We start from the raw sequence: 214570 nt of genomic DNA on the forward strand, positions 1-214570 counted from the left end.
ATTTTTTCCCAATCTCTAATGGCCCCAGAGACAATGCCACTTATTTTTAGATTTTCATACTTCCAGGTACCAATTCTTGTATAGGTCAGTATTCACTATAATGTTACAATAACCACCCACAAATCTCAGTAGCTTACCAAAAGAAGTAAAGGCTATTTCTTGCTCACTTTACATGTTATTCTATGGTCAGCCCCAGCTATGTTCCATGTCCCAGGCTGCAAGAGCAGCTCTTATCTGGAACAAACCAGCCTCATGGCAGAGAAAAAGTACAAAGAGCAATGGTGGAAGCATGCAGTAGAAGGATACCTCTACTCACATGGTTCATTAGCTACTTTCAATAAATGCTCCTAAATGACTTTAGGAGTACGGGGGGAATAATCTTCTCTAGGGAAGAACAGTGAATATTTGGAACAATAATACCATCTACCACAGGGCCAATGAACAGAACCCTCTTTTTTAATTTAATTTTTATTTTATATTGGGGTATAGTTGATTTACAATATTGTGTTAGTTTCAGATGTACAACAAAGTGGTTCAGTTATACATATACATATATCCATTCTTTTTCAGGTTCCTTTCCCGTATACGTTATTACAGAATATTGAGTAGAGTTCCCTGTGCTATACAGTAGGTCCTTGTTGATTATCTATTTCATATATAGTAGTGTGTATATGTTAATCCCAACCTCCTAATTTATCCCTCCCCTCTCTCCTCTCCCCTTTGGTAACCAGAAGTTTGTTTTTGAAGTCTGTGGGTCTGTTTCTGTTTTGTAAGTAACAGAACCCTCTTTTTACCTGAGTTCTAAACTAAGACATAAGACAAAGGAGGCAACATACAGACAATCAAAATGACTCTTTTATTGCTAATATAGGCTAGATCGGAGGAAGGCAGCTTGGTATAAGAGCCAAAATGGGATCCCTGATATACAAGCCCAGAGTTAAAAACCTTTCTGCCCAATCGACGTTTTGCTGGATAGGGCAGGCCTGTAGGGGGAACCCGTTCCTGGAAGCCAACAGAAAATATACTCCAAGGGAAGGAAGCAGCTCATAAGCAAAGGTGAAGAGGGTGGGAGGTGAGGGGAGACACCTGATTTCTCCTTCCAAACTTTCCAGGCCAGTAAGTTATTCCAACTTCTCTGGAACAGAGTAAGCAGACAGAAAGAGGAAGGCCAGGAGTGTATTGCCAACAAACTCCCACCACATGGAAGGAAACATCCGGAGTGGGGAAGAAACACTTACAAAGTAGGTAACATGTCAGTAAAGACCAGTAACTTGCTCAAGTCCCAAGCGGGCAGCTGAGTGTCACCCAGCTCCAGGGGAGGGAGGGATCGATTTCTAGTTAAGAGAGATCAGACTGTGCTTCATGGAGAGGAATTTGCCAATTGGGTAGAAAGGTTAAGATATGAGGAACATTTTCTGCCTGCCTTCATGTATCCAAATTTGTATCTGCTGATTTCATATAAATCTTCTCTTTGTGTTTGATGAGCATAAATTTTTTTTTAAATAGCTTTATCTTTTTAAAATATTTAATTTATTTGTTTGGTTGCGCCAGGACTTAGTTGCAGCATGCGGGCTCCTTAGTTGCGACACGCATGTGGGATCTATTTCCCTGATGTGGGATGGAACCCAGGCCCCCTGCACTGGGAGCGCAGAGTCTTAACCACTGCGCCACCAGGGAAGTTCTGAGGATATACGGTTTTAAACCTTCCTCCCGGTCCACTCCCCAGGATGGCCATTCAAGAAACCATAGAATCAGTGAAAATTGGTTGATTCTGAATAAAAACAGCTTTATTGGGACTTATTAGGCCTATTTTACAGGCCCAGAGGGGCTGAAATGGTGCCTGAAACCCAGATCATAGGAGGCAGGTCTGGGATGTAAGCCCTGGTCTTCTGATTCCCATGCTGTGTTCCTTCCCCTGCCTCACCCTGCCTGTCTCCCCCGATGAGGGGGCTTGAATGTCTCAGTGCACGTGTGCCACTCCCCAATCCCCAGGGGATGGCCGCCTGCTGATGCAAGTATAGGATCCCAAGCCAGTGCCAGGCTGACCCACGCAGGGGCCCCGAAGAGGGGTCTTTGCCTTTCACCAGGCTGTGATTCCTTCCAGGCAGCAAAGCAGACACCGTGGAGGCAAGATATCATGGACGTGCAATTCCAGGATTTACTGCCAGCAGCGGCAGCCCAGGAGCAGGCCAGAGTCACAAACTCTTCTCAAAATTCTCCCCAAATCTGCCCCAAAACGGAGCTAAGAGACTATATGTGAATCATGATCCCTCTGGATTCTTGTTGCCACCTCTGACCCATCCCCGTTGCCATGGCAACCGGAGGGGGATTCTCCTGGGTTTGTTTTGTGTGTGTGTATGGATTCTCCCTTCATTCTTGGCTTTCCTCACTTTTTGACAAAAGAATGCAAACCAGGCCATCCTTCTGCTTCCTTTCTCTCCCTACTTTGCTTCTCTTTCCAAGGTCTGAATCTCCCTAAAAGATCAGATTGACCTCTGTCACCTCCCCCAGCATACTCACATCTTTTAATTCCTCCAGCCAGTGGGTGCCTTTGCCATCTCCTGTAAACAGGCTCTCTCTCGGATTTCTCCTTTAGGTTCCTACCTCCCGACAGTGAGGAGTTTGTTTTTTTGTTTTTTTTTTATATAACCTTAAAACTTGTAATTTATTCTAAATTTTGTCCTAAGGAAAAGAAAAACTGAGTTACTTAATAACTCTTAACATACTTACTCGTAAGTAATGTAAAAATAAGAAAACATGAAGTATAAAGTATACATTTCTCTTTAAATGTATCTCCTACTTCTTAGTATGTGTGAGCAAACTTCATACCTTTTGTTTAGTACTTTTAAACAATAAATACGTAGGCACTTACTTACTTCAGAAACAATTTTATGTGTAAATAATCTATAATGTGCTACCCATACGTCCAATTTTCCACAAACAATTAGGAGTTTTTAAAAAGAAAACCACACAAAAAATTTTAATAGGTACTGGACCCCTAGAAAAATAAAGCTTATTCTACTAGGAATCTCAACTTAGAAGTGAGTATTCTCCAAAGTAGAAATTATATAGTGCCATTTCAGGAACAGACTATTCAACTCACCCCCAACATCCACAAATGCCTATCATAATAGTTAAAACCAGGTCAAAATGGTCCAACATAATTAGGCTTCAATATATTAGACCATTATGTTCTTCTAAGAAGCTTATAAACCAAAACCAGAAGTACTAAAATCAAAAGAAATTACTAGAGGTTAATTATCATACAGACTGTTTGTTAGTTCCTTGCTGTATCCCTTCTAGAAAAGGAATATTTTACTGCAATGAAAATTTTATTTTATATATTACTCGTCATGAATTTGTCATTAATTATTACATAAATGCTGCCTAGTGCCATTAACCAAATGGCATGACCATTTTATGTCCACAATTCACTTCTGTATTTACAAGCATAATTTTCATGACTTATAAAAGTGTATTTCTCAGGGAAGGCTTAACATTGAGATGCAATCTAGCATCCATATCTGCTGTTCTGCAGATAGCAATGTAGGAAGGAAGTACTTTAATCCCCTTTCATATGAGTGACCTTATATGAAAAAAAAAATCAATAATTTACAAGTTCTATGTCTCCAAAGGAGATTTCCAGATGCACTTATAGAAATGGTTACAGACAGTAAGAGTTCTAAGAAACATCTTCCATGTCCACATCCTGTTGTAATTTCTGTACCATTCTGTCTTCCAGCTGCTTTCCTGCAAGAGGGGCCCGGATAAGATGGATGTTTCGCTTCACTTCTTTAATGTCCTGAACTTTCTGTAGTTCTTTATTTTTCTTCAACCTGTTCATTATAAATTTAGCCTGGCATTTCTGTTTGATCTCTTCAACTCTCTTCATTGCATCAATGGTTTTATTCCATAGCTCTCGCTGGTATCTGACAGGTTCATTTCTACGTTTTTCAAATTCAAATGAATTATCCACTGTGAGCTCTTTACCAGCTGCTTTCCGGAATGCTTTAGTCCACCTGACCTTGCGAGGATTGCGCTTCTTTTTGAAGTTTTTATGACACTTGGATTTACAGAATCTGAACACCTTGCAATCGTTGCGAACGAACATCATGCCGTGGCCTGGGTAAATAGGCTCCGAACAGAAGTAACACTTCTCAATCCGCATGTTGAACGCTCGTGGGGACGCCCCGGCCAACCGCCGCACTTAAGAGCCAGTGAGGAGTTTATACTTCACTTCCGGTGGTGAGGAAGTCGCAGGTGGGATTTGAGCCCTATCTGTTTTGGGAGGAGATTGATCTGGCACTAATGGAGGGTCAATAATCACAGCTACAATTTATTGGCCACTTGCTTTGTCATGTGTCTTACATATATTACTTTTAATGTTTTGAGGGAAGCTTTATTGTACCCATTTTACAGATGAGAAAGTTAAAGAGGATTAAGCCAGGTCCCTAGCTCATGAGTGGCAAAACCAGGATTCAACCCCACTTCTATTTGGCTCCAGCATCTGTGTCCTTCCTGTGTCCTCTCCAGAGGGGAAGCTCCTGGGGAAAATGGAGACCTAACTGAGGACAGCACAGTGGGAATCTAGTGCATGTGGAGGGGGCAAGATGTAAGTCCTCGGGAATGTAGTCTGGGTTGGCTGGTGATCCTCAGGAGGGACACACAGGGGAGGGGAGTAACTCCAGTAAATTATTTTTGGATAGCACTTTATAAAACACTTCCACAAATATTAACTTGTTTGTTGCTCTTCACAGATTTGGGAAGTAAATCCTATTATCCCCTTAAATTCAGGTATTCTGATTCAAAAGCTGATGCGTGTATTCCCACCTTCTCACCCTCCCACCCACTACCAGCAGCACAAACTCTAGGGAATAAACTCCTATAAAGGAGATCTGACTCTTAGCTGTGGTGTAATTTTGGGTAAGAGCAGTAGCAGCTATAACAGGGTGGGCAGGATATTTTCCATCCCCCAGACACACGCTCCACCCTTCTCCATCCTTCTCTGTGGAGTAGGCTGACCTTTAGGCATCACATCAGGAGGCTCCGTGACCATCTGGCTTCAGGGGCGTTGACCAATGGGGGGCACCAGGAAGTTAGCTCTTCCCTCTCCTGGTACAGCTGCCCTCATCAGGCCCAGGAATGGCACCCTCCTCTTACCCCTCAGGCCCTGGAGGTATAATGACTCTTAGTCATTCCCAGCCCTGGGGTATCTAGCAGCCTACCTGGCCCACACCTTTACAAATAGTCCCTTTACTAAGTTTCCCTCAAGGACCCCATTTTGAGTGCGTCTGCCATCCTTTTACTCCAGGACCTTAATAAGAAAGATAGACCTGCAAATCTCTTGACCCAATGAAAGGTTATTTCTTGATCATATCACAATCCATTGCGGGTCTGTGTACACATGTATAGGAACTCTGGGGAGGAGATGGAGGAAGTTGGGTCAGACAGTATAGAAGAAAAGTCGTGGGTGGAGGGTTTGTTTCTCTGGAAGGCTTAGGGCATGCTGACCCAACTTGACGTTTGGCAATAGCTCAGAAAGTGACTTTGTAGGTCAATATGCGTTCACTGTAATGAAGGTTTGTCAATCACAGATAAATAGGAATCTCTTGTCAGCATTAAGCTGTGGAAATGAAAGAGTAATTGCCCTAAAGATGCTGATGTTTGCCCAAAGAAAATAACTTTGATTTAATAATCATTTACTTTAATCTGCAACTTCTAAGCATAAAGCAATGTACTCACCTCCCTGGGAGTTATCAATTTCATGTAGACATAGGGTCTACCCTCAAGAAACTTGAAATTTCTTCATAGTTAAAATTTATTTTTAAATTTACACACAGGAAAATTCATTCTTTTTGGCCTACAATCCCATCAGGTTTTTAGTTTATTTTAAAATTTGTATTTTTTTGCACATATTTTCATTGTGATATAATTCACATACCATAAAATTCACCATTTTAAAGTACCCAGTTCAGTCATTTTTATTTTGTAATCATTTTTATTTTTAATTTTTATTTTTTTGGCCGCGCTGTGTGGCTTGTGGGATCTTAGTTCCCTGACCAGGGATAGAACCTGGGCCCACAGCCGTGAAAGCACAGAGTCCTAACCACTGGACCACCAGGGAACTCCCTCAATCATTTTTAGTATAGTCAGAGTTATGCAACCATCTCCACTAATTCTAGAACATTTTTATCATCCCCCAAAAGAGACACCATACCTGTTAGTACTCACTCTCCATTCCCTTCTGCCTCCGCCACCCCTTTGCAACCTCTAGTGTATTTTCTGTCTCTGGATTTGCCTACTTTGGGCTTTTCATAAAAATGGAATCTTACCATATGTCCTCCTTTTGGACTTGTTTCTTTCACTGAGCATTATGTTTTCAAGGTTCATCCACGTTATAGCATGTTTCAGTACAATTCTTTTTTTTTTTTTTTTGGCTGTGTTGGGTCTTCGTTGCTGCGCACAGGCTTTCTCTAGTTGCGGCGAACGGGGGCTACTCTTCATTGAGGTGCGCGGGCTTCTCATTGCGGTGGCTTCTCTTGTTGCGGAGCACCAGCTCTAGGCGCGCAGGCTTCAGTAGTTGGGACACGTGGGCTCCGTAGTTGTGGCACATGGGCTTCGTTGCTCCATGGCATGTGGGATCTTCCCGGACCAGGACTTGAACCTGTGTCCCCTGCATTGGCAGGCGGAATCTCAACCACTGCACCACCAGGGAAGTCCCAGTACTTCATTCTTTTTTATGGCTAAATATTTCACTGTGCGTACACACCACATTTTGTCTATCCATCCATCAGTTGATGGACATTTGGGTTGTTTCCACTTTTTAGCTATTATGAATAATGCTGCTATATACATTCCTGTACAAGTTCTTGTTTGAATGCCGGTTTTTCAGTTCTCTCAGGTTTGTACATAGGATTAGAATTCCTGAGTCATATGGTAATTCTACGTGTAGCTTTTTGAAAAACTACTGCTGTTTTCCACAGTGGCTTCAGTATTTTACATTCTCCCCAGCAGTGTATGAGGGTTCTGACTTCACATCCTCACAAACACTGTGATTTCCTCTTTTTTTTAAAATTATAACCATCCTGGGGAGTGTAAAGTGGTATCTCATTATGGTTTTGATTTGCATTTCCCAAATGGTTAAAGATGTTAAGCATTTTCTTATCGTCCATTTGTATATCTTCTTTGGAGAAATGTCCATTCAGACACTTTGCCCAGTTTTTTAATTGGGTTATCTTTTATTGTTGAGTTATTTATATATTCTGGGTACTAGACTCTTGCCAGATATGTGATTTACAAATTTTTTTTACCCATTCTGTGTATCGCCATTTCATTTTCTTGATGGTGTCCTTTGACACATAAAAGTTCTTAGTTTTGGACTTCCCTTGTGGCACAGTGGTAAAGAATCCTCCTGCCAAAGCAGGGGACACGGGTTCGAGCCCTGGTCCGGGAAGATCCCACATGCCGCGGAGCAACTAAGCCCGTGTGCCACAACTACTGAGCCTGTGCTCTAGAGCCCACAAGCCGCAACTACGGAGCCCACATGCCACAACTACTGAAGCCTGTGCGCCTAGAGCCTGTGCTCCGCAACAAGAGAAGCCACCGCAATGAGAAGCCTGCGCGCCACAACGAAGAGTAGCCCCTGCTCATTGCAACTAGAGAAAGCCCACGCGCAGCAACGAAGACCCAAAGCAGCCAAAAACAAATAAATAAATAAATAAATAAATAAATAATTTTTTTAAGTTCTTAGTTTTGATGACGTTCAACTTATCTATATTTTCTTTGGTTGCTTGTGCTTTTGATATGAAAACTAAGAAATTAGTGCCAAATCAAAGGTCACAAAGATTTACACCTATATTTCCTTCAAAGAGTTTTCTCCCATTCTGTGGGCTGTCTTTTCACTCTCTTTACAGTGTCCTTTGATGCACAAAAGTTTTATATTTTGATGAAGTTCAGCATATCTATTTTTTTTTATTTCCTGTGCTTTTGGTGCCATATCCAAAAATAACTGCCAAATCCAATGTCATGAAGATTTCCCCCGTGTTTTCTTCTAAGAGTTTTGTAGTTTTAGGGTTTTAACCCAGTTTGGGTTAACTTTTGTATATGGTTTTTTGTATAAGGATCCAACTTCATTCTTTTGCATGTGACATCCAGCTTTCCCAGCATTATTTGTTGAAAAGATTATTCTTTCCCCATTGAATGGCATTGGCACTCTGTCAAAAATCAATCGACCACATATGTGAGGGTTTATCTATTATGGGCTCTCTGTTTTACACCACTTGTCCATATGCCTGTCCTTACGCCATACCACACCACTTTAATTACTATAGCTTTGTACAGACCATTCCTCATTCATCCTGCTTCCCTGTTTCTAATGCCTTCCCTGCCCTTTCAGACTCTCCCAATCCTTCCCCTCCTTCAAAATGATTTCTGTTGTTACCTTAGTCTTCTTCTCCCCCCTGGTTTTCCCCAGATCTTCAAGGGGTACCACAATTCATGTAGGCATTCCCCTTGACTTTTCTCTTTCTCTTACTCTGCGTATGCACTCCATCAGCTAAATCATAGGTGCCACCTCCAAATTATATTCCAAATCCACTTATTTCTCTCCACCTCGGCTGCTGTGTCCAGCCATGGTCATCTCTCTCCAAGACATCATTTTTTGGTTTCATTTTTAATATTTTATTTGTATTCAAGCATTTCACAAAATGACCATGATCATTAGTCACCATGGAAATGCAAATTAAACCAAAATGAATACTCCCCTGTATTGACAAAGATGTGAAGCAACTGGAACTCTTATTGACTGCTGGGGGGAGTATAAAATAGCCCAACCGCTTTGGAAAACGGTTTGGCAGCTTTTACTAAAATTAATTTTATGCTGGTGCAGGCTGGGTTTTCTGGGAAGCACATTCTGCGAGAGAGGTGATCACTTATTGGGAGAGCGCCCTTGGGGTCAGCACCTAGGGAAGGGAAGGAAGCAGGACTGGAGAGAAAAACTGGGGTATAAGGCAGTCTCGGTGAAGGCCTCAGCCTGTAACCGAACGCAGGTTCGGCCCCTCGCGTCACTAAACAGCCAATTAATCGAGGGGCAAACTTTGGTAGAGAAGAAAGGTACTTTATTCAGAAAAGCCGGCAATCTGGGGAGATGGTGGACTTAATGTTGAGAGACCAACTCCAAAGATTCTGCTCAGCCATGACAATTTTTGAAGGCAAAAAGGGGAAACGATCTCAGTTAATCATTAAGGCAGGAGGTCAGATTCTTTGTCATCTTTCCATTGCATGCAGACCTGCTGACTTCTCTTGGTCTTACTTGGGATGCTGTCTTGTTCGCGTGGCCCGCCTGCAAGTTTACTAAGGGTAAGCTAGGGGTAGAGGGTCAGTCATTCTTTAACTGCTTAATTCTTTATTCTTACTCCTTCTAATTCAGGAAAGGAAGCAACAGGTTAGGAAAAGTGTCATATATATTTTTTTTTAATTTTTTTTTTCTTTTGGCCACGCTGCATGGCTTGTGGGATCTTAGTTCCCCAACCAGGGATTGACCCTGGGCCACAGCCATGAAAGGGCCGAGTCCTAACCACTGGACTGCCTAAAATGTTGTATATATTCGGTAAAGCAGAAATCAGGAGCTAAATTAAATGTTTTCTAACGATCTCATCTCTTTGATTAATGTCTGAAGAAAACAGGGATGACCAAACAGAAAAGAGGCAAAGGAGCTGCTTACAAGTCGACCCCTGGGGAGTTTGAAGCTGCCATGATCCTTCAGAATTGTCACAGGTTGGGGTGAAGGATGCACCTTTTTGCTCCCAGTTTATGTCATTGAATGTGGGCCACGCAGAAAAGGGTTGTGACCTCAAGCAAGGCAGCTCTCGTTAGCCGAGCCAATCTCCATAGGGTGCCCGTAGTGGAGGGATTTCTGCAGGTAGCATGCCTAGCGGCTGGGGAAATAGGCCTTTGTTTCTAAAGGGCGACCTGAACGGTACATCAATGTGTCCACCACTTACACCTGTCCTCCACTCCTAGATATAAATACCCAGTGCAGATGTATACACACACACACACACACACACACACAAATCATGTCTAAGAATGTTCATTGACGCTTCATTTATAATAACCAAAGGAAAAGAACAAAAAAAAAGGAAAACAACCAAATGTTAATCAACAGGAAAATGGACACATAAATTGTGATTTGTTTATACAACCCAGTATTACACACAGCAGTAATAATAACAACAGGACAAACTACTGCTACTTAGAACAATGTCCATGAGTCTCACAGATAATATATTGAATGAGGGAAGCCATACATAAAAGCATACTACTATATGATTCCATTTTTATGAAGTTCAAGAATGGTCAAAATGAATTCATGATAACAGCTGTCAGAATAAAGGTTATGGGGGGGTAGGAGGGAGGGGAACGGCATGGAGTAGGGCAAGGTGGAAACTGAGAAAGGGCAGGAGAGGACCTGAGGGATGCTAGAAATTCTCTTCATCTGGGTGAAAGTCACATGAGAGATATACATACATATATATGTGTGTTAAACTTGCCAATTATACTTAAGATTAACTTTTTACTGTAAGTTAGAGATGCTTTCATTAAAAAAATTGAGTAAAAATATTTCATTAATTTTATTTACTTTTTAAAATAGTATTACTTGCACATATGTCTTAGTCCATTTGGGCTGCTATAACAAAATACCATACACCAGGGGGCTTAAACAACTGACACTTCATGGGATTTCCCTGGAGGTCCAGTGGTTAAGACTCCGTGCTTCGAATGCAGGGGGTGCGAGTTCAATCCCTGGTCAGGGAACTAAGATCTAACATCCCTCGGGGCGCGGCCAAAAACAAACAAACAAAAAACCCCAGACACTTCTTTCTTAAAGTTCTAGAGGCTGGGAAGTCCAATATCAAATTGCTGGCAGATTTGGTTCCTGGTGAGGACCCTCTTCCTGGCTTGCAGAAGGCCACCTTCTTGCTATGTCTTCACGTGATTCTGGTCTCTTCCTCTTTTTATAACAGTAATCCCATCATGGGGCGCCCACTCTCATGACCTCATATAAACCTAATTACCTCCCAAATGTCCCACCTCCGAATACCATCACCTTGGGGGTTAGGGCTTTAACATATGGATTTGGGAGGGACACAAACATTCAGGCCATAACAAAATTTTAAATGTACAAAATAGATTATGAAAGAGCAAGCCCTCCCAGACCTACTACCCAGTCACTCAGTTCCTCTCCCTGGAAGCCTCAGAATTATTCCACGCAGAGTAAAGTATTCTTTTCTCCCCACCTCTTTATATTTATGGTAGCACACTATATCCACTGATAATAACCTTGCTTCTCCACGCAACAAAATATTTTACGTATCATTCCATATTGATACATAGCTTTCTCAGTTTTTTGTTCCTTTTTATGACTGTGGAGTATTCCTTTTGAAGGGATGTACCATCATTTATTAATCATTCCCGCAATGACGGACACGTGGGCTGTTTCCAGTATTTACTATTGCAATCAACACTGCAATAAATAGCTTTTTATGTAAGACATTTTCCACGGATGCAAGTATGTCGGTAGGTTAAAGTCCTAGAAGTAGGATTGCTGCATCAAAGATATGTGCATTAGTCATTTTGAAAGATGTTGCCAAACTTCCTTCTACAGAAATTGTACCAATATTCAATCCTCTCAGCAATGTCTGACGATGCTCATTTCCCCCACTTTCTAAACCATAAATGGCTGATGACACTCTGTCATAACCCCTCTAAACCTCCCACTTTCTTGGAATAACATCCGCATTCCTCACCACAGCCTGCAAGGGCTTCCACTGTTTGGCTGCTGCCAACCTTTCTTCCCAGACCCCACTGAAGCCAAGTTGGGGGAGATCCAAGGAGGATCATTGTAGAAAATGGGATGCCAGCCAGAAGGGGTCAGGGAACCGGCATTCCTTTCCCTGGGGGGATGTGTGTTTAGGCAGTGAGCTTACCGTGCACCCCATGCTATGAGTGTGGGAAAAGAGAGCTGGGGCGAGATGGCATGGCACACGAATGCCACGGAGGACTGAAGTTACATTGCTTTGGGGGTAGCCATCCAGGATTTTGGACCTACTCAGCTGTCCCCGAATTAAAACCATCCATCTAGATGTGGGCTGCTTCCCAGGACAGCCAGCAGGCGGGCAGTATTCTGCTTTGGGACGTGGCCTCTTCGCCAACAGATTAGAGGAACCCTACACAGGGTTGTCCACCAGGGGCCAGTAAGGACGTGCCTTGAAGGCTCCACAGCAGCTTATTGAAGCTGGAGTTGGGAACTGGTTAAGAAACGTCATTCTGCACTGCTGCCATCCTCCAGGGAATGAGGAGGAAAGAGAGGGACTTACGGGCCAGGAAGGAGTAGCGCTGCTCAGTGGGGTCTGCCCAAGAGTGAACCCAAGGGACCTGCTCTCCTGCGCCTCTGGAACTGCCCTTGGGGATGGACGAGGTCCAGTTCCCACCCTACCCCTAGCCCCCCAGAGCCCTTCGGTCATTCTGTACCTTCTGCAGACATGCACTGGGAGTGGGGGGGGGGCGGTAAATCCAGGAACACCCCCACCCCATCAAGTTGGGTGGTTGGCACTGGTCCCAGTGCTGCCTCAGCTGTGCGAAGTTAGACAGCTGGTGTTTGTTTAGCACCTCCTCAAACCCTCCACAGTCTTTCCTTCCCCACGCCAGAGACACCAGCTGTGGAGAGCAGGGACTAAACAAGTATTTCTGGGTACCAACTGTGTGCCAGGCTCTATTCTAAGTGCTGCGATATGGCAGGTCCCTGCCCTCAGGGAGCTTGTAGTCTAGTAAGGGTGACAGTTAGATAAGTAAAGACACAAACAGGTGAGTGCACTGAAAGAAGGAACAGGGAGAGGTGACCTGGGAAGGCCCTTATGAGGAGCAGCATCTCAGCTGGAGACCTGATGGCTGAGAACGAGGCCACTATACTAAGAGCCAGGAGAGCGTTTCAGCGATGAAAGACCATGTGCAAAGGCCCTGAAGTGCGAACGGACTTGGCTTGTTTGAAAAACAGAGACCAGTGTAGTGAGTGAGGGAATGAATTCATTTCTTATCATTGCCATAACAAATTACTATAAACTTAGCGGCTTAAAACAATACAAATTACCACTTCGCACCCATTAGGATGGTTACTATCTAAAAAACAGAAAATAACAAGGGTTGACAAGGATGTGGAGAAATTGGAACCCTTGTGCATTGTTGGATGGAATGTAAAATGGTGCAGCCACTGTAAAACAGTATGGAGGCTCCTAAAAAAATTAAAAATAGCATGACCATATGATCCAGCAATCTTACTTCTGGGTATATACCCCAAAGAATTGAAAGCTAAGTCTCAAAGAGCAGCATTATTCACAATAGCTAAAAGGTGGAAACAACCCAAGTGTCCATCAACAGATGAATGGATAAAGAACATGTGGTCCATCCATACAATGGAATATTATGCAGCCTTAAAAAGGAAGCACATTCTGACACCTGCTACAACACGGATAAGCCTTGAGGGCATTATGCTAAGTGAAATAAGCCAGTCACAAAAAGCCAAATACTGCATGATTCCACTTATATGCGGTACCTAGAGTGGTCAAATTCATAGAGACAGAAAGACACATAGTAGTTGCCAGGGACTGGGGCTAGTAGGGAGTGAGGAGTTATCATTTAATGCGTACAAGATCCAAAGAATTACAGAGATGGACGGTGTTGATGGTTGCACAACATTATGAATGTACTTAACACTACTGAACTGTACACTTAAAAACGGTTAAGACAGTAAATGTTGTGTGTACTTTCCCACAATGAAAAAACATTGGGAAAAAAACCCACATGCATTTATAATCTTACAGTTCTGTAGGTAAGAAGTCTGAAACGGGTTTTACAGGGCTACTTCAAGGTGTCAGCAAAACTGTGTTCCTTCTGGAGGATCTAGGGGAGAATCTGTTTCCTCGCCTTTTCCAGCTTCTAGCGGTACCCTCATTCCTTGACTTGTGGCCCCCACCTCCGTTTTCAAGCCTCATAGCTCCACCCTCTGCCTCTGTCATCACATTGCCTTCTCTCCTTCTGACCCTCCTGTTGCCTTAAAAGGACCTTCACAATTCCATTAGGCCCACTCAGATAATCCAGGATAATCTTCCCATCTCAAGATCCTTAACTTAATCATACCCACAAAGTCCCTTTTGCTACATAAGGTAGCCTATACATAGAATCTGAGGATTAGGATGTGGACACATTGCTCGTGGGTTTGATCTAGAAATGTCCACACTGGTATGTGTGCCCCCTGAGAAGCCACCTGTCCCCCAGCCTCCAAGTCTGGCACGTGGAAAACTAGACACTCTCCAAGGAGGAGGATGCTGGTGGAACCATAAACAAAGGCATCTCCAGGTAGCACATTTGAGGCCTGGAAATGTTTGCAGACCAAGAGTGAAAAGATAGCACAAAAAAGATTCATGGTACTGGGTTGCCCCCTCCCCGCGCCCATCTGCTGAAGAAGGCTCTGCTTTGTTCATGCCAGTCCTCTGTCCCCTGAGCTGAAGAGAAGGTCTTGGGGTTTTCTGGGGGCATAATTGGAAAAAATGAGAAGAGGGAGGCAGAATCAGAGAGAAGGGAGACCATTGGGTGCTCCCTGCGTTAGACTACACAGCCCTTGGCTGTAGGATATGTGATGTCACCACAACTCTCATCCTGCCAGGAATCCAAATGCAATTATCCCCAACCCCCCGGTAAGTGGCAAATGTATCAACATTCCATACGCATTTGTTTGTTTATGGAGTCTCAGAACTGAAGGTCCAAAAAGATTTTAAAAGGCATCTAGTTCCACCTCCAAACTGATGTTTGAATCACTTCAGTATTCTCATCAAGTCCCCAGATTGCCTCTGCTTGCACACTGTAGTCATAGGGAGCTCACTACCTATTAAGGCAGCTCATGCCATGGATAGACCATCCAAACTGTCAGAAAGTTCTTTCTTTTTTAAAAAAATTTATTTATTTATTTATTTATTTATTTATTTATTTATTTATTTATTTATTTTTTGGCTGCGTTGGGTCTTTGCTGCTGCACACGGGCTTTCTCTCTAGTCGCGGCGAGCAGGGGCTAGTCTTCTTTGCAGTGCACGGGCTTCTTATTGCGGTGGCTTCTCTTGCTGTGGTACACGGGCTTCAGTAGTTGTGTCACTCGGGCTCAGTAGTTGCGGCTCACAGGCTCTAGAGCGCAGGCTCAGTAGTTGTGGCGCACAGGCTTAGTTGCTCTGCAGCATGTGGGATCTTCCTGGACCAGGGCTCGAACCCTTGTCCGGTGCATCAGCAGGCAGATTCTTAACAACTGCACTACCAGGGAAGTCAGAAAGTTATGTCTTAAGTCAAGTGTGTCGCCCTATCATTTCCAGGTCTCCCCTCTGGAGTAACACAGGATAAGTCTACTCCCCCTCTTCAGGAAAGCCCTTCACATAGTTAGAGCCAGTGGTCTGGACCACTGAAGCTTCCCCACAGAAGTCTCCCTGGTCCCTTTAATTGTCCCTCATCAAGTTATGGTTTTTTTTTTTTTTAAACATCTTTATTGAAGTATAACTGCCTTACAATGGTGTGTTAGCTTCTGCTTTATAACAAAGTTAATCAGTTATACATATACAATATGTTCCCATATCTCTTCCCTCTTGCATCTCCCTCCCTCCCACCCTCCCCATCCCACCCCTCTAGGTGGTCACAAAGCACCAAGCTGATCTCCCTGTGCTATGCGGCTGCTTCCCACTAGCTATCTATTTTACATTTGGTAGTGTATATATGTCCATGACACTCTCTCACCCTGTCACATCTCACCCCACCCCCTCCCCATATCCTCAAGTCCATTCTCTAGTAGGTCTGTGTCTTTATTCCCGTCTTGCCACTAGGTTCTTCATGGCTTTTTTTCCCTTAGATTCCGTATATATGTGTTAGCATACTGTATTTGTTTTTCTCTTTCTGACTTACTTCACTCTGTATGACAGACTCTAACTCCATCCACCTCATTACAAATACCTCCATTTCATTTCTTTTTATGGCTGAGTAATATTCCATTGTATATATGTGCCACATCTTCTTTATCCATTCATCTGTCGATGGACATTTAGGTTGCTTCCATGTCCTGGCTATTGTAAATAGAGCTGCAATGAACATTTTGGTACATGACTCTTTTTGAACTATGGTTTTCTCAGGGTATATGCCCAGTAGTGGGATTGCTGGATCGTATGGTAGTTCTATTTGTAGTTTTTTAAGGAACCTCCATACTGTTCTCCATAGTGGCTGTATCAATTTACATTCCCACCAACAGTGCAAGAGGGTTCCCTTTCCTCCACACCCTCTCCAGCATTTATTGTTTCTAGATTTTTTGATGATGGCCATTCTGACCGGTGTGAGATGATATCTCATTGTAGTTTTGATTTGCATTTCTCTAATGATTAATGATGTTGAGCATTCTTTCATGTGTCTGTAGGCCATCTGTATATCTTCTTTGGAGAAATGTCTGTTTAGGTCTTCTGCCCATTTTTGGATTGGGTTGTTCGTTTTTTTGTTATTGCAAGTTATGATTTGAAATTCCCCCCTTTCCTCCTAGTCCTAGTCACTTTTTGTTGGACAAGCTCTAATTTTCTACATCCTTTTTCAGAATATGTGTCTGAAAGTAGACCCAGAACTCCTGGAGTGGCCTGATGGGCACAGAGGAGATGGGACCACCACCCCCTTCCTCCTTCCAAGGCCCAGACTTTGGTTCCAGCAGCCCAAGTCCCCACTCGCTATTTTTAGCTGCTCCACCACACTTTTGATTCCTGTTTTGCTTCCTGTTGAGTAAAACCTTAATTTTCATGCCCACTGCTGCGTCGTGAGCAGCATTAGTTTAAATATACGTAGCATTCATTGAAATATGTCCCATTGCTGTATATTTATATCCAGAAAATTACATGGTTATATTTTAGTACTAAACACAAAAGACGAAAAGAATCTTAGGTTCTCTTCCTGAGGTTCATGGGCACACAGACATTGCCAGAACTACTGAGGGGGGTAGACTAGGGCTGGGAACGGATCTGAATGTCCAGCACAGAGAGTGAAGCATTTGTTTATTTTTCAGTAGTCGAATTTACATACATGTAGCAGTAGGCAGGATATTAGAGGGAAGTAGTGAAAAGGGAAGAAAATCGGGGCCGAGCAAAGAGGAATTCAGATCCTACTCCTACTGCTTCCCACTTGTGACCTTGGGCAAGTTACCTCACCTTCCAAAGCATCTGTAATCAGGGAAACAATATTCCAGTTGGCTACTTTAAACAACTGCTCTGTGGTGAAGGTGCTTTTCAGACTTTAAGTGCTGAAATAGGCCTTGGTTATCACTGTTGTTATATTACATCCCTTCGGGGCCTTCAGTAGAATCCCTCCTTCCTCTCCCACCTCTGTTTCTCTAACCCAGGCACCTTGCCAGTAGCCAATTCCAGGCCATAGCAACGGGGGGAACCCGAGTTCTAATTGTCTTTGCCATTTAACTGCATTACCCAGACACCAGTTTCTTCATTGGTATAATGGGGGTAAACACAGAAAAGGTGGGTTGCTGCCGCCAGAGGGCGCTGTCCTACGCGCGGGGAAGACTGGCCAGCGCGACCGGATTGGGCAACTCTGCACGGGGCGGGGCGTCGGGGAGGCGGGGCTTCCGGCCACCTCCTCCGCTGTTGCCATGGGAGACAGCCGCAAGGAGGCGGAAGGAGCCGAGAACCTGTCGGAGCCGCCTAGGGGAGTGGGATCCTTGGCGGCCATGGCGGTCTCGGAGCCCGGGTACCGGAGCTGGTCCTTGTGGCCCGAGGTGCCATCCGCCACCTTCTTCACCGCGCTGCTCTCGCTGCTGGTGTCTGGGCCTCGCCTGTTCCTGTTGCAGCCGCCTCTGGCGCCCTCGGGCCTCTCGCTGCGGTCCGAGGCCCTGCGCAACTGGCAAGGTGAGCAGGGCGGGGCCGGGCCCCGGGTGCCAGCCCTTTTCCTCCGACCTCGCCAGGCCCTGGGCTCTGGCCTCCCAGCAACCGCGCCACCCTGTCTCCGTCCGCATCATCATTCTGCCCACCTGGAGGACCAGCCCCATATTCCACGTCTTTGTCTGTGCAGAGCCCCATCTTCGTCATCACTGTAATGCTTCCCTACCCAGATTTGTTCCCTTCCCTGTCGCCATCCGACTGGTCAAGGCCCCCATATCCATTCGTAGCAAATAGGTTTCATTCACCCCTGCTCGATCACCAAGGAGGATTTTTCTCTTCCCCTCCCTTGTCACATTCACACCTACGTCTGCTTTAAGGCCCAACCCCCACTGAAAAAATTTTTTCTCTCGCCTTCGTCAAGACATTTGAGCTTTATCTGTGGCCACCCCTATAAGATCCTGGCTTCCTGGGGTTTAGAATTTCTTGTGCTTCTTCGTTTTTATCTTAATCCTCACTCCGATTTCCTGCTCATAGCGGGAGGGGGTATCTTGTACCTTTGGGAGAAGTGTGTGTTTTCTCGGGGAGGGTGAGAGATTTTGCAAACCAATTAAGTATAAACATCTGCTCACAAAAGATGTTCCGAGTCTCTGCTTCTTCCCCATTCTTTTCTGGGGAGGAAAATGGGAAATTTGTATGACTTGTTGTTTTGCAAAGCACATTCACATGCATTAATCTCATTTAATCCTCACGGTGATCCCATGACGTAATGTAGGCTTTATTGTTGCCCATTATTTAGATGACACTGAGGCTTAATGCGAAGACTCGCAGAGCTATTGAGTTATATAATTGACACAGGAACCCAGATTTTTCTTTTTATCGTGTGATGTGTTGGAACTGGAGCCTTGGGGTTTATGATCCCCAAATTATATAGAATTGCTTCTAGAATCTTCACATTTATACTTGGGATTTCAGTGTCGGAAGTACTCAACAAGCAATGAAGTACTCTTCAGATAATGAAGCCTTACAGAGATGGCCTGACTGAGGTACATGGTTCATAGCCTGCCTCCGTGCTCAAATCTAAAACTGGTCCCTCCCAACCCCACCCGAGATACACACAGCACATCTGTCTACATAGACAGATGCAAAATGCCAGCCTAAACTGAGCTCCCTTTTTTTTTTCTTTACTTCACGGCTTCTCTGAGCATGGGGCTCACGGGCAATGTGAGTATTAGACATGTAAGAGACCTTTGAGGGCCTCGCGTGTATGCCTGTTATTATACAATGAGAGAAATGAAGCCAATAGGGCCTGTGACTTGACTGAGCTCAACCGGCCTTGATGTGATAGAGCCAAGATTCCACTCCAAGCCTTTAGGCTCCCAAGTCCAATGTTACTGCCACTTCACCGGTCCCCCTCCTTCAGTTTAGTATTTTGGCCTGCGGGGATGTAAAAGTACATAAGAGAGAGGACTGGTTCTAGAAAAATAAAAGTGAGATTCTTTGCTGTCTTATTGCATATAGAGCATGGCTCTGCCTCGAAGACTGGATCAGCATTTTCAAGAAAGACTTCTGAGTTCTGTATCTACATTATTAGTGATAGTTTTCTAATCTTTACAGGTGCAAAATAATTCATGGTCCCTTTTTTCTTCCTCTGAACAGCCACTATGGAAGGAGAGGTCAGGATTACAGCCGAGGAGACGGGCACAAAGAGTGTTAAGTGACACCCACCCAATCCACCTGAAGCCGTTACAATTAATTAACCCTCAAACTGCCCGGTGAGATAGGTCAGTATTAAAACCTAAAAAAGGATTATAAAGCACATTACAAATTTAAAGACCATCCCATGCTAAAAAGTGTTATTTTTTTCCCCACGTGGAAGCCAGTCACAGATAAGACTTGCTCCAGGTCTGGGAAAGAGCAAAGATTAGACATCCACGCCTCTACTTTGAGTCCTGGGTCCTTCGTTGTTGCCTCCCTCTGCTTATCCCACTGGCTCCGGGCTGATTTTCACTGGCAATGAGAGCCAGCTACTCCCCGTTTCCTAGGTGGGTTGTAACCTGGCTTTCCCTTCTTGGAACAACCCACCATTGGGCCTCTAACTCAGTTCCCTCTGCAGTTTACAGGCTGGTGACTTACATCTTTGTCTATGAGAATCCAGTCTCCCTGCTCTGCGGTGCCATCATCATTTGGCGCTTTGCTGGCAATTTTGAGAGAACCGTGGGCACCGTCCGCCACTGCTTCTTCACCGTGGTCTTCGCCATCATCTGCGCCATCATCTTCCTGTCTTTTGAAGCTGTGTCATCGCTCTCAAAGCTGGGGGAGGTAGAGGATGCCAGAGGTTTCACTCCAGTGGCTTTTGCCATGCTGGGAGTCAATTCCGTCCGCTCTCGGATGAGGAGGGCCCTGGTGTTTGGCATGGTTGTGCCCTCAATGCTGGTGCCATGGCTCCTGCTCTGTGCCTCCTGGCTCATTCCCCAGACCTCTTTCCTCAGTAACGTCTGTGGACTTGGAATTGGGCTAACATGTATCCTTCCTAGAAGGTAATTGTAGAACAATGACATGCCAAAGGGTGAACCAAGTTGTAGGGCCTGGGAGGGGGTCAAGTAGATAGAGCTGTGGGCTCAGATGTAGGTAATCTGTGTGCTAGCTTCACCTTTGAAAACCATGTGGCCTCGGGCAGGTCACTTCCCTTCTTTAGGCCAGAGTTTTCTCATCTGGAAAAGATCACCATAGCTCACTCCTCACACTGGCTCAGCACTGCCAGTTAGTAAAATATTCTGTATTGATTTTTTCCAAGGTGTAAACCTACATTTCATTAATTTTTTTTATTGGAGGAACCTGAAATACCCATGGGCTGGAGATGTTCCATGAAAGGAATAGGAAACAGGTTTGTTTGTTTTTGTTTGGCTTAATCTTTTTCTCAGAAGAAAAAAAATTTCTTTTTTATGGTAGGCTTTTACCATATGGGTAGTTAAAAACTTAGGATAAGCCTCATATTCCTTGTATAAATATTCTGGCAATTAGGGGAAAGTATTCTAAAATACAAAGTGGATTTTTTTTTAAACATCAGAATGGTAGTGTTTGGAGTTGGACAAGGTGCATTCCTGACATATCTTAAAATTTGTGATTCTATGAGCTGTTAGTGTGGGTAGTGTATAAATCCACATTGATAACATTGTTCTTATGTATCTTATTTTTAAATTCTAGTTTAATTTCATTGGTTTTAAACTTTTTTTCCTAACATGAAAATTTAAAGCTACACACTCCCCATGTAAGCACTACTTTAGCTGTATCCCACAAATTTTGATATGTTGTGTTTTCATTATCATTCAGTTAAAAGTATTTTCTAATTTTCCTTGGGATTTCTTTTTTGATCCAAGGGTTATTTATAAGGGAGTTGCTTAATTTCTAAATATTTGGTGATTTCCCAGATTTCTTTTTGTTATTGATTTCTTATTTTATTTCATGTGGTCAGAGAAAATTCTTTGTAAGATTACAGTCCTTTTAAATTATTTCTGGCCCAGCATTTGTTACATCTTGGTGAGTATTCTGTGTGTACTTGAAAGGAATGTGCATTCTGCAATTGGTGGGTATAGTGTTCAGTATATGTCAGTTAGGTCAAGGTACTGTATTGTTCAAATCTTCTATGTCCTTATAGTTATTCTATTACTGGGAGAAGACTATTGACATCTCCAGCTAATACTGTAGATCTCTCTTTTTTGCTTTCAATTCTTATCAGTTTTTGGCTTCAAGTGTTTTGAAGTTCTGTTTATTGGATACATACACATTTGGGATTGTTATATCATCTTAATGAATTTACCCTTTACTGTTATGAAATTGACCCTTTAAATCTCTGGTAATATTCTTTGCCCTAAATTCTTCATTGTCTGATATTAATTTACTTATTCCAGCTTTCTCCTTTCTTAGAATTAGGATTTACAAGGTATATATTTTCCCATCCTTATATTTTTAACATGTTTATGTCTACATTTAAAGCATATTTCTTGTAGATAACATATAGGTGGTTCTCTATCTGACAGTCTCTGCCTTTTAAAGGCTTGTTTAGCCCATTTGCATTTAGTGTAATTATTGATATAGTGGGGTTAAGTCTACCAGCTTGCTTTTTGTGTTCTCTTTGTCTCAAATGTTCTTTGTTCCTTTTTACCTCTTTTCCTGCCTTCAATTGCATATTTTTTTAGTATTTCATTTTATCTTCTTTGCTTATTAACCATACCTCTTTGTTTTATTTTTTAGTGGTTGCTCTAGAGTTTAAATATGCATTTTTAGTTTATCACAGTCTACATTCCAATAATATACCACTTTGTATGTAAGAATCTTATTCCATTGTATTTCTGTTTTCCTTCTTTCCATCCTTTCTGTTATTGTTGTTATATGTTTTACTTCTACATATGTTATAAACCTCACAATACATTGCTACTTCTCTTGTTTTAAACAGTCAATTATATTTTTTTAAAAAGCAACATTTACTCACGTATTTATCATCTCTAGTTTTCTTCATTCTTTTGTGTAGATCCAAATTCCCATCTGGTATCATTTTCCTTTAGCCTAAAGAACTTCCTTTAACGTTACAGTAGGTATGCTGGTGAAAAATTCTCTCCATCTTTGGTTCTTTGAAAATGCCTTTAGTTCACTAAATATAGAATTCTAGCCTTCTCTGATCTCCTTTCACTTCTAAAGATGTCCTTGCATTACTTATGGTTTGTATTGTTTCTGACAAGAAATCAGTAATCATTTTTATTGTTTCCCTGTATAGTTCATTGTTTTTCTCTGGCTCATTTCACAATTTTTTCTTTATCATTGGTTTTTAGCTATTTAATTATCTTGTGCCTTGAGGTGGTGTTTTTGTGTTTACCTTACTTGGAGTTTGTTGATCTTGGATTTGTGAGTTTAGAATTTTCATCAAGTCTAAAAAAATTGTCGTCATTATGTCTTGAAGTATTTTTTTTCTATCCTCTTTTCTCTTCTCCTTGTAGGTTACCAATTACATATATATAAGCTACATGGTATTGTTCAGTGGGTCACTAAGGCTGTTTGTGCTTTTTTTTAATTTTTGCCTTTTTTCCCCTCTACATTTCAGTTTGGATAATTTCTATCACACTGCCTTCAAGTTCAGCAATCTCATCTTCCACAGTGTCTACTCTGCTGTTAAACCCATCCAGTTAGTTTTTTATTTCTCATGTTGTATATTTCAGTTCAAGAGGTTCTTCTTTATGGTTTTCATTTCTGTATTGAGATTCTTTATCTGTTTGTTATGTTTATGTTTTCCTTTAAACACATTCACTTACACATTTATAATAGCTGTTTTAAAATACTTGTCTCTTAATACCATCATCTTTGTCCTTTCTGGACCTGTTTCTTTTGACTGTTTTCCCTCTTGATTATGGACCCTATTTTCTTGCTTTGTCCTTTGTCTTGTAATTTTTTATTTTTTGATAAACATTGTGAATACTGTGTTATCAAGGGCCGAATATTGTTGTCTTCCTTTAAAGAGTATTTTTTTTCCTAATAGGTAGTTAATTTACTTGTTAAGGCATTGCCTTTTGGGGGTCTCTTCTGAATGTCCTGGGTGTTCAGTGAAGTCTCTTTACTCTGGTTAGAACTTGAGCATGTCCCTGTCCTGTGGGAGCCCCAGGAGTTGTTAATCTTACAGCTCTTTGATAGTTGTTGTTTCTTCGGTAGCTGTTCTTTGCCTGACTGGAGGAGTCTCAGCCTATGTACGTGTACATTAGTATTTAGCTAAAGACTCAGGGAACCTCTTTGGGCCCAAGGGACTTGTGGCCCCATCCAGAAGAAGAGGAGGAGCTTCTTCTCCCTCCTCTCCATTACTAACCTGTAAATCCCAGGCATTTTTTCCTCCCTGAACTCATTGTCTCTCCAGCTCAGGAAAAAATACAGTACTCTGCTTGGATTCCCCGTGCTTGCTTTGGCAGCACATATACTAAAGTTGGAATGATACTTGGATTCCCCTTCCTGTGCTGTGGTTTAGAAAGTGCCTCCAGGCAGAAAGCCAGCTTGATCTTGAGGCTCACTTAATTTGTTTCCCTTTTCTTAGGTATCACAGTTTGGTAGTGTTTGTGGTCCAGAGTCTGAAAACAATTGTGTAAAATATTGTATCCTGGTTTATAGTTATATATGTGGGAGGACTAGTCTCGTATTATTACTTCATCAGAGTCAGAAGCCGAACAGATTCTTGAGATCATTCTGAAGTCATCAGCCATGACAACTTTTGACTTCCTTACAGCATTGGTTACCACCTGGAATCAGTATTTGGAAGCATACTGTCATCCCTGAAAGAATTTAGAAAGAGCAAGGGCGTATTTGTTTATCACAATGACTAGGTACTACTACCGTTTGGTGGCTGGTGGCCAGGGATGCTAAATGTCCTATAATGAGTGGAACAGCCTAGCCCAGCAGAGAATTATCTTGGCAGTAGTATTCTAGTTAAGCACACTGCCTCAAGGAGCAATGTTCTTTTGGTGCTTCTGTACAGTCTTCTCTCTGCCAGCACCCCTCTTCTAGCTATTGCTACTCACAAGTTAGGCTTCAGCATCCATATCACATCCTTAGAGAAAAATTTCTCAGATCTACCTAGGCTAGCTTAAGGTCCCCAGCGTGGTCGTCCATAGATAAGCTTTTGCTTGTGGCCACTTATTCTACCCCAGTACTTGGTATACTAGATGTTCAATGAATATTTGTCGAGAGGACGGATGGATGGTTGGATAAAGGCTGACTCTTTTTGGCTGTCTAGGCAGTGATGGGCTGACACAGGTCGGATGACCAGAGTACCATCACATCCCTGGGAGGTGGTGACAGTGTGGGGGAAGGGCTGCCACAGAGGCCCACAGGAAGCTCACTTGGTCACATTGAGACAAGGTTCCTTCTATTTGGGACAAAGTACAAGAGGATGTCAGTCCTCCCAGAGGGTATTAAGACAGCCTCCTGCTTCATCCCACTGGAAAGACAGAGATGTGTGCTGGCTTCTGACTGTGATTGAAGGGGCCAGAGGGGCTCAGGAGACAGGATGGGTGTGTCTGGGGGAAGGTGAAATGTTAGCACCTGTCTGCCCTCTCCTGTTGCTGGGTCATGTTCCCTCTGAGGTACAGGGGATAGAAACTCAACTCTTGGTTTCCCCTGAGCTTGAAACTCCAGTCAGATATTATGGTGGAATAAGCACTAATTCCCCTGTACAATCAATGTGGGCACCTGCATCCTGTGGGGAGTGTTCAGCCCTCCTCCCTTTAGCTACCTGCAGTTTTCCTTAATATGCCAACCTCAGATGGCTTCACCTACTGCTACTCCATCGACCTCCCAGAGCGAGTTGCGCTGAAGCTCGACCAGAAGTTCCCCTTCAGCCTGATGAGGAAGATTTCGGTGTTCAAGTACATCTCCGGCTCTTCAGCTGAAAGAAGGGCCGCCCAAAGCCGGAAGTAAGTTATAGAACTCTGTGCTTTATTCCTAAAGCGATTTCTGGGCCTCTAGGGATTGTGACTCGTTCAGTGTCCTGGGGAATAGGGAAGAGGGTATGGGCAGCCTGGGCCCAGAAAAATCTGTGCCCAAATTTCTCCCGAGCACCCTAGATTCTGCCCAGCTGCATCTGAAGTAGGGACCGAGCAGGAAGGGGCTCTTGTGCATACTCCCGAGTGACTTGTGGCCCCATCCAGTGGCGTTAACAGCCCTCAGCGCCGACAGGCACTCTGTGCGGGTGGGATTGGGCTCCTGCGTGTGACGCTGGTAAGAAGCGCAGTCCACGCAACGGACTGGGAGCCTTAGGAGGTGGCACGGCCCGAACCTGAGAGGTCGGGTTTTCCTGGCCACCTGGCAGGAGAAGGCGAAGCTTACTGTTTCCCAGTCCAGGCACGTTAGCTCTCAATGGAAAGTGCTGGGCAAGTCACCAGAGCTCACGTAGCCTGACTCCCTCCTTTCAGAGAGAGCGCCCAAAGGGGACAAGGGTCTTTCTCCAGGTAACACAGGGTCAGAAGAGCCCAGTCTAGAGCCAGGGGCCCCTGCTTCCGGGTCCTGCTCACTCGCTGTTGCCGCGGCACACGCTGCCGGCCTCGGGCGGCCTTCGCTGGTTTTTGCCGATGCTGAGAGTTCACGATGGAGGAGGTTTCCTTTCCTTCAAGTCCCTCCCAAAGAAAGGATTGAGTACAAAGTCAAGGTGCTTTGTCAGTGGCCCTTTTCTGCTTCAGCTGTGCAGTACTTCTTGCCCCCGCGCTGGCCTGGAGGCAGGATTTCGGCTGAATCGGAGTCTGCTCCTTGTAGTTTATTTTAGGAGGTGGACACTCCCAGCCTTCAGCAGCTCAGAGCCCTCTGACCACTTCTTTTTTATTTTTATTTTTTTTACCAGGCCGCACGGCTTGCAGGATGATCTTAGTTCCCTGATCAGGGATCGAACCCAGGTCCCCACAGTGAAAGCGCTGAGTCCTAACCACTGGACCACCAGGGAATTCCCCACTCTGACCATTTCTTAAAGGCAGGGATGGGTACTGGGAAAAATAGAAACGCACACTCACCCATTTTGTTTCAGGCAAGTAATTCCTGGAGTCTAAATGGGTGGGAGGTGTTTAAATTTAGAATTAGGTGTATTGTGGCTTTTTGGCTCTTAATTGCTGTTCTCACAGAATCTAGAGAGAACTTAAGGGTCCTCGTTTGCAAACGCGCTCTCCCCCGCCCTGTCCCGTGAAGGAATCCCCTCTAAGACAGCTGACGATGTTCACCCCTGGCGGCTGGGGGCTGGCTCTCCAAGGCAGCCCCTGATGAGAAAGGTCTTCCACGCTGAATCGCAGTTACCTCTCTGTAACTGTGACACCGTGGTGCCGGGTGATCCTGCTTCACCATGACGCGCAGATCTGGCCAGAGGCCATGGTGGCTCTCTCAGCTCCTTCTGTGTCCCTTGCATGGCGTGGTGTTCGATCCCTCGTTATCCTGGCCTGCTGTAGGCACCCGGAACAGCACGTGATGTTTCGGATGACCTGACAACAGGACACAGGTGGTATTACAACACGCATGTTTGTTTCGGCAGCAGACCTGACTGCCTGGACAGCCTTGCCTCCGTGGAGGCTCTTGTCAAGCTTCTTATCGGCCAAAACCTCTATATTTTTAAAATGCCAGAAGTGCTGTTAAGTGTCCTGTATCTGTACTTAAGCAGCTGATTTGTAAGCTTAGGTTTGGATTGAAATGTATAAAGGTTTAGTCTAGTTACCTAACACAGGTATCAGTGGTGTTGACATTTGTTCTTCATATTTGGAACTCTGCACGAAGGTCACAGGCTAAAACCCTTAGAATGTGTCCCCCTTTGTGGTCCCAGCCGCACGTGTCTGTGGTGGGGTCTCCAACCTCAGCACACACAGCTCCCCACATCTGTCACGTCGGTTCCTGCCTGCCAGGACTTTGAGTTGTGAGTCTTTATTCCTGAAGACACGGGTAGAATATCTCCCAGCAGACACGGCCTGGGCCCAAGCCCTGTGTTACCCGTTAGAGCCCTCCCCTCCTCCCTCCCACAGAGGTCGATCCGTTCTCTCTGGTTCCAGCTGCTGAGCCGACCACAAACACACTGACTGCTGTGATCTGGTCCCCATCTCCATCCGGTCCATCCAGTTTGCAAGCTCCTCTTACACCTCAGGGTGTCTCAGGCATGGGCCCGATACCCCTTCTTCCTGCTGGCTTACTGCAGGACCGTGAGTGGGCCCTGTGCCCTCTGGGCATATGTTTTCTGTCCAGTTGAGATTGACCTTCCTCCCCACTTGGCACTTTTACAGCTGGTTATAGGAACCATCCACAGCATGTTGTAATAGAAAGCAGTATAGTGACCCACGCTTCGCGCCTGCGGATCGACCGCTGGGGCTGCTGTGTGCCCCGGCATGAGTGGCTGAGTGACCATTTTCTCTCTGTTCCTTTCCAGGCTGAACCCTGTGCCTGGCTCCTACCCCACACAGAGCGGCCACCCTCACCTGGCCCCGAGCCACCCTGTGGCCCAGATGCAGCACACCAGCGGCCAGAAACTGGCCCCTTGGCCGTCCTGGGTCCCTGGGCACACGGCCAGCCTGCCTCCGTACCAGCCCACGTCCGGCCTGTGCTACGTGCAGAACCATTTTGGCACAGTCCCCAGCTCCTCTGGTGTCTACCCGGCTTCTGCGGGTGCCTCCCTGGGGGTCCAGCCCCCCGCCCCCCTCAACTGCCCCGGCACAGTGCATTCCGGGGCCCTGGCCAGTTCAGCGGCTACCGGCTCCAAGGAGTGCTCCAGGGTCCTGATCCCCTGAGAGAGTTTCCAGGGAAGCGACCTCCCGTCTCGGCCTTCCGAGGAAGGTCCTCTGAGCTGAGACGTTCTTGACAAAAAGTTACTTTACTGAACACCTCTGTGTGCCAGGCTCTGTGTTGAGTATTTTGATCTGTGTCCCTATTTCAGTCTCATTCATCCTCATGACAACTTGGTGAAGTACAGCTTGTCGTCCCCAGTTTACAGATGCAGAAAGCGCAGTGCTCTGTGTGGACGTGAGGTCACGTGGTCTTGTAGTGGCGCAGCTGGGGCGCTTGGCTCCAGGCCCCGGCCCCGCCCACCCACTGTCCCGCCCCCCCACAGGACACCTGGGAGAAGAGGGCGTTGGTGGTCAGTGGCTCGTTTCAGCTCTCTGTTTCCTTCCTGTCCTCGTACGTCGTGCCCGTGGTTATGCCGTGTTCGTGTGTCTGCGCGTGCCCTTTGGGGGCTCCCAGCTGGTGTGCTCGCCAGTCCCCAGGCCTGTGCAGTGTTCCTCCCTTGCGGTGACCCCCCCGCCCCACACCCAGACTTCTGCCCCGGAAGTGGTGAGACGGGCCAGCGTGAGCCGCAGCAGCATGCTTGTGGATCCATAGTGTTGATTACCTTTGTATAAAGAAACAGCCTCCAACCTGCCCTCGGTGTGTGGTGTCTCTGTGGTCTGGCCGAGCAATACAGAGGGCAGCGAAGAGAAGCACATCCAGGTCAAGCCAGGCAGACGACTCCCCAGCGGGCATCTGACGTGAGGGCGTGAGTTGAGAAGGTCCCCAGAGAGCTGAAAGGACAAACGGGAAGGTTTGGCACCCCTGAGATTGGCAACAGCGGGGAGCCACTGTGGTGTTCCCAGGGCTCCAGGCTGGGTCACCACGAGAAGGGCTGCCTGCGGGACCTTACACCAGGGAGTGGCACAGGCACCGGCCACGGTGGCCTCTGAAGCAAGAGGCGGGGGGGAGAGCCCTGGCTTCTTTGCCTGTCGCCTGATCTACCCGCAGGGTCTCCTGTGGGCCATATTAACCAGGAAGCCTTTGGCAAGTGAGCCCAGGAAATGCAGTTTGCAGGGGTCAGGCCCCCCACACACCACTCAGGGCGGGACAGGGATGTGACTGAGCCAACAGGCGCCCGGCCAGGCCGAGGGGAGCCCCTGGCTCCTGATCAGCCTTCAGCTGAGCTCTTTGAAGTGGGCTCACGTTGAGAAAACACGCCATATGCAGGTGTCCTCACAGATACCAGCGCTCACGGCCTTCGTTTACTCCTGGAGCTGGATGGCCTGCTCAGGGCTGGCTTTTTGAGAGGCCCTGGGTATTAGAGGTGGATAAGACACACCCACAAATCCGCAGCAGTGGACAGAGCAGTGAGTGGCCTGCACCGGGGCGGGGGGCAGGGCATGAAGCTGAGAGGATGGCTCCTGAGCGGGATTGTGAATAGGATTCACCAGCCGAGGAGCTGGGGGCCCAGGCTGCAGCTGAGACCCGTCTGCAGCCCCAGAGCCTGGTGTCTCCAGCCACACCCAGCATCTTTCCCGTAGTGTTCACTCGCTGAGTGCAGGCTGCTGCGTGTCCCTTAGACATTTTCCCTCCAGTCCCAGCCTGTGTCCAGAAGCAGGTGAGGTGGCCACCTGCTCCCAGTGTGGCACAGTCACCTCCCTCACGTCTGGCCTTCCTGCTGGGCTGTCTGGCTGGAGCTGCGGAGGCCTTGGGCCTTGGAGATGGTCAGGCTCCAGGGCCCTCACGCGATCCCGAGTAGAAAGCTGAAGGGCCCTCAGAGGTCATTCTGTTCAGCCGTCTCCTTCACTCCTGCTTTCCCTAACGGGGTTCCAGGGAGGCAGGATGGGTCTGGCAGAGCAGCTGACAGCAGCGCCTGCCTTGGGCTGCGGCCACAGCTGCTACGCTGAGACTGGTCCTTAGTCTGTTCCCCTGGACTTTGCTTGGGCCGCAGCAGGCAGCCTGGAGCCAGGTCAGAGGGGGCATTTCTCCCCCGAACACGCATATGAGAGGACCTGGAGGGGCTCCCAAACCCCTCCCCAACTTGCCTGTCGAATGATCCGCCAGTGTGCCCCCTTCCGCAAACACCAAGTGTGTGTCAAGCCTCAGGCTGGGCCTGGAAACGGAAAGGTGAGCTCCGTGAGGGCAGAGAACCCCCCCCTACACGGGGCTGACACGCAGTAAAGATCTGTTGAGCAATTGAATGAACTGGGATCCCTGCCCTTGGGGAGCTCAGTCTGGGGGTGGGGGGAGTGGACGATTAAAGAACTGTAATTCAGCAACGCTGTTCAGGCGCTCCCAGGAGGCGCCCAGACCAGCCTGGAGAGCTGGGGGTCGGTCTCAGATGCCCAGCGCACACCCTTCCACGGGGGCGGGGGGGTGACTTTGGAGGGAGGGAAAGAGGAAGACCCTAACCACTGGCTGTTGTTAGGAGGATGAAGAATACAGCACATTTGGCAGAAGGAAGGCCATTATTCCCCGCACGCCAGAAACCTCTCTCCTATCCCCAGGCCAGGCGGGAGCCACTGTAGCCAGAGAAGCTTCCAGACTTCATCCAGTTTCCCCTTTTTCGTCAGCAGGGGGCAGCAGAGAAGCAGCCCCTTGGCCACCTCTGAAACCTTCCCTGGGGCCGGCGCTGGGGGTACAGGAGGAAGAGGGATGGCTCCCGTCCTCTGAGGAGGCCCCTCCCGGGAGGGAACCAGCTTTGTGATTAACCGCGACTCAAGTTAAGGGCCTTGAGAGGCATGGACGCCCTGCCCTGCGAGGCCTCCCTCCTTCACACGCCTGCTCCTTCATTCTTCCGTTGAACAAATGCTTTGTGAGCAGCTGCTGAGTTCCAGGCCTGTGCTTGGCTCTGGGGACGTGAAGATGGAGAAGAACGAGCCGAGCCTTCAGCGCGCTCACAGCCCATTGAGGGAGACGTGCTCTATGGAGAGAGAGAGAGAGGAGCCGGGTGCAGAGGTGAGGTGAGCCCAGCTTGCGGTGAGGGTGTCAGAGAGGAGACTTCCGGGAGCAGGAGAGTTAACCAGCAAGGGCAGGGCCCGGAGGAGGACGGGGAGGGGGTGACAGTGTGAGCCGAGGCAGGGAGGGCGCAGGGCGGAGATGTGAGCCCGGAGGCTGGGAGGGCAGGTAGGAAAGAGCTGGACGTGATGGGAGTCCGTCCTGAGGCCCTGGCCGAGGGGTGGGACAGGCAGAAACGGAGCCTAGGACACAAAGTGACTTTCCGGGGTCACACCAAGCGTGTGGCCGAGCTGAGAGCATGTGCACAGCTCTCCCATCCGAAGTCCAGAGCTCCTGCCCTGCCTGAAGGCGCCCGCTCGCCCTCAGGTGGTGGGATGGGGGAGGGCCCCGGGTAGGGGTGGAGGCAGGACAGTCCCGTAGGATGAGGTTCCCCCAAGCGTGCAATGAGGGGACTGGGGAAGGGCAGAGCTGGCCTCGGAGCTGGGTACTGGACCTTGGACTCCTGAGACCCGCAGGGACACCTCCCCTAGTCTGCATCCCAGGATACTCCCTGGCCTCTGCTCTGCCCATCTGTGCCTGGACAACCGCCAGCTGCGGGAGCCGCGTCCCCCCACCTGGACCCAAAGCTCGGCTCCTGAGGCGCCTCCACACCATCTCCAGATCCCAGGCCACCCAGGATCTGGCTCTGTTTTGAGCCTGGAGCCCCTCCCCAAGAAAGGTTACCTGTCCAAGTCACATCCCAAGGCTGCTTCCTTAATGGAACTCCTCCTCCTGGGGGCCTGGCTTCAGCACCCCCGGAGCCAAGGGTCAGGTGGGCTACCCGTAGAGGTGACACTGGGACAGCTCAGGCCTTCCCAGGGCCCGGGGCAGTTGGGACACAGAGGGCCCACACAAATACACACACATACAAACACACACACGTACCAACACAGGCACATGTAAACACAGACACGACACTTTGAACTCACAAACCTGGGCCCTTACCCACACATAAATTCAAGTTCAAATAGGTAGGTACCCACCCACAAAAAAGCACACATATGTGGTTAAGTCACACACCTATGTGTATTTGCACCCGTACACGCACAAAATCACGCATAGGCTGGTCTGTGCCCCAGTACATGCTGTACAGACATGCATGTGCACCTGACACGTCACAGAGCAAGGCAAGCCCTTGGGTGGGAACCCCTAACCCCCCCCTCCTCGACCTTACCCGACGTGACCCTAGCCTCCCTCCCCAATCTCATCTCCCACCACCCTCCTGCTTTCCCCAAACAGACTGTGCTGCTGGCACTACGTGAGGTGACCAGACAGCTGGCAGGAAGCTTCTGGAGATGAGTGAAATCTTTAGGAGCAGGCATGGGTGGTGAGCAGGGCAACAGGAAAAGCCCAGTGGGCTGAACCTCCCTTCCAAGCGCCCATCACACGCTGCCCGGAATTCCACCATCAAAGCCATTCCTGTGGATTCGGCTCCTCCGACATTGAGGTAACCCTGGAAAAGATCCTGAGTCCAGCCCTCACATTGCACTTGGGAACGTGAGGCCCAGAGAGGGGAAGTTACTTGGCTAAGGACACCCAGTGAATCCATGACAGGGCCAGCACAGAACCCGGGTCTCCTAACTCCTGTTTGCTCCGCTGTTCTGGTCGGTGGGTGGAGGAGTGGGGTGGTGGGCAGCTGAGATCACAAGCAGGCCCAGGCAGGGGCGCTCATCTGGCCCAGCTGAGCCCACTCGGCTGTGCTGACGCCAGGAGTGGTGGCATGGCGTCTCGGTCCTCACAGGGTGTCCTGAAGCCCCCTTCAATCAGACTCTCCTGCCGAGGCGGGGTGGCCTCGGTGTACGAGAGCTCTCCGAACCCTTCCAGGACAGTGGCACCTCTCCGGAGAGATCAGGCGCTCAGAAGAGCAGGTGAGACCCCTTCTCCCATCAGGCTGGGCCAGGCCCTGGAGGCAGGACACGCAGGACCCCCTCCCAGCCTCAGCTGCAGCCTGGGGTCTCCTGGGGAGAGGAGAGCAGAGAGTCCCCACCCGCCCCTACCAGGGCTGGACGGGACAGACCTCCACCTCTCCTGCAATCCCATCCGCACCTCTAGAGAATTCCCTGGCAGTCCAGTGGTTAGGACTTGGTGCTTACACTGCCACAGGCCTGGGTTCAATCCCTGGTTGGGGGACTAAGATCCCTCAAGCCGCAAAAAAAAAAAAAAAGCTTACCATCCCCACCTCTAGCTCCCCTCGCCGGGACCACACCCCCATACACTCACCCTCCTGAAGGGAGATTTCGAGGGAGGCTTTTAGGGCACAGGAGAAACGCTCCCCCCCACAAACCCCAGCGCAGCCCCTTGCCCCCTTACCCTCTGCAGTGGCCAGGCCTCGCCGGGCCTCACCCGGGAAGAAGCGGGTCAGGGTGACGAGGAAAGCCCCCAGCAAGGTGGCCCCCCACAGCACCCACACACGCGGCCACAGCAGCGAGCCCACCGCCCGCGCTGCACCCCGGAGAGCAGCTCCGAGAGCGATCGCCCCTCCCCAGGGCTCACACCTCGGCCCCTACCCAGTCGGGGCGGCAGCCTCCTGGCCCAGCTTCGGTCATCCCCAGGGCCTCCCACTCCGTCGTGCACCCTTTGGTTAGGGTCGTGGGTTGTAATGTGTCCTCCCCACCAAAATATGTTGAAGTCCTAACCCCAGTACCTGTGAATGTGACATCATTTGGAAATAGGGTCTTTGCAGATGTAATTAGTTAAGATGAGGCCATACTGGATTCAGGCAGGTCCTAAACCCAATGACTGGTGTCCTTATAAGAAGGCCACGTAAAGACACAGGGACACAGAGACCCACAGGGAGAAGACAGCCGTGTGAAGACGCAGGCAGAGATGGGGTGGGTGTGTCTGTCTATCAGCCAAGGGGCGCCAAAGATCACTGGAAGCCACCAGAAGCCGAGAAGATGAAAGAAAGTGTTCCTTCCTAGAGCATTCAGGTGAAGCATGGCCCCCTGGACACCTCGATTCTGGACTTCCAGTCTCCAGAACTGTGAAAGAATAAACGTCTGTGGTTTGAAGCCACCCAGCTTGGGGCATTTTGTTACAGTGGCCCTAGGAAGCTAATACGGGCAAGGGTGTCTCCCCAGATGGCTGCGTTCAGCACGTTCGGCTGCATTCGGCTCTCTGCCGAAGAGCGCAGAATCCCAGGAGCTCCTCGCAGCCTGCTCCTCCGCCCGTACGCGGGCTCCCCGCCCCCGCCCCCGCCCCCGCCCCCGCCCCTCGCCGTCTCTCCACCAACAACGTGGTCAGTTGCACAGCATCCTGTTCTCATTCGGTGGCAAGGAACAGGGGGAGGTGAGTAGAAGAGAAACGACATTTTGAACTCAGGGGACTGAGTCCCTGCCGGAAACAGGGAGACCGGAAGAGGGAGGTGGTCTGCGGGCAGGGGTGCGAGTGGATGTGCCATTTAGGGCCGTGTGATGTTGCAGTCACGAGGTCACGAGGCGGAGACGGCTTGAGGCCTTGGAAAGAGATGGTGCTAGAACCCAGATTCTGGAGAATATAGACTTCAGCCCCGGGCCCCAGGGAGAGGGAAGGGAGAGCTGGAATTGTAAATTGAGCCCGAGGAAGGAGCTCTGATCAGAAAGCAGAGGGGGGGCCTCCAGGCTCCAGCAGCCTCTCCTGGCTGTGAGGCCTTGGGCAAGTCACCTGCCTTCCCTGAGCTCAGGGAGAATTGTCTGCCCCACACAGGGAGATTATATAGGTAATAAAGAGGGAGGGGGGTTCAAACCATGCTTCTTTCTGGTGTTTGACCTGGGGGCAAGGCACACATCCTCACCTGAGCTTCCTTCCCTCACCTGCCAAGTGGAAACAGTCATCCCTATCTTCAGGGAGGTTGTCAGAGGCACCTGATGTGATGTGAATGCAGCTTCGAGGGGTGGGGAAAAGGCTTTTATCAACTGTGGCAAATTGCACCAGTTCAGGTGGCCTTCTCCAAGCAGGTGCCTGTGTATTGCACCTCAGACTCCATGAAAACGGGAACTGTCTGGCTTGGGCCCTCATCCCCAAAGTCTGCGTTCACTCATTCACTGAACATCTACTGAGCACCTACTAGGTGCCAGGCTCTATTCCAGGTGTGGGGATGCAGCAGAGAGCAAGGTGGCCAAACGCCTGCCTTCAAAGAGTTTAATAATCTGTGTGTCAGGGTCAGGGAGGGAGAGAAAGACAATTAGCAAACAGAAAAATAAACAGAAAATAGTAGCTAGTGATAGGGTGGTGCAGAGCATTAAGACAGGACAATGAGGCATAGAGAGGGGTAACCTTAGATCAAGGAAGGCCTCCTGGAGGAGGTGACTTTTCTGCTGAGACTTGATGGAATCCAAGGAGCAGCCATGAGAGGATCAGGGTGCAAGCATTCCAGGCGGACAGAGGGACAAGAGCAGAGGGCCAGGTGGGAAGGGCGGAGCATGAGGGAGAATGACCTGGGGTGATGCACACAGTATGCGCTCAATCGATGCTTGTTGGCCTGGGAATCTGCATGCGGGCAGCCTGGGCTGGGGAGGCCACACCCATGCTCACTGCTTGGTTCTCTGAGCCCAGATGACCTGTCCACCTGGCCCACAGAGAGCTCATTGTCAGGGGCCATAGATCCTGGGAGCCTGAGCCTTCACAGTGCCCACCCTCACTCATTCATTTCTTTCATTCATTCATTCATTCATTCATTCCCTTACCAAATAGTTACTGAGCATCTGCTACATCCTGGGCCTCATCCCAGGGGCTGGGGCACAAAGAGGACCACGGTCCCCTCCCATCGAGGTCTGATGAGGGAGACAGAAACCACGGTAACCCCGGGAGGCCCCAGCTCTGGGAGAGACATCTGCTCACCCCCTGCAGAGCACAAACAAGGGAGCAGCCAGCCCTACAGCACCCAGGGAAGGTGTCCCAGAGGAGGTGATCCCCGAACCTGGCCTGGAGGGCAGGCCTCCCCAGAAGAGAACGTGGAGAAGGGCATTCCAGGAGGAGAGGACAGCCTGGGCCAAGATACTGGGCCAGCCCAGAAAGTGTGGTATGGAAGGGCCCATGGGGCCAGCGCCGAGAGATCGATGTGGAGAGGCCGTGGTGGCCAGGGTGAGAAGGGCCCTGAGGCCCGGCCTAAGGCGTCTGGACTGGATCCTGTGGGCGGTGGAGACCTCTGTGGGTTTCCCTGCTTGGGTTACTCTGCAGGGGTCTGAAGGGAGCTGCACAAATTCACGTGGCGGAAGCCGGGCTTCTCCCCTGGGGCTGCCCCTGCTTTCCTCGTGTACCCAGGGCTCACGGGGCTGGAGGAGGACATTCAGGGATGGGCAGAGCTGGCCCTTCCACGTGCCTGAGCTGTCTGCCGAAGCCGGCTCTCTGGATCTCCCTGGCCATGTGATGGGCCAGCCCCTCCCCCATGCCACCCCCCCACGCCGTCAGGGCATTCCTGTGGCTGGCAGAGAAGAAATCTAAAACCCCTGAGCCTTCTTGTCTGTCCTTTGTTGTTCTCCACTCCCAGGTGTGGTCCCTCTTCTGTTAATGCCCAGGGCTCCAGGTGCACAGAAGTGTTACCTGCCATTCCAGGTGAGGTAGGGCAGAGCCAAACTCCCCACATGGAAGGATGGAACCCAGGTGTCCCACTCCCCAGATCCCACCTGCCCCAAGTTCTTCCCCTCTCCGCTGTCTGAGGAAGTGGGCAGATGGAGAAAAGGAGGGTTTTTCAGCCCTCACTTCCTGAGGGCTCTGCCAGGGTGAGGCAAACTCTCCGCCATCTTGGCCGTGGCTGCTGGGACAGCCCTGAGCCCACGTCCCTCCTGGTCCCCAGCTGTAAGAGAAATCAGCTGGCCTCAACTGCAAGTGTCAAATCCTGCTAATCTAGTATCCCTTCTCCTTATCTGGGATGTGAGGAGGGACAGGAGAGACCAGGGCCTCCCCTGGGGCCTGCGGGAGAGGGCGGTAGGCCCCAGTAACAGCATCCCCTCCCCGTCACTCTTCCTTCCCTGGAGGAGCCCAGGGATGGGCGGAGGAGCAATTGAGTGTGTGTATGAGCATGGCGGCTTGGGCAGGTGGAAGGTAGATGCTTCGTGTGTGTGTTCAACGTGGGAGCAGGTGGGTAAGTTTGAAGGTGCGGGCGACACTGCCTATTAGACATTTCTCCGGTGGAAAAGGTCCTTTCCCAGGCTGGTTCGGCCTAGGGGCACTGATGGTCGTGCGGAAAAGGCCCTTAGATCCCCTCTGGTCCTGAGAGGAAAGAAGCCTTTCCCAGGGCTGCACAGGGAGTAGAGGCAAATCCCACACCCCAGCGTCCCATTCACCCCCAGAGACTTTCTCCCATGAGTGAGAACTGCCCGGGTCCTGCCCTGCCCTGCGTCGGCCTCCACCCAGGCCTCTCCAGCCAGTGTGGCTCAGTCCCCCTTGGTGTTCAGCCAGCCCTCTGGGATGTTTGAGGTGGAACTCTCTGCTTGGAGTCTAGCCTTAAGCCTTCATGCTGCAGTCCCAAGTCCTGATGGAAGAAGCCCGGGCCTCTCCGTAGGGCCTGGACCCCTCCCTTCTCAAGGGTGCCAGGCCCTTCTGGTGGCTTCTGCACCTGGGAGAGGGTCAGTTTTCCTGAGAACCAAGGTCTGACGGGGTCAGGTTCCGACTTGCACTGGGAGGCTCCGGGTGGCATTAGGTAACAGTTCCAGCCCGCTCCAGCCTTTGGGAGCCGGGCCCATCCCCCTTCACCTGTCCTGAGAGGCTGAGCTAGGTCAGAGTGAGGGCAGAGGACGGTGAGACCTGGCTTCTTTTTCCCCCGCCACCCTGCAGGGTCCCTGAGCCTGGCACCCCACACTGGGAGGCAGGGACTCTCGCTCCCATTTTATGGATGAGCATATCGAGGCTCTGGGAAGGAAGCCACTTGGCCAGTAAAAGCAGAGTCTTGCTGAGCACCCAGGTCTTCAGCCCACTGATCCTGCCCTGCTCACAGCCAGGAAGGGGGCTTGCAGAGAGGGTGGCCAAAATGCCTGCTGGATGTGGCAGAACGGGCCTGGGTCTTCTCAGAGCTCTGTGTGTGTGTATGTGCAGGCATGCGTGTGCATGTACGCGTGTTTCTGTGTGCATTTGTGTACATGCATGTATGCGTGTGAATGGGGTGGGGGGCCGGATTCCTCCATGAACCCCTCCCCTGCATGGAGCCCACTCTCCCCCTTGCCCTCACAGAACCTCGCTCCCCCTCCCTGTCAGAGAACTCCCCTCCCCTCCACCCCCTCAGGAGCCCCTCCCTCGCACAGAACCCCTTCCCAACATATATATATAAAGTTCCACGAGGGACTGCCCTGGCGGTCCGGTGGTTAGGACTCCGTGCTTTCACTGCCAAGGGCATGGGTTCCATCTCTGGTCGGGGAACTAAGATCCCGTAAGCCGTGCAACATGGCCAAAAAAAAAAAAAAAAAAATTAAGTTCCATGAGATCAGAGCCTTGGTTTTATTCCCAACGTTATCCCCCGTGCCCAGAACGGTTCTTGTTCTCCCAGTCCTGGCACACGGCAGGCACTCAACAAATATTTGCTGGATAAATGTAGTAACTCGTTTAATCATTGCAACGCTCCTATGAGGTAGGAATGACTCTCATCGCTGTTGTCATATAGTAAAACCGACACGCAGAGAAGCAAAGTAAATCATCAAAAGTCATACAATTAAGAAGCGAGGATTGAACCCAGGAGGCAGATGCCAAAGCTCTGGGTTCTAACCTCTGTGCCAGCCTGCTGGGTACGGCCGGGGTCCACTCGGCTGCAACGTGGCGGCGCTGGGAGTGTCGTCATCAGCTGGGGACACAATTCCTGGCTGGAGCCCAGCCTGCTGAGCCTCTCTTGCGGGTCCGCGGGCCCCTCCTGGTCTCACCCCTCCTCTGCAGTGAGAGCCGAGCTGTGCTCCCCCTTAGAGTGGAGAGGGCTGCGCCCAGATGGGGACACAGAGAGACAAAAGGAAAAGTCCTGGGGAGAAGTCCAGAAGGTTCCTCGCAAGCCTGTGGAAGGCAAAGGGCCAGCTTCTAGTACAGGACAGGGAGAACCAGAAAGGTCCGCCAGGGTGTCTGCTCCTTCTGCAGCAGAACTTGGTGCTGGAAGTGTGTGTGTGTGCGCGCGTGCGTGCGTGCGTGCATGCGTGCATGTGTGTGTGCGTGCGTGTGCATGTGTGTGTGTGTCTTCTGTTGGGAGAGGTGGAGGAGTGGGCTGACCAGGCGGGGCTGAGCTCTGGAGAGGGAGGGACCACAGGGGTGCTGCCCGCTCTCGGGTGTGGGGGGCACCGGCATGGTCCTCAGGAGGCCGGCTTCACTGTGTGACCTTGGCCTCCCAGTTCAGGTCACTCAACTGCAGAACGAAGGTCATGTTGCCCACCGCGGAGCCTGCTCTGGGAGCTGTGTGGGCTGGTACAGCGGCCAGGGGGGCCCAGCTGAGGATGAACTGGCTGCCTTGGAAGACGGTGTGGACCCGTCACCGAGGTGAGCAGACAAGGGGTGCTGTGGAGGCTGAATGTGAGGTGCTGCAGGGTCCTGAAGACCATTAACTCTCTGAGAATTTGGGCAGAATTGGGGCAGATCACAGTCTACCTGGGCCTCGTCCACATAATGGGCATTTCTCCCCACTGCTCGGCTTCTGTCTGTTCCCTACTGTGTGAACTACACCTAGAGCCAGCCTTGTCTCTCCTCTCCTCCCTCCCCGCCCTACACCCGATGTGGTGTGCTCCAAGGACAAAGAACAAGATAAACTCAAGGGGCGAATATTGCTGGAACAAAGATTTACAGGACTCCTATCACTCTATCACAATGTGACCATTGCAATATCCCAGAGCCCCCCCAAGCAGCATGTCCTGTCCCTTTCCCATCCCATATAAGGAAAGACATTTGCCGTGTTTTTCTCCCGCTCAGCACACTGAAAGTATACATACTCTGCCCAGTCAGCAGATGACTTGCAGGTTCCCTGGCTATAAAAACAGACCAGCAACCCATGCTCACTGTCGACTTTCCCTGGCTACCAGGAAGTCGGCCCGCTGTTCTTGCAGCGACCCTTCTCTTTAATAAACTCTATCTTCCTTACATTCTGCCTTGTGCCTGGAAATTCTTTTCCAACCCCCCGCTCGGACAACGACACCCGAGTCATCCTTTGCGGGCTGTACCTCCCTGAGGGCTCTGGGAGGGTGGTAGGTGATGGGGGCAGTGGTGTCAACAGACCTCACCTTTCCAGGGGTCTGGATCACTGCTCGGAAGCAAACACAGCTGCAAGGTGCCACGCTTCTTCAGGCTCTGGTCCCTTGTTCAGGGCTTTGCTGGGAATTGCTGGGTCTTGAGGATGGAGAGTGGGCCCCACCCTGGACCAGCCGGTGCAATGAGAAAGCTGTGTACACAGGAAGAAGGCCCACTCGAAAACCATGCTGTCCCTTTCTCGGCCGCCTTTGCCCCATGCTGGCCGGGGAGGGGGCGGCTGCATGTTACCATCCTCTTCCTGCAAGGAAGAAGCCAGGTGCCCAGAGATGAGAAACACCAGGTGGGAATCAGATCTCTTTTTGCCTCAATGGGGGCCCACCCGTACTGGTCTGGGGTCCTCAGAGGCAGAACCAAAGACCTGAAAGCATCCTATCTGGTCTCCCCTTTCCAGCCTGCCTGTACCCATCCCCCATTCCTGTCCCCTCTGATCAGTGGCCAACGGAGTGACCGGAACACAAGGAAACAAGCCACAGCTCTACCCAGCTCACACCCCTTTGATGCCGTCCCCCTCCCCCCTCCCCCCCCCCCCCCGCCATCACACACATTGCCTTTGTTCATCAGCTCATTCAACAGATGTTCAGGAAGGGTCTGCTCTGTGCCAGGCGTGGGTGCACAGGATCAGCTTACAGGCTGGAGGGGAGAAAGCCAGTAATCACACAGCCACACAAATGAGTATCTAATTACCAGCCACGGCAAGTGCTCTGGGGTAAAGGAACATGGTTCAGTGGGGCGTTTAAACCGAGGACCCTGGCTGGCCAGGTAGAGGAGCAGGAGTTCACAAAGGACCCTGAGCAGGAGATGAGGAAAAGAGCACCAGAGGGTCACAAGTCACAGAAGGCGAGAGTGGAGGGGCATTCAAAGGGGCCAAATGCCGCTGAGACATTGAGTAAGATGAGAGAAAACTGTCCTTGGGGTAAAGCACAAACTTCTTAGTATGGCCATCAAGGCCCTTCAGGATGGCCTCACTGAGAGCTCCATCCACCCCTGGCTGCAGCAGTTACTGTGCCTACCTTGCAGTTATTTGCACTGTCCTCCCTGCCTGAAATTCCCTTCTCCTCCTGGCAAATGCCCAGTGATCCCACAAGTCTCAGCTCAAAAGCCACCTCCTCCGTGAAGCCTTCCCTGACTACCACCCCTCTGGTAGAGCATGTCACTACATCCTTGGGTGTTCCCTTAGCACTTAGTACAAACCTCTGTTGGAACACATGGCAGACCAGTTGGGCCTGCCCAATGCCCTCTCCCCTCATCTTCCTTTGGGGAAACAGTGGTCTCAGCCCCAGCAGTACATTGGGATGGATCTAATCCAATTATGATAATCCTATGGTCTACTTTTCCAGCCTCCCTTACAGTTAGAGGTGGCCATATGACCCAATTCTGCCCAATAAGACATGAATATAAATCTATTGCAGCAGGCAGGGTTGGAAAACCTTTGCCTTCCACTCTTTATTCCATCTTGAACACAGATATGATGGCTGGAGCCATGGCAGCCACCTTGAGACCATGAGGGAAAAGTCAAGGACATTACAGAAATCTTGGTTCTGATACTATTGAACTGCTGAGCCAAAGCTAGCAGCAGACATACTTGGACTTCTTGTTTTGTGTGAGAAAGCCTTCTTCATTTAAGCCATTATTGATTGGGTTTTCTGTTGCTGGCAGCTGAGTGCCTCCCTGATACCCAGTACTTTACAATTTATTTGGTTGCATGTCTCCTTTCCCTACTTGAGAGAAGGGATCCTGCCCAGTTTGTCTTCAGGGCCTTCGAATTTAGCAGGGTGTTTGGCAGTGAGTCAGAGCCCGGTCAGGGTCCATTAACTTAAGATTTCTGAGGACCAAAGCCACTCCCAGGTGGAGGTGGAAACAGCAGTGACTTCAGAGGCTTAGTACTAGAGTTGCCAGGTAAAATACAGGATACCCAGTTAAACTGAATTTCAGATAAATCATGAATAATTTTTAAGTATAAGTAAGTCCCTTGTAATATTTGTGATATACTAAAAATTATTTATTATTTACCTGAAATTCACATTTAACTGAGTAGCCTGTATTTTTATTTGCTAAATCTACTTAGGGCTGTTTTCCACAAAGCACCCTCACCTGTGTTCAGCGGCTCTTCAGTGGGCGTGGGTGGCGGGGCCTTATCCACAAGGGGAGAGGCTATTCCTGGGGCCAGAGCTTGGACGAAATGGGATGAGATGACTCTGGGAGCCTCACCGGCTTTCTGGCTGCAGAATGAGTAAGAGTGAGGCTGGAGAGAAGCCCCACTGTGAGTAACAGCCATTATCAGGAGGACCAGTGGGATATATGGAGATGTTTGGAACAGTGGAGCAGACTTTCCAGAAGGGCAGTGCTGAGACCAAGCCCTTCATGTCCACTGGCAGAGGCAAGCACACTGGCCTGTGGGTTGGAAGTACTGACGAGTTGGTGTCGGGTCCACCCTGCTTCTCCCACTCCAGGGCCTCTCATACAACCCACAGCACCTCCTGTCCTGACCGGCAGGCTGCCGGGTGTCTGCCTGTCTCCCTGTGTACCCGCAAGTCCCTTGAGGGTTCTTTCTTCGTGGCCCCCCATCTGGTGTAGCATAAAGTGCTCTGTGATGAAATGTGGAACTTGAGGCCAAGGCAAGGGATGCAGTGCCAGCTTCCTTCAGCCCCAGCTAAGGATGCTCCTGGGCTTCCTCCCTGACTCCTTCATTGCTCATGCGGTTCTCAGAGGATGCGACCAGCCCCTCAGTCCCTGGCCTCAAGGGCTCCTAGGCCTGGAGCTGAGTCTCAGAAAGGAGAGGAAGCTGGGTTCCTTGAAGAGCCACCTAATAATACAGGGGGTGCCATCTGACCCAGGCAGGCCTTCCAAGATCATTGTCAATGCCAGGGCCACCACTGATAGAGCCACCATCCTGGAAATGTCCTGGGAGGCTGGAGCAGCTCCCTCAGCGCAGGCTCCTGTGGCTGGGCTCTCCAGCCTTTTCACCTGGCCAGTCAGGTCCCAGGCTGTGCTGAGGACCTACTGTGTGCTCACTGTTGACCAAAAGAAAAACACACAACCTAAGAGTTGTAAGTTTCAGTTTTTATTCAGGGGGCTTACTGAAGACCATAGCCCGGGAGACAGCCTCTCCGTAGTTCTGAGGAGACTGCTCCGAAGGGGTAGTGGGGAAGAAGCCAGGACACATGTATATAGGATTCTGGCTGCAGAATACATGCAATCAAGTATACCTTTGGGTAAAAGGTCACTGCTAGTCACAAGAAACAGATATCTCAGTTAATGATTTTAGTGCTTTTTCTATGTATGGGAAGGTGCAAGAATCTGGGTCCATTAAAATTCTTCCTGAGATGTATCTAACTATCTAAGGGGCCTGTTTTTTCAAAGCACAGAGTGCCTCATCCTGTTCTTGGTGTTGAATTCCTTTTGGGGTGCACTGTAGGTCAGTGACTGCACTGGCTAATGACTTGATCCTTGAAGAACTGGATGGCGAGCAACATTCTTTGTTTTACATCAGGTAGGATGTGGATCCTCTCAGAGCCTGGGAACAGACCTGGTTCTGGTCCAGGCCCTGCCGCTGACAACCTGTATAATCTTCAGCAAGTCACTCCAACTCTCTGAGCCTCAGTTTCCCCCTCTGTAAAACAGGGATTATAACTACCTCCTGGGGTTGGTTGCAACAGTGAAAGGTTTGCTCATGTAAAAATCGTCTGTAAGCTGTAAAGAGAGGTGGATGAAGGTGTGGACCATGTGGGCTGGGGAGTGCCTCGCCCATTGATAATAATAGTCTTCCCGCACTCTAGGAAGGACAGGTAGGAAAATAAGATCTTGATGGCTTAAGTCCCAACATTATCTATTGCTGTATAACAAATTACTCCCAGACCTAGCAAATTAAAATAACAAATATTTATTATCTCACAGTTTTTGTGGGTCAGAAATTTGGGAGCAACTTCACAGTGTGGTTCTGCTCAAGGCCTCTCTTGAGGTTATAGCCAAGGTGTCATCTGAAGGTTTGACTGGGGCTGGAGGATCTGTTTCCATTTCCCACTCATAATGGCTGTTGGTGGGAGAGCCCAGTGCCTTGCTGGCTCTTGGCAGAGGGCTCCATCCTGTAGCACCCAGGTCTCTCCATGAGGCTGCTTGAATGTACCCACAATGTGCCAGCTGGCTTTTCCCCCAGAGCTGGTGATGGAAGAGAGGGTAAGGCAGAAGTTATGATGTCTTTTATGATCCAGTTTTGGGAGTCACAAATCATTCTTTCTGCATATTCTACTGGTCACGTAGGCCAGTCCTGGTACAGTGTAGGTGGGGACTACACAATGACGTGAATATCAGGACACAGGATCGTTGGGGGCCATCCTGGAGACTGGCTACCACAGTCCCCTGCTCCAAGATTTATACAACCTCCCCTTCTCCCTCATATACCAGGAATCTGGCCATCACGTTCCCCTCCCCCTTCACCCTCACTCTCTCCTTCAGTCACCAAGGCCCAGGATTGGGCCTCTACAATACCTCTTTCACCAGTTCCCCCATTCCTCCCCTCTGTTCCCACCCGGGTAAGATCCTTGTCACTTCACTCCTGAACACCCAGGCTCTTCTAATCCAAAATGTACATATTGCATAAAACTTTTGTTGGCTCCCCAGGATACACAGATTCCTGGGCGAGACACTCAGCCCCTGCTCACCACTCCTCAATGGACCTAACTTGAGCTTCACCAATGTTCTCTAAGCAAAGTGGTACCCCTTCATTGACCTTGTTAGCTCTGCCTGGAACACATTCTTTTTGTCTGTCTGTAAAACCCCTAGGCATCCTTCAAAACCCATATCCCATAACCCTTCTCTAACTGCCCAGGACAGTTAGTCTGTCCCTCCCCAGATACCCTCAGCCTCTGCTCACAAGCTTGCAACCATCTATTGATAATTACCTGCCAGGCTTTCCCTTCACAACTATGAGCTTCCCCAGGGGAGGCACGGAGTCTGGCTCATCTCAGGGTCCTTATAACAAAGCCCAGGACTGGGCACATCTGCTGACTAGTGCTGGGAATGATGCAGGTAGGGGCTGGAGAGAACATCAGGCAGGACACGTTTAGCTGTGAGTAACAAAACCCCAACTCAAATTGGCTTTACAAATGAGGACCTTCATTATCTCACACAGAGAGAAGTCCAGAGGCAGGTGGGCAGTTGGTGTGGTATGACCAGCAGTTCAGGAACCCTCTGCTGTACAATCCCCATCATTGGCTTTGTCCTCTGGCCAGTTCCCCTCATGGCCACAAGAAGGCTGCACGAGTTCCTATGTCACCAGTGGACATGACAATATCCAGAGGCAGAAAGGGGCCATTTCCTCTAGTATCTTTCTCTTGGGAGCCAGGAACTCCCTCCCTGCAGCCTCCCAGAAGACCTCCCCTCCTGCTTCATTGGCCAGAGCCAGGTCATGTGTCACTCCTAAGCCAGTCGCCATCAGGGAAACCACCTGGGCACAGGGGCTATTGGGAGGCAACCAGCCAGACCAAGAGGGAGTCACAGCCTGACCATGAGAGGATGTGGGGGACATTTATGGATGGAGCTGGGAAATGGGGAGAGACTTTGGCACGTTTGGATCAAGCAAGGTGAGATGTTGAAGAAATAAAGTTGCTAAGGATGGGTCTCCAGACCCCTCCCAACCTAGTCATCTTTCTATTCATTCATTCATTCATTCCTTCAATAGTGATTGAGTAGCTATGTGCTAGGTCCTGGGTCAATCCTATGAAGTGAGTATTGTTATTTCTATCTTAGAGTGAAGAAACTGGGCCCAGAGATGGCATAACTTGTTCAAGCTCCCAGAGTATGTGGGAATTGTCATATCTGTCTGGCTCCTGATGCAAAGGTCTGAGTCCCCCCCAAGACAGGACCGCAGGGAGCTGGGGAGCGTGTGTGTCCCGAATGGGCCTCACTCCTCTAGGCCCTGACCAGCCCCCCAGGAAGCCCGGGCCTGGCTGGATGGGGCTTCTGTGCTGTTTGTAAGGGGCCAGGGCCTCAGCCAGGGGAGAAGCTGTCTGGGAATCAGCTCCAGCCTCAGCTGCGGCTTCCAGTGCCTGGCAGGGGCACTCGGCGGGGGGGGGGGGGGGGGGGGGAGGGAGGAGGGGGAGGGGAGGGGAGGGGGAGGGGAAGGGGAGGGGAAAGGGAGGGGGAGGGGGAGGGGTGCATTTCTCAGGTACAGATACCGATACACCAGGCTCCACCCCTAATCCCTCACAGCACACCTCTCTGTCCCATAAAAGGCCACCATGGGCTCAAGCCCTGGGAAGGCAGGACGGTCCTCAGCCCAGGACCTGCCCCAGTTGTTTGGCCCTGCCCAGGGCGCCCACACCTCCAGCTGCCCAGGTAGGTGCTTTCGCAGCATGCAGCAGGGCAGGGGGGAGGGGGAGGGGGCCAGAGGCTAAGCACTGGAGGTGGCAGTCTTGCCGCTGCACCCCTCCTTGGCCCTCCTGGGAAGCCAGGTTCAGGGCCAGGAGGGCAGAGAGCAGGTTGCCCGTTCCTGGCAGGTCAACCCAAACTGAGACTGAGAGCAGCTGAAGGCAGGAGGCGTGAGGAGGCAGAGTAGCTGGCTGGGCTCTGCCCTGCCCTCTGTCCTGTCCCAGTCTGTGGGGGGGGGGTAAGGAAAGGGGGGAGGAAGGAGCTGGTGGGGGGCCTATCCCCCACCTGTGTCCAGATCTAGGGGTGCAGCAGGGAAAGTCCTGGGGTCTAGTCCCAGCCCTGCCATTCATTTACTATGTGACCTTGGGCAAGTGCTTCAACCTCTCTGGGCTGAGTTTTCTCATCTGTACCATGGGGAGGTTGCCTATGATGATCTTGAAGACTCTTCAGGGCTGACCATCTCTGCTTTAAGTTTGTGGTGGGACTGGATGTGGGTGACCCGCCCTCTTCCATCTTCCGCCTCATCTGCTCTCACCCTCATCCCATCCTGCAGCCATTTGTGACTTCCAGCCTTGGGTCTCCAGGCCAAGGACTGGAGACTTTGGGTAACTTTTCAGGGCCTTGTGGGGCCCAGATCTTCATGGTCATCTTCTCTCTTCCCCGGAGGCAGGCTGGGCAGGCATTTTTATCGGAGAGAAGGGGAGCGGAATGCCCAAGGCTGCACAGCTGGGGAGGTAAAGGCTTGGCCTGTGAAGGGCGTGGGGCTGAGTCCCTGGAGAACCACCCCGAATTTCTCTAGCTCCGTGCTTCCTGGACCACCAGCAGCATGCAAATGTGTGCACCTACCTGGCCCCTGGCCTCCTGAATGGGACTCCTTGGCATGCACGGTGCCTGGGGGATTCCTCTGCAGAATAGTTTGGAAGTCACTGCTCTGGAAGACCCAGGAAGGGGTAGGTAGTGAGACTGAGTCTCCTCTGAAAGCAGCCCTACAGAGATGGATGGGGGTGACACTTGCAGCCTGGGAGGCTCCTCGACTCTCCGGGAGGTGGGCACCAGCAGCATCTGGAACTGGGGGCCCCCAGGCACCCGGCTTAGGCCAGGAGTTAGGGTGTTCTCTGGAGACCTTTTAAAAAGGGGAGGAGGGGACTTCCCTGGTGGTCCAGTGGTTAAAGTTCTGCGCTTCCACTGCAAGGGGCGCAGGTTCAATCCCTAGTCGAGAAACTAAGATCCCGCATGCTGCGTGGCATGGCCGAAGGAAAAAATATTTTTAAAATAAAAATAAAGGGGAATAAGTGCTCAATAAATATTGATCGAAAAAGATAAATAAAAAATAAAGGGGAGGAGGATGACCTCGACAAAGGAGGCACCCTCTGCAAAGCAGGGCCGGTGACCATGTGCAGGCTGGGCAGCCCAAGGCAAGGATGGAGTTTCTAGGGCTCCTTCCTTCTCCTGCTAAACACTCATCCCTCTTGAAAAACACATTCTGGGGAAAGAGGCCAGAGTTGTTTTAATTTCCTGACCTACCACATCCTTTTCTCTTGGCAGACTTGGCAGAGCCAGTGTTGCTAAAATGATTAAAATAATCCTGTTATCATCCCCCTGGCTCCACTCAAGAGGCTTTCCTTCCTTGTGGGACATGACCCCCCAGAAGCGAAGGGTCTCTCACAGGCCCTGGAGAGCTACCTCTGGGGTTGAAATGTCTCTCTGATCCCAAATGTGGGCAAAGCCCCTCCCCCAAGAAATTGCATTGAGGCCCACTTTGCAAAGAATCCTGTGAAAAATAAGCCTGAAAAGCAAAACCCAAAAACAGTGATGGAAGACAAGGGGATGTTCCATTGTCTTTTTCTAGAGAGCTGTCCTCCAAACTCACTGGTTCTACTGGTTCTGTCCCAGAGCTCCAGCTGTGGTCTCCCCCCAGGCAGAATGCTAAGCTGGGATTCACTTCTGCCCCTCTTCCCCTCCTCTTCCCCTCAATAGAAACAATCAACCAGTTTCCCTCACACCCAGACTCCAAGCATTCATCTTCAGAAATCAGAGAACATAATAGTATCTCAGCAGATGATTTCCCCTTCCGTTAGCTTGTTTAATTCTCAGACCAACTTTGGAAGGTGGCTAGCGTCACCCCCATTTTACAGATGAGAAACTGAGGCCCAGAGTCAGAGGCAGATTTCCGCGAAGCTGAAGTCGCTTAAGTTTCAAGATCCCCATTTGCTGAAAACAATAATATATGTGAAATGATCACTGAAGGTGCACTAAGTGAGTTTTACCTTTTCTGTCATTACAAACCATCCAACTGTGACTTTATTCAACAAAATGAAACAAGTTCTGGAAGATCGTTATTTGTAATATCGTATTCTTTTTCTCGAAGGGGACTCCTGTGAAAACTGCTGAGGTCCTGCCAGTGTCTCTTGGGGAGGAAGTGGCAAGACGGAGGCTCCAAGTCAGCGATCTTTCCCTCCACCACCTCCTGCCCTTCCTCCTGCCCCTTTCTACTTTCACCTCATCTTGTTGTTCCTACTGTTTTCAAGGTAATGGGTTGGTATGTTCTACCTGCCTTGTTTATCCGCAAAGGTGGGTGGTAGATTCATGGGAAATAATTGGGATAGATATTCTTACTTTAAAATAAGCCTGTAATCTCTGTTACGGGGGATTAGATTCACTCATATTGTAAAAGGTGGAAATTACACAGGGATGGATGTCAGCTCATTCAAAGGGAAACTTAAGCCCGTCAGAGCTTTCACAGATGGATGGGCTGCCTGAAAAGGCAGTGAGTGCCCAGTCACGGGATGTGGGCAAAGAGAGGCTGGAAGTCATTCGTTGCCGAAGAGGTGATTCCAAATTTAGGGAGGCGGGTGTTCAGGCAGATGCTGTGTAAGAGGGGACCCTGAGAGTCTGCGGGGGCAAAAGCGCGGGAAGAGACCAACCTAGCGTGCAGGTGAGTGAACACAGGAGAGAAGGTCTCAGGATTGGGGTCGGGCTTAGAAGCCTGGATGGCCTCGGCTGGGGGGCATTATGTCAGCTCAGTGTCCCCACATTTGGGGCAGGTGGTTGTCACCAGGGCTGCTGTTCTTTCTGACCCTACTCCCAGCTCTTCTCTGCTCCCGTTGTGAGGTTTTCATTTCTGCCTGCATTGTCACTCTGCCCCGACCCTGCTGGACACAGTGTTAAGATACCTCTATGTTTCTCCAGCCAGGATCCAGGAAAAAGTATATCTGCTCATTACCTTATCACAGGTGCTGCAGAGGTAGAATTTGACACCGGGAGGGACCTGAGAATCCAAACCCTTCATAAGCTGTCAGCTAGTCTGCACACAGAGCAGGACAGAGCCTCCGTTCCCTCATCTGTGATTCGGGAACAACAGACCCCAGCTCTCGGGATTGGGTGAGGTTTTAATTAGATCTGTGGTCCTCAAACTTCAGCCTGCATCAGCATCACCTGGGGGGCTTTTGTTAAAAGCCAGATTTCAGGATCCCCTCTCCCCCAGAATTTCTGATTCAGTAGACTTTGGAAGGAGCCTGAAATGTGGCATTTCGAACAAATTCAAAGGTAATGCTGATGTTCCTGGTTTGGGGACCACACTTTGAGAATCATTCAACTAGACCAGTAGATTCTCTATCTTGGCCGGGAGACCACCAGCCCCTTAAAGCCAGGGACCAGCTCTAACTCATTTCCATTTCCGCTAAGGCCCACGGTAGGTGCTCCCAGGCAGTGCCGTTGAACTGAATGTAGATGGAAGCCAAGCAGCCTTGCCCCCAGAGGCTCTTTCTCAATGGCTGTCACTGGGTTCTTGTTGCCGTGTCAACAGCTGGAGCTGCTGCAGTCGGGCGATACGGGGAACGTAATCATGGGGCTCTTTGCAATAGTGAGGAGAGGGGCGGAGGGCCTGACCTAGCAGCACTGTGGACGAGAATAGGGAGGTAGGCAGGGAAGACGTGGCTTCCGAAACCTCCCGTTACAGAGTCTCCCTCCCATTGGCTTTGCAGCGGCCTCAAACCCAGGAATAATTTAAACCTTCGTTGCATAACAGAGAAAGGAACAAAGGGAAGGGGGCTGGGCGGGGGAGGGGCTCATATGTAGGAAACAGGAAAGAGGAAGGAACCCTGGTCCCTGAAAACCAACAGACACTTGGCTACTTCATGCCCACTAACCCATTTACTCCTCACCCAGACCCCAAGGGGCCGCATTACAAGGACCCACAGTACCCGTCCAAGGTTACACAGCTGTCTGGGCCTTGGAGGCGTCCAGATTGGGAATACGACCTGCTGTTGCCAAAGGCTATGTTTGTTCTTTCATTTCAGGGCTGCCTCTGAAATTGTTGAACTTTGGACGAGGTTAGAGGACTAGGAGCGTGGGGTGGCAGGGAGGCTGTGAGGAAGGTCTGGGGAAATTTTCACACCCCGGGGAGCTAGGCCAGTCATCACCTGAGCTTCTCCTTCAAAGCAACCACCCCCTCCTCTTTACCTGTTTTTGCGTTTGGATCCACCTGAGGTGTGCCTTGCCGTGGACATGCCACCCTCACCCCTGTTCTGGCCAAGTGAGCCCCATGAGGCAGTGGGTCTCATATTCCAGTGTGGATAAGAGTGAAGCTTATTTAAAATGTCAATTTCTGCCTTGCCTCTGGAGAGTCTGGTCCAACAGCTGGGGGTAGGGATGCCCTAGGAATTGGCAGTTTTAATAGGCCCCATGACGATTCTGATGTATGGGGCCTGTGAACTGCCCTTTGAGACATCCAGCCAGGGCCTCCGCTATCTCCTGTACTTTCACCGTCCCTTCTGGAAGCCCCCAGGTTTCAGTGACTTCTCATTCTAGCTCCCTCTGCCCCTGCCCTCTCGTCCTCTCAGCTGTTCCCTGGCAACAATTCACATCGTTGCCAGACACTGTCTCCAGACAGGATATCCACAGCTGCCCCCCGCTGGCCAGCTCACCCTGCAGCCAGCAGGCCCACACACACCCAACTGGCTTAGTAAGCCCCGCAGCCAGGGCCTCTGCTCTTTCTCATAAGGACCTGGCTCCTGACCAGCCAGGGAGCCTTTGGGCAGGCTGAGCCAGCTGCCCCTGAAATCAGAGGGAACTAGGATGTCTGCCCTTTGTAAAGGAGGTTTGGGCAGAGAACCATCCCATCAATGGAGAAAGAACAGACTTTGGGTGCACCAGCCAGATGGAGCTGCTTTATTTCGTTGCCTTAGTTTCCTCATCTGTAAAATGGGGGCAAGACCAAGTGCTCATCGGAGAACTTCAGGAAGTTCAGAGTCCCCCTAGGCACGAGGTCAGGCATGAGGTTTGGCCAGAGGCTTAGAGGTCGGGGAAGTGTGTCTTCAGGCTCCTCCCCCTGCTCCTCTTTGACAATAAGGCTCACCTGCGTCCCTGCCTTCGGCCCTGCTGTCACAAATCCATCCTTTGCTCATCACCACGAACCTCAGAACACCTGGGAGAAGAGGTGGGGCGGGACAGGGTTTTTCTCCCCATTTTGCTGATAAAGAAACTGATTTCTTATCCAGGGAGGCCGTGCATCTGATTAGCAGTCAAAGCAGAATTTGGCTCCTGATTTCCAGATGGAGGTTCTGTGCCTCTGTGCTCTGGTGACTGCTGCATCCCTGGCTCTATAAGTAGACAGGGCAGCCCCTTTCAACACACCTGGAGTGAGTTCCTGCTCAAGGCAAGGGGTTGTGAAGTGGATCTCGGAGGCTGTAAGACTGTGCACCCGAGAAGGAGGAAGCCGGAGTCAGAGGGAGCAGGGAAGAGTCAGGCTGACTGGGACAGGGGCCCTGAGAGGCTGAACCCTCTAAGGCAGAACTGCCCTGGGTGGGGCTGGGGGGAGCCTCCACCAGCGTGAGAAATGGTACCACTCCGAAGCAAGAGTGGCACAAAGCCCCCCTCCTAGGCTGGGTGAGTTCCCCCAGGGGAAAGGACGGCTCCCAGGGTTGGAGTGAAGTGGGAAGGGTTTGGATGTGCTTGACACGCTCACAGGTGGGTAGCAGGCCCCAGTCACAGTTTAAACACTTACTAGTTGTGGGATCTTGGGGAGCTTGGGACACATCCCCTCACCTCTCTGAGCCTCTGTTTACTCATCTGTCAAATGGGAATCATAGTGTATACTTTCGAGAGAAGATTTGCAGTAACACCTATAGACTACTTAGCACAGCGCTTGGGATCTAGTTGGTGCTCAATAAATGGTAATTAGCTCCTCCCTTCTGTCCCATAGCAAGTGGGAGCCCATTGCAAGTGCTCAGTGAACGTTTGGTTCTATAGAGCAAGGAAAGGCTTCAAGGGATCATGGCAATCAAAAGGTATGGATACAGGGTACAGTCCTTAGCTTTGTGGGATGTTATACGTGTAAAAGCTTCTGCTGTGGAGAGAAGCTTTGCTTTAGGGGTCAGTTTCTGGACCCCCAGCCCCTGAGCTTTCTGTCTGTTGTAGGTGCTCTGAGCTTTCAGCTTGTTCACATTCAGAAGAACCTTGTGGGAAGAGGGTGTGGGACGGCAGAGAAAGGCCCTATCCTGATGGCCCCCATCTCTCCCTTAGAAGACCACATCTTCCTGATGAGTCCTTAATGCAGTGGTACCCGCACCCTCACCTGGACAAACCTTCTTCCATTCTGTTCAGTGGAAGGGCACAGCCCTTCCAAAAGCAACAAAGCAGTGGCCTGGACAGGTCACAAAGTCCTTGTTCTGCCCTGACCGCAGTCCATTTCCCTGTCTCCCTCTCATTCCAGCCTTGGCTCTGGCACCTCTGCCCCTTGGACCCTCATTCTCGTACACCCAAGCCCAAGCCCCTTAACTCCAGGCCGCCTTTCCTGAATCCTCTGTGGCTCATCCCGCAAATGCCTCCATGCTGCCTGCATCTGGCAGAACCTGGGGGTTGGGAGGCAGAGAGAGAAGAGGCTTCTGAGACAGACCTGCCCTGGAGACACTCAAGACTGACGAGACATGATTTAAAGAAGGAAATACTCTGGGCCTTGGAGAGCTGGACAGTAGTGAAGGAGCCATCACTTCTGGAGGGATCAGGGCATCTTCCAGAGGTGGAAGCATTGGTAGGAGATGGACATATAAACATGGAAGAGAACAACATTCCTAGTGGCTCAGAGGAATAAAAATGCACAGCATGTACAAAACTGGATTCATCCAGTTTTGCTACAGTGTAGAATTTGTGGACAAACGTTATAAAGATCAAGCTGGAAAGATATGTTGGGGCCAGATTTTGAACGCTCTTTCTGCATTCCAGACTAAGGCAATCCGTTCATTCCACAAACTGTTGTGCCCCTTTATGAGAACCGAAACACAGATAGGAATCAGCCTCGTCCTTTACAGTAACCAGTATGGATGGGGGCTGGGGTGTGCCTGAGAACCTTGGAGGGAGTCTCAGGAAAAAAGCTTGATACACCAGATCCCTGGAGAGATTGAGGATCTGTTTCTTTTAAATTGTGCCGGGGGGGAAGAAATGAACTTTCAGAAAGAGGACACACAGCACGAGCCCTGTAATCATAGGGGTGGTTGGTTCGGCTGTGCATCCCCTGTACAATGTCACAACAAAGTCAGTGCTGCTTGATGACTTGACTTTTAGGCTCAAGGGACAAAGCAAAGAACATATTATGTACAATGCAAATGTTGTCAAGCTCAATAATGAAAATATGGAAGTTCAGACAGCTAAGTGGGGAGACAGAGGCGGGGGTACAGAGCAAAGGGAAGGGCAAGGATGCTGAGAGCTTCATGGTACGGCATGAAAAGATACTGCTTGCGGTGGATGGCTCAAGAAATAACGGTCCAAGGCTACTATTTCAATTATCAAAATGATTAACAGAGGAAGTAAAATAGGTATATAAATAATTATGTTGACATGTGGGCAGGGGAGGTGGGCTGTGGTTTTAATAACCTAACTCACCATTAGCAGGACTCTAGAGGTAACACCTAATATTTCGGACAACAGGCAGCCACACAAACATTTATTTACCAGCATGGAAATAAGGACCAGAAGCAAGTGCGAAACGAGGTAAGAAGTGATTCTTTCCGGGCAGTGAAGATGAGGCGCAACAGAGGGGAGTTGGCAGGAAACTGTTGTCTGTAACCCCACACGTGTTGAATTTTGATTTAAGAAAAATGAAGTGGATAGACACTGTTCTTTACCTATTGGGAGCCAGTAAAATAGTTGGTTCTTTGGCCAGTGACAAGGTTGTTTGAGTATTTTTAAAAGTATTTACGTATTTGACTTAGAATAAATAAAACATTCATAAGGCACAAAATGTGAAAGATACAAAGGGTGTACAGTGACGCTTCCTTTGCCCTTGGTCCCGGTTCTCCCATTCCTCTAGAGACAACCAATGCTATCTCTTTTTTTCTTTCCACAGAGGTCATACACATACAACCAAATATATATCCACAGTATGTACATTTTTTTCCTCCACTTTCTCCCACTGCAATGCTTTTAAAAACACCAACAGTAGCATTCCCTGCCTATTGGCCATCACCTTGTATTTTTCGTTCATCAGTTTATCTGAGAGATTGTTCTGTGTCAGCAAAGAGCTTCCTTATTTGTCTTCTTTATAGCTGGAGGATATTCATGTTTGGATGGGGAAACAATAAATGACAGTGTCTTTTTCCACACAGCTCCACTGACCCTGTGTCATCAAACTTTCAGATTTTGTCATCATTGTAGGTGAAAACCAGTATCTTGGTCAACTTTTAATTTGCATTTTTTCTACGTGTGGGGTTGAATAACTTTTCATATGGTTAAGGGCCATTTGTATTTTTTCTTCTGTGAACTGATGATTCCTATCTTTTGCCCTTTTATATTAATAAGTCTTATTAATTAGTAGAGGCTGTTTATTAGACAAATATTTCCTCCTGGTTTGTCCTTTGCCTTTGGACTTTGCCTGTAGGTCTTTGTCACACATTAAGTTTTGATTTTTTTTAATCTGTTTACCTTTTTAAAAAAATTTTGGCTGCTTTGGGTCTTCGTTGCTGTGCGCAAGCTTTCTCTAGTTGTGGCGAGCGGGGGCTATCCTTCATTGCAGTGCGCAGGCTTTTCATCGCGGTGGCTTCTCTTGTGGTGCACGGGCTTCTAGGCACGTGGGCTTCAGTAGTTGCGGCACGCAGGCTCAGTAGTTGTGGCGCACGAGCTTAGTTGCTCCACGGCATGTGGGATCTTCCCGGACCAGGGATCGAACCCGTGTCCCCTGCATTGACAGGCAGATTCTTAACCACTGTGCCACCAGGGAAGTCCCAAGTTTTGATCTTTATGTAGTGGTTTTCTCAGTCATATATGGCTTCTAACTCAGAAAGTCCTCTTGGAGAGTAACACAATTCTCCCATGGTTTCTTGTAGAACTTTTCCTTTTTCTTCTCTTTTTAAAAATTGTTTACATCTTTTATCTATCAGGAGTTTATATTAGTGTAAGGTGTGAGATGTGTCTCCAACTTACATTTTTTTCCCCAGCTGGCTAGTGAGAGTATGTTTTGAGGAGGAAAGTTTAAGGGACAGGAAGGTAGGGCACTGAGCAGAGCAGTATAAGAGGAGGTTTCCCTGGTATAGGTATAGAAGAAACTGGAGGTGGCATTCGAGTCAGGAACTGCTGAGATCATCCAGGTGAAAGGTGAACCCAGGTAGGCCTAAACTAGGGCAGGGAGAGCAGGAAAGATGAGAAAGGGGGAGGGTGGTTCTGGAGATAGAATCCCTAGGACTCAGCTACTGGTTTAATGGGAAAAAGTAAAAGAAGATGCCTGTCTCCTGCCTCAGAGATGCTATCAGCAGAGAGAGAGAATTCAGTGGTATGTGTTCTGGCTTCACAGAAGCAGGGTGCAAGGATTCAGAGGCAAAGTTTGAAGCCTCTCTGGGACACGCAGGGAAGATTGTTCAGCAAGGTGGTGAAAAGGCGAGAGGGAGTATCAGAGATCTGGGGGATGAATTTCCCTACTGCTCTCTTGAGGGCCTAGCATAGGAGTTACACATTCAGTCCCTTAGTTAGACAGGGGTACGCCCCACCCTGAGGGCTACTGCATTCATCCAACCTGTTGGAGGGACTGATTCAATGGGGGTGAATCAGACATGTTCCTGACAGACTGGAAAGATGGAAGCCTAAAACTGGAGCCACGGGAATAATCCTCTCCTTATATAGGCCTTTAGTATTTTCAAAGTAATTGGTTGTCGTTGGTGGGTCCCATTTTTAAAGATGGAGAACGGGTTCTGAACGAAGTGAGTTGCCCACTGTTCCAAAAGGAATTCCCAGCAGAGCCTGTAATAATAATAACAACAACAACAACAACAACTTACATTTCTAGAGCACTTACTATCGCACTGAGCTAAATTGTTTATGAACATGAGTTATATCATCTAATCTTCATAATCCTGTAACATAGGAACCACGGCAGGAGGAAGAGGTGGGCTTCTTACCCCCGACCAAGACAGCCTATCTTTCCAAACCCGAAGTGCCCTCTGCCCCCTCCTGCCTCTTCGGTCCAGTCCTCGCCCCCTGCCTGCTCACTTCCTGCCCCCCGACCCAAGCAGGCCAGCATTCCAGTCCCAGGCTGGAGGGACCCCGACACTGTTCATGCAGGTTCGCCATTTTCAGGCGAGGGCACTGAGGATCGTGGAGGAGAAAGAGTCGCGAACACACGCGAGCGGCGGCCGGCAGCAGGAGGCCAGACGGCGCGGCTCACGGCTACTGCCCCCACGGAACTGTCAAAGGCGTGAGGAGACTCCCGCCCCCTCCCGGACTACACGCTGGGCTCCGAGGTCCCTCTGCTGAGCTGGGAGGCTGAGGGGGCGTGGCCTTCAGGGCCGTACCAAGAGCGCGGATTCGCAGGGGGGAGGCCTGGCCCCAGAAACAAGCGCACGGCCGGGTTGGGCGGAGCGGCGCCGCCGTCGGCCACGCTCCCACCCCCGCAGCCGGCGCGGGCGGTGGTAGCGCCTCAGTGGTGTGGGCCTGCGTCCTCCTCAGGTGTCCGTACTGCAAGCCGGCCGAGCGTGGTGAGTACGCGCGTTCGCTGGTGCTGGATTGGCGGGGTCCGGTCGCCAGGACTCCGGGTGCCCGGGCTCCGGGGCCCGACGCCTTCTGGCCGCCTCGGCCGCCCGGGCCCTTGGCATGGGGGCGGGCTCTTGGGCCGGCTCGCTGCCCAATTCGCCCGACGCCGGCGCGGAAAGCGCGCCTCCCATTTCGGCCCTTCTTAGGGTGGCCCTTCCCCTCGAGCTGACCTCTCGCGGAGGCTTGAGGGTCATCGTTTCCACGGCCGAAGGCGCCCTACCGGCCCTTCGGCGGAGGATCGGGTCTCGGCGTGAGAGGGCTCCATCCCCCACGCCGCCACCCTTGGGCTAAGCCACTTTTCCTCTCCGAGCCTCAACTTCCCCGTCTGTACAGTGTGCCTCAGGAGGCGGCCAGTTATTGGGTTCACTCACGTAGGACGCGCTCGTTGAGTGTGGGTGGGACCCGAATCTGACCTCGCAGCATCAGGTGGGCTCAGTCGAGCCCGCCAGCCCTGCCTCTCCTGGGAAACGTCTGCGTGCCGGCGGCATCCCTGGGGGACAGTGCTCCTCTCGGGCAGGTGCCTTGGCAGGTGCTTTGCCGGGCTTTGCTGGGCAACCGTGATACCCTTAGCTCGTGGGAGCAATTGGGAAAGAGGTGGAGGTCTTCTGGGCGGCGGGGGCACTTGACCTCGACTTTTTGCTTTTCATTTCTCGATGAGAGTCACCACTGTGTGAGCCGGTGACCAGTACTGAGAAGTTTGGGGCCATTTCAAAGAACGTGGCTGCCTCCTCTCTTGGACCGACAAAATACAGCCTTCCTTCTGAGCTTGGCCGAAGTAGGGAATAGTGCTAAGACCAAGGGAGACGGGTCTGGAATGGGTAGTCCTCGGTTGGAACCTTGGCATCTTGGCAGGACACAACTTCTTGGAGCCTCTGTTTCCTACTCAGTAGCCCAGATAGTGATACAGCCCACCCTGTAGGCCCCCACAGGGTTGAGGTTCTGAGGCTCAGAAGAGAGGGTCTCGGAGGGTGACATTGAGAACTGTGACATTCCATGTAAGTTGAGCAGTTAACTAACCCTCTGGGATCCAGTGTCCTCACTGTGCAATGCTGTAATTCATAGGCCCACCTGTTTGGGGAGAAAGCATTGATTCATCAACCACTCACAAGTTCTGTCTACACAAGTCCCCTTTGAGTGGTTGTGGAGTTGGCTTGATCAGGAAAAAAGTCCAAAAGTCCCAGTTAGTAAAGCAGTGAACCCAGAAGAAATCACTTTCTTTTCTTTGTGTCCCTCTACGGAGTTCTCATTTTCCTTTTGAGAGAATGGTCAGTTCCTGAGCTTCTCATGATTTTCATACCACCTAGTTTAATCAAGTCTAAAAAAGTGGTCTGCATTTCAGAGAATAGAATATTGGCTTCCAGTTGGGTTGTAGTGTTGAAAACTTCAGAGTGATCGTTAACTCTCCCAAATCCTTCGTGTCTAGCACTTGAAAAAGTTACAGATAGGTTTGAGCACCTGGAAATAGCAACCTTGATTGCAGTCAGCATGAGTAAGGCAGGTGAAACTCCTGAGTGGTATGAGTTTGTAAACAATCATGAGGTGTATGAGGTGCTTGTTGCCAGACAAGCCTTAAATTTTAGGACATGCCAGTGACTCTGAAATGATCCTTCCTTAATCCCTTGAACATCAGGATCTGAGTTCAATAAAGTTCACGTGTACTTAGGAGATAGACTATTTGAAATCAGAACTGCTTGGCAAATCCAGAACATTTACTTGTTAAACTCATGGAACATTTCAAGTTCATAAAAATGTAGCTCTTAAGCAACGTTTTTTTTTTTTTTTCCTAATAGAGGCTTCTGTAATTGTGGGACTTTTCGTGGTTCCAGAGGGCCCAGCTGCCCCGGCAACATCTGCTTCCTCATGCTTTAGGAAGGAGGAGAGCCCTGGATGGGGTGGAGGGTGGGGTGTCAGGGGACCTGAGCCCTAGCTCGGGCACTAGCACTGTGTGCCTTTCACCAAACCACCCCAGGCCCGGGGACCTCAGTTTAGTGCTATGGGATTTAACTTACATGTCAGATTCATTTAAAAATTAAAATGAGAAAAAAGTGAAATGGAGAAATGACTTTTTATAAAAATAGATTTTATTCTGTTTACAAAATTACTAAGTGCTCATTATTTTTAAAAATACTCATATCAGAAGGAGAAAAACAAATACCGTATGCTAACACATATATATGGAATCTAAAAAAAAAAAATGGTTCTGACGAACCTAGGGGCAGGACAGGAATAAAGACACAGACGTAGAGAATGGACTTGAGGACATGGGGAGGGGGAAGGGTAAGCTGGGATGAAGTGAGAGAGTAACATTGACATATATACACTACCAAATGTAAAATAGATAGCTAGTGGGAAGCAGCTGCATAGCACAGGGAGATCAGCTCGGTGCTTTGTGACCACCTAGAGAGCTGGGATAGGGAGGGTGGGAGGGAGACACAAGAGGGAGGGGATATGGGGATACACGTGTACCTATAGCTGATTCACTTTGTTACACTGCAGAAACTAACACAACATTGTAAAGCAATTATACTTCAATAAAGATGTTAAAAAAAAAAACTCTTATAGAAATACTCAATATAATAGTGAACATTCCTCATAGCCTTACACTGAGACAAAAAAATTACTGCTAGTGGTGTAGTATATATTCTCCAGAAATTTTTCTTCACAAATAAAAACATGTATTACCTAGATTTTTTTTTTTTTTACTTAAAACAGCAGGAATTTTTTATTGTTTAAATTTAAAACACAGAATTAAGATGAAACTAGTCATGCTGTTCTGAGTCTTGCTTTTTATTACTTAACATGATGTCTTTCTATAGCACTATGTAAAGATCCACCTCATTCCTTTTTTAAAACCTCATTCTTTTTAAAAATGACAATATCCCAGTAACCAATATTATTGAAAAAAATGTATGTTGTTTGCAGCCTTTTACTGTTATGAATTCTGCTACAATGATTAGCCTTATTCTTTATCTTTCAGCGATTGGACAAATATTCTTGCAAAATGAATTCTTAGGAGTGGAAGAACTGGGACATTTATGAGCTTTTAAATGTATTCATTTAACAGATGTTGATTACCTATGATATATCAGGCACTATTTGAGGTGTTGGGCCTATAGCAGTGAACAAAACACACAAGTCCACCACGGCTCTGACACATGGTTTGTCAAATGATGATATAATTTCAGATTTAACTTTTTACTGTATGGCAGATTCATTTGAAAATTGAAATGGAGAAATGACTGTTTTTTATAAAAATGTATTTTTTCTGTTTACAAAATTATTAAGTGCTCATTATAAAACGTCTGTTACAGAAATGTGCAATATAGACAGCGAATGTCCTTCATAGCCTTACACTGAGACAGTTTCCAGATGGAGAAAAATAGTACAGAGGAGTATGTGTGTTTGTAAAAATGGGGTGACTTTAAACGTCAATAGATATTGCCAAACTTCCCTCCAAAACTGATAATCTTGTTATGTTCCCACCAGCAGAGACTCATCTTTTTTTTTCTTAATTTATTTATTTAATTTTATTTTTGGCTGCGTTGGGTCTTGGTTGCTGCACGTGGGCTTTCCCTAGTTGCGGCGAGCGGGGGCTACTCGTCGTTGCGGTGCTTGGACTTCTCATTGCGGTGGCTTCTCTTGTTGCAGAGCACTGGCTCTAGGTGCGCGGGCTTCAGTAGTTGTGGCTCGCAGGCTTAGTTGCTCCACGGCATGTGGGATCTTCCCAGACCAGGGTTCAAACCCGTGTCCCTTGCATCGGCAGGTGGGTTCTTAACCACTGCGCCACCAGGGAAGCCCAAGACTCGTCATTTTTTAATTCATAATTCTAGGGCCAGTTGCTAACTGCTAATGACAGAGATGCTTTTTTTTTTTTGGCCACACCGTGAGCGGCATGTGACCTTAGTTCCTGGACCAGGGAATCGAACCCTCACCCCCTGCAGTGGAAGCACAGAGTCTTAACCACTGGACCGCCAGGGAAGCCCAGAGATGCTTTTATTTCAGGAAAATTTATGTGAGACTCTGAGCTAAGTTTGTATTAGGTATATATATATATATATATATATATATTATATATATATATATATATTATATATATATAATATATATATAATATATATGTAAATATATATACATATATATATATATATATATAATATATATATATTTTTTAAGGTCTTCTGATGACCCCAAAGGCTGGTGTTTCCATGCCCACTTCACAGCTGGGGAGGCCGTCTCAGAGATGAAATCACTTGCTCAAGTCTATGAGGGTGAAACTAAGGCCTCACATAGGGCCGTCTGCTTTCAGAGCCCTCCCTCCTCTTTTTGTGCAAGGTTATCTCATTTTCTGACTGTAGAGGATTTTGGGGGAGGGATGGGGGGAGAGGGAAATCTAATACATGTAATTGCTTAATAACATGATGGTTCCTCCTCGCTTCCAGTACCGTGGTGCACAAGGATGTCTATCTTGTATCTCTCACTGTACATTTCATTACAGTGTAAGAAACTTAAATGAGTATCTTATACAGAGATAGACAAAGCCAATTCTTTTATTATTATTATTATTACCATTATTATCATCACCATGATTATATAAGCTACAGGACAAAACTTGTTATCTTGTGCAGTTATCTGGCATGTAATAGAAATGTAGGCTCACGGAGCAGGTGGGGAGAAGCTCCTGGGTCAGAGGTAGCTTTCTAGCTTGTACAGGCACCAGCTTATAGTGATCCACACCGGCCTTACATTCTTCATCCGTCAAGTGTAGGAAAGAATCCCTGCTCCACCTGCCTCCTGGAACCGCTCAAGAAGTATTTATTTTCGGTAGTGAATTCTCTTTGTTCTTGGAAATGCTTCCATCCCTGAGAAATGACATTTTAAAACACGTTTTTGGGCTTTAGGGTCTAAACTTCTGTGTTTAGGGCCTGGTTTAGCACTCAAGCACTCTGACGGGGAGAGGACCAAGCAAAAGTGAACAACGATGACAGAGTGTGTCGAGTTCCTTCTTGAGACAACGCGTGCGAGGCGTGTCCTCTCGGCGCTGAGCCTGCTGTGTGCACTGGGAAGCACTCAGGACGAGCTGACTTTATTGGGGAGGGCAGGTCCTGCAAGGCTCCACGGAAGACGGGACATTTGAGTTGGATCTTGGAGGGTAGCTAGGAGTTCACGGATCCCACCAAGACACACCTGCTCTGGGGCGTGTAAGGGTGTAGGCTGCCTGATGCTTGGAAATGACTGGGGCTTATCTGAAGGGGTCTTGTGAACCATGCTATGTGATGGGAAGGCTTTTCAATAGGTCTGTGATGTGACTAGCACGGAACAGTGTATTCTTTTCTTAGGTTTGCGGACTTTCTTACTTCTCTCTGGATGAATTCATCACTTAGGAATCTTACTCTGCCTAAATCTGTGTCATACCATTTTAGAGCTCTACATCCTAAAAGTGTGTTTCCTCCCCCAGCCCCCTCCCCAAGTGAGGTGTTTACATTAGTTGTGTGCCTGCTGGGATGTGTGTGTGTGAAGGTGGCGGAGGAGTCCCATGGCGCAAACCATGGCTCTTTGCGGACTGGTGGCTCCTGTTGGTTGGGTCCACTGGAGCCAAATCCATCAGCCTCTGTTATGCCTGATGCTGGTTGGCATGGCAACACGCTCGGGGATGTCGTGAACAAAGCAGCTGGGGGACCTGGTCCTTCTTCTGGGTGGCTTGTGGAGAAAGCTGCTGACATAGGGGGCTTACTTGTTTTACTTATAAAGAGGTGATGTGGTGGGGGAACATCTAAGAATTATCCTTTACTTGGAGTGCTGGAGGGTGAGGCATTCTGGTCTGTATGCAGCTGAGAGAATTGTACACGTGCTTCCCTGAAATTAATCTGTTTCAAAGCTAAACTAGAATAAAATGATGAGCCAAACTGTGGTGCCATCGGCTGTAGACTGTTTCTCAGAGAACTGGATTCTTTGGGAGATGTCCTGTAGTAGGAAAATAGGATGGAAAAAGCTGAGTTTTGTCCCCTGGTTGTAATCACGGAGGAAGATGGACTCTGTAAGGACACTCTGATGTGGGGTTGTGTAATCTGCTTCTAGGTGAAAATCAAGAATGGTGTTTAGTCATTTTTTTAAAAAATCTCCCCTAGTTTTGTCTTCAGTGCCTTTTCCTGTGGTCCTGTGCACCCCATTCCTTTTGCCAGAGCAGCCTTTCATATCACTTCTTCCTTTGACGCTTAGGTAAGAGCACTGTGACCGAGGTAACTTTGATCCTCATGGCACACACCATCGTTGCCCTGGGTAGGCTGGGTCTGTACAAAGGTTGGAGGACTGGGTAGGAACACATGAACTCATGCTCGCCTTCCCTGAACCCGGTGTGCTGACTCTGTATCTATAGGTCACTTGGGGTCAGTTTTCAACACTGAAAACAGGGCTGGCGGTTCTCGAAAACACAGGAGAATGGATCAGCCAGTTGTGCCCGGCTTCTTTCAGAGGTGGGGTTTCGGGTGGGACTGTGGTCTTGTGAAGAAGGGCATTTGTTGGTTTCAGTTAGGGTTTCAGAACCTTTGCGATTAGGAAACCACATGGCATTACCTGGACATGTTGGACACAGTCCCTTATGTAATGTGACTTGCAAACTCTAAAAGGTCATTGAGCAAGACCGTCGCGCCTATCTGAAACCCCCACCCTGCTAGTGACCTCACCGTCCCCTGGTCCCCGAAGCTCTAAGGACAAAAGACATTTTCCACTTTCCCCTTGTCTTCACTCTGGGGTGCCTCCACCACACAGTCCCAACAGTTTTTAGTCTTTGAATCTCCTTCCACTGCTGTGGTCTTATTGTGGCCCCTGTCATTTCCTGCTGCGCCAGCTCTCGAATTGGCCTCCCTGAGTCCATAATTCTCCCTCTCCGCCCCACCCCATCACTTCTCGTGATCTGTCCATGGTACCATTGCTCATGAAGCCCAACTCTTATCAACCCTCCTTTGCTCAAGAATTTACAGTCACTCTCACTGTCTTACTGTTTTCTGTTTATTTTTCCTTCTTCTCCGTGTGCTTCCACCAAGAATATGGAAGTGGCTTATATTAAAAGGAGTCTCATTCTCCCTATCCCTAATGGCAATATGGGGGTTGGAGAAGAATGTGGATTCACTGAGAACAGAGAATTCCCCATCATTTCCACGAGTGTAGGCCAGCACATAGAATAGTGCCGGGCATGAAGCAGGCCCTCAGAAATGCTACCTAGATGAGTGGCGGATGAGTGCTTATGGTTTCTCTCTCCTGCGTGTACTGCCGAGCTTTCTCCTGCATATTGACTGAGGTGCCAATATTGGGTCTGATCTGTGTTTTTTAAGATTATTCTAAGATGCAATATGAACTTTTTGTAGGATTTTAGTTTCCATCTAGGTGTGAAATTTTAAATGTTTCAAGTTCCTCCTGCCATTGATAGTTTATTCAATAATTATTTTTTAATTGAAGGAAAGAAATGACTTGTGTACTGCCCCTCCATCATAGTATTCTATGTCTTTCTGGATATTTCTAGATCAGTTAACCTGGATGCCAAAAACATGAATAAATTTGTTTATTTAAAAAATTCTAATGAAATGAATAAAAGGGATCTAATCTAACCTTTGAGTGTCTGTTGTATGTCAGGTGTTTCATATCTCATGTGATGATCATAACACTGTGAGGGTGGTCAGCAAGGAGACCGAGGCTGAATAAGCAATGTGCCCAGGGTCCCGTGGCGTGTAGGTGGCACATCTGGGGTTTGAACCAAGGTCTGTCTACCTACATGGAAGGCCCATGAAGAACATGGAAAAGGCCCATGTTCTTTTCATGGCTCAACAGGGTTTTATTTTAGGTTTGTTGAATTTCAAGGCCCACACCCTCCTCAGCAAAACCAAGAACCGTGGAAAGAACCTAGTTATTGAGAGAAGGCCCCAGGAGGCAGGTAATTATACCAAAAGACAGTCAAGGGAAGTCATTGTGATGGAGCACAAAATTCATCTCAGAGCTTCGTGGAAGGCAAGGAAAGAAGGACAGGATTCACAGCAAACATGATGGAAAAAAGGAAGTGCATCAGTTTATCACAAGAAGCACTTGTCCTTGGGGCTTCATATAACGGTCACGGAGTAAGGCAGGGGGCAGCAGCCTCCGTACTCAGGAGGCGTTTGAAGAGCCCCTCGTGTGTACCAGGCCCCCTGTGAGGTGCTGGGACTGCACTGTGCGTGGACAAGATCGACAGGATTAGATAGATGGCTTAGGCCAGGGTGGAGGGAATGTTCTAAAGAACAGAGGAGTGTGACCACAGGTCACCCTTTCTGGGACCCACTGGGGTAAAGGCAGCGAACTTCACACTCCCTTATAATACTGTCAGGGCAGTTTTTTGGGGGATGGGAGCCAGAGAATAGACCCAGAGTGGTGTATTTTATCAGGCAGGGGTAGAGCGGGGGGATCTGGGAGAGCGAGCGTGGAGAGACCCTTCGCCAGAGATGGAAGGCAGGCAGTCCACAGTGGAGGCCCTGAGCGCACCCTCCACACTGTGTCCGACTATTTTGCCGTGGAAGTTGGAAAGCCTGGCTTGGCTTCTTGCCCCTTATCGGGTGACTGTAGGCAGAGCCGGGAGTTCTCAGCAGGCAGCACTGGTTGTGGTTCAGTGCTCCCGGCTGAAGGGCCAGCATCCTGTACCAGCGAGTGGGGAGCGAGAGAGATGCTGGAGCTTTTGTGGATTCAGTCACGCAGCGGGTAGATGGTGAGCTCTGTGTCATGCCAGGCCTCCTGAGCACGAGGGCTCCTGAAATGCAGGGCAGCGCCAGCCAGACACCAGCCCAGCAGTGCTGTCACCTGATGGTATAGTCAGGATATTAAACTGCCAGGTGAACCCCAGGCCAGGCAGTGAGGCGGCTTCTGTCTACAGCTTTGCCTTGTTCTACAAAGGTGGTGAAGGGCATGCAGGTGGATGATTGAGTGGCTCTGACGCCAGTGGGTCTGGGTTTGAATCCTGGTTCTAACGCCTATCAGCTCCCAGACTTTGGACAAGGCACTCTAATCTCTGTGCTAATTACAGCTCCTGTACCTCAGAGCGTTGCTGTAAGGAGGACATTAAGTAGTAGAAAGTCATAGTGTGAATGCTTCATACCTGGTAACGGCTGTTACAATTAGTATTTATTTAGAAAAAAATAGATACGATGGCAGGTGGGGACCTAGGGATAAGATAGCGTACGGCTGCTCAAGGCTGTTTGGATTTGTCCTGAGTTTCCTGATGTCCAGAGCAAAGAGGGGGAGACACATCCGAGGTGGGAGTGTCTACTGATGGGTACAGAGATTTCCTTTGGGGGGCGGGGGGTGATGAAAATGTCCTGGAGTTAGCTAGTGGTGCTGCTTGCGTAATGGGTGAACATACTGAAAACCACTAAATTGTACACTTTAAAATGGTGAATTTGGGGTGGGGGGGGCGTGAATTATATCTCAATTTTTTAAAAAATAATTTATTTATTTTTGGCTGCGTTGGGTCTTCATTGCTGCGCACGGGCTTTCTCTAGTTGCGGCGAGTGGGGGCTACTCTTTGTTGCAGAGCACGGGCTCTAGGCGCGCAGGCTTCAGTAGTTGTGGCACGCGGGCTCAGTAGTTGTGGCACGTGGGCTCAGTAGTTGTGGCTCGTGGGCTCTAGAGCGCAGGCTCAGTAGTTGTGGCGCACGGGCTCTGTTGCTCTGCGGCACGTGGGATCTTCCCGGACCAGGGCTCGAACCCGTGTCCCCTGCCTTGGCAGGTGGATTCTTAACCACTGCGCCCCCAGGGAAGTCCCAATATATCTCGATTTTTTAAAATCAGGTTTATCGGTCTCAAGTCCTTGAGCAGCTAGACTCTCACTAGTTCTGCTACTGAGTCCCCATCACCTCGAGCGAGTTGTGCACACCTGCGGCAGACACATTCACTGCTCACGGCCTATTTGTGTCCCCACCCTCCCATCCCTTAGCCCTCTGGAAGTTAACCTCAGCTAACGCCCTGTGAGTGGGAGCGTGGTGTGTCCCCTCTGCCCTGAAGCATTTAAAGTCTGGGACCAGTCCCTCCCAGTCTTCTCCCCATCACAGAAGCCCTGCAAGTTACGTGTTGAGTTGGTGGCATCACAAGGAAAAAGCTGCTTGAAGCACCAAGTCCCCTTAAGGAGGCCAAGAGCCTGGCGGAGACACCTGGCCTCCACTGGACATCGTGAAAACTTATGCATTACATCACTTGGGGCATAGGGCAGGGCTGGGAGGGGGACACCTTTCCCCGGTGCTGTGGCCTGTGTCCTCATAGCCCCTCCCTCACGCGTGCTGTGTGAGGCGGGTCTTTTCTAACCGGAAGCCACAGCCGATGCACTGGAACCCGACTGTGTCCCCACTGCTGGCTGCAGCCGAGTTCACAGCCCTGCCTGTCAGCGGGAGCATTCAGCTCAGCCTCTGGGAGCATGTCGAGTGATTGAGTGTTCCTGCCCCGAGTGACAGCGTGGTGTAATGTCAGGCCAGCATTTTGTCTGCCTCCCCCCCTAAGAGAACATGGTCAGGCAATCAAAAACTCTCAGCAGCTCCTGGTTTAGTGCAGGTGGCGTAATAATCGTGGACACTTTTACGGACGCCGTGAGACAGTCCTCTGTCCCCATGGGGTCTGGTTCTTACTGACTCGCTCATGCTGTTCTGTTGTGACCTTCGATAACCCCACTGCCCACATCCTACCATTTAAAAGCATGGTGTGACTCGGCAGGCAGAGATCGCGGAGATGACCTTCAGTCGGTGCTCAGACACACTTGATTGACACCAGCCTTTAACACATGGCAGTGGCCTAATGTCAAGGCGAAATGCAGGCAGAGCTGGGGATCAAAACAGTGCCATCCAAGGCCCGAGCCTGATGGCGGTCTGGCCTGACCTCGTGATAAAAGCTGGCCCCTGGGAAGTGCGTGGCCACATGTCTATCTGCCATCCTCCGTCAGCGCCTCCATCACCGTGTGTAGCTGCTGCCCGCAACAGCCTTGTGTGGCTCCTGTCCTCGTCCCCACCCCCACCCCACCCCCGGCAGAGACTCCGTCTTCGCTGAAGGGCACCGTCTCCTGCTGGCCAAACCTAGGGTGACAGGCCAGCCTGGGAACCAACTGGGACGAAGATGAGCCAGGAGTTGGGCCACCCCCTTGCTCGTCTGCAGGTAGATGATGACTAGAGCCGTGACAGGAAGTGACAGAGAGGGTCTCGTATGGCCCTTAAATCTCCCTCTTTGAGTTGCTGGCTGTGGGATCTTCAGTGATTTTCTGGTTCCTTAGGTCTTCAAGTCCGTGTCTGTAAAAATGGGTGAAATATTTATCTAAACAGGCTAATCATAAGAGTCAAAAGAAAGTGGTTGTGTAAAGCACCTAGCGCGGTGCTCAGCACGTGGTGGCCGCGGGGCCGGTGCTGTCCCCGTGCCCGCCCCCCGCTTAGCGAGTAGGCAGCGCACGAGGTGCTGATGAGGACTGCAGCCTCTCTCTCCTGCAGTGCTCAGTGCTGGGTTTTTGAGAACCAAGGTCCTTACTCAGGTGACGAGTAAGACATAACTTGAGCTTCAGGAGCTCATAATCAGGTCAGAGAAGCGGACGGGGAGGTAACTGACTATAACCCGAGGCAGAGGCTGCCAGGTGCCGGAGCTGAGTGTGAGCGTGAAGCCGGCAGCCAAGCTTTTATGGAGGACGTAGCATTCGAGTTAACCCGTTAAGATATAGCTTTGATGGCTATGGAAAGAAAGCGAAGAACATTCTTAGGAGGGAGAACAGTGAAGCAGAAACAGGCAGCAGTGTATGAGGTGTGTCTAGGGGGGCTGATAGGAAGGCCTCACAATAAGGATGCTACTGGATTTTTTTTTTTAAACTTTTTTTTTTTAAACCAATTTTTGACTTACAGAAAAATTGCAAAAATATTGGGTTGGCCAAAAAGTTCATTCAGTTAGCGAATACATTGTTCAGTGAAATTCTTGGCGAAAATGGAAAATGTGTCTTTTATTTATTTTTTAAATTAATTAATTTATTATTTATTTTTGGTTGCATTGGGTCTTTGTTGCTGTACGCGGGCTTTCTCTTGTTGCAGCGAAAGGGGGCTACTCTTCATTGCGGTGCGTGGGCTTCTCATTGCGGTGGCTTCTCTTGTTGCGGAGCACAGGCTCTAGGCGCAAGGGCTTCAGTAGTTGTGGCACGTGGGCTCAGTAGTTGTGGCTTGTGGGCTCTAGAGCGCGCGCTCAGTAGTTGTGGCGCACGGGCTTAGTTGCTCTGCGGCATGTGGGACCTTCCCAGACCAGGGCTCAAACCCGTGTCCCCTGCACTGGCAGGCGGGTTCTTTTTTTTTTTTTTTTTTAAATTTTTATTTACTTATGGCTGTGTTGGGTCTTCGTTTCTGTGCGAGGGCTTTCTTCAGTTGTGGCAAGCGGGGGCCACTCTTCATCGCAGTGCGTGGGCCTCTCACTATCGTGGCCTCTCTTGTTGCGGAGCACAGGCTCCAGACACGCAGGCTCAGTAATTGTGGCTCACGGGCCCAGTTGCTCCACGGCATGTGGGATCTTCCCAGACCAGGGCTCGAACCCGTGTCCCCTGCACTGGCAGGCGGGTTCTTAACCACTGTGCCGCCAGGGAAACCCGTGTCTTTTATTTTTACTTAAAACTGAATGAACTTTTTGGCCAGCCCCAATAGTTCAGCGTTTTCTTACATTTCTCACCCAGCTTCCCCTAAAGCTGGGTTAGCTTGTTAGCATCTTGCAAAATTATAATAAAGTTAGCAAGAACAGGCAATTAAGACTGGTAGAGTATCATTAACTATACACCAGGGGTCGACAAACTTTTTCTGTAAAGGGTCAGATAGTGAGCACTTGAGGCTTTGTGGGGCCAGAAGGTCTCTGTCACAGCTCCCAAGTCTGTTGTTTTAGCAAGAAAGCAGCCATAGATCATCTGTAAATGAATGAGCATGACGGTGTTCCAGTAAAACTTTGTTTTCAAAAGTAGTCAGCAGGGGGGCTTCCCTGGTGGCGCAGTGGTTGAGAATCTGCCTGCCAATGCAGGGGACACGGGTTCGAGCCCTGGTCTGGGAAGATCCCACATGCCGCGGAGCAACTGGGCCCGTGAGCCACAACTACTGAGCCTGCGCGTCTGGAGCCTGTGCTCCGCAACAAGAGAGGCCGCGATAGTGAGAGGACCGCGCACCGTGATGAAGAGTGGCCCCCGCTCGCCGCAACTAGAGAAAGCCCTCACACAGAAACGAAGACCCAACACAGCCAAAAATAAATAAATAAATAAAAGTAGTCAGCAGGCTAGGCTTGGCCTGCAAAACATAGTTTACCAGCCCCTGAACGAAACCCTGCCCCTCATTAGAGTTTCACCAGTCTTTCCTCTCATCTTCTCTCTGCTCCAGGATCCTACCCAGGACCCCGCCTGGCACTGAGTTGTCATGCCTCCTGAGTCCCCTCCAGTCTGTATCAGTTCCTTCCCCTTTCATAACCTTGATGCTTTAGGAGAGGGCTGGTCCATCATTTTGTAGAATGCCCCTAACTTTGGGTTTGGTTTTGTTTTGTTTGTTTTAACATCTTTATTGGAGTATAGTTGCTTTACAATGTTGTATTAGTTTCTGCTGTACAGCGAAATGAATCAGTTATATGTATACATATATCCCCATATCCCCTCCCTCTTGAGCCTCCCTCCCACCCTCCCTATCCCACCCTTCTAGGTCGTCACAAAGCATTGAGCTGATCTTCCTGTGCTATGCAGCTGCTTCCCACTAGCCATCCATTTTACATTTGGTAGTCTCACTTTGGGTTTGACCAGTGCTTTCTTGTGATTGGAGCGAGGTTATGCATTTGTGGCAAGAACACCACAAAACTGGTGGTGTGTCCTTCTCAGTGCCTTGTCTCAGGGGTTCATTACAGGTGATGCCTGCCTTGACCTCTTGGTTAGGTTGGTGTCCGCAGGGTTTCTCCACTGCGAAGTTTCTATTTTTCCCTTTGTAGTTAATAAGTATCTTGGAGGAAATACTTTGAGACTATGTAAATCCTGTCCTCCCCACCCTACCCCGCCTCAGGACTTTTTGCCCACTGATTTTAACACATCCATTGGTAGATCTTGTCTGCAACAGTTCTTACTGTGGTATTTGTCTAATGGTAATTCTCTATCTTCCTCTTTCCTTCTACATTTATTCGTTGGAATTCTACTGTGAGGAAGAGTTGTTCTTTTTCTCCCATTTATTTATTTCATTATTTATATCTGGACTCATAGATGTTTATTTGTTCTGTGGTTAAAAACTCCACTAGCAGTGAACAATCCAAAGAGGAAATTAAGAAAACAGTTTCATTTATAGTAGCATCAAAAAGAATAAAATACTTAGGAATAAATTTAAACAAGGAGGTGCAAGACTTTTACACTAAAAACTGCAAAACATTGCTGAAAGGAAATAAAGAAGACTTAAATGGAAAGACATTCATCTTCCTGGATTGGAAGACTTTATATTGTTAAGATGGCCTTATCCTCGTGCTCCCCACCCCCACAATGCAATGTACAGATTCAGTGCGATCTCTATCAAAATCCCAATGGCTTTTTATGCAGAAATGGAAAAGCTGATTCTGAAATTCCTATGGAATTGCAAGGAACCCCAAATAGCCAAAACAATCTTGAAAAAGAACAAAATTGGAAGACTCATTAATTTCAAAACTTATTTCAAAGCTACAGTAATTAAGACAGTGTGGTACTGTCATAAGGATAGACAATGGATAGGTCAATGGAATAGAATTGAGAATCCAGAACTTAACTCATACATATATGGTTAATTGATTTTTTTTCCATAAGGGTGCAAAGGCCATGCAATAGGGGAAAAAATAATGCTGGGACAACTGGATATCTGTATGCAAAATAATGAAGTTGAACCCTTACCCCACACCGTATACAGAAATCAACTCAAGATGGATCAAAGACCTAAATGTAAGAGCTAAACTATAAAAATCTTAGAAGAAAACATAGGGGTTAATCTTCATGACCTTGGATTTGGCAATGGTTTCTTAGGTATGACACCAAAATCACAAGCAGCAAAAGAAAAAAAACAAACAGATAAATTGGACTGTTATGGACTGAATGTTTGTGTCCCCTTAAAATTCATATGTTGAAATCCTAACCCCCAATGTGGTGGTATTAGGTGGGGCCTTTGGCTGGTAATTAGATCATGAGCATGAAACCCTTGTGAATGGGATTAGTACCCTTATAAGAAGAGACATGAGAGTTTGCTTGCTCTCTGCTCTCCGCCATGTGAGGATACGAGAAAGCAGCTGTCTGCAAGCCAGACAGTGGGCTCTCACCACACACTGGATCTACTGATGCTCTGATCTTGGACTTGCCAGCCTGCAGAACTATGTAAATGTTTGTTGTATAAGCTACATAGTCTGTGGTATTTGTTATGGCAGCCTGAGCTTAGACGCAGACTTGTTGTTTCTGTAGCTGGATAACTTAGATCTTATTCATCGGTCTGCTGAACTGTTCCTGTTTCAGAAACATAGATACCATCCAAAACTTTTTCTGATATCCTTGCTTTTAACTGTTATGGCTCATGAATCCAAGCAGCCGAGTTTGATACACGTTCACTGCCACCTCTTTCAAGAACTAACTCATCTTCCTGGGCTTGAGATAGTGAACAGGCAACGCCTGGCCTCATCCAAACCCTGCGGATGTATTTTTTGCCCAAGAAATTTTGGATTTCAACAAGAAGGCTATTCTTTTGAATGATAGTGTGGACGGGGAAGTGAGAGTTCAGAGACCGCATCTTGTAGCGGAAGCCCAGTGTGACACCCTTGATCGTGTTCCGTATGTGACTACAGATAGTGCCAGCGATAGCCAGGTCCTTTCTGTTTCCCCACCATTCGTCACCCCGGAGCCTCTTTCTCTTTCCAAGGAGGCCGAGTTCTACATTAATGTGATTGAAGACCCTCCACAGGGTGCCCCTGGGGCCCTTCACAATAACCGTGTGTCCCTTCAGAGTGATGTCCACGTTTTCTGGAGTGTTAATAGTCTGCTAAAACTGGGCTTCATCCCCGCAGTAGATGCAGCAGAGAGGACACAGCTTTTTTTTTTTTTTTTTTGGCCACACCACACAGCTTGTGAGATCTTAATTCCCCAACCAGGGATTGAACCCAGGCCCTCGGCAGTGAGGGCACGGAGTCCTAACCACTGGACCGCCAGGGAAGTCCTGACATGGCTTATCTTAATCTGCTTCTGCCCTGAAGAATACGAATGGGAGAGAGAAGTAATCCACCAAGGTTCTTCGAGTGCCTACGGTGCATTCTGTGCAGTTTTACCCATATTATCCTCCCAGTGGCCCTTTCAGAGTTATCAGTGATGATGATTCTCCATTTTAGACAAGAAAGCAGCTGAAGGAAGTTGAGTGTTGCCCAAAGTCATAGAACTGTAAGTGGCATAGCAATTTTGAACTCGTTTTTATTTTTCTTTAGACCTATGCCCTCATTTTCCCTTTAGGCCCTTCTGGATCCTCTTCTCCCCCCGCCGCCCCCATCACTGCCATTTTGCACCTTCTCCCATCAAGAAGCCATCCTAAGCCAGCCTCTGTCCAACCGTGAGCTGCGCTGGCCAGAATCTGTACTGTTCATTTTGGCAAGGAAGTAACTGTGTGTCTTGTCTCTTTCCATAGAAGGGCAGGGGACATCCCCTGACCTAGTTTGTCTTCGCCTGTTTAGCTGGCAGGGTGCTGGGCACGTGACCTACCTGATGGACGTGGAAGAGCCACTCTTTTTTTTTTTTTAATATAAATTTATTTATTTATTTATTTTTGGCTGCGTTGGGTCTTTGTTGCTGCACACGGGCTTTCTCTAGTTGCAGCAAGCGGGGGCTACTCTTCGCTGCGGTGCGCGGGCTTCTCATTGCGGTGGCTTCTCTTGTCGTGGAGCCTGGGCTCTAGGCGCACAGGCTTCAGTAGTTGTGGCACATGGTCTTAGTAGTTGTGGCGCACGGGCTTAGTTGCTCCGCGGCATGTGGGATCTTCCCGGACCAGGGCTCGAACCCGTGTCCCCTGCATTGGCAGACGGATTCTTAACCACGGTGCCACCAGGGAAGTCCCAGAGCCACTCTTGATATGAGTGGAGTGTTTCTCCTCAAGACAATTTCACTTTGGACAGTTGTCTTCAAATCAACATTACCATCAATATTTCTATGGTACTTTGCGGAATGTTTCCACAAGCATTATTTGTGCAAAAGCCAAACAAGGATTAAAGGTCCACCTTGTGGGCTTCCCTGGTGGTGCAGTGGTTAAGAATCCATCTGCCAATGCAGGAGACACGGGTTCGAGCCCTGGTCCGGGAAGAGCCCACATACTGTGGAGCAACTAAGCCCGTGAGCCACAACTACTGAAGCCCGAGTGCCTAGAGCCCGTGCTCCGCAACAAGAGAAGCCACCGCAATGAGAAGCCCGCGTACCTCAACGAAGAGTAGCCCCCACTCTCCGCAACTAGAGAAAGCCCCTGCACAGCAACGAAGACCCAATGCAGCCAAAAATAAATAAATAAATTTAAAAAAAAAAAAGCCCACTTTGTTGGCTAAGGCTCAGTGAGAAGTAATTTGCTAAGGTGGTGGTCAAGCCAGTCTCCAAATTTGGTTCTCTGAACTGCTGCCAAGTCCCACACCCTTTTCACTATGTCCCCCTGACCCAGTTTTTCTGTTTTATAATCCAATGGACTGGAGAGAAATCAGAGAAAAGATGGGGCTGTTTGGTTCCCCTCAATGTGATGGTCCCTTCTCTGTCAAACCACTTCTAGTTAGAAAAGTCATGATTTTTAGTTGAAATTCGAATATTACTTTCGGAAAGTGGTCTTGGTTTCCTATGATATGACTGAAAAATAGAGTCATATTTCCAGAATCAATAGATGATTAAAGAAAAGTAGTTACTCCCTTTCTCTAGGGGATACTAAATGGAGGCATTTGGAAATTTGATGTAATACTGTCATTGTGAAGGAATAAATAAATAAAGGTAGGTAGGTTTTTATTTATTTTGTTTTGTTTTATTTTCCTGTGAAGACGGTTTGGAACAAGGACAGGTTACTCTTCACGCCAGAGCAGACAGGTGAGTTTGGACAGAGGTGCCATCACCTTTCCATTCTGGCCGGTGGAAGTTGACAAAGACTAAGCTGACCTTGTCTGCTGATGGTAGAAAAATGCGGACAGAGGAGCACCGGGGTTTGGCAGGGGTTCCAAGTCCTAACCTGTGTGTTCTTAAAGCCCAGAAGTGCTGTTGCTGGGCCTTTTTGAGTCATTTCAGACCTTCCGAGCTCTCTTCTGGTCTGCCCTCTGCCAGGCACCGTCTCCTGTCTCCTCACAGTAGCTTCTGGGGCCTGTGTCCACCCCACCACCTTCCATCCCTTTAGTTAGAGGACTTGTATTGCATCAGGTATAAGGACCCAGATGTAAGTGAAGGTGAGCGCATCAAGAATGGTTGAAAGATGATGAATTGAAACTCAACGTGCTCCTGTTGGCAGCGGTTGGGGGAGGGCAGTGGGGGAGGGAGGGGTGGTGGTCCTTCTACTGCAGTTCAGCCTGAGGCAGGTCTCTGGACGAGTCCTCTGATGGCTCAGGTTCCCTGAAAGGCGGGACGGGGCAGACTCTGGGAGCTCTAGACGTCAGAACCCAGATGCTTACTTTCCTCTCAGTAAAGGTCGGGTTTCTCCAGAGCTTTTGGGTGTCTCCAGACCATATTTCTCTAAACTCTTGAGGAAATCCAGGAGTTTCTGGGAGTCACCCAGACTGGCTTCCAGGGGCAGAGCTGACGTGTTCTGGCATTTACTCGCATCCTCCTGGGTGTAGCAAATCCAGAACACGAGGCGCAGGACAGAACAATAGTTAACAACGTCTTTCCTTATGCAGGTGTTGCACCAGGCACGTGTATCGTCTTATATAATTTCAGCAACAGCCCCTATGAAGTAGTAATATTATCCTTGTTTTACAAATGAAGTCACTGAGGCTCACAGAGATTTTAAGATTCGTGTGTGTGTGTGTAAATGTCATGACGTAAGGAGTTTAAACGTATGATCTGTTTTTAGACACAAATCATCTGTAAATGATTATTGAAATGTGCTTTCCCAGGACTCTGGTTCTTTCTTACCGAGTCACCCACTGCCCTGCCTTGACGGTCTCCCCTCCAGCCTTCACACAGAGGCGGGCTTAGGGGACTAAGGAGCAGGTGATGAGTAACTCACAGCAGGAGGAGAGCTGAGAGGTGGAACTAGTGTGTCTCCAGGCTGTGGTCCCCAGGTTGGTGTGTGGTTGTGACCCTGGGCCAGCACCTCCCGCTGCACACCTTTCCTACTTAGTACCACAGAGGGTCTCGTTTACCGGGTATGGTTTCCGTGGTGGAGAGGGCCCATCTTGTCTGTACATCCATCTCTCCAGTTTCTTCTCTTTGCCCATCCTTCTGGGACACAGGTGTCCTGGCCTCCCTGGAGTGCTTATTGATTCTTATATGTAGGGGGTTTTTTGTTTTTGTTTTTTAAAGAATCGATTTTATTTATTTTTGGTTGTGTTGGGTCTCTGTTGCTGTGCGCGGGCTTCCTCTAGTTGCGTTGAGCGGGGGCTACTCTTCACTGCGGTGCGCGGGCTTCTCATTGCAGTGGCTTCTCTTGTTGCGGAGCAGGGGCTCTAGGCGCGCTTGCTTCAGTAGTTGTGGCTTGCAGGCTCTAGAGCACAGGCTCAGTAGTTGTGGCGCACGGGCTTAGCTGCTCCGCGGCATGTGGGATCTTCCCGGACCAGGGCTAGAACCGTGTCCCTTGCATTGGCAGGCGGATTCTTAACCACTGCGCCACCAGGGAAGCCCCCATGTTTTTGTTTTTTTACCTTGCTTCCCTCCCGGCCTTCTGGGGATGCAGTGCTTTGTGGAGTTGCTCTCACCTCCCCAGGTTAGCAATATGTCTTGCAGAGGGAAGGCTGCCGAGAAATGTTGAAAATAAATTGCTTTTTGGAAAATAATTTGACAGTGAGTCAAGAGTCCTAAAAATATTTATTCCCTTTGATTCAGAAATATTTCTAAGATATATTCAGAAACTCAATAATCAGAGGTGCACAAAGATTTATCTTGAAAAGATATCAGTCGTCCTGTTTATGGTGGTGGTGTTTATAATAGTGAAAATATCCAGTAAGCTGCTCTATATTCATAGGCTGGAAGAACATTTGAGATTTTTTAAGCTTCGCAATTTAATAAATGAAAAAAGCAGGATAAAATTATATGTAGTATAAAACCAATAATGTTAAAAATAAATATATTTTACAATATACACGTAAAAAATGGGTGGGACAAAAACAAATAGGTGTTTGGGTTATGTTTTCTTTAACTTTATGGTTTTAAATTTAGCATATTTTCTTCAGTAAGCATGTATTTATTTTTAAAATTTATTTATTTTATTTATTTATTTTTGTCTGCGTTGGGTCTTTGTTGCTGCGTGTGGGCTTTTTCTAGTTGCAGCGAGCGGGGTCTACTCTTTGTTGCGGTGTGCCAGCTTCTCATTGCAGTGGCTTCTCTTGTTGCGGAGCACAGGCTCTAGGCGTGTGGGCTTCAGTAGTTGTGGCACGTGGGCTCAGTAGTTGTGGCTCGCGGGCTCAGTAGTTGTGGCTCGCGGGCTTAGCTGCTCCGCGGCATGTGGGATCTTCCCGGACCAGGGCTCGAACCCGTGTCCCCTGCATTGGCAAGCGGATTCTTAACCACTGCGCCACCAGGGAAGCCCCACATGTATTTATTTTTAACTTTTTTATTTTGAAATAGTTTCAGATTTACAGAGAAGTTGCAAAATTAGTGCAAAGAATTTTTGAATACTCTTTACGCAGATTCCCCAAATATTACCATTTTACCTTATACTCTCTCTCTCTCTGTCTTTTAAAATTGAAGTGTAATTGACCTACAGCTCTATGTTAGTTCCAGGTGTACGACATATTCTATATATTACATAATATTTCTATACATTACAAAATGATCATGATAAGTCTAATTACCGTCTGTCACCATGCAAAGACATTGCAATATTATCGGCTCTGTTCCGCGTGCTGTGCATTTCATCCCTTTGACTCGTTAATTTTGTAACTGGAAGTTTGTTCCTCTTAATTTCCCTCAGCTATTTCATTCATCCCCCCGGCCACCCGCCCTCTCCTCTGGCAGCCACCTGTTTGTTCTCTGAATCTGAGTCAATTTCTGTTTTGTTTTTTAGATTCCACGTATAAGTGAAATCATATGGTACTTGTTTCTCTGTCTGACTTATTTCACTTGGCACAGTGCCCTCTAGGTCCATCCATGTTGTTGCAGATGGCAAGATTTCATTCTTTCTGATAGCTGAGTAATGTCCATTTCATACATATACCGTCTCTTCTTTATCCATTCATCTATGGACGGGCACTTAGGTTGCTCCCGTATATTGGCTGTTGTAAAAAATGCTACAGTGAACAGAGGGGTGCATATATTTTTTAAAATTAGTGTTTTTATTTTCTTTGGAAAAATACCCAGAAGTGGGATTGCTGGATCATATGGTAGTCCTATTTTTAGTTTTTTAAGGAACCTCCATAGTGTTTTCCACAGCGGCAGCACCAGTTTACATTCCCACCAACAGTGCACGAGGGTTCTCTTTTCTCCACATCCTCGCCAATGCGTGTCTCTCTCTCTCTTTTTATCATGTCTTTTCCTGACCTTTTTGAGGATAAGTTGTACATATGGACATATGAATTACTCTTAAGTACTTCAGTGTTTCTTTTCTAAAATTCAAGGGCACTTTCTTACATAGCCATAGTATAATAATCAGTATCGGGAAATTAACATTGATATACTATGTTGTCTAATCATAGCAGTTATTCAGATTTCCCACTAATGTCTTTTATAGAAAAAAAAAAAAAAAAACTTTTTTCTTTTTCTTGGTCCAAGATTGCACTGAACTGTAGCCACTCTTCAGTTTCCTTTGATCTGGAGCAGTTCCTCAGTCTTTTTTTATCTTTCATGACCTTGACATTTTTCAAAAAGTCAGGCCATCTCTTTATAGAATGTCCCTCAGTGTGGATTTGTCTGATGTTTCCACGTGATAAGATTCAGATTATATGTTTTTTGGGGAATGTCACAGAAATGGTATTTTGTCCTTGTCCCAGTATTGGACTTTGATCCCTTGGTTATGGTGGTGTTAGCTAGGCTCTCCACCAGGAAGTTCTGGTTTTTTCCGGTTGGAATCAATAGCTTCTCATCAGACTTTTACCCACAGGTTTCAGCACTCATGATTCTTGTCTGAAACAGTTATTACTATGGTGGTTGCCAACTGGTGATTTTCTAAGCCCTTCATTCTTTCTGCATTTGTTAGCTCACATTCTACTCTAAGGAAGAACTTTCCTTTCTCACCTATGTGTTTATTTATTCATTTATGTATTTATATCAGTATTGACTCTTGCATTATTCTTTGACCCTTTGGGTTATAGTCTGTCACTGACGGTATTTATTTTAATGCTCAAGTTGTCCCAGATATCCCAGTGGGAACCCCCTCATGTAGACTCCTGTGTTCTTTAGCCATGTCCCTGTCATTCTTCAAGCCCTTCCTTACCCTTTGGCACAGCAAGGTGATCCAGGTTCATCCACTACTTTTCCTGCCCTTATTCTCGAGTCAGCCATCTCTCCAAGGAGCCCTGGTCTCTTTGGATGGAGAATGATATTTAGAAACCAAGATTTGGGTGCTAGATGGCTCCTTGCTCCTAGGGTATCATTACTTCTAGGCCCTCTCAGCAGACAAAAGTAGGAAATACACACAAATCACATGGCATTTCTATGTGCATCTTTATATATTAGGAAACCACTGTGTATACTGGTATCTCCAGATTCAGTCCAGCCCCACAGCGTTCATTCCCCAGTCTCTCCTCCCGTATTTGTACCTCCCTCCTTCAGCAGTAAGAAATCCAGCTCCCATGTATTTAATTTCAGAAGTAACACGTGAATACCAACCATCTCCTTATAAAGAACAGACAAAGCAAAGGTCCCTTTAGACACCCCAATCACATTCTAGGTGTTTCCTAGAGGAAATCACTATTGTATATATCTTCCTGGATCATATTTCTGGAGAAATACCTAATTTTTCTTTTATTTCATTAACGGTTTCCTAATGAAAATATAACTTTCTTTTTTATTTAATATATTTTGTCAGTCTTGCAATGAGAGTACCATTAGCTCCACGTAACTATTTTTTAACTGTTGCATAGCATTCCATTACTTGGAATGGAAAACGTAAGCATCCAGTTTGGGGCTGGTACAAGCAGTGCTGGGCTCAGTGAGAGGCACAGTTCAAGAAGAGAGTCACCAGACCCAAGGATCTGGGCATTTTTTTTTCCGCATAAGAAAACAGCTTTAAAAATATTTTTCTGATTAGGTAAATAGCCATTATTTTAAAAGAAGCAAGTAATACATTAAAAATAAAGTGGGGGGCTTCCCTGGTGGTGCAGTGGCTAAGAATCCGCCTACCAATGCAGGGGACACGGTTTCAAGCCCTGGTCCGGGAAGATCCCACATGCCGCGGAGCAGCTAATCCTGTGCGCCCACAACTACTGAACCTGTGCTCTAGAGACTTTGAGCCACAACTACTGAGCCCACGTGCCACAACTACTGAAGCTCACACGCCTAGAGCCCGTGCTCCGCAGCAAGAGAAGCCACTGCAATGAGAAGCGTGCGCACTGCAACAAAGAGTAGCCCCCGCTCGCCGCAACTAGAGAAAGCCCACGCACAGCAACGAAGACCCAACGCAGCCAAAAATAAATAAATAAATAAATTTATTTATTTTAAAAATAATAATAATAAAATTAAAATAAAGTGGGGGATAAAATTAAAATCTCACCCCTGAGATAATATTTTGGTAATCCTTTCACATATCATCTTATGTATATACATACATAAATATTTTTACATCATTGGGGCATAGTACCTATGCTGTTGTATTGTGGATACTTATTTTGCAGTGTGACTTATATACAGTGTATATGCTTATATACAGTATGATCTTTAATGATGAATTCTTACGTAGATAAACTCCCCTGTGACTACCACCACAAATAAGATACTGCACATAGTCCAGCATGCCAGAACCTTCTCTTGTGCCTCTTCCTCCACTTATGACCCTTGACCCAAAGGGAACCACTGTTCTGACCTCTGTCACCATAGACGTTTTGCCTTTTCTTGAAGTTCAACTATAAATGGAATCCTACAGTAAGGTACTCTCCTGTGTTCAGCTTCCCTTGTTCAGCGTTACGTCTGTGAGATTCATCTGTGTTACTGCGTGCAATAGTTCATTCTTTTTCATGTCTATGAGTACTTAATACTTCTTCTTGTTTACTTCTTGTCGTTCAAAGAATTTTTCATAGTAGTAACAGCTACATTTATTACAGCACATACTCTGTGCTAGGCACTGTTCTAAACCCTTTACAAGTTCAGCTTGTTTAATCCTCACAATAACCCAGTGAAGTGGGTACTACTATTATTATAATAACATGTCCATGACTCTTTATCAGGTTGAAGAAGTTCCCTATTATTCCTAGTTTACTGAATTTTTTCATCATGAATAGATGTTGAATTTCTCCATCCATTGATGATCAGGTGGGTTTTTTAAAAACCTGTTTATATAGTGAATTACATTGATGCTTGGATATTGAACTAACCTTGTATTTCTGGAGAAAACTCCATTTGATCATGACATAGTACCTTTTTACATATTGCTCAATTCGATTGACTAATATTTTAGATTTTTGCATCTGTGTTCACGAAGCATGTTGGTCTGTAGCCTTCTTTTTTGTACTGTCTCTGTCTGGTTTTGGTATCAGAGTAATACACACCTCATAAAAGAGTTGGGAAGTCTTCTATTTTCTGAAAGAATTTGTACAGAATTGGTATAATTTCTTCCTTAAATGTTTGATTTAATTCACCAGTGAAGCTGTCTGCTCCTGGAGTTCACTTTTGGTGAAGGTTTTAACTAGTAATTTGAATTCTTTTAGAGAGCTCTTCAGCTTATCTGTTTTTCTCAAATGAGCTCTGACAGTTTGTGCCTAAGAAATTTGTCCATTTCATCTAAGTTATCAAATGTTGACATAAAGTTCATAATTTCCCGTATTACCCTTTTAATGTCTATAGAATCTATTGATGTCCTCTTTTTCATTCCTTATATTGGTGATTTATATCTTCTTTTCTTCCTGATCATTCTGCCTGAGGTTGATCTATTTGAGAGCAATGTATGTGTCAAGAGTTCTAAGAATTCAAATCTAGTCAAGAATTTAAGGATTTTTTAAATTAATTTTTTTTTTTTAAATTTTTGGCTGCATTGGGTCTTAGTTGCTGCGCGCGGGCTTTCTCTAGTTGTGGCGAGTGGGGGCTACTCTTTGTTGCAGTGCACGGGCTTCTTATTGCGGTGGCTTCTCTTGTTGCAGAGCACGGGCTCTAGGTGTGCGGGCTTCAGTAGTTGTAGCACGGAGGCTCAGTAGTTGTGGCTCGTGGGCTGTAGAGCGCAGGCTCAGTAGTTATGGCTCACGGGTTCTAGAGCGCAGGCTCAAAAGTTGTGGTGCATGGGCTTAGTTGCTCCGCGGCATGTGGGATCTTCCCGGACCAGGGCTGGAACCCGTGTCCCCTGCTTTGGCAGGCGGATTCTTAACAACTGTGCCACCAGGGAAGCCCTAATTATTATTTTTTAATTTTTAAAATTTATTGATTTTGGCTGGGCCGGGTCTTAGTTGCGACACGCGAGTTCTTCACTGGGGCATGTGGGATCTTTAGCTGCAGCATGCAGACTCTTAGTTGCAGCATGCATGTGGGATCTAGTTCCCCGACCAGGGTTCGAACCCGGGCCCCTGTATTGGGAGCATGGAGTCTTACCCACTGGACCACCAGGGAAGTCCCCAAGGATTTTTTTTTTTTTAAAGAGAAAGATTTTTGTTTAAAGATACTTTTCTTAATCTTATTTAGGGAAGAAATCAGAATGGACATCAGTAACAGACACACATTTTAATTCAAACTGCACCCCTCACCAGCTGTGTGACCTCAGGCAAACCACTCAAACCCACCTGAGTACTGATGTCATCGTTATAAGGAGAAAATAGTAATTTCCGTGTAGAGTGGCTGAGACATTGACGTACACCCCAAAAGTGCCAGGCCCCGTGCCTGCTTACATGGGCACCCGTGCATCTGTTACTCAGAGTGAGAAGTTGGAGACAACCCTGCCAATATCACCCCTGCGTGCAGTGTGCCCACGTTTCCCTGGAGCAGCTACTCACTTCTCCCCTCTGTCCCCACAGCACTTTGTAAACAGTGGTTTTATAGCATTTCTCACGTTTGACCGCAGTGTCTTCTGTGCTTCCTTGACCAGATTGCGCACTGCTGCACAGCCGGGCCATGTTTTTCTCATCTTTTCTCTCTGGTGCCCATATAGATTTAAGTGCTCAAAAATATTTTAATAAACGCAGAATAGGAAAGTCATTACATAATGGTACGTCAAATCAGTGGACCATCAGGCAGCCAAAGAAAATATCATTATAAAGGATTCTTTAGCAACGTGAAAAACTGTGTTACAAAGTAGAATACGTTTTATCTACTTTTTAAATGAGTGTATGTAGATGCGTGTGTATAATGTATTTATATATGGAAAAAATGAAAGAAAACTCTAGAGAGAAAACAGCCCTGTGGGCAGTCAGCCTCTGCCTGACCTTTCATCCTTTAAGATAACCATTTGAGCGGGGTGAGACTGGGATGGGAGGTCTGAGTCCCCTGTCGCTAGAGGCTGTACAGGCACAAAAGGAATCACTGGAATCGCAGGGCACAAAGGGCTCTCGAGGTGCCTGGTCCGGGAGGCCTGAGGCAGGCATTCCTTCCCCGCCACGGTTTACCAAGTCCTTCCTCTTGGGGCCAGAAGGAGCAGTGAAGTCCCATCAGGGAGCAGCACTTGTGTCTGTGCAGAGGGAGTTGGGTTTGAAAAGATGTCATACAGACATGATGGCGGTGTGCTTGGGGGCTGAGAGACTCATTTACCCCTGAAGATGCTCCTCCTTAAAAGCCGAAAGCCCGGCTCTGTGGGAAGCACGGACTGTTCTTGGGACCAATTTCTTAATCGGAAGAGTTAGTACTTCCCCCTTTTTTCAGAGTCTGCCCTGTGCCTCCCCGTCTCTCTTCCTATTTCCTGAGCCCTTAGGATGTGCCGTGGATCACGTGTCACAGCTTCATTGTCCGCTTTCGCTTTCTATAGCTGCTCTTGTTTAACATGAACTAGAAGCGTGTGTGTGTGTGTGTGTGTGTGTGTGTGTGTGTGTGTGTGTGTGTGTGTGTGTGTGTTTGTGTGTGTGTTTCAACGCGCTCAGGGAAAGAAGGTCCAGGAATCAGTGTTGAAGTATTAACTCAGGTCAGAGACTAGGGGTTTTCCTCCTGGCATCGTCACCAATCAGCCAGTTCAGTTTAATGATCATTAATTTGGCAGGTCTGTGTCCCAGGCCCCTGGGGTGGCAGGCACTCTGTCATTAAGCACAGTTTACCTAGCCTTGTGTTGACACATCTCCAGTGATGGAGGTGGGGGGCCACGCCTCACAACAGCTCATTTTCTTTCTACATATTTTTGTCAGAAAGTTCTTCTTGGAGAGTGTGTGAACCTCTGTCCTCCGTTACCGCACAGGGTAAGGGCTCAGGCCCTCAAGACTGCTCCCCACACCCCGCTTCAGATGCCAGTCACAAGTCCAGGTTGTCACCTGTGCTTCTGACCAATCAGCTGTAAATGTGGATTCCCACAGCCGGCTACTCGGGTTTGATGAATTTGCTAGAGCAGCTCACAGAACTCAGGGAAACATTTACTTATATTTACCAGTTTATTGAAGGATATGATGAAGGATACAGATGAACAGCCAGATGAAAAGATACATAGAGTGAGGTCTGGGAGGGTCCAGAACCCAGGAGTTTGTGTCCCTGTAGAGTGAGGGTCACTCTCCCAGCACATGGATGTGCTCACCAACCTGGGAGCTCTCTGAGCCCCACACTTCTGGGGTTTTAGGAAGGTCTCCTCATGTAGTCATGACCAGTTATTCACTCCACTTCCAGCCCCTCGCCCCTCTCTAGAGAAAGGGGTGGAGGCAGGGACTGACAATTCCAAGCTTCTGTTCATGGCTTGGTCTTTCTGGTAACCAGCCCCTGCGCAGGAGCCTACCCAGAGTTGCATTTGAACAAAAGATGCTCCAAGTGCTCTTATCACTTAGGAAATTACAAGAGTTTTAGGAGCTCCGTGCCAGGGACAGGGGGCAGAGACATATATATATATGTGTGTGTGTGTGTATACATGTATATATGTGTGTGTGTATATATATATATATATATATATATATATTTTCTATTATCTCACAGAACTCCTGTGAAGTCTCTTGTACCCATAAATTGCCTTGTGCTAACTTTTAGTAGGGTTACTAAGCTATACCCTCAGAATGCCCCAGAGTACATTGCCTTAGGGGATCTGTGGGTTTGCCCCACTTGGAGTTCAGGCCAGGTGGCCGAGGCCCCAGAGAGGCTGATAGAAACAAGCCCACGTGGCTGTCCACGACCGGCTGCAGTTCCTGTGGTCAGCGCCTGTGGGGCTTTGTCAGCCCCATTTGTGCTGAGTGATGCTAGGTCTTCTGCCTGCTTCTCGCCGAGTCATGCTCTCACAGATCCAGCTCCCCTGGCTGCCTTCCTCTTTCACGTCATTGCATCAGACACAGTGCCAGTCATGCGTCTCCACATCCCACCCGTAAGCCCTGTTAAGTGGGGGAAAGGTCGTCAGCTGGGGCATTTGGGCATCTGCATGGAATGTTGAGAGTGTTCTTCTAGTCTAGGATGCCTTGGTCATAGCTCCATGTCCGCATTGATCCTTTGGGTGTGACCACTGTTCAGGGTTACCACCCTATGACATGGTTCTAATCATGCCACACCCTCGCCCTGTCACCATCTCCAACCAGGGCTCAAAGACCTTAGACACGTAGAGGGCTCCTGGGCCCTTTGCAAACTGGTCTTAATCTGTTTTTAAAGGTCATTCTCTTCCTCACCAGACTTTTACCCATACATACACATGCATCTCATCATACCACTCTTGAGTCACACTAGATTCTTGTAACTACTGCTCTTTTATCATTTACACCTTGGCATGTGCTTCCTCTGTCTGGAACGACTCTTACCTCCTTTTCTTTTTTTTGGCTGCATTGGGTCTTCATTGCGGCACGCGGGATCTTTTCGTTGTGGCTCACGGGCTTCTCTCTAGTTGTGTGTGGGCTCTGTAGTTTGTGGCACGCAGGCTCTCTCGATGAGGCACGTGAGCTCAGTAGTTGTGGCTCGCGGGCTTAGTTGCCCTGCGGCTTGTGGAATCTTAGTTCCCTGACCAGGGATCGAACCCACGTCCCCTGCATTGGAAGGCGGATTCTTTACCACTGGACCACCAGGGAAGTCCCGACTCTTACCTCCTTTACCTGACTGTTGGACCCTGGTCATTTTTCATCACCCGGCTCAGAGGTTGGCCCCTGGGTGACCCTTCTTTGACTGTTTGGACTATCTGACCTTCTTCTTCCTCAGAGCTCCATTTTCCCCTACGCCTGGCCTCCCCATGGTGTTGAAACCATTGGGATATGCCTACAAATCACAGCAATGAGTTGGTGCCCTCCATCTCCCACCAGCGCAACGGTGGAAGAGGCCTGACAAAAGAGAGAGTTTAAATAAGATTTAGAGTGTTATAATACCCAAAATGTTCGGGATACAATTTAAAAAATCACCATACTGAGAACTAGGAAAATCTCAACTTGAGTGAGAAAAGACAATCATACAAGATATAAAGAAGAGCCAAACAGACATCTTAGAACTGAAAAATACTATAACAAAAAAAAAATAAAAAAAGAAAAGAAAACCAGAACTCAGTGTATGGCACCGCGGCAGAATGGAGACGGCAGAGGGAATCACCAGTGAGCTTGAAGATAGAACAATAGAAATTAACCCAGTCTGAGCCACAGAGGGAAACTAGACTGATAAAACTGAACAGATCCTCAGGGACCTGTGGGACTAATAACAAAACACATTTATGTCATCATGGTCCCAGAAGGAGAAGAGAAGGAGGGTGGGGCTGAAAAAGTATTTGGAGAAGTAATGGCTGAAGAGTTCCTAAACCTACAGATTCAAGAAGCTGAGTGAATCCTAGACAGGATAAACTTAAAGAAAGCCGCCCTGTCTTGTCTCGGTTTAGGTGACTGACGAGGTGGACACTGTAGCCAGAGGGGAATGTGTGCCGGCGGCAGCGCTCTCAGCAGGCTGCCTTGGGGAGGCACTTTCCCCTGAGTATCTCTCAGGCCCTGCAGGATGAGCTATTAGGCAAGAGCAGGCTTGGTTTCCCGGAGGATTTCCCCCTGTCTTAGAGCCACTGAACCATGGACGGGTTTTGTGACTCTGAGCAGACCCTGCTCCCACTGCAGCTGGGGGGCTCTGGGCTGCCTGGAGGTGGCAGTGCCTCTTCGCCTGGGCTCTGTGCTTGCTAAAGGGGCCGACTGACTCACTCGCTGGCTTCCTTCCCTCCTGTTGCTGCATCCATGGCCGGCTCGCTGTGATGTCAGCGCCAGCTTGGTTGATCAGTCATTTACTGACCAGAAGTTACGTACAGCGAAGGCAAAGCCACAGATACTCCCTGGAGGATGATTTTACGCCCCTGGTGTTGTAAACAGTCCGATGGAGAAAGAGCCCTTCTGTTCTTGCCTCGTTTGCCCTTTCAGAAGCTGGCGAAGCTCCCACCATGTTCTTGGCCTGGGCGGCCAGCAATTTGTCCGCCCTGCTCTGCAGGGTGTCTGGCTGCCTGGGGACTGGAGTGGCTGCCTTTGACCTTCAGCATCAGTGGGAACTGGCTAATTGGTGACATTCAGGAGGAATAGCGCCCGTCTCTCTATCTATCTTATGTATCTATCTATCTATGCCCGTTTCTGAATGTACATTGTCTTTATGATAAAAGTGAAAACTTAGGTACAGACTTACTTTGTAATAAAAGATCGAATCAGACCTGCTCTATTTGGGGTGGGCGAGACCTACTTGGCTAGTCTTTTGATGTACCCCCTTTTTCTGTGTCTAACCTTACAGATGAGGACATGAACGCCTACTGCCAAGTAAGGGATTTGCACAGCTGGAGGCAGAGCTTTGGCAAGAGCCTGGTCTACTTAAGAACGTACTCTATTTTCTCACGGCCGTTTTGGGTTTTTTTGTTTGTTTGTTTGTTTTCTGTTGCTGACAAATGTTGCTTTTGGCCCCATGAGCTCTGTAGTGTTTGGCGTTCCTCCTTTCCACTAAGTGTAAAAGAATGGATGATTAATGGGCAGAAAGATCACACAGGGCTCCCAGAGGCTCCTTGGAGGGCCTGTGGGGACCTCAGACTGTCTCATGGTCACCCTACCACACCTGAAATGGAGGGACACTCACCAAGCAGGATGGTCAAAATTTTCCCATCAGAATATTTCACACAGCAGAAGAGAGTGATTTTATGTCACAGGGTCTTGTTTCCCAGACTGTATCAAGGTGCCTCAAGGCACCATAGCCGGCGCCCAGAGGTTCTCAGGGAAAGTCCACGTCTGTCCTCGTTGGTGCAGCTTGGGGTGATTCTCAGTATCAACGTGGGATCTTCTACATTCCTTTGATCTTCTACATTCCTTTTGATACTTTGTGTCTTTGCAAAGCTGGGTTTTCAGGGGTTGTTTGGATCCAACTACTCCTAAATGGAACGATTAGGTATTTCTCTTGGCCTAGGGATACCATGAAAATTTCACTGAAACGCCAGGGGTTCCATGAGCTGAGAAAGCGTCCTGGAGGATTGCCACACCGGCACGCTCCCAGTCCCAAAGTTCTTTTCAGTCTGCAGGCTTCACGTTAGTGGTTCATGCAAATTTTACATTCTGTGTGTCGTAGTGAATTCACCGACTCCCTTCATTCATTCCACGGGGAGTCATGGAGCACTAGATCATGTGCCAAGCACTGTGCCAGGAAAGTGTGACGCCTGGAAGTGACGGTCGAGCCGAGGTCTGAAGACTGAATAGGAAGCAAGTAGAGGGGGGAGCATGCCAGGCACGTGTAAAGGCCCTGGGGCAGGGACGCAGTGGCGCAGGCTGGAGAGATGGGTAGGCGTGTTCGTGTGCCCTTCAACATGACGATGATGGTTTAACAGCTTGTTCTCGGCTTCAGCCCCCACGCACGCTGCTCCGCTCCTAGTGGGAAGCGTAGGGTGAAGGTTTTTCCTCCCAGGTTGACTTCCTTCTTGCCAGCCTGCCAATCCTTCCTTCCCACCGTGTGCCAGATGCAGAGGTGCCTCTGACACAGATACACGTGTCCACTCAGTCTCCCCACTTAAACGGGTAGCGAGCACAGCCCTCCCCTGGGAAGCTGGCGCCCCTTTCTGGTTTGCCGCTTGGGTGAGCTGCTTACCCCTTGGACCCTCCGACTCCCGGTTGTAGATCAGATGCTCTCCAGGGTCCTTTCCACTGCCCTTCTGCAGCTTTGGTCTGTCTGACCTCAGAGTTAACGCTGCTGGGGACATTCTCAGGTCTGTGGAGACCTCAGGTCTGAGTGCTGGCCGTGTCCAGTATGCTGGTGAGGGCCTGCTGCAGGGGGCCAGTCACATTCCCTGTGCGCAGCGCCTGGTCGTCTCCGCAGTGGGGCAGGAATTCGTGGTGTCCTGACTCTGAGCTCAAAGGGAGAGGCCTGGGATGCTGAAGGAAGCAGCAAGTCAGGTGTTCGAGACAGAGGGAGAGGGGAGAAGAGTGAACATAGCCTCACAAACTGCATTGTAATCACGTGTGTGTGTTGTGCTTTCCAGAATCTAAAACCGCTCCATAATTGTATGCCACGCTTTGCCAGCCCAGCTACTCTAGAATCCGATGCTCATTCATTGAACAGTTCTACTCAGTTGCTATACCTGATGCTCATTATCTGCCCTTGTGGGCTGACCCTGTAGTCAGGGAGATGGCCAGTGGGGAAAACGTATAGTATAATGTCAGGTAGTGATCAGGGCTGTGATGGGGGAAGGGCAGGGAGAGTGACCAGATACTATAGCGAGGCCAGGTCTCTCTGAGATGGTGACCTCTGAGCGGAGACCCGAATGAAGCGGGGGAGAGAACCCTGCAGGTAACTAGAAGAGAGTCCAGGCAGCCATATTAACATGTGCAAAGGCCCTGGGGCACGAGCAGGCCCGGAGACTTGAGGAGTAGTAAGGAGGCCAGCGTGACCGTGAAGTGCGAGGAAAGGGGAGAGCAGTGAGAATTGGGGTGGGAGTGGTACCCAGGGGAGAGATCGAATGGGACTAATCGACCAGGTTAAGGACGTTAGATTTTGTGCTGAGTATGACATGAAGTCGTTTGAGGGTTTTGATTAAGGAGGTGACAGAGTCTGACTTACTTTTTCAAAGCCTCCCTCTGGCTACTGTGTGGAGAACGGCCTGTTAGGCACCTCTCGCAGGGTCGGGCGTGCGGGAAGGCCGCCACGCAGCTCCCCTTGCTCTGCGCGCGGTCGCTTTAGACGCCTCCTCCAGGGCTGTGCTTTCTCTTCTGACTGCTGCGGTCGACTGGCGCGCCTGTCAAGAAACAGTCATTTCGTTTGGTGGGCATCAGTCCCCCCCTCGGTAAAGTAAGGGGTCCGGGCGGCCTGAGTCAGAAAGGTGGCCGGACAGGGAGCGGGCGGTCGTTGCTGCGATGTGAGGGGCGCCAGCTGGGGGCTCTCCGGAGTCAGCACATCGGCCCTGCCCGGAACCCCCAGGTTTCCAGCCGGGCTCTGAGATCATGTGGGACAGGTCCCCTCCCCTCCGCTTCTCCATGGCAGTAGGCTTGTGGGCCAGATGACAGTGCCACCGCCAGGGTTGGATAGAAAGATGTGACTAACATTGAATAAATATTCAGTGTGTTTATAAGTTAATGCTTAAATATAAACAGTACTCTCTGAGCACTAGATTGTCCTTTAACGTCAGATATCGAAAAGGGTAAGCTGAGATGACTCAGGAACTCAGCATGAGGAAAGCCCCTCAGATTAATAACGAAGCCAAGAACCAGGCTTGAGGGCCGTCCTGAACGGCCCGTTCCCGGCGGGTTGCACAGGTCAGCAGGGCTGATGCCCGGCCCTCCGATGACAGGGTGCTCGGCTGCAGGGCCCACCCTGTGGCTTCCTGGAGGCGGTGACAGCTAAGGGAAGTCAGATGTGAAGTAATCTCCCATTGCCCAGGTTGCCGAGCTGTGACTAAGGCATTCCTGACGGAGTCTGGAGCTGTGGTTGCAGTGAGGGCCACCCACTCGGTGACAGGGCACAATGCCGATTCCAGAGCCGAGCTGGCCTCGGTGATAAGAGGCAGAAATGCGCTGCTGGGGTTTTAGGTCCTCTCACCTCGGCCTTTGTTGACTCATATCTACATACCCGTCAGGTTTCAGTGGTGGAAGGACCAGTTGAGCACCTTTCAAGGGAACTAAGTAGGTTGGTGTGCTGGGGTCCCAAAGACCACCCTCTGGCTCAGTGATTCACAAGGACTTGCAGAACTCAGAAAAGCTGTTTTACTCCCAGTCACGGTTTATTACGGCAGAGGGAAACAGACTGAAATCAGCAAAGGAAGGACTCCCTAGGACAGAGTCTAGCAGGAGCCAGGCAGAAGCTTCCAGTTGTCCTCTGCCAGTGGAGTCACGTGACAGTGCTTGATTCTCCCAGCAGCCACGTGTGGAAGCCCACTCGAGCCTTGGTGTCCAGGATTTTTATTGGGGGTCAGTCTTGGAGGCAACGGGCGCCCAAGTGCCTAAGCTCACCTCCAGCACCCCAGAGGTGACACCAGTATGATGTGATTCAGAGCCCCAGGTGTTCCCCTAAATGACATCATTAGCATAAGCTATGTGCGTGACCCAAGGTCTCAGGCATATGGAGACATCTTATCAGGCGGCACATTCCGAGGCCTCAGGGGTTATTTCCTTGGAGCCATCCAAGGGCCAGTCCTGAAGACCTTTGGAATGTGCAGGGTTTAGGGCCTGCCGGGCCTGCCACACAGCTGGGGAAAGGGTTTGCTGTGAAGCGGCCCCTCTACCGTGTGGAAGCAGTGCCTCTGCTGTGTCCTTGTGGGGCCGGAGGATGCTGGTACAGGGAGTCTGTGGCTTCCGTTCCCTGTGTTCGCAGGAGGCCCAGTCCTAGTTCCCGCTGTAGGCTGCACCCAGGTGTGCCCAGGGCTGTGCAGGCACCGTGCAGGCCACGTGCCCTCTTAGTCCTGGTCCAAGGCTGCAGCTGCTGCCCCGAGGCTCTGCTAGTTGCTGCAGCCCTTGGGGCGTGAGCCCCAGACCAAAGCCTTCAGGGGGCTTCCCAGCAGGCCTCAGATGGACCCTGCTGACGTCTGTCGTTCTGTCTCCCAACAGTTTCTTGATCAACATGGGAGACTCCAGTGTGGAGGCTGGCGCCACCGCATCTGACACGGTGGCTGAAGAAGTGTCCCTTTTCAGCACGACGGACGTGATCATGTTCTCCCTCATTGTGGGTCTCCTGACATACTGGTTCCTCTTCAGGAAGAAGAAAGACGAAGTCCCCGAGTTCACCAAAATTCAGACCACGTAAGTGACTCGCTCAGGATCCCTCGAGAGCACATCTCTGCCATCCCAGCAGTGCTTGGGCAGGAGCGAGCCAGCTGAGAGATGCAGGGTCTCTCGTATCGTGTCGGGCTGCGTCTTGGGTTTTGCCTTATTGATGGGCTCTGCTTTGGATCCACCTTCATAATCCCTTATGTTTACTCTGCGTTTCACAGTGTTCAGGGTCCTTTGATACCTGTTTCTTATTCAGGCTTCACAGGAACCATTCAGAGTAGAAGGCACCTTGCACAGACAGGTAACCTGAGGCTCAGGGCGTTAAAGGTCATCAGCGTAGGGCAAGGTGTGGGGAAGGGGCACAGAGCTTCCGTGCCCCCTCTGGGGTGCCACCCTCCCAGCCCCTCCATGTGTTCGGCAACCCCGAAACTCTCCAAACCCCATCCTTTTGGGTTTTTATGAAGGTTTTGTTATGTAGGCATAATTGATTAAATCATTGACTATTGGGGATTAATTCAGCCTCCAGGCCCTCTCCCCTCCCCGGAGGTCAGTAACCCTAAATGAAGGCAGTGACCCTGCCCTCACCGGGCTCTTGTGGGTGACGTTTATGACGTCACCTAGCACTGGTTCTGCCGCAAGGCAGCTGCTTAGTGTTTGTGTCAGCAAGTATCTCGTACCAAGCAGTACGCTGGGCGCTACAAGTATGCAAAGGTGGCCTTTACATTAAAGAGGCTAAGAAATCAGGACATTGAAAGATACTTTTTGAAAAATGGTTTATGAAATGCTTTCGCGTGTATGATCTAATCAGGGCCTCTGCGACAGCAGTGCCGGCTCGGTGGGGGGGGGACGGCCTCATCGCTCATGATGGAGGGAGAGGCCAGGTGCGGGACACACAGGCTCTGGGGACTCCAAGAAGGAATGTCCCCTTGGAGGGATCGGGAAGGTGTGCTGCTGGAGGGGGGCCACACCCCGAGACTTCGAGGGCTTTGTCAGCAGAGGGCCAGAGGGAAGCTGGGAGGCTGGGCAGGTGAGCAGGGTCCAGCCTGTTCCCTAGGGGCTGGACAGGCCCATTCCTGGTGTGGCAAAGTAGTTTTGCTGAAAAGATATGGCACTCGGGATAAGGGGACCAGTGTCCCAGGGCCCAGTTTACAGTAGCCCTGCGTTTCCTTGTCTGTAGGATGGAGGTGTGTCCCCACCCCCATCCCCGAGTGAGGCTGAGCCGCGGGACAGCGTGGGGCCGCCAGCCTCCCCGTCCCCAAGATCTCTGGCCTCGCAAGATGGACTTGAAACAAAACTCCTGGACTTGTATCGTGTGGATTCTAATTGTTTCTCTTTGCCAGGATGCTGAAGCGATATTTCCCTCTTCATAATCCTAAAATTTTAACCCTATATGTTTAAATCCCCTTCTCATCCCTTATTATATCATGTTGAATACCCCATGGCCAGGGGTTCTACGTGTACACTGTACAGGGAAACTGTTATAGTGCAGTGGTTAGGTTCTAGGCCCTGACACTGGGTAATGAAGGTTTGAGTCCTGACTCTACCATGTATTAGCCATATGACATTTGCCCTCACTTAATCTTTTGAAGTCCGTGTCCTCAACTGTAAATTGGAGATAATAATAGAACTTACCTTATAGGGTTGTAAAAATTTAACGGCATAAACCATCATAGAGCTCTTTGCCCAGGTCCTGAAGCCCTCCAATGGTATGTATTTATGGTGCGCAGGCTTCTCATTGTGGTGGCTTCTCTTGGCGCAGAGTACAGGCTCTAGGGTGTGTGGGCTTCAGTAGTTGTGGCACGTGGGCTCAGTAGTTGTGGCTCATGAGCTTAGTTGCTCCGCGGCACGTGGGATCTTCCCGGACCAGGGATCGAACCCGTGTCCCCTGCATTGGCAGGCGGATTCTTAACCACTGCGCCACCAGGGAAGTCCCTATTCTTATTATTAATACCATCTCCAGTCTTACAAGAGCCCTCCAAGGACACCATTATTACCCCATTTTGCAGAGGAGGAAACTGAGGCACTAGTGATTGAGGAGTTTGCCCGCGGCCACCTAACTCACAAGTAGCAGAGCTGCCTTTTGAACCCAGATCTACAAACTCCACACCCCCTGTTTTCCCCGCTTTGCCATGCTGCCTTCCGTCTCTTAAGAGGTAATTAATATCCCTATTTCAATGATGAGAAAACTGAGACTCAGAGAGGTCACTTAGCTGATACATCTGGGCCACCAGCTAGATGGTGGCCGCCACCTCCTGCTAGAAATCCCGCACTGTTGCCCCTGCCCACTTGTACTTTCAGTGAACACAGGTGGTTTTGGCCACGGCACGGTGCCTCCCTTACCCCACCAGGTCAGTGGAGGGTGATTAGTGTGGGGACTGGACGCGCCCAGGGTTGTACCAGGAGTTCTCACCACGACCCCCAGTGGCTTCTAGTTGGTCTTCTAAGGCCTTTTCAGGCCTTCACCACCTGGGATGGTGAGTCCAAACCTTGGGGCATGGATGTTTTTTAAAAACCAAGCCAACGGGAACAATTGTGTCTGAGCAGCAAGCACCGGACACACACCTGCAGCCCCTGAGCCTGGACTTACAGGTGCAGCGGATTCAGAAGGAGTCCCTGTGTTCACAGGTGAATGTCCCAGGCACGCCGGCCTCTGGGGCCCTCACCACCAGGCCGGATTTGGCTTCGGAACCTCAGGAGCCCAGGGAGGGCTTAGAGGGAAGGTCAGTTCTGGAAGGCCTCCTGGGTTTTTTTCATAAACGATTTACTGAAGTACATAACAGGCAGACATAAAAGTATACAGATCATAAGCACACAGTTTGATTATTTATCACAAAACGGATAGAATCATGTAAGAAACGGCCCCTCTTCCCCCTCCAATCCCACCACCCCCAGGTCACCCACTCTCCTGCCCTCTCGTGACATAGACGAGTGTTGTCTGTGTCCCGGGATGTGTAGTATTTGGCCATTCTTTCTGAGATTTCTCCATGTCGTGTGTAGTCATAGTTCTCTTGTTCTCATTGTTGCACAGTGTTCTGTTGTGGGAATAAACTGTAATTTATTCATTCCCATCATGATGGCCCTTTAGATTGCTTCCAGCCTGGGGCACTGTTACCAACAGTCCTGCAGGGAACATCCTGGTACATGTGGATGTGGTTCCCGTGTGGATGTGGCTCCCATGTGGACGTAGCTCTGTTGGGTGTGTGTTGGGTGTGGAGTTGGGGGTCAGAGGGAAGGCTCATGTGCGGCTCTGTTAGATATAGCCAGTTTTCCAGCATCCAGTCCCACCCCCAGCATGTGGGGTTTCAGTTGCTGCCCATCCTCACCAACACTTATTTTTGTCAATTAAAAAATTTTAGCCATTCTAGGGAATTCCCTGGTGGTCCAGTGGTTAGGACCCCGTGCTTTCACTGTCAGGGGCCCAGGTTCGATCCCTGGTCAGGGAACTAAGATTGTACAAGCCATGCAGTGCAGCCAAAAAAAAAATTTTTTTAATTGAAATGAAATAAAATTTTAGGCATTCTAATGGGCATGTGGTGGTAATTGTTTTAACCGCATTTCTCTGATGTCCAGTGACCTTTTCATATGTTCGTTGGCCACGGAGGTATCTTTTGTGACAGTACATTCAAGACTTGGCCCATTTTTTTCCTGTCGGGCTATTGGCCTTCTTGTTGATTTGTTACAGTTCTTTGTATATTCTAGATCTGAGTCCTCTGTTAGATATCTATGTATTGTCAATATCTTTCTGTAAAGTTGCCTTTTTACTCTCTTCATAGTGTCTTTTTGTGATCAGAAGTTGTGCCTTAAACTGGCCCCGTTTGTCAACCTTTTGGTTGGCCTGCACCTTTATGGTTAATGCTCTTGTGTTCAGTTTAAGAACTCTTATCTTATGGTCATGAAGCTTTTCTTTTGTATTTTCTTCTAAAAGCTTCACTCTTGTAGTTCTTATCCTTAGATCTGCCGTCAAGCTGAAATTGATTTTGGTATCAGCAAATTGTCAAGGCGCTTCGAAAATCATTTTTTCCTGTGGTTATCCATCCACTTGACCCAGCACCATTTATTGAAAAGGGTTATTCTTTTCTCACTGCACTAAAGCATCCCTGTAGATATAAATCAGGTGACCGTATAGATGGGGGTTGATTTCTAGACTACTTGTTCTGTTGATCTGTTTTCTGTCCTTTCGCCAATACCACATGTTCTGCTTTCTATGATTTTATAGTAACTCTTGACTTGGTAACTGGTAGTCTAGGTCCTCCAGCTTTGTTCTTCTCTTTTAAGATTCTCTTGGCTTTTTTTGGGCCCTGGGCATTTCCATATAACTTCTAGAATCAGCTTGTCCAAGTCCACCAAAACAAACAAAAAAACCTTCTGGGATTTTAGTTGAGATTGGGTGGAATCTATAAATTAATTGACATCTTCCAGTATTGAGCCTTCTAATCAGTGAACATGATTTTATCCCCCGGGGAGGTCTTTTGAATGGTTTATAATAGCAATTAAACACTGGTTAAAGAGGAGCAGTTACGAGCAGCGCATTCTCTTAACCATAATCATTTTAAAAGTCGCTCTTTCATCTCTCCTCCCACTGGCTCCTCAGCCTTTGCTCAGCTTGTACCTCTGGGCAGAGCACCGGGGCCAGGGCAGCTCCTGATGGAAGGGAGCCCGGGGGGGATGGTGGCTCCCAGAGAAGTCTGAAGCTCAGGGAACCTCTCCGTGCCCCCAAGTGCTTTGTTCGTGCATGTAATGCAACACCCCTCTGGCTGGGTGGGAATTTGTTTCTGTTTCTGTCTCCCATAATGCAGAGGGCGCATCCCTTTCCTGTCTGGGTCCCTCGCTCTGTGCAGGGCCTGTCGGAGTGAAGATACTCAGAGAAAGGCCGTTGAATTAGTAAATGCTAAACCTGCACGTGTGTCTGCCTCTAAGGCAAACTAGCTCACAGTCTGGGTGTGGCTTATGCTAAAATTTTTTTAATTTTTAAATTAGAACATTGAAAACCCTGGCAATTCCACATAAAGGTCACTTATAGCTTCTTTTGGAAAAAAAACAAAACAAAACAGGGGACCTGACCCCACGGAGCCCCCCGTGACACCTGCCAGCAGAGGCTGAGGCTGAGCGGGGCCACCCTTCTAGATGGGGGCTGCACCACAGCCTGTGCCCCCCAGCCAGCCCTAGCTGCGCTCCTCCTCGGCTCTGCTCACAGCCCCCCACCCCCCTGCAGTCTGCTTCACTTGCAGCGCCTGAGTGCTTTAAAGAAAAACAAAGCTTTTTATTATGGAACACTGCAAGCAAACACCAAAGCATGGAGCATAGGAGAGGGAACTCATGCACCTGTCACCCAGTTTCAGCAACTATCCGCTCCTGGCCAGTCATGCTTCCTTCCCCTTCCCCACTGTTGCTGGATTATCTTAAAGCAAGCGTGTAATTTCATAATTAACCCTATAATTCATATGAATTATGAATAAAGAAATCATATGATTTCCTAGGAAATTGGAAATATTTCCTATGAAATTATGTGGAAATATGAACTACGAGAATATTTCAGTCCTCTCAAACTCAGGGACTCCCCTTTTTAAACCTAACACAGAGCTATCCTCCCACCCCTGTAAGTTCACAGTATGTCTCAGTATCATTGGATACTCAGCCGGCATTGTTCGTAGCTCCCTGAGTGACTGATGAATTTTTTTTAACCTTTTTTTTTTTTTAATTCAGTATCTAAACCCACACATTGCAATTGACTACCGAATCTTTCAAGTCTCTCTTTGGGAGGTCAGGTCTATTGAGGTGTAATTTACATGCAGTAAAATTCACCTTTTTAAAGTGTACAGTTTGATGCATCCTGACAGGTGTGTGCAGTTGTATAACCAGTGTTGCAGTCAAGATACAGGACGCGCCACATCCCAGAAAGCGCCCCCCCCCCGCCCAGGTCCCATTGCAGTCGCCACCCCCCAGCCCCACCTCTGGCAACCACCGATCTGATTTTTGTCCCTGTAGTTTTACCTTTTCCAGACTGTCATGCAAACGGGGTTATGTCATCACAGCCTCTGGTGCCAGGCTGCTTCCCCTTAACATAATGTCAGGTCTCTCTCAGTCCGTGGGCTTCCTTCCATCCCTGTGATTCCCTCGCGGCATTTTTGTTGAAGAACCCAGATCATTTGTTTCCCAAAGTTTCCCACAGTCTAGAATTTTGCTGCCTGCATCCCACTGGGGGTTGCTTCTGAGAAGCCACAAAAGAGCTCATTTTCCACCGTGACCTTCGTTTGACGGCCTGCTCTTCCCAGAAGGGCCGGGAAAGCCAGGAGTCAAGGCTACCGGCATCATCTCTATCCATCTTTTTTTTTTTTTTTAATGCACAAATCTCATTTATTTATTTATTTATTTATTTATTTATTTTTATTTATTTTTGGCTGTGTTGGGTCTTCGTTTCTGTGCGAGGGCTTTCTCTAGTTGTGGCAAGTGGGGGCCACTCTTCATCGCGGTGCGCAGGCCTCTCACTATCGCGGCCTCTCTTGTTGCAGAGCACAGGCTCCAGATGCGCAGGCTCAGTAGTTGTGGCTCACGGGCTTAGTTGCTCTGCGGCATGTGGGATCTTCCCAGACCAGGGCTCGAACCCGTGTCCCCTGCATTGGCAGGCAGATTCTCAACCACTGCGCCACCAGGGAAGCCCCATCTCTATCCATCTTTATCTCCTTTTTCCACACCCAGCTCAGGGCCACTCTTTCTAGAGAGGGGTCCTTGGCTCTGCCGAGCACGACGATAGAAACACCAATGGGTTTTACAAAGAGAAGAGCGCAAGGAAAGGCCCCTGTGGCCGTGGAGGGTGGACAGTGCCCGAAGTGTCCTGCATCCGTGGAAATGGCGAGGCTGTGGGCTCAGGACGTTCACGCCACCCTGAAAGCACAGGCGTGGGTTTTCTGATGCCACCTGACCACCAAGGGACCTCTCCTGTCCCTTGATGAGATTGGGGTAGTTTTGCTGTTCTAGCCAGTGCCCGAAATCTTGAACGTGGCCTGTCTGGGAAAGTGATGCAGAGCCGAGTGTCATCGGACCTTCTGACCTCTCTGGGCATTACCAGGGCACTCGGTGCTGGTGGCTCCATCTCTGTGGGCCGGGCACCAGGGCACAGGGACATGCGGCATCCTCGGGGGCTCACATGCAGTTGGGGCACGTGAGGATGGTGCAGTGACGATGCTCGAACAGCCCAGGGCGCCACCGGGGAGGGGGCTATGTCAGGATGGAGGTGCCCCCGGAGCTGAGTCTGGGAGGCTGAGTAGGAAGCTGGGCCAGGGCTGTGTGTGCAGAAGCCCAGGGCAAGCAAAGCAGGGCCTGCTCTGGGAAGGACGCGTCTTGGTAGAGCCTGGGTGTAAGTCGCCAAGGGAGTCAGGGGTCATGAAGGGAACTGAGATAGAGCAGAGGCCAGAGGATGGATCTACAGGGCCTTGGGGTTTTATCTGACCCTCGTGGGGAGCCGACGGGAGGGCTGGTGCCAGGGCAGCCCTGAGACCAGCCATTCCTGAATGCAGTTTGGAGTGGATTGGAGGAAGGTCGTCGGGAGGCGTTGGCGCTGACCAGGGCCCACGGTACAGATGGCAAGCAGGGCACGGAGAGCAGCAGTGCCAGTGGCCCAGAGAGAGGATGTGTGCTGGGGCTTTCTAACACTTTAATTCTTGCACCCCTGTTTTACAAGAGGCAAAGCTGATTCGGGGGGAGGTGAGTAGCTTACCCAGGGCTGAGAATGAATAAGCCCCGGAGCAGGACTTCACTCCCCATGCCGTTGCCCCGACTCCTGCTAGCCCCCCGCCCCGGCCCTGTCGTCGTCGCCCCTCCCACCCCACTGTCCTTTCAGGGCCACTTTGTCTGTGACTAGAGCCACGTCATCCCAGTGTCAGAGGACGTGGCTTTTCCTCTGTCCTGGACAGGCTGGGTGACCCTGAGCAGTTTCTTGGGCCTCGGTCTCTGCACAGTAGCGCTAGCCCTGCCTGGCACCCAACTGGCCCAAGAGAGGGCAGGCCACCCGGGCCACGGCACGTTGTGGAGCCCCGACGGGCACGGTGGTGAATACGTGTTGAAGGCCGTGTGGGTAGGGGGTCCACCAGGGGAACAGCAGCCCCCTCGAGCCTTGGAGCACCCTAAGTGACAGGGAGGAGGCTCCCTGGGAAGGGCAGTGAAGTGGGACCGGCGACTGCTGTGTCAGCCTCCTGACCGATGGGGTGGCCGGGCAGGTGCGGCCGTGCTCTGCACAGTGGGAGCAGATGCGAAGCCGCGGGGGCCCTGGGCTTTCACAGGCTTGGAGTTGCTGCTTCAGCCCCGAGCCTCACTCCCCTCCGCTGTCAAATGGGGTAGAATCCTTTGCCACTTCACAGGGTGGGGACAATTAAATGAAGTAAAATAAAAAGCATACAGGAGGCGCTCAGTAAGTCGTAGTTCCTCTTCCCTTTTTTGTCTTTGACCAGCGGCCTCTCACACCTGCTTCAAGCTCCCACCTGTCCTCACTGGCCTCCATTGGCGCTGGTTCCCGTTCTTGGCCCCGTCAGTGGAGAGAGCTGCTGTTTTTTCTTTAAGCTCCAGCGGACCACTTTGTCTTCACCAAAGGCAGCTCTTCCAGACCATTAGCTTTCTGCCACGAGGCTCCGGGCCGGCTCTGCCCCATTCCAGCCGCCTGCTCAGCTCTCGTCCCCTCACCCGTTGTGCTGCCCTGGGGACCAGAGAACTTGTCGCCACACGCTAGGCTCTGGAAGGGAGCCGTTCAAAAGCAACTGCCCTGTGTGTCGCCAAGGGCAGGGGAAAGTCTCAGAAGAAATCAGTTCCGCTCTGCAGAAAATTTAAATTTCAGAATAACCCTTCTGAGCCCTGCCTGGGACTGGAAACAAAATGAATCACGCTGGGCCATCGTGGTTCATCTCTGTCCAAGTGACTCAGTGCTTTTGTCCACCCTCCCTCTCGCTTCCCCACCCGGCGGGCTGCAGTTGACTTCCGAAGCCTGAACCAGAGACACTCCTGCTCCCAATTTGGGAGCAGAGAGCCCTAATTGGAACCATTTGTGCTCCATTCTGGAGCCGCGTGGTCTCTGGGCTCCGTGCCTGGGTCGGCTGCGGCCTCTCCTGATGGGCCGTTTGTACTTGGATGCCTTCGAAGGGGGCTCCTCACTTGCAGACGTCTCAGCAGCGAATGCGGTGCCCACCTTGCTGGGTGTTCCCCGCGCTGCGCGACAGGAGGCCGACACGTGCTGGTTCCACAGCGCACTCTGCCCCCAGGTGACTGGACCCAGCATCGTAGGCTCTGTTACCCACAGTTCTTTTGTAGGGAGGGAGGTGGGAACCAGATCTAATTCAATGTGATCCTGAGGCGCCCCGGCAGCAGGCTCGCTGCGCTCCCTTTATGGGGAAACGGCCCTGCCATAGCAACCTGCACCACCGCCTTCCAGTGTCCAGAGGAGCTTTGTTCCGCCTGCACGACTTACTTTTTTTTTTTTTTTTTTTTAATGGGAAAGGGGGAGGATGTGGGTGGGGAGAAAGGGCTCTGATATAAACAGTTACCAAGGAGACCCGAGCCGGGGTTGGAGAGGTTTCCTCCTTCCCTCGGTCCATACAGAAGGAGGAGGGGTGTGTGCCAGACGCAGGGGCTCACGGGAGGTTCCAGCCCAGAGTCCTGGTTCCTCCCTGCTGGAGCCGCCAGACGCAGCAGCTTTCCCAGGCTGCGGGGACCGAGGCAGGCAGGGGCTCAGCAGGGCTTCCGAGAGGACCGGGGTGTCCGGGAGGATGTTCGGTGTCCGCGGGCCGGTGTGCCCGCTGCCAGCACCGGCGGAGAATGGACAGAGCCCGACTCGCTAGCTGCTGGCTCCCCGCCCGTCTCCAGGAGAGCAGCACGCTGCCTTTTCCCTCCAGTCCAGAGGTGAGAGTAAGAAACCATGGGGTGCACGTACTCATCTCTGCAGGACGAGCCCATCCTGAGAAGGTCAGTTCCAGACAGTGTCCGGGCAGACGGCGTGGAGGCCCGCGGGCACCCCTACTCAATGTGGCTGGAACTTCTTCCCCGGGCAGGGATGCCCGGAGGCACGAGGAGGGCGCTGTGTAGAGTTGACCGCAGACTCGGGGCCAGTCCCGGGGCGCTCGCCCAGGTGCGGCCACCCTGGCTCCTTCGGTCCCGGTTTGCAGGCTGCATTTCTCTGCTTCCAGAGGAAGGAGTTTAGACCGGAAACCAGAAGGGCCCCCATCACCCACTCCTCGGCCTGTGAAAGATCGGGTTCCGAGTGCACATCCGGCACGAAGCTGTCAGGAGGGGTGAAGCCAGCCGAGGGCGCCCAGGTGTGGACCTGCTCGGGGCCCGGCAGCCGGGCGTCGCGGTGGGCAGCGGCGGAACCCGCCTGGTGTAACCGGTGGGAAAGTGGGGAGCTGCCCCGCGCCGGGCAGTGACTAGAGGCACGGACAGTGTCTTCCCCCACCTCCACGGGTTTCCCTTTTCCCTCAGGGGCTCTGGGCGTGATCCTCCTTTTCCCCACGGGCCGAAGCTAATGACGGGACTGGTGCTGCCTTCAGAAGTGCACACCCTTCTCAGGAGCGCCCTTCCCCTGGGGGCGGGCGCCCTAGCACCTCCTGCCCGCCCTCCGACACCCCCAGCGAGACCCGCGTGGAGGGCCCCCCCCAGCCCTTGCTGCCGGCCCGGAACATCTGCCCTGTGCAGCTGCGTGGGCGCCCCCCGGCCCTCCTCCCCAGAGCTCAGCTCCCACCCACTGCTTGGGTCTCATCCAGGAGCCCCTCGGCTGCCGCTGCCACGGCTTTCCCTCCTGGGAGCCGCCCTCCTCTCTGAGAACAGAGCGCAGCCCTTCCGCGGGGCCTTTGCTGGGCTCTGCGGCCACAGTGCCTGCTCCCTCAGGAGCCCCGTGGCATGGCGTCCGCTCCGTCCATTTGGTCTTCGCACACCTCACCCTGTTGAAATCACAGAGTGACCCAGACAGCTTTCTTCTGCCCTCCTTATCCTCGAGAGTTAGACAAGTTCCAGGTGCTGAGCGAGACCGTGGGGTGGCTGCAGACGCCGAGATGCAGTGTTTTCCATAGAGGAACCCGAGGCCTCAAGGGGCCCGACTTGTCCGGTCATAGGCCCATTTGGTGGCAGAACCAGAATTTGAACCCAAGTCTCTGCTCCTGGTGCGTGGCCCCTCCCCTTCCTCCGTGATTCTCCTGGGCTCTTTCTCCAGCCTGGCGATGGGCCCTTGGAAGGTGGAGGCTGCCTCGCGTTTAGTCTCACGCCCTCAGCACCGCCCAGAGCACACGTCACCCGGAGATGGAGAAAGGGCAACCGGGCGCTCCCTGGGCGGTGGGGTCCCTCTGGTCCCTTTCTTCGGCAAGGCCCCAAATCTGCTCAGATGTAGCTTCTGTGGAAACCTCTGTCCTTTGAGAAAAGAGAGCTTCTCTACTGACGTCAGACCCTCTCAGGTGGGTAGGGGGGCCTCCAAAGGCCTCCAGGCCACCTCAGCCAACCTTCTGCTGGGCAGAGACTCAGGACTGACCCCCCGAGAAGCCCATAAAACGCCATGTGCTGAGTGCCGGACATTGTGCTGATTGCAAAGAGATACACAGGTAGCTCCCCCCAGATGGTGAAACCCAGACCTCAAGTTGAGCAATGAGAATACGCTGAGGCAAGTGCCTGGACGGAGGCCTGAAGACGTACTGAAGACGGTGACAAACAGCCTTATGCCTGAGCGGCAGGGAAAGGTGCTCTGGAGAGGAGCTTAGGCCTGGTGTCTTCAGGGATAAGCAGGAGTTGGTGGCAGAGGGTTAGAAGAAGGACACTCTAGGCCAAGGCGTGGTGGGTCCAAGGGCACGATGGAACCAGGGAACGGCGGGCTGGTCACTGTGGCCAGAGCATTTGGAAGGTGGAGGGGGGTGGATTCTGGACCGGTGGGCCCCTTTCTCTTACTTAGAATAGCTTCTCTGATGTGGGTCTCTACCCAGGGTGTAGCTACTCTAGTCATCCTCCCCATAGCCTTCCAAATCAATCCATCTATATCCACCCACAGCTGTTTCTTAAAATAGCAAGTAATTTGTATCTTCTTAGTACAAAAGCCTTACATTTTCATTGTAGCAAAGAAAAGAGTGGAGGAGTTGGGAATAGAAATTAGCGAGAAAAAGAAACAAAAAAGACTCATAATTGCTCAACCTGAGGACAGAACAGCTCTTAACACATCAGCATCTACCCTTCTGTACCTTGCATTTACACAAAAACGAGATTGTGTCACCTGTGTTACTTTGTAGCCTGCCTTTCCCATTTGACAGGAAGGTCAGGTGATGGTCTGTGCTGTTCGGTACAGAGCGGCGTGCGTCACAAGGCACTAGGCTGTTCAGCCTCTCCCCTGTCTTCAGACGTCTGAATGTGTATTTGAATATAAAATGTATTTTTAATTATAAAAGTAACAGAAAACAAAAATTTGGAAAATTAGGGAAACCCTCTCACCCGTTATCCTAACGCTCCCGTGTCCTCTGTCTAAGATGCTGGTGTGTTTCTCTTCAGGCCACTTTTCTATGAACAGTTAATCATGTGCGTTCTACTTCTAAGGACACAGATTCTGCTTTTCCTAGAAGAGGGCAAGTGTGAGGGAAGATGCATTGGTTACCCTGCTGGCTTGTTTCTTGCTTGGCTTTGTGTCGTCTAAATTTCTCCCGGAGCGTCCGCTGTGGCCCGTCCACACATGGAGAACTGGCAACGGTCAAGAAATTGATGAAGAAGAGTCCCATATAAGTGAATATTCCAAAACTCAAGCCTGGCCCCTTTTAGGTGTCAACTGAATGCATTTACTTTGTTTTCATTTTTTTAATTGAGGTGAAATTCACACCCCTTAAAATTCAGGGCTTTCACCATTTTACAGTGTACAATTCAGTGGCTTTTAGTACAGTCATCGTGTTGTACAAGCATACCGCTACCTAATTCAAAACCTTTCATCACCCCAAAGGGAAACACTGTCACTCCCCACCCCTCCCCCCAGCCCCTGGCACCACAAGTCCACCTCCCGTCACTATGGATTTGCCTATTCCAGACGTTTCCTATAAACGGAAATTGCATTTAGTTTTGTACCTGCTTTTTTTCTCATGATTTTTCATCAGAAACATTTGTCTAGGTTGCTGGTATTTAACCATCAGTTTAAATTTACATCTGATCTTACGTTTAGTGGGTAATATATTCTCATGACTCAGAATTCAAAGCTACTCAGTGGTGGAATTCGTGTCATAGTGCGCCTTGCCTCCTTTCCTAATGGTGTGTCTTGGTGAGCACGCCGTGTTAGTGCTCATACAGACAGACAGGGTTGTAGGTTATGTTGTAGTTTAGGCTGCACACAACTAGAGGGTTAGTGAAGACGCGGCCATTCGTGGCTGGGCGCGGGCAGAAGTTGGACATGTGGCCAAGATGCTAGACACAAGACCCCTTTGAAGTGCAGGTTGGAGCTGGGCGTGGGAAGATGGGGCCAGGCCTGAGCGCCTCTGCTCATTCGTGCTCCTGCCCTGGCCCTGCTGAGGTTAGGGATGGGCCAGCCCGGGGATGCCGGGATAAATGGGGAGTCGGGGATGGCCTGCTCTGGGTTCCTGTGCAGCTGGGCCCTCGCTGGGTGGGAAAGGCTGGGTGGCCAGCCCCCTGCTGTCTCCCTGCTGCCCCTCGGGGGGCTGTTGCACCGAAGGGACCTCGGGACGGAGGAGGGAGGCTGGAAGTGGCCAAGCCGGGCACCGGGCCTCACCTCCCCCTGCGGCCTACTGTGATGTTATTTAATGCTAAGACCCTGAAAATAGCATTAGTCCTGTACCTACTGACCTAGTGAAAAACCCAGCGGGGGCCTAGACATGAAACTGCTGATACCTTTATGTTTACGAAATACCTGTCTGAACAGCTTTGCAGGGGCATCCTTAAAAGAAACCTTCACTTACGAAAGTTTTTCCACGGACTGCAGACCTGTAGCTCTGACAGACATTGCTTCATGCTGTTGTGATGAGTGTGTGTGTGTGTGCGCGTGTGTGTGTGTGTGTGTGTGCATGCTGGCACTTCACTCTGTTACACTCTACTGTGCACAGGAGGCAATGGAAAGAGCAAAGAATGTATGTCTTTCGCTCCTGGGTATGAATGCAGTCTGTGGGGCGTGTACCAGAGAGTGAATTGCTGGGCTGTAGAGTCACAGGAGGTACTGCCAAGCCGCGTTCCAAAGTCGCCGTGCCATATCGCCCTCTCCCAGCTGCGTGTGGGAATTCCCATTGCTTCACAACCTCACCTGTTTGAGATCTTGTCTGTCTTTTCAGTTTTAGCCATTCTTACTGGGTGTATGATAGATCTCACTGTGGTTTTAACTTCCTTTTCTCCGGTATCTAATAACGTCGAGCACCCTTCCCTACGTTCTTTGGCTGTTTAGATGCTCTCTTTAAGAAGGTACCCGTTCAAGCCTTTTGACAATATTTCTGTCGCAGTATGTGTCTTTTCTGATTGATTTGTAGGGATTTCTTATATTCTCAACCCTAGTCCTCGTCAGTCAGATACGTGTACATTGCAGGGACCTTCTCCCGGGCTGGGGCTTGCCTTTCATTCCCTTAATGGTGTCATTTTAAACAGAAACAACGGTATTTTAGTGTTCAGATTTGTCGCTTGGTTCAGACCGGCCATATTTCAAACATCCTAAATAGTTACCGTCCAGAGGTAAATCACCTTGCTGTCTTAGGCCGAGAGTCCCTGGGGAGGCTCACTGGGTTGCTTTAGGTGGCTCTGCAGGCCTGGGGCAAGGACAGAGAGAAGGGAAAGGACCAGAAGTGGAGAGGGAGGGGCGGGAGGCCGGAGCTAGGAGGTGGGGAGCGGGCGGGCGTGCGGGGCAGTGGTGCCGCTCTCCGGAGGCGACGGGGTCCAGCTCAGGGCTTTAGAAGGTGACAGGGTCACAGAGAGGGGAGCAGGTAAAAGTGGTTCCAGGGCAGGGGAGGACTGGGGGGGGGGGGGGGGCGTGTCTTGGGAATCCCAAGGGACTTGCTATTCAAGTGGGGCCTTGGTGGGGAACAGGGGTCTGTCGGGTGAGGAACTGGAGTGAGGACGCTCTGGGCGGAGACAGTGGTGTTGACAGAATTCTAAGGACCATCATGGAGGGCTGGTGTGTGGAGGGGAGTGGCAGGCGAGGCTGGGACAGGTTCTGACGGGACTTTTGCACCCCTGGTCCTGTGGGTCATGGGAGCCATGGAAGGTTTCAGAGCGCAGCAGTAGCACGGTCAGAATCTTATTTGGGAAACTCCTGGTTGCCTTGAGGTGGGGACCATTGGCTGTGGATGGTGAGCGGCCGGGGAGTGAGCTTGACCCTTCGTTCTCGTGTTCTCATGTACCCGGGTGGGTCAGCCCTGGCCCCGCGAGGCGTTGGATTTGGACTTACCAGGCCCCGGAGCCTGGGTCCTGCCTCTTCCAGCCCCGGCACTGGACCAGAGGCGGCTGCTGGCGGGGGCACCACGGAGTGGAGCAGGCGGAGATGGAAATGCCCCTCGCTGCTGCCATGTGCCTCCCGTGCCCATCAGACACTTTTATTTTTCAGGACCTCCTCTGTCAAAGACAGCAGCTTCGTGGAAAAGATGAAGAAGACGGTGAGTTTTCTCTTTGTGCTCGGCCCTGGTGGGTGTGCGGGGGCATCCAGAAGGCCAGCTTCACTGGACGGGAGGAGAAGCGGGCGGGAACCCGGCTCAGCCCCCTGTGTGTGTACTTTCTGGGCTAACCAGAGCCTCGAGGCTGCTCTGCTGTTGCTGGGACAGTTTACTCTGCTTTTTGAACGTTTACTTCTTGAACAAACCAAACTGTAAGAACAGACCCTCCCTCTGACTCAGATGCCGCCCTGTCTCCTCCCTCCCAGACCAGGCTGTGTCCATGAGCATATGTAAACCTCACATAGCTGTGGTCCTAGCACAGCTACAATTTTATGTGTTTGTTTCTTGTTTATTTAAGTGTTGAATTTTATGACCAGGTACTTCATTCACACGGTGAAAATCCAAAACATAAACTATTTAGTGGAAAGCTTCTCTCCTAGCCCTGTCACCCATCACTGTCCTTAGTATTTTATAGATCCTTCTAGAGCTTCTTTATGCACATATAATAAAAACACAGACTTTTATACTTTTTAAACACAAAAGGTGGCATATTACATACACTGCTATAGACCTTCATTTTTTTCCCACTTAATGATATGTCTTGGAGCTCTTTTCACAACAGTTCAAAGATACCTCCCGCATTCTTTATTATAGTTGCGTGATGATTCCATGTGTGGCCACAAGTACTATAATTTGTTTTAACACTGCCTTGTTGATGGGCGCTTGGAAAATTCTAATCTTTAGCTCTTACAGACTGTGCTGCTGTGACTGTGTAGGTCAGTTTGCATATTTGCAAATACAGTAAAATCCCAGAAGTGGAATTTTTGGATCAAAAGATATATGCATTTGTGATAGAAACTGCCAGATTGTGCCCCACCCCCATAGAGGTCACGCCGCGGGACCGTCACTAACAGTGTGAGAACACCTGTTCCCCACAGCTTTGCCGACAGAGTCTACTATCAAAGTTTGGGATTTTGCCAGTTTTCTAGGTTACAAAAAAGATATTTCTGTGGAGTTCTAATTTGCATTTTTCCTATGAATGAATTTAAGCGAATTTTCATGTTATGCTGGCATTTCTTTTTTTTTTTTTTTTTACAGATTCTCTGTTCAAATCTTTTGCCCACTTTTCTGTTGGGATTGATCTTTCTCAAGGAACTCCTTAAACTTATTAGAGTGATTAACCCCTTGTCTGTGATATGAGTTAAAAATATTTTTCCCAGGTAACAGTTTGTGTATCATTCGGCTTATTGTGTGTTTGCTTGTTCGTTTTGCCATGTTAAAGTTCCTTAGTCCATTTAACTATTCTGTGACTTCTGGACTTCGAGTCATCATTTGAAAGGCTTCCCCACTCTAAAGAGATAAAGGAATTCTTCCATATTTTTTTCTAGTATTTTTATGATTTTGTTTTCCATATTTAAAATTCAATCTGTTGGGAATTTATCCTGGTGTAAGATGTAAGGTATGGGTCCAACAATTTTTTACACAGCTGTCTAAATTCCGTGTAATAAAGTCCATCTTTTCCCCACTAGTTTTATCATAAATGTAATTCCCATGGGTATTTGAGTGTAGTTCTGTATTTTCCTGTTCTGGTACTTTGATCTAGCTGTCTGTGTATAAACAATATCATACTGTTTAATTATTTTAATGTTGTATAATTATTATAACTTGTTTTAATATCTGTAGCACTAGGCACTTCCTCCCTCCCCCCCATCACTCTTATTTTTTCAGTTTTCCTGGCTGTTACTTCATACGTATTCATTTATTTTAGGTAACAGTTTTATTGAGATATAATTCATATTCCATACAGTCTCCAATTTAAAGTTTACACATCAGTGATTTTTAGTATATTCCCAGTTGCACAAACTATCACCACAATCCATTCTGACACTTTCATCATCCCCAAAAGAAACCCTATGCCCAGTAGTAGTCACTCCCCATTCCCCCACCCTGAGCCCTAAGCAACTATTCATCTTTTTGTCTCTATAGAGTTGCCTATTCTGGACACTTCATGTAAGTGGAATCATACAGTATACGGCCTTTTGTGGCATCTGTCACTTAGCGTAATGTCTTCAAGTTTCATCCATGCTGTAGCATGTGTCAGCTCTTCATTCCTTTTTATTGCCAAATGATGTTCTAGTGGATGGATTCGCACTTATTTTTCCACAGGATTTTTAGGATCAAATCGTTGATGAAAAAAGAGCTGTTCAAGTTTTTATTAGGATCGTGTTACATTTCTGTATTGATAGAGGGAGAACTGACATCCTGTACGCTGAGTCTTCCTGTGCAAAATCAGTGCCTTTCCACTTGGTTGAGTCCTTTATCACTCGGTAGCTTCTCACATGTTTCTTGTATGGCTTATTTCTAGGTACTTTATATATTTTGATGCTACCATAAATATTTAGCTACTGTTTTATATCCTGTTTTGCTCCCTTGACATCATAAGCATTATTTTAAAATACCTTTTTAAATGATTTTAAAATGATTTGTAGAAAATTCAGACAATGTAAAAGGTATGAGAACACTTTACAGCAATTGTAGTCCCTCCGTTTTATTTTGTCATTTGTACCTGTCAGTTGGGGCTCTGTGCCAGGCCAGAGACCCCTCTAGGCATTTTGGGCACTGGAAGGCTGCCGCAGAGAAACCTCATGTCTACAGAAAGGGACCGGGGAGGTGGCCTGTGCCTTGCTTCCACCTTCCAGATCTTGCAAAGCACGTCCAGTTGGCTGGACCTAATTTGCTGCATCCCTGGCTGCAGGGAGTCTGGGGGATGGAGTTCCAGCTTTCCCAGAGCTGCTGCAGTGGGCACAGTAGGAGGGTGGCATGAAGAGCCTGTGAGCCAGTCTATATGGTACCTTTCCGCATTGTCTAGATTTTTATAAAGCATATGCGTTACTTTTGTAAACATCCAGAAAAACTCACCCATGACTCCCCATTTAGAGACTCTTGGTTTATTTCATGCCGTTCTTTTTCCCTGTGCATTTACATGTATAAACACACACATATATGTGGAGTGGGTATGTAACAAAATTGGATTATGCTATACATAGTCTTTGATCGCTTTTTTTTTTTTTTTTACTGAATGTCATCTCTGCATTTTTACACATGTCCTTTACAAATCTGCCCACAGTGTGACTTTGAGCAGCTTGTGTGTGTAGGATTATCTTGATGGCTCCAGCTGAAGTCAGCTAGGTGGCCTCTGACCCCATCCGCTGCAGTGGCTGTGGCAGTGAGATGCTAGCCCCAGAGCGACTTAGAAAGGACCTGAAGCAGGCAGGAAAGAGGGTGCCCTTGAGGGACCTGCCTGCCCCCGTGGTCACCTAGAGCCTCCAGTGAAGCCTGTGGCCCTTGGCCCCCCACTGATCCCGCGTGTCTGGCCGTCCCTAGGGCAGGAACATCGTCGTGTTCTACGGCTCCCAGACGGGGACCGCCGAGGAGTTTGCCAACCGCTTGTCCAAGGACGCCCATCGCTACGGGATGCGGGGCATGGCGGCAGACCCGGAGGAGTATGACCTGGTGAGCTCTCGCCGCGCCCTGCCCCCTTCCTCCCATGCAGTTCAGTCCAGGGCGTCAAGGAAGTCGCGTCTGGATCGTGGAGACGCTTAAAGGGCTGAGTTAGCCAAAGGGACAGACAGGAACAGGCGTCTCCTGCCATCTGTTCCAGCAGCCAGGTGGCCCCAGTTGTAAGGACATTAAGAACACCTGGCCCAGGTGAGCGCATACGCGCGCTCAGCAGCGCTCACGCTCAGCCTTCCAAGCCCTCCACGCTGCAGGCTTTGCGAGTGCTGGGCAGGTGCCAGCAGAAGGGACTCGGGCACCTAGTGGATTGGTTGTGGCTTAAAAGATGAAAGAGTCTCAGCAAGTCAGGAGGGGAACCGTTTCTCATCTCCCCTCAACCCCCACCCGAGAACTGCAGTTCCAGGGGAGCTGGACCGAGGAGTCGGGGGGTCTGGGCTCTAGTGCCACTCTGCCCTGACTGCCCGTGTGACCCTGAGCGAGCGCCCACCGAGGGCCTTCCTTGACTCGTCTACAGAGAGGCGGTGAGGGTGTTGGGTGAGCCATCTCCAGGAACCCTTCAACTGGGCTTTGAAATGAGGCTGTAAAGCCTCAGCTTTACACATGCTCGCATGTGTGGGCTTGGGGAGGGCCCAAGAGAGCCCAGGAATTGAGGGAAGGGCCCCCATCTGGAGCTGCAGGATCCCCGCCTTCTCCTGTCAGCCATCCTTGGCACGGGGCTCCTCCGGGCCAACACAGGACTGTCTGCAGGACACGGTCCCCACTTCCTGGCCCCAGCTGCACCCAGCCTGCCTCTGAGGGCGGTGGGGACCCGCTCACCTTGCTATCTCTCCTCCGCGCATCGGCTCTTTCGCCAGTCGTGGCTCTCCAAGGGCAGGAAACTTCCAGCAGTCTGCTTGCCTGTTTCTGAGACAGCCAGGCCAGCGGCCCCAGGTGGACTCAGTGGGCAGGGAAGGGGGGAGTGGCCCTTAGGCACCCAGGAGGGGCAGGGCTGGCAGGGAGCAGGCAGTCCTGGGAAGATGCCCCAGGGAGTTGCCTTCCTGCTTCTCCCCTGAAGGGTCATTGCCAGACATCGGGGCGGGGGAGGCAGTGTCGGGCTCTTGCTGCTCCAACAACATGATAAATGAACTTTCCCTTAGAACCACTCTCTTCTGAGGGCCAGCTGCTTCCCACATGTGCCACTCCGTCTCCCAAACCAAACCATCCCCCACCTACTCCACGCCCCTGCCTTTGGTCTTGGGAACGAGCACCACTACCCATCTGTCTTAGGACCTGGGTTTCGAGTTGGCGGACAGTTGGTTAGGAATTAGCGCGAGCGCAGGTCCTGCTGTGCCCCAGGGACTTTGTGGGATGATGAGGTTCTCCGGAGGTGGCCCAGGGCGCCATGTTCCAAGTGCCAGCCCGTGGCCTGGAACCCAGCATACTTCTCTCAACACCCCAGGCCCTCACCTGTGCTCTTCTGGGCCTGCTGTTCCCTTTGCTCTTGAAATGCACCCCGTCCACTTGAACCTTGGACTCGCCCATCTGCACCCCTGCTGGGAGCAGGCTTAGTCTTGGTTGCTGGGCCTGGCCCTGCCTTTGTCTCCCCAGGGCGACCTGAGCAGCCTGTCAGAGATTGAGAACGCCCTGGCAGTGTTCTGCATGGCCACCTACGGCGAGGGGGACCCCACTGACAATGCCCAGGACTTCTACGACTGGCTCCAGGAGACGGACGTGGACCTCGCTGGGGTCAAGTACGCGGTGAGTCACCCGTGTGAGCTCATGCAACCTCCGGAACCCCGTGTCCAAGAGGAACTCCTCCAGTTCTCACCTCGTTTGATCAGCTAGGGCAGGCCCAGGCGCCAGGACAGGGGCTTCGAGCTGAAGCTCGAAGGGCAGGGAATCCCAGGAAGGCCGCTCATGGGGCGACCCTGTCTTCCGCCCGGGCCTGGCCCAAGAGCTCCCCCTCCCATGCCCCAGCCCCAGCCCCACTTTGCTCGGGAGCATTTGCTACTGGAGACTGAAGGCAAGAAAAGAGCGGTGGGCTGACCAAGATTCTGCTGGGCAAGGAGAATCTTGAATGGGCGGGGTGAAACCCCCCTGCTGCCGCCAGGGTCAAGGCCAAGGTGGTTGAGGAGGGGCCTGGACTGCAGGTCACCAAAACAAAGCCGCCTCTGGGGCCTCACAGTGCAAGGGGTCTGGCAGGGACCGCTGACCACTGGCCCCTCATCCACACAGGTGTTTGGCCTTGGGAACAAGACCTATGAGCACTTCAACGCCATGGGCAAGTATGTGGACAAGCGGCTGGAGCAGCTCGGGGCCCAGCGGATCTTTGATCTGGGGCTGGGCGACGACGACGGGAAGTGAGTGACCCCTCCAGGGCCCACGCCCTTGCAACCCACCCCCCCTCCGCCCCGGCTGTCGTGTGTCAGGAGCCACAGGTTAGGGCTGGCCGGGGCACAGGAGGGGAGGACAGAGGCATGATGTCAGCGCAACTCCGTGACCCGCCTCACCACGGGGGAGGGAAGGCCAACCCCCCCCATCGCCAGTCCCCACCTTCTTTGCTCATCCACACCCTCCCGGCTCACCCGGCTCAGATGGGGCCTCCCGTGGTTACTGCAGACCCTCTGGACGCTTCCTGACGCCCTGGGTTACATCACTGGGCGGGCTGGTGTGAAATGAACCCTCCAGCTCGGAGGGGTGACGGGACAGAGTCCGAGCTCTGCCGGCAGCCCCATCTGGAGCCTGGCTCATCCCCTCTCGTCCCCAGCCTGGAGGAGGACTTCATCACGTGGCGAGAGCAGTTCTGGCCGGCCGTGTGCGAGCACTTAGGGGTGGAAGCCACTGGAGACGAGTCCAGGTGAGTGTGCACAGATGGGCCGGGGCCTTGGGTGCTGCCTGCTGATGGGGGGACTGGCCTGGCGGGTGTGGTGGCGCTGGAGGAGGCTCCATCAGGGTGCGGGAGGGGCGCGGGCCCAAGCGCTTGGGCTGTGCCTGCAGGTGACGGTCAGGGCGGGATTCCTGGCCTCCTCTGGGCAGAGCCTCGGGCCTGCTGACGGGCCGCCCCGCCCTCCGAGTGCCGTGCTGGCCCCTCCTGCCTCCCACGCTCACGCATCTCCTTCCTCGTGGGTCACGTCTGGCCCCGCAGCCCTCGCTGCACGTCCCATCGCCTCACAGCCTCACTCCCTCCTTGGGACCCGGCCCCCTCCCGGCCTCACCCTGTGTCTCCCTTTTGCAGCATTCGCCAGTATGAGCTTGTGGTCCACACAGACATAGACGCGGCCAAGGTGTACGTGGGCGAAATGGGCCGCCTGAAGAGCTACGAGAACCAGAAACCGTGAGTAGAGAGTGTGGCTGGGGCCGGACAGCTGGCCGTCCTGTGCGTCCCCGCAGGGCCTGTCCTCCCAGGCCCCGTCCTGTGGGGCTTCCTTACCCCCACATCCAGGAGTGGGCCTGGGTGAGGGCACCTATGTTTCCATCTCCACCGCACAGGAGGGGGTGAGGCCTGGAGCAGAGAGAGATGGGAGGCTGCTCTGAGCCCGGGGCCCTGGGGACCCCTCCCCTCCGCTCCCAGCGGTCCCTCCGCCCAGGGCGTGGCCTCGGGGGGACTGGCCCTTGCTCAGCTTGTACTTCATTTGCCCTGTAGACACCCTGGGGAGGGGGGTACCCACCAGTTCCTGGACCAGGACGGTGAGTTCAGCTCTGGGTCGAGGTGGAACTTGGTTGGGCAAAAGGGCTCGCGTCCTTAAAATCTGCCTCGATGTCTGGACGTTTTGTCCAGAAACGTAGTGTTCCTCTCTGGGGTCCCTGACTTGCCCGTGGGTGCCACCCAGAATCCTGCTGGAGCCGCCCAGGAAAGACCTCCTAGAACCACCAGGCTTTGCGACCAGCAGCCCTGCTGCAGCTGTAGCCGGAAAGCCCGACATTTCAGTGACTTCACAGAGTGAAAGCGTCTCTCCTGTTCACGTACAGTCCTGGGCACCTGGGCGGAGGGGGCTTTGCTCCACACCGTCACTCGGAACCCAGGCCCCGTCCGTCTTGGGGAGCCACCTTCAAGGGCCTGGCCCTCCTTGTGCTCTGCTCACCAACGTGTACAGAGTGTGGAGGGTCCCCCAGGTTTTTAGGGACCAGCCACAGTTGCCATGTCTGTAAATGGTGACACTGATAACCTAGCTCTACCCCCTTGCGGGGTGCCAGGAGCACCGCTGTGCATTAGGCTGGGAAAGCCCATTACCTAATTGGAGAGGTTTCCTCATGACCCTTGGAGGCCAGCTCTGATGTTTCCTGTGTCCTGTGTGGCCAGAAGTGTCCCTTGGGGTGGGAAGATTCAGACTGAAGGCCTGGCCAGTCACTGAGCTGCTCTCCCCACCCAGCCCCTTCGACGCCAAGAACCCCTTCTTGGCTGTCGTCACCACCAACCGGAAGCTGAACCAGGGAACTGAGCGACACCTCATGCACCTGGAATTAGACATCTCAGACTCCAAAATCAGGTATCAGCTGCTGCCACCCCCCACCCCCTCAAACCTTTCACTCAGGCCTCCTGTTTGGGTGCAGAGCTGCCTTCCACCCTCCTCCTGAGCCTCGCATCTACCCCAGGTATGAATCTGGGGACCACGTGGCTGTTTACCCAGCCAACGACTCTGCCCTCGTCAACCAGCTCGGCGAGATCCTGGGTGCCGACCTGGACGTTATCATGTCCCTGAACAATCTTGACGGTGAGTCCTGGGATCCAGGCCTCCCTACCTACCTGGGCCTGAGGTGGCTGGTGGGAATGGGCCCCTTGGCAAGGTCCATAGGTTGAGCTTCTGCTTAGGGCTAAAGCCTGGTGCCCTAGAAGCCCTCATAACCAAGACCCCAGTTACAGGTTGTAGAACAAACTCGGGGTCAGAGGAAAAGGTAGCTGCAGGGGCTGGTGCTCTCCCTTCTGGGGTTCCCCCATCCCCTTACTGCCATACTCCCTTGAGGGAGAGTGGGTGCCTGGAGACAGAGCCAGCCCCGTGTCCTACAGGGAAGAGAGCCACAACTGGCCACTGAAGGCCCTCTCTGGCTCCAGGGTCTCCTCACCTGTGAACCCAGGGATCCGAGTCAACAATCCTGACGGCCCTCCAGGTCCATTCAGGGTGCTCAGAGTGCAAGGGGCACTACCGTGGGGCAGGGCTGCCCGGCCTGTGAATGCTCCCAGTGCCCCCACTGTCCACTGAGCTGGGGCCCAGCTCGGCCTGGCCCTGCCCCACTCACTCTTGTCCTCAGTGACCTGAGCCTGGGCTGCTCCTTCTCAGCAGCTCGAGTCAGCCTTGAGAGGAGCTGCGTGAAAGGGGGCTGATTTCTATCAGAATTCATCGTGCCGGCAGTGGACGCACGGGAGTGCACGCGTGGGCCTTTCTTCCCCGGGGGGGGCACGGCTCTTGCGCCATCCGAGGCCGGACCTTGCTGGGGGTCAGGAGGGGTGTTGGTGCTCACCCTCCCCCAGGAGACTCCGGGCCCCTGTGAAGAGCCGTTCACTGCCAAGAGCTGCTTAAGAGAGAGGGCTGCGGAGGCTCAGAACCAGAGGCACAAGTGGGGCTGCAGAGGAAGTGCCGCACCTGCCCCTGTCGTGCAAGGCCTGAGCCCTGCTTTCTGGGCTCACACAAGAGGGTGCCTGGGTGCAGGGAACACCTGCTGCCTGATGTGGGTGCTGGGTAACGAGGACTTTCAGTTCATGAAAACCCATCAAGCATTGCACTGTGACTTGTACACGGTACGTAGGTCATACTTCAGTACCAAGTTCAAACCCCCCCCAAAAACAGACCCAAACCCCTACAGGCCGAGCCGTCCTGGGCCAGGCCCTCTCCTCTCCATGCGGCTCGGCAGCCTCGCGGTGCCACGGGGCTCATTTGTGCACAGGAATAAACGCCCCTGCAGTGATGCCTCTAAGAGATGGAGTTGCTCCTGGGTCCAGTCCAGCTCTAGCCTGCTTGTGGGGAGCTGTCAGTAAAGCCAGCCTGTTGACTGTGGTAATGGAAGGCCCCTGGCAAGGGCTGGCGGGGGGTCTGTGCCAGTAGCTGCCCCTGAGTGTACAGGATGCTGTCCCCAGAGCTTGGCCCTTGGGTGACCCATGCACAGACCTCCACGTGTGTCCAAGCATAAAAACTGACCCGGAGGGGGCTCTGCTGTCACAGCTGAAGGCCCAGCATTGGCATCGCACAGTCATGAGCCTGGAGCCCCCCCACAGTGGACCAGGTCCAGCCCGCAGCCAGGCAGGACACACGTGGGGAGCTCCCCCTCTGCAGCCCTCTCTCTGAGCAGCTCTTGGCAGGGGAAGGGGCCCCGAAGGGGCTGATTCTCCTGGGTGGGGCCAGCGACTGCCAGGCCTGCCCCGGCAATGCCCTGCCTCTGATGAAGACCGCCCGTCCAGCGTGACGCGCGAGGGGGGCCGAAGCCTGAGGCTTTGCCCCCGAAGTCAGGGAAGGACCAGAAAGAGCCGCTCTTGCTTCCAGTGCTCCCTGGGCTGCCCGCTTCCTGAGAGCAGGCCTGAGGCTTTGCCCACCCCCATCGCGTGGCACCGCGCCCATCCCGAACCCTGCCTGCCCTCTCCTTACAGAAGACTCCAACAAGAAGCACCCCTTCCCCTGCCCCACCTCCTACCGCACGGCCCTCACCTACTACCTGGATATCACCAACCCGCCACGCACCAACGTGCTCTACGAGCTGGCCCAGTACGCCTCAGAGCCCTCGGAGCAGGAGCAGCTGCGCAAGATGGTCTCCTCCTCGGGCGAGGGCAAGGTGGGCCTGCCACTCGCACCCCAGCGCCCCCAGGCCATTCCCCAAGCTGCCTGGGCCCAACTTCAGCCCTGTCCCCTAGGTCCCCGTGTCTCACTTACGTCTGCCTCTCCCCAGGAGCTGTACCTGAGCTGGGTGGTCGAGGCTCGAAGGCACATCCTGGCCATCCTGCAGGACTACGCGTCCCTGCGGCCCCCCATCGACCACTTGTGTGAGCTGCTGCCTCGTCTCCAGGCCCGCTACTACTCCATCGCCTCGTCCTCCAAGGTGTGGGCTCCAGGCCTGCCCGCTTATAGAAGACATAGTGTTGGCTCCTTGGAGGGGCCGGGGTCCCTGGGCCACAGCCCCAGCTCTGCTCCCCGTGGCCAGGGCAGTTCACTTGAGACTCCTGGGCTGTGTGTCCAGAGCTGCAAACTGCTCTCCGGCCCCAGTGCCGAGAGCCAGTCAGGAGAGCTGCCAGGAAGGGGCCTTTGAACAGGTTTGGGCGCCGCGAAGGGTGTAAAGAGGCGCTGAGCAGGGACCCCCGCGGCAGGGTGGGTGGCAGGAGGGAGGGGGCCTCCGGCACCGCCACGCTCACTCCGACCGTGCCGCCCCGCCAGGTCCACCCCAACTCCGTGCACATCTGTGCCGTGGCCGTGGAGTATGAGACCCAGTCGGGCCGCGTTAACAAGGGCGTGGCCACCAGCTGGCTGCGGGCCAAGGAGCCCGCCGGGGAGAACGGCCGCAGGGCCCTGGTGCCCATGTTCGTGCGCAAGTCCCAGTTCCGCCTGCCCTTCAAGGCCACCGTGCCTGTCATCATGGTGGGCCCGGGCACCGGGGTGGCCCCCTTCATAGGCTTCATCCAGGAGCGGGCCTGGCTGAGGCAGCAGGGTGAGTGTACGGGCCCTGGGCGGGCGGGCGGGCGGGCGGCAGGGCTGGGACTGGGGTTCCACGTCCCCGACTGCTGCCACCCCAGGCAAGGAGGTGGGGGAGACGCTGCTCTACTACGGCTGCCGCCGCTCTGACGAGGACTACCTGTACCGCGCGGAGCTGGCCAAGTTCCACCAGGACGGCGCCCTCACCCAGCTCAACGTGGCCTTCTCCCGGGAGCAGCCCCAGAAGGTGAGGCCGCGGGCAGGCCCCCGCGGGGCGGAGGGCGGGCGGTGTGAGCAGCCCTCCTCACAGGCGCCCCCACCCCCAGGTCTACGTGCAGCACTTGCTGAAGAGGGACGGGGAGCACCTGTGGAAGCTGATCCACGACGGGGGCGCCCACATCTACGTCTGTGGGTGAGTGAGGGCAGAGGCGGGGCGGGGACAGGGCCTACCTGCCCGTGGGGGAGGGGGGCCCCTGCCCGGCCCCCAGCGCCACCTCCTTCCCGCCCGCAGGGACGCTCGGAACATGGCGAGGGACGTGCAGAACACCTTCTACGACATCGTGGCCGAGCAGGGGGCCATGGAGCACGCCCAGGCCGTGGACTATGTCAAGAAGCTGATGACCAAGGGCCGCTACTCCCTGGACGTGTGGAGCTAGAGTCACCCGGGCCCACCCTGCTTTGCTCCTCACGCCCTACAGACTTACTCCCCCATGTAATCGCTTTCCTCACTCCCTTCTGCCAGTCGCCTGGGTGGGTTCTGCTGGGCCCTGCCACAGGAGGCAGGCCCAGCGACTGACAGAGACTGCTCCAGGCCTGAGGTGTACCCTCGGACCCGCCGGCCCCAGGGGGCGTGGCTGAGGGTGACCCGGGCCGATGCTCCGCGGACACCTCGGGCCCTCGGTGGCTGAACAGAAGGGGCGCCTCCTCTCAGCTGAGTGGGGCCTGGCCCCTCCCCGTGATTTTCAATGAGTGTAAATAATTTTAAATAACCTCTGGCCCTTGGAATAAAGTTGTTTTCTGTATTTGCCTGGTATTGCTTGCATAGATCTGGGGCCTCCACCTGGGTCTCCTTAACTCAGACCCCAGAGAGACCTCAGGAACCCCCAGACCCCTGTCTTACCAGCAGGAGAACACACACCAAGCCTCTCTGAGCCTCTCGCCCTTTATTGAGGCCGCTGGCCCCCGGCTCCCGCAGGCGGGGACACAGGCCCGGGTCTTCCTCTCCAGTGCCGCCTTCAGGGCCCACAGAGCCCACAAAACCCAGGGGAGAGCAGACAGACCCTCCCAGACGAGAGGAGCCCCCACCCCCTTAACATGTGGCGTTCAGAAGCCCCTTCCAGGCCAGGGGTGCCGTAGAGCGCCGTGCCGGCAGGCAGGGAAGGCCCAGCCTCATTCCTTCTTGCTCCCGTGCTGCTGGTGGTGGAACTTCTGGTGTACAACCCGCAGGGTGGTGAAGAAATTGCCGAGGAAGAGGAGGAGGAAGGGGAAGCCACACATGAGCACCTGGGGGAGGAATCGTGGTCAGGACAGAAGCCAGGCCCGGCCCTCCCGGCGTCCTCTCCAGGGGCCCGGCTCACCTGCCACTCCTTGCACTCGGGGTCCCGGGCCAGGTTGAACAACGTCAGCGCATTAAAAAGCTGCCAGAACTGGGAGGGAGGGCGGTTTTTACACACAGTCCCTGCTCAAATCAGAGCCGGGGACAGACAGCCCGATGGACAGGGACACAGGTACAACTTACGTGTCCAAAGAAGAGGAAGGGCAGCAGGAAGGTGAGGCCCCGCCACATCCAGGACTGGAAGCCCTCTGCGGGGGGCACAACCAGGACAGAGACGACCCCATCACTCAGACCCAGGTCAAGAGGAAAGGACTTTGCCCTTCCAGCTCCCCCGTCAGGATTCCAGAGAGGGGCGGCCACGCCCGACTCACCCACAGTGAGGTCCATGGTGTGCCTCTCGCCCAGGGCCCGCAGGCGGTACAGACAGCCGCTCTGGTAGTAATACTGGAGGAACTGCACAAAGCCTGGAGGGCAGGGGGACATCAGGACTGGGCTGGAGTCCCAAGTCCCTTTCCCGCCCCTCCCGAGGGGGGCCAGTCCTAAGCTCAGCAGGACCTCTGAGACACTCACTCTGGTACATGGAGAAGGACAGGAACTGGTTCCGAAACTTCTGGTACATGAGGCCGTCGGGCCTAAGGCAGAGAGCAGAGGGAGGGGTCGGGGCTCGGGGATGCCACCTCTCCCTGCCCCGGCTCCCCCGGAGACCCTGGGACCAAGCCGGCCCACTCACCAGGTCAGCATGACTCCTGACAGGAACGTGGACACGTAATGATGGAAAACCCACCAGCCTTTGATCCTGCATCAGGAAGCCACCGTCACTCCTGTCCCCTCAGCCCCCAGGATCAGTGCTCCGGGACAGGAGGTGGGAAGAAACCAGTACCCCAGCCAGTTCCCGCTTCTCAGAGGGCCACGGCACCCGCCGCCCCCCCACCCCCGCTTTCTAGGGCAGCTCCAGTGTCACCCCACCCCCACCCCCATCCCCGGGAGCCGGGCTCCGGCCCGCGCCCACCGGGAGCCGTTGTTGATGAGGATGCTCTCGCGGATGGTCAGAGTGCAGTAATACCAGACCAGCAGGAAGTTGAAGGCAGCGTCTGTCACCCTAGGGAGGGGTACAGAAGGTTGGTGCCAGAGCCTGGAGAGGGCACAGGGTCCAGCCCCGTGCAGCAGGACACCCACCTGGAGTTGAGGAGGAAGCGGCAGGTGAAGGAGATGAGGATGAGGATGATGGTGAGGTAGAGCTTGAACTTCTCGTACTCGTCTTTGTAGGCAAACCTGGTGAGGGGGGAGGGGGGAGGGGTACACACTCGTGGGACACGCTGGGATGCTGGCAGGGCCCACCCACGCCTCTGGACACACTGCTGTTGTGGCATGGGGCCAGCATGGGGGAGCAGCCCCTGAACCCCAAGCTTAGCCAGGGAAGCTGGGGCAGACTGGAAGGGACCTGGGGCAGGGGACGGGGAGTAGGGTTGAGACCCCGCCCACGACAACAAATTACTTAGCCTGCTTGCTCAGGAGTGTCACGTTGACATTGCCCAGAACCAGGCTCAGATACAACCTGCGGGAGGGAACACCAGGTGAGGAGAGGTAGCCTTCAGCCCCAGGTCCACTGCAGCAACCCACACCTGTGACCACACCACCCTCCTCCCAACCCAAAAGGGCCTCCTCGGAAACCCTGGCTATATTCTGACCCCCGAGCGCCCAGCCTCCCACCCACAAGGACCCTCTCCCTCACTGACGCTCCCAGGCCCTCCTGACCCTGGTCTCCCTTCCCGAGCCAGCTGAGTCACCAAGCCCTCCTCCATTAACACGGAACCACTTTCTTGCCAATCCTTGCATTGCCATCACCTCACCATCTAAGCTTGTCTCGTCCTCTGCCAGAGGAACTCCGTGAGGTGACTGTAGGTTACAGTCGTATTAAGCAGCTGTTCCCATATGGGCCCTTGTTCACACTCGAGCCGTACGCACAGGCTCAGAGGGGTTCAGGGACTTGCCGGAGGCAGTGAAGAGGTTATGGGGCACAGCTGGGGCTGGGGCCGGGCTCCCTCTCCCGTGCTCAGCCGTGGCCTTGTCCAACCCTCTCCCACATCCTCCATCCTGTCTCCCTCCGGGCAGGTGACATCTCCGCTGCCTCCTCACCCTCATCTCTGCAACCCCCCTCATCCCAGACAACAAGGGCCTACACCCACCCTTTCCCACCTCCCCAGGGACTTCCCTCCATTGCTTAGTGCACCTCTTCTGGGTCTCTCCCTCTGCTGGCCCACCTCTCAGCAGGTAGATATGCTCAAGTCTTTCCTATGTACAAAGTTACACACACATCCAAACAAAAGCCACTACTCAACTCTCATGCCAAGTTCTAGTCACTGGTTTCTAGTTACCAGTTTCTCCTTCCACTCACAGCCAAGCTTCTGAAGCACGGCCTAAACTTGGCTGTCTCCTCAGCTCTTCTGTCATCCCCAGTATCAACTTCCACCCCTACCCTCCTGTGAAGCGGTTCTCTCCAAGGTCACCCTGACTTCCAGGAAACATTTCCCCTTCTGTATTGCATTTGACTGCCTCCCACGCTGCCCCGGGCCAACTGATCTGAGGCTACTGGCCAGTCCTTCCTTCCTTGCCTTCTGGGACACGCTCTCTCCCAGTTGTCTTGCTGCCTGCAGTCTCTGCGGGATTGTTTTCCCTAAGCCTAGGCTTCTGCCATGTCCTCTGCTGTGACTGCAGCTGATCTAAGTGCATGATTGACCTGTCACTCTCCCCTGCCCACTGGGCCAGAGGGAAGCTCTGCAGGCTGGCTCCCCTTCTGGTCTCATTGCAACCTCTTACCTCCCACTGTGAGCTATGGCCATGACACCTACTACTTCTGCCTTCCCATGTCTGCCTGGCTCACTCCTCCTCTTTATCCTTATGACTCAGCTCAGGCACCACCTACTCCAGGAGGCTTTCTCCGACCTCCCAAGTGGTTAGGTACCCCTCACTGTGCTCCCCCCATTCCCTATACTTCCCCCACAAAGCACTCATTGCAGTGAGCTGTCACTGTCACTCAGGCTGTCCCTGAGACAGGACTGTGTCTGACTGGTCAGCCCAGAGTGGGTGCAGGAAACCAAGCAGAGGAAGACGGGGCTTCAGGCCTCCCTCTCAGAAATGGCTGTGAACTGAGCCTGGGGGAGGAATCTCACCCATTCTGCTTGGGCAAGTAGGCCTCCATATCAAAGAAAAGGCCTTGTCGTTCCTTGATCTGGTTTTCCAGCTCCTGCGCAGCTTTCTCGGCCTCTGACGGGAGGGAGGGTTTACATCTGCAGGTGCGGCCACAGAAGCCAGAGTCAGAACAAGGGACCCCCACGTGTGATATCACACCTGACACCTGCGCCGCAGGAGAGCAAATGCAACCCAGAGAGGGGAAAGGCCATGCCCAGGGACATCTGGGAGTCAGTGCCAGCTCTCTACCCCACCAGGTCAGACACCCACCCCCAGTCCGAGGCCACAGGGCATGGGGGGGGTGGGTATGATGAGGTATGGGAGGGCATGAGGGAGTATATGGGGACAGGTCCTAACTTCTTCAGGACAAGGGCCAGCTCCTGGAGCTGCTTCTTCTGCCGAGTGATGGAGCTGGTACAGTTGTTCTGCAGCTTGGTCAGCTCCTCCAGCTTCAGGCGGTACAGCCGGTGGGTCTCCTGAGAACCAGGTTGGGGTAAGGCTCAGGCTGGCTAGGGGGCTCCCGAGCCAGAGCCTGCTGGGAAGGAGGTGGGGCATGGACTCCTCCAGGGCTCCTTGGGAGGGTCTCAGCAGGAAAGGAGACAGCCAGCTGTGCCAGCCCAGGGAACTCCCTGAGGGTACTCTCTCTCCAAGGCAGGCAAGGAGGCAGGGGTCTCCCTGTAAGCCCAGAAGCCCCCACAGTACCCCTCTCCCAGAAACAGGAGTTCTCTGAAGGTTTTCTTAGTTTCAGCCCATCTACTAGTTGTTCCCACCCCTCTCTGGCCTATCCTGAATCTGGATTCTAGGCTCATGGGTCTACCTTCTGGACCAAGCAGGCTACCTAAAGCCATCCCTGGCCCTCTCAGATCCTCCTACCTAGATAGCCTGCAAGTGCAGGGGAAAATGAGGCTGTCCAAGATGCCTACTGCTCTGGCACTCCCAGCATCTTCCTCCCAGAGTAAAGGTCATCAGGCTTTAGCCCTTGGACCTCTTGCTATAAGACCATTCCTCTACCCTTCCCCCAACACCTTTAACCGAAGGCTTCCCAGAGCACTTTGCCCCAGTGGGTTAAGTCTTGAGAAGGAACAGCCTAGAGATGGGGCAAGGGGCAGTGTGAGGAAGGTCAGGCAGGGGCTGAGACCAGGACAGTGGTGACCAGGCTGGGAAGCACTAATGGTAGCAGCTTGGCCGGGCCAGGGGCAGTCAGGCTTCAACGTGGACAGGAAAGGGCTGGAACCAGTCCAGGAGAGGCAAAGTCCTGATCAAGTGCCCAGCTGACCTGGGTTCTACCCTGCGTGGGTCTTGTTTCTCATGCCCAGGAGGGGCCACCTCAGCCTACCCCCAGCCACCACACTCTCCCGTCTGCCTTTCCACAGAACAGCACAGTGGCCCATACCAGCCAGGTCCAGACGATCCCTCCCTTGGCTTCCCACTGGTCTCAGAGAGACTCCAATCCCTGTCGAGCCCGTGAGGTCTCCTGGCAGGGTCTGGCCCACCCACTTCTCCCCTCACTCTCTGCAGCAGCCACGTGGTCCTGTCTCGGTGGGAGCTGTCCTTCACCCTGGATGGGCCCCGCCCCCATCCAGGGACTTCACCTGAAACACCACTTCCCCCGACCTAGGCCAGGCTGCCTCCCGGACTGCTCCGCAGCCACACTCAGCCCAGACCGCGCGGCCCGAGGGCGGGGAAGGCGCTGCTCGCCGATCCGGCCCGGCCGGCGCCCACGGCGCATTTGCTCAGTGACTGACACAAGACTGGCCCCGGTCAGCTCGGACTCTCCTGGGAGGGGACCGGGTCGGAGTCGGGGCATCTTTCCGAGGCCTCAGAGGGAGGCCGGAGGTCCGCCTGGGTCAGTGGGGTCACTCCGGGGTCGCGGCGGCCGCGCGGGGAAGAGGTACCGCCGCCGAACATTCATTTGAGGCCGAGAGGAGGGTCCAACCGGGGACACCAGGACCCGGGGCCTCGCCGCCGTCGGGAGCGACACCAGGGTCCCCGACCCCTGACCCCGAGCTCCCCGCTGCCCGACCCGGGGCTGCCCGACCCTTGACCCAGAGCCAGATAGACATGGCTCGGAACCAATGGGGGCCCGCATCAGCACTTACCTGGATGCCGTGGAAGTCCTGCTGGAGCTCCTCCCAGTCCCGCAGGCAGTCGCCCAACGGGCCCGGAGGCGGGGGATGCATTGCTGCCGGGCCGTGAGCCGGACGAGCCGAGAGTCGAGGACAGAGCCGCAACCCCGGCGGGCCCGAGGCGCCTCCGCCTCCGCCGCCTCCGCCGCCTCCGCCCCCGTCAGCTTCCGGGCTCGAGCCGCAGTGACCACCAATGCGGAAAAGCCTGGAGCGGCGAGCGCGCTGGCCCCGCCCCCTGTCGGAGCCAATCCGGGACAGGGGCGGGGCCGGGGCGAGACCACGTGCTCCGAGGGCCGCTCTCCCGGCTGCTCCCAGCTTGGAGGGCGGTGGCAGCCCCCAACCGGGGCACTCCCGGTGGCGCCAACTGTGTGGTGCAGCCAGCAGTGTCCTTGCCTGTCAGGCAGGGAATAAACCAAGGCCCAGGGAGGTGCCACCTGCCTCACTTTCTCCCTTGGGAAGCTGCTCTTTGGCAGGGAGGGAATTCCGAGCCTCTTATCTCGCTTGGATTTTTACAAGGGCCCCTTTACTGTCTCCCTGTCTCCAAGTTCACCGCTAGTGTCCCTTCCCACAGCCACCAGACTGCCCTGACTAAAACACAAAGCGACTCCCCACCATGTCCCTGCTGAAAACTTTCCAATGGCTCTGCCCTTCCGGCCAGGAGGTCCCTAAGCCATCGCTCTGCAGCCACCCCAGTTCACCCGGTTCAAGTCCCAACTAAAGCCTGCACTGCCTGAAAAGCCCTTACCCCTCCTGCAAAACCCCACTCTTTGAGGGCGTGGGCTCCTGTTGGGGCACGGGGGAGTGCTACTCTAACCCTCTGCAAAGAGTCCTAGGAGGCAACATGGCGTTCACCTGTATGTCCTCAGCCCTGCCCAGGTGTCAGGGAATGTTTGCTGGATGAACATGGACCGACATGTTAAATTCTCCATCAGTCCCCTTGTCTCCTGACTCCAGGCTCGTTCTGTGGGCGCTGCCAGCACTCAGAAGCACAGTCACAGGAAAATTCCTTTTGAGACCGGAGGAATTTCTAGAAACCTGGTTGTGAGGGATGGGAGGGTGAGAATCTCTTCTTGGTGAACACAGCCAGGCAAAAATGAGTGAGGAGCAAGGAAAGGACATCTGTACAGGTGATGGAGCAGTAGGGAGTGCTGAAACTGGGGATGAGGCAAGGGTATGCCCTTGTGCCAGGAGCCTCTCAAAGCTGTGAAGCCTGCAGCCTGAGCCAAGGCTGAGCTTGGCATCTCTGGGGCTGGGGGATCTCCACCCATGGATGGGCATTGTGACATCCCCTGTGGAGCAACACAAGGCTGGGGGAACCCTTGGAGCTCCCACCAGGCAGCCTCCAAAGGTTCCACGTTATGGGGGACATGAGCGGCAGCTGCTCTGGCAGCCAGATGCTCCTCCAGAAGCAGCCTCAGGAGTGCAGTGGGGGTGGGTCCAGGATGCCCCAGGGATGGGGGTTCTCGCTGAGTCTGAGCACCTCCTGTGCTGGCACAAATGAGGAACCTGGGAAGAACCACTGAGGCAGGCTGACACAAGGCTCCAGGCAGCAAAGGCCTTCTCATTCCTGGTTACACACCCTGGCCCACTACCCACAAAAAGCTCCCAAGGCAGGTTCTTCTGGACCCATAGCTGAGCCACAGAGAAAATCAGTAGAGTGGATCCAAGATGTCTGTGACGATGTCTCCAAGGACAACCTTCTCCCACTCTGACAGCTGAGCCACCAAAGCCCGATTTGGACGCATGTTGGTTTTACACTTCTTGACGTAGGCCCAGGACCTCTGTGAACCCAAGGAGAGAAAAGCAGGCTTCAGGATTGGACCTGGGCCCTTCCCACCTTGATCACAGCCAGCTCAGGAGGGACAGAAGGCACTTGCCCAGGGGTCAGCAACATAGCTTAAGGGCAGGACAAAGAAACAGCAGCAGCTTGGGGTTAATAGATTAGGGCAAGGAGTTGTAGGAGCTGGCTCTGCCTGGGGCAAGCCCCTCTGCATTCTGAATATAGAGACAGAAATCATTCTTATGTCAGATGGCTCCTGTGAAGGTTGAGAAAACATATGTGAAACCTCCTGTGGACAGGAAAGCACCATGCCCATGCCTGGCACTCAGTGCTGCCTCAACGAAGATTTGCATTGTAAGTGGATAAATGAATGGAAAGGGGAAGAGAACTTGGGCAGATTCTCTGAAGAAGAAAAACTGAAGCTGCCTTCTTTTAGGTGCCCACCCCAAAATGCAGGAAGGGTTATTACATGAAGGAAGGTGACCAGCTGGTCTCCATCTGGATTGAGGATAGAGGAAAAAGGAAAAGGCAAAAGCAGTTCCTCAACAAACTGTGGAATAGAAGGAAACTATCTTAACATAATAAAGGTCATATATGAAAAGTACACAGGTAACATCATAATGGTGAAAGACTGAAAGCTTTTCCTCTGAGATCAGGAACAAGGCAAGGATGCCCACTTCCACCACTTCTATTCAACGCTGTACTGGAAGTTCTAGACAGAACAATTAGGAAAAAAAGAAAAGGCATCCAAATTGGAAAGGAGGAAGTAAAATTATTTCTGTTTGCAGATGATATGAACTTAATGATCTTGTATGTTGAAAACCTTAAAGATTAAACACAAAAAAACTGTTAGAATAAACAAATGTAACAAAGTTGCAGGATACAAAATCAGTTGTGTATCTAACTAACAATGAACAATCCAAAAAGGAAATTAAGAAAATTTCATTTACACTAGCATCAAGAGAATAAAATACTTAGCAATAAACTTAACCAAGGAGGTAAAAGACTTGTACCCTGAAAAATGCAAAATGTTGCTGAAAGAAATTAAGGAAGACTAAAATAAATGGAAAGACATCCCAGGTACATGGAATAGAAGATTTAATATTGTTAAGATGCAAATACTACCCAAAGTGATCTAAAGATTTAATGCAATCTCTATCAAAATCCCAACAGCGTTTTTTGCAGAAATAGAAAAATCCATCCTAAAATTCATATTGAATCTCAAGGAACCCCGGAATAACCAAAACAATTGTGAAAAAAGAGAGACAAAGTTGGGGGTCTCACACTTCGTTATTTCAAAACCTTTTAAGTTATTACAAAACTATGATAAAAGAATGTGGTACTGGCATAAAGACATTTAGACCAGTGGAATAGAATAGACAGCCCAGAAATAAATGCTCACATATATAGTAAAATGATTTCAACAATGGTGCCAAAACTATTCAATGGAGAAAGGAGAGTCTTTTCAACAAATGGTGTTAGGAATACTGGATATCCACATGTAAAAGAATGAAACTAGTGTAACCTTACACCATGTACAAAAATTAACTCAAGATGATAGAAGGCATAAAGTAAGAGCTAAAATTATAAAACCCTTGAAAGAAAACATAAGGGAAAAGCTTCATGATATTGGATTTGGCAATTATTTCTTGGATGTGACACCAAAAGCACAGGCAATAAAAAAAAAAACAGATTGGTTTATATCAAAATAAAAAACTTCTGTACATCAAAAAAAAAAAAAAACCTTCTGTGCATCAAAAGACAAAATCAACAGAGTGAAAAGGCAAGACAGAATGGAAGGAAACATTTGCAAATCATATACCTGTTTTATGTTTCAACCTTATTTCAAACCTTTTAAGTTATTACAAAACTATGATAAAAGAATGTGGTACTGGCATAAAGACAGACATTTAAGACCAGTGGAATAGAACAGACAGCCCAGAAGTAAATGCTCACATATATAGTAAAATGATCCCAACAAGGGTGCCAAAACTATTCAATGCAGAAAGTGTTAATATGAGGAATATATAAGGAACTTCTAAAACTCAACAACAAAAAACAAACAACCCAACTAATAAATGGGCAAAGGACTTTGAATAGACATTTCTCCTAAGAAGATATATGAATGGCCAATAAGCAGGCAAAAAGATGCTCAACATCACTAATCATTAGGGAAATGCAAATCAAAACTATAATGCTGGGCTTCCCTGGTGGCGCAGTGGTTGAGAATCTGCCTGCCAATGCAGGGGATACGGGTTCGAGCCCTGGTCTGGGAAGATCCCATATGCCGCGGAGCAACTGGGCCCGTGAGCCACAATTACTGAGCCTGCGCGTCTGGAGCCTGTGCTCCGCAACAAGAGAGGCCACGATAATGAGAGGCCCGCGCACCGCGATGAAGAATGGCCCCCACTTGCCGCAACTGGGGAAAGCCCTCACACAGAAACGAAGACCCAACACAGCCATAAAAATAAATAAATAAATAAATAAATAAAAACCCAAAGTTTAAAAAAAATAATTAAAAAAAAAAAACTATAATGCTATACTTCCTCAAACTGATTACGATGGTACTATAAAAGGAAAGAAAGAAAGGAAGAAAGGAAGGAAGGAAGAAAACAACTGTTGGCAAGGATGTGGAGAAATTAGAACCCTTGTGCACTGTTGATGGAATGTATTAAATGGTACAGCCTCTGTGGAAAACAGTATGGAGATCCCCCCCCCCCAAAATTAAAATAAGAACTACCATATGACCCAGTAATTCGTCTACTGGGTATATACCCAAAAGAGTTGAAGGCAGGGTCTCAAAGAGATATTTGCACAACCATGTTCACAGCAGCATTATTCATAATGGCTAAAACATGGAAGCAATCCAAGTGTCCATCAATGAATAAATGGATAAGCAAAATGTGGTATATACATACAAGGGAATATTATTAGCCTTAAAAAGGAGGGAAATTTTGACATATGCTACAACATGGTTAAACCTTGAGGACATTATGCTAAGTGTAATAAGCCATTCATGAAAAAACAAATATTTTATGATTCCACTTATATGATGTACTTAGTGTAGTCAAAATTACAAAGACAGAAAGAAGAATGGTGGTTACCATGGGCTAGGGGGAGGGGAGAATAAGGAGTTATTGTTTAATAAATATAGAGTTTCAGTTTTACAAGATGAAAAGAGTCATGGGGCTAGGTGGTGGTGATGGCTGCACATTATGAATGTATTTAACACTACTGAATTATATTCTTAAAAATGGTTAAGACAGGGGCTTCCCTGGTGGCGCAGTGGTTAAGAATCCGCCTGCCAATGCAGGGGACATGGGTTCGAGCCCTGGTCCAGGAAGATCCCACATGCCACGGAGCAACTAAGCCCGTGCGCCACAACTACTGAGCCTGAGCTCTAGAGCCCACGAGCCACAACTACTGAGCCCTTGTGCCACAACTACTGAAGACCACATGCCTAGAGCCTGTGCTCCACAATAAGAGAAGTCACCGCAATTAGAAGCCCATGCACTGCAACAAAGAGTAGCCCCCGCTCACCACAATTAGAGAAGATAAAAACCATATGATCACCTCAAGAGATGCAGAAAAAGCATATGACAATATTCAACATCGATTTATGATAAAAATTCTCAACTAAGTGTGTACAGAGGGAATGTACCTCAACATAATAAAGGCCATATACGACAAGCTGACAGCTAACATCATACTCAACAGTGAAAAGCTGGAAGCTTTTCCTCTAAGATCAGGAACAAGACAAGAATGCCTACTCTCACCACATTTATTCAACATAGTATTTCAAGTCCTAGACAGAGTAAGAAAAAGATATCCAAATCAGAACGGAAGAAGTAAAACTGTCTCTCTTTACATACAACATATATATAGAAAACCCTAAAGACTTCACAAAAAAACTGTTAGAACTAATAAATTCAGTAAAGTTACAGGATACAAAACATACAAAAATCAGCTGTTTCTATACACTGATAACAAACTATCAGAAATAGAAATTAAGAAAATAATCCCAATTGCATCAAAAAGAGTAAAATACCTAGGAATAAATTTAACCAAGGAGGCAAAAGACTTGTACACTGAAAACTATGACACTGATGAAAGAAATTAAAGAAGACACAAATAAATAGAAAGATATTCCATGCTCATGGATTGGAGGAATATTGTTAGAATGTCCATACTACCTGAAGCAATCTACAGATTGAACACAATCCCTATCAAATTCCCAATGGTATCTTTCAGAGAAATAGAATAAACAATCCTAAAACTTGTATGGAACAACAAGACCCCAAAGAGCCAAAGCAAATTTGAGGAAGAAGAGCAAAGCTAGAGGCATCACGCTTCCTCATTTCAAACTATATTACAAAGCTATAGTAATCAAAGCAGTATGGTATTGGCATAAAATATATACACATAGATCAATAGACTAGAATAGAGATCCCAGAAATAAGCCCATACATATATGGTCAATTAATTTAGGACAAAGGAGCTAATAATATGCAATGATGAAAGAATGGTCTCTTCAATAAGTAGTGCTGGGAAAACTGGACAGTCACATGCAAAAGAATGAAATTGGTGGGAATTCCCTGGCAGTCCAGTGGTTAGGACTCCGTGCTTCCACTGCCAGGGGCTCAGGTTCAATCTCTGGTTGGGGAACTAAGATCCCGCAAGCCGCACAGTGCAGCCAAAAAAAAAAAAAACTGGACCACCATCTTACACCATACACAAAAATCAACTCAAAATGGATTAAAGGCACAAATGGAAGACCTGAAACCATAAAACTACTAGAAGAAAACATAGGTGGTAAACTCCTTGACATCAATCTGGTGGTAACTTTTTGGATTTGACATCAAAAGCAAAGGCAACAGAAGCAAAAATAAACAAGTGGGACTACATCAAACTAAAAGGCTTCTGCACAGCAAAGGAAACCATCAACAAAATGAAAAGGTAGGGGCTTCCCTGGTGGCACAGTGGTTGAGAATCTGCCTGCCAATGCAGGGGACACGGGTTCGAGCCCTGGTCTGGGAAGATGCCACATGCCGCGGACCGACTAGGCCCGTGAGCCACAATTGCTGAGCCTGCGCATCTGGAGCCTGTGCTCCGCAACAAGAGAGGCTGCGATAGTGAGAGGCCCGCACACCACGATGAAGAGTGGCCCCCACTTGCCACAACTAGAGAAAGCCCTCGCACAAAAACGAAGACCCAACATGCCATAAATAAATAAATAAATAAATAAATAAATAAAATTTAAAAAAAAAAATGAAAAGGCAACCTAAGAAATGGGAGAGAATATCTGCAAATCATGTAACTGATAATGGATTAATACCCAAAATATATAAAGAACTCATACAACTCAATAGCAAACAAACAAAAAATCTGATTTTTAAAAGGGCCAAGATTCTGAATAGACATTTTTCCAAAGACATACAGATGGCCAACAGGTGCATGGCAACAGCCAAAATGCACCTCCCTTGGAGAACCCTGAACAAACACTGGTTCACAGACTGACAGCACTGGGGGACACACAGATGGTGCTGCTGGCCACAGCCTTGCCCAGCCTGAGTCCCTGGGCCTGCCCTGTGTGCCCAGCCTCAGGTCTCTAACCCAGATCTCGGGTTCCTTCCCTTGGATGTGGTATGCTGGGTAAAGCCCTGGACTTGGGGCTCCCCTCCCTGACCCTTCCCTCCCAAACCCCCCACCCCCAATTAAGGCCCCAAGTCGGTGCTGGAGACCCATTCCTCTGAGGTGCAGCTCTGACCCCACCTCCTGGACCAGGGAATACATACCTTCAGGGTCTGCTCATTTTGGTGCATAAGGTAGGCCAAGATGGCCGCACAGCTGCGACTGATGCCCATGGTGGAAAAGACCAGGATGACAGAGCCAAGCTCCAGGTGAACTTCTGCAAATGGAAGGAAAGGTGTGAGGTCGTGCGTGGCCCCCTTCCTTGTGGGTCTGTAAGATGACTGGCCTCAGTGGGTCCAAGAGTAGGTTCAGAACCAGCACGCCATGGTCTAGGCAAGTCACGTGACATCTCTAGGATACTGTTTCATTGCCTGGCAAACGGGGATCCTCAGACCTAGCTGGCAGTTCACGAGAATCACACCTGGGCATTCAGCATTATCATGCAAAGGCCTTTTCTGGGCTATGCAGCCTTCCATCCCAGGAAGGTCTGCTACCAGTTGACCTCCCCAGGTGGGGATAAAAGGACTGTACCCCAAGGGCACTTGGGTGCTGATAGAGGCAGGGTAGCCTGAATGTGAATCACAACCAGTAAGTACTGGCTGTCGGGCTTGGGCACTCTAACCCACAGTTTCCTCATCTGGAAAATGTGATAACAGTATACTACCTACCTGATAAGATTTTGCACTGTGCTTAGCCCAGTGCCTGGCACACAAATGTCAGCTAACCACACTCAATAACGCCCCTGGGACTGTCAATCTCACCCATTGAGGGGTGGGAAGGAAATCTAAGCTGGCATCTTAGGCTGGTTGGTAACCCCCAAGAACTGAAGATAAATATACCAAGTGCAAAATCACAGACTGTCAGAGTTGGAGGAGGACTCAGATGATTAAGGCCAACTGCCTCATTGTATGGATAAGGAAACTGAGGCACAGAGAAGTTAAGGGTTGGCTCAGGGCCACCCAGTGAGGTGGGGCTGGAGAGGGGGCTTCTTTGGGCCACAGGGCTCTGCCACCCCATGATGGGACCCAGGGCAAGTCTCAGTCTCAGGTCCTAGGCAAGTGATAGTTACAACCTCCCAGAAAAATACAGGAAGTCTGGGCCAAAATGCCATTCTCGGGCTGGGGGCTGTGTTGGTGCTGAGCAGGCCGTCCTGGGGTGGGCCTCTAACCGGACACAACCTTGCTCTCTCCAGCGATCTTGCTCTCCTTAGGATGACTGAAAACTCCACCCTCAGTGAGGCAAGCGGCTGGTGGGCACTGCTGTGTGAGGTAGGAGAACAGAAGGGGCACTGGGCCCACACACTGGGGACCATGGAATTCAGAGATGGAAGGGCTCTGGAGTCTTCCTTCTACCCCACCACACTGACCAGATAGGAGGGCCGGGACAGAGTGAGATTCACCTGCAGGTCACCAGAGCCTAGCCTGGAGCAGGCCTTCATGAACATATGCACCCAGGATGGGCCAGCACCCTCATTTCACAACAGGCAGTGATGCCGAGACTGGAGCTTGGCCAGGCGTGAAAGGGCATAGCGACCCATCCAGGGCCAGAGCACAGGGCACTCAATCCACAGTCTGGGGCTCTCATTTGTCCCCACTGCTCCCAAGGTAAACGCGTGGCTGCCCATATTGCCAAGGACCCCCCCGGGAGGCAGGCTTGTCCCGGGGCTTGGCCACGCCTGGCTGGGCATGTGCTGGGCCCTGCCCTTTTTCTCCTGAGTGCTGGGAGTGGCAGTCAGCAATAGGCATGTGGATGAGGTACCACAGCCCCTCTGCTCCCTGGGCACAGACCAGTTGCTGCCTGGTTAAAGAATGCTCCTTACCAATGAAGTGACAGAGGTGGCGTAAAAAGGGTGTAATGTTGGCTTCCAGGGAATCTTCTATCTGGATGTGCAGAAGCTTGTCGGCGTCACCTACAAAACTAAACGGAAGAAAAGCACAGGTAATCAGGCAAACTCACACAGAGCCCTACTGTGGCATCCTTCACCCACAGCAATGGGATCATAGGGGAAGGAGGCTGAACTAGCATCAGGGAGACGTGGGCAAATAAATGAACCCCTCTCAAAAAAACAGCACCTACCTCAGAGGGGTGTTGTGTAGATTAAGTCAATTAATCTATGTAAAGCATTCAGCAATCTGCTTGGCACACGGTAGTGCCCAATAAGTGTGACATTATTATTAAACAAACCTGGTGCTTTTCTAGAATACAGTGAAGATAGTGAGGGTGGAAAGGAATATGGAATGAATCTGCTATGTTAAATGGAGAAAGCAAGGTGAGAAGGATGGAGAGTGGTGGGCCTGCTGTTTTAGATAGGATGGTCATGGAAGGCTTTACTGAGGAGGTAACATTTGGGCAGAGGTTTAAAGGAGGTGACAGAACAAGCCAGGCAGTTATATGAGGAAAGAATGTTCCAGGTAGAGAATACAAGTGCAAAGGCCCTGAGGGCAGTATGTTTCATATGTTTGAGAAACAATAGGGAGATCAGAGTGGCTAGAGCTTTATGAACAAGGGGGAAAGAGGAGGGAGATGAGGCATGTGGCATGTTTAATGAGAAGATGCCCGCAAGGATCTTGGCACAATGTCTAGTGTGCAGTGAGCACTTGGTAAATGTTATTTATGAAGACTATGGCCTACTGGTGACATTCATTCACTGTGGTATGCAGAAAGTTGCAGTAGATTCAGAAATGAAAATATCCTGGTTTAGTTTCTGCATGAGCACTTGCTGTGACAAATACAAGCGCAATTCACCCTGCATTCATTCATTCGTCCATCCATCCTTCCCTTCCGCCACATCCCTCTCTCCCTCCCCACCTGACCACCGATCCACCATCCATTCATCCATCTATCCCCAACCATTCATTCTTTCCTCAGATACTCACTCAATGCCTATTGTGTGCCAGACCTTGAGCTGGACCCTAGTGGACACAAGATGAATCAAATAGGGCCCCTCCCAGCTTCAAGGAGCTCCCAGTCTGATGCGGGAGGCAGACACATAAACAAATGGCCCCAATCCAACTGGCTAGGTTTTAGGATAAAGACCTGCACATGCTACTGAAGAGGAAGGGCAGGGAAAAGTCGAGGGAGCTGGGGAAAGCCTTACAATGGAGGAGACATCTGGGTGGAGAAGACTGAAGGATACAAGGTTAATATATACAAATCAACTGGATTTCTATATACTAGCAACAATCAGAAATTTAAATTTTACTTGATTTTTCTTGGCTATGCCGCGCAGTTTGCGAGATCTTAGTTCCCCGACTAGGGATTGAATCCAGGTCCCAGGAGTGAAAGCACGGAGTCCTAACCACCAGCGAATTCCCAAGAAATTTATAATTTAAATATACCATTTATAATCACATCAAAAATATCAAATACTTAGGAAGAAATCTGATACAAGATGTGCAAGAACTGTACACTGAAGACTATAAAACATTGCTGAAAGAAACCAAAGAGCAAAGTAAACGGAAAGATAGACCGTATTAATGAATCAGGAGATTCAACATTTTTAAGATGTCAATTCTTCACAAATTGCCCTATGGAATCCATTCAGTCCCAGTCCAAATTCCAACAAGCTTCTGTATAGAAACTGACAAGTTGATTCTAAAATTTATATGGAAATTCAAAGGAAACAACTTTGAAAAAGAACAACAAAATTAGAGGACTAACACTACCTGACTTCAAGATTTATTATAAAGCTACAGTAATCAAAAGTGTGGAACTGATAATAAGGCCCTACTGTATAGCACAGGGAACTATACTGAATATCCTGTGATAAACCATAACAGAAAAGAATATGAAAAAGTATATCTATAACTGAGTCACTTTGCTGTACAGCAGAAATTAACACAACATTGTAAATCAACTATCCTTTTTTTTAAAATTTATTTATTTATTTTGGCTGTGTTGGGTCTTCGTTGCTGCGTGCAGGCTTTCTCTAGTTGCGGCAAGCGGGGGCTACTCTTCATTGCAGTGCGCGGGCTTCTCACTGCGGTGGCTTCTCTTGCTGCAGAGCACGGGCTCTAGGCACGTAGGCTTCAGTAGTTGCAGCATGTGGGCTCAGTAGTTGTGGCTCATGGGCTCTAGAGCACAGGCTCAGTAGTTGTGGTGCACGGGCTTATTTGCTCCGCGGCATGTGGGATCTTTCCGGACCAGGGATCGAACCCGTGTTCCCTGCACTGGCAGGCGGATTCTCAACCACTGCGCCACCAGGGAAGCCCCAATCAACTATACTTTAATAAAAATTTTTTTTAAAAGAGAAAAACAAGTGTGGGAAACTGGTATAAAGAAAAACATAGATCAATGAAAAAGAACAAAGAATCCAGATATAATCCTGTACACGTATGGTCAACTGATTTTCAACAAAGGTATCAAAGCAATTCAACAGGAAAAGGATCACCTTTTCAACAGTGATGACTTCCACATGCAAAACAATGAACTTTGTTCCATATCAGGCACCATATACAAAAACTGATTTCAAAATGTATCACAAGGGACTTCCCTGGTGGTCCAGTGGGTAAGACTCCGCGCTCCCATTGCAGGGGACGCAGGTTCAATCCCTGGTGGGGGAACTAGATCCTGCATGCATGCCACAACTAAGAAGTCCACATGCCACAACTAAGACCCGGAGCAGCCAAAATAAATAAGTAAATATTTTTTTAAAAATGTATCGCAAAACGTGAAGGTTAAAACTACAAAACTTTTAGAAGAAAATATAGGAGAAAATCTTTGCATAATTCAAGTGTCCGTAGATGCATGGGTCTGTGTTTGGACTCCATTTTGCTCCATTGGTTTAGTTTTCTATCCTGCACCAGTATCACAATGCCTTACTTGCTGTGGTTTTTTTTTAAGTCTTGGTATCTGGTCAAGTAAATTTTCCCATTTGTTGTTATTCACTATTCAGCTATTTTTGCCCTTTGTATTTCCATATAAAATTTAAAATTACTGTATCAATTTCCACAAATCCATTGGAATTTTATTGGCATTCCATTGAATCTATAGATCAATTGGGCAAGAATCAACATCTTTACAAAATTGATTCTTCTAATCCACAACTACGGTACATCCTCTGTTTATTCAGGTGATCTTTACTAACATCCTCTAGCTATTCAGATAATCTTTAGTAATTCACAGTAATGCTGTATACTTTTCTGTGTAGAGATCTTGCACATCCTTCAATAGGTATAATCCTAGATATTTAATATTTTTGTCCTATTGTAAATTATATGCTTTTAAAACTTCAGCAAACTTATTTAAGTCCAATAATTTATCTGCAGGTTGTTTTGGCTTTTCTGTGTATACAATTAGACTGTCTGTATATAATGAAAGGTTTTTTTCCCTTTTGATTCCTATTTTATTTCTTTTACTTGCCATATTTCACCAACTAGAACCTCCAGTACAATGTTAAATAGAAGTGGTGATAGTTGCATCTTTGTCTTGTTCCCGGGCTCAGAGGGAAAACTTTCAACATTTCATCATTGTGATGTTTGCTACAGAGATTTCTGTAGAATTTTATTTTCAGATCAAAGTTCCCTTCTATTCCCAGTTTGCTAAGATTTTTTTAAATCATGAATGTATGGTGAATATTATCAAATGCTTTCACTGCATTTACTGAGATAATCCTGATTTTTCCTCTACATTATCGATGTGGTAAATTACATGGATGGATTTTTCAGTGCTAAAACCACCTTGCATCCTTGGAATAAACCCAATTTAGTCATCATGCATTATCCTTCTTATATATCTCTGTATTCAATGTGCTAATATTTTACTTTAGGATATTTACATCTATATTCATGAAGAAAATTAGCCTATAATTTTCCTGTATTATAATGTCTTTCTCAGGTTATGAAATCAGAGTTTATGCTGGTCTCATACGACAAGTTGAAAATTATTCCTCCTTTTTATTCTTAAAAAAAATTTTAATATTGGGTTTATTTCCTCCTTAAATATTAGGTAGAATTCATCACTGAAACTATCTAGACCTGGAGTATTCTCTATGAAAAATTTATATTAGTTATTGATCCTAATAAAATTTTCTATTTTGTCTGATGTCAGGTTTGATAGGTTGTATTTTTTTGTTCAATACATCTAAATTTTTATGTTTATCACAATAAAGTTTTTATAATACCCTCAAGATATTTTTTATATCTGTAGGATATGGTAGAATCCCCTTTTACAGATGGTTATTTGTGCTTTCTCTCTTTTTTGCCAAGGGTTTATCAAATTTATTATTTTTGTAAAACTATTTTGACTTTCTAGAGCCTATTTTATTGTTTCTAGTTCATTTTATCTGCTTTTATTATTCCTTCCTTCCTTATTTGAGTTTAGTTTGCTGTTTCTTTGGAAATTTCTTGAGATAAATGCTTAACTAGTTGATTTTTAGCCTTTCTTCTTTTTAATAGATGCATTTAAAGCTATAAATTTCCCTCTAAGCACAGCTTAGCTACATTCCACAAGTTCTGATATATTCTATTTTCATTATCATATAGTTGAAACTATTTCATAATTTCCATTGTGAGTTCTTTTTTGAACCATGAGCTGTTTTAAAATTTATTTCTAAGCTTCTAGGAATTTCCTAGTTATATTTTCAAATTATTGCTTTCTACATTAATTCCACAGTGGTTAAAGGCCAACTCTATATGATTTGAATCTCCTGAAATTGGATGAATCTTGTTTTAGGGACTATCATATTGTCAGTTTTTATAAATCTATTTCTTTTTAAGTAAGCATTGGTAGCTTGAGTCTTCTGAGGAAATTGTTAATTTTTCAAATGTATTGACATAAAGTTGCTCATAATCTTCCAAATTATTCTATTTTTAATTAAAAATTTTATTGAGATCAGTGTAGATGATCATTTATAGTTTTTATCAAATTTGGAAAATTTTGGCCATTATTTCTTCAAACGTGTTTTCTGTCTCCCCATTCTCCTTTCCTTTGGAGATTCTAATTACACATGTTAGGCCACCTGAAGCCGTCTCAGTCTTACTGAAGTTCTATTCTAGTTTCTTTTTTTAAGTCTTTTTCTTCTCTATGTTTCATTTTATATACTTCTATTGCTATGTCTCCAAATTCAGCAATCTTTTCTTCCACAGTGTCTAATCTTTTAATTCCATCCAGTATATTTTTCATCTCAGACTGTACTTTTCATCCCTAATATAGGGCTAAGTTTTTCCTCACTACTGAAGCAGTAGTCTTCTGAGTACTCTGTATGATGCACTGTATGTTGTGAGTTTTGTTTAATCTGAGTGGAAACACAAACTACTCCTGGTCCCACATAATCTCTGGGGATTGTACCACCTGTTCATTTCTATTGGTTTTTCTCCCTGCCTTGAGTAGTTTTCTCACATGCATGTGCTTATAAGTACTTAGCTGAAGACACAGGAGGACTCTCTGCAGATGTCCAGAGTCTTTCTTTGTACTCAGCTCTCTATTCTTCATGCAGGTCTCCTGCAAATTCTAGCCAACTCAACAGCTCTGAGTCCTCAACTCTACCCTCAACTCAGAAAGAATAATAGGATCTGTTTTGGCCCCTTCCCTGTACTGTGACCTGCAAACAATCTCCAAGCAATAAGCTGGTTCGATTGTGGAGCCCACCTTTTTTTTTTCCTCTCAGGAATCATTGTCCTGTGCTGTCTGTTGGCCATTGTCTGAAAAACCCTTGTTTTAGATGCTCTGTCTGAGTATTTTTAGTTGTTTAAGGTGGGGTTGTAAATCTGGTGCCAGTTACTCCATCATGGCCAGAAATGGAAATTCTTCTCACTTACATCCTTTTTCTTAAATTTATTTTTGGCTGCACTGGGGCTTCATTGCTGCACGTGGGCTTTCTCTAGTTGCAGTGAGCAGGGGCTACTCTTCATTGCAGTGTGTGGGCTTCTCATTGCAGTGGTTTCTCTTGTTGCGGAGCACAGGCTCTAGGCGCATGGGCTTCAGTAGTCATGGCACGCAGACTCAGGAGTTGTGGCTCGCGGGCTGTAGAGCGCAGGCTCAGTAGTTGTGGCACACAGGCTTAGTTGCTCCATGGCACGTGGGATCTTCCTGGACCAGGGCTCGAACCCGTGTCCCCTGCATGGGCAGGCAGATTCTTAACCACTGTGCCACCAGGGAAGTCCTCTCACTTACATTATTGAAGGATATATTCTCTGGGTACAAAATTGTGGGTTAGCAGTTATTTTCTTTCAGTGCTTTAAGATTCTATTATTTATTGCTGGATAACAAAATATCCTAACACTCAGTGGCTTAAAACAAAAAAAATTTATTATCTATCAATTTCTATGGATCAGGAATCTGGGAGCAGCTTATCTGGGTACCATTGGCTTAAAATCTCTCATAAAGTTATAACAAGCTGTTGTCATCTGGTCTCATCTGAAGGCTCAATTGGAAGCTAATTCACATGACTGTTGGCAGGATTCAGTTTCTCAAAGGCTTTTTGACTGAGGGCCTCAGTTCATCACTAGCTGTTGGCTGAAGACTGTCAGGTCCTTGCCACGTGGACCTCTCCATAGGACAGCTCACTGCATGGTAGCTGACTTCCTTCAGAATGAGTGAGCAAGGGAGAGTGAGCAATACTGATGCCACAGTCTTTCTGTGACCCAATATCAGAAGTGACAGCCCATCACTTTTGCTTTACTCTATCCATTAGCACACATCAGTAAATCTAGCCCACATTCAATGCTGTGAATGGCAGGAGGTGGGGAATCACCAGAAAGGCTACCGACTACAAAGACACATTCCATATTTCCTTCTAGTTGCAGTGATTTCTGTTGATGAGTCAGCTGTCAGTCTAATTATTGCTCCTTTGAAAGTAATGTCTTACTTCTCTGCTTTTTTTTTTTTTAAATATTTATTTATTTATTGGCTGTGTTGGGTCTTCGTTGCTGAGCGCGGGCTTTCTCTAGTTGCGGCAAGCGGGGACTACTCTTCGTTGCGGTGCGTGGGCTTCTCATTGCAGTGGCTTCTCTTGTTGCAGAGCGTGGGCTCTAGGTGCGCGGGCTTCCGTAGTTGTGGAACAGGGGCTCAGTAGTTGTGGCACACGAGCTTAGTTGCTCCGTGGCATGTGGGATCTTCCCGGACCAGGGCTCGAACCCGTGTCGCCTGCATTGGCACGCAGATTCTTAACCACTGCGCCACCAGCAAAGTCCCTCTGCTTCTTTTATTTTTATTTTTTTAAATTAATTAATTTTTTTTTTTGGCTGCATTGGGTCTTCGTTGCTGCATGCAGGCTTTTCTCTGGTTGAGGCGAGTGGGGGCTACTCTTTGTTGTGGTGTGTGGGCTTCTCATTGCAGGGGCTTCTCTTGTTGTGGAGCATGGGCTCTAGGCGCGTGGGCTTCAGTAGTTGTGACACACGGGCTCAGTAGCTTTCACTCGTGGGCTCTAGAGCGCAGGCTCAGTAGTTGTGGCGCATGGACTTAGTTGCTCCGCAGCATGTGGGATCTTCCCGGACCAGGGCTCAAACCTGTGTCCCCTGCATTGGCAGGCGGATTCTTAACCACTTCGCCACCAGGGAAGCCCTCTGCTTCTTTTAATATGTTCTCTCTTTCTTTGGTTTTCAGCAGTCTCACTAAGTGCCTAGACGTGATTTTCTTTAGATTTACTGATTTTTATATAGTATTTTTTATGACCAGATGCCTTACTGAATTCTTGTGTTATTTATATAAATTCTCTCTGAGCTGAATTTTATTAGCTTTGATCAGGAGCTAGAAGAGGTAGGTTGTACAGTGCGGGGCCTTGGTGATCATGACTGGACACAGCTGGGAAGACACAGGCTGACAAGCAAGGCTGTGCAGAACTTTCCTGCTTTTTGAACAATGATGAGTGAGGGTGTGTGTGTGTCTGTGTATGTATGTTCCTAGCACCAAGGAAAATCTGAGGCATAAAGGTTGCTGTATCAAATGTTTCTGTCCTCTCAAAATTCATATGTTGAAACCTAATCCCCAAAGTGATGGTATTTGGAGGTGGGGCTTTGGGGAGGTAATTAGGTCATGAGGATAGAAATTGAAACCCTTATGAGTGGGATTAGTGCCTTTATAAAAGGGACCCTAGAGAGCTTTGCCCCTTCTGCCACGTGAGGATGCCATCTATGAACCAGAAAGCAGGCCTTCATCCAACCCTGAATCTGCCAGTGCCTTAATCTTGGACTTCCCAGCCTCCACACCATGAGAAAAATTCTGTTGTTCATAAGCCACCAGTCTACAGTATTCTGTTACAGCAGCCCAGATGGACCAAGAGAGGGGTCACTTCTCAGAGGGCCTGAGACAGGAAAAGCAGGGTAAACCAGGATATTTTACATCAGAATGTTAAGTACCAAGAAAGTATTACTTTTGGTAAGATTTAAGTATGGGGTATGGGGCAAGTGTGGGGTCTCAGTCACGGGCAGAGGACGCCATGGCCATGCCAGGCAATGAAGTGCAGGCCAGGAATAGATGAAAATAAATGCAGACCCTAGTCCAGTGTATGCTGACTTCTAAAAGCCCTTTCAATTCTGTCCATGCATGCCACTAGGAATCTTATATAAATAAATGATACTAATAAAAAAAAAAAATGGTGTTTCTACTTACAACGGCCCTGTCTCCATGGAGACATTGACATGTGCTTTGATTTTCAAATCCTTCTGAATTTTAGGGTCGCAGGCTTGCCTGAAATTTCCCAGGTAGATCCTGCCTGGCATTATCTCAACAGGGTACGGTTGGAAGGCATCCAGTTCCTGAGGTGGAGAAGAAGAAAGGCTGCTATGATAATAATCCCCAGAGAAGAAGTTGTTTTTGTTTCGTCTCTTGAAATGTGGCTCAGCAAACAAGCTTAGAAAGACAAACTGGGACAGTGAATGAGACTAACCCAATGTTCATTGTGGCACTATTTATAATAGCCAAGACATGGAAGCAACCTAAATGTCCATTGACAGAGGAACGGATAAAGAAGATGTGGTACATATAACACATGGAATATTACTCAGCCATAAACAAGAATGAAATAATGCCCTTTACAGCAACATGGATGGACATAGAGATTATCATACTAAGTGAAGTAAGTCAGACAGAGAAAGACAAATATCATATGATATCACTTATATGTGGAATCTAAAAAGGTGATACAAATGAACTTATTTACAAAACGGAAACAGACTCACAGACATAGAAAACAAACTTCTGGTTACCAAAGGGGAAAGGTAGAGGGGGGAAGGATAAATTAGGAGGGTGGGATTAATATATACACACTACTATATATAAAATAGGTAATCAACAAGGACCTACTGAATAGCACAGAGAACTCTGCTCAGTATTCTGTAATAACCTATATGGGAAAAGAATCTGAAAAAGAATGGATATATGTATATGAATAACTGAACCACTTTGCTGTACACCTGAGACTAACACAGCATTGTAAATCAGCTGTATCCCAATATAAAATAAAAATTAAATTAAAAAAATTAAAAACAGGGACTTCCCTGGTGGTCCAGTGGTAAAGAATCCACCTTCCAATGCAGGGGACACGGGTTCGATCCCTGGTCAGGGAACTAAGATCCCACGTGCCATGGGGCAACTAAGCCCAAGCACCACAACTACTGAGCTCACGCACCTCAATGAGAGAGCCCGTGTGCCACAAACTACAGAGCTTATGCACTCTGGAACCCGCGCACCACAACTACAGAGCCCACACGCCCTGGAGCCTGCATGCCACAACTAGAGAGAAGCCCGTGCGCCGCAACGAACAGCCCACGCCCCAACGAAAGACCCCTCATGCCTCAACGAAGATCCATCCCACGTGCCACAACTAAGACCCGACACAGCCAAAAATAAATAAGTAAATTAATTAATAATTAATAAAGCTTTTTTAAAAAATTAAAAACAAAACTACCCTTTGATCCAGCAATCCCACTTTTGGTATATATCTGAAGGAAATGAAATCACCATCTTGAAGACAAATCTGCACACGCCCCCAACCCCCGCCCGCCCAGGATCATTTGAGCATTTTTCACAAAAGACATAGACATGACCTAAGTGTCCATCAATGGATGAATGGATAAAGAAAATATGGCATATATATACAATGGAATGTTGTTCAGCCATAAAGAAGAAGGAAATCCTGTCATTTGTGACAACGTGAATGGACCTTGAGGCCATTGTGCTAAGAGAATAAGTCAGAAAAAAACAAATATTGCATGATCTCACTCATATGTAGAATCTAAAAAAGTGAAAGTTGGGACTTCCCTGGAAGTCCAGTGGTTAAGACTCCACACTCTCAATTCAGGGGGCACAGGTTCTATCCCTGGTCAGTGAACTAAGATCCCACATGCCACACGGCGTGGCCAAAAATAATAATAATAATAATAAAATAATAAAATAAAATAAAAATAAAAAAGCGAAACTCATGGAAACAAAGAGTAGAGTGGTGGTTGCCAGGGTCTGTGGGGGTGAGGGAAATGGGGAGATGTTGGTCACGGTTATAAACTTCCAGATATAAGGCAAATAAGTTCTGGGGATCTAACGTACAGCATGGTGACAACAGTTAACAACACAGGGCTTCCCTGGTGGTGCAGTGGTTAAGAATCCGCCTGCCAATGCAAGGGACACAGGTTCGAGCCCTGGTCCGGGAAGATCCCACATGCTGCGGAGCAACTAAGCCCGTGCGCCACAACTGCTGAGCCTGCGCTCTAGAGCCCGCAAACCACAACTACAGAAGCCAGCGCGCCTAGAGCCCATGCTCTGCAACATGAGAAGCCACTGCGATGAGAAGCCCGCGCACCGCAATGAAGAGTAGGCCCCGCTCACCGCAACTAGAGAAAGCCCACGCACAGCATCGAAGACCCAACGCAGCCACAAATAAATAAATAAATAAAATTATTTTTAAAAAAAACAAACAGTATTATGTACTTGAAAGTTGCTAAGAAAGTACATCTTAAATGTTCTCATGGGCTTCCCTGGTGGCGCAGTGGTTGGGAATCTGCCTGCCAATGCAGGGGACACGGGTTCGAGCCCTGGTCTGGGAAGATCCCACATGCCACGGAGCAACTAAGCCCGTGAGCCACAATTACTGAGCCTGCGCGTCTGGAGCCTGTGCTCCGCAACAAGAGAGGCCGTGATAGTGAGAGGCCCGCACACCGCAATGAAGAGTGGCCCCCACTTGCCACAACTAGAGAAAGCCCTCGCACAGAAACGAAGACCCAACACAGCCATAAATAAATAATTAAATAATTTTTTTAAAAAAAGTTAAAAAAAAAAGTTCTCATCTCACACACACAAAAAAAATGGTAATTATGTGAGGTGACAGATGTGTTAATCTTATGGTAATCATTCTGCATATGTGTATCAAGTCATCTTGTTGTAAACCTTAAATTTACACAATGTTATATGTCAATTATATATCAAAGCCAGGGGGAAAATTACAAAATTTGATCGTTTCCAAGGAAAGATTATTAGAGCACCAATCAGGTGTTTAGAAACAATTATCATCAAATAATAAGACTAATCTTATAAACAAGTTGGAAAACAGCCAGAAAAGCATGCCAGTCTAAGACTGTTCTCAAAGCATGCCTCCAGGAGACTGAGAACTAATGAAAATTCCCCTAACGGTTTCTTGGGTGACCTATTACAGTTCAGATGTCTGTAATAAAACAGTGGCTACATATTTGTTGTTGGCATGGATTGAAAACTTACCTGTTACATTTAGTAAAATAAAACCTAGGCATAACCCCAAAAGAAAAAAAAAAGAAATTCACTAACATTGTATGAACTGATGTTTCTAATATGATCTGTTTAGAGACCCCTTTTTTCCCATCAGTTTTCCATGGGAAATGTTAACCTATATAATTTCAAAGGTCAAACCAGCTCTAAAATGTCTCTGGCTCCAAGTCTGACTCAGAAATAACATGTTAAGTACCTCAAGCTATTTTGCTGTCCACTTGAGCCTTTCAGAGCCTTCTGGCTTCAGCACACCTCCCCTCACCGTGAACCTACCACAAGCCCACATTCCTCCCAAACTGTTAGCCTCAAAAGCCTTTATCAATGAGCAGACACCACGCTGCGCCAACCCTCAAGTCTGTGAGACACACGGCCCTTCTACATGCAGGCAGGCCCACTACTTGCGGATGTGACCCAAAGCACTCCCCAGGGTTCAGGGTGACCCCGCCCAGGACGCTCAGCTTGCCGGGGGCCAAATGAAATCCTCCTGGTTTCATTCGGAAAATCTCACGCAATACCCACCACAAATCTGTCAACTCTTCCTGATGCTTTCGACCCAGCTTCCTTTCCTGTGGTTGTAATGGCTGTGGGGGAGAGGGTGTGGGACAGATAACACATGCTCTGCTGTTAATTCTAGAGGACACGATTTTGACAACCACATTGACAAATGTAAAAGAAACTGGTATCACAAATTAACATGCCCAAACCGAGCCCACTGCCTTCCCCCGACACTACCACCACCTCCTCCTGTGTCCCCTTCTCAATGAGCCACACCACTGGCCACCTGTCACCCGCACCTGAACTGTGGCATTATTCTAGACTCCTCCCTCTCCCAGGCCCCCCGCCCCATGTCTAATCAAAGCCGTTTCCTAAGTATTTCTTGAATCTGTCCTCTCCTCTTCATCCCTGCCTCCAGGCAGGTCTCCCCAGACCCACCTTGCCCGCATTGGTCTGGGCTCTGCTCTGCAATCAGAGTTGATCTTTCTAAAGGGCAGTCTAACCAGGGGCCCCTCCCCGGACTTAAAAGCACTCGGTGGCTCACCAGCATCTCTCTCTAGTGTGGTCTTCACACGTGCCCTAGTCACAGAACCCCTTTGCTCAAAGTGAAATCTTATTTAAGAGGTGCCACATCCCAAATTCTGTGCCTCCACCTCCCCTCGCAGGAGTTCCTTGGGGAGCAGTAGGGACACTCCTGCTTTACACTGTGTCAGAACACGTAACAGGAAGGGAGGGGGCTTTCACTCTTACCCCTGAATTAGTAACAAAGGTCCCAAAGTAGGGAGTGGCAAATGCTTGGAACGTACATTCTAAAGAGGGAACAAGCAGAGTAGAACTCACCCATCCAGGCCCTGCTAGATACCACCAGCCACCACCCTACCCCTCTTCCCAATCTACTTAAGAAGACTGGGGGCAAGGACAAGTCTCAGGTGTATACACGTCAAAACTGACCAAACTGTACATTTTAAATAGGTGCAGTTCATCCTATGCCAATTCCACCTTCCTGAAGCTTTAAAAGAAAAATAAAGAAGGTGAGGTATCAGCATGTGACGTCTGCAGACCAGAAAGACTCCCTCCCATCACTGCAAAGCCAGTAAGGGTGCTCCTCTAGGAGCGAGGAGGCGTGCCTGGCAGGTCGGGGAGGCTGGCTGTACACCTGTTGAGCTGAACATCATAGCTCAGTGGAAGAAGGAGAAGAAGGCCTTTGGGGAACTTGACATATATACCCTGCATTTGGGAACAGGTATGACCCCAGACACAGGTCCCTACCTTTTCACACAGGCTGACTGGAGCAGCCAAGCCAGCAAGGCAAGAAGGGGCCTCCTTCCCCACTGTCATACTCCCCTGTGGCTCATTCTGGGATTCAGGTGAAAGAATGTGGACGCGGTGGGAGGTCATGAGCTACCAAGGGAAGGGAAGGGCATTGGGGGTACTCCTGTCAGGAATTCTCAGCTAGCTCTCTCTGAAGGATGCTCAGTAACAGTCGGGGCCCCCTGAACACAGCCCCAAGAAAACCAGCAACAAAGGCCAGCAGCAGCACACAGAACCTGGCTGGGGCAGAATGAGAAGGCGGCACTTCCCCACCACTGACAAATAGCCAGGGCCACAGTGGACCCCCAGCACCAAAGGGACCAGACCCAGAAGAGGGGACGTAAGGAGATGTCCATAAAGCTATCCCACACCCCTCCCTACTCCCAGCCCTCAGCCCCCAGCAAATGGAAGGCTGCCCAGCTCTGGAAGATGAGAAGAGAGGAGATCTGAGTTGAGATTGGAATGTTAAAGTAGCCTAGATTGTACTGGACTGTTTTTATGCCCTTTTCAAAAAATTACTTCAAAAACACACAGAAGTAGAGAGAATAGTATAACAAACCTTGGATCTATCACCCTTCTGCAAGCATTATCAACTAATGGCCCATTTTGTTTCATCTATACCCCTGACTTCCCAACCTTCCCCAGATTATTTTGAAGGAAATTCCAGACATCATATCATTTTAATTATAAATATTTCACTATGTATCTCTAAAAGATAGCGACTCATATTTTTAAAAACATAGCCATAATAATGTCATCACAACCTTAAGAAATATATAACAATAATTCCTTACTATCATCAAATTCCAGTTCATAGGCACATTTCCCCCGTTGTTTTATAATATGACTAGACTGAAATTTTCCATAACCGGAAGTGGCCAGAAAGTATGGAATCTGCCCATGATGCTGCAAAGGGCAAGAATGAGAGCACAGTTGAAGGCAATTGCTGGAAAGAATGAAACCTCTGCAGGTTCACATTCCATTACATTCAGACCCTTCAAGAAACCAGATACTATAAAATGCCCCCAGGGACCAGTCCCTGCCTGCCTATCATTGCCACCCAGTGCTTGCCTTACCCTCACCCCATTCCCTTCTGGTTTGGCTCCAGGAAGTAAGTGCTCCTCTGGGCTCCAGACATCTGGTACATCCCTTGGCCACACCTTATTACAACCCCTGTCTCCCCCTTTTTACTGTATCCTCTGGACCCAGCCAGGGTTTGTGTGGCCAGATGGCTAAGGATGGTGAGGCAGCCTCGAATCATGATGGCCCTGCCTGCCCGTGTGACTTTGACTACGACCCACCATCCAGAACACCCTGCCCTGGATCCCTGCCCTCTGAACCAACTTCATCTATTAAACACTGCCCTGGATTTTGCCTGAACCTGGCGATTATAAATTCATCATACTGGACTGGACCTCCTGGCTGCCCTAGGTTCATTCCCAAGCCATCTTTGACATCTCTTCCATCTTTTCAATGTCATCTGTCTCCTTCTTCTCTTTCTCCAACCCTGCTCCCTGCCCCTCAGTCCCCAGGGGAAGGCCATGCTCCCATCCAAGCCTGCCTGTGCTCAGCACCCTGCCCTACCTGAGGCATCCAGATGATCTTCTGTGTCTGGAAGAAGTGGTACATGGCCGAGAAGCTCTCGTAGCCTCCTCTCAGGATATGGATGGGGTGGCGGGTGAAGTGAGTCAGGGTTCTGCCACACTCAATGGCAGCTCCAAGCACAATTCCTAAGAGTAGAGACCAAAGAGATGAATGTCCCCTGTGTGCTCACCATTTGCCTAAAGGCCCAGTGGATAGGCACTCCATTCTGAAAAGCAATTGTCTAGAAAGCTGAAGCAAATATAAATAGAGATGAATGTTACAATTAAAATTTAAAAAGCAATTCACCACCAAGTAAGCTGATCTTTTTCTGTAAACTCCGAGATTTCTTTTTTTTTTTTCATATGGTCGCAAGGAAGGATGATTCAACATGAGGGGAATGTGTATGTATATATACAACATCACATATTATATACCATACAATTCATCTATTTAAAGTATATAAATTAATGTTTTTTAATATATTCACAGTTGTGTAACCATCACTGCAGTCAATTTCAGAACATTTTAATCACCCCCAAAAGAAATCATGTACCAGTTATAGGGTTTCATTCCTCATTTCCCTCCAAACATCCAGCTCTAGGCAACCATTAATCTAATTTCTACGGATTGACCTATTCTGGACATTGCATAGAAATTGAATTATACAATACGTGGCGTTTTGTGTCTGGTTTCTTTCACTGAGCATAATGTTTTCAAAGTTCATCTATGTTGCAGCAAGTGTCAGCACTCCATCCTTTTTCATAGCTGAATAATATTCCACTGCATGGCTCTCCACCTTTTGTTTACCCATTCATCTATTGATGAATATTTGGATGTTTCCATTTTGTGGCTATTATGAATAAGGCTGCTATGAACATCCACGTGCGAGGTTTTGTGTGCACATGTTTAATTTCTCTTGGTATATACTGTGGACAAAGAATGTTGCTTGCCATATCAGTAAACAAAGGATGCTGCGGCCATCAAGCCATCAGCCACTGCAGCTGCCCCCGACTGTGCAATTTGCCATGAGCGGGCAAATTATACGCGTGTGGTTTTTGGTTTTTGTTGTTCTGTGGTTGTGATTTCTTACCGAGTGAGGATGGGGGCTCCACAGCACTAAAGTGAGGTCAGGTATAGACTGTAGAGGGCGTTGTCTTTACTGACCAACATTTCCTAGGATTTCAGGGTCCAGCCGACAATCCTAGGATTGCAGACTGGAGCCCAACAGGATGAGCTTAGGGAGGAGGGGACAATTTCCCGGCTAAGGACCTTCCGAGAAGACTGGTTTTATTAAAGGTGGAAGCCTGGCGCCACCCAGTGACCGCTGGTGTGAATGCCCAACCCATGGAACTCCACCCATACATATTAGTCACTGAGCCACAAGCAGCAGCAAGGGGTGGTCAGCCCAAAGCAGGGGCTGAAAGGAGAATGCAGTGGAGCCTCAGTGAAGCAGATTAGAACTGACCACGTTCCAGCGTGTGGCTGGAGTGACTGCACTGTTCTCCAGCATCACTACCCTGGCCTTAAGGGACCAGACAGAGCCAAACTGCCCAGGTTTGAATCCTGGCCCCACCACTTACTAGGTGTGGTGGTTTAAAAACTCTCTCCACAAACCTAGAAAAATGGTACACATGAACTGGTTTGCAGGGCAGAAGTTGAGACACAGATGTAGAGAACAAACATATGGACACCAAGGGGGGAAAGCCGTTGGGGGGTGGGGATGGTGGTGTGATGAATCGGGCGATTGGGATTGACATGTATACACTGATGTGTATAAAACTGATGACTAATAAGAACCTGCTGTATAAAAAAATAAATAAAATAAAATTCAAAAAAATTTTTTAAAAAAACTAATACTAAACTTTCTTTGGGTTATTTGTATGGAAATATGTTAATATAAATGTTTCAGACATTACATGAAATTCCTAAAAATCTTATATGTTCTGGTATAATGTTATAAGTCATAATTCTAGTAATTATTTTAAAATGTATGTCTCAGAAATAACTAAATTTCCCTGTTAATTGCATTATTATGAACTTTCATCAAATCTTTAACCGTGGTCATTTTTAAGTCTTTTGTCATTTACAGACAGTTCTGGGTATACTCTGATGCTTTTGCAAAATTGTTCCTATAAAAGGGTTTCATCTTCAAGGAACTCATGGAAAAGACTCTGACAAGTACAGGTTTCTGGTAACTGACTATACTGCTGAACTGAATGAATAAGCATTTTCAGAACTCTAATGGAAAACTGATGAATTCATAAAAGTGCTAACAAAAGATCAAGATGAAAAAAAAATTAATTACACGGGACTGAGTGAACTGATGAGGATGATTATAATTTTTGTGACTTTCCGTTTGAATAAAAAAAAAAAAAACTCTCTCCACAAATTCTTTCAAATGCCTCCCTTTAAAAGGTTGAGTTTAGGGACTTCCCTGGTGGTGCTCCCAATACAAGGGGCCCAGGTTTGATCCCTGGTCAGGGAACTAGATCCCACATGCATGCTACAACTAAGAGTTCGCATGCCACAACTAAGGAGCCCGCCTGCCACAACTAAGATGGTGCAACCAAATAAATAAATAATTAAATATTAAAAAAAAAAAGTTGAGTTTTAATTCCCCTCTCCTTGAGGGTAGGCTGTACTCAGTGACTTGCTTCTAATGAATAGAATGTGGCAAGAGTGGCTGTTTAAGTCCCAAGACTAGGTCATAAAGGGTACACGGCTGTCCCTTTCTCTCCCTCTTTCTTGGATCACTCGCTCTGGGGTACACCGGCTGCCCTGTCGTGAGGCCATCTAAGCAGCCCCATGCAGAGGTCCATGCAGTGAGGAACTGAGGACTCCTAGCTATTCCCATGTGAGTGACTCATCTCAGAGGCACATTATCCTGGCCTGGCCAAACCTTCACATGACAGCAGTTCTGGCTGACATCATGACTACAACCTTAGGACAGGCTAGAACCTCCCAGCTAAGCTACTCCTGAATTCCACAGAAACGAATAGATAATTAATGTTTATGGTATTAAACTACTGAGTTTTGGGGTAATTTGTTACACAGCAATAGATACCCATGGTCCCACACCTGGGGAATGAGTTACTTCACCTTCCTGGACCCCAATTTCCTCATCGATAAAGTGGGGATGTTACCTATTAGGGCATAATTCTCCATGGTCTTTCATGTTTCTACATATCCTCTGAACAAAGGCACTGGCTTTTCAAGGATATGTGTATAACAAACAGCCTTGGATGATAGAGACAGTTTCTGCCTCTAGAGCCAAGGGTGGGCAGGCTTTCTGCCCATTTGTTAAAAAAGATTCAGGCCCCCTAAGCTCAGAGTTCTCCATAATACCACCACTGCATTCTGGCTACTTTTATTGCTCTGAGAAATAAAGCCCTTTGTCTCTGACCCAAGAGCCTCATGTCTTTTGCCAGCATCCATGAAACCATGGCAGGCTCACTTGTCATCTTGCAAGGAAGGAAAAATCCCAGACCCTTCCCAGTTCCTGACATTGCCATCCTCATCGGGTTGCTCTGCAGATGGCATGAGGTGACCCAGGCAGAGCTCCTGGCCTGTGACCACAGTGCTCAATAACTTAGCTCATATTCTTGCTGCTACTGTAAAAGCCCACCTTGATCGCCTTCATCAGTGTTGTCACCACCATTGTCACCTTTTAGGATTCCCTTCAGGGAGCTGGTGCTGTTATCATACACCACACAGTATTCCGCACACTCCAGATCCACAGACTCCGGGACAAGATATTCACCTGCCCTCTAAAGAAACCACAAAAGAAGGCTATTGGCGGGTGGGTTCAGCTGAACCCATATTCCCTGTACACCAGCACTGGGAGGAGCCGGAGGCAGGACGGTGTCCATCTCCCTGGCTGCACACAGGCACGGAAGCACTGAGAGTGGACCAGAGAGTCTGCTGAATTCCAAGGATCTGCCACACCCATATTCCCTCCTGGGGGAAGCTGACCACAGCTCACTGGGCCAGAGATAACTGCCTGGCCAAAGAACAGTGGTCTATTGACCAGCCCACAGCCCATTAGGTGCCCTGGCATGAGTGCTCTGAGAGCAGTCGTGGCCACCTTAACTAATGACATTCCTGTCTGGGGGAGAGTGTTGGCGTTGGGGACCGAATCCAAAATCTGCCATGAAGAGGGCAGTAAGCAGAAGCCTTGAACGGACAGAAGTCATAAGCAAGCAGGTATAATGAGGCAGACTGTAAGCTCAAATGGAAGCTCTGAGAGAGCAGGAACTTTTGTCCCTTTATCGCCACTGATGTATCCTGAGCTTCCGGCACAGTGCCTGGCACACAGTAGGCCATAAATATGGTTAAAGGAAGAAATGGGCGAGGAGGAGCTGGGGACTGGCTGAGTCAGCATTATGCTGGACCACAAGGGCAGGAACAACAGGTGCCTTCTGCCAAGGAGGTGATGACCTCTCCCAGTACCACAACTGCCCAGGACTCCAAAGGCTGTCCCAGAGCTCGGGAAGGCCCAGCTGGTAGCAGCAGAGAGGTGAGTCTTCACTTGTTCGCAATGCTTCCTGAAAGCCCCCACTACTCAGGGGAAACTGAGCCTGGCTCTGTCCCTTGTGACCTGAGCTGACTGTCGTAGAGGCCCTGAGAGAGGACATTCAGGTGGGATAGGACGAGTGTGCATCTACTGTACTTCAAGGCAGAGCGGTAAGGCCCCTGGAAGTACAGACCCGGGACGTTCTCCAGGATTCTAAGGAGAGAAATCATATTCGTCTAACAGAATTGGGAGACAGATGGTGCTCAGAGGATGAGCAGGATTTAGACAGGTGATAATGAGGGGGTAGAAGGCTCTGGGTATGGAGGAGAGCATGAGCAAAAGGGGAAAGGTGAGCACAGCCCCTAGAGGCTTGAGCAGGTGGGAGCACAGGACAGTTGTGGCCGAACATCCATTTTTACTTAAAAAACATTCGTTGAGGACTCACTTTGCACTTACACTGTGCTAGGTTCTGAAATACGGAGATACAAAAAAAGAGAAAAAAAACAAAAAGGGAAATGCCTGAGTTGGCCTGGAGGACTCAGAAGGGCCTCATGGGACAGGAGGCATTTGAGATGAGGCTGTGAGGGCAGGTGGAAGTTTGCCAGATGGACAAGGGCTGGGGGAGCATTCCAGGCTGAAGGGACAGATACCCATCATTCATTTTTTAGTTAAGAAATAGGTCCCAAGCACCTACCAGATGCCAGGGACCAGAGTGAGCACCCGGGATACAATGATGAACAAAGCATACACGTCCCTGGGTCACAGAGAGCAGTGTGTCCGAGGGACCACACATATTGTCATTTCCTAGATTGTAAGAGACCATTGGTTGTAAGATGCACCACCAATTTCATAACATCTGCAACCAGGAGTGTACACAGAAGGAGAGGTGTGTTGGCACATAACGCTACTTCAGGCAGGGCGGGGAGCAAGTGGTCCTGGGAAGACCTGAACTGGTGATCTAAAGCCCAGACCTCCCTCTTGGGCCCTGTTGCTCTCTGTGTCCCCTGCACACTGGGTTCACCTTCTCAGACCACTTTGTCCTGAAGCCTGAGTCACGACCACCAGCGACGCTCAGACTCCCATCCTCCAAACTCCACCACCAGAGTAGAAGGAGCAGCCTTCCCTAATGCCAATTCTGATTTGCTGTTTTCTTCCCAGGCCAATCACCGTGGCCAGGGTCTGGATGCTATTCTAGGGAGCACCACTAGACCCCCATGATTTAAGCAGAGAGAGGAGGAGTTCCCCTCAAAAAAGTGGAAGTGCCAGGCAGAAAACCAACAGATGTTGGCCACATTCACTTTTGGGAGAAAAGACTTTGTCACTTTAAGGTGCAAATCAATTGTAGGATATATTCCAACCTCAGAAGTGTTAAAATACAAGGACAAATGAGCATCTTAGAACCCAGGAAACAACGGCAGGACAAGGTTGTGGAGGTGTCAGGGGAGAGTGGAAGCATGCCGGATGAGGCTGGAGAGGGAGGTGGAACCAGATCCGGTGTGTGAACACCGACTTGAGGGGGCTGTGTGTCCTGCTGATGCTGGGGTTCCCTTCCGGCCTTCAGGCCTGTAACCTCCTGGCCAGAAAGTAGGGGAGGGGAGGTGTGAGGTGTCAGCCTGGCTGAGGGGCTGAGGCAGAGGGAATGCCTCTTTTCCAGAGCTGGGGGTACTGCCAGAATCAAAGGAACACACAGATTTGAGAGGTGAGTTGGAAGCGGAAAGCCATACGGGATGAAGGGGCTCTGAATCAGCTGCAAAACACCAAGGAAGGCCTGAAATGGAGATGAAGAGCTAGAGTATGGAGCCGGAAAACTGAAAATCCAGAGAGGAAAAAGCAGATAATGACACGCTAGGGCGGGGAAAGGGAGGTGTCAGGAGCAAGCTCATCCCAGAACAATACTTGAGGCAGGGCACAGGCTCCCTGGCAAGTTGTGTGGGAAAGGGCCAGAGGCGGAGCGCACAGCAGCGCGGTGGCAGCGGGAACAGGGAGAAGGCGGAAGTATTGCAAGACAGAAGTTTGGCAGTAAAACTGACAGGATGGCTAACTGCGTGTGAACAGCTGAAGCTGTAAGCTTGGATGAAGTCTCTGAAGAAAGTATACTGACCGACAGATATACAAGAACAGAGCAGTGGTTTCTTCAGGCGGCAGCAGGAGAAAATGAAGCTGAACCAAAGAGGCAGAGAAGAAACCAGGGAAGCAAGGGAGAACCTGGAAGTCAAGGGCAGAGAATGGGGTCAGGATGGGAGGGGTCAAGGTGGAGCCCAAGTGAAGGCTGCCAGTCTCAGCAGTGACCAGAGAGAGAAGACTCCCCACGGGGCTGGAGGGAAGGGCTTCCCTGCAGGAGCGAGGCCGGTGACTGCCTGCAGGGCCCAGTCATTATAAAAGCTGGACCAGGAATAGGAAGACAGGATGGAAATGGAAGGGAGGGGAGGGAAGGGGCTTCCGTCTCTGGGTTATACTAACTATTTCTATGGCTTGTTGTCTGTTGCCCGAGTAGGAGAGATGCTCCATGAGGCAGGGAGAATGAATTAAGGGCATCTTGTATTCTGTTGTATCCCCAGGGTCTGGAACATTGCCTGGCAAGTCAAGGAATTAAAGCAACATTTGCTTAATGAAGCTGTTGACCGTGGGGGGCAGTGGGGAGACCTTAAGGAGTGTGAAACAGTGTAGGAGACCCTCATGGTGGACGCACAAGGGCAGTCCTGTCTCTGCCGCCCACAGTGTCCAGTAGTAGCTGCTGCCTCCTGGACCTCGGACACAATCTCCCATTCTCCCCACCCTCCTGTAAGGTAGCCCCAGATTCTGACTCTGCCCATATACCTTCTTCACGAGGCGGGCTGTAATCACATGGCTTTCATCATACTCCCGTTTGGAACGCACATCTGAAAAGGAAAAGTATTTAACTAATAACTGCACTTGCAAAGGAACACATGACCAAACTAGAGCACTTACATCAGCATTAACGTATATTTGTTTGGCAGTTAGGCAACAGTTGTCGCGAATTTAAAATTCAAAGCGTGTAGTTGTCCTATTCTAGGCTGCCCACATAACTCCCCTACCCCCTCATATCCACACCCATATCCCCCGTAAGGAACAGTGAGACTCTGCATCTATGATTTAGGGGGCGCTCTCTCTGAGGTCGAAAAAAGCAGGGAGAAGAGAAATCAAAGTCAGGGTAGCCTCATACTAAATGCCCCATGGAATTTTAGACCCAAATTCAGACTCTAGAACCTAGGAGTTGAGGTTCTAATGCCCCTGTGAGGACAGAAGTTGTGGTATTGATGTCCTCTAAGTTGGGAGGATCATGGAACATAAATCCTAAAAAGAACCGTTAAGCATAAATCTTAAAAAGGACTGTTATCCAAAATACACCAAGGATTCTTAAAATACAAGAAAACAATCAACTCAATTTTAAAATGGGCAAAAGATATGAACAGACACAGCATACCAAAGATAAATGGCAAATAAGCATATGGAAAGATGCTCCGCATCATATGTCATCAAGGAAATGCAAACTGAAACACGAGATACCACTACATGCCTATGAGAATGGCAAAAATTCAAAACACAGAACACCAAATGCTGGTGAGGATGCAGAGCAACAGGAACTGTCATTTGTTGCCGGTGGGGATGTAAAATGGTACAGCCGTTTTGGAAGACAGTTTGGCAGTTTTTAATAAAACCAAACACTCTCTTAACAGCAATTGTGCTCCTTGGTATTCACTCAAATGAGTGGAAAATGTATGACCACAGATGCTTATAGTAGCTTTTTCATAACTGCCAAAACTTGGGAGCAGCCAATATGTCCTTAAGTAGGTGAGTGGATAAATAAACTGTGGTACATCCAAACAATGGAATATTAATGAAACTGAAAAGAAAAGACCTATCAAGTCATGAAAAGATATGGAGGAAAGTTAAATGCATACATGTGACAGAAGCCAATCTGAAAAGGCTTCATTTCACACTGTCCGATTCCAACTATATGACATTCTAGAAAAGGCAAAACTGTAAAGATCAGTGGCTGCCAGGGGTTAGTGACAGAGAGGGATGGATAGGCAGAACATACAGGATTTTTAGGTCAGGAAAACTATTCTGTGTGATATTATCATGATGGACATATGTCATTATATGTTTGTCAAAACCCACAGAATGTATCAATACATCAACCTTAATGTAAACTGTGGGCTTTAGGGGATAATGATGTCAATGCAGGTTCAACAACTGTAACAACTATACCACTCTGGTCTGGGATGCTGATAGTTGAGGAGGCTGTACCTATGGGGTGTGGGGGGAGTCAGGAGCTTTATAGGAACTCTCTGTACTTTCTGTTCAATTTTGCTGTGAACCTAAAACTTCTCTAAAAAACGTCTATTTTTTTTAAAAGACATAAGCAAGCACTAACCACAAAAGAAAACATTGATAAACCTAATCCTATTAAAATTAAAAACTTCTCTTTTCATTAAAATACAACATTGAGGGGACTTCCCTGGTGGCACAGTGGTTAAGAATCCGCCTGCCAATGCAGGGGACACAGGTTCAATCCCTGGACCGGGAAGATCAACTAAGCCCGTCCGCCACAACTACTGAGCCTGCACTCTAGAGCCCACGAGCCACAACTACTGAGCCCACGTGCCACAACTACTGAAGCCCACACGCCTAGAGCCCGTAGTCCACAACAAGAGAAGCCACCGCAATGAGAAGCCTGCGCACCGCAACGAAGAGCAGCCCCCGCTTGCCGCAACTAGAGAAAACCCGCACACAGCAACGAAGACCCAATGCAGCCAAAAAAATAAATAAATAAAAAATTTAAAAATACCACATTAAGAAAGCAAAAGGGCAAGCCAGAGACTGAGAGAAAATATCCCTAATACAAATAACTAAGAAAATCTCGTATCCAGAATTTATAAAGAACTTACAAAAATTCAGACATCTGAAGATATCTTTATTTGAAGATACCTGTATTATGAGACACATTTAGAAACAGCTGAACACCACATCCCTAGGCTGACTCCAGCCCAGTAAAGTGCCTGCCTGAGGAAACTCAAGGCTTCCAAAGAACTTACTGTTTATTCCAGCCAACACCTGAAGATAGGACCCCTGTCTCCCAGGCCCTGTGGAGGGTAAGAACCTAACTCGGATAAGCACCAGTTAGCAAACCCCCTTGGGTTTCACATGGTCCAACTCCCATCCCTTTTTGTAGTTTTTCACTTCCCTGACTGAGTTCCACTCATCTCCCTCCCTACTCCCTCACTCTCCCTTTAAAAGGCCCACTTGCCTCTGTGCAAATTGAGGTGGAGTTCCATTCACACTGGACTCTTCCCTAGGGCAATAGTATACTACCGATTAAACTCTGTGTTCACCACTCTGACTAGTGTCTGGCTTTGTTTATCTTTAACATGATTTAACAACAAAAATGAACAAACTACAGTATAGCTACATACCCCAACATAAGCGAATCTTAATCATAATTTTGAGCAAAGGAAGTCAGAGACATGGTCTATATGGCTTAAAAACAAGTGAAACTGAGTATAGTATATTATAAGCTTGTTTCACTCATAAATATAGATGGGAAAATCTGAAATGAATAGGAAGCTAAACCTAACAGTGTTCACAAAAAATAATATAACATGATCTAGTAGGAACTCTGTCATACTAGAAAATCATACTAGAAAATCTTTAAGATATTAAAGAAGGGACTTCCCTGGTGGTGCAGTGGTTAAGAATCTGCCTGTCAAAAAGTTAAAAAAAAACAAAAAAAGAATCCACCTGCCAGTGCAGGGGACACGTGTTCAAGCCCTGGTCCGGGAAGATCCCACATGCCGTGGAGCAACTAAGCCTGTGCGCCACAACTACCGAGCCTGAGCTCTAGAGCCCATGAGCCACAACTACTGAGCCTGTGTGCCACAACTACTGAAGCCCGCACGCCTAGAGCCCATGCTCCGCAACAAGAGAAGCCACCGCAATGAGAAGCTCACGCACCACAACGAAGAGTAGCCCCTGCTCATCGCAACTAGAGAAAGCCTGCGTGCAGCAACAAAGACCCAAAGCAGCCAAACATAAATAAATAAATAAATTATTATTTTTAAGATATTAAAGGAGAAAAACTATGTTCATTTTAACAGATTAAGAAAATTTTCAATTCATGTCATGAAAAAAATTCTTAGTACATTAGGTATATATGGTAACTTCCTTAACGTGATAGGTAAATTACTCAGTATCTACAGTAAACATCATACTGATTGATAAAGTGAGAAACAAGACAAAATGCTATTACTGTAACAGAGAAGAACAAACCTGACTCCATATTGGATCTATTCCTTTATCTCTAACCTTTGTGCTCTGTTGCCTGTGCTTAGTCATGTTGGCTCTACACCTTTCTAAAGGAATGTTGCCTATAGCATGAAATATATATAATAGCCCTTTCTCAAGGTTCTGACTCCCAGGCTTGACCTTTAAATGGTATAACGTTTGTCTTGTTGGAGGTTTACAGGAACATTGTGACCAGACCTATGTGGACAGCTGCAAGAAGAAAGGATTATTATTAATAATAACTATTATTATTATTATCCCCTCTGGAGTCTGGCCAGCACCAAGAAGTTTGCAATAACCAGCCACATGCCCTCCCCTTTTAGTATAAAAGGGGCCTGAATTCTAACTCAAGTAGGATGGTTCTCTGGGACAGTAGTCCAATATCTTCTCAGTCTGCTGGCTTTCCAAATAAAGTCACTATTCCTTGCCCCAATAACTCATCTCTTGATTTACTGGCTTGTGGTGCAGTGAGCAGTACGAGCTTGGACTTGGTATCATCACTGTTCCTTTTTTTTTTTTTTAAACATCTTTATTGGAGTATAATTGCTTTACAATGGTGTGTTAGTTTCCGCTTTATAACACACTGTTCCTTTTTAACCCTGCACTGGAGGGCAAAGGGTATAGCAATGTAGTGAGATAAGAAAAAAATAAGTATAAGAATTGAAACAGAAGAAATAAAACTTTTGTTATAAGCAGATAAATGATTGTTTTACATAAAATCCAAGAGAATCACAAACAATTAGAATTAGTAGGAGAGGACATCAAGGTTGCTAGATACAATATATTTTAAAAATCAATAATGGTCTGAAAGTGGAGAAAAAAGAGAATGTTTTAAAAGAGAAAAAGGCTTGTAGTAATGTCTCAATGATCCAAGTGTCTACCAAAACTTGCAAATCAGCAACAGAGACTAAAGACATGGATGTGCATACCGGCAATGATTCAGAAATCCTGTAAAACCAAGAAAAGTTACAAGAAAATAGAAGCTGAAGCCCATTCCATAAATGATCCTGTGAATGATGAAAAACCTATGACAAAAAAGAAAAAGAAAAGGTTTCTATCAAAATAGTCAGGAAGTGCCAAAGGGTGACAGCAAAGTAGAGGAAAATAAAAAGAAAAACACCTGCATGAGAAAAAAAAAGTAAAATGATAACTCTGGAAAGTAAATCAAGTTAAAAAAGCAGCAAGACTGCTCAGAAGGGGCCTACTCGGGTGAAAACAACTCCTTCTACAGATCTTCTTCTTTACATGGGGCCAATTCCCAAAAATGTCTCCTTTCCAAAAAGATAATAAAAAGGAAAAGTCCAACATGCAGAGTGAACCTAAAGTAAAATGCAGCATCTCTAGGAAAGTGCAGGTGCACAGGATCTCTTACCACGATCTCTTACCACTGCAGCCAAAGGAAAACTTAAAAGAGGAGGAGTCAAAAGACCAAAAATTACTCTTCAAAGGGAAGAAAACAGGCTCCCCTTCAGAAAATAGCAGCAGAAGGGGCAGATAAGAGTCTTGCTGGTTTTGCTGCCAGTATAAAGGAATCTACTGGTACTTCATCCTCTGAATAAAACCTGAATTTCACCCAGGGGGTGAAATTTCAGATAGTTAACATCAGGCTGACATTATGCGCTGTAAAATGGAAAATGATCAGAACACAACAGAGAACCTCCCTGGTAAAAACTCAGCAGGTGGAGAACCAGTTTCACCACTGCTTCTTCTCCCACCAATAGAAAAATGTGGAGCAGTGTCTAGAACTACACCGGCATCACCTCCTGCTACCATGTCAATAGATGAGTCTCAGGATACTGATGAAGATGCATGCATCCACAGTCATGATGGAAGTGACCTAAGTGACAACATGTCAGAGGGTAGTGATGATTCTGGACTGCACAGGGCTCAGCCAGTTCCACAAGAAACTAGTAGAAGAAATGCAAAGGAGGTCTTGGCAGTCTAAGGGACTGAAGGAGATTTTGTTTGTATCTTTTATGCTCCTTTTTTTAGAAAAGAAAAAGATCACAGCAAACATTTCAATCATCCTTTGGTTAGTGTACACGTCCTTGAAAAAGCAGCTCAAGGGAGAAGTAATTAAACTTTGGACAAGGCTTTAGTTCCTAGTTTGTAAATCTATTACATTTTATATTCATTCACAGTAATAGACAATCTTTTATTTTGAAAACTGCTTTGATAGTTTCCGATGTTGATTTTTAAGTGGTACTCTTTTCCTTAGGACTTTATGTATACCTATTGATTGTTGTATAAATTTTAGCAAATCCAAGGGAGTTAGTATGCTAAACCAGCAGACATCTAATCTGTTAGCTTCATGCGTTTAACTGAAATGAGAAGGCCAAGATGGCATTTTATTGCCTTGTGCAGCTACAACTTGTTTTTCCCCATGTCTATCTTTTCCTGTTTCACTTTGACTTATTCTCAGTTCCTTGTTTAGCTCTATAAAAATTGGCATACTTAATAGCAAATTATTTGAAGAATTTGCCTGCTTTATATAATTTTAGCACTTAAAAAAATTTTTAGAGATGATAAGACATTTAAATTGAAGTAAACGTAAACCAAAATGTGAGTAATGGAGACCTGATTGAAACAAAAAGGTGTTTATTTGGGCTTTGTTAGGACTGCAGCCCAAGAGACACCGATTCAAGAAGCGCTTGAATTGTGTTCCACCAGATTACAAAATGGGGGGGGGCTTATAAAGGGAAAAAAACTTCACAAGGTTACATACATTGTTTGTCAAGAATTAGGATTGGAGTTGGCAAGAAGTAAGGGTGCTTGTTAAGCAAGGATTGGTTGGGATTGAGATGATTACATAGTTTCAGTGCGGGAAGAGGGGGCTCAGACTTTGACACTACAAGGTTGAAGCTAGCAGCTGCTAGCAGATACTGTTTTGAAAATGCTGGTGGTATCCGTGAGTTTTATACGGTTCAGAAAACTCAAGTTCTCAGTGATGTAGGAACATGTCTAAAACCACATCCACAGTGGCCACCCAGATCCATTTTGGATGCCTGAACCATAGATACTCCATTTTCACTTTTAAATGATCTTAAATATGTCATCAAAAAGTTTTTCCAACAATTGACATTGTATCAGTCTAGGCATTTATTTCCTGAGTTTTGATCAATATTTCTTATTTGGGTACGTTAATCACCATAAAAACAGTGATTTTGATCCATTTTTGCTGTTGTGGCTGCTATAATGGCTTAAGATGTTGCACACTGTCATAGTTTTAACCTATGTAGTTTTTTCTAGAAATAACATGTGTTGAACAGTAACACTTTATACCTATATACACATGTTTACTCTGGTCTCTTTGGAGGAATGCTTTTAGCCTTATTTGCAAAAGGTCATTTTTCTTTGCTGCAATTATCTTTTGCAGAATATTAGTGTGTGCAAGTTTGAGCAATGAAACACGAAATGTGCAAGTTCAATCCATTGAATTGATTTTCACATCTTTTCTCTATGCCAGAGTCTGTATTTTGTATGCTACTTATTTTGAATGGATGTAGTAAATTCACAGCTCTCAGCTTTTATTTTGCAATAACTCAACCCCTAGGCTCTATAGTGAAAGGATTTTCATCTCAAATACCAGCCATCAGTAATTTCTTTTTTTTTGGTTGTTTCTTTTTGGCCTGTTTTGGTACAGCTACTTCCTAAATGACAGTGTTAAGTCATATATTTGAGAAAAACGGTTGGTGTCTATATGGCTACTCAACTGAATAAAGAACTCTAAGTGATATTTGGAAAGTGCAAACCTGGAATGAGGAGACATGATTATTCCTTCAAACTATACAGAATCTCACTTGTATAATAGCTACCTATGGCTTCAGAATTTCACAACAAACTCAGGATAAGAGAGACAGTATGACTGCTGGCAGACCAGCTGCAACTTCCTCTGAACACAATAAAAAAGACTAGTGAAACTCAAGTACATTCTAGATTAAAAATCCACACTTTCCCAGGGATCTTCACAAACTAGTACGTGTCCTGGTTGTCCCATTGAGACAGGCTGGAACCTGGGACCCTTTGCTGCAGTACTTGCACCTGGACAAAAGTCTCCTCCAGCAATAAATACAAAGAAACTATAAGGAACTAAAAATAACTACATGCATGCCCAGTTGGGGAAAATTATGAACAACAAGATACAAAAAGACCAAAAACCCAACTGCCACTTCTGAGGAGCTGGGAGCAAAAGCAGGGTGCTACACATGTACCCTGCACACAGCACTAACAAGGGGGCGGGCAGACCACCTTATTATTATAATTCAAATATATACTCTCTTACTGACAGAGTTGACACAAAGCAGAATTATAAGCCAAATATAGAAGATTGGTTCAAGATGGCGGAGTAGAAGGATGTGCTCTCACTCCCTCTTGCGAGAGCACCGGAATCACAACTAACTGCCGAACAATCATCGACAGGAAGACACTGGAACTCACCAGAAAAGATACCCCACATCCAGAGAAAAAGGAGAAGCCACAATGAGACGGCAGGAGGGGTGCAATCACAATAAAATCAAATCCCATAAATGCCGGGTGGGTGACTCACAAACTGGAGAACACTTATACCACAGAAGTCCACCCACTGGAGTGAAGGTTCTGAGCCCCACGTCAGGCTTCCCAACCTGGGGGTCCGGCAACAGGAGGAGGAATTCCTAGAGAGTCAGACTTTGAAGGCTAGTGGGATTTGATTGCAGGACTTCGACTGGACTGGGGGAAACAGAGACTCCACTCTCGGAGGGCACATACAAAGTAGTGTGTGCATTGGGACCCAGGGGAAGGAGCAGTGACCCCATAGGAGACTGAACCAGACCTATCTGCTAGTGCTGGAGGGTCTCCTGCAGAGGCGGGGGGTGGCTGTGGCTCACCGTGAGGACAAGCACACTGGCAGCAGAAGTTCTGGGAAGTACTCCTTGGCGTGAGCCCTCCCAGAGTCTGTCATTAGCCCCACCAAAGAGCCCAGGTAGGCTCCAGTGTTGGGTTGCGTCAGGCCAAACAACCAACAGGGAGGGAACCCAGCCCCACCCATCAGCACTCAAGCGGATTAAAGTTTTACTGAGCTCTGCCCACCAGAGCAACACCCAGCTCTACCCACCACCAGTCCCTCCCATCAGGAACCTTACACAAGCCTCTTAGATAGCCTCATCCACCGGAGGGCAGACAGCAGAAGCAAGAAGAACTACAATCCTGCAGCCTGTGGAACAAAAACCACATCCACAGAAAGATAGACAAGATGAAAAGGCAGAGGGCTATGTACCAGATGAAGGAACAAGATAAAACCCCAGAAAAACAACTAAATGAAGTGGAGATAGGCAGCCTTCCAGAAAAAGAATTCAGAATAATGATAGTGAAGATGATCCAGGACCTCAGAAAAAGAATGGAGGCAAAGATCAAGAAGATGCAAGAAATGTTTAACAAAGACCTAGAAGAATTAAAGAACAAACACCTAGAAGAATTAAAGAACAAACAGAGATGAACAATACACTAACTGAAATGAAAAATACACTAGAAGGAATCAATAGCAGAATAACTGAGGCAGAAGAACGGATAAGTGATCTGGAAGACAGAATGGTGGAATTCATTGCTGTGGAATACAAAAAAGAAAAAAGAATGAAAAGAAATGAAGACAGTCTAAGAGACCTCTGGGACAACATTAAACGCAACAACATTCGCATTATAGGGGTCCCAGAAGGAGAAGAGAGGGAGAAAGGACCAGAGAAAATATTTGAAGAGATTATAGTCGAAAACTTCCCTAATATGGGAAAAGAAATAGCCACCCAAGTCCTGGAAGCGCAGAGAGTCCCAGGCAGGATAAACCCAAGGAGAAACACGCTGAGACACATAGTAATCAAACTGACAAAAATTAAAGACAAAGAAAAATTACTGAAAGCAACAAGGGAAAAATGACAAATAACATACAAGGGAACTCCCATAAGGTTAACAGCTGATTTCTCAGCAGAAACTCTACAAGCCAGAAGGGAGTGGCATGACATATTTAAAGTGATGAAAGGGAAGAACCTACAACCAAGATTACTCTGCCCAGCAAGGCTATCATTCAGATTTGACGGAGAAATCAAAAGCTTTACAGACAAGCAAAAGCTAAGAGAATTCAGCACCACCAAACCAGCTCTACAACAAATGCTAAAGGAATTTCTCTAAGTGGGAAACACAAGAGAAGAAAAGGACCTACAAAAACAAACCCAAAACAATTAAGAAAATGGTCATAGGAACATACGTATTGATAATTACCTTAAACGTGAATGGATTAAATGCTCCAACCAAAAGACACAGGCTTGATGAATGGATACAAAAACAAGACCCATACATATGCTGTCTACAAGAGACCCACTTCAGACCTAGGGACACATACAGACTGAAAGTGAGGGGATGGAAAAAGATATTCCATGCAAATGGAAATCAAAAGAAAGCTGGAGTAGCAATACTCATATCAGATAAAATAGACTTTAAAATAAAGAATGTTACAAGAGACAAGGAAGGACTCTACATGATGATCAAGGGATCAATCCAAGAAGAAGATATAACAATTATAAATATATATGCACCCAACATAGGAGCACCTCAATACATAAAGCAACTGCTAACAGCTATAAAAGAAGAAATCGACAGAAACACAATAATAGTGGGGGACTTTAACACCTCACTTACACCAAGGGACAGATCATCCAGACAGAATATTAATAAGGAAATACAAGCTTTAAATGACACAATAGACCAGATAGATTTAATTGTTATTTATAGGATATTCCATCCAAAACACAGCAGATTACACTTTCTTCTCAAGTGCACACAGAACATTCTCCAGGATAGATCACGTCTTGGGTCACAAATCAAGCCTCAGTAAATTTAAGAAAATTGAAATCATATCAAGCATCTTTTCCAACCACAACACTATGAGATTAGAAATCAATTACAGGGAAAAGAACATAAAAAACACAAACACATGGAGGCTAAACAATACATTACTAAATAACCAAGAGATCATTGAGGAAGTCAAAGAGGAAATCAAAAAATACCTAAAGACAAATTACAATGAAAACACAGCAATCCAAAACCTATGGGATGAAGCAAAAGCAGTAATAAGAGGGAAGTTTATAGCAATACAATCCTACCTCAAGAAACAAGAAAAATCTCAAATAAACTATCTAACCTTAAACCTAAAGGAACTAGAGAAAGCAGAAAAAACAAAACCCAAAGTTAGTAGAAGGAAAGAAATCATAAAGATCAGAGCAGAAATAAATGAAATAGAAACAAAGAAAACAATAGCAAAGATAGCTATTGCAAAATAGCAAATAGCAATAAAACTAAAAGCTGGTTCTTTGAGAAGATGTACAAAATTGATAAACCTTTAGCCAGACTCATCCAGAAAAAGAGGGAGAGGACTCAACTCAATAAAATCAGAAATGAGAAAGAAGTTACAACAGATACTGCAGAAATACAAAGCATCCTAAGAGACTACTACAAGCAACTCTATGCCAATAAAATGGACAACCTGGAAGAAATGGACAAATTCTTAGAAAGGTATAACCTTCCAAGACTGAACCAGGAAGAAATAGAAAATATGAACAGACCAATCACAAGTAGTGAAATTGAAACTGTGATTAAAAATCTTCCAACAAACAAAAGTCCAGGACCAGAGGGCTTCACAGGTGAATTCTATCAAACATTTAGAGAACAGCTAACACCCATCCTTCTCAAAGTCTTCCCAAAAACTGCAGAGGAAGGAACACTCCCAAACTCATTCTATGAGGCCACCATCACCCTGATACCAAAACCAGACAAAGATACTACAAAAACAGAAAATTACAGACCAATATCACTGATGAATATAGATTCAAAAATCCTCAACAAAATACTAGCAAACAGAATCCAACAACACATTAAAAGGATCATACACCATGATCAAGTGGGATTTATCCCAGGGATGCAAGGATTCCTCAATACATGCAAATCAATCAATGTGATACACCATATTAACAAATGGAAGAATAAAAACCATATGATCATCTCAATAGATGCAGAAAAAGCTTTTGACAAAATTCAGCACCCACTTATGATAAAAACTCTCCAGAAAGTGGGCATAGAGGGAACCTACCTCAACGTAATAACGGCTATATATGACAAACCCACAGCAAACATCATTCTCAATGGGGAAAAACTGAAAGCATTTCCTCTAAGATCAGGAACAAGACAAGGACTCTTGTCACTATTATTCAACATAGTTTTGGAAGTCCTAGCCACGGCAATCAGAGAAGAAAAAGAAATAAAAGGAATACAAATTGGAAAAGAAGAAGTAAAACTGTCACTGTTTGCAGATGACATGATACTATACATAGAGAATCCTAAAGATGCCACCAGAAAACTACTAGAGCTAATCAATGAATTTGGTAAAGTAGCAGGATGCAAAATTAATGCACAGAAATCTCTTGCATTCCTATACACTAATGATGAAAAATCTGAACGAGAAATTAAGGAAATGCTCCCATTTACCACTGCAACAAAAAGAATAAAGTACCTAGGAATAAACCTACCTAGGGAGACAAAAGACCTGAATGCAGAAAACTATAAGACACTGATGAAAGAAATTAAAGATGATACCAACAGATGGAGAGATATACCATGTTCCTGAATTGGAAGAATCAATATTGTGAAAATGACTCTACTACCCAAAGCAATATACAGATTCAATGCAATCCCTATCAAATTACCAATGGCATTTTTTACAGAACTAGAAAAAAAAAATCTTAAAATTTGTATGGAGACACAAAAGACCCCGAATAGCCAAAGCAGTCTTGAGGGGAAAAAAAGGAGCTGGAGGAATCAGACTCCCTGACTTCAGACTATACTACAAAGCTACAGTAATCAAGACAGTATGGTACTGGCACAAAAACAGAAATATAGATCAATGGAACAGGATAGAAAGCCCAGAGATAAACCCATGCACCTGTGGTCAACTAATCTATGACAAAGGAGGCAAGGATATACAATGGAGAAAAGACAGCCTCTTCAATAAGTGGTGCTGGGAAAACTGGACAGCTACATGTAAAAGAATGAAATTAGAACACTCCCTAACACCATACACAAAAATAAACTCAAAATGGATTAGAGACCTAAACGTAAGACCGGACACTATAAAACTCTTAAAGGAAAACATAGGAAGAACACTCTTTGATATAAATCACAGCAAGATCTTTTTTGACCCACCTCCTAGAGTAATGGAAATAAAAACAAAAAAAAAAACAAACGGGACCTAATGAAACTTAAGAGCTTTTGCAAAGCAAAGGAAACTACAAACAAGACTAAAAGACAACCCTCAGAATGGGAGAAAATATTTGCAAATGAATCAACGGACAAAGGATTCATCTCCAAAATATATAAACAGCTCATGCAGCTCAATATTAAAAAAACAAACAACCCAATCCAAAAATGGGCGGAAGACTTAAATAGACATTTCTCCAAAGAAGACATACAGATGGCCAAGAAGCACATGAAAAGCTGCTCAACATCACTAATTATTAGAGAAATGCAAATCAAAACTACAGTGAGGTATCACCTCACACCATTTAGAACAGGCATCATCAGAAAATCTACAAACAAAAAATGCTGGAGAGGGTGTGGAGAAAAGGGAACCCTCTTGCACTGTTGGTGGGAATGTAAATTGATACTGCCACTATGGAGAACAGCATGGAGGTTCCTTAAAAAACTAAAAATAGAATTACCATATGACCCAGCAATCCCACTACTGGGCATATACCCAGAGAAAACCATAATTCAAAAAGACACATGCACCCCAATGTTCACTGCAGCACTATTTACAATAGCAAGGTCATGGAAGCAAACTAAATGTCCATCGACAGACGAATGGATAAAGAAGATGTGGTGCATATATACAATGGAATATTACTCAGCCATAAAAAGGAACGAAACTGGGTCATTTGTAGAGACGTGGATGGATCTAGAGACTGTCATACAGAGTGAAGTAAGTCAGAAAGAGAAAAACAAATATCGTATGTTAACGCGTATATGTGGAACCTAGAAAAATGGTACAGATGAACCAGTTTGCAGGGCAGAAATAGAGACACAGATGTAGAGAACAAAAGTGGTGGGGCGGGGGTGGGGGTGTGATGAATTGGGAGATCGGGATTGACATGTATACACTGATGTGTATAAAATGGATAACTAATAAGAACCTGCTGTATAAAAAAATAAATAAAATAAAATTCAAAAAATAAAATAAAATAAAAATAAGCCAAATATAGTATGGGCACTGAGGCTTTTCCCTTCTCTGTAGCCTCCCCAATCTGTTACCCTGAAAGGGCTTTTCCCACATCTAATTAACCAATAGCTGCTCTCAGGAAAGGATCTCATCCACCACTCCTTGGGAATATAACACTTAAGAATTCAGTGTATCATTTATTGTCTTGAAAAATGATAATAAACTTCTTGAAATTTATGACCTGGATATCTATTCATTCTCAGAGGGAATTATCATGTGTTTACTAAAATATAAATGTTTTAGGCTGAAAATAAAAAAGCCCTGAACCTGATAGATTCACTGGTGAATTCTACCCAACATTTAAAGAAGAATTAATATCAATCCTTCTCAAACTTTTCCCAAAAGATTGAAGAGAAGGGAACACTTCCTAACTCATCGTATGAGGCCAGCACGACACTGATACCAAAGTCAGACAAAGACACAGCAAGAAAAATACAGATCATATTCCTTATAAACGCTGATGCAAAAATCCTCAACAAAATGCTAGCAAACCACATTCAGCAGGATTATACATCATGATCAAGTGGAATTTATTCCTGGAAGGCAAGAATGGCTCAACATTCAAAAATCAATTTAATTTACCACTTCAAACGAATGAAGGAGGAAGAAAAACTACATGATTATCTCAATCAATGCAGAAAAAGTATGAAAAAAATTCAACACCCTTTCAAGATAAAAACACTTGACGAACTAGGAATAGAAGGAAGTTACCTGAACATAATAAAAAAACATATATGAAAGACCCACAGCAAACATTATACTCAATGGTGAAAGACTGAAAGCTTTTCTTTAAGGAACAAGACAAGGATGCCCACTTTCACTACTTCTATTCAACAGAGTGGTGGAAGTCCTAGACAGAGCAATTAAGCAAGAAAAAGAAACAAAGGGCATCTAAATTGGAAAGGAAGAAGTAAAATCATCTAAGTTCACGGAAGATATGATCTTATATGCAAAAAAATCCTAAAGATTCCACGCACAAAAGACCTGTTAGAACTAATAAATGAATTCAGCAGAGCTGCAGGACAGAAAACCAACACAGAAAAATCAGTTGTACAGTTGACCCTTGAACAACATGAGTTTGAACTGCATGGGTCCACTTACATGCAGATATTTTTCAATAATAATTACTACAATACTAAACGGTCCATGGTTGGTTGAATCCACGAATGCAAAAGAACCACAGACACGGAGAGCTGACTATAAGCGATACACAGGTTAATCCCCACGTTGTTCAAGGGTCAATTGTATTTCTATATACTATCAATGAACAATCTGAAAAGGAAATTAACAATTCCATTTTCAATAGCATTAAAAATAATAATATACTTGGGAATAAAATTTAACCAAGCACATGAAAGATTTGTATTCTGAAAACTACAAAATGTTGCTGAAAGAAATTAGAGGCAAAAAAAAAATTCTGTGTTCACAAACTGGAAGACTTAATATTGTTAAGATGTCAATACTACCCAAAGCAATCTACAGATTCAATGCCATCCCATCAATATTCCAATGATGTTTTTTGCAGAAATAGAAAAATCTATTCAAAATTCATGTGGACTCCCTAGGGACCATGAACAAGACAGTCTTTTCAACAAATGATGCTGGGAAAACTGGATATCCACATGCAAAAGAATGAAATTGGATGCTTATCTAAACATCACATACAAAAATCAACTCAAAATGGATCAAGGACCTAAATGTAAGGCCTAAAAGTATAAAAATTGTAGAAGAATACATAAGGCAAAAGCTTCATGACATTGGATTTGGCAACAATTTCCTGGATATGACAAGCAACAAAAGAAGAGATAGACAAATTGAACTTCGTGAAAAGTTTTAAATGTTGCATATCAAAAGACAGTATCAACAGAGTAAAAAGGTAACCCACAGAAGGGAAGAAATTATTTACAAGTCATTTATCTTGTAAGGAATTAATACCCAGAATATATAGAGAACTCCTAAAACTCAACAACAACAACCCAATTCAAAAATGGGCAAAGAACTTGAATAGACATTTCTCCAAAGAAGATATACAAATGGCCAATAAGCACATGAAAAGATGCTCAACATCACTAATCATTAGGGAAATGCAAATCAAAACTACAATGAGATACCACCTCACACCCATTAGGATGGTTACTAAAAAAAGATAAAAACCCAGAAAAATAACAATGTTGACAAGGATTTCGAAAAACTGGAACCCTTGTACACTACTGGTACAAATGTAAAATGGTACAGCTGTTACAGAAAACACAATGGTGGTTCCTCAAAAAATTAAAAATAGAATTACCACATGATCCAGCAATTCCACTTCTGGGTATATACTGAAAAGAACTGAAAGCAGGGTCTCAAAGAGATATTTTGTACACCCATGTTCATAGCAGCATTATTCACAACAGCTAAAAGGTGGAAGCAACCCAAGTGTCCATCGATCGATGAATGGATAAGCAAAATGTGGTATATACATACAATGGAATATTATTCAGCCTTAAAAATAAAGGAAGGGCTTCCCTGGTGGCGCAGTGGTTAAGAATCCGTCTGCCAATGCAGGGGACACGGGTTCGAGCCCTGGTCCGGGAAGATCCCACATGCCATGGAGCAACTAAGCCCATGCGCCACAACTAATGAGCCTGCGCTCCAGAGCCCACGTGCCACAACTACTGAAGCCCCTGCGCCTAGAGCCCGTGCTCCGCAACAAAAGAAGCCACCACAATGAGAAGCCCACGCACCACAATGAAGAGCAGCCCCCGCTTGCTGCAACTAGAGAAAGCCCATGCGTAGCAACGAAGACCCAACACAGCCAAAAATAAATAAATAATTTTAAAAAATAAAATAAAATAAAATAAAGGAAATCCTGACACATGCTACAACATGGATGAACCTGGAGGACATTATGCTGAGTGAGATAAGCCAGTCACAGAAAGACAAATACTGTATGATTACACTTATATGAGGCACCTGGAGTAGTCAAAATCAGAGACATAAAGTAGAATGGTGGTTGCCAGGGTTGCAGGGAGGAGGGAATGGGGAGTTATTGTTTAACGGGTATAGGGTTTCAGTTTTACAAGATGAAAAGAGCTATGGAGATGATGGTGATGATGTACCACCGAACTGGATATTTAAAAGTGGTTAAGATGGTAAATTTTATGTGTATTTTAATCACGATGTTTTTAATTGTGGGGAAAAACATCATAATACAAGTTCACGCCAATCAGAGGGCAAAAAATTTAAAGGGTGACAAAACCAGGTATTGGTAGGTATGTTTCTTTCACTGCTGATTGGAGTATAAAATTGATACAATGTCTTCGGAGGGCAATTTGACAATAATGTAGTGAAGGTGAATGTGCAACTTGGTACTTCCATTTCTGGGAATATATCCTGAAAAAATTCTTGCACATGAATAGGGAGAGAGATACAAACTGTTCACTGCAGCACTGTTCATAATAGCAACACAATGCAAGCAACACATCACAATCAATTAGGAATGGATATATATTGCAACTACCAGTTAAAATAAACTAGATCTTCATATACAGAAATGGGGGAAACAGATGAACCAGTTTGCAGGGCAGAAACTGAGACACAGATGTAGAGAACAAACGTATGGACACCAAGAGGGGAAAGCAACGGGTGGGGGGGGGGGGGTATGATGAATTGGGAGATTGGGATTGACATGTATACACTGATGTGTATAAAATGGATAACTAATAAGAACCTGCTGTATAAAAAAATAAATAAAATTACATTTAAAAAAAAAGTAAGTTGCAGAATCACTGTACATTATGGTACTGTTTATGTAAATGTTTGAACCATACATTACTTTGGGATGCCTGCCTATGTAGTAAACGTGTAAAAATACAGAAGCAGTCATCTTCCGGGAGAGAAAGGAAGAGGATCAGGATGGAGTACAAAAGAGGGGTACATTTGTGTAACTTTTTATTATGTTAAATCTGAATGGTGGGTACATAAGTGTTTATGTGTATTACTATGTGTTTGTTAGATGTTTAAAATATTTCACTAAAAACAATAGTAAGAGGACTCAAACATGACTCTTCCGGGAACTTTTCTTCTAGATTTATTTAATCTGGCAATATTCCAAGTCATGTTACAGTTAATAGTAGCATTTTGAGCTATGCCTAATTAGTTTAATAGTTTTCTAAAGTAATTTATTACCCTTCAAAGTTTGTTAATTCATGAAAAATAATCTTTGAAGGACACTGTTCACAACATTTTTTAAAGTACTTACCCAATAAACAGAGATAGTTGGGTTCAGTTAATCTGGATAGTTTTGTGACCTGATTCAAGATGTTGTAAAGCTCTGTTGGTTCACACAAAACCAAACCAGTCATCCTACAGGGAAGAATCAATCATGTAAAAGCTTAGTGCATCTTTCTATTTTAGATGAATGATCACAAAGTAAGATAATTAAACTCTTTCTTAACATGCCTTCAAACAAAGGTGAAAATAATCATGAACGTGATCAGGGAAAATTCCAAAATTTATAGTGAAATGTGTGTAGGGGAGACAAACATTGCACACGACATATCTGAACCATAGAAATACAAAGCAGGCTGTAAAATAGTCACCAATTCACTCTTTCTTTCAGTAAATTATTACTGAGCACTTACCACATGCCAGGCACTGGAAATAACTGTGGTAAACTAGACCTACCCTCATGAAGGTTACAGTCTAGCATGGAAGGCAGAAATTGGACAAAAAAATACATTGTAAGTAGGAAAAGCGTTATAAAAGAGTCAGCATCCAGTGTCATGGGAGGTGCTAATGGGAGGGCCTCACCTAGCTGGGATCAGAGAAGGGCTGTCTGAGATGTGATTGCTAAGCTGAGACAGGTGGTTAGGCAAGACCTAGGCAGGTGGAGGAGAGAGAGAGGATGGAGGAGGTAGGAACTGAGAACAGGAGGGAACTTAGTACCTGAGAGATTTCAAAAGGAGCCTGGTGTGGCAACAGTGGGAAGAGAGTAATGAGTGAAGACCCTGGGGAGGCCGACGCAGGTGCCCTTGTGAGGGGCCTGTAGGGTTATGATGAAGATCATGATGGTCTGTGGAAGGAGGAGAATGGCTCACTTGTACTGACAGAACTGCCCAGCCAGCCTGGGCTCTGGCTCCTGATTACAGGGCTGCTCTTGGGACACTGGTTCCTTGGCACAACTGTCTCTGGTGCCCCATGGACACTGAGGCGGAAGGCTGGGCCTGTGCAGCAGCTTCCAGCAGAGAGGCTACCTTTTAGCTGGGGTGGGGGCAGCCAGAAGCCCTCTGAAGGCCAGTCAAGTCCGGGGGTAATCCTGCTCAAAATAGTTAGGGATCCCTTCAGAATTACCAGAACAATGCTCCCCACAAAGGCTAACCCCTGGACTTGGGCCCTGGATCCTTCTCACTTCCTCAAGGACTTCAGCTCTCAGCCTCCCCTCCAGCATCATCAGTTTCACCCTCCATACAGGTCATTCCTAGTGGCACGCAAACATCCTCTGTACCAGTCTCTGTTCTCCTTTACAGCCAAGACTTCTCAAAAGGGTGGTATTGACACTGCCTCTATTTCCTCACCTCCAAACTCTAGGTCCAAACCCCTGCTGTGCCACCTACTATTGGCTGCCTGACTTGGGGGAATAATTAGCCTCTCTGTGCCTCAGTTTCCACCTCTGTAAAATGGGGGTAAAAATAGTATTGCCATTTCGGTAAAACAAGGATAATAGTACTTGTTGTGTGTGGAATAATTACACATGTAAGACATTCTGAGCAGGGAGGAAGTGTTCAGTAATTGTTAGCTATTGGTACAACCTTCTCCCCTGGAACTTCTGACCCCAAACCACAGAAACTGCTCCTATCAAGGTCATCAAAAATACTTATCTTGTCTAAGCCACTAGTCATTTCTCTTTGTGCTCAAACATGGAGCCTCAGTAACCCAGCTGAGCGCTCCTCCTTCCCCAAACACTCTCCACTCCCAGGACACCCCACTCTCCAGGGTTCCCTCCTACCTCTCAGACAGTTGCTGCTCTAACTCTCTCCATGATAATGCCCTTGGGCACAGTCATCTCTTTTCTTCTCTATCTACACTCTCACCCTGGGACAGAGCTTCTCAACCTCAGCACCACTGACATTTGGGGCCAGATAATTCTTTGTCGTGGGGCCGACCCGTGCATTGTAGGATGTTCAGCAGGATCCCTGGCCTCCACCCAGTAGATGCCAGTAGCAACCCCACCCTCCAATTATAACCACCAAAAATGTTTCCAGACTTCACCAAATGTCCCCTGGAAGAGGGGCAAAGTCACTGTCAGTTGAGAACAAGCATCTAAGACCTAGAGTCTAGGTGATTCATCTAGTCCCTTGAATACCCCCTGTATAATAACGACTCCCCAACTATGGCCCCTACTTGACCTCTCCACTGAGCTCCAGGCTCCACTTGGACGCCTGATGGGCATCTCAAATAAAACATGGTCAAAAGAGAATGTTTAAATTACACGTGCCCATACCTCCAATATGTCTTTTAGTCTTCCCTGTCTCAGTAAACAGCACCATTTAGCCACCTAGTTACTCAAGGTCACATCCCTAATCTCTCTTTCCCTCAGTCCCTCACATCCAATCTATTAGCTCTGCTACTTAAATGTATTCCAAACCCAACTCCAGGGCTAGCATCCTAGACCAAGGTACCAGCATCTCTCTCCTGAGGATGCAATACTTCCCAACTGGGCTTCTTGCTTTCTCCCTACAGTCGAATCTTCACATGGCAGTCTGGGTGATCTTTGCAAAATATGAGTTTATCTTCACCTGCATTATTGCACTGATTTGTTTGCTTGTTTTATCATCAGTCTCCCCACAGTGGAATATATGGCTCCTGAGGGTGCGGACCTTGCCCTTCTTGTTCACTGCTGTGTCCTCACCCAGTGCCCAGGATTTCTGATGCAGACTAGTGCTCAGTAAGCATGTGTTGAATGACTACATTATTACTAGTCACCATTCCTGCCTTCACCAATGGGGCCATCCTGACCTGAGGCCATACTTCTAGATGCTACATAAAGATCCCTCCTAAGGACATCCCAACTCGTACCCCCAGGTCCTCTGCCTCTGAAAGTCCTGATCTCAGGCCATTCTGGAGGTGGTGAGCATAGGGGAGAGAGGATGGGTTTTGTGTCTAGTCCCACAACTTTGTTAAGCCAACCTAAAAGCTGGCTCCTAAACTATCTGGTCTATTGCTCAGAGCCCATCCTCACACTCCCACCCGCTTTCCCATTACAACCTCCATCTCTTTATTCACTAGCCAAGGGATTGTCTCTGGGCGTTCAGGTAAAAACCCAGTCCATGGGCTTCCCTGGTGGCGCAGTGGTTGAGAATCTGCCTGCCAATGCAGGGGACACGGGTTCAAGCCCTGGTCTGGGAGGATCCCACATGCCGCGGAGCAGCTGAGCCCGTGCGCCACAACTACTGAGCCTGCGCGTCTGGAGCCTGTGCTCCGCAACAAGAGAGGCCGCGATAGTGAGAGGCCCGCGCACCGCGGTGAAGAGTGGCCCCCGTTTGCCACAACTAGAGGAAGCCCTCGCACAGAAACGAAGACCCAACACAGCCAAAAAATAAATAAATAAATAAATAATTTAAAAAACAAAAAAACAAAAAAAAACCCAGTCCAGCCCCAGCAATCAACTCCTTCAGACATCTCCTTCCCAAAGGGGGCACTCTCCCTTGTCAAGCAAGAGCTGCCTCACTGGGACTTCCCTGGTGGCACAGTGGTTAAGAATCCGCCTGCCAATGCAGGGGACACAGGTTCGAGCCCTGGTGCAGGAAGATCCCACATGCCACGGAGCAACTAAGCCCACGCGCCACAACTACTGAGCCCGCGTGCCACAACTACTGAAGCCCACGCGCCACAACTACTGAGCCCGCGCGCCACAACTACTGAAGCCCACGCGCCTAGAGCCCGTGCTCTGCAACAAGCGAAGCCACTGCAGTGAGAAGGCCGCACACCGCAGCGAAGAGCAGCCCCCACTCGCTGCAACTAGAGAAAAGCCCGCGCGCAGCAACAAAGACCCAACGCAGCCAAAAATAAATAAATAAATTTATTTAAAAAAATAAAAAATAAAAAAAGAGCTGCCTCACCTGCTGGTAAACTTCAGGAGGGTAAGTACAGTCCTGAACCTAATGGCACACTTCTGAGAGAAGACGCATCCCTGTGAGCTGTGATGAGGAGGGCCACCAGCCCAGGTGGGTGGAGGACTGGACGTAGCTAACAGCCCTTTCAGCACTACTCCAAATTCTAAAAGGTGTTAAGATGTTCTTGGCTCCACCATTTGGGCCCTAAGAATATTTTGATGTTGAGCTTTTATATAGAACCATTAAACAAATGTTGATGAGGTTTTGCAAAAAGTATTTTTCTTAGATGAATTTCACTAAGCCAATTTAATCCCTTAATTGATTTTCTATATTTCACAGTTAACCAATTCCAATTTTTTCACTTTCAATTTTGTTTAGCCAAAATTATTTTTCCCAAGATCAAGTCTTGTTTCCCTGTGAATTTTACAATAAATATCTGATTCCTTAATCAGATTCTTATTGTATCGGATTTTACCGAGTATGGTTTCTGCCACTGTGAGTTTCATTTGTAATGATTATTTCTACCAAGTCTCATTCCCTGGTGATCTATTCAAAACAGTGGAGCCAGGATGGCAAGTTTAAGACATCCCCCTTTGGGCTCTTTTAGCACAGCACAGCTCTTAAGACACTTTCAGGGCATTTAGCGCAATAGTTCTTGCAAGGGTGATGGGGCAGGCAGGTGGGAAGGGAGGTCAAAGGGAGCACCTCCTGGGGATCTGGCTTAATAGGGTGAGAGGATACCAATCTTCCTATGAACTGACCCATCTGGGAAATCCACACAGATTTTTGGGTGGCAAGGAGGCACCTACTGTCAGAAGAGCAGGGTGCCAGCACAGGCCTCGTCTCTGCACACTGGACACCCACCAGCAGGAAGGTTCTTCACCCTCCCTGTAATGACCTGGCCTGAACTTCAACCTAGGGGGCTTGTGTGGGGCTCTCTCTCCGGGTCCAGACACAGCTGGGCTGGCGAGCTCAGCTCCAGTGAAAGACCGTGTCTACCTTTGAGAAGGGATGTTTCATTAGGGGTCATCATAGCCTGAGACTAAGGGGAAACTGGCCAGATCCAGGCCTTCTTGCCTCCTTGTGCCTGACCAATTCCATTCTGACTGATGGCGTCACTGTCAGAGGCTGGGCCTGACCCCATCCTTCTCACAGGCATTCCAGGGTACTGAGAGCTTGGTCTAGTGCTCAGGCCCAGACAGTCCAGGTGGACACAATTGATGGGCATTTGCTTCTAGTGGAAAAGAGGCATCACTCAACGCTCCTGGAGAAGTCAGACCGTAAGCTTTACTCTGGGTTCCTGGCTCAGGCTGAGCAGGGACCAGAGGACTGCACAGGTATGAGTCAGGGTCCACAGCCAACCCCACTATGCCCTGGTCCTGTGTGGGAAACTGAGGCTGTGCCAGGATGACCCAGGCTTAAATACAGTGACAGGCATCAATGCTCTCACCTGTAAACTGAGGCAATAATACACACTGCAAAGGCTGTAGGAATGTTATGTTGAAATAACAAAAATAAATTGCCCAGAACTGGGCCCAGCACAGAGCAGGAGCTTAGGAAACAAGTTCCTTTACTCCTACTTTCTCTCTCTTTTCAATTTCGTCTAGGAGCCTCCGGATGTCCAGTAGACAGAAAGCACCATTCAGAGAATCTCAGGCCAAAGACCAGAGCGGGAGCTGGCCAAGTTTGTAAGCAGGGGGGATCCAGTCATGCGGCCTGAGGGTCAGCCTCCTAAGGGATCTGGTATAGTCTTTCCTCAATCCCAACCAGACACCTTCCTTGTGGCCTGAACCCTGACAAAGCCAGAGGACACAGTCACAGGCCGCAGCACCCCAGAGCTGTGGAGGCTGCAGAAGTGGTCCTGAAACCATTTCTCAGCTCAGAGAAGCTCCAGGTCCTGTGGCTAGTGAGCACCAGTATCTCCAGAGGCCCAGACCCAGCCACCACATCCCTGTCCCTTGTCTATCTTGCCTTCATTCCCATGGCCCCAAACCTAGGCCCACTACACCCCCAAGAGGTACCTTAGTGGTCCTGGGAGGGTGACCCATGCAGTAATTCACATGTCAAAGGTAGCAGCTGGCGAACTGCTACACAAAGGCTGTGTGGCCACCAGGTCTGGTCTCACCTCCTCCAACTCTGTCTCCAGCACTTGTTTCTCCTCTGCTCAACTGGGCTAGTGCCCCACCTTCTGCACCTGACATGGGTTCTTGGCCATGACCAACCTCTGGACTCAGCTTTGTTCTCACTTCCCTGACCTCTGGCTGGCCTGGAGGACTGCAGGCTTTGCTCCCGACTCAGATCTGCCACCATCGGCGACTCTCAGCTCTTGGGAGCTCCTTGCCAGCAGCTTCTTGCTGCCTCTGCTGTCACCAGTGCACCATCTCCTAGTTGCTCTGCTGGCACGTATCTTGGAAAACCACACCCTTTGACTTCCAGCGGGGCCACAACTGAAAGTTAAGCTATATATCTAAACAGTTCTGTTTTAAAATTTTATGTCCCCATTTCCCGATATTCTAGAGACCCTAGAGGAAAATAAAGAAAACTCTCATGCAGGTGGGATGATTACCACCTTTCTAATTCTTCATTTTATCTCCAGGGATCTGAAAGGAAAGATTTGAAATACTGCACTTTGAGGTACAATTTTAGGGTTGAAGAGAAGGTAGGTTAGCATAGAATATGTGCACCTAAGAGCAAAAATCTGACGGCTCGACTGTGGCCTCAGCCTATTATAAGGAACAAAATGGTCAGTATAGGCACACGTGTGTGGCTTGTATGGGGGTGTGGCAAGGAGGACATCGATGTATTTCTATACTGTGTATAAAAACATGCAATGAAGAACTATTGAAATTAATCTATGATGACAGAAGTCAGGAAGTAGCTGTCTGGGGGACTGGGGCATAAGGGAACTTTCTGGAATAATGAAAATGCTTCTATAGCTTGTTTTGGGTGGTGGTTAGAAGACTGCAAATTGTCAAAACTATCCAACTGCACACTGAAGATCTGGATACTGTACTGTATGTAAACTATATGGCAATAATTGTTTTTAACCCCCCGTATAGAACCATGTGTTTATGTGTTCAAGGATACAAATGTGTGGGTGTGTGGCCCACCTGTACATCCATGAACTTGGTGTGGGGTCTGGGCTGTGAGAAGCCACATGAGCTTGGGCACACAGAAAGGACACACTGCAGACCTTCAGCTGGGCCCCCAGAGCCGCTAACGAATCCTTTTCTCACCGTTCCTGACTTTCCCAGCATTTCCCCAATGACTACAACTGTTATCCAAACCTCCTCACCATGCAGCAACTTCTCTCATTTTCTAGGTCTTGCCTGGGAAGGCTAAGGCCATGGGACGCAAACGGCCCTACCTCACCAACTGCCCACTGGGTGCCCTTCAAGCTTCTTCCCAAAATCAAAGGGATAAGTGTCCTCTGACCTCATCTTTTCCCACCTAATCCTTTTCTCTCTTGACTTTTAGCATCTCAAAGCTCTTCACCTCTATCACAGCCTCTTTCTCCCTGATTTCAAGTATTCACAAGTCTCAGCTTTCTTGAAGCAGTTCACGAAACCAGAAAGAAAACCCCTAGAATAGCTTGGCCTGTGCCCTCTGAAGCTTGTGCAGGCACAGAGGCTGGTGGTGGGCCCCTGCCTGGAAAAATCGGAGGCTGGTTAGCTGTTAGCAAAGAGCGGCAGCTGCATTTGAAACAGCCTACACCCCCAGAATTTGTTGGGGTGAAGGATACCTGTGTCTCTTGTAGACCAGATGTGGGCCAGGCAGGAGAGAGGGCCAACTAGAAGCAATCTTAAAGGGACTTTGCCCAAGAGGGCCACTTGGACTGACAATGGACCAATCCCAGGTACTGGAGGATTCCAGAAAACAGGGGTTGAGGGAGCAACTGGAAACAGCAAGGCTGAGGTGTAACCACCCAGGTCAAGGGAACTGCAGGTAAGAGAGACCCACAAAAGCACCACATGGAAGTGTCAGCCACAAACTCCCGTCAAGCTCAGAGAATTCTTACTAATGCCAAATGGACCTTTCCTACCCCTATCTTTATTCTCACAACCCCCCTCCACCAACACTGATGGGCCTGAAGCCTCAGTCTTCAGGGATGAGGGGTAGTGAGGAAGTAAGATGGAGAAATGGAGACGTCAACCACTCTCCACTCCCAAGGTGGGAGCCTGAAGCAAGCTCAAGAGGGGAAGGGGAGAAGCCTTAACATTGAATTAAAGTTCAGAGTTTTGACTATTAACGTGAACAGGACATTTAGGCTATTGCAACAAATCTGTCCTAGTGGCTAGATGTAATCCAAGGGCAAGCAAAGATTTAAAGGAGGAACGGGGATGAAGACATACAGCCATTTTCTGACTGCACTAGGCTTCCTGAATGAGGCCGTGCATGTTCACTGTAACAGTTACACTTGCAAAGCAGGGCATGGTGCCTGGCACAAAGTCAATGCTTGATACAGTAGCTGCTAAGAGCGTTATGAACCATTTTGCGATTTAAAGGGAAGCAACTAGGAGCTGAATGTGAGGACGTTTTTCTAACAGTCAAGTGGCTGGGATGGCCCAAGTAGAGGACTTGGGAGGTAGTGATTCCCGGCTGTGGAGATGCTGACAGGGGCTGACTGACTTGGCAGGGATGGGGAGGAGTTCCAGCCCCAGATGTGGGAGTGAGCATATGAGAATGTGACTCTAGCTTCTCTCCCTTGGCCTCAACTCTCCCCTCTATAGGGATGACTTCAGCCCTGGCCTCTCTCGGGGGGTTTCACAATCCCGTATTTCCTCTTGGAGTAATTCCCCAAGTGTCCACTGATATTTCTATATGGACAACTCCCCATCCCTTCCAATGCAGCCCATCTAAAACAGAGCTCTTTACTTTTTCTCCAGCCAGCTCTCCTTCCACACAACCCCTGAATTCCCTGTTTCTGTACACATATACTTCTCTCAGGCTGGTTTCCCACATCACTTCCATTTGTTTCTTAAACCCAGATGGGCACAAACGCTTATCAATTCTTCCCTCTCCCTCATTCGGCCCCGCTTCACCATTTCTAAAACCATCACCGTAACTCAGATATTTATCATCTCATTAGATAGCCTCCTGAACAATCTCCCTGCCCTGCACATTTTTCCCTTGGAATCTTTAACACACCAAAGTCAGTCTAATCTTCCTCAAACACAGTTCTAGTGGCATCACAAAAGCCTTTGATAAACACCTGCTTCCCGAGGAATAAAATACAAACTTCTCAGCTAACATTCGTTAAGTCCTGCACAATCTGGGTTTTCCAGCCTCGCATCTAAAACCACTCAACTCTCCCAAAATTCAGAAACCCACTCTCAGCCTGGTCAGGTGCTGGACAATAAAGAGATGAAAGAACCTGACTGTAAGATGCTTTCAGGTCTAGTGGTAAGATAGAGGGGTAAATAATCAGAGAGAACACAGTCAGTGATAAGATAAAGAACACTGTTTGTCCACATGTCCCCTCTCCAACAGAAATTATCTGTTCACCGTCCCTTCCTCCAGGTTTTCCTTTGGGCTCTTTTCCCTTTCTTTCTCATCTGGACACTTCCCATTGTTAAACGCCCAACTCCTAGTGCCCCCACTTTGGGAGATCCAAAGCCCAGGCAAGGATCTCTCCCTCCTGTGGAGGAGAATGGTCCCACTGAGAAACTCCTGCTCTTCCTTTACATCTCAGCTTAGACGTTTCATCCTCCAAAGTCCTCTCTCACACGGCCCCCACCTCCACCCCAAATCTGGGGTAGATGGACCTCCTTTGTGTTCCCACAGCCCCTCATAATTCTCCTAATGTTGGCCATATCATGCTGCTTGCAGTTTACCTGTCTCCCCACTAGACTCTGAGCTCCCGGAAGGCAGAAAATGTCTGCATCTCGTTCATAGTTGAACATCCAGCTCCAAGATTGGACTGGCACATCTTAGTAGCTCAATAAACAAGGTAAAAAAAGGAGGGAGGAAAGAGTAAGCCAGCCACCATGCACTCCCTCCTATGGATAGGTTCTTCAGCACCTGTGCTAACTGTTCTTTTCACCGCTGGTTCCCCGACCACTGTTCCCAGGGAGGCGGTCACTGGTCCCCCCATTGGGTTTGTACACTTCTCTAAGGTTAACAACCTGCAACACACCTACCTGTCCCACATGACCCTGAACTTTTTGTGGGCAAGGAATTCTCTGTATGCCCAGAAAACAGCAGTGGGGCAAATGAAGCTTATAAGGATACTGATAAATAAGCTTCTTGTGAGTAGAAACCGTATCTTTACTTTCTTTCTGGTAGACTCTGAACGAATCCACTTAACTGACCTCAGCCATAGTTTCTTGGTCCCTAAAGCAGAAACAGTGTGGCCGGGTTCACAGCACGGCTGGGCAGACCTGAGGGGCAGGGACTGAGTGACTTCGCAGGTTATCACCTGGATACCTGTTTCCTCATCTGTAACGCGGAACTGCTTTCCTGTAAACTCGTAGAACAGTGTCTCAGGGTCGGCCATTCTTGGTAGGGGTGTCTCTAAAGCTTTGTAAACTCTACTAGAAGGTCCTGGGCACCAGGAGGGACGACGACACTGGCGGGTGGACGGGGTGTGTGCGATCGGGGTGGGGGGGAGGGTGCACGGGAGCGACTGATTAGAGGAGCCTTCATCCTCCACCCCAACCCCGGGACTCTCAACCTCCCCTCCCCCTTTCCTTTCCAGAGCTTTCCACAGCTCGGAGCCCCTCCCGCCTCCAGGGACAGGAGGGGTGAGTTGGGCTGAGCTCGGGGGGCTCGGGCCGCACCCATTCTGTCGGGCCTGCGGCGCGACCTCAGCCGGTCTCCCTGTCAGAGCCTCGAGCCCCCACCTGCAAAATCGCTCCTCTAAGGCTCTTCCAGCCTAAAGCTCGTCTTCTTCCACCTCTAGGGTGCGGACTCTCCCTCCCACTCCGACCGCGTCTCCCCCACAGGCCGCACGGAGCCTCACCGCACTACGACCCACCCCAAAACTGCGCACAGGGAGCGTCCCTCCGCCGGCCTCCGCGACAGCGCGGACGCGGCCGAGATACCGCGAGATCTGGGAGGTGGGGCGCCGGAAGCCAGGCCACTCTCGCGAGGCCAGGCGGAGCAGAGCCGGGAGGTCCGGTGCAGCGTGGAGGTCGTTGGAGACAGTGTCCTGCTGCCAGCTCCTTCGCCAGCCAGTCCGCGCCCCGCCCGTCTCAGCCATGCTCTCCGCCCTCGCCCGGCCTGCCAGCGCCGCTCTCCGCCGCAGCTTCAGCACCTCGGCCCAGGTAGGTCCTGCGAGGGGCTGCCTGCAGGTGGAGGCTCCCCGACCTAGGCCACGTGTGTTCCTGGCTCGCGAGCAGCCTTGACCCCCGGGCCAGCCTGGACCGCAGGGCCGCCCAGTGCTGGTCCTCGGCTGTGGCGTCCTGGGCCGGCCCTGATACCGGGCAGGAGGTGTGGGGGAGAAAGCCCAGGAGTCGGGGGGTGGGGAAGTAGTCCAGCTCCAGGACCGGGGTGCTTCTCCGAGCCTCCCAGTTCGCCCCCGGGCCCCCCAGAGGGTCTGCTCTTGACCTGTGCTCCTTCAAGGTGGAGAAGCCAGGGCTCTAGGGCCGAAAGTAACTTATTTTCCATAGTATTTTGAGAGACTAACCTCGTTCTTGCAGCGTCCGTACAAGCACTGTGTAATTTTTAACTCCATAGTGCAGACAGGCAGAGATACCGAGGGCAGAGCACTGGTCCAAGGTTACACAGTGTTTTGGCCAGAGGATTAAAATTCAGCTCTCCTGACCACTGTGAGTGACTTTTTTGGATCATCAAGCCTTTGCTCTAAGAACCTGAAGACTCTGCTTCCTCTTAAGGACCTTTTGAAGGCTCCTTCTTGCGGTGGGCGGACTGGGCCTGCCCCCGGGTGTTGTTAACTGCGCGGCTTGGCCTGGGACTACTTAAGCCTAAGCTATTTTTAGCTGTCTTCTAGGGTAGCGATTCTCAAACGCTGGTGTGTCAGAATCACCTGAAAGCTGGTAAAGATCAGAGGCCGAGGCTCATTGAAGGAGGGTAGGATCTGGGCCTCCGTGTTTTTTTACCAAGTTCCCCAAGTGATTCTAATACAACCAAAGTTAGAACCCAGGAGATGCCCACATTGCCTCTTAGAGTACCACACCCCAAAAGGGAGGTGATTATTAAATGAGGTTCCACATTTCTTACTTAGCTTTTGTTCTTCAGATCAGTTTCCTGTGCCTTCAGTTCATTCGAAAAAATAAATATACGAATGAGTACATTTGAGTATCCGCGTTGCCCAGAACTGTGCTGGGTGCTGCAGGTGAAACCAGGATGAGTGAGAAGTGGCACTTGAGCCAACAGTGAGTAAACAAACGTAGGACAGGTGGAGGTGATGAAGATTGATGCTGAGTAGTGGGGGAAGGGGGATTAACTGCAGGTAAGACCGTGGGATTTGCTGATAACGATTTCATGAGGTGTATGGAGAGAAAGAGGAACATGGAGAAAACCAAGGCTTTGGGGTTTGGAGCTGAGATTTGCTGAGGTGGGAAATACTGCTAGAAGAGAGTGATTGTAGTGGGGTGGGTATCAGGAGCTCAGATTTGGATATGTTGAGTTTAAAATGCCTATTGGACATACAGGTGGAGTTGTTGAAGTATATAAGTGTATAAGTCAGAAAGATGAGCTTGAGCCAGATGGTACATTGGCCCAGGGAGACTTCAACCTCAGTGTTATTTATGTCTCTCCGTATGTACTAAGGTACTAATATGTATGACACAAAAGACAGAAATTTAAAAACCATAACAGATTAAAAAAAGCAAACTTACAAGTGAAGGAAGTGTTACTATATATCCATTTTCAAAGCCCCGTTGCTAAACAGTGTGCTGTTGACAACCACTCCTCAACGTGGAAAAAGATATGGAGTTTGGAAACAGCTTGTTTACAAAGAGATCATGAGCTAACCTGCAATACCAAAGATTCTTCTCATCTCACTGTAAAGATATCACCACTTACAAGTTATGTTTTTATAAATATTAACTAAGTTGATGAACCCTTATAATATACAAACAATAACATCACTTCATCACACTGAAAGCAATCCCCTCTTCCCTCTCCCTGTGTTGTGTTCATCTTGTGTGTCACATGGGACTGATTCACTTCAGGACCCTAGTTGAGAGCACCAGGTCAGTCAGTTTCTTGGTAGAGTTTAATTCTTCACCTGATAGATACAAATAAAGACACAGCCTTGACATTGACATCCTGCACACCAGGGGAACTGTCTTATGCGCCCCACATTGGAGCCCTGGTCAGCCTTGGGAGCCAGGCTGAGTAATCTGGGCATGAGGAACTTGACAAGATTTTTACTCAAGGAAATGATTAAAACTTTGAATTTTTGGAAGGGTGGTTGAGAGGTGGAGCTGAGGACCTAAGTTAGATAATGGCATCAGGATGGAAATCAGGGGCAGGTTGGGAAGATGTTTGAGATGCCAAGTCCTTTCGTGTCCTAACTGGGTGTCTCCAATAAGGGAGGAAGCAGAAGATAGCTCTAAAGTTTTGAATTTGGTTGAACACACGTGCCATTTGGGAACAGGGATGGGAGAGGTAGTAAGGACAAATTTATTTACACAGTTGGGTTTGTGGGGCCAGTGTTATGCCTAACAGAACTGGGAATGTGGAGTTGGAATTTGAGAGTTCCTAGGATTCGGGACAGGATGTGGGAGTGATAATTGAAGGTCTGGAGGTGGGTGAGATTACCAGACCTCAGGTTCTGGGTTGGTCCAGCTAGTTTTCTGTGAAGTCAAGGGTCCACCTTTAAAGCACCAACTTAAAAACAAACAAATGAAACCTGAATTCCAATCTTAGATGTAATATATGCTTTTTAGAGTTTTAGTTTCCTCGAGCAGATTACACTGTGTGTGGTTGTTTTGGTTTTGGCTTGAGTTTTGGTTTGTTTGGTTTGATTTTTGTTTTTGATAACAGAAGCCCATTATTACTAGCATCCGTTGCTGTGGAACACAGCGTGCAGTGATAATGTAAAGACCCAGAGTACGCGGCTGCCCTAGAGGACCGCACGCCGTGCTTTGAGTTCTTGTGGCTGCTCTTCTCTCGGCTTGTCTTCTTCCCTGGCAGCTCCCTGCCTGCTTGCCGGGATAGGCTCCCCTTCTCATTTGTGAGTTTAGGTTAGAAACAGCCTCACTCGCAATGGTTAAGAATCCGCCTGCCAGTGCAGGGGACACGGGTTCGAGCCCTGGTTCAGGAAGGTCCCACATGTCGCGGAGCAACTAAGCCTGTGCACCACAGCTACTGAGCCTGCGTTCTAGAGCCCGTGAGCCACAACTACTGAGCCCGCATGCCACAACTACGGAAGCCCGTGCGCCTAGAGCCCGTGCTCCGCAACAAGAGAAGCCACTGCAATGAGAAGCCTGCACACTGCAACAAAGAGTAGCCCCCGCTCACCGCAACCAGAGAAAGCCCGTGCGCAGTAACAAAGACCCAATTCAGCCCAAAATAAATAAATTTATTTAAAAAAAATAAAACTGCACATTGAAGGAAAGGCTTCTGTTACCAGTCCAGGTGGTGATTGAGTGAAGTTTGCTCCCCTTTCGGAGGGTACAGGAGTATGCCCCTGACGGTCACAGCATCTAGAGACATGAGTTCTCCCCCATTTTCCTGAGGCAAACCTCTGAACTTCAGAAGGAAAGGGGGCCTTTGGAATGGTAGGAATACGATTGCCTCTTCATTTGGTACTGCTGCAATAAGAGACCCAGTGCAGTACTCTGCAGTTTACCATGTGAATCCTTTTAATGCTGATTCCATCTTCACAGTCCTCTCTCTCTGCCTCTTTCTAGAACAATGCTAAAGTAGCTGTGCTGGGGGCTTCCGGAGGAATCGGGCAGCCGCTTTCACTTCTGCTGAAGAACAGCCCCTTGGTGAGCCGCCTGACCCTCTACGATATTGCTCATACACCCGGAGTGGCCGCCGATCTGAGCCACATAGAGACCAGAGCGACGGTAAAAGGTATTGAGCATGCCGACCCTGGAGAACTTACATCTCTCCTCCCCCGTAGGCCAGGATTCAGGTTTAGAGTGAGATTCTTAAGTGAAACTAGGTGTTCAGAGACTTGGGGTTTCCATGTTCATTTTACAATTAAATTTTATAAATTATTGCACCTTTTTTTGACTTGAGTCTACAAAAATTTAAATAGTGTCTTTGAGAATAACAACGGTGCTCTCATCTTCCCATTTTTAATTTTTTATAATTTAACAAGTAATATGAGGATGGGGAAGAGGCAGCCTCCTGCAGGGGTGCGGGGGCAGTAAGAAATGCTGCCAGTTGCTCCCTACCCCGGGCCATCCCTCCACCCCAGGGTTTCCTTTGCCAGCTTCCTCAAAACATGGCCACCTTAGGAAAATCCAAGGGAAATCTAGGTATGTCATCCAAGAAGTCACTCATAATTACATATAATTATATATATCCTGCTTATTTTACCTTCACATTATAGCAGCATTTTTCCATGTCACCAAATTCTTGGTAAAATCATTTTTAAAGATGTACTATAATTTATCACTTATTTATTATTATACCCACACTGTTGACCATTGGGCTGTTTCCTGTTTTGCTCTACTGTAAATAGGTAAGCTGTGTAAACATCGTTATCTTTACATCTTGTTTCTTAGAATCCTTAAAAAAAAGAATCCTAAAAGTAGAATGAGTAGGTATGACCATTGTAAAGCTTTTACTATAAAGTATCAGATTGCTGTGCAGAAAACTTATACTGCTTTCTGTCTCTGCTGTCAGTGTGAGACTGTTTGATGGTGTTTGCATGTATCTTCATTTGGTGTAGACAACACAGGAGATTGACTGTCAGCTCATTTGTTCGTGTGCCTTCCGTGGTCCCTCTGAATTAGTTTGCTCATTTTCTTTTGGGCTGTATATTTGAGTTTCCAAAAGCTCCCGCAATAAGGGAGAAGTCAAATCAAAGCAGATTTTGGCCGATTTCCCTGAGATCTTTGAAAGTGGACCTTCTTTTCCTCAGATGATAGGAGTAAATAGAATGGATGCTGATATTTAGTCCCCGTTTATCAGCACGGGGATTTTCTCTCCTGGCCTCCACGGTGCCTTCTGATCTGACTCCGAGACAGAGCTTTTATTAGGATGACCGTGACGTGGAATAAGCAGCCCTTACTGGGAGCCGAGAAGGACTTAGAAGTGCTGGCGAGTTGGGTTGGATAAGGAAAAGCAGCCGACTTGGCTGATTCTGTGGGAACTTGGGCGGTTACTCTGTTCCAAATCGGGGCTGGGCCAGTGAGGCTGGAGGAAAGTGGAGTGAAAGAGACTGTCCTGCCAGCCAGTGTCGTCAGGCCCACAGTGGTAGTTCTCCAGGAGAGGAACCCCTTCATGGGCGGGCCTTCCAGCCTGTCTTGAGGCCTGTGGCCGGCCTTGGACTCAGGTGGGCCCGTCCTACCCGGGCTCTGTCCCCACAGACGTGCTGGCCTCTCCAAGTCGGAAGTGGAGAAATTGCTCACGTGGGTGTTTTTTCCAGGCTACCTCGGACCTGAGCAGCTGCCAGACTGCCTGAAGGGCTGCGATGTGGTGGTGATTCCAGCGGGAGTCCCAAGAAAACCAGGTGTGTGTTGAAAGCCTTGCCTAGCATCTCCCCACAAGTCAGCTGAGGATGTAGTTTTCCATGAAAAATGGATCTGGTCCGATCTCTGCTGCAGAAAAAATTCCAAAGGCTCCCCAGTGCCTGTGGGGTACGGATGAAGCCCTCCACCTGTCACTGGGTCCCCTCGCCCAGTCTCATTGTGTTCTGTGTGCACTTTTTTTGCATGGAACGCCCTTCCCTCCACCTGCCTCCACCTTGGAAGCTGTACTGATCCTTGGTGATCCTCCTCGGGTATAACCCCCCTCATTCCCCTCCCCATGCTCCACCCTCACAGACCTCTATCTTGGCACTTGTCACACTGGGCCGTTTTCCCTACAAGATGGATTTACTTGAAACGGACCCTGCCTCACCCATGTTTGAATTTCCCATAACAACAAACACACACAACTTGGTACACGTTTGGAAATTCGTCCTGTGCTTTATGAACACCTTGAACTGGATCGTTCGCAGGCATGACCCGGGATGACCTGTTCAACACCAATGCCACAATTGTGGCCACCCTGACTGCTGCCTGTGCCCAGCACTGCCCCGAGGCCATGATCTGCATCATTTCAAATCCGGTGAGTGCCGGCTGCTGATGCCGCATGAAAGTCCACAGTTAGCAAAAGTGTGCTTCTGTGCTTAGAGGGAGAACAATCAGGTTCATGTGCTGAAATGGATAAAGTGGATGAGCTAATAAAAGGCGCTTAGATTTATTTCCTAAGGATTCCTTCTGGCATAGACCAAGTGAGTTTTAACCTGGTTTTCCCATCGACCGTGTGCCTTTGGGCAGATCGCTTCCCCTCTCAGTATCTTAGTTTTTCCACCTGGAAAATAAGCCCATTCCTGAGGCTGCTTCAGCCCTGATTGTGGTAGCCTGTTACCTCCTTTTACTGTGTTCTACTTGGGGTTTGCAATTCCTGCTTCCTGGCGTCCCCTCCCTCCTCACACTCACACATGATCCCGTACGCAGCCCCCCAGGCCCTGCTTGCTGGTTTTTGCAGGAAGCTAGTTCTCCAGTTCAGAAACTCCAGGTGCTGTGTCCCTCCTGAGAAGTCGGCTGTGGCTCCCACGCCCGCCCTAGCAGGGCCTCAGGTTGCATTTGACAGCATCTCCTCCGGTCCTCCCTGCTGGTTGATCTGGACTCTGGTCTCCCAAGTACAAGAAGGATCTGGGTGAAAGTGCAGTGACACTGATGTTGACTCAGGAACGTGGCCGCTGATAAACACGCAGAGCTTGTGCCCGTGGCCTCTGAGAAGAGGATCCTGCCCTTTCCAACCAGCTCACCTTTCCTCGGGGGCAACTGGTCAGAAGTTCTTGGGGGGCTGATTAACCGGTGCCTAATATAAATCTCGCTGTTTTTGTCTTGTTTTTATTCTTTCTATGTACCAGGTAATGTGTTAAAGCACTTGCCATGTATTAAGTCACTTAATCTTCACAACAACCTCATGAGGTAGTTGTCTCCCGTTTTAAGAAACTGAGTTCTAAGGAGTTGAGGTAACTTGGCCGGGGTTACGACACAGAGTGACAGAGCTGGGACTGAGCTTGTAGCTTGTAGCTTCTTGCTAGGCTGTCTTTTTTTTTTTAATGGCCATTCGGGCTAAGTCCCAGCTGGAGCAGAAGGTGCCTTGTGGAGCCTTCATCACATTTTTAAGTTGATAGTTGAAGGGTCACGTGCATGTTTGAACTTTGGGCTCGGAGGCCACCAAGGGGAAGAGTGCCTCCCTCAGTGAATGGTTTCTTCTTTCTCATGGCGGGGAAAAGAAGCAGTCTTTTAGAGTAGGGGGCCTTCCATCGTGAAGGTCGCTTATCAGGGCAATTTAATGTGACAGCTTAGGGCTTGTTAATGGTCTGACGAGAAGATTTTTCCTTCTGTCGCATGGCTCTGCTCTCCGAACGCAGGCAAATTGTGCCCCTCTCTCTTGGATTTACTAGGTTAACTCCACCATCCCAATCACAGCAGAAGTTTTCAAGAAACACGGAGTGTACAACCCCAATAAAATATTTGGGGTGACAACCCTGGACATCGTCCGAGCCAACACTTTTGTTGCAGAACTGAAGGTAAGAGCTGCATTAGGCATCTTTCAAGTTACCTTTCTGAACCTTTCTGGCTATTCTTGGCTCATTTACTGGCATGGAAGACACCGGGGCCCTTACAGGTCACATGTAACTGGAGGGTTTAAATGTCTTTATAGCTCGCCTCCTTGGTGGGAAGCAGCTTGCGCGTTTTCTTGGGGAACGCAGACAGCAGGCCCCTGCAGGCTGAAACCGGCCAGCTTCCGTGTTGACCAGCTCGCTCTTCTCCCCGCTGCATCAAGGGTTCGGCTTTCCCTGGGTTTCTCACTGGCTAGGCTGGGTTGTGCTCTTCGTGTTCATCGGCTCGGCTCTGAAAACTGGTCCTAACAGGTTTTACCCGCTAATCATTAGACGAACGATAAAATCAGCAAACATGAAGAACTTGGGAAAGTCCCTGAAATCACGTCAGAATTCTTGTCCCTGGTCTGTGTTCTGACTCCCTTCCTGGGTACCTGCAGTGACTTACCTCGGTTCTGCTCCCGCTGGCTGCCTGCTTCTTCCTGAGCCGCCAGGCTCGTCCCGGGGCGGGGTTTGGCACCAGCGCCAGGTCTGGAGTCCTCGGTACCTTTCACAACTCGCTGTCTAGTCTGTTGGGTTATGGGCCCAGCAGAACCACTTCCTCTGGCCCAAATACATGTCCCTCCTGAGCTTCAGGCCATTTTTCGTGAACTTATGGAGGAGGGGGTCCTCCCACGTTGGGAATAATTGTCGTGCACACAGCTTAGTGAGAAGGGCGCACACAGGACCGTTGACCTTCCTCTTCCTCCCCTGCGCCCAGCACTTCTCTTCTAGGGTGTGGACGGTACGGTGCCCCGCTGTGATTCATGCTCTGCTGTGTTCCTCAGGATCTGCTCTCCGAGTGGGGTCAGATCCCTGAGATGTGGCCCCGGGGCCTGGGAGCTCTGTGAGTGAAGCGGAAAGAGACACTTTAATTCCAGAGACAACTGAATCACCATTTCAGCGCACGTGTGTTTAGACTGTGGTTGTCTTTGAGTCAGGAAAGGCTTTGCGGAGCGGGTCTCGGTGAAGCCGAGTTTGAACGCGCCCAGGCCGGGAGGCGGGGGTTCCGGCTTCCCGAGGCATACACCCCCGGTTCCTGGAAGCAGCAGTGCTCGTTCTCGTAGGGCTCCCGTGGTGCTGCCAGCTCCGGGGGAAGCACACGTTTCCCCGGGGCCCCTAATCCTGCTGCAACAGTAGATACCTGTGGCTGTTTGAATTAATTATAATTAAATTAGAAACTGTGGTCCTCTGTTGCACTAGCCACACTTGAGATGCTCCAGAGCCCCACGTGGCCGCTGTGATCCCACAGAGAGTTCTGTCAGACCGTGGAGGCTTGGCCTCGAAGCTTTGCCATGTGAGGCGGGGAAGCATGTCTCCGCCCTGGCCGGAGGATCTAGCGCTGGATGCGTCAGTTAAGGAATGCGCCCTTTACCTCAGGCTGCCTGGCATTCTGAAAAGTTCCTGAATTGCACAGAGAATGAAAGGCTGCCCTTAACCTTAACCTCGCAGCCTCTGGCTCCCCCCTCGGCCGTCTCCATCCCCGCCTTCCACTGGGCTTGCCCTTTGCACTTCATGCTCTGCTGATGGGACATGTTCTGTGAACCCCCAGGTCTTTGTTCTTTCTGCCCCTTTTGCCTAGAATACGTTTCCCTTGGTGGAGTCCTGCTCCTTCCCAGATGAAGTTAGGTCTGCCCCAGGAGGCCTTCTCCCAGGTGCCTTACAAAGCCACTCTGTGGCTGGCTTCACCCATCACATTGGAGCATCTGTTTGTATCTGTCTCATTTTGGACAATGAGCTTCTCAAAAGCAGGGGCCCTTTCTGTTCGTGCCTGTGTCCCTGGTGACCGGCGTGGTGCCCTGGCCTGTAGACACTGCCGTGCGTGTCCATTAACTCTGTGCTGCTGGGTCTGCCCACCCTTGTGGCTGGGCTCCCCAACCTAGGCAAGGCTGGTTCCTAACTTACGCGGTGTCTCTCTCTAGCAGCTGCAGCATTTGGGGAAGGTGGCAGCATTTTGGGGCTGCTCACCCCCTCCCGTTACTCCCACCAGCTTCTTTTTTTGACTGTGTTAAGAAATACCTGGTTCGCAGATTCTTGGGGGCATCGTGCCTCCGGTTTAACAAATGAATCAGCCGTCCCAGCAAGCCCCGCTTAATGAACCGTGGCGTTGTGACCCCTTTCAACTTGGTTTCCTTCTTTCTGTTCGAATCACTGTTTGAGTTGACAGACTTCTCACCCCTGGGTGTTCTGGAATCTTGCTCTGATACGAGGGATTTGTTCTCTGTAACAAAGTGTAGGTACATAAGTCTGAGCTAATGCGTGGGGATGACATCAGGTGTGGGAAAGAGGATTGTCATCCTCTGATTCCAAGAAGCTATGGGACTGATGGGGACCAATAGGGACCCTTCAAGAAGGCAGTTTTCAGCACATTGTGAAGGGAAAGCCTCAGAGTGACCTCACCAGACACCGAGTTACTCACTGCATTTGTTGAAACTGACGTTAGGCCGTGCAGGGGGGCCTAGTGGGACACGTGAGCACGGCTGGAGTCAGGCGGCCTCTTGCCTGGTTTTGTTTGGGTTCTGTGGATTTTTCCGGTATTGGTGCTTTAGGTGCATATGACATGTTTTACACTCAAAGTGCTTGTTAAAAGTTAATCAAGCTTTACACTTTTGGTGACCAGGGTTTGGACCCGGCTCGCGTCAACGTTCCTGTCATTGGCGGCCATGCTGGGAAGACCATCATCCCCCTGATCTCTCAGGTGTGTGTGTCACCCTGCCCGGAAGCCTCAAGACCACGAGCACCGTTCAGAGGTTCACTTTGGGGCCCTCGGAGCAGGCTGACAAGGCTCTCACCGTCTGTTGTTATTTTGAAGGGATTCCTGCTGTGGGGCTGTGGTCAGCGTCCACAGCTGTGGGAGTGAGTGTGGTCAGAAGGTGTTCAAAACGGCCAGTTCCTACACAGTGAAAACTGCCGGTGGAAACATCACTGCCTTCCTGATTAGGTCAGAGCAGGCAAAGCTGCTTTGTTTAAAAATGAGGAGAGACAAGGTAAACACCACTGAGAATAAGATAAATCACCTCATAACCTCAGGAGAAAATACTGAGGAAGCACCTTTTAAATCTAAGTTGGTGGACATCCTACAAAGCGAGCATTCAGTACCCTTGACAGATGTCCTAAAAGCCAGGGGAGGACTGCGGAAGCAGTCAAAGGCGAGATCCCTGGGTGCTGGTGGGTCCTGCGCAGGACCCTGAACAGAAGGGACGGTAGTGGAACAGTCGGTGACAGTTGAATAAGGTCTGTGGTTTAGTTAATTTCCTGTTCTTCATAATTGCACTGTGGTTATGTAAAATGTTACCAGGGTAAGCCGGGTGAGGAAAATCTTTCTGCTATTTTTACAACGTTTCTCTAAGTCTAAAATTAGTCCAAAATAGAGAAAGTTTTTTTAAAATGAGTAGAGAACTCGCTACACCTCCCAACAAAGTTGGCTTTTTCTTTAAAGAAAAGGTCTTGATCTCCCACGTGGCAGCGATGCCGGGGCTCGCCGGGCGTGGGGCTGGGAGGTGACCGGAGCCTGGCCCTGCTCACATGATCCCTGTGACTTCCACTTGCAGTGCACCCCCAAGGTGGACTTCCCCCAGGACCAGCTGACCACCCTCATCGGGCGGATCCAGGAGGCCGGCACGGAGGTGGTCAAGGCTAAGGCCGGAGCAGGTAGGCTCTCGGGCAGCCCCGGGCTTTTAGAGGCAGAGCCGAAGACTCATGAGGGCCCAGCAAGGAGCGGGTCCTTTTCTAAGTTTCACGTCCATCTGCTTGATAAGCAGCCCCCCAGTCAGAGGGCAGCGCAGCTTGCTGGGGGCCGTGGAGTAGTGTTTGAGGTCAGCAGAGCTAATTCCATGCCATTTGCGGGTCTGTCATTTCAAGGGATGCTGACCTAAATTCCTGATGAGACTGGAAAGCTGGAGGTTATGCAGATGGGGTTTTAGCTGGCGGGGAAGCTCACCTGGATCTTACGGTCGCCGCGCTAGCTTGGCTGACCTGCCTTTGTCCTCCTAGGCTCTGCCACCCTGTCCATGGCGTATGCTGGAGCCCGGTTTGTCTTCTCCCTCGTGGATGCGATGAACGGAAAGGAAGGAGTTATCGAATGTTCCTTCATTAAGTCCCAAGAAACGGACTGTCCGTATTTCTCCACACCGCTGCTGCTGGGGGTATGTATCCTGGAGGCCAGGTCCAGGAGGAGCATTTTCTGTAGCTGAGACTCAGCAGCTGTGCTCCGTGCATTTGCTCCATGATTCAGATTTCCTTGTGCAGTAACTGCATCTCACCGCCTGGCCTGTGCTTGGATATTTGAGAGTAGAAGCATCACAGAATCAGGAGCAGGGAGAAACCTCAGTCTGTGGGGCTGACGGGAATCTCACGGCTCCAGCAGCTGGTCAGCAGCGGCCGCCTGGGTATGCTCCCCGATGAGACCCTCATTGTGTCCCGAGGCGGCCCACGGACAGCCCTCACAGAAGAGGCTTCCCCGCACCAGGCTGTGCTTGTTAGTTCTCATTCTGACCTCAGGGCCTGCCGAGGCGTGTGCAGTTGGTAGGCTTTCCAGTTCAGGCATTCCTGGGTCCTGCTCCTCGTCCCACTGGTTTTCCTTCTTGAAATGCGCTGGGACGGGGCCCTTCTAGTCACCTTGCTGGCTTCAGCCAGGCTGGTTTTGGGCAGCCCTCTGGTCTGCTTGACTCCTACCGAGTCTTCAGTGAGCAGGTTTCCACGTCTTAGCTGTGGGCACCTGCTGGAATCAGGCAAATGTGTGCTCGCCTTCCTCTCATGCCCAGAAAGAAGCCCTTCCCACAGACACCCTGGTGTCCAAGATCCCTGAGACCGACACTAGTCTCCAGAACTAACTGTGGTTAGCTCCAGAAGCAGCTGAGTGCAGGTGTGTGCAGCCTGGTGCGGCCTGCAGGAGAGGCCCCCGAGGCTGACGGTCCCGGTCAGGGAGGCTCCGAGGAGGCGGCCTGGACGCCAGCCTGCTGTTTTCCTAACGTCCGACCTGTATCTCCTTAATTACGTTGGATTCAGGTGGCTATTAAAGTGTTTCTTCAGTCCTTCACCAACTTGGGAAAAAAACTAGATCCCAAAAGTACACTCTGTGTCAGGGAGAATAACTCAGGCGCTACTAATTATTGAGTTCTTTGTGTGCCAAGCAACCCACATTTGTCCTTACAGCCTCCCGTGGGGTCGATAAGGAAACAAACTTGGTGGGTGCGTGACAGGTGCACACACAGTGAGTGCCAGAGCCCGGCTCCCAGCCCAGGGCTGAATGACAGAAGCTGAGCTCCTGGCACGGCTCACACCCATCCTGCCCCATCCTGCCCCATCCTGCCCCATCCTGCCCCGTCCTGCCCCGTCCTGCCCCATCCCCGGGGTGTGCGGCTCCCTCAGCAGGCTGCCCAGAAGCCACCGGTTAGACAGGCGAGGCAGGGCTGATGAAGTTACAAGCGGGATTTTCTGTAACAAACCCATTCATGGAAACTTCCTTGTAAAATCTTACCACCTCCCCTCTCTCCTTCAGAAAAAGGGCATCGAGAAGAATCTAGGCATTGGCAAAGTCTCCCCTTTCGAAGAGAAGATGATCGCCGAGGCCATTCCTGAGCTGAAAGCCTCCATCAAGAAAGGAGAGGAGTTTGTAAAGAACATGAAGTGAGAAGTTGGTTAACGAGCAGGCCGTTTCCGTAACTTATTAAGGCGTCATGTCACCGTAAAGCCACTTCAGACACCGTTGTCTTTTCAATTTGCTTTGATGATGAGTATTGTATTAACGAACTACCCCTTCCAAATCTCGGGTCAGTCTGTCGGTGCATCAATAAAAGCAGGCTTTGATTTTCTTTTTTCAAGGTCTCCAATTAAATACTGCGCTTTCAGAACCCCGTTGGAACTGACTGCAGAGTGTGTGTCGGGCATCTCTTCCCCCCGAGTCAGAACTAGGGGTTATTTAAAAAGTAGACTGAAACGTCATGGTCTCATCCGTAGCTTCAAGTCTGTAATCTTCATCAGTAAGTGCTTCTCCCAGCCCTGCTCTTTGCACCATCGTGTCCCTCAGGTGTGTGAGCTGAAGGAAGGGCCAGCTTGGGTCTGATTCCTCGGTGTCCTCGCGCCTGTGCGGGTGGCAGCTCAGTGGCCGACGCTGGGCTGCTGTCTTCTGTCCCGGGGTCTTTCTGTGTGGTTTTCCTGGCCAAGCAAACAGCACCACTGGCTGGATTTCGTCTTCTTCTGATCGAGCCCTGATACTCAGTGGCAATGACTAGTCAAAGCCAGAATTGTGAGGAGGGCTGGGCAGGGGCAGGAACAACCAAACCAAAACACCAGCTACAGCCGCAGGGCTGAGGACACAGGGGAGGTGGCTTCGTGTCTTCATCAGTGGCCAGAAGGGACTTCGTTGCATTAGCTGGGCTTAGGATACACGTGGGGAATTAAAGGGAGACCTGATTCCCTTCGGGTACAGTTTGCTCCCCAGAAGCCGTGGCCTCTGAAGTGGAAACTGAGAGCTCAATACCCAAGAAAGAACTTTCTGACAACAGGTGATGACCTTCCAGTGAAAGGGCAGGTGGTGATTGAGCTACGCCCAGTAGACAGAGACCCATTTATCTGCAGCTTTTTTTTCTTTTAAACTAAAACTGAAGTGGATTTTATCAAGTATGACATCATTATTTTCTTATATAAGTGATAATGTTCATTGTTTAAAACCTAAAATGTAGCCAAATAATGCAGGAAATTATCGCCGATAATAGTATTTGTGCTCCTAATTTTGCATATTTCAAAAGTTGAGATAAAGCTTCTTGTGCCATTTTGCAACCTGTCCTTCTGGTTATTGCTGTGTAACACACACAATTCAGTTGTTTTTAAGCCAATGTTTTATTACGTCTCACGATTCTGTGGTTGGCAGGGTTCTGCTGGAAGGTTCTGCTCCTCCAGGTGTGGGGGGCTGGCCAGTCTGGCACGTTCAAGATGACGGCTCCGGCACATGGCTGCTGTTGAGGGGACGGTGGGACAGCTGGGCTCCACGAGGCCCCTACAGCAGGGCGCACAGATTTCTTACTTGATGGCCTGGGGTTCCCAAAAGTGCAAAAGCAGAAGCTGCCAGGCGTTAAAGCTCAGGCTCAGAACCAGCACAGCATCACTGTTGCCAGATCCTCGTGGCTAAAGCGAGTCACCAGGCAAGCCCAGGTCCATGGTGGGAGGGGCCTCAAGGGTCCTTTGGGAGCCAACTCTGGAGATTCTCTACCACACGCGCACAATTCTTTTAAGTGTACCCGTGTCTTCCCATATCGCTTGTTTAATAGCTGGATGATCCTCAGGGTGAATGTACTATAAAACGTATTCCACTGTTGGATCATTAGGTGGTTTAGGTTTTCACTACTATGAAGACCATGGCTCTGAACGGCACGGTGCTGTCGGACTAACGCCTCCTGGAGGTTCTGTACGTGAGGCACTGTGCCAGCTCGGGGTGCATTTGCTGCCTCCTGGCTTCCTTGTCACAACCCTGACAGGCAGGACCTAGTGTGATGACTCCGCAAGTGGTCTTGGTTTAGGGTGGTCAGGTAGGTGCCGGTCTCCGTACACCAGTGGTTACCACATAAGGCCCGTCCAAGGGGTTTGCTTAAAATGCAGCCCCCTCCTACACTGTTGGTGGGAATGTAAGTTGGTGCAGCCACTGTGGAAAACAGTATGGAGGTTCCTCAGAAAACTAAAAATAGAATTACCATATGATCCAGGGATCCCTCTCCTGGGATATATCCAGACAAAACTATAGTTTCAAAAGATACATGCACCCCTGTGTTCATAGCAGCACTATTCACAATAGCCAAGACATGGAAACAGCCTAAATGTCCATCAACAGAGGAATGGATAAAGATGTGGTACATATATACAATGGAATACTACTCAGCCATAAAAGAGAACAAAATAATGCCATTTGCAGCAGCATGGATGGACCTAGAGATTATCATACTAAGTGAAGTAAGAGAAGGATAAGTACCATATGATATCACTTATATGTGGAATCTAAAATATGACACAAATGAAGCTATCTATGAAACAAACAGAATCACAAACAGAACAGACTGGTGTTTGCCAAAGGGGAGGGGTTGGGGGAGGGATGGAGTGGGAGGTTGAAGTTAGCAGATGTAAGCTTTTATGTATAGAATGGATAAACAACAAGGTCCTACTGTATAGCACAGAGAACTATATTCAATGTCTTATGATAAACCATAATGGAAAAGAATATTTTAAAAAAAGAAAGTATACATATGTATAACTGAATCACTTTGCTGTACAGCAGTAACTAACACAACATTGTAAATCAATTATACTTCAATTTTTAAAAAAAATTTTTTTAAATGCAGGTTCCTGTGCCCACCCCTCAGAAGTTCTGATCTAGCAGTCTTGAGACAAAGGACCAAGAACCTATAATATTCCAGATTCCTCCAGATTATGCTGAGGGGGATTGGGGTAGTCAGTGACCACACTTTGGACACTGGCTGCCCCAGAGCTCTTTTCACTATATAAGCCTCCTGCCTTTCAGGGCTTACAGATAAGTCAGGGACGGACGAGAGAATCAGAAAAATGCAGATCAAGTACCACAGGACTCAGAAGAGGACTAGGTTACTTCTGGACATCTTGGCAGAGGCCAGGATCAGAGAAGACTGCCCCATCAAGATAGCCAGGAGGGAGGAGGAGGAGATGGCATTTGAGCTGGCCCTGCAGGAGGGGTAGGATTCCAGCCGGCCGGGAGGGCAATGTGGTCACGGCAGGCAGGCAGGCAGGCAGCAGAATCAGGCTAGGCTTAGGAGAATGGGCTCGAGAGGGTTTGAGGAATAGCCAGTGTTCTCACGATGAGGGGAGTGAGGCCATTTGGGGTTGGGGGGTGGGGCTCTTGAATGCAGGCTGCAGAGCTCGGACCTTGTCCTGTGGGTGGTGGGAACAGGGAGGGTAAAGGCGCTGAGCAAGCTGGTGACACGATCCTAGGAGGGGGCTTGTTAACATACAGACTGTGGCCCAGGAGCCTGGGGAGGGGTCCAGGTGATGTCCTTGCTGCTGGCCACACTTAAGTAGGAAAGATGTGGCAGCAGGGACTGCTCGGGACGCTTTGGCAGCAGAAGGGACAAGGGCCGGAAGCGGGGTGGCAGTGAGTGGGAAGGGAAGGATGACGGGCACATGGAGAAAACACCAGTATCTCCCAGCCCCATCTCTACCACCCAGAAGTCCATCAGCCCATTGGCAGCGTGGGTTAAACTAACCACACCCCGAATTTCAAGCTCCAGTTATACACCTCCCGGTCTGTGAACTGGCTGTCATCCCCACCTTCCGGTGGCCTCCTGACACACGACTCCGTCCCCCTCAGCAAGGAACAAAAACCCGGGGACTGAGTGGATGGTGTTAATGACTTTGATGAGCTGGCTGAGGCTTTGCCGGGGGAAGCCAAGAACCAGGGCCAACTTTTCCTGGCAGCCCCTGGAAACCCCTATCGACTAAATCATCCCCCAAGTGTGCAAGCTGTGTCCCCCTGTCCAGGCTGTGAGCACTTTTCCCTCTCTCACATTTGCTGAGCGCTCACTACTTCCCAGGCCTCCTAGTAGAGGCAGAATAATGGCCCCAAGAAATGTCCATTTCCTTATCCCTGAAACCTGTGAATATGTTACCTTCCAAGGGACTTTGTAGATATGATGAAGTTAAAGATTTTAAGATGGGGAGATTCTCCTGGATTATCTGGGTGGGCCTAATGTAATCACAATGGTCCTCCTAAGAGGGAGGCAGGAAGAGCGGAATCAAAGTCAGAATCCAAGCAGTGGCTGTGATGGCAGAGGTGGTCAGAGCCAGAGAGATCTGAAGATGCTACATTTCAAGCCTTGAAGAGGGAGGGAGGGCGGGCCCACAAGCCAAGGAGTGTAGGCAGCCTCCAGAAAGTCAGGCAAGGAAGTATTCTCCCCTAGAGCCTCCAGAAGGAAAGCAGCCCTGCTGACACCTTGATTTTAGAAAGTCTGACCTCCAGAACTGTTAGATAATAAATGTGTGTTGTTTTAAGCCACTAAGCTTGTAGTCATTTGTTACAGCAGCCATGGGAAACTGGTACACCCTCCTAGGCATTTTGCACACATATTCCCTTTTATCCTCATCACAGTCCGCTAAGGTGGCTACATTAGCAAGAGAAGTGATGCCCAGAGAGGTTGAGTAACTTTCCAAGGTCACACAGCAGATAAAGGGAGCTGGGATTTGAACCTAGGCATTCTGGCTGCAGAGCTTCCCCTGCCCCAGTCAGCAAGGTGCCTGCAGCCTTGGGGAGGGCAAGGCCGTCTGAATGTGGGGCGGTTCTGTGCCATGAAACCAGACCCTTGGATTTCTTAGGTTCTTGGCTCACCACGCTCTGATGTTTTATGTGCTTTGGGAGTTGGGGGGTTGCCCCGTGTGCCCCTCACTGCGAGACAGGATCTCGGGGGCACCCCATAGAGGATGGGGCGAACATTGACCCCAGATCGGGAGCCTGAATGGAGGGGACCAGCCATTCCCAAAGGAGCTGGTGTGCCCTCAGGAAATCACAGACCCTGCCACTGCCCAGCTGCTCTCAAGGCCTGACAGAGAAGCCCCGCCCTGCTCCCACCCTGTGTGTCTGTCTGTGGGTGGGAGGAGGGGCTGTCAGCTCACACTGAGCCTTCTCCCCGTTTTAGAGCCATTTCACATTCTCCCAGCTGGCAACCCAGCCCAGTGGGACAGCTCTGGTAGGAAGTCTTGGCAAGTCCCTCTTTCCTTCTCTCTGTCCCCTCCCCTCCTGCCTAAGAGCTGGCCTGGTCCCCCCAGGCTGCCTCAGCCCCTGACCTGAGCCCTCCATCACTCTGTGATGACTGCCCCCTGCTCCCTAAGCCACCAGCCCAGCTCAACTACAAACCCCACCTCCGTTGCCTAAAAATAACTCCTCCCCGCCCTGCTCTCTCCCTCCCAGGCTCCTGCTGATGCTAATATTCTCCCAGCCAGGCTGAGAGCCTCTTGCCAGGCAGACGCAGGCCAGTAATTAGGTTAACTCCCTTCCTGCCAGAGATGGAGGTCGGCTGGTTGCGGCTGGGGTAGGGGTGATTGGGAGTGCTTCTTTCCCGGGCTGGGGTGATTCTGCGTGATGTGTGTGTGTGTGTGGGCTGTGTGTGTATGTGTGGGCTGTGTGTGTATGTGGGGTGTATGTTTGGGGGGACTGTAAGCTCTGAAAGCGGTGGCCGATGCCAGATGCACCTGGCCCGGGCTCAGGGAAAAGCTCTGGCTCAGGAAAGGGGTGGGGGGCAATGGGACCCTCAGGCGCCGCCCACTGAGCGCTTGGAGCGGACCAGGCAGTGCCTGTTTGCATCACAGAGCATCTTGTCCTCACCTGGAACCTTTCACATCTCACAGCTGTTACAGACGGGAAAGCAGGGAGGGGCTGCCCAGGAGCACCCCCCATTCCCCCCCTCCCGATGCGAGCCCAGTGCGGCTTCAGCCGCCTCTACTCTGTCCCAGGCACCTCCTGGGCACGGGTACGTGTAGGATAATTAACAGACTGAGGCTCGAGTCAGGTGACCTTGTGGGTGGTGATTGGCAGATGGGGCCTGAGCAGACCCCAGCCCGGGGCACTTTCCACGGGGGAGGAGCAGGGTCGTCCGCTAGCTGTTGGAGGGGGGACTGTCCCAGCAGGTGTGGGAGAGGCTGAAGGAGGAGGCCACCACCCAGGCCAGGCCTCTCCCAGGGGCCCTGACCTGACTTAGGACGTTTATTGTGACGAGTGTCTCAATGTCGGAAACGAGCTCATCAAGCCTGCCACACCCTGGGCAGCATGGCTCAGACAAGGCTGAGTACAAACAAGAACTGATTTCAAGAAAGAGTTAAATAGCAGCGCAGAAGGTACTCAGAGGAGCAGAAATGTGGAGACAGGACAGGAATTGCGGAAGTTTCAGTGGCACCGTGCTACGTTACAAATTTGACTCCATGCTTCCCAGTGCAACAGAACCTTCCAAAAGGGGAGTCCAACAGGGCTGGAGTAGTCTAGAAGGACAGCCTGGGAGGTGAGGCTGCTGAGGGCCAGCAAGGGGTCACCTCACTCCAGACCCCAGACCTTCTCCCCATGCCCAACCCCCCAAGGCTGTGGAGCCTTGAGCAAATTACTTAACTTCTCTGGGCCTCGGCTTCCTCACTAGTAAAATTATGCCCATTCCCAGGCTTGCTGAGAGGATTTAGTGTCTAAAGTCCACAGTAAGGACTTCCGTGGTGGTCCAGGGGTTGGGACTCTGCCCTTCCACTGCAGGGGGCACAGGTTCGATCCCTGGTCAGGGAAATAAGATTCCGCATGCCGCGTGGTGCGGCCAAAATTTTTTTTTAATTTAAAAAAATAAAGTCCACAGCACACAGTAGGTACTCAATAAATGGTGACCATCCTTTCCATGTTCCTCACTTGGAGGTCAGGCCCTGCTGGGGCTCCAGGTCTGAGGGTAAGGGCTACTGGGAGGAGGGCTCTGGCGGGGCCAGGCAGGAGCCAGAGATAAGGAAGCCCGGGATCCTGGGGACAGCCGCAGGCAGAGCACATGCGCAGGGCCCTCCCACCCCGCAGGGCTGGGCCAGCCTGGGCTTTGTCTGAGCTGGCCTCAGCTCAGGAAGCAAATTTAGCCTGCTGGGGTCCCCAGAGGGATCATTAAACACGGCCAGGGGAGAGAAAGAGGGAGGCTTTTTGGTAGTGTGCAATTAAATGCATCACATTTATACCAATATCTGCGTGTGTATACACACACAGGTGCAGGCCTCTCCCAAGTAGCCTGCTCTTTCGCCATCCCCGCCTGACAGCCTGTCCCAGGCCCTCTGCCCTTTCCCCAGAGCAGTCGGAGTGGGCAGGCCCAGGTTGGTCCAGTCTAGGACCCTGGAGTTCCCCAGCTGCTCCCACCTGGCTCTGCCTTCCAGCCCTGGCCCCAGCTCACTCTGGCTGCCACTCCAGCTGGGGTGGGGCTGGGGGGCTTCTCTTGGGCCACTGAACAGTCAGGAAAGCCCCCATGAAAGAGATGGCGCCCAGGTTAAGAACCCCCTAAAGAGACCCTCAGTTGATCCCCTCCTGCCTCTTGGTGCCTCGGGGGTCAGGTTCAGTGTGGGTGCTCGCCTCCTACAAGCCGTCTATAGCCATCTCTGTCCCAGGGTCTGACGTGTTGGTGGGTGTATTTATGCACGGACGCACATGTGTGGGGCCCATGTTGATGCGGGAGTGTGTGTGTGCTGTGTGTGTCTGAGGTTTGGGTCGTCCAGGTGTAGAGATGTAACAATGTTCCTGAGTGTGTGTGTGTATGAGTGGATATGACATGTGTATGGGGCTGTGTATGGGACTTAGTGTATGGTGGGTTCAGGTGACTGGGATCACTTCTGCTGGCAGACGAATGTTGGAGATGAAACTGGGTCACAGCCTCCAAGACAGCCTCAGCTGCCATCTCTGCAGCTGCATCCCCTCCCTGCCCGCCCTGTCCTGATCAGAACACATGGACCCAGGTGTGGCGCTCAAGGCCTTTAAGAAGAGCTCACTGCACACTCCTTGGGGTGGGGGTTCCCAGGCCAGGGGACCTGCCCATTGGGACAACCTGGATTCTTCCTGGACCTGGATGCAGTAGGTGCCCAGTGTAGGATGGAGAGATGATTGGTGTTGGGTGAGGGTCTATGGTGACCTGCCAAGAAAAGAAGGGAGGTGTACATCCCGGGCTACAGTGATGGGTGAAGGGGCAGGGCTGCCCTCTGCCCACCTGCACCCCTCCTGTCCCTCTGCTGACATTCTCCTGTCTTCTTTTACTCTTTTTGTCTCCTCACCCTAACCCTCCCTTCTCCTGGGCATTTAAATTTTTTTATTAAAATACAATAATACATAAAGTATGGAAATCATACATACACAGCTCAATGAATTTTCACAAACTGAACACAGCCATGGACCAGCATCCAGGTCAAGAAACAACATTACCAGCCCTCCTATACCCCTTCTAGTCACGCCCTCCCCAAGGACAACCGCTATCCTGACTTCTAATACTATAGTTTTGTCTAAATAGTCACTTTCAATCCCAGTACCTGCCTGAGTCCCTCCCCCAACCCCAGAGCAACGTTAACTCCTCCCTGAATGGGAGAGGTGAGAAGAAAGCTGTGAGGTCACACTGTCTGTCCCCACCACCAGCAGGCAAAGGCTGGAGCACCTACTGGCCCTTGTCACAGATGCCTGTCGAGGGTCTCCACAGCCCCTACCTAGGTGTTTCAGGGATGAGTTCCATAGCTTGGCAATGAATAATTAGCTCCTGTGAGTGTGTCACTTAAGGAAACGCTAGCTGCTATAACAAATAAATTCTAAAATTTCAGTAGCTTATTGCTACGTATTATTTCTCATTCTCTAACAGTCCTAGGCTGATGTTCCTGGTCAGCAGGCAGCTCTCTTCCTCATGATGATACAGGGACTCAGGCTCCTTCCATCTTGTGGCTCCCTCTCCCCTCCCCCCAGGGCCTTGGAGTCCTGTACAACCTGCCAGCAAATGGGGGAAGAGAGGGGAGAGAGGAAAGAGAGGGCACACCTGCTTCTCAGGTGCCTCTTCCAGGAAAATGGCACTTCTGCCTGCACATCATGGGTGAGAACTGGTCACATAGTCTATCTGTATGCAGGGAATGCTGGGAGATGTAGTCCCTGGATGGGCATTCATATCCCATTGACAACTTGGTGGGCATCTCTGTCACAGTGGGCCTCATGGGGAGGCAGAGCCCAGAGAGGACACAATCTCTTTGCTCCTGCCCTGACCTTGCCTGGTGGATGGAGTTCACTGACTCAGTGCCTCATTCACGGATCCATTTGAATGACTTCTCATTCATTCACTCATTTGTAAATTTATTCACTAAGTTATTCACTCACTCATCTATTCCCCAGGCCCTTGACACACATTGTATCCACCCATCTGTTCACACACATCCATACACATATCTACACCTCCTGTACACCTGTAAGACCCCAAGGGGCAAAGTAGCTGGGCCAGCCAGAGTCACACCCACCATGTGGACAGCTCAGGGTGGGTTTAGGCTCTGGGCTCCCAAAAGGTCCAGAGGGAAAGGGGGACGCATTGAGGAGCCAGGGAATTGGCAACCTGGCTCTGGGAGGTCTGTCCCTCCCACAGGACCCACACTGGAGGGTGAGTTGCAGCCTCAGGGAAGCGGAGGAGCTGTGTGCCCTGGTCAGGAGCAGGAAGAAGCAATAAGACTGTGCTCAGCTCTGAGGTCAGTGGTTCAGGGGACAAGCTTGGCTCTGCGTCGGACAGATGGTGGCTCAAGTCATCGCCCAGGTCACCGATGGGCTGGGTGGCTCGGGCAGCGCTGAACCTCTCTGATCCTCAGTGTTGTCATCTGTGAGATGGGACAGTGACCCCCAGCTCAGGAGCTCATTGTGACAATTAGAGGTAATGAGGCTGAATGCAATTGCTGGGATAAGGCAGTGTTCAAAGTGCGGGTCCCTCTCACTCCGGCGCTCAGGCTGAGTGAGACCTGGGTCTGTGGGGGACTTGATTCCAAGTACCCAAGTGGGTGAGGCTTAGGCTGCTGATGACGCCCCCCAACTCCAGCCCAGGATGGCTTTGGGCCGGGGGGGTGGGGCTGAACCATTGAGACAATCGTGAGGCCTCGGTGGGAGGGGGATTCTTGTGTAAAGCTCTAAGGCAGAGGCAGGCAGGGCCCACAGCCTCAGAGTATAGCCCCCTCCCCTCCTATACCACTTCTTCCCACGCCCCCCATCCCAACGAAAACTTCCTTCCTTCGCACTCCCACAGCCCAGGGATTTGCACCCTCTAAAAGGACCCTGATAAAGGCGATGCTTAACCCAGAGCAGTGGCCCCTTATGGTAGATTTACAGGCGAAGGAGAGGAGAGCCCAGGCTGGAGGGGAGGAGGGGAGGCAGGGGAGGCAAGCTAAGGAATGGGGGAGGCTGCCGTCTCTGCTCATTTTTTATTAAAGATCTGCTTCAAGGTCAGCCCTGCCCGTCTGCCACAAGGGACTCCTCAACTTCCCAGGCTCTGCAGAGAAAATGAGAGTGATGCGCTGCGAGGAGGGGAGGGAAATGGAGAGGAAGAGGCCTGGGGTGGGCCAGGCAGAGAGGCACCGAGAGAAAGAGGTCTGGTGGTCCTTGAACGCAGAGCGGACCCAGCAGAGTTCTGGGCTCTGAGGGGGCCCCCATGCGACAGGGAAGGGAGTGAGGAGACAGACAGGATAACAGTAGGGAAACGCTTTTGGGCTGGACCAGGGGAAAGGAGTGAATAACTAAGGTATCAGGACCCCGACACCCAGGTTTTGTCATTTTCCAGATAAAAGACAGCAGAACATCACTGGCCTGTCACCTGCATTACCAATTCGCTGCAAGCTATGACCACGAGATGATCTATAATAATTAGAAAAGGAGCACAACCCTCAGAGACAGGTATTACTAGCCCCATTTTACAGATGAGGAAACTGAGGCTCAGTGAGGCTTAAATCACTTTCTCAAATCCACAGTTAGTCAGCAGCACATCTGGGCGTCAGACCTGGGTCCTGACTCCAGAACCCACTCCTCCCACTGGGTCAGTCATACCTTCCCCACCCTTTGGATTCAGCTCGATTCTCCCTCCCAGGTTGTTCCAGTAACCGTGAGGCAAAGGAACAACCCAGGGGATGAGGAGTACAAGTTCTAGGGCAGATGAGGGCCATAGCATTCTTCAAGTTCTTCAAGTTCAGGGGCATGATTGTGGGTCTACCCCAAAGATGTGACTCAGTAGGTATGGCTGATTAAATATGGCCACCAGGACTTCCCTGGTGGTGCAGCGGTTAAGAATCCGCCTGCCAGTGCGGTGGACACGGGTTTGAGCCCTGATCCGGGAAGACCCCACATGCCACGGAGCAACTAAGCCTGTGCGACACAGCTACTGAGCCTGTGCTCTACAGCCCACAAGCCACAACTACTGAGCCCGCGTGCCCCAACTACTGAAGCCCACATGCCTAGAGCCTGTGCTCTGCAACAAGAGAAGCCACCGCAATGAGAAGTCCGCTCACCGCAATGAAGAGTAGCCCCTGCTTGTGGCAACTAGAGAAAGCCTGTGCTCAGCAACAAAGATCCAACACAACCAAAAATAAATAAATAATAAATTTATTTTTTAAAAAAAAATTGGCCACCAACTCCTTGCCCCTCCTCCCATCAAGAGCAGGGGATCTCTGTCCCCTACCTTTGGATATGAGTGAGGAAGCACTACTTTAAATGGAGTGGGCTCCGTAACTGCTTTGACCGCTAGAAAACGGGGAAAGTGCTGTGCCTTCTGAGCCTCGGCCTGCCTTAGGAGTTTGGTAATTTCTACTTCCTCTCTTTTGGAACACTTGCTCTCAGAGCCCTGAGCTGCTGTGTAAGAAGTCGGACGACTCTTCTGGAGACACCATGTGGAGAGCCCCGAGATGACCCAGAGAAGGAGAGAAGTGGAGCTGAGCCCAGCCCTCCAGCCATCCCCACCAGGGCCTGAGACATGGGAAAGAAGGCATCCTGGCATCCTGGACCTTCCAGACCACAACACATCCATCAGCTGAAAAGCACCTAGTGACCCCATTTAATGCCTCGTGGAGCAGAAGAATCACGTAGTCAAGCCCACATTTCTGAGCCACAGACTCGTGAAATACAGTAAAATGGTTGCTGTTACGCAGCAGTAGATCACCATTAGAGTAGGTCTGGAGAGACTCAGATATCAGCACATTCAACAAGCACTTCAGGTGGTTCTGATGCAGAGGGTAGAGGAAACACTTGGAGAAGTGCCAGAAGAGAGGGGCTGACTCCAAGGCCAAGTGCCCCAAGGTGCATGTCTACGTCACATCATACAGAAGGATAAGTGGAAAGAGACAGAGCCAGAGAGAAAGGGAGGAGTCGATTGTTTGAGGAGTGGAGAGGCAAAAAAAAAAAAAAAAAGTGGGAGATGGGGACGGGGAACAGAGAACAGCTTGGAGGCAGGCAGAAGACCAGACAACTCAACTCAACAAGCAATGATCCTTGCCTCCTCCGTGCTAGGGGGGGAGATGGGAGATAGGCACAGTGCATCCCCGCCGTCATAGAATTCACATTCTAGACATAGGTTGGCACAGAGAGAGGGTGTCAGAGACAGGGCAGAATAAGAGAGAAAGGGAAGGGCCAATTCTGAGGTCAAAGCCACTGTAAGCCACTCTCTGGGCCTGGGAACTCTGATGAGTGAAGCACCCCAGCCTGGCCCAGCCTGGCCTCTCATCACAGGGTCTTTCCTGCTCTTGCCTCTGGGCATGAGGCCCCTAGGAGGGGTGATCAGGCATGTAGGAGGGTGGGCGCCTGGAAGGGGAGCTCCCCCTGGAGCTGACTGTTGAAGGACAGAGGAAGTAGGGAAAGGTGCTACCGTTGGGAGGACAGCAAGTATAAAGGCCAGTGGGGGAGGCAAGGGTTGATGGGGAGGTGGGCAATGTCAAATTCAGTGACAGATTGAAGGCCAGGGAGTCTGGCTATGTGGGGAATGGGAAAATATGAATCTGCTGCAGGTGCAGGGCTCTGAATCAGACCCTGGATCCCGTGTCTGAAAAAGCTTATTCACAGCATTATTGTTCTCATAATACAAATGGCAGAATGGAAGACAGACAGAATTTTGGCTGGTGAGGCTCGGCAGAAATGGATGGAGAAAAGCATCAAGGGGAGAATTTAGACATTTGATCAGCAGATATTTATTGAGCATCTACTATCTGCTGGAGCTGGGAAGACAGCAGTGAGCAAAGGCCTTGCCCTTGTGGAGTTCAAGGCCCAGAGTGTGAAAACAGGAAAAAACACAAGTGGATGAGTAATACGACGGGTGGGGATATGATAAAAAATAAGGGAGGGTACCCCACAGAAGACAGACAAATAACCAATAAGCACACAACAAGATCACATCACTGATCATCAGGGAAATGCATCAAAACCACAATGAGACACCACTTCATACCCATTAGGATGGCTATCCTAAACAACAACAGTGACAGAAAATAATACGTATTGACAGGGATGTGGAGAAATTGGAACTCTTGTGCATTGCCGGTGGGAATTATAATGGTGTAGCTGCTGTGGAAAACAGTATGGCAGTTCCTCAAAAAAATTAAACATAGAAAAAAAAATTAAACATAGAATTACCATATAGTCCAATAATTCCACTTCTGGGTATTACCCAAAAGAATTGAAAGCAGGACTCAGACAGCCACTTGCACACTCATGTTCATTGAAGCATTACTTACAATAGCCAAAAGGTGAAAA

At 48.9% G+C, this 214570-nt stretch overlaps 5 protein-coding genes, 2 long non-coding RNA genes and 2 pseudogenes across 21 annotated transcripts; 4 read left to right on the forward strand and 5 right to left on the reverse strand.

Moving 5' to 3' along the window:
- Positions 1 to 2870: 2870 nt before the first annotated feature.
- LOC309613476 (putative ribosome biogenesis protein RLP24 pseudogene) lies at positions 2871 to 4233 on the reverse strand (annotated as a pseudogene). Its single transcript has one exon. The product of its transcript is annotated as a putative ribosome biogenesis protein RLP24 pseudogene (transcript).
- A 12629-nt stretch (positions 4234 to 16862) lies between these two features.
- On the forward strand, positions 16863 to 28854 carry RHBDD2 (rhomboid domain containing 2). 3 transcript variants are annotated; one of them, XM_082360471.1, is made up of 4 exons: positions 16863 to 17975; positions 20062 to 20469; positions 25243 to 25393; positions 26314 to 27861. In XM_082360471.1, the coding sequence occupies exons 1-4, from the start codon at positions 17720 to 17722 to the stop codon at positions 26435 to 26437; spliced, it is 939 nt and encodes a 312-aa protein (XP_082216597.1). In that variant the 5' UTR covers positions 16863 to 17719; the 3' UTR covers positions 26438 to 27861. The 3 variants fall into 3 exon arrangements, with proteins under 3 accessions (XP_082216597.1, XP_082216596.1, XP_082216598.1); XM_082360470.1 differs by lacking the exon at positions 26314 to 27861 and adding an exon at positions 27868 to 28854 and having other exon boundaries at positions 17078 to 17975; XM_082360472.1 differs by lacking the exons at positions 16863 to 17975; positions 26314 to 27861 and adding exons at positions 19829 to 19990; positions 27868 to 28854.
- Positions 28855 to 34403: 5549 nt separating this feature from the next.
- On the forward strand, positions 34404 to 36629 carry LOC309613560. The gene is made up of 2 exons (XR_014235787.1): positions 34404 to 34487; positions 35871 to 36629. It is a non-coding gene; the product is annotated as an uncharacterized lncRNA (long non-coding RNA).
- A 2068-nt stretch (positions 36630 to 38697) lies between these two features.
- LOC309613559 lies at positions 38698 to 40828 on the reverse strand. The gene is made up of 2 exons (XR_014235786.1): positions 40358 to 40828; positions 38698 to 39149 (listed from the first exon to the last, which is right to left on the reverse strand). It is a non-coding gene; the product is annotated as an uncharacterized lncRNA (long non-coding RNA).
- Positions 40829 to 46615: 5787 nt separating this feature from the next.
- POR (cytochrome p450 oxidoreductase) lies at positions 46616 to 120995 on the forward strand. Of its 6 annotated transcripts, XM_082360246.1 has the most exons (17): positions 46616 to 46718; positions 49120 to 49279; positions 93135 to 93326; positions 108823 to 108871; positions 112253 to 112381; positions 113972 to 114121; positions 114599 to 114723; positions 115131 to 115220; positions 115599 to 115697; positions 116734 to 116850; positions 116957 to 117075; positions 118941 to 119122; positions 119237 to 119386; positions 119719 to 119989; positions 120075 to 120220; positions 120300 to 120385; positions 120485 to 120995. In XM_082360246.1, the coding sequence occupies exons 3-17, from the start codon at positions 93148 to 93150 to the stop codon at positions 120627 to 120629; spliced, it is 2037 nt and encodes a 678-aa protein (XP_082216372.1). In that variant the 5' UTR covers positions 46616 to 46718; positions 49120 to 49279; positions 93135 to 93147; the 3' UTR covers positions 120630 to 120995. The 6 variants fall into 6 exon arrangements, with proteins under 6 accessions (XP_082216372.1, XP_082216371.1, XP_082216369.1 ...); XM_082360245.1 differs by lacking the exon at positions 46616 to 46718 and having other exon boundaries at positions 49268 to 49290; XM_082360243.1 differs by lacking the exons at positions 46616 to 46718; positions 49120 to 49279 and adding an exon at positions 53010 to 53038.
- LOC309614241 (large ribosomal subunit protein uL6 pseudogene) lies at positions 70744 to 77171 on the reverse strand (annotated as a pseudogene). The gene is made up of 2 exons: positions 77097 to 77171; positions 70744 to 73771 (listed from the first exon to the last, which is right to left on the reverse strand). The product of its transcript is annotated as a large ribosomal subunit protein uL6 pseudogene (transcript).
- Positions 120996 to 121119: 124 nt separating the features above from the next.
- Positions 121120 to 127029, reverse strand: TMEM120A (transmembrane protein 120A). 3 transcript variants are annotated; one of them, XM_082360252.1, is made up of 12 exons: positions 126817 to 127029; positions 125075 to 125193; positions 124699 to 124815; positions 123024 to 123083; positions 122705 to 122800; positions 122538 to 122627; positions 122259 to 122324; positions 122099 to 122160; positions 121900 to 121992; positions 121712 to 121776; positions 121551 to 121619; positions 121120 to 121401 (listed from the first exon to the last, which is right to left on the reverse strand). In XM_082360252.1, exons 1-12 carry the CDS (start codon positions 126895 to 126897, stop codon positions 121363 to 121365), a joined length of 957 nt encoding a protein of 318 aa, XP_082216378.1. In that variant the 5' UTR covers positions 126898 to 127029; the 3' UTR covers positions 121120 to 121362. The 3 variants fall into 3 exon arrangements, with proteins under 3 accessions (XP_082216378.1, XP_082216377.1, XP_082216379.1); XM_082360251.1 differs by having other exon boundaries at positions 121120 to 121476; positions 126817 to 127027; XM_082360253.1 differs by lacking the exon at positions 121551 to 121619.
- A 1355-nt stretch (positions 127030 to 128384) lies between these two features.
- Positions 128385 to 191398, reverse strand: STYXL1 (serine/threonine/tyrosine interacting like 1). 4 transcript variants are annotated; one of them, XM_082360256.1, is made up of 9 exons: positions 188209 to 191398; positions 176729 to 176832; positions 158706 to 158767; positions 155001 to 155142; positions 151376 to 151521; positions 144863 to 145008; positions 136134 to 136231; positions 134419 to 134531; positions 128385 to 128624 (listed from the first exon to the last, which is right to left on the reverse strand). In XM_082360256.1, exons 2-9 carry the CDS (start codon positions 176829 to 176831, stop codon positions 128493 to 128495), a joined length of 942 nt encoding a protein of 313 aa, XP_082216382.1. In that variant the 5' UTR covers position 176832; positions 188209 to 191398; the 3' UTR covers positions 128385 to 128492. The 4 variants fall into 4 exon arrangements, with proteins under 4 accessions (XP_082216382.1, XP_082216383.1, XP_082216381.1 ...); XM_082360257.1 differs by lacking the exon at positions 188209 to 191398 and adding an exon at positions 187558 to 187614; XM_082360255.1 differs by lacking the exon at positions 188209 to 191398 and adding an exon at positions 187424 to 187555.
- On the forward strand, positions 187663 to 201146 carry MDH2 (malate dehydrogenase 2). Its single transcript, XM_082360254.1, has 9 exons — positions 187663 to 187846; positions 191405 to 191573; positions 193099 to 193182; positions 193672 to 193781; positions 195136 to 195261; positions 197954 to 198031; positions 198885 to 198984; positions 199327 to 199478; positions 200834 to 201146. The coding sequence occupies exons 1-9, from the start codon at positions 187781 to 187783 to the stop codon at positions 200963 to 200965; spliced, it is 1017 nt and encodes a 338-aa protein (XP_082216380.1). The 5' UTR covers positions 187663 to 187780; the 3' UTR covers positions 200966 to 201146.
- The last annotated feature ends 13424 nt before the right edge of the window (positions 201147 to 214570 follow it).

The sequence above is a fragment of the Balaenoptera borealis genome (genome assembly GCF_965194805.1).
Source record: "Balaenoptera borealis genome assembly, chromosome: 16".
Taxonomy (NCBI): Eukaryota; Metazoa; Chordata; class Mammalia; order Artiodactyla; family Balaenopteridae; genus Balaenoptera; species Balaenoptera borealis.

Excerpts from the sequence above, each read along its gene's own strand:
- STYXL1 (XM_082360256.1), bottom strand. The coding sequence starts at position 176,831 with ATGACTGGTTTGGTTTTGTGTGAACCAACAGAGCTTTACAACATCTTG. Across the intron at positions 155,143-158,705 it reads CAGCCCGCCTCGTGAAGAAG|AGGGCAGGTGAATATCTTGT; the intron begins GTATATGGGCAG and ends TGGTTTCTTTAG. Across the intron at positions 145,009-151,375 it reads AGATCATCTGGATGCCTCAG|GAACTGGATGCCTTCCAACC; the intron begins GTAGGGCAGGGT and ends TCTCCACCTCAG.
- RHBDD2 (XM_082360470.1), top strand. The coding sequence starts at position 17,720 with ATGGGAGACAGCCGCAAGGAGGCGGAAGGAGCCGAGAACCTGTCGGAG. Across the intron at positions 17,976-20,061 it reads GGCCCTGCGCAACTGGCAAG|TTTACAGGCTGGTGACTTAC; the intron begins GTGAGCAGGGCG and ends TTCCCTCTGCAG. Across the intron at positions 25,394-27,867 it reads AGGGCCGCCCAAAGCCGGAA|GCTGAACCCTGTGCCTGGCT; the intron begins GTAAGTTATAGA and ends GTTCCTTTCCAG.
- TMEM120A (XM_082360251.1), bottom strand. The coding sequence starts at position 126,897 with ATGCATCCCCCGCCTCCGGGCCCGTTGGGCGACTGCCTGCGGGACTGG. Across the intron at positions 121,993-122,098 it reads GTCCTTCTCCATGTACCAGA|GCTTTGTGCAGTTCCTCCAG; the intron begins GTGAGTGTCTCA and ends CCTGCCCTCCAG. Across the intron at positions 121,777-121,899 it reads CACCATGGACCTCACTGTGG|AGGGCTTCCAGTCCTGGATG; the intron begins GTGAGTCGGGCG and ends TGCCCCCCGCAG.
- POR (XM_082360243.1), top strand. Across the intron at positions 117,076-118,940 it reads GTCCCTGAACAATCTTGACG|AAGACTCCAACAAGAAGCAC; the intron begins GTGAGTCCTGGG and ends CTCTCCTTACAG. Across the intron at positions 120,221-120,299 it reads CCCGGGAGCAGCCCCAGAAG|GTCTACGTGCAGCACTTGCT; the intron begins GTGAGGCCGCGG and ends CCCCACCCCCAG.
- MDH2 (XM_082360254.1), top strand. The coding sequence starts at position 187,781 with ATGCTCTCCGCCCTCGCCCGGCCTGCCAGCGCCGCTCTCCGCCGCAGC. Across the intron at positions 187,847-191,404 it reads GCTTCAGCACCTCGGCCCAG|AACAATGCTAAAGTAGCTGT; the intron begins GTAGGTCCTGCG and ends GCCTCTTTCTAG. Across the intron at positions 198,985-199,326 it reads CAAGGCTAAGGCCGGAGCAG|GCTCTGCCACCCTGTCCATG; the intron begins GTAGGCTCTCGG and ends TTGTCCTCCTAG.